At 36.8% G+C, this 288,358-nt stretch overlaps 3 protein-coding genes and 1 non-coding gene across 9 annotated transcripts; 3 read left to right on the top strand and 1 right to left on the bottom strand.

Moving 5' to 3' along the window:
* Positions 1–112,060: 112,060 nt before the first annotated feature.
* Positions 112,061–141,440, top strand: FAM98A (family with sequence similarity 98 member A). Its single transcript, XM_043985186.1, has 8 exons — positions 112,061–112,292; positions 117,228–117,376; positions 120,250–120,384; positions 129,313–129,497; positions 130,432–130,512; positions 131,179–131,295; positions 137,088–137,255; positions 139,484–141,440. The coding sequence occupies exons 1-8, from the start codon at positions 112,240–112,242 to the stop codon at positions 140,291–140,293; spliced, it is 1,698 nt and encodes a 565-aa protein (XP_043841121.1). The 5' UTR covers positions 112,061–112,239; the 3' UTR covers positions 140,294–141,440.
* A 5,914-nt stretch (positions 141,441–147,354) lies between these two features.
* On the bottom strand, positions 147,355–270,424 carry RASGRP3 (RAS guanyl releasing protein 3). Of its 6 annotated transcripts, none has more exons than XM_043988129.1 (19): positions 244,416–244,507; positions 227,979–228,028; positions 224,595–224,708; positions 222,660–222,856; positions 222,324–222,426; positions 219,987–220,049; positions 216,310–216,441; positions 213,285–213,432; positions 211,779–211,952; positions 211,235–211,351; positions 208,854–209,129; positions 187,720–187,797; positions 181,260–181,373; positions 179,794–179,909; positions 175,238–175,385; positions 161,632–161,668; positions 158,432–158,557; positions 156,238–156,602; positions 147,355–150,962 (listed from the first exon to the last, which is right to left on the bottom strand). In XM_043988129.1, the coding sequence occupies exons 4-19, from the start codon at positions 222,727–222,729 to the stop codon at positions 150,954–150,956; spliced, it is 2,076 nt and encodes a 691-aa protein (XP_043844064.1). In that variant the 5' UTR covers positions 222,730–222,856; positions 224,595–224,708; positions 227,979–228,028; positions 244,416–244,507; the 3' UTR covers positions 147,355–150,953. The 6 variants fall into 6 exon arrangements, with proteins under 6 accessions (XP_043844064.1, XP_043844066.1, XP_043844065.1 ...); XM_043988131.1 differs by having other exon boundaries at positions 227,979–227,991; positions 244,416–244,434; XM_043988130.1 differs by lacking the exon at positions 244,416–244,507 and adding an exon at positions 238,882–238,926.
* Positions 240,346–240,452, top strand: LOC122744863. The gene has a single exon (XR_006355202.1). It is a non-coding gene; the product is annotated as a U6 spliceosomal RNA (small nuclear RNA).
* Positions 256,302–257,130, top strand: LOC122743285 (protein crumbs homolog 3-like). Its single transcript, XM_043988135.1, has one exon. The coding sequence runs from the start codon at positions 256,410–256,412 to the stop codon at positions 256,782–256,784; it is 375 nt and encodes a 124-aa protein (XP_043844070.1). The 5' UTR covers positions 256,302–256,409; the 3' UTR covers positions 256,785–257,130.
* Positions 270,425–288,358: the final 17,934 nt, after the last annotated feature.

Here is a 288,358-nt window from a genome sequence, read left to right as displayed (position 1 = left end):
GTTAGATCTGAAGTCAAGACAACTTGGATTCAAATCAAGCCTCAGACACTTACTGGCTGGACAACTCTGGATAAGTCACTTAAGCTCTGTGTGCCTTGGTTTTTTCATCTATAAAAGCAGGTAAATAGCTCAGGGGATGGAGTGCTGGTCTTGAAGTCAGAAACAGTTGAGTTCAAACCTAGCCTCAGACACTTATTAGTTGTATAACCCTGGGCAAGTCACTTAACCCTGTTTGCCTCAGTTTAATCATCTGTAAAACAAGCTGGAGAAGGAACTGGCAAACCACTTTAGTATGTTTGCCAAGAAAATTCCAAAAGGGTCACAATGAGTCAGGCATGACTGAAATGACTAAAAACAACAAAACAAAAATAATAATAACACCAACTTCACAACATTGCTGTGAGGAAAAAATGAGGTAATATTTGTAAAACATTTTGTAAACCTCAAAAAGTTATATAAATGCTAGCTATTATTTAATTAATCTATGTAGTTAATGTTTTACCAGAAACCCCTATCAGTATAAACAACTATGCTTGCTTAAAACCTTTTCAATTAATTGAAATATCTAATATCTACTCCATTGTTTTGATTTTGCTTTTTTAATTGGGTACTGTATCATAAAGGTATTTTACAACTCCTTGTATTCCTCATGCTTACCCAATATAATTGCTTTCTAGTAATCTCTTACATTAATTTACTACAATTCATTTAACTACTCCCCTATAGTTAGACATTTAGGTTGCTTAATACAGTGCCTGAATCTAAAATGCTTCATCTGTATTCTAGGGTGTGTTTTTTGGGAGGGAGGGGAAGGGGGGAGAATTACATATTAATGACATAATGAAAATCTTGAAGCAGATAATTTTTGTTGTTACTATTATTGTTGATAATACCACAACTCTATATTACTAACTTCTGCAAGTCTGGGTTTCATTCTGTTTTGTTTTGGGGTTTTTGTTGGTAAATTGCATAATTCTACCTTTATTCTTGTTGAATTCATCTTGGTTTCAGCCCCATGTTTCAATATGCTAAAATAATCTGGAAACTTTAGTTGACATCAAGCTTCATTAGTGTCAACAGCATGATGAACTTTTTTTTAATTTGCTTTTCTCTAATAAATAGTGATTTTTTTTTTAGTGAGGCAATTGGGGTTAAGTGACTTGCCCAGGGTCACACAGCTAGTAAGTGTTAAGTGTCTGGGGCCGGATTTGAACTCAGGTACTCCTGACTCCAGGACCAGTGCTCTATCCACTGCACCACCTAGCTGCCCCTGAACTTATTTTTTATAATGCTAACAATCAAAATCTTAATTAATATAAACAATATTAAGATTAAGTCATCATCCCACTGCACTCTGCTTGGATCTAAAATGCCATACCATAGTCTGATATTTTATATTATAAGGGACATTGAAAAACTAAAATATATCAAGAAATAAATGGAAGAATAGTGAGGCATTTAGAAACAATGCTATACTAGGAATATGTGAAGCATCTGGGTGTGAAGGGAAAATTGAGAAAAGACAGTATAACTATCTATATGGAAAAAGGATTAGACTTGTTGGATGCATAGAAGGAGAGTCTCTGTCTAAAGGAATATAAAAAGAAATGTCAAACAATTAGGGCTGCCTATCTCTACAAAATATTTCCTAAATGATGCTTCCCTTTGACATCAAAGTGACCATGGGATATTAGAGGGTAAGAAAAAAAAAAGGAAAAGATCTAGCAGGTTTTCCTAATCTGTATAGGCTAAGTACATGGTCACCCCAAAACTTATGCTTTAAGCTATGAAAACTTAGAAATTAAAGTTTAGAACTAGGATTTTAAGCTACTAAAGCTTAAAATTATGCCAATACTTGTGGGCCATTTTGTATTGCCCTGTTAGGCAGAGAGGAAAGTACCCTGGCTCCAGCATTGGAGGACTAAGGTTTAAATTTCATTTCAATATTTACTGCTTGTATGACCAGGAGCAAAACTTTGAGCTTCTGTGGCCTTCACTTTCTTTATCTGTAAAAATTGGATGAATGAAGTCAAAGACCTCTACAATCCTTACCAATTCTATATCTGTGGTCATCTGATCCATTGTGTATGTCCTATCCAAGGACCAGCCTGGCTAAAATCTCATTAGCAACAGGCATCTATTGGGTGATGAGTTATGTGGCCATAGCCACATGAAACAAAGAACACTACAAAATGCTCATCAGCCTTATGCAACCCCTTTTGACTTCCACATTGATGGCAGCAGAAAATGATGTAGATAGAGCTCAGAATAATACCATTTGACCATTGTATATAATCACCAATGTAACTCTTGGTACTTTAAATGTGAGTTCTTGAGCTAAAGACCAACAAATTGATCATGCAATTTAAGGAGCTAAATTTACATGAATATTGGTAGTCTCACTACAAATGAAACCTGAAGAGATGAAGAGCTAAGCTGAAGACCAGCTCACAGACTCATTTCAGAGAGATGAATAAAGGTGTGTAAAGAGGTAGCTTCATCTTGTACTCAAAGGCAAAAAGAGACAACCATAAGTTTAGTTATCTTGCCTGGAAGAACACATAATGAGAATAAGCAAAGAGAATACCATGCAGACATTTACAGCTTATATTCCAACATCTACAGTAAAGGATGAAGAAATGGAGAAATTTGATAAGGAGCTTGTAGAGATCCTTATCAAATTCAACACAAACCTTGATATTTGGTGACTTCAGGGAGGAACACTGGCATAGGGAAGAACACTAAATATGTTGTTGAGAGACAACAGCACACTGCAGTAGTAAGAGTACTCTACTGGTAATTAGAAGACCTGAGTTTAAATCCCACTTCTGATACTTACTAGTGTGTGACATAGATAGTTCACAACTTCTCTTTGTTTTCATGTCCTTATCTATAAAATGGAAATAATAATGGGACCTACTTAACAGGGTTGTTTCAAGGATTAATCATACATTTAGAACTGGAAGGAACCTTAGAAGATGTGTAATCCATCTCTCTTGTTTTACAAATAAGGAATGAAGACCAGAAAAATGAAGTGACTTGCCCAAGGTCACATGGGTAGTAAGTGACAAAGGCAAGATTTGAAATTCAAGTTCTCTGATAACAAAACCATTGTTCTTTCCAGTGCATCATACTACAAATGAGATAATGTATATCAAGCACTTTGTAATCCATAAAGCAGGAGTGAGTTATAAATTATTATTGTCTGCAACTGGAGTTTGGCACCCCCAAAATGATGGAGAATAAAGATTTAATGTTACTCAGAAGTTTCATGTCTATGTATCATGATTATTTTTCTTGAAGAAGAGAATCAGAAGGTGATGGATATGCTAGTGCTAAACACACACATGCAAAAAAAAAAAAATCAGTTGTCCATGTGCAGTCATAACATTGACAAATTGGAGCAAAAGTCCAAGTTACCACCAAAATCGAGGAAAGACTAAAAACAAGGAGACACTATATTTTATTGAAATATTTTGAACCTGTCCTATTTAATCTAGTTTGGGGCTCTGAAAATATGAGAGGGAAGATAATACAATGATTCTGATTATCACCATTTCTTAGACAAGTTAAGTCAATATAAAATAATTGTCACAAGTGGAGATCAAAAGCACAAAGAACCTGCCTTAGCTAGAAAATAAGTGATCTCCTTACTAAGAGGAGAAATGAAAGCCAATGGCAAAACTGGTTTAGAATCAAACTCACTGGCAAAAAAAAAAAATACATTAAGGATAAAGATTGAAGGACTTTACCAACAGTATCAACTCAGAAAATAGGGGGAAACAGTATATTCTTTTTACTGTTCCATCAAGGAAACATTCTGTTTCTTGAGGAAGCAAAGGGGGGAAATGTGGTAAAATATGAAAGTTTTTAACAGTCGGTTAGGATAACTGAAAGACGCCAGTTTTTCAAGGACCACCCTTTTGGGGAGGAGATGAACAGTCCGCCTGCTGTGCATGTCAGACTGCCTGCCGGGTTTTTTGACTTCCGGGGTGGAGAGAACGGGAGTAGGCATTTTTGCCTGCTTGGCGGGACTCCTGACGGCGTGGCACAGACGGTCTCTCTCTCTCTCCAAAGGTGGCCTTTTCGGTTTGGTGAGTTTTTATAAGGAATATAGACTAAGCCTAGACTTAAGACGATTTGTATTGTATTTCTATTTTCCTATCCTTCTAATCAACATCACCTTGTGACTACCATACAATAAAGGCTCTATCTAGAAAACCAGAAGCTTCTTCCATTTACTAGTCTGGGAGATAAATTAGGGAAAAGTTAAGTAGGGGAGATTTATGATCTAATATCCAATTTTATTCTCACACTCAGTTACCAATTTTCAAGATATCTCAAAGAGGAAAAGATTCCAAAGGTGACCCAGAAGACTTCAGAAATTATTGATAGTGCTATTTTTTAATTTCTATAAAATTTTTATGAGAATAATCTATGCACACATTCAGGGTAAGCTTAATGGAAAATATGAGAATGAAACAGGCAAGCTTCTGTAGGTAACTTTCTGTACCCTGGCACATATTCAGAATCACACAAGTGACTCAGATGTAGAAAATATGGTATCCTAATGGTTTTATAGTTTTTTGACTACAGAAAAGTGTTTGACTTCATAGACAAAAATGCATGCTTCAAGATGCTTCTTTAACAAGATGCCCCTTGAATAAGTAAGCAAGGATATGCACATCAATATACTTTACATACATACATATATATATAGTGTAATTTAAGATTCTAAATGTGGATTCTAATCTGTTCCCCCAATTTTGGGGGAAACTGACTAAAATCACTGATAAAACGAGTTTAGGTTTTTAAGGGTTTATTGGAAAATAGAAAGAAAAAGATTGAGAACAGAATTCCAACAGCCTGGCATTCCTATCTTTCCTCAAATTTCCTGTGAAGTCCTCTGCCGCCACCACCACCATCAAGTCAGGAACCCAAAAGAGAGAGAGCTCTCCACACAGGCTCCCTTTCCTCCTTCCTGTCTCCTCCCAGAAAATAGGAGGCTCCTCAAGTTGATTGGCTGGTAGCCTTGATAGACAGCACCCATGAGTAAACGTCATTTCCTGCCACCAAGGAAAAGCCACAATGCCTCTGAGGCATTTTCCTCATGGTGGAGCTTTCCCACAGCAAGTCTCCAGTAGGTGGCATCATTCTAATCATATATATATATATATATTATAATAAACCTAGGGGGTTATTTAAATAAGTCTAGAGAAAGAATACTTGGTAGGTGATACCACAGAGATAATTATTTTTTGATTTTCAACATAATCTATAAATGAAAGATTCATCCTCTCCAAAGGTAATAATGACCAGTATCAAGAAGGGTTTTCTGAATAAAGTTGAAATGAAAGAGAAATTAGTCATAGAAAGTAATTTTCTTTGCAGGTGTTTAATATAGTATCTGATTGCTTCATATAGTTCATCTTCAATGAGGTTCATAGCCATATAAAAGAAGTTTCCCTAGCAAATCCACATAAGAAAAAACACGTACATAAAGAATGCATATTATTCAAATTATAATATGCAACTCAATCTTGAATTAATAGGCCAAGAGTTGACTAGAAGTTATTTTAAAAAGGATTATAATTGGAAAATTGTATTGCCCTTTCACTGATCTCAATATACTCCCTTAGATAAAAACAAATATATTCAATATCAGTGTTTGTCTAATGATGCTTTGTGGTTGTAAATCTTGGCACATCACAATCATTGATATATCAAAATTGCAGTTGATCCAAAAGGCAATAAAAAGATATGTGGTGAATATAATTAGGCTATAGCATATAACAATGTCCTGTCTGCAAGAAATAACATTGAAAAACATAATGAAGGACCTATATGACAAAAAAAGAAGTGTACATGGAGAATAGGTGATAATTTATGAATAGCCTGAGTGTTATCTGAAAATCATAGATAGATAGATAGATAGATAGATAGATAGATAGATAGATAGATAGATAGATAGATAGATAGATAGATAGATAGATAATATCTCCAATGTGGAGGTATGGATAAATAATCTGAATTCATGGAAGTGAACTAAACATCAGTGAAAATCACAGTCACTAAAGTATTAAAATATATGGTCTTCTCACCAATGGAACAAGTTCCTGATTAGATTGTGAGTTCCCTATAACTGGAAGTGATTAAAGTAGAACCTGAACCTGTGAAGAATCATAATGAAAGAAGTCCTACATTCAGCAGGGGATTAGAGTAGAGGAAATCTATGGTTTCCTGAAACACTGTCATTATGTTTCTGTGACATTAATCTCAAATTTGGGGGAGAGATCATCATGATGATAGAGAGTATGGAAACTTAAAAAGAAAAATGATACACCACAGTGATACGCCACCACCATCAAGGTCTTTCTGAAAGGCACATGTTTGTCTGGATGTGCATTATAAAATGAAACTGAAGCCAGCATAAACACTGTATAGGATCCATTTTCTACAATTGATTTTCCTTAGAGTTGGCAGAATAGCAGAAGATTTTTTTTTTTAGTGAGGCAATTGGGGTTAAGTGACTTGCCCAGGGTCACCCAGCTAGTAAGTGTCAAGTGTCTGAGGCTGGATTTGAAGTCAGGTCCTCCTGAATCTAGGGCCAGTGCTCTATCCACCGTGCCACCTAGCTGCCCCCAGAGATTTTTTTTCTTTTTTTTTTTAGTGAGGCAATTGGGGTTAAGTGACTTGCCCAGGGTCACCCAGCTAGTAAGTGTCAAGTGTCTGAGGCCGGATTTGAACTCAGGTACTCCTGACTCCAAGGCCGGTGCTCTATCCACTGCGCCACCTAGCTGCCCCAGAGATTTTTAATATAGTTTTTTGTTTGTTTGTTTTTGATATTATTTTTTTTAATGAGATATTTTATTTTTTCCATTACATGTAAAGATAGTTCTCAACTTTTGTTTATACATGCTTTACAATTTCAGATTTTTCTCCCTCCCTCACCCTCCCCTAGACAGCCGGTAATCTGGTATAGGTTATATCTATATATCTCTATACGTATACATATAGATATATATATATACACACACACATATATATATATACACATAATAACATTAATCCTATTTCTGCATTAATCCTGTTACAAGAGAAAGAATCAGAGCAGTGATGCGAAACCTCAAAATAGAGAAAAAAAAAACAACAGCACCCAAAACAAAAGAAATAATATGGTTCAATCAGCATCTATACTCCACAGTTCTTTCTTTCTTTTTTTTTCTTGGATTTGGAGATCCTCTTCTATCATGAGTTCCCTGGAACTCTTCTGTACCATTGCATTGGTGAGAAGAATATAGTCCATCACAGTAGGTCAACACTCAATGTTGATGATACTGTGTACAATGTTCTTCTGGTTCTGCTCATCTCACTCATCATCAGCTCACGTAAGACCCTCCAGGTTTCTCTGAACTCTTCCTGCTCATCATTTCTTACAGCACAATAGTATTCCATTGTATTCATATACCACAACTTGTCCAGCCATTCCCCAATTGATGGGCACCCCCTCAACTTCCAATTCCTTGCTACCACGTAAAGAGCAGCTATAAATATTTTTGTACATGTGGGTCCCTTTCCCCCTTCCATGATTTCTTTGGGCAAAAGACCTACAAGTGGGATTGCTGGGTCAAAGGGTATACACAACTTTATCGCCCTTTGGGCATAATTCCAAATTGCTCTCCAGAATGGTTGGATCAGCTCACAGCTCCACCAACAATGTATTAGTGTTCCAATTTTCCCACAGCCTCTCCAACATTTATTATCTTCCTTTTTTGTCATTTTAGCCAATCTGATAGGTGTCAGGTGGTACCTCAGAGTTGTTTTAATTTGCATCTCTCTAATCATTAGAGATTTAGAGCATTTTTTCATATGGGAATAGATAGCTTTGGTTTCTTCATCAGAAAACTGCCTGTTCATATCCTTTGACCATTTCTCAATTGGGGAATGACTTGGATTCTTATAAATTTGATTTAATTCCCTATATATTTTAGAGATGAGGCCTTTATCAGAAGCGCTGGCCTCAAAAATTGTTTCCCAGCTTTCTGCCTCCCTTCCAATTTTGGATGCATTGCTTCTGTTTGTACAAAAATTTTTTAATTTAATATAATCAAAATCATCCACTTTGCATTTTATAATATACTCTATTAATATAGTTTTTTAATTGAGAATTGCTATAGTTAATTCATTTATTTTTTTAAATGTTCTAATTTTTGCCCTTATGTCTATAATTAATTACAAAAGAAAGTAATTTTATAAATTGAAAGAATACCATCAATTAAAATGCTTGTCTCCTCACTAGATAAGAAAGATGGACTTTAAGTTGAGAAATGATTTTCATGTAATTTGATGAATAGCAATACTGTAAAGATTCACACCTTACACAAGATTTAGAATGTCGCACAATGAGATTTAGAATGTACAACATAACATGAATTTCTAGAAAAGCCACATAATTAGGTAGCTAAGTAGCATAGTGAATAATGCTCTGGACATGGAATAAAGAAGACCTGAATTCAAACCCTGGCCTCGGAGTATTAACCAGCTGTGTGACCCTGGGCAAGTCACTTAACCTCTGCTTACCTCAGTTTCCCCAACAATAAAAGGAAGATAAAATAGCAGTATTTAATTTTCCAATATTATTGTGAACATCAAATGACTTCATATTTTAAAGTGTTTATCACAATGTCTAGCACATATTAGGTTTCTGATAAATATTAGTTTCCTAAGCAACTAAGTGCTGGTATGACTCACTTTATATAAAACTTCAGATTGTAAGATATATAAATGGAATTCTTAGAAATTAAATCTCATTTTAGATAAGTAAGGAAATCTTGTGATTCCATGTGTAAAGATTCCTTGATAGCATGAATAATATTACACATACACACTCAACTCAAACAACCAATTTAATTTTCTTTATCTCTGGGCTTTTTTATCATATGTAGAATCTGCTTAAGAGTACAATTATATGCTTCAAAATATACTTAGTAAGGATTTACCAGTTACATTTTCATAAAACTTTATTGGTAAATATGGAGAGGGGAAGGCTGAAAGTAGTGAATACATATTAGCTTAAAAATTGAAAGACTTCAGAACTTTGATTAATGCAGTGACCAATCATGACTTCATAAGACATAAGAAAACATACTTCCTACTTCTCAGTGGAGAAGTAGTAGACCAGAGGTATGGAATGAGGTATACATCTTCAAATATGTCCAATATGTTGATTTGGTTTGCTTGACTATACATATTTATTACAAGTGAGGGTTCTATTGCAAGAAATATAGGAACCAGTTGTATATGACAATAATATCTTTTAAATGAAGGAAAAGCATATTAATAAAATGTGTCAAGAGTACTAGGGTTCAAATCTCACCTATGATACTCCCTATGTGACCTAGGAAGGATGGAAGGAATTGCAAATGGAAGAAAAGAAGGAAAGATGTACAGAAGGAAGGAAGAAAAGATGTAAGGAAACAAGCATTTATTACGTGCCCACTATATGCTATGGACCATCCTAGACATTTCATAAATATTATCTTTTTCGATTCTTTTTTTTTTTGCAGGGCAATGAGGGTTAAGTGACTTGCCCAGGGTCACACAGCTAGTAAGTATCTGATGTTGGATTTTAACTCAGGTCTTTCTGACTTCAGGTCAAGCACTCTATCCATGACACTAACTAGAGGAGAGTTGTATGCTAAATCTCTATTAGATTTCTGGGAACAAGAAAAGCACAGAAAACAAAATCATCTGTGCCTAATATCTCATTTTCATCTCTATTTTCTATGATATAGGATAGTTAAGTGATAGAATTAGAGTCAGTCAATCAATAAGCATTTATTAAGCATCTGCTATATATACTGCAAGCCTCAGTTTCCTTATCTATAAAATAAAGTGATCAAATTAGGTGGCTTCCAAGGTTCCTTCTAGTCATAAACCTATAGTTGGATGTATTGGTTAAGAGACAATGAAATAAATGTCTATAAAGTAAAATCTAAATATGTCAATAAAATGTAAAAAAAAAAAAAGACAGTGAATAGTCAAAAATGATTCTAAGATCATGAGCCTAGCAACTGGGAAGATGATACAGAAAGTGCAAGTTAAATTGGGAAAGGGGTGAATTAAGTTTAAGGCATGTTTAGTTTAACATGGTAAAAGGATATATAGAGAAGGATATTGGAGCTCTGGAAAGAATTTGAGGGTAGAGATAGAAATATGAAAGTCATAAGTGGATGAGATCACCAAGGAAGGAAGAGAAGAGAAGACAGAACAGATTTCCTGACTCTATTCCAGTCCAAACCTCCACAATCAGGGAAGGTGTAAAGACTTCGGAATCTTGCCATTGCAGAGAACAGGAGTTTTTGGTCCAAAGGAGTCCCCCTAATACTACTACCCTTAGCACATACCCAGTGTAACATGTGGGTATATTTCTGTATTGTTACAGTACAATCCAAACATTAGAAATTAGATAAATGATACATTCATTAGTTACAGTCATTGAATTTTGTCCTAAAAATGTGCTTGATCCTACTAGTAAGAAAGAAGTAAATTATTCTGTTTTGGGAGAGCATTAATGCTAGGATACCATTTAGAAAATTACCTCTTTGAATGCACTAAATGGTACTCTAATTGCCCAGAAGGATTATTGTACTTCTCCAAAGTGAGCAATTTATTCTTTTCCAACCAGTAGGATAAAGACCAATTAGAAACAGAAGATAGCTTCATAGATATTAAAACAGGTTAGGTCAGGATTATAAAAGCCAGCAGAGTAATTTATAATGGGATTTAAAAAAATATTCTAGTAATATGCCTTCATGATAAGTTCAACTGCCCTTTAGAGATTAATTTTCCATAAAACAACTGAAGATACAACCAGTATCTTATTCTTGATGATTCACATGGATGCTCATGGATGCAAGTGTAACAGAAATCTTCTACTTTCATTTCCTGACTGTTGTTTGTTTGGTTGTCAGCAAAGTGAAATTAGGGTTTTGAGTTGAAAAAGTTATTCTCTAAAGGAGACAAGATATTTCACAGAATTCCAGATTTGGAAAGGAATTCAAAGTTTATATTGCCCAAACCTTACCTGACAAATAAATTTCTCTCTACAATATCCACAATACTCCATTAGATTGGAGGTTCATTGAGGACAGGGACTGTCTTTTGTTTCCCTAGCAGAGTGTCTGAAACATAGTAGGCTCTTAATAAATGTTTATTAATTGATTGATTGATTGATTGGTCACACACTTTCCCTGAATAACTCGAGGAATAGACAAGATACTACCTTTTTGAGGCAGTCCATTCTATTTTCCAGTGGCCATGAATTTAGAGCTGAAAGAGATGATTCTATTTGTGATAAAGCTCTTTCTCAAAGGAAGTCTTTTCTCCCTGTAATCTTTACTCCTGTTTTGTTAATGGTGGAAAAGGAGAAAAAAAAGTAATGTCTTTTCCATTGAAGATACTTCAAATAGTTGACAGCAACCTTATTTTGGCCTCTCAGATCCCAAGATTTTCCTTCTCTTGAACAAATATGTCAGATCCTTTCATTTATGATATCAGATATTAAATCGTTAAGTTAAAGAAGTGACCAGATTCATATATGCTTCAAAATAAAACATTATATTTTGTGTAAGGAAATATAGATACACTGTACTACTTATTTTTACTCTTGCTACTTATCTTTTATATCCAAGCATCATACAATTTCCTTCTTATGCTGTGAAAATATCCAGAGTGCTCTCCAGTATATAAATGTGAACAAAATAAAACTCTCAAAATCTGACACTTGCAAACTTTCTCTTACCTTGATTAAAACTGGAGATATTGTAAAATGATTTCCATTAGTTTTTTGTTTGCTTGTTCTCAAGGGTTGGAGAGAATGGTTCCTTCTTCCACAATGAAGCAGATGTTTTCAACAGACTCTTAGCCTTTTAGAGCCTCAGTTCTCCAAATGTAAAATCCAGGAAGCTACTGGCACCTGATTTTTCCCTTTCCAATGAGATTAAAGGAAATTAAATAAGTATCACAGAATAGAAATAATAGTAAATTTAAATAAAGAAATATTCTATACGACATTGGATAAGTTAATGGAAAGTGATGTGCATGCAGACAAAGACCAAGAAAAAAATCAGTATTTTTAACTGGACATGAGAAAAGAAAAAGTCCAGAAGGGAACAAACAATATTTTTTTTACTATCTTATTAAATGTAAAAACAAGTGTTTTAAAAAACCTACACGATAGAAGCTCATAATTTCAGATACAATCTTTGAAATGTTTGTATTTGTTGATCATTTTAAGTTCATAATAAAAAATAAGACATGTTTAAATAGAACCACACCTGTAAAATTCTCTCAGCAGAATAATAGCTAGCAGTTCTAATTCCCAGGTCAAGAATTCTAAAATATTCTTAAGGAAAGTAGCATGAAAGGTATCTTTTTAGACAAATTCATTTGAAGGGGCCAGATAATTCAGACCTTTGATCATAAGACCTCATTCATGTAGCCATCTAGGACACTACCCCGGTGCAAGGAAACAGGTATTTTTCTTTCATATTTCTGCATTAGTAATGTTGTGAAAGAAGAAACAGAACAAAACAGAAAAACCTCAAAAACAAAACAAAAGTAGAAACAGTGTGGTTCAATCTGCATTCAGAATTCACAGTTCTTTTTTATGGATGTGGAGAACATTTTCCATCATGAGTCCTTTGGAATTGTCTTGGATCATTGAACTGCTGAGAAGAGGTAAGTCTATCACAGTTGATCATCACACAATGTTGCTGTTACTATGTACAGTGTTCTGGTTCTGCTCTCTTCACTCAGCATCAATCCACTTAAGTCTTTTCAGGTTTTTCTAAAATCTGCCTGCTCATCATTTCTTATAGCACAATACTATTCCATTACATTCATATACCACAACTTGTTCAGCCATTCTCCAACTGATGGGCATTCCCTCAATTTCTAATTCTTTACCACCACAAAGAATGCTGCTATAAATATTTTTGTGCATGTGGGTCCTTTTCCCTTTTCTATTATCTCTTTGGGATACAGACCTAGTAGGGGTATTACTGGGTCAAAGGGTATACTCAGTCACAAAGTCCTTTGGGCATAGTTCCAAATTGATCTCCAAAATCATAGGATTAGTGTTCCAATTTTCCACACTAACATATATTTTCCTTTTTTGTCATATTAGCCAATCTGATAGGTGTGAGGTGGTACCTCAGAGTTGTTTGAATTTGCATTTCTCTAATAAATAATGATTTAGAGGGCAGCTAGGCGGTGCAGTGGATAAAGCACTGATCCTAGATTCAGGAGGACCTGAGTTCAAATCTGACCTTTAGATACTTGACTAGTTGTGTGACCCTGAGCAAGTCATTTAACCCTCATTGCCCCACCCAAAAAAATCCTGAATAGTGATTTAGAGCATTTTTTTCATATGACAATAAATGGCTTTGATTTTTTCATCTGAAAACTCCCTGTTCGTATCCTCTGACCATTTCTCAATTGGGGAATGACTTGCATTCTTATAAATTTGATTTAGTTCCCTATATATTTTAGAAATGAGACCTTTAGCAGAAACACTGGCTGTAAAAAATGTTTCCTAGATTTCTGCTTCCCTTCTAATTTTGGCTGCATTGCTTCTGTTAGTACAAAAACTTTTTTAATTTTAATGTAATCAAAAGCATCCATTTTGAATTTCATAATATTCTCTATCTTTTGTTTGGTCATAAATTTTTCTCCTCTCCATAAATATGAGAAGTAAACTATTCCTTCCTCTCCTAATTTACCTATTTTATCACCCTTTATGTCTAAGTCATGTTACTATTTTGACCTTATTTTAGTATAAGGTGTAAGATGTTGGTCTAAGCCTAGTTTCTGCCATACCTTCTTCCAGTTTTCCCAGCAGTTTTTGTCAAATACTGAGTTCATCTCCCAGAAGCTATAGTCTTTGGGTTTATCGAACAATAGATTACCATAGTAATTTATTACTGTGTCTCCTGTGCCTAACCTATTCAATTGATCCATCTCTCTATTTCTTAGTCAGTACCAAACAGTTTTGATGACTGCCACTTTATAGTTTAGCTTCAGATTTGGTATGGCTAGCCCACCATCCTGTGCATTTTTTCATCAGTTTCCTTGATATTCTTGACCTTTTGTTCTTCCAGATGAATTTTGTTATTATTTTTTCTAGCTCTATAAAATAATTTTAGGTAGTCTTATTGGTATGGCACTAAATAAGTAAATTAATTTAGGTAAAATTGTCATTTTTATTATATTAGCTTGGCGTATCCATGAGCAATTGATATTTTTCTAATTATTTAGATTTTATTTTATTTGTGTGAAAAGTGTGTTGTAATTGTGCTCATGGGTTTGTCTTGGCAGGTAGACTCCCAAGTACTTTATATTGTCTACAGTTACTTTAAATGGAATTTTACTTTATACTCTTGCTGTTTAGCTTTGTTGGTCATATATAGGAATTCTGATGATTTATGTGGATTTATATTATATCCTGCAACTTTGCTAAAGTTGTTGTTTCAAGTAGTTTTTTTAGTTGATTCTTTAGGATTCTCTAAGTATACCATCATATCATTTGCAAAGAGTGATAGTTGTGTTTCCTCTTTGCCTAGTCTAATTCCTGTAATTCCTTTTCCTTTTCTTATTGCTAAAGCTAACATTTCTAGTAGAACATTAAATAATAGAGGTGATAATGGACATTCCTGTTTCACCCCTGATCTTGTTGGGAAGGCCTCTAACTTATCCCCATTACATATAATGTTTGCTGATGGTTTTAGGTAGATACTGCTTATTATCTTAAGGAAAGTTCGACCTATTCCTATGCTCTCTGGTGTCTTTAATAGAAATGAGTGCTGTATTTTGTCAAAAGCTTTCTCTTCATCTATTGAGATAGTCTAATGATTTTAGTTAGTTTTGTTATTGATGTGGTTGACTATGTTGATAATTTTCCTAATGTTGAACCAGCCCTGCATTCCTGGTATAAATCCCACCTGGCCATAGTGTATTATCCTGGTGATCACTTGCTGTAATCTCCTTGCTAATATCTCATTTAAGATTTTTGCATTGATATTTTTAGGGAAATTGGTCTATAATTTTTGCCACCAAGGATCCTGTAACACCATGAAGCCCATTTTGGGGGTGGGGGAATGACAGCATGGAAAGGAACAGCATGGGGCCAAACCAAAGAAGAGCTCAACTGGAGTGATACAACTAGTTATTCTTGCAAAACTAAGTGTTCATCTCAGTAATTTTTACCCATTGAAGGAGTACGAGTAATATCAGCAGCCTCTAAATTTTGTTACCCAAGAGGAAAGTTCAGTAGCTGGTCAGGTTTTAAACTCCTTATGATTAATAAAAATGCTAATAAAAATCACAGGGTTGGTGGAGGAGGGGCAGGTTTTATGGTAACAGTAGCATTTTGCATTTTTCCCAGGATGGCCTTTATAAACATTAATTAGTTCCCTTAAATTCCTGTGGATAAGTAGTCTTATGCTCATTTCACGAGTGAGAAAACAGATACTGAGAAGTTAAGTGGTTTGCCCTAAATCACATAACCTACAGCAATTAGAGCAAAAAGTTCCTGACATTCAGGGCTGTGATCAACACCGGAACCAAGCTGAGGCATCCCAATTCGTTATGAGTAACATGATTGTGCAGAAGTTAGAATGTGTGGCTGAGCTATACAGCCCAGCTAGTGAGTCATTTGCAAATTCCTTAAAGAATTTTATTTTATAGATACTGTGGCTTTTCAAATTGAAAATTTAAAATGCTGAACAGCAGGCTTCAAATCATCATCCTTGTTTTTAATGAAAATGTGAACTCCTAGCTTTACCTTTTTTGCCTCTTGAGCTTGGAAACATTCCCTTGGGAGAATCTGCCTTCCTTCAATCCAGCAACTCTAGTGTTCTTTGTCTTAAACAGCTGTCTCAGAAAATACCCCTCTAATATACTTACAAACAAAACACAACATAAAAGAAATTGTTATTGAAATGAATGGTGAGTATTTTGGAATTAAAGTTAAATATAGTCTAACAAGAGACCTGGAAAGAACAAAGTTGGAGCCTCTTATCTACACTTGCAAGAAAATCTCCTGAATTCCTCCTGGGAAATTTAATGGATTGCTCTTGATAGCTGAGCTGGCCTTTGTCTATTGCTGTTTCCTGTTGTAGACTGAGCTGTGAGGCTAAACCCAATCAGGTGCTGTAAAAAGAGAGGAATCAAGGAGAATAATAAATCAGCAGTGACTCCAAAAGCTATCTATTGAATTCAAAGCTTCTTTAGGGTTTTTAGTCTTGATTTTTCCTATGCTTTGGCAAAATTAGATAGGGTGAAAGCATGATTGGCAGAAGATATTGAGCATCATTCAACCAACTACAGAAGGGACTTCAGCTCATTCTTATAGTTAACTGTTTACCGATAGGTACTGAAAAGTTGTGAATTTGTAATCAAATCAGAAAAACAAATAGTAATGACTGTACAGATATTGAGAGTTTTTTAGATTACTATTCACTGAATTATGGAATTTAAGAGAAGGTACCTCTGGGCTATCAAGCCCAAAAAAGAATATACCAAAAGAGAATCACTACTATCAATCACCCAACAAATGTTCTTGCAGCTTCTCCTTGAAAATCTCCAAGGAGGGGAGTTTTTCTATTACCTCCCAAAGCAATCTATTTCACTGTTGTACAACTATAATCATTGGGAAATTTTCTCCTGACATCAGCCCAAATTTTCCCCCTTTTCAATTTCCATGTACTGCCCTTAGCTCTGGCCTCAGGACCAAATAGGTGAATTCTAATCTCCCTTTGACATGGCAGCCTTTTAGAGACTAGAAGATAGCTATCATTTCTTCTTTGGGACTTCTGTTCTGCAAAAAAATCATCTCCAGTTTCTTCAACAAATCTTCATATGACATGATCTTTCATCTTCCTAGAGGTCCTTCTCTTCTCTCACTCCAATATGTCAACATCCCTCCTTAATGTTGGTGCCCAGAACTAAATACAGTACTTCTAGAAGGGCACAGTGACAGTTTGACAAAATATCACTAAACAAGTTGCATGTTGAAACTTTGTTTATACACGCAGAGAGTTTAACAACAAAAACTCTATAGCCACCACCACATAAACTATATCAATTAGAGCCTTTGTGGTTGGGGCAGAAAGAATCCCAGTTATCAAAGCCCTGAAGCTAGGCAGTGATGGAAAAAGTTAAGAGTCTACCCAATTTAAAAGAAGGCTCCTGCTGAACATGATAGAAAAAGACTGAGAGAATTGTATATAGCTCAAAGACCTAGTGCATTCTTCCTCTCTTGTAACAAAAGCAAAACTGATAGAAATATATAGGTAGGTAGGTAAGTAGGTAAGTGGATGGATGGATGGGTGGATGGATGGATGGATGGATGGATGGATGGATGGATGGATGGATGGATGGATGGATGGATGGATGGATAAAAAAAATATATACCCCCATAGAACACACCACTAACACATACTTGCTGATATGAAAGGGAGATATAAATTAAATTAGTATACCTGCAAAATGTTGGGAATTAAGGAGCAGAAATAAAGATTACCTGGAACAGACCTTAAAATCAAAATTGCCTCACCAAAAAAAAAAAAAAGAAAAGAAAAGCAATTTGCCTACAGACCCTGCACCACCTCAAGTGAGACCAGTGGATGTGCTCTCAGTTGATGTATTAAATCAATGTACTTGACATTGGTCTCTCTCAGTTGTTACCATGAGTGAAAATTTCTACGTAAATACATTTGCCTGTTCCTTAATCAGAAGGGATTGAAAGAAATTAAACTTCTGACTTTTGACAAAGGTGGTTCATATATAGTCTAAAGAGGATAATGAATGGGGACAGAAAAATGATTCCACTAGATGTATTGATGTTATTTGTTCTTTTTTTCTCTTTTACAAAGGAATATTTATTTCAATGGCATAACAAGAACAAACAGACATTTCCCCCAACACCTCAGGAACAAAATCCATCCCTTCCCCACTACTCCTTTAGTCTCTGGGGAGAGGTTAGAGATTAAGTTTGGCATTTAGCTCAGTAAATATATAGTATTAGTGGGACAACATTCCAAGTCCAAAGCCTACCCTGAACATTTTGTAATTCTGGCTTCTCAGGGTATCCCTGTTGGGCAAGTTTCAATAACTAGTCTACAATCCTGGACTCCAGAGTTCCTGTGACTGAAGCTGCCAGGCTGGGGACTCTACTTCCTTCACCTAGAATTGTAAAGGACAAAAGAAACAAGACCAAAACCTGAAGCCTATTTCTTGGGATCACAGACCTAAGGGAAGGGGAAGGAGACCCTCCAGGTCTTCCCCACCCCAGCTTACTCTCTGGTATCCCTGCTGAGGATGAATCAGATCTTCAGCCCTGAATGTTGCTAGAGAGTACTTTATTCATTTCTAAGATGATAATTAAAATTTTTATGTAATACATCCTTGTGTTAAAAGTGAATCAAAGATGCTCATAGCCAGTAATTTAACAAAGGCTGGTAAAAGGGGATCTGAGGCATTATCTGAATAGGTAATCTACATAACAATTCATAGACCAACAATATCAGAATAACCCCCCCTCCCTTCAGGTTAGCCTTCAACAACCAGGCCACAGGGTTACTATGGGGAAAGTATTTTTCAAAGCAAAGTCCTATAAGCATGTGAGTTCCCAGGAGTAAATTTTAATCACTACTCAAGTGTTAAAGGATGTTCTAACTTAAAAGGAAATAGAAAAATGAATTTAGAAAGTTGACCTGCCCTTTGAAAGAATGGCAAACAAGCTAAACAATCAATATTTGCATAAGCCAGGAGGTTGTGGTCTCCCTACTGGACTTGGGCTACAAATGGACTAGAGGAGGAGGGCTGCTAGAACCAGTAGCATAATGCCTATAATGTGCCTGTGGTTGGACTTGAAATCATCTCACTGACTCCAAGGGCAGCCCTCTATCTGCTTTCCTATATTGTCTCTTTTTATTATTATTAATCCATTAAAATCCTGTAGTACCTCCCCCTGCCTGACCCCTGCAAATGCTTCATTATAGTATGCAGGTGATCCTGAATTGTTGGAGGCTTTATCAGCAAAGCTTAGTATAGCCTCAACAACAACAGTAACAACATATACATAAATGTGTATTGTTTACCATGTACCAGGTATTGTGTCAAGTGCTTTACAATTGTTATCTCATATGATCCTCACAACAACCCACAGATATAGGTGCTATCAATATCTCTATTTTAGAGATAAGCAAACTGAGGCAGAGATTAAGTGACTTGCCCAGGATCACACAGCTAGTCCGTGTCTGAGGCAGGATTTGAACTCAGATCTTCCTGACTCCAGGCCTGGCACAATGCTACCTAACTGACCCAACTGGCTGATTTTGGAGTGGCTCATTGTCTAGTTGGTTGTAGGATGCTCAATGTTTTAGACACAGAAACTCTCAGAGATTCTCCACTAAGTTATAAAGAGGGTTGTGTGTCACCAAAGGAAGAAAGGCATGCTCATTGATGAAATTATAGGTGCTTAAGATATTGAAGTATCACTATTCCTGTTAATTTAGTTGGAGGGGTATGCTCAAGAGATAATGAAGAGAACCATAACAGGGAGATGTGGAAACAGCTAAAACAATGTAGGTCCATTGCTGACATCAAAGTATTGCCAAAAGCAATCACACTATACTTGCCTTACAGCAGAGATTAGGCAACTCATTTTGGCCAACAGTCCCACATAGGCCCTGGAACAAGCAAGCAGAGAAGGGGAAGATGATTTGTCTTCCAAAAAGGGACTCTTAGACAGACACTGGGCACTATATTTATAAGAAGCATTACCTGCCTCATCTCCCCATGGGTGAGCACTACTTAGGTTTTGTCTTTGTATGCCCAGGTCTTGGAATAGTTCTCAGCCACAAAGTAAGAATTTAATAAAGATTTATTGATGTGAAGTCACAGAATCACAGAGCTAGAAGGGACCTTAGAGACCAAGCGGTCCAAGTCCTTCATTTTACAGAGCAGTAAACCAAAGCCTAATGGAGGGAAGTGACTGGTTCAATGACAGTCACACAGGTAATAAGTGGACAAGGTGGGATTTGACAACAGGCCCTCTGATTTCAAGTCCAGAATTCTTTCCACTATAACACAGAAACTTATTCCTTATTAACTACGAAAATAATTAATTAAGGATAAGAAATCACTACAAAGCTCAAGGATAAAGTTACATTTCTCAAACAAATATAATATCCATTCACAGTACCTAAAAGAGATAGTGTTTTAATTTTAACAGCTCATTAAGAGAGTTCATTCCATTCCTCTTGCTTTGGTCATAGATAATGTGAAATATGATTAAAGTGACAAAATGGATAGGTAGCACTTTTATCATCCATATCTAGGCTAACAGGCAGTTCCTATGACCCCAAGGGGGCACATGCTTTCTGTGTGATGCATAAAAATCACTGCAGCTTAATGAGCTGATGCTAATTGTATAACAATGGCCTTATATCACTGGGAGACAAAACTGATTTGTGGGTCATTGGTTCTAATCCTAGAGACCCAATGGAGAAAAAAATGCTACCCTAGGGACTCAGACAACATATGTGATATAACTAGATAAACACTGACTGTTGACAAAAAGTATCAAGAAATAAGAAAGAGACAAAATGGAAATTAGAGGCAGGAAATGCGTATATGTTCATTTCTCAGAGATGGACTAAGATTAGAATCCACAGGTATAACAGATAATAACAATATCTCTGATTTATATTGTTTGAAAAACTTTGTACATGTAATTTCATGTCTTCTGATCTTATGTAAGAGAGTTTTCTACAGGTAGTTTGAATATTATCAATACACTTTGTAGTTCTAGAGTGTGACTACATCTCTGTTCCTTGAAATAGGAGATGATTATCAAAGTCTCTCTTTTCCTTTTATGATCATAATCCTTAATAGGAGAGCAACATATAGATCACATAGATATTTACTGAAACCAACAATGTTGAGATTTTTTCCCCCATTTGGTACCTCTTTAGTTGACCCAATGCTTTCCCTTTATTTTATGCAGGAGGAGAAATCTAGGAACCCTTAAATCAAACCCTGATCACTTAAAACAATAGAAAGAGCATCCCCAGGGCAATTTTCTATTCACTAACTGTGGCTTTCCACCTTGGTTCACTTTTAAAATTCATTTTAATTACTACATTAAAGGGGGTAGCTATTAGAGAACTTGTAAAAAACAGTTTTCTAAAAGTAACAAGAGGAGTGATATTGAAAGTTAATCAAGAGTTAGCACATGGCAAAAGAGAAAAATATAACACTTGAATCTCTGTCACATTTCTTTCTTCCTGATTTTGATTGTGGCCCACCCATTCAGAGCCTGGTGAGATGATCTGGAAGACTTCAGTAGAAAATATGTAAATATCATCTGGAAGATGATAAAATAATGAATGTGAATAGCATTGGAAGCACCACTAAATCAATAGTGCAATTTTCAAACAATGTCAAAATTAGTGGAAGAAATAAAGTAGATGTAATGTGACTTTTTGTAGTTGGCATTTGTAAAACATCTGACATGGTGTCTCCTGACATTTTTCTGGGAAATTACAGATTGGCTTGAATATGAGCACTATCAAACAGACTGAAAATTGGATTGAAGACTCTAGGCAAAAATAGATAATGAAAGGCAATGTATCTACACAGGGAAGAAAGAAGAATACAAATGGACCTTAAAATGTCAGAAATAAGCACAAAACATACCAAATAATGTTTGGTTTAGATAGGGTTCTTTTGTATTTTACAGAGCAAGTGCTTATTAACCACTGTGTAGACAGCATTATGTCAGCTGCAGAAAGAAAGAAAGAAAGAAAGAAAGAAAGAAAGAAAGAAAGAAAGAAAGAAAGGAAGGAAGGAAGGAAGGAAGGAAGGAAGGAAGGAAGGAAGGAAGGAAGGAAGGAAGGAAGGAAGGAAGGAAGGAAGGAAGGAAGGAAGGAAGGAAGAGAAAGAAAGAAAGAAAGAAAGAAAGAAAGAAAGAAAGAAAGAAAGAAAGAAAGAAAGAAAGAAAGAAAGAAAGAAAGAAAGAAAGAAAACTGCTTCTTCCCTATGTAAAGGATTAATTGTTATTTGAGGTTTTTATGCCTGGGCACACTGGCCTGGGGCTCTGCAAACTGCACAGTGCTCCACCCACTGGTTGTAACCATTGCCATGGTGCTGGCACCTCACATCATCACCATTCACCAACGCCTACATGGGCCTGGCAAAATTATGATTGGAAGCCTAGTGAGGGCAGTCATGTGACTGTCAGAGTGGCTATCCAATTGGCTGGGGACTGTGTGGAGTGTGGTGGGAGGAAGGAAGTGTTTTTTTGTGTTTTTTTTTCCCAGGCATTCTAGCTGGAAGCTGGAAGGCGACAGGAGTGGGGCTGTGTATTCTCAACTGATTCCTGAGCGGTGGTATTTTTTTCAGGTTGTATAATTTCCCTTCCTCCATTTTATTTCCTTTCCCTTTATCCTACTGATCCTGTTTGTGGTTTTTTTTTTTAAGTTTGTTCTTGTTAAAAATCCTGCTCTGTTTTGAGGGAGGCTGCCAGTCTCCTTCCTTGTCCCAATATTGCAGCGAGCTACTTAGCTTACACTCCCCAATTCAAAATTGGTCCTCACACTGACAAGAATAGACAGTCTTGTTGGGAACCATAGTTCATGAAATATCCAGTAATTTGTTCCATCCATAAATTATTATTTTGTCCCTACAATGTACTCAACATTGTACTAAATACTCTGGGCCACAGAGAATAATCACATTCAAATGAATTTGTGATTTCATCTATTTGAGACTTCCCATAACAATGTAGATTATAACCCATCCCTGCCTGTCCAACCTGCGTGACTTTGGTTTGTGTTCTCCTAAATGTTTACCAACACCCTAAGAGGGGTCAAGTAAACATACTGGAGATCCTCTTTGATTTTTTCAAATGTGGAAAGGGTACTAGTGGGACACTTTAAGGACCAGTCTAGTTAAATAGAGAAAAGTTCATCCAAAGATTGTCCACAAGGAGATGCAAGTTTTTGTGTTCATTTTTTATAGCAACACCTACTAAGATTCTATACTATTTTATTGAGGGGCTATGAGTTCCCTTAATGGGGAGAGTAACCACACTCATAAAATTTTATAGCCTAGATCTATACTAAGTATTCTCTTTCTCAAAAGAAATTCATAAATTCTCTCATTCCTAATACATCAAGCCTAAAGTCCTCTGATAAGCTTTCAAGAACCTCTAAAATATGACCCAACTCCATCATTTCAAGTTTATATACTACTTCTCCCCATTACAATATCTGGTTCATAAAAAAATTTTTTTTAAATCAGTACTTGTTGGTTGATTGACTAGTTGATCCCACACCCAATGCCCTAGTCAACCTAATTCCACTGAATCCACATACTTGCTACTCTCATCCACTTCTATGTTCCTGTTCTTATCTTTATATTTGCCTATAGATGACAATTTATATATAATCAGTCTTACTCCTTTAACTGTTTCAAATGCCTTTGTGTTGAGTACAAGGAAATAATATTTTCACCTGTCCCACCCTTATCCCTTCTGCCCATCTAAATCATAACTGGTCCAATGAAGTCAAAAGTCAAGGTAGCTCCCCATAACTTCTTCAGTTCTCAAATCAAGTCAACAAACATTTATGAAGTGCCTACTATGTGCCAGACACTGTGCTAAGCACTGGGAAGGAGGAGGAGGAGGAGGAAGAGGAGGAGGAGGACAGATCCTGTCCTCAAGAAGCTTATAAACAGGAAATGATATAATATATTATTGTGCTATAAAAGTGATGAATGTGATTAATGCAGAGAAGCATGGGAAAACTAGCATACCAATGCAGAATGAGGTAAGCAAATATGAATAAATAAATGAATTAATTAATGAATATGCACACAAAATTACTATAACAATGTAAATGGCAATAACAACCACCACCATGAAATAATTAAATGTGAATTTTGCAATCAGGGACCCAAAGAAGAGGTATGAGAAGATACCACCTCTCATAGCTTTGCAGAAGTATGTATGTGTCTGTGTATGTCTGTGTGTATATATGTATGTATATTTATGTATGTATGTATATATGTGAATTTTTTAATGTATGCATTGTTTTTCAATCAACAAGTATTTATTCATTTATTATTATGAGTCAGGAACTGAAGTGGGAAGAAATGGGAAATAAACTTGGAAAGGTGGGCCTGGGTCATATTATAGAGAATCTTTAAAGATGGGCAGAGTTATATAAATTTAAAGTATTAGGAAATATGGAAGTACATCAGTATTTCTTCATTTTTAAAATTTTTAATTTTTCAATTTATTTTCAGATCCAAAGTTTCTCACTCCTCCATTCTCACCCCTCTCCAAAGAGAAAGCAAGAAATGGAAAACTCATTACAAATGTGAAGTTATACAAAAGAAATTTCTACATTAACTATATTCAAAATAAAAACAAGGGAAAAAACAGAAAAAAGTTTCCATTTGCACTCTGAGTCTCAGTTCTTGATCTAGAAGTGGATGGTATTTTTCATCATCCCTTGAAATTGTAGTGTGTCACTGTGTTGATCAGAGTCATTAAGTCTTTCATAGTTCATTTTCTTTACAATAATGTTATTACTATATTATTTTCCTGGTTTTTACCTATTTCATCTTGCATGAGTTCATACAGGTCTTCCCAGGTTTTACTGAAAAACCACCCTGCTCATCATTTCTTACAGCACAATAGTATTTCATCACATTCATATGCCACAACTTCTTCAGCCATTCCCCAGTTGTTCCTCACTCCCCTTAGTTTCCAATTCTTTGCCACCACAAAGAGAACCACTCTAAATGTTTAGTACATATATATCTTTTTCATCTTTCTTCGATTTCCTGAAGGTATAAGCTTTATAGCAGTATTTCTGGTGAAAGAGAATCCACAGTTTAATAGCTTTGAGGGCATACTACAAAATTGCTTTCCAGAAAAATTGAACTAGTTCACAGCTCTACCAACAGTGTATTAGTGTACCTATTTTCTTACATCTCCAAAATTTGTCATTTTCCCTTTCTGTCATCTTAGCCAATCTGATGAGTATGAAGTGGTACCTCAGAGCTGTTTTCATTTGCATTTCTCTAATTATTAGTGATTTAGAGCATTTTTCACATGACTATTGATTGCTTTGATTTTCCTGAAAACTGCCTGTTCATCACTGATCATTACAGAAATGCAAATTAAAACTACTCTGAGGTGTGGTACCTCACACCTATTCAATTAGCTAATATGACAAAAAAGGAAAATAATAAATGTTGGAGATGTGAGAAAATTAACTGATCCAACCATTCTGGAGATCAATTTGGAACCATTCCCAAAAGACTAAAAAATTGTTCATACCCTTTGACCCAGCAATCTCACTACTGTGTCTATATCCCAAAGAGATCATAAAAAATAGAAAAGGACCCACCTGTACAAAAATACTTATAGCTACTCTTTTTGTTGTGGCAAAGAATTGGAAATTGAGGGGATTCCCATCAATTGGGGAATGGCTGAACAAGTTGTGTTGAGTGTTTTTTTTTTCCTTTTGCTCTGATTCTTCTCTCACAACATCACTAATGTAGAAATGTTTAATATGATTGTAATATATAACATATCAGATTACTTGCTGTCAGGAGGGGGAGAGGAGGAAGGGAGAGAGAAAATTTAGAACACAAAATCTTACAAAAATGAATGTTAACTATGTTTACATGTAATTGGAAAATAAAATAAAATGCTATTTTTAAAAAAGAAAGAAGGCTACCTATTCACATACCTTGCACATTTATTAATTGAAGAATGACTCTTATTCTTATAAATTTGGCTCAGTTCTCTATACACTTGAAAAATGAGACCTTTATCAGAGAAACTGTCTGCAAAGATTTCCCCCACAGTTTCCTGTTTTTCTTCTAATTGTATTTGTATTGGTTTTGTTTGTTCAAAACCTTTTTAATCTGATGTAATTGAAATTTTCCATTTTGCCTCTCATGAAATTCTCTGTCTTATTTGGTCCTGAACTTTTCCCTTGTCCACAGATCAGACAGGTAATTCCTTCCATGTTCCCCTTATGATATCACCCTTTATGACTAAATCATGTACCCATTTTGAGCTTATCTTGGTATATGGGGTAAGTTGTTGGTCTACGACTAGTTTCTGCCAGACTACTTTCCAGTTTTCCCAGCAGTTTTTGTTAAGATTCAGTTCTTACACCATAGTTAAGATCTTTGGTTTTATAAAACACTAGGTTACTATGCTCATTTGCTTCTGTGTCGTGTACCTAATTGGCTTCATTGATCAATCTCTCTATTTCATATCTGGTACCAAGATTTTGATGATTACAGCTTTGTGTTTTAGTTTGAGAACTGATACTTCTAGGCTCCCTTCCTTCTCATTTTTTATTGATTCCCTTGATATTTTTTACCTTTTGTTTCTTCAGATGAATTTTAATTTTTTTTTGTAGCTCCATAAAGTAATTCCATGATAGTGTGATTAGTGTTGTACTGAAAAAGTAAATTAATTTAGATAGCATTGTCATTATTATTATATTTCCAAAGGTACCTATATAGTACCTTTGTATATCATGGCAAGTAGACTATCATTCCATTTTAAATAGAATTTCCCTTTCTATATCTTCCTTCTAGGTTTTGTTAATTAGTCTATAGAAATGCTAATGATTTGTATGGGAATATTTCATATCCTACAGCTTTGCTGAAGTTGTTTATTGTTTCAAATCAGTGTTTCTTTCTAGAACATTGGATAGTCTTATTAGGTGCTACTTTTTTTTAAAAAAATGCATCTCCCTATGTCCAACTTGTTGATGAGATTCTCCAAATTTAGCTAGACTGGTTCTCAAATAACAGGCATAAAAATTTTATTCTTCCTCCCTGCTAAGAACATCCAGAGGTTGGATTCTACCAGCCTATATTTCAAGAAACAGAACATTTCTATATTACATTGCTATAATATAGGACTTCAGAGAAAGAGAATAATAACATGTTGAAAGCATTTTTTTAAACTGGACCTGTGATTTATTTCATTTGTATCAGAAACTTCAGGTGAGGAGCTATCTCTTCCAATACAGATCAGCATCTTCTTTGTAAATTATTGTTTTATAGAGTGGCCTGGGACACTGGAAAATCAATGGACTTGCCCATAGTCACTCAGATGGTATGTCTTCCCCTCTAAAGGATTTTCCCCATTGATTCTGTTTGTATTTTATATATACCAATAACCCTGACTTGAACCCAGTGTTTTCTGAGTTAAAGGCCAGGTCTCTTTATACACTGCTGGGATGCTTCATGAGTAAGATTAGCTTCACAGAAATAATAGCAACAAATGATAAGAAGCAAAAACATCTATTATTGCAATATAAAGCATATCCACAAATGCAGAAATAACATGGAGCATTGGAGTATTAATGTGGCAGAAATTCTGAAGATTTAGAAACTGTCCTGAAGTAGAAATTGTCTAAATGGTCTCTTATAGATGCACTTTCTTATCTATCCAGTCTTCTTTTATATTACTCTCTTCCATGTAATCTAGGATCAAGCTATGTTGACCTACATGTAGTCTTTCATACATAACATTTTATCTACTATCTCACTGACTCTGTACTTGGCATCCCTTATGTATGAAATGCTTTCCTTCATAATCTTCTACCTCTGAAAATCTCTGCTTTCCTTTAAGACCCAGGTCAAGCATAACTTCCAAAGAGGGCCTTTCCAAATCTTACTGGCTGTAAGTGTTTTCCAGTAACTATATTTTCGTACTACCCTCAATGTAGCTATAATGTACCAATATGAGGTATAGGGGTATTCACGTAACAATACTACCTCTGGTGTGAGGTTTGCCAAGTCCTTTTCATCACTGCTTTCCAACTTTGGTGTTCACTTAAACACCTAACTCTCAATGGTGGCTCCAAAAAGCTGTAGCATGTGCAGAGGCTACAACCCAATAAACCATTTTGGCACATGGGCTAAACCAGGTTGAAAGTAACTGGGAGTTCTCAAACTCATTTGTGAATTAAGGGGGGTCTAACCCAAGCATTTGAAGACTTCCCCCAGCAGAATAGGAAGATGATAACAATTTGTTCCAAAAGTCATGAAAGTGGCTGAAGCAAGTACTGTGGAGTATGTAGAGTTTGGTCAGACATGGAAGTTGCCAAGGTCATATACTACATCCCAAGCCAATACCAGTTGTCTTGATTTTTGTCTTGCCACTGGACTTTGATGACTCTGGAAGAGAGAGTGAGGCTGATGACTTTGCACAACTTTGTTTCACTTAATTCCAAATATGCGCAAGTCAAAAGACATAACCTATATCATTTGCCATTTTTTAACCTATAACAATATAAAAACATCCTGTCTCTCCCATGAGAACACAAACTCCTTAAAGAAAAGGAATTGATTTTGCTTTTTCTTTGTCATTTGAGTGCTTACTGCAGCACTTGACATAAAGTAAGCTCTTATTAAATGCTTGTTTATTGGTTAATTTATTGGATATGAGTCCTATGCCACTGACAGTGATATTTTAAAAAACATGGAGGACAAGAGAGGCAATCCAGGATAAAGAAGGGCAAATGTTTTCCCTATTTTCTCAAGGCAGCTACCTCCCAGGGCTATTTTAAAGTTCAAATGACATGTTTGTAAAGTGCTCAGCATAGTGCCTAGTACATAGTAAAAGCTTAATAAATGCATGTTCCCTTTGATCTTCCTTCTATTTTACATAAAAAGAAAATAATAGAGCCTGTAAATTATAGGCTTGGGCTTTGATTCCTGGCAAAATTCTCAAGTACATTATTAAAGAGATGATGAACATTTAGAAAAGGAAGAAGTCATCACTAAGAACCAGCATGTCTTTAGCAATCAATAAACTGATCAATAAACATTTATTAAAAGTCTACTAAATGTCAGGCAGTGGATAAACATAGACAAATGAAAATAATCTTGCCTTCAAGAAACTTACATTAAGTAGAGACAATATGCACAAACATTATATGTACAATATAATTTGAAGGGCCTGGTCAAATAGCTGGTAGAAGAGAAGATGCTTTATGCTAGCATTTGAGATGAACCTTGAAGTTAACTAGGGATTCTAAAAGCACAGGCAAGACAAGAATGCATTCCAGAAAGGCTGGTAAGGCTTTGCAAAGCCCTGGAGATGACATATGGAACATGATGTAGAAGGAATCACAGAGGCTAGTTTGTGCATAATGAAGAATATGGGGAGTGGAGTGGTGCATAATGACTAGAAAGATAGGTTGAAGCAACGTCAAAAGACTTTAAAGTTGAAACAGAGAAGTTTGTATTTGATCCTCTAATATGGAGTTACTGGAGTTTAGTGAACTGGGGAGTGACATCTATAGATTTAGGATTTGGGAATATAATGTTGAAAGTTATGTGGGGGATGGGATGGAAACTACTTAAAAAGCTGCTATGACCTGAATGAGTGATAAATGCCTGAATTAAGATAGTGGATATGTGGATGAAGAGAAAGGAATGAGAAAGATCAGGGGAGAAAGAGAAAGAGACAGAAAGAGAGAGACAGAGAAGAGAGAGAGAGATTAGGTAGGTAGAATTGAAAGACTTGGCAACTGATTGGATATGTGAAGAGAAAAATGAGTGGAAGACTAGTAGTATCCTTGACAGAATTAATAATTTTGAAGAAGAAAAGATTTTGGAAGCAAAATAATAAGTTCTGCTTTGGACAAATTGAATTTGAGAAATCTATGGGACATCCAGTTTGATATATTCAATAGACAATTCATTATGAAAGCCTGGGTCTCAGGAAGGAAGCAAATATGAATAATGAATCTGAAAGTCAAATTCAAAGGAATGATAAGTGAACCCATGGAAGCTAATGAGGTATTGTAGTGTGTAAAGAGAACAGAGAAGAGGGCCAAGATACAGTTTAAGCTATACTCATACTTAGGGGATGTCATATGATAATGATCTAACAAAGACGACTGAGAAAGGGTGGACAGACAGATAAGAATCAAACTGAGAAAGAATGGTGCCATCCTGAGAAGAGAAGGGAAAGTGTTAAGGAAACCATAGTAACATGGCCAAATGATGTCAAGAGGTCTAAAGGGATGAATACTGAAAAAAGAACAGGTCATGCCAGACTAACCTTTTTTTTTTTCATTTTCTGATAAAAGTGCTAATCTGAAAATAGGGAAATGTAGACACAGTTTAAGCTAGATTTTAGCAAAGCATTTGACAAAACATTTCATGTTAGTCCTATGGGAGATATGGTGATAGGAGCCTTAGACAATGGTAGTTAGGTAATTTGAACGTGTTGATTGGTTGGAATCAAACCACATTAAGGATGTGATGATGTTAACCTAAAAGTTTTCTAGTAAAGTGTGAGAAAACATGAAAAGCCTGAGAGACAGTTTCTGAGTAATTAAAAGCCGATGTATTAATTAGGCTAACAAGTAATCAATAAATTAATGCTCAGCAGTCTCAGTAACCAAAGACAAATATCATGGACATCATCAAATGTTTAAATACCTTTGGAAAAATGAGTGCCCCTAAGAGGCAGAGATCAATCCTGATCATGAACAATTAATGAGGGGAAGGATGAGGGCTGAAAACCTTCAGCCACTCCTGCTGAAAACATTGGATTTCAATCCTAATAATTGGTTGTAAATAAAATAGAACAATAATCACTTCTCTTGATTTCTCAAGGATTTCTGTTTAGCCTGATGCCAAGATTTTCATCAAGTCAATAAGTGATCACTATGCACCTACTATATGTCAGGCATTGTAATATGTCCTGGGAATACAAAGTCAAAACAAAACAAAAATAGTTCCTGCTCTCAAGGAGTTCACAATCTAATTGGGGAGACAACATGTAAACAACTATGTACAAACAAGATATAGATAGACAGATGATGATTATGATGATAGATAAATAGAAAGATAGAAGAGTGTGTGTGTGTGTGTGTGTGTGTGTGTGTGTGTGTGTGTGTGTGTGTGTGTAGAGCATAAATTTGAAATAATCACAGAGGGAAGGTGCTAGCATTGAAAAGGACCAGGAATGGTTTCTTGCAAAAGGTGGGTTTTTGTTTGTTTTTTGTTTTTTGGTGAGGCAATTGGGGTTAAGTGACTTGCTCAGGGTCACACAGCTAGTACATGTTAAGTGTCTGGGGCCAAATTTGAACTCAGGTCCTCCTGAATCCAGGGCCAGTGCTCTATCCACTGCACCACCTAGCTGCCCCTAAAAGGTGGGTTTTTTAATTGAGACTTGAAGGAAACCAGGGAACCCAAGAGGAAGAGACAAGGTGGTACAGTGCTCCAGGAGTGCTGGTGAAAATGCACAGACTCAGGAAAGAGAGTGGTTTATGTAAGTAACATCAAAGTGGACAGCATCACTGATCATAAAGTGTGAAGGGTATTGAAGTATAAGAATACTGGAAATATAGGAGGAATCCAGGTTATGTAGGTCTTTAAAAGCTGAATAGATAATTTTATATTTATAGTTTATGAGCCATTTGGATAGAAGTATCAATGCTTTATTTATGGCATTTGCAGGTGATACAAAGCTGGGAGGCTAAGAGGATGACAGAGACAGGAAACAAAAAGATGTTGACTGGGTAGAATTCTAGGCCAAAACTGATAAGATGAAATTTAATAAAGATAAATATAAAGTATTACTCTTAGACTCAAAAAGTGAGTTTCATGAGTACAAGATGGAAAAGTCCTATCTAGGTCACATTAAAAGAAGCATAGGTTCTAGGAATAAGGAGGAAATAGCCCCATCACACTCTTCCCCTCATCAGAAACGATCTGGAATAATAGTTTAAGTTCTAAGAACCATGTTTGGGAAGTACAATGATAAACCAGAGAATATCCAAAGGAAGGCAACCAACAGCATGAATATAGCCATATGAGTATGGGTTGAAGGAACTAAACGTGTTTAGTTTGAACAATAAAAGACTCAAATAAAACTGTCTTTAAGTGTTTAGTTTTCTGTCAGGTGCAACGATTATACATTCTGTATGGCCCCAGAAGAAACAATAAATAGAAGTTGGAAAGAGGCTAATTTAGGTTTGATATAAGAGGAAAACTTCCTAACAATTAGATCACTATTCCAAAATGGAATTGACTGCTTTGGAATGGAGGTCTTCAGGGGAAGGCTGGGTGAACACTTATCAGTTGTAACCAGTGGCAGAGGGATTCTTGTTAAAATATGGGTTGACCCACATGGCTACTGAGGTCCCTTCCAACCTTCCAACTCTGAGATTTTGAAATTCTCTGATTTTTTAGTGAATGCCTTATTAGTCATTCCTTCTACCAGCTTGCTTTCTTTCTCTCTTTCTTTCTTTGTCCATTCATCTCTATACATTCTTGTATGTATATATGTATGTGTGTGTGTAGATAGATAGACATATATATATATATATATATATATATATATATATATATATAGAGAGAGAGAGAGAGAGAGAGAGAGAGAGAGAGAGAGAGAGAGAGGGTCAGCGGCTAGGTGCAGTGGATAGAGTGCAGGCCTGGAGTCAGGAAAACTCATATTCATGAGTTCAAATCTGGCCTCAGACACAAACTAGTTGTGTGACCCTGTGCAATTCAATTAACCTGTTTGCCTCAGTTTCCTCATCTGTAAAATTAGTTGGAGAAGGAAATGACAAACTACTCCAGTATCTTCACCAAGAGAATCCCAAATGGGATGTGACTGGAAAATGACTGAACAACAACAAAACACTTGGTGTTCAATTTGTTCTCCTTTATTTATTTCATATTATTTCATTAAAATCTTTCTAGTTTTGTTTATATGATTCATGCTTCTCAAACTTAATCACATTCTAGTAGTCATATGGACAATGTGATATAGTAGCAAGCACTTTGGATTGGAGTTAGGGTAGATCTCTTTTCATATGCTGCTTTCCACATATAGTTGTATGACTATAAGTGAATTATAATCTCTCTGAGTCTAAATTCCTTCATCAGTACAATATGAATCATAATCTTGAAACTGTCTCAGAATTGTTGTGACAGTCAATAAGATTAAGCATGTAGTGTTTTGCACATCTGAAAGTGCTATATAAATGGGATTTGTTATTTGTGATCCAGTGAACCTGACTTGGCTAGTTTGGGTCTATAACCTACAAATGCATGCAGATTCAAGTGACCTAGAGACTAGTAGTTGCTCTCACCCTCACCAATCTCCACAGCCATTTTTATACTATGGCACAGAGGTAGGAGTCCTGGCTTCCAGTCCTTCAGTATTCTGTACTTATTAGGCAATTCAGAGTCTTACTTGCATTTTGGTGGTATAGAGTATCCCATTGCCATACCTCACTGGTGACAGAGTAGTCTCCTATTAGTACTTCATAAGTTCTTTGTCTAAAATGCTGTATAACTTTAAGCCTGAGGCCTTCAATTAGAGTTTGCAGCACTCTTCATATCCAAGTCATTAGCCTTAAGCTTTTTTTTATCTGTTCTTCTCCAATAACTTCTCTCCCTATGTGGCAATTGCTCTTCTGAAACAGCTCCCTCCCCTTTTGCATTGCATTATTCATTTATGTTAATAAATAACAATTAACTCAGTCATGAGTTTCATTTTTTTTTTATAATTGGAAATAATAGTGCCATAAATATCTTTGAAAAAACATTCTCCAGGGGCGGCTAGGTGGCACAGTGGATAAAGCACTGGCCCTGGATTCAGGAGGGCCTGAGTTCAAATTTGAGCTCAGACACTTGACAGTTGCTAGCTGTGTGACACTGGGCAAGTCACTTAACCCTCATTGCCCTGCCCAAAACAAAAAAAAAAGAAAAGAAAAGAAAAAACATCCTCAGGATATATTCCCAACAATTGAATTATTGTGTCAAGGAGTATAAATATGGGCATAACTTTTTCAGGGTTCTACTAGAGTGATTTTCAAAATTATTCAACCAATTTCAAATTCCAACAACTTACAAATATACCCTGTAAGCTACTTTAGAGCAAACATTGTGCATGTGTTTTTTTTTTCCTTTTAATCCCTGGCATCTACTAGTGTCTGACACATAGTAGGTGTTTAATAAAAATTCTTGTTGACTGATTTTCCACAAAACCATCAACATTAAGTTTTATATTATTTAAGTATCTGCTTGTCAGCGTTATAGGTATGGGAAAGGTACTTCAAAAATTCCTTTAATCTGCATTTTTACTATTCGTTTCTTAAATGTGTGTTTACTCTTCTGTAAATTGTTTGTATTCTTTGACCATATATCCAACTGGATGTGCCCTTGAATAATTTTTACATTCTATATAAATTGAAGATTTTTAATTTTATCCTTTTGCCATGCATCTTCTTACAATCTACTGTTTGTCTTTTTATATTACTTATATTGTTTTATTGTTTAAAATTATCTTTATTTTATGTAGGTGAGCTAGCATATCTTTTCTACATTTATTCTGTTTGTTGAAGAGATAAAAATCAATTTCCCCCATCAAAATTTAAATATATTTTCCTTTTTTCCTGTTTTCCAGCTTTTTTGTGTGTTTAAGTCCATAATCCAAGTGAAATTAATAGTGCTGTATGATTTAAGTTATGAACCTAAATATCTTTTCCACCATGTTGCCATTGAGTTTTTCAACTACATTTCTTTTTTGGGGGGGTGGGGGGTGGGGCAGGGCATGGCAATGAGGGTTAAGTGACTTGTCCAGGGTCACACAGCTAGTAAGTGTCAAGTGTGTGAGGCCAGATTTGAACTCAGGAGCTCCTGAATCCAGGGCCAGTGCTTTATCCACTGTGCCACCTAGCTGCCCCCCCACCACTAAACTACATTTCTTAAATAATGTGTCCTTTCCCCTTTTTTCTATAGGTTTGTCAAGTACTAAGCTTCATATTTATTTGACTTGAGGTCTAGGATTTTTATTCTGTTAAAGATGATCTATTTTTTTCCAGTCCCAGATAGTTTTGATGCTAATGACTTTGGTTTATGTTCATGTTTTACTGTAATAAGTTTTAAAATCTAAAGTATAATTGTATCTTTATCAGCTATTTTCTTTCAGTGTGACCTATGAAGGACATTCAGCTTTAAGACTAGATTCACTGACTAGAAACCTAAAAAAAAAAAATGCTCAAAAAATCCTGTGATAAGAACATACTGGTCTATAGAAACTAATTAGCAAGGGACCATAGCAGGAAAAAAGGAAGAATTTATTTTCTTCCAGTGGGAAGGAAATAATGTGTCATCAGTGGGTCTGCATTTGAGGTATCATAATATTCCCATGGACCACCATGTCAGAAAGGTGTATTGAATATGAGAAGAATTATTGTATGCTAAATTGTCACGCTATTTTAGCAACTCTCCCAATTATCTGCAGGTGCCATTCCAAAATGCTTTTCTTTCAGTTTGAAAAGGATTTATGTGCTCTGGGCCAGTTGGCATCAGAAATAGAAAAATAAAATGAATTATTTTGGCAAAATCTTGCCTGACAAATTTGATTCCAAAAGATTTGGCCTTTTTATTCTATAAAAATGGATCTAGATTTTTACTAGATAAAACTCATATTCACTTGGTAGGTAAAATTGAATTCAAAGAAGATATATCACTCCAATAGCTTTAGATAAGACAATTTTTTCCACTTGCTATTACAGATGTAGCATAGGGGAAAAAAGAATGATGTATGAGTGGCTGCCCATAGTAATTACTATTTTCTAGATCTTAAATTTAGCCCACAATATATACTTCTCAGGACTTTTAAAAGTTATTTTGATTGTCTAGTATAACTACAAGAAGGCACTTTGGAAGTCTTTATTGAAAACTGAAGGATTACTTTAAAACAATAATCATCAATTTCTTATAAGAATACGTAATGAGACTATCACCTGGTCTAAAACTTTCAAAAGATATAAATTTAGAACTGGCCCCTACCTTAGAAGCCATCTAGTCCAATCACTTCATTTTATGGGAAAGGAATCTAGTCTACAGAAACCCAGATGTTTTAATAATCCAGTGTGCTTCCCACTACACCAGTAGCAGAAAAAGGCAAGAAAATAATATTATTTCATTCTATTTAACAGCTTCCTTTTGAAAGAGATGTCTACTTTTTAAAGTGCTTTAACATTTGCTGTCTTATTTCATTCTCAAAGATTTTCTGTTTGTTGTTTTTATTTAACAATAAATAACCTACACTCATACTCAAGTGTTAATTCTGCCAGGCAGGAGCATTCTGTAGCCAGTTCTAACCAGTTTCAGGGAGCCATTTGTTCAATTTTCAGCACAAACATTTATACCGCAAGTGTTGGCAATGGATATGTCAGAGCTTGATTTCTTGTTTTGTTGATTGGTCTAGACTCAAGAAAGTGTTAATAATGCAAAATAAACTTAAAAGTATGTGTGTATATGATATCTTTCCCCGCCCTCCAGCCCAGCTGTTAAAATATTTACTAGGACACCTCTGTACTGCTCTATAAACACTGCTTGAGCTCATCAAGAAGGCAGTAAAAGGCTCAGAGAATGAAGTCTTCCCCACACTGGAGGTCTGGTGACTGTAAGATGATAATAAATAATAATAACAAATATTTGTATAGTGCCTTAAAGTTTGCAAAATGCTTTATATACATCATCTTATTTGAACCCCAGAACACCTCTGCCCCTAGGGGACAACTATCCCAGGTCCAAGATAGTTTGAATACCTCTGTGAATCATCATTCCTAAAACTATAGTTCATAAACCCCATCTGATAGATTGAAGAGTCAGTCAGTTGACAAAATTAGCTTAAAGAAAAGGCATTTAATGAAATGGCATAGCATTACTACTGTAACAAAATATCCTCTCCTCCCTCCCCCCAATATCCTAGAGCTCTATCTCCTGCAAATACATACAGAATGAATAGAAGTCTGGGCACACACTTGTAGAGAGCCACACAAAGCAACTCATATATCTAACAGTGCAGAGTCCCTTTGTCTTTTTTCTTCTAGTGTTATCTACACTTTCTTCCTCCTGGGTGTGACATATCTGCTAGACAAATTACTCTAGTAGGTTCTCTGGCCTTGTTCTTTGCAGTTCAACTTAAAGGACCTGCTCTCTGCTAAAAGAAGCATCTCCTACTAGATGAGTTATTATGCTGCAAGATGCTATTATGGATGAAGATGAGAGGAAATGTGGAAAAATTGGGACACTAATGCATTGTTGGTGGAGTTGTGAACTAGTCCAACCATTCTAGGGAACAAATTGGAACTGTGTTGTTGAGTTTTTTAATTGCTATAGCTATTAATGCCAGTTTTGAGTAAGCATATATTAATTTATTAATATTATACCAATAAAGGATTGGCCAGGTGTGTCCCTAACTTCTCATGGTCTCAGGCTGCATAGTAGAAAAAGAAGGGAGAGAGTTTCAATATGCCACTTTGTGCAAGCAGGAGAAAAGGCCCAGAAAAGCCCAAAGACCTAGAAGACCCAGAAGACCCAGAAAACTTATCCTGGCATCTTCCAAGGGTTTTTTATCCTCTTTTGATAGAGGCGGGTCATTAATTATACATTGATGAAAGCTAATTAGTTAGCATCCTTCAATTCCATTGGTTTACATGACTTGAAGGTGGTCTACATTAAAATGAACTCTAGAGATAAAATCAAGGAAAAGCATGGAAAAGATCCTCACTCCACTTGCTTAAGGCAAAGTCCATTATCTAGGTGTGGCTCAATCCCTTAACTGATCTAGACATAAGAATCTGTATTCCTTTTGTTCCCTTGGGTTGGTCCCAGATGAGATTTGAAGTTTCACAAGGAGAACTGGACTTTCTGGAGTAGTGGAGAGAAAGGACTGAGAAAGTTATCTGAGTCTGCCCCCCTCCCCAAATCCATTATTAACTATACATACCCTTTGACCCAGCAATAACACTACTAGGTCTGTATCCCACCGAAATCAAAGAAAAGGAAAAAGGATCTATTTGTACAAAAATATAACATCTCTTTTGTTGAGGGTACAGAGCACCCCAGAAGTTCTGTGGGGCACATCAAGGAATCTTCTCCTTGAGAAACTAAACCAGAGGACAGATACACCTAGAGAGATAAGCAGAACCAAATCAGACTAAACTAGCTTCAGGACCTTCATTCTGATCTCCCTTACCCCTGGGGAGATAAGTTTGGGTGTGGCTGTGGCCTTTGTGTCCTCCTGAAGAGAGAGATGGCTTGAGAGATCCTTAGCTACCCCTCACCCAACTCCTCTAGCCACCACCAGTGGGGGATGGTTCTCCCTCACTAAAGGAACTTTTCACAGTCAAATGGTCACCCCCTCCCCCCATCAGTTCTCTATAAAAGTACTTGCCAGTCTCCTGCTGGAGGAGATTGGTACCTCAGAGCCACGTGCTTTGTGCCTTTCTCCCCAAGAGAAGTCCAAGGATTTCCCTTCCCTTCCCTTCCCTTCCCTTCCCTTCCCTTCCCTTCCCTTCCCTTCCCTTCCCTTCCCTTCCCTTCTCTTGCTCCTAAATAAACTACCTTCTTATTCTAACTGCTTTTGTGTGCAAGAGGGTATAATTCTTTAAAGAGGAATTCCCAAGAACCCCAACCCCTATCCCAAACCCTGTACCCCATTTCCCCATAACACTTTGTAGTGGCAAAGAATTGGAAAATGAAGGATACCCATCAATTGGGGAATGGCTAAAAAAGTTGAAGTATATGATTGTGATGGGATGTTATTGTGCTATAAGAAGTGACAAGCAGGATGATTTCAGAAAAATCTGGGGAGATTTATGTGAACTCATGCAAAGTAAAGTGAGCTGTACCAGGAGAACATTGTACACAGTAACAGCAATATTGTAAGGATGATCAACTATGAATTACTTAGCTACTCCATGATCCAATACAATACCAAAGGACCCATGATGAAAAATGCCATCTACTTCTAGAGAGGGAATGAACTCTGAATGCAAACTGAAGCTTACTTCTTTTTACTTTCTTTATTTTTATCATTTTATTTTGTTTTTTTTTTCTTTTGCAACATGGCTAAAATGGAAATCTGTTTTGCATGACCTCACATGTATTCTCATTGATTTTAGTCATGTCCAACTCTTTGTGACCCCATTTGGAGTTTTGGCAAAGATACTGGAGTTCTTTGCTATTTCCTTCTCTAGCTCATTTTTACTCATGAGGGACTATGATTGAGGCAAACAGGATTAATTGACCTGCCAGGGTTATACAGCTAGTAAATGTCTGAGGCCAGATTTGAACTCATGAAGATAAGTCTTCCTGATTCCAAGTATTAACCTGGAAATTCAGGAAACAATCAATATAGGAGAAATAAAGTCTTTAATCTGGGCAGAGGAACTTGTGTTATCACAAAGCTCCAAAGCTAGGAATACCCAAAGATGGGAACTGAGGACAGAGTTTTCATGAGGTAACTAAACAGAGGGAGCTATGAAACTGTGCTTTGGAAAAGTAAGTTTCTCACAGACAGAAACTATTTAATGTAAATGAATCTTTTTTACATAATAACCTAAAGTCCAGGAAGTAAGCTTCGGTATCTTTGAGAGGGGATGGTTTTCTTGGAGGAGATCCATAAATCAATCAAGAATCTGGAATTGACAGAGACTGGTCAGCCCTAGGCAATTCATTTGTCTGGGAAGATGGACTGGGTGGGGAATCAGTCAGTTTTCAGTAAATTTGTACTTATCACAAGTCTAACATTTCATTCAACTAAAATCAAATTGCTTGCCTTCTCAAGTGAGGGAGAGGGAGGGAATTTGGAACTCAACCTTTTTTTTTAAATGATTGTTTAAAAAAAGTTTACATATTATTTTATGGGGAAAATAGGGTAGGGGGTTTGAGATAGGGGTTAGGGGTTGGGGGTCCTTAGGAATTCCTCTGTAAAGAATTACACCCTCTTGCACACAAAAGCAATTAGAATAAGATAGTAGTTTATTTAGGGGCTGGGGAAGGGAAGGGAAACCAAGAGAGAAATCCTTGAACTTCTCATGGGGAGAAAGACATGGCACAGAGCATGGCTCTGAGATACCAATCTCCTGGAGCAGGAGACTGGCAGGTACTTTTATAGAGGACTGACTGGAAAGTTCCTTTAGTGAGGGAGGGCCATCCCCCACTAGTGGTGGCTGGAGAAATTGGGTGAAGGGTGGCTGCAGATCTCTCAAGCCATCTCTCTTCCTCCTGCCACAAAGGCAACAATCACACCAAATCTTATCTCCCCAGGGGTGGAGGAAACTTGAATGAATGGTAGGGGCCCCAGAGCTAGTCCTATCTGGTTCCACTTATCGCTCTAGGTGTGTCTATCCTTTTGTCATGGGGTACTGAGCATCCCAGAAGTTTTCTGGGGCACACCGAGGAATCTTGTCCTTGAGAGGTTAAACCAGAAGACAGATACACCTAGAAAGATAAGGGGAACCAAATCAGACTGAGCTAGCTTCAGATTCCCACCCTTCATTCTGGTCTCCCTTACCCCAGGGGAGATAAATTTGGGTGTGGCTGAGGCCTTTGTGTCCTGAAGAGAGCCACCCCTTACCCAATTCCTCTAGTCACTGCCACTGGGGGATAGTCCTCCCTCACAAAAGGAACTTTCCACAGGCAGATGGTCCACCCCCATCAGTCCTCTATAAAAGTACCTGCCAGTCTCCTGCTCCAGGAGATTGGTACCTCTGAGCCACTTGCTTTGTGCCTTTCTCCCCATGAGAAGTCTGGAATTGACAGAGACTGGTCAGCCCTAGGCAATTCATTTGTCTGGGAAGAGGGACTGGGTGGGGAATCAGTCAGTTTTCAGTAAATTTGTAGTTATCACAAGTCTAACATTTCTTTCCTGGTTTCCCTTCCCTTGCCCCTAAATAAACTACCACTTTATTCTAACTGCTTTTGTGTGCAAGAGGGTGTAATTCTTTAAAGAGGAATTCCTAAAAACCCCAACCCCTAACCCAACCCCAAACCTCATTTCCCCCAATTACACTTTGGTTTAGTTTCTCAAGGAGAAGGTTCTTTTATGTGCCCCAGAGAAGTTCTGGGGTGCTATGGGCCCATAACAATTGGAAAATATTTAATGAATTTTTTTTTAATTTTTAAAAGAACCTCTGCTCCAAATCAATACATTCCAACCCTCACTAGTCCTCAAGGTTCAAGTTTTTAAAAAGTATGAATAAATGTTTCCAGTAGATATTTGAATCATTTGAAATGTCTTAGAGCCCACATGTACCAAAATGACATTTTTTAATTTGCTTCAGAGCTAAAGAAAAGTGTTTAAGAGATTATAGAAGAGTAGCTCATCCAGTCTGTACAACTTTCACTTTCATAATTTTAATGCAAAAATTTCATATGTCCCTATGATGGATAATTTCTCTCCCTAGCTTAAAGTTAGTTTGTTGATGTTTTGTTTTGTTTTGTTTTGTTTTGTTTTGTTTTTAACCCAGAGGAAAGAAGGAAAAGATACTAAATGTGAGATCTTATAGCTAAGCTCTTGCCAGGGGCCTATCCATTTCACATGATCTAGAGTTCTACCCAATAGTTCTCTGTGGGTAGCAATAAGAAAATGCAGGGAAGTGATGAGACACAATCCCTTTTTCCTTGAGCTAATTTTCACTGCTGTCAAAAGCAGAGAGCAATCATTCTGTAGAATATCTGATAAGGGAAAGTTCTGATTCTCATGATGCCCATTTTTTAAATTTAGTATTTTGGAAAACTAAACCAGCAATAGAAGGAGCTTGGTGTTTTGTTGGGTTTTTTTCCAGTAGATTTTCCATGGGTGACTTTTATTGTTTTTGGTTAATCACTTTAAATTCTCTGACTTTAAATAAGTGTAGAGAATGAAAAACAATAGTTCCATTTAATTAACACTTTTTCCTTGGAATCTTTAAAACCTCTTTGACCCTGAGCAAGTCCTTTATCTTCTTTCAATGCCAGATTCCTCATCTCTAAACTGGCAGACCTGGATCAAGATCTATGGATCTGAGATCTCTTGTTCTAGATGTATGATCTTGAGAACAACCGCTCTGAAGTATGGAACACTAGGCATTTTGAACAAAGGAAATGGGCTTTATAAATAGCACTGATTATTATGATCCTTATTTTATCAATAAAGAAACTGAAGCACAGAGAAGTTAAGCAATGTCTCCAAGGTCACACAGGTAGGAAAAGCAGAGAAGAAAGCAGAACCTCAGTTTCTCTGATTCCATTATATTGCTCTTCACCATTAGTCCACAAAGCTAGGTGTCATTGTTATAGCTCTAATCGAACCTTCTGACCACAAATTCAATTCTCTTGAGATAGCCAAGTATTCCTTAAGCTATACCTTTATGCCAAAATATAACCATGTATCAAGAAGCAGCACATCATAATAGATATAGTGGTATCCCTGGAAAGTCCCAAGCTCAGATCCCAACCCTGATGACACACACTTGCTGTGACTCTAGATAAGTACCCAAACCTCTTAGTGTCCCAGGTATCTCTCTAAGACAGACTAGGTAACAATCTGCATTGGTAGAGGTAGTTTCCTCAAAAGGAGGAAATAACAAGTCATATACATATACACATACACATACACATACACACACATAAACATACATATAGATATGTATACATACAGGATAAATATAGATATACAAACATATGTATTAATATATCTTCTTTATAAAGATATATCTCCTTTTATATATACATGTATCATTTATGTATATGTATTAAATTATATTGTTTTAAAATAATTTGAATTAATATTTATTGAATATTTAAATTAGTATTTAATAAGAGAGCTATTAATGTGTTATATCTATAAATGTATTTTAAAACATATTTACATGCAATATATAGTAATGTAGAGCTTTATTTACCTAGTCATAGTAAAGCACTCAAAGTCAAGGTATATTTGTAGAATGTCAATAAATAATATGTTTTCCTAGTTAAATCCAAGTTGAAAGGACCTAGTGTGTTCTCCATTAGCAGGAAGGTATATGCAAGTTGGTATGATTCACTCAAGGAATATACTAGGCGATATTTTATAGATAACAGAGGCATCACTACTACCCTATAAACTTTGTAAAACTTGGTGACCTGATGTCAGAAATAGCCTATCTTTTTTTCCCCAAAAAAGGAACACCCTTGACTTTTATTAGATTTGAGTCTTTTGCACCTCAAAATCTGTTGGGATCAGTCAGCACAGCATTCGTATAAACCTGAGTCCTACTAAATAACTACATACTTTGGTTCTAGAAGGAAATACATAATGTGGATAATCAGCTTATATACTAAAGCCCAAATTTAACTCAATAATAAACATACCGATCTAGTGAAAATAATTCTAATATAATGAAACTAAAAATCCTTAAAAATAGTCTTGAAAATGGGACTTGCAACTGTTCCTGTAAAGACAATAATTAATATCTGTCCTAACCCCTGGAGTTTCCCTGCACATGAGAGCATAAGGACTTCTCAACTCTTATCATAGAGGGGAAAAAAGGGAAGAAAGAGATTCCTGATAGCTGTCCCACTCACTAGAAGAAAAACTTCCATGTACCTCAGCCCACATAGAAATGGTAATGCCTCCAAGCCTCTATCTGTTGTGCTATCCTTTGGCAAAGAAGGAACCCGGAACCAATGACAGAGTCAGCTATAAGCACAGCTTGGTCCTTCCTCTTATCCTGAGGGGGCACACCCAATCTATTCTCTGTGGAAGCCTAGGGAGTCATTTCACCACATGCCTTAGTGGAAAGGATACAAAGAAAAGAAAGAATGTAGATAGATACAAACACCACAGCTGTGGGAGAGAGGTAGGAAGCAAGAAAAAAGAGCCAAACCCCTGCCAATTATTTTCAGTCCAACTAAATCATGTGCTCAGCCATAGATCTAGAAATGGAAGGAACTCCAGAAGACATTTAGTTCTACCCTTTCATTTTACACTCAAAGAAATTGAGGCACAGGGAAGTTAAGTGATTTATTGAACATCACAACAGAATCAGAGAGAAGTTTTGAGGCCAAGGCCTCTGATCCCAAAGTCATTTCTTGTTCTACTATACCATGTAACTTCCTACTAAGATGCAAAGTTCTATCTTAGCTCCATTTCATTCACTAGAGAGTGATGCAATGCCCCCTCTTCCTTAAAAAGCCTGCTAGAGAATGTAGTCAGTTTGGAAGAAGGATTATCTGATCCTGATTAAGTCACTTCCCTTAGGAGAAACCCAAATTACTCCTTGGGGAAAATATCTTTGAATCTAGAATCTCCTACTCAATTTGACAATGGAAAGTTGACCTACAAGGGAACTTTCTTGCTGAACAGGAACTACATAGAAGACAGAATTGATTCTTCTACCACTCTCATTTCAAGGAAAATAATGAGACTTTGTCTGCTGCCAACTTCAACATTGGGAAGTATAGGAAGATCTGAAACCCCAAAGCACCATCCAATTCAAAATATAGAACTGTCATTGCTGGTTATTCCAGTTCAATAGGAGATGTTTGTGAAAAGTTATCAGAGGAAAAGACAAATGGTGGAGCTAAGATGGCAGAGAAAAGGCAATGACTCTTCAGAGCTCTACCCCAAATCCCTCCAAATCCCTTCAAATAACACCTTAAAACAATTCCTGGAGAAGCAGAGCCCACAAAAGGACAGGGTGAGATCATTTTACAGCCAAAAACAGATTACAGGGTCATCAGGAAAGATGTGTTGTACCAGAGTGAGAGTAGAGTGTAGCCCCATCCAGGCCACACCACAGAGGAGCCTCAGTGTTGGGTGTAACAGCAGCTGCTTCTGAAACTGAGACCACAGATGGGGGGGCATGGGGGTCAAGTGGTCAGAAAGGGGGAGATTGCAGGGGTCTCTGCTGGTACTGAGGCAGGACTCTGTTGTTTTGCCTAGACTTGGATACAGGTCTCAGTCTTGGGTGGTAACCAAAGTGGGGGATGGGTGCAGGTACACCAGAGCCTGCAGTCACAGTGTAATTGGATTTTCTTCTGGATCAGAGGGCAAGCAGGCCTGCAGTTGCTTGCAAACCAGAACACAGGACAGGAGAGTGGTGAACCTACCTCTCATTAAATTGTACCACCTGGGATGCCCTGAAGCTTGGGACAGTGTACTCTGGAAGCAGTGCCCCACTTTAAGAAGGAGTTAAAAGTCAAGAAATAAGCTGGCAAAATTAGCAAACAGAAAAAAATGCTGAACCTAGAAAGTTTCTTTGGTGACAAGGAAGATCAAAATACACCCTCAGAAGAAGATAACAAAGTCAAATCTCTAACATCCAAAGCTTCCAAGAAAAATATGAATTGGTCTCAGGCCATAGGAGTGCTCAAAAAGGACTTTGAAGACAAGATAAGAGAGGTAGAGGAAAAAATGGAAAGAGAAATGACAGTGATGCAGGAGGGTCATGAAAAAAAGTCAACATCTTGAAAAACCAAATTGGCCAAATGGAAAAGGAGGTAAAAAAGCTCTCCTAAGAAAATAATTGCTTAAAAATTAGGCTTGAAGGGCAGCTAGGTAACGCAGTGGATAAAGCACCAACCCTGGATTCAGGGTTCAAATCCAGCCTCAGACACTTGACACTTACTTAGCTGTGTGACCCTGGGCAAGTCACTTAACCCCCATCGCCCCGCAAAAAAAAAAAAAAGTCAAAAAAAAAAATTAGGAATGAGCAAATGGAAGCTAATGACTTTATGAGAAATAAAGACACAATAAAGTAAATTCAAATGAATAAATGTCTATTTTGCCTTCTGCTTCTAGAATATCAGGGCAATTTTCCTTGACAATTTCTTGGAAAATGATGTCTAAGGTCTTTCTTTTATGATGGTTTTTGGGTAGTTCAGTAATTTTCAAATGAGCTCTCCTGGGTCTATTTTCCAGGTCATCTGTTTTTGCAAGGGGATATTTCATATTGCCCTCTATTTTTTCATTCAATTAGATTTGCTTTATTGTGTCTTGATTTCTTACATAAAAGAAGAAAGAAAAAGCTTATGGAGTAGAGGGGAAGAAGGAGGAGGTGCAGGGGAGTGAGTGAGCCTTACTCTCATCAGAATTGGCTCAAAGAGGGAATAACATACACACTCAATTGGGTATAGTCATCTATCTTACCCTAAAGGAAAGTAGGAGGAGAAGGGGATAAGGGGGGAAAGAAGGGAGGGCAGATTGGGGAGGGGGGGTCAGAAGAAAAACACTTTTGAAGAGGGATAGGGTGAAAGAAGATAGAAAATATAGTAAATATCAAGGGGAGGGAATGGAATGGAGGGAAATACAGTTAGCAATAGAAACTGTGCAAAAAAAAAATTGAAGCAAGTTTGTCTGATAGGCCTTGGTTCTCAAACACATAGAGAACTAAATCAAATTTGTTAAAATGGGAGTAATTCCCCAATGGATAGATGATCAAAAGACATGAAATTTTCAGATGAAATAATCAAGGCCACCTATAGCAATATGAAAAAAATGCTCTAACTCACTATTGATTGGAGGGATTGAGATCGAAACAATTCCAGGTACTGTTTCATACCTCCTAGATTGGGTAGTGGGACAATAGAGGAAAATTACAAATGTTGTAGGGGATATGGGGAAAATGAGACATCAATAAACTGCTTAAAACATTCTGTAGAGCAATTTGGAGCTACAGCTAAAGGGCTATAAAACCATGCATATTCTTCAACCTAGTACTACCATTACTAGTTTGTTATCCTAAAAGAGATTTTTATAAAAGGGTGAATTCAAAATTGGGGTGATGCCTATCAATTGGGGAATTGCTGGACAAATTGTGGGATGAGATTGTTATGGAACACTATTGTACTATAAGAAATGATGAGCAGGATACTATCAGAAAAACCTGGAAAGATATACAAGAATTGATGCAAAGTGAAATGTACTGTATACAAAATAACACTAATATTGTAAGATGAAACAAGAAAAGTTATCAGAGACTTCCAAGTCTCCACAGAACTTAATTTCAGCCTGAGCACACTCAGCTTCTAATAGTTGCCTAGTTGCTCAGTCCTCCCTAATCAATCTTCCAATGCAGATTTCAAATTAATACTCCTAAAACATAGTTCTATTCATGTCACTCCCATGCTCAAAAATCTTCAGTGATTTTCACTTGCTTTTAAGATGTGTGAGAAAATAATGGGTTTTTGGAACACCCAGAAGCCCACCCTATTTGAGGGGATTATATTAAGATTGATTGTATTGACTTTGCTCATTGACTCACCTGGAGTTAACTTGCTTGGAACCACACCTACCTGAAGGCCTGACCCTCAGCGGGTGTATTCTTTGAACTATGACCTCAGCATGTTCTGCTCATGGACCTCCCTCAAGTCCAATGAACCAATGGATTTGGGTGATGCTAGCCAATTAGCTTGAAGCAGTTTATAAGGACCTCCTCTTCTCTGGAGCTATAAAAAGCTTCCACTCAGACTCTCTCGGATGTGCTCTTGGTTGCAGAAGACTTGGAGGAAGAAGCAGGCCAGGCTGTGCTCTATTCTCTCCTCTAGGCTAGATATATCTTTTCTTAACTTTCGGACCCAGGTGTTCTCTCTTTACTAATATCTAATATATTTTAATAAATGCTTAATTTCCAAAACTGGTGCTAAAGCTTCTAATTTATGTTACAACTATATCAGCAAAACCAGCTAATTTTCCCCAAACTTGGGACAGAAATAAGATGACCAGATATAGTTTTACTCACCACGGATGTAACAAGAACACCAGAACCTGGCATTCAGAGTCCTCCACAATCTGGCTTCTGAATGCTTTTCCTGATTTATTTTATATTACTCTTATTCACAAATTCTATATTCTATCCAAACTGATCTACTAACTGACCCAAAATGTGACATTCAATCTCCTACCTCCACATCTTTGCATAGGCTATCCCCCATGCCAGAATTAATTAATTAATTTTAAAATGAATGAATTAAAAAATGAATTTTTTTTTAAAAACACAATTAAATGGTACCAGGCATTCTGCTAAGTAAGAAGGATACAAATAGAAGAAAACAAAACACCTCCCAACTTTAAGGACCTTTCATTTTAATACAAGACAAATAAAGAAGAATCAGAAAATATGGAGATGAATAACATGCATGGGAATATGGTTTGGTAATGGCCCAGAAGTGGTATGGTAGTCTCAATCCAGGAAAGATAAGGTAATGCATTTATGTGTGTGTCTAAGTATACATACATGCACATGTGTGCACATGTATGCATACATGCATTCAAACATGCGTGCATACATATCTCACCTATCAGAGCTGAAGATCCCAGGGGTAGTGTATGAGCTTTAATAGGTAGAAGAGAGAAGGAAGTATAAAAAGGGCCAGAAAGCAGGCATCATGGTTTGGAAATCACCAGAATCTATTCAATCCTCACCTGGTTCCCTTCAAGGTTCAACTCAGGCTGTATCTCCTCCAGAAAGCATTTCCTGATCCACCCAGTTCTTCTTGTTATCCCCCCCTAAGATTATCTAACATGTAACTATCTATGCCTGTGCTGTATCCTGCCTCCTCTAAGTAGAAACAATCAACAAACATTTATTAAATGCCTACTAGAAGGATGGCCTTGTGTTAAGTGCTAGGGATACAAATATAAATGCAAACTCCTTGAGGTTGGGATTGTTTGTTTGTTTTTTGGTGGAGCAATAAGGGTTAAGTGACTTGCCCAGGATCACTCAGCTAGTAAGTATCAAGTGTCTGAGGCCAGATTTGAACTCAGGTCCTCCTGAATCCAGGACCAGTGCTTTATCCACTGTGCCATCTAGCTGCCCCCAGTAGATTCTTAATAAATGGTGACTGAATTAATTTGAATTTTCCCTTATATTTTCATAGCACTTTCAGCTTTGAAAATTGCTTTCTTCACAACAATTGTGTTACCCCATTTTTGTGATAAAGAATTTAGGGTTATCAGAGGATTTACCCAGTGTCATCTGGCTAGTCAGATCAACCAACACCTGATATATAACTCAAAATTCAGTGTTTGCATTACTACATAAAGCTACCTCTGAGGACCAATTATTCATCTAATTACTCATATGATCTATTCGATATGAGGAAAAGGGGAAAAGAGAGTGAAGATGGAAAAAGAGCCATAGTACTTCCTACCAGCAGCCCTTGAATCTCAAAAGAGTAACCTGGCAAATTGAGTATCCATAACATCAGCTCTTAACTAAAAAGATCTGATGTTATGGATACTCAATTTACCAGGGTAATCTTAACATCATTAGGCTATTTAAGGCAATCTACTATTTTTTTTCTTTTTGGTGGGGGTGGGGAAGGGAATAGGGAAGAGCTCCAGATCTTTCATTTATTTTCACAACAATTTAAAGTACCAGCTATCAAATGGTAAACTTTAAATGCTAGGCTTATGTAAACTTTCAGTTTTTAAATGTATGCTGTTTCCTAATGACAGCTGGACATACAAAAAAAAAGAAAGCCAAACTCCTAGAAAGTTTGCATCTTCATATCTTTTTATAACTCAGAAAGTACTTTCTCAGATTAAAGTAATTTTGCATTTTTGAAATCACATTTGGCTTAACCACCTGAATACTCAAAGTCTCAGTAGTACAACTGGATTCAAAATGGATAGAATACTAAACCTCTCAAATCAGAGGAACATAAAAACTGACAACCAAAAAAGCTTTGCCTCCTGAGCACAACAGTAAAATCTATAACACTTAGCTTTGCCTAGCTTAAAAATGTCAAGTTTATTAATGTTTTTTAAACCTGTGTGATTTTCTCAGTACAAAGTTAGTCTAGTTAACAGGTACAACACTACAACTGGATGGAACATATTCTAGAGATTTTGTTTCTTTTCAAATGTAAAGTGATAAGCTACATCAAGAGAAGTTGAAGAGAACAGATCTTTATAAGAATCTATTAATCTGCCTCTGGGGAAGCACTTGCTGGCTACAGATTGCACTACTTGTCAAGGCTTTTGTTTAGGCCCAAATAGAATGCTTAGCACATAAAGATTTAGCCATACACTACACTTTTAATAAGATCAGACCATGACCCAAAATAAAAGGGTGTAGTATTGAGTTTGGGCTCCTATCTCAGTAATTTAAGATGGACAGTAATTAATTAAGAAGGAAATATTCTAATGAAAGGCCTGCCATGATGTTTATATTATCTTACATAGCTGCAGAAGATGGCATCACCCTTTTCCATATTTTTTTTCTAATTTATTGCTTCCTAAATAAGAGGAGGTACCAGTTATAAAAGATACTGACTGCTCAATTCCCTGATAAATCTCAGGACAGTGAAGACCTTGGTTTTAAATTAGCTGTCAAACTTGAGCCATCTCATTCAAATTTCCCTCCTGGGTTAGCAGTAGGGCAAATCTGTTACAAGAGTTTGGTATGGCAAAACACAGCATCTTCCTTTATTCTATATTTGATTGATAGAAAATGTGTAAGAATAAAATTCAGTATAGAGTATAATTGTGAAGATGAGGGAAGCTCCAAATATGGAGAGTCATTCTACCTATGCAGAAAAACCTCCTTCTGCTAATTCAAAATCAGTAACTCATCTGTAATTTACATTTTTAGAGTTGCCTGGGGTACATATATCAGACAGGATTTGGGCCCAAGTCTTTCTGGCTCAAAGGCCAAAGTTCTAATCCTGTATACTTTTGAATCTTAATTCCTCTTGAAATAAATACTATTTAGAGGGGTTAAAGGCGGCAATTGGGAGGAGGGAAAGGAGAAGAATCTAATGGTAAAACCTTACTATATAAAGAAGGGGTCAACCTTGAATGTCTGGGCAGATAACTAGGAAAAGAAAGTCCTAATCATGGTTTAACTTAAAATTCTTTCCTAATCTTCCTAAAGAAAAAAAAAAGGAAGAAAAGCTAATTCAGTTAAGCATGAGGATTCATACCCAAGGGCCTGGGGAGTTGCTTCTAGATTGTATGTTGGCATGCTTGATGAAATGGTGTTTTTGAATAACCACTTGAGTACTGGCTACTGCTAAGTGGTCAGACTAAACCAGCAGAGATATATTTAGATGACCTTTTCCTCCCAACGTTCTGTCCATCTTTATCTTCATGTTCATGTTGTCGAATCCTATGAGACAAGGAGAGAAGAATAATGACAAAAAAAGGGAAAAACAGAAAGAGGGTGTTATTTTCTTCTTATAAATCTTTCTAAAACCTTTTTTTTTTTTGCTTTGCCCAAGCCTATTATCTAAGCATCACATAAACATGAGATTGTGTTGACCCTGTTGCTTCAAGAAAGGTGAATCTGTCTTTCAAGTGCTTATTGACAGTATTGTCTACTCTGCTTAATTAACCTCTTTGCTGGCAAAAAATGGATCTTTGTTTACTCTGGTCCAACATGAGTAAAAATAGAAGCTCTTTTAAACCAAAATGATTATTTAATTATCTCCCTATCCTAGGAAACCAACAGATATAGAGAGACCAACTTTCTTTTCAACTAGGCCTTTGCAATAGCTGCAAAGGTACTGATAGTTGATGTAATTCACTCTGAGCAATTACATGGAAGGCAAAAAAATTTGAACAGTGGGATAAGAAGAGGATTTAGGGTAGTTTTTGTGCTCTTTCTGAATCATATGTCCAGAGTATGTATTTAAGATTTAATTTTAATTCCAAAAATATCAATGATAGGGGAGGCAGGGGATGGTGGAGGCAAGATGGCAGACAAAAGGCAGCTACTCATCTGAGCTCTCCCCAAAATCTTGCCTAATGCTTTTAAATAATACCACTAGACAATTACTGGAGCAGCAGAACCCATAAAAGGACAGAGTAAAATGAAGGTTGACAGGAAAGGTCTGTTGCACTTGCGTGAGAGTAGAGCACATTCCAACATATGCCACACCAGAACAGACCTGGCCCTGGCAAACCAGGAGCAGGCCTTAGGAGCCACTAAATCAGCAGCAGTAGCTACTGCTTCCGAAGCTCTCAGCCCACAGATGGTAAGGTGGTCAAAAAGCTAGTCAGAAGTAGATCACAAATTGTCAGCCTTGGGCAGCTAGGTGGCGCAGTGGATAGAGCACCGGCCCTGGAGTCAGGAGTACCTGAGTTCAAATCCGGCCTCAGACACTTAACACTTCCTAGCTGTGTGACCCTGGGCAAGTCACTTAACCCCAATTGCCTCACTAAAAAAAAAAAAAAATTGTCAGCCTTAAGACAAAACTCTTGTTTTGCCCATACTACCCATACTTTGATCCAAGGCACAGTCTTTGGGGGAGTCCCAGGATGAAGAGGAGACTCTCCTTGCAGTTCCAGGGCAGAAAAGAGGGCTTTTTGGTCTCTCACAGGCCAGAGCACAAGCCAAGAAAGGAGTAAATACACCTCTCCTTAGATTATACCACCTCAGAAGAACTGAAAACTTATAGGTCACTAGAAGTATCTTTGAAAGCAGTTGTGCAAGACCCCTGAAGATTAGGACAGTGTACCCTCCACCCTGGTAGCAGAGCCCTACTTTAACAAAGAGTTAAAAGTCAAGAAATGGACTGGGAAAATGAACAAACAACAGGAAAATATCTGACCATAGAAAGCTACTATGGTGGCAAGGAAAATCAAAATACACCCTCGGAAGAAGATAACAAAAATCAAAGTTCCAACATTCAAAACCTCCAAGAAAAATATGAATTGGCCTCAGGCAATGGAAGAAGTCAAAAAGGACTTTGAAAATAATGTAAGAGAGGTAGAAGAAAAATTAGGAAGAGAAATGAGTGATGCAAGAAAATCATGTAAAAAAGACTCAACAGCTTGGTAAAAAGGAGACAAAAAACAATACTGAAGAAAATAACACCTTAAAAACAGACTAGACCAAATAGTAAAAGAGGTTTTTTAAAAAGCCAATGAGTGAGTTCAAATCCGACCTCAGACACTTGACACTTACTTGCTGTGTGACCCTGGGCAAGTCACTTAACCCCAATTGCCTCAACCAAAAAAGAAAAGAGTGAAGAGACTAATAATAAATATAAATTTTTTTTAAAAAGCCAATGAGGAGAAGAAGGCCTTGAAAAACAAGATTGGCCAAGTGGAAAAAGAAGGCACAGGGCAGCTAGATGGCACAGTAGTTAAAGCACTGGCCCTGGATTCAGGAGTACCTGAGTTCAAATCTGGCCTCAGACACTTAACACTTACTAGCTGTGTGACCCTGGGCAAGTCACTTAACCCCCATTGCCCCGCAAAAAAAAAAAAAGAAAAGAAAAAAGGAAAAAGGAAAAAGAAGGCACTAAAGAAAAAAAAAACTCCTTAAAAAATAGAATTGGCCAAATGGAAAAGGAGGTACAAAAGCTCACTGATGAAAATAATTCGCTAAAAATAGAATTGAGCAAATGGAAGCTAATGACTTTATGAGAAATCAAGAAATAAATAAAACCCAAAGAATTTTTTAAAATAGAAGACAATGTGAAATATCTCATTGGGAAAAAAAAAAACTGACCTGGAAATTAGATCTAAGAGAGGTACTTTAAGAATTACAGGACTACCTGAAAGCCATGATCAGAAAAAGAGCCTAGACATAATCTTTCAAGAAATTATCAAGGGAAACTGCCCTAATATTCTAGTACCAGAGCGTAAAATAGAAATTAAAAGAATCCACTGCTCGCCTCCCGAAAGAGATCCCAAAATGAAAACCCCAAGAAATATTATAGCCAATTTCCAATTCCAGAATTACCTGGTCAAGGAGAGAATACTGCAAACAGCCTGAAAGAAACAATTCAAGTACCACAGAGCTACAATCATGGTCACACAAAATTTAGCAGCTCCTACATTAAAGGATTTCAGGTATTGGAATATGATATTCCAGATGGCAAAATAATGGGTTACAACCAAAAATCACCTATCCAACAAAACTGTGTATATTCAGGGGGGAAAATGGGCATTCAACAAAAAAGAAAACTTTCAGGCATCCATCCTTGATAAAAAAGACCTGAATAGAGCTGAATAGAAAATTTGATTTTAAAATACAAGTCTCAAGAGAAGCATTAAAATGTAAACAGTTAAAGGAAATCATAAGGGATTTTAAAAGGGTAAGCTACATTCCTACATGAGAAGATGATACTTGTAACTCATAAGAACTTTTGCATTATTAGGGCAGTTGGAAGGAGCAGATATAGACAAATGGCACCAGTGTGAATTGAATATGAAAGAATAATATCTTTAAAAAATAAAATTAAGGGGTGAGAGAGGAATGAACTGAGAGAAAGGGAAAAAAGAAAGGTGGAATGGGGTAAATTATCTCACATAAAAGAAGGAAGAAAAATCTTTTTAAATGGTGGAGAAAATGCTAGAAGTGAGGGAGAGTAAATGAACCTTACTCTCATCAAAATTGGCTGAAAAAAGGAAAAACATTCACACTCGATTGGTTACAGAACTTTATCTTACCCTGCAGGGAAATAGAAGGGCATGGGGATAAGAGGGGTGGGGTGAGTGATAGAAGGGAAGGAAGATTGGGGAGGGGATAGTCAGAAGCAAAACACTTTTGAAGAAGGACTGAGTGAAAGGAGAGAAATAATGGAATAAATGAGGTGAGGGAATAGGATGTAGGGAAATACAGTTACCAATAATAATTGTGAAAAAATTTTGAAGTTTCTCTGATAAAGGCTTCATTTCTCAAACATATAGAGAATGGAGTCAAATTTATAAAAATAAGAGCCATTCCCTAATTGATAAATGATCAAAAGATATGAACAGTGTTCAGATGAAATAATCAAAGCTTGGCCAAGCAAGAAGGTATTCTAAATCACTATTGATTGGAGGAATGCAAATTGAAACAATTCTGAGGTACTACCTCATGCCTATTAGATTGGCTAATAGCACAGAAGAAGGAAATGGCAAATATTTGAGAGGATATGGGGAAAATGAGGCAATGCACTATTTGTGGAGTTCTAAATTGATTCAACCATTCTGGAGAGCAATATGGAACTATGCCCAAAGGGCTATAAAACTATGCATACTCTTTGACCTAACAATACCACTATTAGGTCTTTATCCAAAAAGAGATTTAAAAAAAGAAAAGAACTTATAGGTACAAAATTATTTATAGCAGCTCTTTTTCTTGTGGCAAAGAGTTAGAAATTGAGGGGATGTCCATCAATTGGGGAATGGCTGAACAAATTGTGGTATATTATTATGATGGAATACTATCGTGCTATAAGAAATGAGGAGCAGGCAGATTTCAGAAAAACTTGTAAAGACTTTACATGAACCAATGCTGAGTAAAGTGAGAAGAACCAGGAAAACATTGTACACAACAACAGCAACATTGTACGATGATCAACTATGATAGACATATAACTATTCTCAGGATTATAATTATACAAGACAATTCTAAAAGACTCATGATAGAAAATGCTATCCATATCTAGAAAAGGAACCATGGAATCTGAAGGCAGACCAAAGCATCCTATTTTCACTTATTTGGGATTTTTTTTTTATGGTTTTCCCCTTTGTACTGTTTCTTCTTTCACAACATGAATTATATGGAAATATGTTAACATGATGATACATGTATAACCTATATCAGATTGCTCACTGTCTCAGGGAGGGGAGAGGGGAAGGAAGGAGAAAAATTTTGAACTCAAAAATCTTATTTTAAAAATGAATGTTGAAAATGATCTTTATATGTAACTAGAAAAAATAAAATTCTATTTTTTAAAAAAGAATAAGTATGTCAAAGAAAATGTCATAGAAATAATCAATAATATCATTAGAAAATCTGTGGGATGCAGCCAAAGCAGTACTTAAGGGAAAATTTATATCTCTTTATGTGTACATCAAAAAAAGAGAGAAAGAACAGATCAATTAATTGAGAATACAACTAAAAAAAGAACAAATTTAAAATCCCCAAGTAAACAACTCCTGAAAATCAAAAGAGAGATTCATACAATTGGAAGTTTAAAAAAAATGAACTAATAAATAAAACTAGGAGCTGGTTTTATGGGGGAAAATGGATAATACATTGGTTAATTTGATTTTTTTAAAAGAAAAGAAAATCAAATTACTTGTATCAAAAATGAAAAGGATGAATGCATGATCAATGAAGTTGAAATTAAAGCAATTTTTAAGTTATTTTACCCAGTTATATGCCAGTAAAATTAACAATCTAAATTAAATGGATGAATATTTACATAATTATAAACTGCCCAGATTAACAGGAGAGGAAATAGAATATTTAAATAACCCTATCTTAGAAAAAGAAATTGAACCAAACATTAATGATCTCCCTAAGAAAAGATCTCTAGGACCAGATGATTTCACAAGTAAATTCTACCAAACATTTAAAGAATAATTAACTACAATATTATATTAACTTTAGTATTTATATGTATATGTGTTTGTGTGTGTGTGTGTGTATATATATATATATATATATATATATATATATATACGTATATATGCGTATATGTATATGTATTGTGAGAGTTGGAATAATGCCCCCTGCTGGGAGGAACATTTTGTGAACTCTAGCCTAAGGACATGGTCATGGGACCTTGGTGTCAGGAAGTGACATTTGATCGTGGGTACTGTCATTCAAAGCTATCAGCCAATTAGCTTGGAGCTATGTGTGTGGATGGCCCTTTTTCCAGTTTCAGGAGAGGCTTCAGGGATGACGAAGGGGCAAGGGGCACTTTTTTTTGCCCAGGACCTCAGCTTGGCTGGAGCAGAGATGCTGGCACCCTTAGATAGATAGATGAAGGCATCTTGACCTCTTTCTTTCTCTTCACCAAATTATTATGCTCCTTAATAAATACTTAAAAGTCTAAACTCTTGCTAAATCTTATAATTTATGATGACCACTCATTAGATTTTTAGACAGTTTAGCTAGAATTTTAGCCACCTTACAGATAGCAACTTTACAGTATATATGTATGTATATATACATACATATATACTCCAATTTATATGTGTGTGTGTGTGTATGTGTGTGTGTGTGTATCAACAATTTGGGAAAATAGACAAAGGAGCCCTACCAAATTCCTTTTATGATGCAGATATGACTTAGATACATAAACTAGGGAGAACAAAAACAGAAAGAAGACTATAAACCAATTTCTTTAATAAATATGGATGCAAAAATTTTAAATAAAATACTAGCAATATATTGCAAAGATCATACTCTATGATCAGAGAGGATTTGTGCCCAAAAAATACAGAGCTGATTCAATATTAGGGAAACAATATAATTGACCATATCAATAACAAAACAAACAGAAATCATATGATTATATCAAAAGATGCAAAAAAAAAAACCTTTGACAAACTATAACACTAATTCCTATTAAAAACACTGGGAAGCATGAGAATCTATAGAACTTTTCTGAAAATGATAAATACTTTCTATCTAAAACCAAGAGCAAACATTATCTGTGACGGGGATAAACTTGGAGATTTTCCAATATGATAAAATTAAAGCAAGGATGTCCATTATCACCACTATTATTTAATATTATACTAGAAATGCTAGCTATAGCAATAAGAAAACTAAATTAAAGGAATAAAAATAGGCAATGAGGAAACAAAGCTATCACTCTTTGCAAATGATATATTTGTATACTTAGATAACCATCGAGAATCAACCAAAAAGCTCATTGAAACAATGAACAACTTTGCCAGTTGCAGGATATAAAATAAACCCAAGTAAATCACCAGTATTTCAATACATTACCAACAAAACAAAGCAGCAATAGATAGAAAGAGAAATTCCATTTAAAATAACTGCAGACAATATAAAATACTTGAGAGTCTACATGCCAAGGCAAACCTAGAAATTATGTGAACACAAATACAAAACAGTTTTCACACAAATGAAGATAGATCTAAACAATTAGAGAAATATTAATTGCTCATGGGTAGGTTGGGCCCATATAATAAAAATACCAATTCTACCTAAGTTAATTTACCTATCCAATACCATATCATTCAAACTACAAAAAGTTATTTTATAGAGGTAGAAAAGATAGCACAAAAATTCATCTAGAAGAAGTAAGAATATAAAGGGAATCAATTGGGGAAAATAATTAAGGGAGGTGGGCTAACAGATTTCAAACTATATTGTAAAATAGTAATCATCAAATCAATTTGGTACTGCCTAAGAAATAGAGTGGTAGATGAGCAGAATAGATTAGGTACACAATATTTAGTAATAAATGATCATAATAAACTGTGTAATTTAAGATTCTAAATGTGGATTCTAATGTGTTCCCCCAGTATGGGGGAAACTGACTAAAAATCACTGATAAAATGAGTTTAGGTTTTTAACGGTTTATTGGAAAATAGAAAGAAAAGGATTGAGAACAGAATTCTAACAGCCTAGCATTCCTATCTTTCCTCAAATTTCCTGTGAAGTCCTCTGCCGCCACCACCATCAAGTCCGGAAGCCAAAAAGCCAGCGCTCTCTGCGTAGGCTCCCTTTCCTCCTTCCTGTCTCCTCCCAGACCATAGGAGGCTCCTCCAGTTGATTGGCTGGTAGACTTGATAGACAGCACCCATGAGCAAACGTCATTTCCTGACGCCAAGGAAAAGCCACAATGCCTCTGAGGCATTTTCCTCATGGTGGAGCTCTCCACAGCAAGTCTCCAGTAGGTGGCATCATTCCAATCATTACAAATCTAATGTTCGATAAATCTAAAGATCCAAGCTTTTGGAGGAAAACTCAAAATTTGACAAAAATGCTTGAGAAAAATAGAAAGCAGTTTGGAAGAAAATAGGCACACATAAATATTTTACACTGTATACTGTAAAGAATTAATTGTGATTTGAGGTTTCTATGACCCCATCTTTGGCTAAAATTGGAAGCCCCGCAGTGCCCCCAGCCAGTGCAGCTGCCTCTGTGCCGGCACAGTGCTCCACCCACTGACTGTAGCCATCCCCATGGTGCTGCAGATCACATCATCATCACACGCTGACACCTGCATGAGCCTGTCCAAATTATAATGACTGGAAGCCCAATGAGGGCAGTCATGTGACTGTCAATCAGGGCTGCCAGCCAATTAGCTTGGGGCTGTGTGTGGACAGCCCGGGGTTTTCTGGGAAGGAGAAGGGAGGAGATTCTCCATTCTGGCATGTGACAGGGAGAGAGACAGGTCACAGTCATTTTGCTCTTTGGGAATAGCTGAATCCAGTTGGTGTGATTCCAGGTTGTATTATTTTCCTTCCCCTATTCCCTTTTTCCCTTGTCCCTAGTTCTACTAATCTTACTTGTGTTTTAAATTCGTTCTTGTTAATAAACCCTGTTTCATTTTTTTTTTTGAAAGAGGCTGTTGATCTCCTTCCTTGCCCCAATATTATGGCGAGCCACCTAACTAACACTCCCCAATTAAAATTTGGCCCTTACAATACCAAAATAAGTTCAAAATGGGTAAATGATTTAGTGTAAAGGTTGATAAGTAAATTAGAGGAGCATGGGAAGAAAATGTACCTGTTAGAGCTATGGATAAGGGAAGGGTTTATGACCAAACAATAGATAAGAGGGCATCACAGAACATAAAACAGATTTTTTATTACATGAAATGAAAAAGCTTTTGCACAAGCAAAACTCATGCAGCCAAAATTAAAGGGGAAACAGGACACTGGTATGGGGGGAGGTATTTGCAATATTTCTCTGATAAAGACATTTCTCAAATTTGAGCCATATTCATAAAAATAAGAGCCATTCCTCAGTTTTTGAATGGCCAAAAGGTATAAACAGGCAGTTTTCAGAAGAAAAAAAAAACCCAAAGCTATCAGTAGTCACATTTTTAAAATGCCCTAAATCACCACTGATTAGAAAAAAGGAAATTAAAACAACTCCAAGATACTACACTGGCTAACATGACAGAAAAGGCAAATGACAAATATTGGAGGGGATATGAAAAATCAGGACATTGTTGCATTGTTGATGGAGTTGTGAAATAGTCCAACCATTCTGGAGAACAATTTGGAACTATGTCCAAAGGGATAAAAAATTATACATACCCTTTGACCTAGCAATACCACTACTAGATCTGTATCCCACAGAGATCAAAGAAAAGGGGAAAGTACCTGTTTGTACAAAAATATTTATAGCAGCTCTTTTTGTAATGGCAAAGAATTGGAAATAGATGGGATGTTCATCAATTGGGGAATACCTAAACAAGTTGTAGTATATGATTATGATGGAAACTATTGTACTATAAGAAAGGACAAGCAGGATGTTTTCAGAAAGACCTGAGTAGACTTATATGAACTCATGCAAAGTGAAGTAAGCAGAACCAGGAGAACATTGTACACAGTACTTAGCTACTATGATCACGACAATGACCCAAGACAATCGCAAAGGACCCATGATGAAAAACGCTATCCAACCTACAGAGAATTGATAAACTGAATACAGAAGGAAGCATACTAAACTTTATTATTATTGCATTATTTTGTTTGCATTTTCTTTTGCAACATGGCTAATAAGGAAATTATTTCTATGACCTTAGATGTATAATCAAAATCAAATTGTTTGCCTTCTCAAGGAGCAGAGAGGGGCAGAGTGAGAAAATTTAGAACTCAAAATTTTTAAAATAATTGTTAAAAAATTTTATTTGTAACTGGGAAATATTTAATGAAATAAAAATAATATAAAATAAAAATGAAATGAAGCAGTGGTTTTGGTTGAACTGAACCCAGAGATGGCAGAGAGCTAATCCACAAAAGTAAAATTGTGGGTTTTTTTTAAAAGTATAGCTCCCTTACATTTAAAACTGTCAAATTAAAAATAAACCCCAGAAAAATTACTAGGACTTAAAAATCTCCATTCTCCATTAGGCATCCTGGCTTGATGTGGCTGTTAGGCCTATGTGTTAAAGCCGAAGATCAATGCTGTTATATTTTGCTGTCAGCTGCTAAAGATTTTGCCACCTCACAGGGAGCAGGAGGAAAAGCTAATCTGAGATCAGATGGTCCTTACCAGCTTTTGCCTTGCAGTAGCTTCTGGTTTTGTTTTTGAAGATAAGCTCCCCCAAAGAGAGGCTTACAGCATCTTCTGAATGCTTACCAGCTTAAAGAGTACCCATGGCTCATGCTCTGGGTATGTGATTATGTAAAAAAAAAAAAAAAAAAAAAAGCAGCAGGTCTGAAACTGAGGTAAGCCTAGGGACCCAAAGGGACCTCAAGGGGGAATAATGACAGTAGCACATGATTGTGTATAGTCTCAAATGATAAACAAATTGACTAAGTTCCATTATGCTTCTGGTTAAAAGAGAGAGGGAAAAATCCTATTCTAGCAAGCATAACTTGGATGTAACATATCTGTGTCTTATTACATCTATGTCAACCCTGGTTAATTTATTACAGACTTTAATAGCCTTGTTCTCATTAGACTGGGTTCCACACTGTATCCTCTTTCCCTTGTAAGATGCAAAACTCTATGTTTCTATCTATGTCAGCACTGCCATCGGCCTGACCAGAGAGAGTCAATTGGGATTCTGATGCTAAAGCTATTTACATGGACTAATATCCCAGGCTGCAGTACCAAACAAAGGCAGCTGGAGTTCAGTTTGTATTTCCCTGCCAGGCAAAACAGCAAAGCTGTTTTTCTTCTTCTGAGGATAGATGGCATGGCCATCCCTGGAGGAGATGGAGTCCCAAAGATGCTGTCTTTTCTCACTGACTTTTCCTAGCTGAGTAGATGTCCTGTGCCTAGCTCCAGAGAGGAAGTATGAGTTTGGTCTTCTATCTTAACTTGACCCCCAATAAACTAAGACATCTCAAGGGGGAGAATTTAAAATTTTTGAATCAAATGTTAGGATATTTATGGTATCATAGAATCATTGATCTAGAGCAAAATAGGACCCCAGCATTCATCTAGACCAATCTTCTCTATTTATAGATGAGGAAGCTGAGATTCAGCAAGATTAAGTGAATTACTCCATGTCACACAGATTGTAAGAAAGAGGCAGGATTCAAGTTTGAGTTTAAAAATTGATTTCCTCAGAATAATCCTGTCTTTTCAACCTGCATGTTGCTAGAGGGGCAGGAAGATGGCAGGAAATGGGATCAGTCCTGTGATTTCATCAGGAAAGAGAGCTGCACCAATGCAGCTTAGTACCTCTTCTCAGTTTATAGTCTCAGAGTTGTCTGTAGTTTCTGTAAGGTTAAAGAATTGTACACAATCATCCAATCAAATAGAGAGAGAAGGATTTGAATTCGTTCCCGATTACTGAAACTAGCCTTTTATCTAATAGAATACAATTTCCTCTCTCCTTTTTTCTCCCTTATGTTTCTTGTTTACTTATTATTCAGATTTTAAATTTGAAAGTGATTATTTGTTGTCTGTTTTTTGGTTATTTTTAGTTCAACAATTATATATTGAATACCTACTATGCACTATTCTGTGATATAACCACAACCAAAGGAGTCAAAATTCAAACATTTATATAGAGCACAACCTGGGAAATCAGCACTAGACATAGAAGACCCTATCCTCAAAAACTATTTTAGATAGGAAAAGAAGTCGTTCGGAAAATCTATTTCTAAAAATCCTCTTATATAAATCTAATCAAATCTGATGATGTTTACCTAGGGAGGGTGATAAAGTGAAAAGGGTCCTGGATTTGGAGTCATAGAATTCAAGTTCAAATTTTGACTCTACCACTACCTACCTACATGCCTGGACCTCAAGGAAGGCCGTGCACTACAGTCGAAAGGGCACTGAATTTATAGTCACAGGAATTGAGTTTAAAGCACAAATCTTCCACTTGATACCTGTGTGACTTTGGGCAAGTTCATTAACTTCCCTGGGCTTTAGTTTCGTCATCTGTAAAATAAGAACATTGGTCTAGATGACCTCTCAAATCCCATCTAGCTCTAAATCTGTGTTCCTATGAACATCAGAGTGTTATTTCCAGTAGTCCACATTCTCCTTGCCACCTTTGTGACCAACTTCCGGAATGTATTTGCATCTGTATCAGATGATATTCATTAAAAGAGAGATCCTTTCTGCTGAGCATAATTGCTTCCCAAGTAGCTTCTGTAATACCTGGGAAGCAGGTACTGAAGGAAAGGGAACTCCATAATGCAAAATGTGGGCATCTCCTGGAGCAGTAGGGTAGGGAAAAGAACATTTGCAAGATCAAGTTTAAGGACATGCAAATTACATTTGTAATATTGCCTCCCAAAGTTTACATTGAAATGTAGGCAAGGCACATAAATCAGGGTTCTTGTTTTCTTTTTTTTTTTTTTTTTTGGTGAGGCAATTGGGATTAAGTGACTTGCCCAGGGTCACACAGCTAGTGTTAAGTGTCTGAGGCTGGATTTGAACTCAGGTACTCCTGACTCCAGGGCCAGTGCTCTATCCACTGTGCCACCTAGCTGCCCCAGGGTTGTTGTTTTCTAAAAAAAAAAAACAAAAACAAAACCAAGAGAGCAATGGAAAGCTTTCTATATAACTGAGAAGCTTAGGGGTGTGTGTGGGGGGGGTAGCCATTGCTTAAATATTTCAAAGAAACATGTAGGATTATTTGAATTTGTCTGTTGTTTTTTATATTTACATTTGGTTTAAATAAACTATATGAGGAGTAGAAAATGAGGAAAATAAAGTAGAGCTCATGGGGAGAAATGCCAGGACCAAAGCAATGCATAAGACAAAGAAATGAAGAAAGGACTAAATGATAACAAAGAAAAAAGTCCTGCTTCAACCCTCCTCCCATCCCTAGTTCTGTCTTCCTCTGTCTTGCAAGATGAGCAGAGGTCTTTTAGAGTGGGAAACAGAGGAAGTTTCAAGTGCCAGAAAAACTTTTTATGATACCATTTGTTTTCTATAGTTCTTTAAAAAAATTTTTAGTCCTGATAACAACCTTCGAAGTCAGCAGAATATTGTTATTTTCACTTTTGATCCATTTCAGCTAACATTTATTAAGAGCCTAGTATTTGCAAGATCCTGAGTTAGGTGCTGAAAATACAGAAGAAAAATTTGAAAACCACCAAATCTCAGAGTTGGAAGGCAACTCAGCAGCCAACCAAAGAAGGATAACTTCTACCACTTTGCCAGTAATCAATCATCTAACTCTGCTGAATGGTTTTCAGGGAGAATAAGTACACTGTCTTTTAAGTCAATCCACTCCACCTTTGGATTGCTATAATTGTTAGGCAGTTTTTCCTGGTATCAGGCTTAAATTTGCCACTGTAATTTTCATGCATTACTTCTGGTTCTGTACTCTTGGGTCAAGAAGAAAAATCAATCTTTTCCCCACAATAGCCTTTCAAGTTCTTAAATACATCTAAGATCTTCCCATAAGTTTTTTTTTCTTCTCCAGACTAACCATCCCTGATTCTTTTAAAAGACCCTTATATGGCATGAAATTGAGGTCCTTTACTCTGGCTACCTTCCTATAGACTAGTGTATCAATGTACTTCTTTAAATGTAAGTTCCAGAACTGAAGGCAATAATACACATGCATGCTGGCCAGGACAGAGTGCAGTAGAATCATTGCTTCCCTGGTCCTGGGAGAGAGAGAGAGAGAGAGGGAGAGGGAGAGGGAGAGGGAGAGGGAGAGGGAGAGGGAGAGGGAGAGGGAGAGGGAGAGGGAGAGGGAGAGGGAGAGGGAGAGGGAGAGGGAGAGGGAGAGGGAGAGGGAGAGGGAGAGGGAGAGGGAGAGGGAGAAGGAGAGGGAGAGGGAGAATGAGAGAGGGAGAGAGGGAGAGAGAGAGAGAGAGATTTCAATGCTGTCTAAGATTGCATTAAGTTTTTGTTTTTGTTTTGATAGCCATATTGCACTGTTGGCTTATATTAAGCCACTAAAGTAAAAAGGTCTTTTTCAGACAGATTGATGTCCCCATCTTATGCTTTTTAAGGTGATTTTTCTGAACCCATGGATGTCTTTACATTAATCTCTATAAAATTTAATCTTATTTTAATCTTAAATTTGGCCCACTGCTCTTGCCTGACAAGATATTTTTGCATCCTAACTCTGTCTTTCATTGTATGATTCAAGTTTCCCAGTAGTGTCATATGAAAATTCAATAAGCATTTTATCCATGCCTTTATCTAAGTCTGATAAAAAATGTTGAACAGCATCAAATCAAGGATAGATCCCTGGGACACTATCCTAGTGACCAACTTCCAATTTTATATTGAATTACTAATGACTATTCTATGAATATGGCTTTTAAGCCACATTAAATCCACCTATTTTTACCACCTAGCCCAAATCTCTCCATTTTTGACAGTAAAATGACTGTCAAATATTTCACTAAAAATGAATGTAAACAATCTCTGTGGTATTCCTCTGATCTACTAGTCTAGTATCAAAGGACATTAGATTAGAATGACCAACTTTTAATGAAGTCATATTCTCTGTCATCACTGATTCCTTTTTGTTGTTTTTGTTGCTGTTGTTGTTGTTGTTCAATCATTTTAGTCATGTCCAACATTTTGTGACCTCATTTGGGGTTTTCTTGGCAAAGACACTGGAATAGTTTGCTATTTCCTCCTCCAAATCATTTTACAAATGAGAAAACTGAGGTAAACAAAAAGTGCCTTGCCTGGGGTCACACAGATAGTAAGTGTCTGAGGTCAGATTTGAATTTGTCAAGATGAGTCTCTCTAATTCCAAGCCCAGTACTCTATCCACTGTACTACCTAGCCACCCATCTATTTTTTTTCTGATATTCACTAAACATCCCTTTTGTAAAACTTTCTAGAAATTTGTAAGAAATTAACATAAAAGGCAGTTAGGTGGTTCAGTGGATAAAACACCAGCCCTGGATTCAGGAGGACCTGAGTTCAAATCCAGCCCGACACTTCACACTTACTAGATGTGTGACCCTGGATAAGTCACTTAACCCTCATTGCCCCACCAAAAAGAAGGAAAAAAGAAAGAAAGAAAGAAAAAGAAAAAAATTAACACAAAACTCACTGGTTTCTAAATTGTAGTCTTCATTCACTCCCATAAAACAAACAAAAAAAAAAATGAGAGAATATTTGCTCTTCTCCAATCCTGAGATACCTCCCCATTCCTCTTCCAATGCCCTTTCAGACATCAGTGGCAATCTCATTCAGTAATTCTCATCAATCTCATTCAGTAATTCTTTCAGTACCCAAGGATATGGTTCATCTATACTAAGTGCTTTGAATTCATCCAGGGCAGCTAAATACTCTCTTACTATTTCCTACAGGTATCAAGGCATCAAGATGCCTATTAGTCATTTTGTTCTTTTTCAACTCAAATAGCATTCTCCTTAGCAGGAGCAAAATAAAAGTGGAACAACTCTGCCTTTTCTCAGTTGTCTGTAATCATCCTGTTCAGCCAAGCAAAAGTACTTTCCTTTCTTAGATCCTTCTCTTCCTCAATATAGCTAATAGTTTTTGTTTTGTTTTGTTTTAAAACATCTTTTTGTTCTTTGCTTTTCTTGGCAGTATCTGTTCATTCACTTACCTGCTCAAAAACCTTCAAGACTTCACTGTTGCCTCCAAATTAAAAATGCAAACTCCATAAAAAAAACATCACCAAGCCCCACTTGACCTGACCTATTTAGCCAAATTTGGCCAATTTGTCTGCAACCTACCTTTCCAATCTTCACAAATTCCACATTCTAGGTAAATTAGACCACTACTAATTGTTCTCTAATCTGAACTAGAAGTCCTTTTCTTCTATTAACTGAACAGGTAGTCAGTCATGTCTAGAATCCACTTATTCTCACCCCATAGTCCCCTCCAAGAGCTGGATTGCCCTATTTCTGTTTGCCTGAGCACAAGCACATACTTATAAACCAAAAAAATGTCTATTTGCTTTTCTTGCTGTCTTTGAACTTGAATGAAAATCCATTCTGTGACGTATGTCTTCCATCGAAGCACCAGTAGTCCCAGAGGATGGAGAGCCACTGTTTTTATTTGCATCCATCTAGTCTGACTCATGACAGAATTATGCCCCCCCCAAAATAACATTTTAATAAGTGTTTACATGCTACCACTCCCCAAAGACACAGCTGATAAAATTCTACCAGGGAACTAATTATACTTCAAGACAAGTCTTCTCTCTATGGATTCAAGGCTCAGTCAAAGCTTTAGACCTGAATCTTTAGGAAAGTACAGAGCTCCTCCTTGTGGATTCAGGTATATATTTTGTTTCCTGTGTATTTGAAAAAGTAGAGGAAAATATGTTAGGCATTTTAAAAAATAATAAGCTGTCTTCTTATGCACTGAACTTGAGATTTAGAAAATAAAAACCAAGAGGGTATAAACTGTGTAGATAAAGCTAGATGTTCATTCATGGATGCTTTTCAAGCTAAGTCAGATACTCTCATTCTTAGTTCATTGTCATCATCTATAGTTATTGATTAAATAACCTCTAGAGTGTATGACATTTTGCTTAATGCTGTTGTGTTGAGTTGAAAGTTGTATCAATATTTCAGTTGTAGCTACATGTGGAGAGCTAGTACATATTATTTTATGATATACTACTTATTCTCAAGACATTTATTTTCTAGTCTACAAAGAGCTAAAGGTTTGGTGAGTATATATTTTGATACTTGGCAAATATTTTCACCAAATATCCATATCCCACCAATTTTATTCATCTATCTAATCAATTATTCATTCAACAAATTTCTATTAACTAGCCACTAAGTGGAAGACTGAGAGGCAATGCAGCATGAGGTAGAGTATTGAACTTTGAATTTAGGAAGAACCTAGTTCAAATTCTGCCACTGGCACTTTCCTAGCAATGTGACCATGGGCAGGTCACTTAATCTCTCTGATTCACAAGGAACTCACGAAGATTTATTTTTCAAGCTGTTGACGGGTTACTGGGAAAGTAAGTATCCGTTCTATTACAACCAAAGAACCTAGGCAGTGATAAACAGATATAATAGTATTCTTTTAGGCAGTGGGAGGTAGGAGAGACATAAAGTTTAAGAAGTTACTTTGCATTATTTGTCTACCTAGGATTAGAAAAGATAGCTGTGGGCCTGAAGAATTATGCATTGATATCTGGAAAGGAACATCTTATCTATGATGCTCCCCTAAGAAATAAATAAACCAATGTTTTTGTTTGGGATTAAATACTTAATAGGGTGAGATAGCTGTCCTATAAGGAAGACAATACTTAAATGCATCTCTATGAATTTACATTTCTCTGTAATATTCTAGAAATCCACATCTTGTCTCTGGACATTCATAGAAATGGTTTCCCATGCTTAGAATGTGTTTCTTCCTCATCACCACCTCTCAGAACCCTTATTTTATTTCAGAGTTCAACACAGGTGCTACCCCTTCCACAAAGTCTTCCATGATCCTGCACATGTATATACACACATATACATACACACAAAAATACTCACACACATGCACACAGTTGGTAATGTTCTTTCCTTTCTCGAATTTTCTTATACTTATACTTATACTTATACTTATACTTATACTTACTTATATTTATGTTGTAACTCCTTAGCAGGATATAAGTTCTTGGTTTGTGTCTTTGCCTTCCCAGCCCCTAACACAGTGCTTACACAGAGTAGGTATTTAATAATTTACAGAATTAAAATTATCTCCAAATACCCCTATGTATAATATGTAACTGGTAAAGTAAAGGAATGTTTCATGGGTAAACAAGCTCTTTAGATGAGCTTTTCTTGGTTTGTATCTTTTTCTACCTGACTTGAAAAGTGTTTGTAAAGAAATATATTTTTGAGGTGAAATATGTAGGAAAAAACATTCTAGATGCAGGGGACCATTTGAGCAATAGCTCACAGCTGAGATATCAAGAAGTCAAGGAAATGGGGGAAATAGGAAGTAAGATATAAGAGAAGGTAGATAAGGCAGAAACCAAGTGAATGAGAATACCTATTGTCCAGTCAAAAGAATCTGTCCATCAGTTTGTAAATCTTAGTCAGAGACTACAAATGAATAGCGATTTGGAAAATCACAAAATTCTTTAAATTTTCTCAAAAAGCAATGGTCCATAGTTTTAATAACAGTGTCCTGATGTGGTTGAGTGGCTGTGAATCCTGGAATACTATAGTTTCCAATTAATTAAAAATGATTATCATTTGGAGGGCAATGAAAATGGATATGACCCCCTCCCCATATTTCTTTTCTTTTTTGTTTTTTGAGATTTTTTAGGGGGGGTGAGGCAATTGGGGTTAAGTGACTTGCCCAGGGTCACACAGCTAGTAAGTATCTGAGGCTGGATTTGAACTCACATCCTCCTGACTTTAGGGTCAGTGCTCCATCCACTGTACCGCCTAGACCCCCAGCTTTCTTTAAATCCCAACTAAAACTCCACTTTCTGCAGAAATCTATCCCCAACCCCTCATAATTCCATTGCCTTCCCTCTATTAATTATTTCCTATTAGTCCTGTATATAGCTTGCTTTGTATGCATTTCTTTGCATGCTGTCTCCACCATTATATTGTAAGCCCCTTTAGGGCAGGAACCATCCTTTTTCCTCTTTTTGTATCCCCTGCACTTAACACAGTGCCCAGCACATAGTAAGCATTTAATGTTTATCGACTGATATGGTGGGTATGAGCAGGATGTAAGACATTAAAGAAAAGAAGCGATGGGCAGAAGCTAGGTGGTGCAGAGGATAAAGCACTGGCCCTGGATTCAGGAGGACCTGAGTTCAAATGTGACCCAAGACACTTGTTACTTACTAGCTGTGTGACCCTGGGCAAGTCACTTAACCCTCATTGCCCCCTCAAAAAAAAAGAGAGAAGGCTTAGCTTTGGGGGCAGCTAGGTGGTGCAGTGGATAGAGTACCAGCCCTGGAGTCAGGAGGACCTGGGTTCAAATTCAGCCTCAGACACTCAGACACTTGACACTTACTAGCTGTGTGACCCTGGACAAGTCACTTAACCCCAATTGCCTCACCAAAAAAAAAAAAAAGAAGCTATGAAGGCAAACCGTTATAGAATTCATCAAAGAAATAAATTTACAGAAAGAAAAATAGATTGATGTTGTGACAAGGGCAAGGGATAATCATTGAACAATTCACATGCTTCATGACACACAATGTCAAGATCAAATGCTATAGGCTTCCTATAGTGAACTTGTTGGAGGTCATTTAAAAGTATTACAAGATAGGCAGGGATAGATGAATTGGGATCTTCATACTTGAAGGGAATACCCACATTGGTAAGATCCTACATGTATCTGAGTATTTGAGGAAAGGCAAAGCTTTGATGTCCTAAAAAGTGAGGGTAAGTGTTAGTGCTTGATTAAAAGGGCAAGAAGGAATCCCTAAATGAATTCTGTAGTGTGGTATAGAGAAAGAGCTCTGACTCTGGAATCAAAAGGATTTATGTCCAAATCCCCCTCTGATGCTTACTATCCATATAACCTCAGACAAATAACTTAACTTTTCTTGGCTTCAGTTTCCTCACCTGTCAAATGAAAATGTTGGACTAGATAGACCCTGAAATCTGTTCAAACTCTAAATCTATGGTTTTATTTTAGGAGTTATGAATATAAAATCATGAGACTAGCTTCCATAAGCCAGCCATCCATCCATCTGTGAACTATGCAGAGTGCCAGGTAATTATAGTGATGTGCCTTTGTTTTTAAGAATGGACATTGTCATTCACAATTTTTTTTTAATTTTAAAGGTCTTTTATAAGACCAGAAAAAGTACCTTCACCTTTTCTACTAACCAGACAGCTCATATCTTTCTTTCCTATTCCCTGTTTTCCCCTAAGGTACCTCAAATGTAATCTTTTTAAAACTAGGTACTTACCAGGACTAGAACTAGTGCTGCCTACCTGAGCCTTTGACAATTATATCAGTACCTAGTTCATAATCTTCTCCATTCCATCTCTTTTCCCTCTATGAACACCCTATCCTCCCAGTCATTAATCCTCTTCAGCTTCCATAACTTCTACATCCAATCAACATCAACCATGCTGAAGAGTGTATATAATAATTTATCCACCTTCTCCAATGATTTTTTTCCCCAGGTAGTTCAATTCTTTTTTTTTCCTAGTTTATTTATTTATTTTTGCAGGGCAATGAGGGTGAAGTGACCTGCCCAGTGTCACACAGCTAGTAAGTGTCAAGTATCTGAGACCGGATTTGAACTCAGGGCTTCCTGAATCCAGGGCTGGTGCTTTATCCACTGTACCACCTAGCTGCCCCGGTAGTTGTACGTCTCTGCTCCTAATTTTAGGCTTACACTGTTTCCCATGAATAGTATTCTAGGTGAGAGATAACCAGGTCTGGAGAATCAATTTGACAGCAAAGAAAAAAAGCTGAAAAGGAGATCCAAATATCATTAAAGTTTTAGAGGATGGGTAAGAGTACAGTAAAATATGTCTCCAATGCTCAATGTTAAGAAGCCAAGGGAGATAGGGGAACTGCCAAAAAATGAGGAGAGGGAGAAACTTGCAAGAGAAAGAGGTAGAAGGAAAGAATTCATGAGAAAGATATAAAGCTCTTGCATATTGAGTGGAGAGTGGCAGACTCAACAGTTCTGTAGGCAGCAAAAGTACTAAATTGAAATGAAGAAGAAAAATTAAGGCATGAGTGACAGAGCTGGTAATTGTCCACACATAGGTAAGGCATGGTGCAAAGGAGATTGTCCTCCATCAGAATAGGAGTGGACATATCCTAAAGCTCTCATGCTTGGATTCCTCCCATGGCAGTTTTTCCTAAATGAAGTGCAGTGGCCAGGAAAATAAAATGTAGATAGCTAAGAATCTCCCATCTGTGAACTATGCTGAATGCCAGGCAATTACAGTGACAAGTCATTGTTTTTATGTATAGACTCCATTGTTCACAATTTTAATTCGTTTTCATTTTAAAGGTCTTTTGTAAAATCAGAAAAGGTGCCATCTTTTTCTGCTAACCAGATGGTTCACATCTTTTTCCTCCCTGCTCTCTGTTTTCTTCTAAGGTGCCTCAAGTGTAATCCTTTTAAAGAAAAATTATTTATCCGACCTTGGCATTTTTATCAAGAAATGGAGATGAGCTAGAGACCACACTGGAAACACAACTCATATAAACCTTTACTACTGCCAACTTATATAGTCAAATTAGAATGAGATATAGGCAGTGGGTGACCATAGATTATAGTTATTAGACCCATAAGCATTGTTCCTGTGTACACAGAGTTCAGTGATAAGTCTGCAGTATTAAATTAATTTATAATTCTTTATTAGTGAATAACTTACAAATTACTATACTTTTTTTTGGTTCTACGTTTCTTTTTTCTCCCCCCTAGGGAAATATAGAATGCCTGTTTTTATGAAAGAGAACTAGTAGAAATATTTTGATAACTCACTCCAATTATGATGAAGGAACTCTTGGCTTTCTGGGCCTTCCTGTTAATTGAATAGTTAACACCCAGAGCACTGTCAGACTCCATCTGTTCTCTTCTCAAGGTAGTAGAGACCGGGAAAAAGTCTTCTGCCTATCTTGTAAAGCTCTCAATTCTATTTACTTCAGAAAGTCAAGAGTCTCCTGCTCTGCATTTAAAGAGTTTTTTTTTTTTTCCCCTCAGGAAACCACAAAAGACTATTCTTTGAAATTGTGACCTCCCAAGCTCATCCCACACAGAATGAAATGAATACAATTTAGTCCACACCAAGCATCCTTTCTGAACTAAATGTCATTCATACCAATATCAGGTTGTGTCCAAAGGATGCAGCACTTGGTTTGACAGGCAAAGGAACTGTCCACATCTTACCCAGAATGTTCTTTCTCCAATATGAGTTAGAGGGATTTCATGGTTTAAAGGAAAGCACTATATGCCAGCTGATGATACATAAATTTATCAGTCCCTTTTCTCTAAACTCAGCTAGCAAAGGTCTGCAGGCCTATGAGATTCACACCATTTTAAGCTGGAAGCAACTGCTGTGCTTAATGCTGATATAAAGTATTGCTGGATTTAAGAGAGCTGCAAAGTTCGCCTTTAGATTTAGGCTCCTGGACTCTCCACATTTTATTCATTAAGTACGTGAGTAGGAAACTTTAAGTATCTTCTTCTGGAAACTACTGGCTAGAGAGAAGAATTCTGTAGAAGACAGATTCAACTTACACTCCTCAGGATACTTAATTACTGAAGTGGCAAAATTCTATAGCCCATATTAGGAACCAATTCCAGTGTAACAGCTACATTAAATGAAGTCCTTTTCTGATTCCATATTTATAGTAGTTTTTAAAATATTTTTGATTGGTCTTAGTATGACATATGTGACCTTAGCATTATGACCTCAAAATGACCCATATATCTTAGTATGACACATTGTTTTAAATGATTACAAAAGAAGAACAAACAACAAAACAAAGATGACAAAGGAAGAAATCTGCTATTTGTGTGGCAAGTATTTTTTTTAATTTTTCCTTTTTAGAGATTCAAATTACACTTTCCTGGTAAGAAGGAAAAGTTTAGCTATCAATTGACGCCCTCACCAGCATACTCACAAACAAATATACACGGCGCGCACACACACACACACTCTCACTCACTCACTCAGCCAGCACCCCACCTCCCACTTATGTGTAAATAAGAAGGCAGACTGCTAAATGTTTACCTTACTCGTTTATTTTTGCAAGTGACCTGGTATAAATCTTAATAGTGACAATTTACTTTTTCACTCTCAACACAATAACATTATTAATCCAGGCTGGCAGATTTCTACCTGAGAAACAACATATTTCACCAGTTATTTTATTAAAAGGAAAATTGCAATGTAGGCTATCAATTATGTTGAGTTGTGGAATATCACCATCTAGTGGATTTTTATCAATATCACAGGGAAATTTTTTAAAAATTACTGAAAGTATTTTTACATGCCTCACTGAAAACACCTGGGCAAATGCCTCTTTTCCCTCTATACATGTTTGCAAAGAATTTGAGGCACCTCTTCTCATATAATACAATTCTATACTTTTTAAACAGGGGATAGTTCCACCAGAGAGGATGGGATTAATAAGTGATTAACAGGTGATTTTTAAAGTGTTAAAGCATATTAAAAAAAAACTACTACCTGTTGTTTATTTCTGTTAAGAAAACAAATAAGGATTGGGACATCATTTCCACACAGAAGATATATTTTCAACTTTTTTTCTTTAGTATTAACACCTTTTCCTATTATATCACATTCATTTCACTTCTGAATATATTCCCACTTTCTGCCCAGGAGTCATCACTTAAAAAACAAATTAAACAAGAAAGGGGAATAACACAACACAACTAACCAGCCAATAAACTGTCTATGACAGTATGTGCAATATCCCACACCATAGTGTCCCATCTCTGCAATGCAGTTTCTTGACTCTTTTTTAGGGTCAAGTTTGGTCATTATTATCTTACAACATTCAGCTTCATAGTAATGTTCTTCCACAGGGTATCCCAAAAATCTTAGTTCAGTTTTAAACTTTAATAGCATTTTAAAATTGCACAAAGAGTTTGGGGACATGCTAAATATTGTTTCCTGGTTTTGCTTATTTTAACCACTCTAGATTAAAGCTTCTTAAACTATGGTTCGCAACCCCATATGGGGTCACATAAAAATTTCTCCATTGAAAAAGGGTTGCCAGTGGGAAAAGTTTAAGAAAAACTGTTGTTGTTTTTTACTGTAACAGTAAAAACTGGTTTTACTGTCACCAAATTTTTTGTGACCCTCCACATTATGGGGTCATGTCCCACAGTTTAAGAAGCTTTGTTTTAGATGACTCTGGAAGAGAAAGTGAGACTGATGATTTTGTGCAGCTCTGTCTCAATTCAATCCAATTCATGTGCAAGTCAAGACATCACCCTGTAATGGCATTAATCCTCTTCAAAATGAAGGACAAACAACAACAGCACCTGTCACTGCTTAATCAATGTTACCTAGCTGACTGATTGACTATCTGCATTGTTTTATATAAGTCTTCCTATGCTTCTCTGAATCATGTGTAGTCATTCTGATATTCTATTACATTCAAGTACTACAATTTGTTTAGCTACTCTTCAATCTATGGACTTCTATTTTGTTTCCAATTCTTTGCTACCACAAGAGTGAATATGAGATTTAAAATAAGTATGAGGTAGAATTAGAATACACTTTCTTTTTTTTTTCCTCTTCAACTTATGCATCAAACATTATGGCAAATGCCTAAAATTGCCATAAGTCTGACCTCCACAAAACAGAGGAGTGAAAAGTACTGATTGGGAAAAGTTTATAAATCAGGTAGCATTGAAAGTTTGAGTTCACTATTATTAAAGACATATCTTTAAGCTGGAAATATGCATGGTATGTCTTAAGGATCTTTATCTTCCTTATAATTTAGTAAAATCATAACTTTTTGGTGTAAGCCTTCTGCATATGAAATGAAGGAGAAATAAGCAAATGATCACTTTATTGCTTGACTCAGACAAGATAGGCTTGGTTTTACTGTTTTGTAGCTCATCACCAAAAGAAAATACATTTATAGTGGGCGTACCTGGGACAGCCAGCCTGAGCTTCACCTGAGAGAAAGAAGGTTAGTAAAAAGAGACTCTGGGGAGTCACTTGGATGGAGAAAGTGAGAGATGCTGGCAAGAGAGGATGGAGAAGGAGCAAGCCAGAAGGTAGAGAGATGCCAGAGGAACAAGGATAGAGTAAGGGGCTTTTCAGGGGTCACTATAGTGAAGAGAGGGAAGTTTGACTGGAAAGGGAGAACACTAGAAGGTTGGTCAGCACAGAGGAGGTTAAGTAGATGCTAGAGAAGCTAAGAGGTTGGTGAGAGAAGCAGCACAGGGGCAAGAGAGACATAACTTTGCATTTCTTTACCCTTATCTTTTACATTTATTTTTATAAATAAGCCCTGCTTTGATTACTTGATTAAAAGAGGCTATTTGCTTATCAATTTGGGAGAAGCAGTGTGGGATTTTTCAAAAGGCTCTAACAGACTGGTTTAGACAATTAATAGCAGTCAGATAGCCAGCCAGTCAAAAGTCCACAGATTAGGCTCCAAGTTAGTTAAAATATTTTTACATTTGAATGGCGACCACCAAGGGACTTATGGCCCAATTATAATTTTTCTAAAGTTATAATTTTTCTTATAGTTATAATTTTTCATATAAGTACAGTTATAAGTTTTTCAGATTAGCTAGGATAAGTTAATTTTTTTTTTTTACAATATGTAGTAGTTACTGCAATACTTCTAGTATCTAGGATTCCACCATTGGAGGTTGTCCCTCTACCAGTGCAAATAGATCACAGCCCCTCTATGGCTTATTAAAAAAGACTTTTTGAGTTGTGGCTAAAAATTCATCATTTTGGTGGATAAACTTCTGACAATGAGTTCTTCATCTGTTAAAATAATAATACTAATAATAATGAGAAGGAGGAAGAGGAAGAAATTTCATTAGGTGATCTCTAAAAAGTATTTTCCAGCTCTGGGATTCTATGAATGCAGTTATCCTAGTTTTTCAAGCACAGTCTCAACTTTACATGTACCGTGTAGAAGAAAAAAATAATCTTTTATTACAGTTTCAGATTAATGATATTTCTATTATTGTCTTCATACTAGTCCATCTCATGCATGCTACATTCCTACCAAACTGACATATCTTTTCTTTCTCCTTCCCCCAACCACCATGACATTAATCCCCTCCCCACTTTTTGAAGACTAATCCCCATGCCTGGAGTGATCTTCACTTAATCCCAAGTGTAACCTCCCATATAAGGTCCTTCCTGATCCCCCTACTTATTAGGAACTCACCCCCAAATTACTTTCTAATTACTTTGCATTTTCTTATGAGTGCATCTATTGTATTTATTAAAACTCCACCTCCCCCCACACCCAACGATGGAATTCACACTCCATGGCAAACAAGAACAGTTTTGTGCTTTGTCTTTGAATTCACAGCACATAAACTAATACTTTGAACACAGAACTAAAGGTGTTTAATAAATACTGATTGAATTTAGTTGAACTGTTTGTAACAGGTATTTGGGTTAAAGATTTGTCATATAAGATATAATCAATGGCATTGATTCCTTCTTAACTCAGCCAGATGTTCCCTCTCCATCCACTGAACTCCTTTGTGTACCCAAATAGTAGCAATCCTACAATATTTATCAATTTCCTTTTGCTCAATGAATAAAACATCTAGCACCTGTGGTACCACTAGCCCTTTGCTCTGCCTCCAGACCTACTGTGGTTAATCAATCACTAAAAGAAGAGCTGATCAGGCTTGGGCTTCTGAGAAGCAGAGGAAAAAAGTTAAGAAAGCTGGAAAATAGATTAAAATAAGGGCAAAACAAACAGATTGTCTGTCTCAGCTCACAATGGAATAATGGCATGTTAGAGGAAAATAGGTTGCCAGTACACTTAGATGCATAACCCCTGAACAAGTCATTTAACCTCTGCCTCAATTTTCTCAACTCTATATACACATATGTGTGTGTATACATATATATGTATGTGTGTGTGTGTGTATATATATATATATATATACACATATACGTATGTATGTATAAGTATATATGTATATGTGTGTGTGTATATTTGGGGCAACGAGGGTTAAGTTACTTGCCCAGGGTCTCACAGCTAGTAAGTGTCAAGTGTCTGAGGCTGGATTTGAGCTCAGGTCCTCCTGAATCCAAGGCCAGTGCTTTATCCACTGCACGACCTAGCTGCCCCACTTTTCTCAACTGTAAAAAGAGGATAATAACACTTATCTCTGAGGGTTGGCAAGAGGACCAAAGGAATATTTGCAAAGCACTTAGTGCAGTACCTAGCACATAGTATGCACTTACTAAATGCTTTTCCCCATCCATTAAATCTGGAAAAGACCTCATATCGGCAAGATTCCACTTATGGACATGTGCTTCTTTTTACATATATTTTAAGATTTTCACTAACTTAGTATATTTTAACCTTGGCAATAGTGTGCCATGGCATGTTGCATCCAATAACTCAAGCTTTTGCAGTCTTTCTTTGAAAACAAGAATGTTCATCAGAGTTTTTAAGTCTTTCAAAGTCATTTGTCTCAGAGAACCAACGATGAAGCATGCTACCCATTTCCTAATAGGTGATGGACTCAAGGTACAGAATAAGATACATGTTTTTTGGACATGGTCAATGCCAGAATTTATTTTTCTCGACTATGAATATTTGTAATAATGGTCTTGTTTTCTTTTTTTCCAGTGGGGGGAAGAAGAAATTATATATTTTATTAATTTTTTTAAATTAACTAAATTTTTTAAAAGAAACAAGTGTCAATTTATTAATCCAACAGAATTAAAATGGATTAATCCAATTTTAACTCATTAAAGATGTGAATCTTTGTTCAGCAAAGTGGGAATAAGCTCAATCAGATAACTACTTTACATTAGGAACTGATCTATAATAAGATTTAACAGTAAATTACACAACATGTCAAGAAAGAGAAGGGATTTGCACAGCAGAAAAATAAAGATGACTAAGGTTTTTAAAAGGTCCTTTGACACACAGAGACAGAATACTGGGGACAGGAATGCAGGCAGAAAGTTTCAGGGAAAGTACCTCTTAAGGTAGGGCAGATAAATTGAGGTAACTTTTCCAAGGTTAAGTCAACAAACATTTAACAAATACTATGGGCTATACTAATACTAAATATTATGCTAAGGGCTGAAGCTATAAATATAAGCAAAGAGTACAATAGTCTTCTTAAAGAATATACATGCTAATGGGAGGAAACAATGCATTAAAGGGAGTTGAAAATGAGTAGAGGTAGGGAATGCAAGGGAAATCACCCAGGAGGCATGGTTGAGATTCTAAAGTAGAGTCAGGAGAAGAATTAAGGATGGCTGGCCTGGGACCTTCCTCAAAATGAATGTTGTAAGAAGAACTCACCGATGGAATATGGGGTTGCCAGAATGGTGCTGTCTGTGAGAAAACAGCTGAAGCATGATAGTATTGAGTATTAAATATGGTTTTTGTGCCCATCCTCCTGCAAGATAATAAACAGGTCAGAGACATCAATAATATCTCCTACAATTTGTTCACCCAGATCAGAGAAGGCTATTTCTGCCCCTCTTACCAGAAGTAGGTACCTCACAGAAACCCCATCATAGAATGGATAGGAATAACATAATAACAATTTAATATTTTGTCCCAAGAAGAAATATATAACACATGATCATGTAGAGACTCCCCTCCTAAGAAGAGAGTTCAGAGACTCCCCATTTCTGAGGGTTTGTGTGTATTTTTTGTCCACTGATTACAGGGCCTTGTCAGTTTCAATACTATGATACAGAAGCAAAGGCAGTTTAACAATTTCAGTTATAAGAAGTATGGAGGAAATACTGAAGCATCATGGTAAGACTACAGGATTCCAAAAACAAAGGGTTTGGCAAGGATGAGGACACCAAGATGTCCATGAAATAGGGACTTACTACCCTAAGGGAAAAGATGGCACTAGGTAGGATCTTTTATCTGCTAGCTATCTGAGTTCAGTTTGGAGTTCAGTTGAAGGACATTTTGTTTCCATTAACCCAGGGTTTCATAAAAACTATTTTTGGATAATAAGGCACCTCCATCAAATCCAGGTGATCCTTATATTCATATTAACAATAGCAAAGTATGGACAGTCAAAAGAAAAGCTGGGAGAAGAGAAAATTCTATTTGACTATTCTTGCTGGGGTATAGCAAAGCAGATGATTAGGCAGAAAAATCAAACCAATCTCTGAGTCTCTCAGTCCCCAGACAATAAGAGAGAGGGCTAGGAAAAGTCATAGAGAGAAAAACAGAAAGAGACATAAAGACAGAGAGAGAGACAAAGAAAGAGATAGCAGAGAAGGTTGGAGAGGAAGAACTCTCTGGAATTCTCTTCAAGGTAAAGAGACCATGGCCTCTGAATTTGTCTCCAAACCAGAGGGAGAACAACAATCCCTCCTCCCCAAATAGCCATAAATATGCCCTTCAAACTATGGAATAGATGATTGTCATTGGCATTCTCTGTTTCACCACTGTAAGTCTACAGAGCAGTGTTCTCCTATTGCATCTCTTTCTGTTCTAGTTTGGACTCTTAAATGTGTTTCTTTTCTATACAGAAGAGTTATAGAGTCATCATGAATGGGCACTCAAATACCTTCTTTAGAGACAAAATGAATTTCTTGCAGAAGGGCAGGGATAGGAACAATTGGGTAGAATGATTAAAAATTGTATTCTGTTGGATTTCGGTCCGAAAATTACAAAATTATCCTGCAAAGCCTGTACTCTTCCCACACTACCCCCACTCCCAATCAGTTGCTTGGAATACTGTTTTGGTCCAGGACAAAGTTTCGTTCAAGAATTGCCAATTCTTGCAGCCTGTCTTCATACTCACTTAGGGGTATACCCAGATCTATGTGAGGGAAACACAGAATCTTAGAGTTGGAAGAGACATGAGAGCCTATCTACTCTAACCTATACTTGAACAAGAATTTCCTGTTAGGAGTGCTGAAAGAAGTCTTTGCTTAAAAAACTACAATGATGGAAAACACATTGCTTCCAATGGCAGTCCATTCTCTTTTGTAACAATTCTCCTATTCTTATCACATCAAACCTAAATGTATTTTTTGTAACATTCTCCCAATGCTCTTAATTATTGGCATTTTTGTTCTTTCATTTTCACATTGCAACAGTGAATATTTAAAGGTCAAGGCAAGAGCTTCCAAAGACAAACACCTATTTCATCATTTTGTCTAGGGAGAATTGAAATGGAGAGCCTCCAAAGTTGTTCCATGCCTCAGAAGTATTTCTAAGATATGTGATGATCTAGTCCTGGCTGATTTTCATATTTTAGAATTATTTTAAATAATTGAGTTGTTAAATTTCAGGCAACTAGAAAAAATTATAATTCCTCTAAAAATGGTTTTCTGGTGAGGTACTTATTTCTAAAGAAATAAGACTCAATGGGGGCAATGTGTTATAAGGGAACAATATGGCACAGAGTCAAGAGACAGTGGATGGCATGGGGCAGTGGAAAAATGTCTCAATATGGGCCAAAGAACAAGGGTTTGAAGTGTACCTCTGTTTCTCACTACCTTCACAATCCTGAGCAAGTCATCCTATCTTTAGTTTCAAAATTAATTAAATACACATCTATGACTTTTGTAACACTAGATGTCACTGTGGGACACTAGTTCACTTCTACCCAATTAGAAAGGGGCAGACAGAGAGACCAGAGACTAAAGCATAATTAATAAACAACAAAAAGCAACTTTTCTTAGTTTCACTAAATAATATTAAGAACTACTATTTCTCCAGTCTAAAACCTTTTCATTTCCCTTTAGAGAAGTAGAAAGAACAAAAACTAAGATCCTCATTTGTATGGAGTACAGTGATGACCAAACAGCTCTTCTTTTCTAGATAAGATCATCATCTCCATCACCACCTAAATTATTGGTGCCATAACTCAATCACTGGAAGATACTTCTAATTGTTATGTTGTGCTTCAATCTCAAAGAGTACTATGACATTGGGAGGTGATGTCATGACTTGCAGTGAATTGGATTTAAGTGAGGGAGGCTGTACAAAGTCAGCAATCTCACTCTATCCTGCAGAGCCATCTGTGTCCAGGGGCAAGATATATATCAGGATGAATAGAGATGGCCCTGGATGTTTAAGGCAGTTGAGGTTAAGTGACTTCCCCAGGGTTACACAGCTAGGAAGTGTCAAGTATATGAGGTCAGATTTGAATTCACATCCTCCTGATTCTAGGGCCAGTGCTCTATCCACTGTGCCACCTACCTGCCCCATCAATGGAAGAAGTGGAATGGTGACTACTCTGGAATGTTATTATAGTTTAATGCATTATGACCTTTTCTTTGATCATACTTTTGCTGTTGTTTCAAATAGTCTTGAGACAGAGTTGGATCTCTTTATCTTTCTTTTTTATTAGATGAAACAACTTTTTAATCTGGATATGGTTACACATGAATTGGGCATTTTTATGTAAAACATTACCATATTAGTCATTTTGTATAAGAAAACTTGAATAAAAGGAAGAAATGAAAGAGTGAAAATAGTATGCTTCAGTCTGTGTTTAATCAATATCATGTCTTTCTTTGGAGGTGGATAGTATGTTTTATCACTAGTCCTTTGGGATTGTGTTGGATCACTGTATTGCTGAGAAGAGTTGTCATTCATGGTTTTTCATCAAACAATATTGCTGTATCTGTGCACAACATTCTCCTGGTTCTGCTCACTTCACTATACATCAGTTCACATAAGTCTTTCTAGGCCTTTCTGAAATCCTCCTGCTTGTCATTTCTTATAGACAATAGTATTCCATCACAATCATATGCCACAGCTTGTTTAACCATTCTGCAATTGATGGGCATTCTTTTGATTTTCAAGTCTTAGCCACCACAAAAAGAGCTGCTATAAATATTTTTGTACAAATAGGTCATTTTCTCTTTTTTAGGATGTCTTTGCAATATAAGCCTAGCAGAATGGACCTCTTTCTTTCCAAGCTAGAAATGCCTTGTGACTTGGACATAGATTAATAATAAATTAACAAAATCATCTCTGGCAGAGTCGAGCTTAAATCCCAGAATATATTATTAGTACTATATTAACATCTTTTTGAGAAAGAAGGAAAGAGAGAGAGAGAGTAAGTGCTCTGACCCTGTCCCTTAGGGTTGGCTGTCAACTGGGACTTTCTTTATCTGGTTCTCCCTTCTCTCTTCTTTTCTCCCACCATTCTCCAGCATCAAGAATGTTGGAGAGGTTTTAACCAAACGTGCTTGTTGCTTCTAAATAGCACAACGGCTTGTAAAATGACTTTTAAATTATGCACCAAATTAGAGAGAGATTCTTTTTTCAAAACCTGGGGGGGAAGGGTTGGAATCCCAGCCTAGAGAAGAGAAGTTTAAATTTGCCAGTCAATTTCTTGAGCCTCCCTAGCTGCCTCACTGCAAATTCATACCACTAACTCTTGGACACAAACAAATGTTTTGTTGCTTGTTTTATGTGTGCTTTTATAAAAGGAGAAAGCAAATTCAGTATAAAGGAATAGCCTAGCAAAAAAATAAGAAAACATTGAAATGAATGCTTGATGACACACAAGCACAATGGGGGTCTGGCGTATGTGCAGATCCCATTGGTTTACTAAGAAGGTGTCATCCATGAGAAATATACTAGAGAGTTTCCTTCCCTCTTCCTGAGCTCAAAAAAATTACAACTCCTGGAGTCTTTGTCATAACCAAAGTTATGGTGACGTTATGACATTACTACCTAGTTTGGGAGTTTTGCAGTCTCTTGTAAAATCAGCTGCAACCTGCCTGTATTTATACAACATAGAACCAAATGACAGAATATAGGTTACTAATTAATATCCCCAGAAGTCACCTTAGAATACCAAGAGCAGAAAAAAATGCAGTAAAAATACTTGCAATAGGTATAGAATAATCAAGAGCATCGCTTGACAAGTTGTTTCAGTAACTACAGGTTTTAATTACATTCAAGATATATCACATGCACACTTCTTTTTTTTTAAATAATAAACATTTTTATTTATAGTTTTGAGTTCCAAATTTTATCCCTCCTTCTCTCCCTCCCCTCCCCACTCCCTGAGGCAGTAAGTAATCAGCTATGGGTTATACATGTACAACTATGTAAAACATTACCATATTAGTAATTTTGTACAACAAAACTTGAATAAAAGTAAAAAATGAAAGAAAGTGAAAAATAGCATGCTTCAGTCTGTATTCAATCAATACCAGTTCTTTCTTTGGAGGTGGATAGTATGTTTCATCAATAGTCCTTTGAGATTGTCTTGGATCATTGTATTGCTGAAAATAGTTGTCATTCACAGTTCATCAAACAATATTTCTGTCTCTGTGCACAATGTTCTCTTGGTTCTGCTTATTTCACTATACATCAGTTCATACAAGTCTTTCCAGGCCTTTCTGAAATCCTCCTGCTTTCTTATAGCATGATAATATTATATCACCATCATATACCACAGCTTGTTTAGCCATTCCCCATTTGATGAACATTCTTTTAATTTCCAATTCTTAGATACCACAAAAAGAGCTGCTACAAATAGTTTAGTACAAATAGGTCTTTTTCTCTTTTGGGGGATCACATGCATATTTCACAGCAAGCGCATGCATGACAACAAAACAAACAAATAAGCATAAAAATAATGACAATTGTCAATCTACTAAATAACTCAATAGGCCAAACAGTAAAATTAATCAAGAAATCTCAACTCCTGTTTTGAGGTATGAAGGCTTGACTCTTTGAAACATCTGGCCTGGATTCCTGGACTCCAGGATCCCCATGACAGGCATTCTCTACCCAGATGAGAGATTTCACTCCTGCACCTAGAAGGAAAAGAACAAATGAAAAGGGCAACAATGCAGTCCCATTTCTTAAAACCTCCACACCCCTTCCCTTTGTAGCATGCTTCTCTCATCAGAAGCTGAAGCTGGTAGTGAAAGTCATACCATTCCCTCACAAGTAATTCCAGCAAAACCACAGTCTGTGCTGACTCAGGTGTTTTTAAGAAGCAGACAATACTGGTTACATGGCCAAGGGGAAAAGGCTCCTCCCAAGGATTTAGTAGGGTAACATAATATCTATGCATTCCTCAGGCCTCAATATTCTACTGGAAGAATCTCCCTGATGTCCTCTGCCACATAGATGATGCCATCTTAGAAAAAATTTATGGAATTGCACATGTGCCAGACCCCATTATAATATCAAAATGGAGAGGACAGTTAGAGCAAAGCATGGGTCAGGAGTTTAGTCACACAATCAATCTATGCCTTCCTGGAAGCTTCCTTTGTCTTCTCTTCATTTCCCCATGACCTGGGAAGAGAAAGCACATCCCAGCTTCTCATATCCTTGGTATTACTGTTTAAACTCTTCCCATCCTGCCTCCAACTCTTCGATACCATTTTCCAGCCAAGCTATCTACTAGCCCATACCATTTTTATCTATTTCACTTCTCAGCATCTTATCTCCATCTTCTCAGAAAACTTCTTTGTGTGAGATCCTTCTGTCAAGATCCAAAACTACATCTCTCAGGGTTTTTGTGCATTTGATCCCTGGAGCCTGGCTCTGTCCATGGAAAGCCTATGAGTGATACTTCATTTAGAAAAACAAACTTCCTATAATATGAAAGGTAAGATAAATTGTTTGGATACACAAAGATGCTGGATCCAAAAAATATCTCTTTAGAATTATTGTGGTCTTTTCTGTAACATGGTGACATTTTTCCTACCTGTAAATAAATACCAAACAGTGACTTCCAAATTGTCTTTCTATGTTTAAACATACACAAGAAACAGCTTGGACCTTTGTAGGCTGGCAGTGAACCTTCTTCTACAGACAGAAACAAACTTATCCAAGGAGAGAGTCATAGTTTCATACTATTTCCTAATGATGAATTAATTTTCTTGTGAATTTTTGAAGAGAAACAGCAAAAGCAGCCATCAGGTAGTACCCAGTAAGTATAGAATCAGGAATGAAAAAGGCAATACCTACTTAATATGCAGTCAGATAAAAAGTAAATGTCAGTGTTTCTAGAGCTCTTTAAGACCCTAACTGTAGGAACAGATGCTGTTCTTGGCTCCTGAGAGTCACCAAGGAACAATGAATATAAAATAGCAGTTATACAAGGTTTAGGGGCCTCCTATTAGCAGAGGAAAAATGGTTCTTCAAATCATTTCTACCAACAGAAGGCATAATCATTGGTTGTGGAAGAAGCTGAAGACCTTGACATCATTAGCCACAGTTTTGTGTGTAGATATTTCCCACATGGAGAGTATTTGCTGGTAACTTAAAGTCATTATTCCCAGTCCCTCCAATTAGGAGAGCCAGGAAAATCAGATCTGCCTTAATAAACATTCTACAGAGGACACTGACTTCCTGAAATCATTATCATGGGGAGAGGTGAGAAAGGGGGATTGGTCCTTGTCTAGTAAGTTGAAAACCAATTTAAAATAAAATACCAGCTGCCACAAGCAAGATGACCTTTTGGGGACATAGGACAAGCTCACTATCTCAAGGTCATTGCAGAATGAAAGCTGTAGGGAGAGAGATTTAGCACAGCCTATTCCTAGGGACAAAAATGTTTATGAATATCAAAATACTTACAAATGTTTTCTACTCTAACAAGGTTTTCTTAACTCACTGTTCACTTCATCAGAAGTTTTACATTTCATGTTAAAAATGAATCCATGATATATTTGCAATTATATCATGACACCAGGAAATCAGCATGCAAGAAAATATATTAAGCAGAACATTAAAAGGCTCATGAAAGCTATATAATTGCACTGACTAATCTTGAGCCTGAGAAGAGTTGGTTATTTTGTTTTTTCATTCCTCCTTTCAGAGAGAGCCTGTAGGGCAAAATATTATATAACTTGTTAGATATAGTCTCTATGTCATTTGGTTTTACTGTACTGTTTTTTCTTTTTTTAAGGGAGAGCTCATTGGTTATATTGGGGGTAAAACTGCTAACAGCTACAATAGACCATAGAATAAAAACAAAAGCATAATAAAATCTAATTTTTAAATAATAGCTCAATTAATCAATAAACACTTATTAAGCAGTCACTACAAACAGGCCCCATGCTAGGTGGCAGGAAAGCAAAGAAAAAACAATACCTGCCCTGAGGGAATTCACATTCTAATGACTTGATTTAAGCTTTTGAGATGATCTGATTTAGTTGGTTCTCACACTAGATTTTCCTTAAACTCATTTCCCAATCACCACCGCCACCCACCACCACCACTACCACCACCCCCATCACATATGCACTGCTTTTTGTTGATTTGCAAGATAATATTGCATGAAATCATCCATTATCAATGTCCTACTGGTAGCAGTCTTTGACAAATATCTCTCCATTTGGCAAATGTTTATTATTTGAAGCAATTTCTGGGTTTTTATGGCCTCCTCATTGAAGAAATGACTTTATATTAGTTAATAAATAGTGATAATAAGAGTCAATTTATACTTCTTTTTAGTAACTTACAGTCTACATTAGTGTTATCAAACAGAAATAGAAGTGGGGCTACTAAACCATACATAAGAATCCCTACAGGTACATAGTGTCTTAGAAAAATCACATATTAACATTATCTATTTTATTATATTTTTTTAATTTTTTTAAATATTTACCAATTACATCCTAATCTGGTTCCGTCATTCTCATGAGTATTATGGATATTATGGATAGCTGGAGTGTTGGACAGCTCTGGGGAACATCCTCAGTCCAACAACAAAGTTTTAAATTTTTGAGTTAACACTAATGGTAACAATGTGTTTGAAAGAATGAAGAATCTTTTCATTAAAAAAAAAAACTACAGGGTTTTGTTTTGGGGTTTTTTGTACCTCAGAATGAAGGTCATTAGAAAATTGCAAAGCCATTCAAATGACTACAAGCTTTTCCCTGAAACAAATGCTCATCTTCTTAATATCAGCATTCTTCTATAAAGTTGGATGACTAAAAGACATGGAAAATTACAATTTGTGAAGACTAGAAATTGAAGATCCCCCTAAACAGCAACAAAAAAATACATGGAGGGCAGGAGTAGGCTATAACACATGGCAAACAAGAAATCATGCAGGAAAAGTGGCATGAAGCATACCACCAAAGAAATCCATAACCAAAAAGAAGACAGTGTAGCTATAGTAGAGGGAGGGAAAGCCGATTCAAAAGCTGATGGCTTCATTGGTATTGTAATAATGAGAGAATATCAGGAAGACCCTCAACACTCTTGGTGAATGCCAAGTGAACTTACTGAAGGACATGATCAAGAGTGACACAGGATGGGCAGCCATAGCTAGAAAGTCATCTGAATCATTGCAGGGAATGTTCACATCAGTGAAATCACAGATCTAATGGAGTATTGAAGAATCATAGTTCCTGTTAATTAGGAATGCTTCTCATTTCTTTACAGCAATGCAGAATGAGACATACATTTTCAGACAAGACCAATGTCTGCATTTGTTTTGCTTGATCAAAGAGAGTTTCTTTTGGGGGCTGGGGGTAAAGTGTGGAGAGAGAGAGAGGAAAGCTACTATAGCAATGAGAAACAAAGAAAAAAAAGCAACAATGAATCATTTTTTTTTAATGCACAGAGAATAACAGAAGGAAGTTCAGAAAAAGACATAGGTAAAAAGATATAGGAACTAGTGCTCTGAATTCCTTACATTTAAGACAACAAGCTTTAATAGTAGAAATTAATGGTTTTATACATAGTATTTTTTTTCTGTTCTTTGTATGTAAAAATGTTCATGATCAGGGCAGCTAGGTGGTGCAGTGGATAGAGCACTGGCCCTGGAGTCAGGAGGACCTGAGTTCAAGTGCAACCTCAAACACTTAACATACTAGTTGTGTGACCCTAGGCAAGTCACTTAGCCCCAATTGCCTCAAAAAAAAAGAAAAAGAAATGTTCATGATTGTTGGTATTTGTCAAGTTTAGGACAAAAAAAATGTAGTCGCAGTTATAAAATATCAAAACCAGAAAATTTAGAATCATCACAAGAGTGGAAAACTCAAGGCACGTTTGGAGACAACTAATTTAACTCTTTCTGGAATTTCATTTACTATGTAAATTTCAAAGCCTTATAAAAAGAGTGATTAGGAACGATCAAGAAGAATTTTCTAAATTTCCAATACCAAGAAATTTCCTAAAAAATAATATAATAGAGCAATGGATGACTTGCAGGCAAGGAATAAGACTTAGTTTTTCTTCCTTATCTGATCTCAAATATTAAGCAATCTTCCACAAGTTTTATGGCTGTTATTCTCTGTTAAAAGTTTGCTTTTCAGGGCAGCTAGGTGGTGCAGTGGATAAAGCACTGGCCCTGGATTCAGGAGGACCTGAGTTCAAATGTGGCCTCAGACACTTGACACTTACCAGCTATGTGACCCTGAGCAACAAACTTAACCTTCATTGCCCTGCCCCCCCAAAAAAAAGGTTGCTTCTCAGACTTGAACTGACTTTCCTAAGAATATTGCCAAGCAATTTCTTTTAAGACTAACCCTAATCTTTCTTAATTCTGATTTCCCTATCTGACTTCACCATGATTTTACATAGGGCAACAAAAAAAATGGTAATGTCAAAAGAGACAGAGAAATTATATTATGCTCAAAGGTATCAGAGACAACAAATGTCTTGATACTAAAAATAAAGTATTAAGTAAACATATACAATATATATTTATGCATGTGTATTTATATACTTGTATACACATGATATGGCATAGTATCTAAGTTCTTAAAAGGGATGCTAGCCACTCATTAATAGTAATGCAACAGTCATAAAAGGCTAATATTCCTCATTCAGAATTTAATAGATCAAAAAAATTTAATGGACCCGAAAATATTATTGTAAAAAGTATATTTTATGGGGAATCTAGGTGGCACAGTGGGTAAAGCACTGGCCCAGGATTCAGGAGGACCTGAGTTCAAATCTGGACTCAGACACTTGACACTTACTAGCTGTGTGACCCTGGGCAAGTCACTTAACCCTCATTGCCCTGAAAAAAAAATTACTAGCCTATGGTGACTTCTTAATAGAATGTGAAAGTAAATTCAATTACTCAGCAACACATAATATTTTTACAAAGAATGATCATCTGTGAAGGTATAAAGGATTCATAAACATGTGAAAAGAAATGCAAAAATTCTGAACACTTCCTTTATAGACCACAATGCAATAAAAAATACTAATTAACAAAGGAAATATGAAAAGAAGATACAGATACAAATTAACATTAAGCAATGACATTGTGAATAAGTGGACCAATGAGTACAATGTAGAAATAAACATATGTGTGTAAATACATACACATGTGTGTGTATTGTTAATCATTATCTTTAATGATAAAAACAGGAAAACCTTCCAAAATTTATAGAATCTATTTAAAACATATCACAAAGGAAAATGTACGTCCATGGAAAGTCAATGAACAAAATAAGGGAAATGAGTCTCAACTAACTGAGCATGCAATTTTTAAAGGACTAGAAAATGACTAAAATAAGTACAAAATTTATTGATAATTAGAGGAGAAATAAAGTAATTTGAAGATAAGTAATTTGAACAAAAAATATAAGAGATTTTTCAGATGGACAAAATTGGCAAGGCTTTAGGTAAAAGGGAGGGGAAAAGGCAGGGAGAAAGGGATGGAGAGAGGGGGATGGAGAAATGGAGAGGGAGAGAGGAAAAAAGGAAGAGAGAAAGAAAGAGAGAGACAAAGAGAGAGACAGAGAGAGACAGAGACAGAGAGAGGATAAAATTACAAAAATCCGTCAAGGTGAATTCATAACCAAGCAGAGATTAATTTTCAAAAACTACTCTATGCAATTTATGTTAGCAAAATTAAGAATTCAAAGAAAATTGATGAATATATACAGAAATATAAAATTCCCAATTGGTAAAATAAAAACAAAATAAAGAACTAAAGTAACCCAATCTCCAAAAAGAAAAAAGTAACAGAGCAAGTCATAAATGAAGTACCAAAGAAAGACATCAATGACACAATTGATTTACAAGTAATTATGCATCTAATATATATATATATTGTATCTATGTTATAAAATATTACCAAAAGCCAAGACTGAAGCCACTTCACCAAATTCTTTTGATAAGACAAATATTGTCTTGATGCCTAAACCAATGATGAAAAAAGCAGGAAAGGGAAATTACACAGCAATTTCACTAATGAATACTGACTAACATTTTAAAAAATAGAATTAGTTCATTGAGACTAGAGAAATATATCCAAAAAATAGTTCACTATGATTAAGTTAGATTCATACCAGGGATGCAAGGATGGTTCAATCTCAAGAAAAAAAATAGCCTAAGCAATCATGTAAAGACAGTATAGGCAATTTGCCTGCAATTGCATCCATATAAGTAATATACAGGCAATTTTTTCTCTTCCATCATTTTTTTTCACTTTAAGCTACTTTTATTATACTTGTAAGAACCAGGATAAGGACTGAACCTATAATTTCATTGTAATAGGAAATTCCTGAGTGAGGAAATGCACTTTACCAATATAGGCCATCACCTTCTTTGTAGCTTTGTAGTCTTAGAGACTTGCCTAGAGATTTCAGAATAAGTATATAAGCAGTAAAAATAACAATGCCAGGAGCAGTTAGGTGGTGCAGTGGATAGAGCACCAGCCCTGGATTTAGGTGGACCTGAGTTCAAACGTGGCCTCAGACACTTGACACTTACTAGCTGTGTGACCCTGGGCAAGTCACTTAATCCTAATTGCCTCACCAAAAAACAAAAACAAAACAAACAAACAAAAAAGCCTTATCTTTATCTCAATAGCTGCAGAAAAAAGACTCATTGCAAAATATATCATTAATTTTGTTTTTCGTTTTTTGTTTTTTGCAGGGCAATGAGGGTAGTCCTGGAATTGAGCAGGAAGGAAAAATGGGATGAATTCTTTGGAAAATTGAAAAGCTTCTTAACTGACTCCAAGCTTTTCATGGAAACAAAGTAATACTAGCATTCTAATGGGGTGTTATATGACAGAAACTTGGAATACAATAGTTTCCAAAGAATTTAAAATGAATATGGGGGGGGCAGCTAGGTAGTGCAGTGGATAGAGCACCAGCCCTGGAGTCAGGAGGACCTGAGTTCAAATCTGGCCTCAGACACTTAACACTTACTAGCTGTGTGACCCTGGACAAGTCACTTAACCCTCATTGCCCCCCCCCCAAAAAAAGGAAGAAAAAATAAAAATGAATATGACAAAGATGGGGTGGAAGAGTCACATGATGGACATGAAGAAGGCTGTATATAAAAGAAATGAGGAGTTTCAAAGATGTGAGGGGAAAAGATGGGCTTGCCATTGGCAAGGACAAAGGAAGAGAAATAAGACAGCTGGGATGCTCTAATTGTATGCTTGTGATGTTAGAGGAAAGCAAAGAAAGCTTGTAGTATATTGGATGAATTCCCTCTGATGGTAAGCCATGGAAAAGGGTCACAAAAGATAGGCAAGAATGGAGGGGTTGCAATTTGCATCTTTTGAGGGAATTTCTAAATCAATGAGATGCCAGATCCACTTATGTATTTAATCATCTTGGTCTTCCCCAATGGATAAATGGTAAAAAAAAAAAATATGAACAAAAAGGTTTTTTTAAGTATTTTTATAATTACATTTTAAAACAATTTTAACGTTTTTTAAATTGAGTTCCAAATTCTCTCCCTCATTCCCTCTTCTCCCCCCTCCCTGAGAAGGCAAGCAATTTGATTTAGGATATACGTGTGTAATTATGCAAAACATTTCCATATTAGTTATGTTGTGAAAGAAAACAGTTTTTAAAAAGCCAAGAGAAATAAAGTTTTAAAGAGTATGTTTCAATCTGCATTCAGACTCTATCAGTTCTTTCTCTAGAGCTGAAGAGTATTTTTATGATAAGTCCTTGGACCATCATATCATTTATTATAGTAATATGTTTGTATATCTTGATAGGCTCCAGAAAGCAAGGACTGTGTTTTATCTAACCATGTATTTCTCCCTAAAACTAACATAGTCCTCTGCATACAAAAAATAAACAAAAAAAACCTTGTCAAATGGCCTTTCTTCTTTCATCAGGATTAGTCATGATTTTATGGTCAATATTTCAGTCCACTAGCCACAAACATCTTGACATCTGGACTGCCATTGTCTAAGCATCCCCTACTCCAACAAACAGTTCTAGCTGGGGAAATGATAATCAGATCAACATTTCTACTGCTACTTGGAAAGGTGTTACAATTTACTGCCCTGAGATTCCACAAAGAGTCCCTGTTTTTAAAGGTCTTAGACAACTTTTGTAGAAACTCCCTTCCCTGGCTACCACTTCCCACTCCCTCACATCCAAGTCAACCCTATCCTCCAGTGTTCATGTTCCACTTAGTCCTCCTGACCATCTCTTAAGGCAGTCCATCCCACTTTTAGATATTTGTAATTTTAAGTTTTTCATAAGAGCAAGCCTGAATTTCCATTTTTGTAACTTCCAACTCTATATCTTCTGGCTCTGCCCTTTGGGGCCAAGTAGAACAAGTCTAATCCCTCCTATACATGATACCCCATCAAATACTGGTACATAACTATCATATTCCCTCCTCCTCTTTCTCAGTCTAAACATTCCAAGTTATTTCAACTAATATTAATATACCATGGACTCCAGACTTTTCACCATAGTGGTTGCCTTCTTCTGGACTGCCTATTGATTATAAAAGACTTTCATACACTATGGTGCCCAGAACTGGTCTTAATGCTTCAGTTATGGTTTGACCAGCTCAGAGCACAGGAATTTCTCACAGGAATCTAGTCCTAACTTAATATGATCAGCACTTTTATATGGCCCATCACACTACTGAAATATTGAGTTTTAAATCCACTAAAACCTCCAAAAGTTTTTAAACTGCTATCTAAACTATGCCATGCCAATCTTTTATTGTGAAGTTAAATTTTTGAACTCAAGTATAATATGACTTTACATTTCTGCCTACTGAATTTCATCTCATTACATGGAATCCAGTGCTCTAGCCTGTCTATACCATTTTGAGTCCTGACTCTTGTAATGATTGGAATGATGCCACCTACTGGAGACTTGCTGTGGGAAAGCTCCACCATGAGGAAAATGCCTCAGAGGGCAAGGCCATGTGGCTTTTCCTTGGCGTCAGGAAATGACATTTTGCTCATGGGTGCTGTCTATCAAGGCTACCAGCCAATCAACTTGAAGAGTCTCCTATTTTCTGGGAGGAGACAGGAAGGAGGAAAGGGAGCCTGCACGGAGAGCTCTCTCTCTTTTGGGTTCCTGACTTGATGGTGGTGGTGGCAGCAGAGGACTTCATAGGAAATTTGAGGAAAGATAGGAATGCCAGGCTGTTGGAATTCTGTTCTCAATCTTTTTCTTTCTATTTTTCAATAAACCCTTAAAAACCTAAACTCTTATCAGTGATTTTAGTCAGTTTCCCCCAAAACTGGGGGAACAGATTAGAATCCACATTTAGAATCTTAAATTACACACTCTGTTATCCAATATGTTAGCTATACCTCATAACATATTGTTATCTAAAAGTTTCATAAGCACCTGGAAAAACAAAAAATCAAGAATATCCAGGGAAATAATGAAAAAAAATTCACAGGAAGGTGGGATAGCGGTACCAAACCTGGAGCTTTACTATAAAGCGGCAGTCATCAAAACTATCTGGTACTGGCTAAAAAATAGAGTGGTAGATCAATGGAATAGGCTAGGCTCAGGAAATGCAGTAGTAAATGACACTAGTAATGTAGCGTTTGATAAACCCAAAGACTCCAGCTTCTGGGATAGGAACTCAGTATTTGACAAGAACTGCTGGGAAAACTGGAAGATAGTATGGCAGAAATTAGGCATAGACCAACATCTTACACCTTATACTAAAATAAGGTCAAAATGGATACACGATTTAGACATAAGAGGTGATACCATAGGTAAATTAGGAGAGAAAGGAATAGTCTACCTATCAGATCTTTGGAAAGGAAAACAGTTTTTGACCAAACAAGAGATAGAGTATATTATAAAATGCAAAATGGATGATTTTGATTATATTAAATTTAAAAATTTCTGTACAAACAGAAGCAATGCATCCAAAATTAGAAGGGAGGCAGAAAGCTGGGAAACAATTTTTGAGGCCAGTACTTCTGATAAAGGCCTCATCTCTAAAATATATAGGGAACTAAATCAAATTTATAAGAATCCAAGTCATTCCCCAATTGAGAAATGGTCAAAGGATATGAACAGGCAGTTTTCTGATGAAGAAACCAAAGCTATCTATTCCCATATGAAAAAATGCTCTAAATCTCTAATGCTTAGAGAGATGCAAATTAAAACAACTCTGGGTTACCACCTGACACCTATCAGATTGGCTAAAATGACAAAAAAAGAAGATAATAAATGTTGGAGAAGCTGTGGGAAAATTGGAACACTAATTCATTGTTGGTGGAGCTGTGAACTGATCCAACCATTCTGGAGAGCAATTTGGAATTATGCCCAAAGGGCGATAAAGCTGTGCATACCCTTTGACCCAGCAATACCACTTTTAGGTCTTTTTCCCAAAGAAATCATGGAAAGGGGAAAGGGACCCACATGTACAAAAATATTTATAGCTGCTCTTTACGTGGTAGCAAGGAATTGGAAGTTGAGGGGGTGCCCATCAATTGGGGAATGGCTGGACAAGTTGTGGTATATGAATACAATGGAATACTATTGTGCTGTAAGAAATGATGAGCAGGAGGAGTTCAGAGAAACCTGGAGGGTCTTACGTGACCTGATGATGAGTGAGATGAGCAGAACCAGAAGAACATTGTATACAGTATCATCAACATTGAGTGTTGACCTACTGTGATGGACTAGATTCTTCTCACCAATGCAATGGTACAGAAGAGTTCCAGGGAACTCATGATAGAAGAGGATCTCCAAATCCAAGAAAAAAAAACAAAAAACTGTGGAGTATAGAGGCTGATTGAACCATACTATTTCTTTTGTTTTGGGTGCTGTTGTTTTTTTTTCTATTTTGAGGTTTTGCATTACTGCTCTGATTTTTTCTCTTATAACAGGATTAATGCAGAAATAGGATTAATGTTATTATGGGTATATATATGTGTGTGTGTGTATATATATATATATATATATATATATATATACATATATATATATATATTGTTAAGGGCTAAAATTCTAGCTAAACTGTCTAAAATATTCAATGAGTGGTCGCCAATAAACTACAAGCTTTAGCAAGAGTTAGACTTGTAAGCATTTATTAAGGAGAATAAGAATTTGGTAAAGAGAGAGAGAAAGGCCTAGATTCCTATTAAAGGGAGAGCGCATTTCTAGCTCCGCTCTCCACCAGAGTCCAAAGGAAAGAGCTCAAGACCAAGCTCCAGTCTCTTCCTTCCTCCTCCCACTAGCCTGCGCCACTTCCTTTTCCAAAGAAAAGACTCCTGGTCTTGCCCTCAAAGACCTTCGCTTCATGGGTGGAACTCTTCTACAGTAACTCTCCAGCAGGTGGCGTCATTCCAATCGTTACAATATATACATCGCTATGTATGTGTATATAGATATATAGATATAGCCTATATCAGATTACCTGCTGTCTAGGGGAGGGGGGAGGGAGGGGAGGGAGGGAGAAAAATCTGAAATTGTAAAGCTTGTATAAACAAAAGTTGAGAACTATCTTTACATGTAACGGAAAAAATAAAATACCTTATATGTAAAAACAAACAAACAAACAAAAAAGTTTCATAAGCATGCCATCTATGCCTTATCCAAGTCATTGACAAAAATGGCAATATTATAGGCAAAGCACACATTATTGGAGTACTCCAGCAGAGACCTCCTGACATAATAACATTGAAACATTAACAAATACTCTTTGACATCAATTATTCAACCAGTTCCCAATTCCATCTATAATTATTAACCTTTATCTCTTTATTTTCTCTAAAATGATGGCATGAGATAGTTTATTAAATACCTTTCATAAAAATTTGGATAAACAAAATTTGTAATCACTATATCTATATTTACATATATTTATTCTGGGTAGACTTATATCTACATTTATATTTGCACTTACAGTTTTCCTCATTAGAATAAACTACTAAAAGCAAGAATCATTTTATTCTTTGTATTTTTTTCCCCAGTGTTGGGTACATCAGAGATATAAAGACAGAGATACAGACCAGGGCAAGGAATGGACCTGTGATTTCATTGGAATAGGAAATTCCCTCATCAGTGCAAGTCACCAACTTCTCTCAGCCTGTCACATAAATAATAAATGTCAGAGGCAGGAATTGAATCCAGGTCTTTTGGGGTTTGAGGCTAGCTAGGTGGCACAATGGATAGAGCTTTAGATTCAGAGTCAGGAAGACCCGAGTTCAAATCCTGCCTCAGACATTTATTAGATGGATGACTGGGTAAATCACTTAATCTCTCTCTGTCTCATTTTCCCCATCTGAAAAATAAGGATAATATAGCATCTAGTTCACAGGGTTGTTGAGAAAACCAAATGAGATTGTATAGTCAAGGTGCTTTACAAACCTTAGAGCACTATATAAATTGTTAGTGGTTATTACATCATGCTGCTTTTCTAGTAGGCACTTTATATGTTTGTAGACCGATCCGATGTCATAAGGATTGTACTCACTCAACTTCCTCATTATTTTCACCTGGGAATTATTGGGTACTATCTCCATCCACTATGTTGCTTCTTTGTGATACACAGCTTACTTATTATGTTACATAACAGCTTTCTCGAAGCTTTCCTTTTTCCATATAAAAACCCAGTTCAAAGTATTTTCTAGAGAGTTAGAGAGTTCTTGGAACCATATTCACTTAACCTAAATATCTCCTCCTGTAATTTAAGCTGCTATCCCCTTGTTCTGTTTTCAGGGGTGATAGAGAACAGCTGTTCACCATACTGTATAACAGAATGAAATGTTGTATAATCACCAGCCTACTGAATTACTTAACCTCTTTGGAAGAGATCTCATCAGAGTATTCCCCAGTATCATGAAAGTCTTCTTTAACATCTTCACAGCAATACACTTTTTCAAAGCAGCAAATTCACTACTTACTGGAGCAGCAAATGAATCTGTTCAGCAAAACCTTAACTTACTTGATAGGCTAAAGTGTTTCAAATAAATCTAAACCAACCAAGGGTGTAAATGCATTAATGAGATACAGCATTGTAAGTAATACAGTAGCCTGCCCAGTCTGCTAAATGAAGAAGCACCAGGAAAAGTTAAGGAAAAATAAAACACCACTGAAGAGGTAAGATTAGTCACCCCATCAGTTGGTCAGTAAACATGTATTAAGTGCCTACTATGTTCTCAGAATTGTACTAAGAACTGGGGAGACAAATAAAGGCAAAAGACAGTTCTGGCTCTCAATGAGCTCACAGTATAATGGGGAAGACAACATGCAAACAACTATAGACAACCAAGATATACAGGATAAATCAGAGATGTTGTTTGTCCTTTGTTCTCAGAAAGGAACATGACAGATGTCATGAATTGCAATGAATTGGATTTTTGTGAGGAAGGGTTGTGAAAAAGTCACCAGCTTTACTCCTCCAGAGCCATCTGGGTTCACTGACAAAATATATATCAGGATGACTGGAGATGGCCCTTGCTGGTTGAGGCAATTGTGGTTAACTGACTTACCCAGGGTCATACAACGAGTAAATGTCAATTGTCTGAGGCTTGGATTTGAACTCACATCCTCCTGACTCCAGGACTCTATCCACTGTGCCACCTAGAGGCCCAAATCAGAGATAATCAAAAGAGGGAAGGCACATCAGAACTAGGAGAACATTGTACATGGTAACCACAATATTGTACAATGAAGAACTGTGAGTGACTTAGCTAATTTTCAGCAATGCAGTGATATAAGACAATCCCAAAGGATTCATAGTGAAGCATGCTATCCACCTCCAGAGAAAGAGCTGTGTGAATACAGACTAAAGCATGCTATTTTTCACTTTTTCTCTCTTTATTTTTTCAAGTATTCTTATACAAAATGACTAATAGAAATGTTTTATATGATTGCACATATATAAAGTATACTGGATTGCTTACTGTCTCAGGGAAGGGTGAGAGGAGGGAGAAAAAGAGGGATAGAATTTGAAAATCAAATTTTTATTTAAAGTTTTTTAATTGTTTTAATATGCAATTGGGTGAAATAAAATATTATATAAAAAAGAGGAATTGGGAAAGGCTTCTTGAAGGAGGTGAGATTTTTTCTGAGGTCTGAAGGAAGCCAGAGAAACCATAAAGCATAAATGAGGAAGGAGAGGATTCCGAGAATGCAGGAACATCCAGCGAAATGTCTGAAGTAGAGAAATGAAGTCCTGTATGAGAAACACCAGTAAGGTAATTGCAAGGGGGGAGGGGGAAAGTATATGAAGATTGGTGATCATTTAAACTGAGGGAGCTGATAAGATCACCAAGTGAAATAGAGGATGAAGAGAATAAGGCCCATGACAGAACTCTATAGAATACCCATGGTTTGTGAGAGTCATGTCGATGAGAATCTAGCAAAAGAGCCTGAGAAGTGGTCTGATATGTCAGAAGAGAATAAGGAGGCTGTAGTGTGCTGAGAACCTAGAGAAAAGAGAATATCAAGGAGAAGAGGTTGATTGATAGTGTCAAAGACTGCAGAGAGGTCAACAAAAATGATGATGGAGAAAATGCCATTAGATTTGACAATTAAGAGATCATTAGTATGTTTGAAGAGAGCACTTTTGATTGAATGTTGGGGATAAATGCCAGGCTGATTGAAAAAGAAGCATAAATTGTAAACAGCCTTCTCAATAAGTTTAACAAAAAGAAAAGGTAGAAGAGATATGAGATGATGGCTACCTGGGATACTGGATCAAGTATGGTATTTTGAAGTTTGTGGGGAAGGGATATGGTTATGTTTATAAACAGTAGAGAAGCAGCCAGGGATTGAAAATAAGTGAGAGAGAGTAGGAAAATACAGGGGATAATCAGCTGGAGAAGACAAGATGTGATGGGATCATTTATATATGTAAAGGGGGCTGTCTTTGGTGTGGAGAATGAATAAAAATTTAGACATGATGGCAGAAGGCTTCTGAGTGATATGAGATGAGGAGGGGAAAAGAGGGAACTCTTCTAGGAAACTGGCACTAGTCCAACAGTCCCTTCTCTCTAACACCCTCTCTTTCTCTTTCCCCCTCTCTCTCCCTTCTCCTCCCTACTATGTTTCTTTCCCTTTCTCCATCTCTCTCTGTCTCTCCTCCTTTCACCTTCCCTCCACCTTCATCTCACTCTCTTCTCTTTTCTCATCCTCTCTTGGAAGGAAGAGGACAGGTTAGGAGAACAGTACACTTAATAGGAAGGGAATCAGCATTTTCTGTAGCTCCTACTACGTGCCAGTTAACTCATTGGATCTTCCCTCACAACAAGTTTGTGAGGTAAGTGCTGTTATAATCCCCGTTTTACACCTGAAGAAATCGAGGCAGACAGTGCTAAGGATCATATTGTTAGTGTCTGAGTCACTTTTGAACTCAGGTCTTCCTGGAAATTTATTTCCTTAAGGGTCCATTCTCTACCCCCATACTCCCTTATAGGATTATACTTAGTTTTGCTGAACAAATTTGCTCTATGCATCTGTTCAGATTGGCTGAATGAATTAGCCAGATCTTGTGGAGGACTTGTATAAAACCAGGAAGCTAGTTTGAGATCAGATTAGAGTGCCTAGCAACTTAGTGGTTGGTAGACGTCTCTGATCAAGGCCCTGATAAAGAATTACTGAGGAAGAGAGAAAAGAGCCACAGCCTCTTCCCACAAGCCACCACTCTTTAAACAAAGGAGGACATTTGGATATGTCAAACAAAACAAAGCAAACAAAAAAAAACACTCATGAAATTAGTCACATACATACAAGCCCTTGAGTTTACTTACAACCTACCCCAACAGACCTTGCTCCATCAGAACAGAAAAACTTTGTTACTGGGCACACACTAAGAATGAGAATTGTAACTCAATAAATCTGTTTCATTACAAGTTCAAGTTGTCCATAATTTCCCACTTTGGGCTTTTTCAACTCTTTTTCCTATGGTGTATAAATGAATAAAACATGTAAATGAGCTTTGTTTACAAAAATCTTCAAAGGCTTCCTACCCTTTACCCAAAAGATATCCAGCAAGAATAGTAAACTTATATATATATAACCTATATCAGATTACCTGCTGTCTAGGGGAGGGGGAACAGAGGGGAGGGAGGGAGCAAAATCTGAAATTGGAAAGCTTGTATAAACAAAAGTTGAGAACTATCTTTACATGTAATGGGAAAAAAAATAAAATACTTTATTAATTTTTTTAAAAAAAGAATAGTAAACTAACCCTAAAGCAACTCTCACTTTGTATCTGGAGTCATCTACTGAAGCATTATCTTCAGGCTGTGAATGGTGAAACTTTGCTTTAAGTCTCAAGCAGTCAAGACTGAATGCTCTGGGTTAATAACAGGACTTCTTAAACTTTTTCCACTTTTGACCCCTTTTCACGCAAGAAAATTTTACATGACCTCAGGTATATAGGTATATAAAATAGGTATCTATAACCTCTTACTGTTGTCAAATTTTTCACCACCCTCATATTCAGTGACCCATTTGGTATCTGGACCCACAGTTTAAGAAATTTTGGATTAAAACACCAAAGCACAGGCAGCTAGTTGGTGCAGTGGATAGAGCACTGGCCCTGGATTCAGGAGGACCTGAGTTCAAATCCAGCCTCAGGCACTTGACACTTGCTAGCTGTGTGACCCTGGGCAAGTCACTTAACCCTCATTGCCCAGGAAAAAAAAACACACAAAACAAAACACCACAGCACTGGTATAAATATATAGGAATGTGAAAGGGATACTGTAATTATAACTAGACTTGTTACATGATTAATTATATCAATTAGATATTGAGACATTACAATGATAAATTATAAAGAGTAGGGATGAATTAACCTAAACTATTCAAAACATGACAAGATAAAAGGGTTTTAAAGACAGTGTTTAAAGTACTTATTAATAACAAGAGAGATATTCCTCCAAAAGAAATGGGTTTAAAGTAATTAAATATGGTTTGCCTATTGGGAAGGGAATTAGGGCATTAGATTAATTAGAGAATGCATTGGTGGGAAGTGATCTTCTAGGCTGACTATCTAGGTTGATCTCCAGCCTAGCAAAGTCTCAGTATTTTCTTTCTTTCTTTCTTTCTTTCTTTCTTTCTTTCTTTCTTTCTTTCTTTCTTTCTTTCTTTCTTCCTTCCTTCCTTCCTTCCTTCCTTCCTTCCTTCCTTCCTTCCTTCCTTCCTTTCTTTCTTTCTTTCTTTCTTTCTTTCTTTCTTTCTTTCTTTCTTTCTTTCTTTCTTTCTTTCTTTCTTTCTTTTCTTCCTTCCTTCCTTCCTTCCTTCCTTCCTTCCTTCCTTCCTTCCAGGGTAATAACAGTTAAGTGACTTGCCCAGGGTCACACAGCTAGTAAGTGTCAAGTGTCTTAGGTTGGATTTGAACTCAGGTCCTCCTGAATCCAGGGCCAGTGTTTTATCCACTGTGCCACCTAGCAGCCCCCAGTATTTTCTTTAAATTTACTTCAACTCCACAAAAATTTATTAAAGCACTATTTTGTACAAAGCTGACTTAGTGGGTAGAGCTGGACTCAGAGTCTGGATATGTTGGGTTCAAGTCATGAAGCATGTGAGCTGTGTGACCCTGTCAAATCACTTAATTTCTCAGTGCACCAAGAAATACCTGGATTACAAACTGAAGAGCAGGTGCAGATTGCATCAATAGTTTTCTCACCTGTTGCCTTACAGGAACGGTCCTTTTCACAAGATGAGTTTACAAATAACTAATGATGAGCTCTGCAGGTTTCTAAAATCCTACTGAGAGAAAGTGGGAACCAATTGATTTCCCTTTTCCCCTTTGAGACTTCCCCTAGAAAGTTTTCATCTCCATCCAATGCTTCAGGAATGCCAGGAGATGATATCCATTTGCAGATGGAGGTAGAGAATGCTTCTACAATCTGATTGGCTCTTATTATGTACTTTACTTTTACATCTTCATTAAAGACTTTGCTATTAGATTGATAACTATTACAATGGTGCAGTAGTACTGTATTACTGGGAAGTACCTTGAATTATGATTTACAAAACTGATTAGCCAAGCAAACCACAGTCAACCTGGGAAAAGGAGCAAGGGGACACAGAGCAACAGAACTCTCAGAGATTTCAGGGCCCAATTTTTACAAGCTAGCTTAATAAAAGTTTGTTTGGGGGATAGGAGAGACCCTTAGAATGTTTCTGTGCAAAGAAGGTGCTGGAAAGAGGAGAGAGACAAAGAGAAGCAGAGACAGAATTAAGATGAAAATTACAAGTATTATTATCCCCATTTGACAGATGAAGAAACCTTTTGTCAGAGGCCAGATATGTACCAGACTCTTCCCATCTACCTGTCTGCTCAGCCTTCCTGCCAGCCTATGTAGCTTGCTGTTTCCTCTTTTATACTCAGTGGAGGTGGGGGAGGGGAAAGGAGAGGGGAGCTTTCCATATTAGGGCACAGCCAGAATCAGGCTTCCCCATTGGCTGGCTGTCTTCTTAGCCTGGATCATTCCAGAACCTGCAGCCATGTTAGAGCACACGTGACTGACACAGCTCCCTGGCTGGCTACACAGCAAGGCCTGCCAGGGGTCACCTCAGAATGGACAGGTGGAGCAGCCCTCGCCCTGTGGGCCCACCCTGAGGAGGCAGGGCCCAAAAGGGGAGGTAAGGACTGAGGGTCTGGGTATGGGCCCTGCCTTTGTGCCTCAGCACACCCAGGGTGAGAGGCTGAGGAAGGCCTGTCATGCCCACCCGGACCTGACAAGAGAGCTCCCCAAGAGAAATTTCCAGCACTCTTATTCAGAGCAGATCCTTTTATTCTGTTTGTGGCTTTTCCTCAGAGTTAAACCCATAGGGTAATAGAGATCACAGATCTGGAGCTTGAAGGGAAATGAGAAGCATCTAGTCCAATCTCCTGGCTTTGCACAGGAGGGGACAGGTCTTGCTTGACATGGCAGGGGGTGGGAGACTGATTTGTAAGGTATTATTCTGTGGTAATAGGAAATTAATAATGATCTATTATATAATAGTAACAAAATAATAAGCGCTGTAAGATTTGCAGAGTACTTTTATACATGTTCTATCATTTGATCCACACAACAACCTGTGTGGTAGGTGCTTTTATCACTTCCATTTTAGAGATGAGACAAAAAGCACAAAGATGAAGTGACTGATTTGTAAGGCATTATCTTATGGCGACATGACAGTACAATAATAATAATAAATAACAATCAACAAAGGATGATAAAAAATCTAATATTTGCAAAGTGATAATACATACTTCATCTCACTGTATCCTCATAGACACTCTATGAGGTTAGATGTTGTCTCCTTTTTAGAGTTAGGGAATCAGAGCCTTAGAGAGGTGAAGTGAGAGATTTGAAAACTATTCTTCTGTGGTAATATGAAATTAATAATACTAGTAGGAAATACTATATGATAATAATAATAATTATAATGACAGTTTATTGTTTTAAAAGTACCATATTTCATCTGATTCTCACAAATGGCCTATTATTCTCCCCATTTTTATATATAGGGAAACAGGCTGAGAGATGAAATGATTTGATCAGTAATATCACACAATTAGTAGTTGTCTAAGGCAGTACTTGAAATGCTTCCAGAATCAATTCTACATTCTGATACTTGTTATAAAATAGTTGAGGGGGCAGCTAGGGTGGCACAGTGGATAAAGCACTGGCCCTGGATTCATGAGTACCTGAGTTCAAATCCAGCCTCAGACACTTGACACTTACTAGTTGTGTGACCCTGGGCAAGTCACTTAACCCCCATTGCCCAGCCAAAAAAGAGTAAACAAAACAAAATAAAATAAAATAAAATAGTTGATATTTCAGTACACAAACAAATATTTTTGGTAGTATAAAACTTAGAGAGAATTGAACATTGACTTTGCTATAGTCTTGCATAAACTCTATGGGATATCATGATTTTCTCTTATAAAAAGTAAGTTTTCAGGGCAGCTAGGTGGCATAATAGATAAAGCACTGAGCAATAATACTTTACATTCATATGCTATGGTTTATATAGCCATTCCAAAGAACACCCATTTTGTTTCCATTTCTTAAATATAAGCTCTTTGAGGACAAACTGTTTCATTTTTGTCTTTGTATCCTTGGTGTCTTTCATAGGGCCTAGCCCAAAGTAGTCACTTAATACATTTTATTTCTTTGCTACCATAATATTTTCCTATGAATATTTTGGTATGTATCATAACTATCTTTCTATCTTTTACCTCCTTGGGCTATATGCCCAGGAGTGAAATCACCAGATCAAAAGATCAAACAAGCATTTTATTAAGGACCTATGTACCAGACACTGTGCTAGACTCTAATCACAGATAATGAAATAGTCCCTGCCTTCAAGGTACTTACATTCTATTGGGGGAAACCACATGTAGAAAAACATATATGGGTATATACAGATTATAGAGAAAATAATTACAAAGTTGTTTTGGAAGGGAGCCATTAACATATGGTGGAATCAGTAAAGACTTTGCATGTAGAAGGTGAACCTCCATCCTAGTCTTGAGGGAAGTAAGAGGATCCATCAGGCAGAGGGGAAAATGCAATACAATACAGGAATGAGGAATGGCCAGTGAAAAAACACTAGATTTGGAGATAGAATATTGTTTATGAATAACAGGAAGAAGGCCATGTTGGCCAGATTATAGAGTACAAGAAGGGAAATAATGCATAATGAGTCTGAAAAAGTAGGTTAGGGCCAGGTTGTGAAAGACTTTAAATACAAAAATAGACATTTTTGCTTTGTATTTGTATTCCTATCACTTAGCATAATATCTGACACATAGTAAACACTAAGCATTTGTTGATTTGGCTTGTTATCTTAAAGGCAATAAGAAATCTATGATTTGAGCAAGGGAGTGATGTAGTCAGACCTGTGCTAAAAGCACTTTAGCATGTCTGGAGAATGAGTTAGATTTAAAAGAAGAGGCAGGGATACCAAGTGGGAGGCTATTATAAATAGTCTAGGCAAGAGGTGAAGAGGATCTAACTATGTAAGAAGTGAAGTGGGGGCAGAAGTTAGAGATGTTGTAGAGGTGAAAATTTTAACATTTGGAAACTGATTTGATAGTGAGGGAGAGTAAGGATAACAAATTTTACAAATCTGGGAGCTTGGAAAGATGGTGGTGACCTCAGCAGAAAAAAATGGTATTTGGAAGAGGTGAATTGAGGGTAGGGGGGAGTAATAACTAGTTCTGTTTTGGACACGTTGAATCTGTGATATTTGTGGGACATCCAGTTTAACATAGTCAAAGTGTATAATTTTCCAAATTAGACCATTTCACAGCTCCACCAACAGGACATTAGCATACATTTCTTTCTATAAACTCCTCTGACAATCACTGTTTCCAAGGATTTTGTTGTTGCTTATGACCTTTTTCAATTTTCTGGATGAGAAGTGAAAACTCAGAGTTGTTTTTATTTGGGTTTCTCTTATGAATAATGATTTGAAGCTTTTGTTCATGTGTCACTGAGAGTCTGCAATTCTTTTGAAAACTTCATATTTGTTCTACTGAGGAAAGAATCTTGGTCATAAATGTTTGTATCCGTTTTCTAAATTCTCAAGTTTATTTTTTATCAAGTGGTATAAAAGTACTTTGATTTCATGGAATGCATTCAAGCTTTCATTTCTGTGATATTAATGAGTAGTAATCCCCAGTTTTGTCTATTTTCTTTTTATCAGTGCTGCTTCTAACATTATACAGATTTGCTTAAAGAGAGAGGGGGTGGGGAGAAGGAGGGAGGGAGGGAGGGAGAGAGAGCTGTGTGACCCTGGGCAAGTCACTTAACCCTTGTTTCCCAGCCAAAAAAAAAAATCCTGCTGTTTCTCTTTTTGGAGGGGGAAAAAAGTTTTAGGTCTTGTAGATAGTCATTAAGTCTGTGTTGCAGCAAATCTTACTTTCACGTTCTTATTTACATCAGCATCCATTAAGAGACCTTTTCTCTAAATCAATAGTTCTAAATCTTTTGTATCATAGATCCCCTTTTGACAGTCTAATGAAGCCTGTAGAAGCTGTCTTAGAATACTATTTTTAATGTATAAAATACATCAAAGGAATTCAATCATATTGAAATACAGTTGTCAAAAGTTTTGTTGTTCACAAACTCAGGTTAAGAACTTCTGCTTTACATTTTTATGTAACTTCCCTTGACAAATTGAGTTCTAAGTATTTCAGTAGTATTTCTATATTAATAATACTAGTAGTATTATAAGTAATTATAATTATAAGTAATGTAGAAATAATAGAAATACTTTCCCTCACAAACTCGTAAGTTTCACTCCTAAAGTCCCTAAGACAACCAAAGTTTCCAATTCAACTACTCTTCTAACATACATAATAAGGCAAATTTTGTTTACTCTGCCCAGGAGAACCTAAAACAGCCTGCCTTCAAACCAACATTTTTCTTACTTCCCTAGGGAAAGATACTTAAAACATCATCATAGAGACATATTAGGTGATATTGTCTCTTGTATTTGTGTAAGAGGCCAAGTTGTCCAGCCCTAGAATGGAATGGAAAGTTAGAAAAAGGATGGAAGAGCTACTCACCCTTCTGGACCATGAGTCAGACCATCATATAGTAGGGCTATTCCTTACAAATGGATTTTTTTTTAAATAGATTTTTTAATGGCTGGAAAATGACCTGAAAATATGGTCTAGTTCAATGATTTCATTTTACAGATAAGGAAAATGAAGTCTAAAGAAGCTCTGCCCAATGGCAGTTTAGATAGTTAAATGAATATTAATTAATAAGCAGTATGTGCTAGTCAGTTTGCTAGGTGCCAGAGATAGAAAGAAAACAGTCCCTGTCCTCAAAAGACTTATACAGTCTCATCATTCCTGAAATTCACACCACTCTTTCCCTTTCATCCTATCAGAGAACTTTGCCTCACATTTTGATAAAATAAAGGGCCATTCATCTTTGCCCTAATTTATACATCTAAGCAATGCATATTTATTACCCACCTAAGATGTCAGGCATTTGTGCTAGACCTGAGGATGAAAATACAAAAAAGGAAAACATATAGTCAAGAAGGTTATATTCTTATGGAGGAGATAGGTATTTATGTACATCTACATGTATAAATATACATATATGTGTATTTATATACAGAATAAATATAAAATAAATGAACACACTCAAATACCAGGTAGAGATATGACTTGACATCCTTCTCTACTCTCGCCTCTTTTAACTGGTCATTCATGAAAAAGAGGTGGTATTTTTTCTAGTCCAAACCAAGTCCTTGACTTGTTTTTTCTTATTGTTATTATTTTGGTTTACATTACTTCATCTCTCACTATATTCTTCCCCTACTCAATGAGCCATCCTTGTTCAAAAAAGGGGAAAGGAGAGGGGAGGATCAGTTTAGCAAAACTAACTCAAAGATAATTGAGTCAACATATCAAATATTCCACACCCATAGCTCCCACCTCAGAGAGGGAGATGCATTTTGTCATGTCTTCTTTGGAACCAAGCTCGGTAATGACATGGTGTTCATTTCTTTTTTTTTTTTCTATTTACATTGTTGTTTTTGTGCTCACTTTTGCATATTCTGCTTGTTTCACTCTGTATCAATTCATATAAGTATTTCCCACACTTCTCTGAATTCTTCCTATTTGCTGTTCCTTATAGCATACTAATATTCAAATATGTTAGCATAGATCAACTTGTTTAGACATACCTCAGTGGACATTCAATCTTCTTTACCACAAAAGTGCCGTTATGAATATTTTCCAACTTAACTTTCCATTCCATTCTAGGGCTGGACAACTTGGCCTCTTACACAAATACAAGAGACAATATCACCTAATATGTCTCTATGAGATTGATGTTTCAAGTATCATTTGTGTCCTTGACCTCACCTTATCTAGCAAATTGCCTTATAATCACCCTCTCTCTCCTTATTTTTGTTGTTGTCATTCAGTCTTTTTCAGTTGTGTCCAACTCTTCATGACCCCATTAGGAGCTTTCTTGGCAAAGATACTGAAGTGGCTCACCGTTTTGGGGGTTTTTTTCCTCTAACTCATCCTACAGATGAGAAAACTGAAGTAAACTGAAATAAGTGATTTGCCCAGGGTCACACAGCTAGTATGGGTCTGAGGCCAGATTTAGACTCATAAAGATGAATCTTCCTGATTCCAAGCCCAGTACTCTATCCACTGTGCCACCTAGCTGCTACTCTCCTTATTTACTAGCTTATTTTCTGTTGCGCAAAATATAACAGGTGTTTCTCATCCTTGAAAATCAATTTTAAAGCCCTCACTTCACTTTGTGATTTCTTTATTTCTTCTCTCTTTCATAGCCAGACTTCTGGGGGCAGGGAGTTTTCTACCCTTTTAGCTTTCTCTTCCTCTCTTCTCCTTTTCTTCACATCCCCTTGCAATCTGGCTTCCATCTTCATCATTCTGCTGAAACTTCTCTTTGTAACACAACCATCATTTCCTAATTGACAGTTTTGATGGCCTTTTTCCATCAATTAACCAAATATGTTTTAAGCACTTATGTGCCAGGAGCTTGAGAGTCAAAACCAAAAATGAAATTGTTCTTTTCTTTTCTTTTCTTTTGCTTTTTTTGCAGGGCAATGAGGGTTAAGTGACTTGCCCAGGGTCATACAGCTAGTAAGTGTCAAGTGCCTAAGGTCAGATTTGAACTCAGGTCCTCATGAATCCAGGGTTGGAAGCTTTATCCACTGTGCCATCTAGCTGCCCCCAAACTGTTCTTTTCTTAAGGAGCTTGCATTCTATTGGGGGATGTACATAGATATACATCTATATGTATACACACATGTGCATATACATGCATGCATGTACACACATAAACACACATACATGTATACATACATACTGTAATGATTGGAATGACGACACCTGCTGGAGACTTACTGTAGAAATGAAGTGAAGGTCTTTGAGGGCATGACCAGGAGTCTTTTCTTTGGCGTCAGGAAGTGACGTTTACTTGCGGGAGGAAGAAGGGGGGAGCCTGGCGCTCTGACTGGGGCTCTTTCCTTTGGACTCTGGTGGAGACCAGAGCTAGAAATGTGCTCTCCCTTTAATAGATAGGAATCTAGGCCTTTCTCTCTCTCTTTACAAAATTCTTATTCTCCTTAATAAATGCTTAAAAGTCTAACTCTTGCTAAAGCTTATAATTTATTGGTGACCACTCATTAGATATTTTAGACAGACTAGCTAGAATTTTAGCCCTTAACAATACGATGGTTTTTGCTTTGTTTTTTTCTTGAGGAGGCATTAGCAGCTAAGTGTATCTAAAAGAGCAACATGTAGAAGGTGGTGGGCTTAACTTTGAAAGAAATTAGGGATTCTAAATGGCAGAGATGAGGGAGTGCTTTCTAGACTCATAAGATAGTGTGTGCAAAGGCACTGGAAGATAAGTCTCAGATGTTAAATCTGGAAAAGGAGGTTGGAGACAGATTGTGAAGGGCTTTAAATGTCAAACACAGAGTTTATATTTGATTCAAGAGGTGATGGGATCTGGCTGGAGTTTATTGATCAAGAGAATAACATTATGGAATGACAAAAATCATTATGGCACTGTGTTTAGTATAGGAGGAAGGAAGAGAAACAAGGTGGAGAAACTAATAAAGACAATATTGTAATAATCTCAGCAAATGATGATGAGGGCCTGAATTAAGGTATGATTGTGAGATTAGAGAGGGAGAATGGATATGAGAGATATTATAGAGCTAGGACCAACAGTTCAAGGTGTCCAAAAGGCAGTCCAAAAGACATCTGCATAGAAATTATAAATGACAGAGAACCAATGTGGACACAGAATGAGAGAATATAGACAGAGAACAGGGCCAGGACAGAACTTTGGGAATACACATACTTCAGTGGCACCTTATTTGGATGATGTTACAGCAAAAGAGGCTGAGAAGGAGTAGTCAGTCAGGTAGGAGAGAATCAAGAGAAGGAGTATCCAGTACAAGAGAGTAGTCAGCTTTGTCATATGCTACAAGGAGGCTAAGAAGTGAGGAATAAGAAAAAGCTATTTAATTTGTCAATTAGAAGTCATTGGGAAACAGCAATGTTGTAGGATGATCAGCTGTGAATGTCAGGGATTCTCGGCAATACAATGATCCAAGACAACTCTGAAGGACTTATGAAGAAAAATGCTATCCATTCCCAGAAAAAGAACTAATGGTTTCTGAACAGAGATTGAAATATAACAGAAAGGAGGAGGAGGAGGAGAGACAGAGAGACAGAGGGAGGGAGGGAGGGTAAGGAGACAATCTAGTTGGAAGCCAGACTGCAGTGTAAAGGAATACTTTCATGATGCCCCTTAATTCTAGTGTCTTCTTTCTATTAATTATTTCCAATTTATCCTATATGTGTGTGTGTATATATATACATATAATCTTGTTTAATCTACAGTTATTTACATGTTGTCATCCTGATCTTCCCCTTCCAAATTAGACAGTTCCTTGAGAACAGGGACTGTCTATTGCCTTTCTTTGTATCCCTGGGCTTAGTACAATGTCTAGAACATAATAGGCACTTAATCAATAAAGTGATTGAGGGTAGGAAATGGACCTAAGGAGATTAGATAACTGAGAAAGGGAGGAAAAGATTTGACAATAGCATGGACTTTGGGAGTTAAAAGAATTTAAGGTCATATCCCACCTCTAACATTTACTACTTCTGTGGTCTTAGGTTGTCATTTAACTCAGTCACCTCATTTGTAATGTGAATGGATCAATTAGTTGATTTTTAAGGTCCTTTCCAGATGGAAATCTATAGCCCTATGATGATGAGCTTCTGAGAAGGGTTGGTAGGGGCTAGTTTTGTAAGGATGAGACATATGTGTAGGCAGCAGGAAAGTAGCTAACAGAAAGGAAATTTATAGGTTAGAGAAGGATTGATAGTAGAAGCATTCTGCTCGAAGAGAGGAGGCATGGTGGGAGCAAGGGTACTACATGTAGAGATGTCCAGATAAAATTTGGACAAGATGGCATTCTGTGGTCCGTGCTTTCTGTAATTCTGATTCTTGCCTTTTCTTTGATACAAAATAACTCCCAGGGTGCCTCCTTGTGTGTGGACGTAAGGGTTTTTCTTTCCGATTAGGATTCTGCGATTATGTGACATTTTACCGCGTCTATTCTAACGTTTTGGCTACGTAAGGCCAGACTCTACATCCAAAATTACACCGTCTGCGCTCAAGTACTGGAGACACAACAGTTCTGCGAGTACTTGGAAGATCTTGTGAAGTTTATCCTATTAGCATCTCCGTCTCGTCGCCCCCTTCATGAGTTCCATTTTGGCTATCCCCAGGACACAGATGTTTCAGCAAGAAAGATCTGCAAGCACAGTGCCTCCCAGTCTTCCCAGACAGAGGCAACAACTCCTTACTCCGCCCCCACAATCTGCGCATGCACAACTAGAGAGGACGGATGGGGGTGGGGAGCATGTGCTCAGGGAGCCACCCGGCGTGCTGGGTCTAGTCTCCCAGTGCAGTCCAGCCGCCACGCAACCATGCCTCACTTGCCCCTCTCCTGGCTGCAGGCTTCGTTCTCCAGTAGTACGCATGTGCATACCTGCACGGCGAGGAAGTTCCACGCTGGGTGGGGGAGTGGTCAAGTAAAGGACTGAGACTAGCGCGCACGCTCGGATATGCGCAGTGCCAGACCCGAGGCAAAAATCTGTCGATTTGGAAGTTCGGAGAGGTGACGCATGCGCAATTCTGCACTGTGCCGGGGAAGAGGGGAGCCTGACGACTAGGAAATTTGAATACCACAGTAGCATGGAGTGTGACCTCTTGGAGACTGACATCTTGGAGTCGTTGGAGGATCTGGGGTAAGAGTCCCGGTCGCTGTACCCCTGAACCTCGCAGTCTCCGTTATCCTGGCCCTTCCCCCCAGCTGGGCCACCTCTTCTCTCCCGGTGCCGCGCCCCGTGGCTCCTCGATGCTGCCTCCTCCCTCCCCCCACCTCTACCCGCCAGCTCCCCCTATCCCACCCTTCCTGCTCTCCTACCCAACTATTGGGGAGAGACTCTTTCATCTCATTTCTCCCCATCCGTACCAAGCTCCTTGTGCCTTCCGGGGTCCTGTCACGTCACCAGGGCTTTAGACCTGGATCCTGGGAGTTTGTCAGTCATCCTTATCGTTGTCTCCGCGTGGGCCTGCTGTTCCTCCCCAACCACCACCCCAGATCTCACCCTCTCCTCCTCCTGTCCATTCAGCATGGTGGTTCAATCCTAGAACCCCAGTCCTCCTTTCCCCCTTCTCCTGAGTGTGTTCGTTGGGTCGCCTTCCTCATTCACTCAGTTCACGTTTTGCCTAGTCACTAACCTGTTAATCTTATTCATCTGTTTCTATTTCCTAACCTTCCTGCTCCTTTCCTACCACTTATCACCAACAATTTCCTTCGACCCAAACCATTTCCCTCCATCTCTACCCCGCTTATGCAAGCGCATCTCTCAGTCACCTTTAGTAGTCAGCCCATCTGCTGTTCCCAGCTAATGAATATCAGTATTGAAACCATTGGTAGTTTACCCCGACTTCCTTTTCTACCACAGATTGGGACTACTGGTTGGCCCTCATTCAACCACCAGGATTGTCTCCATATTTCTTTTACATCTACCAATGCCACCTCCTGCCAATAGCTGTTAAGTTTTCAAAACCCTTACTCAACAATAAATAAGCCGAAAACAAGACTAGTTTCTTATTAGAGCAATCGGATGTATGTCCAGCATTAAAACTTGAGAATGAAGAAACACTCTAAACTAAATATTGTTTAAGAAACTATGTTTAAATGTGTACTTAGAGATAGTGTAAAAATATCCTTTTAGCTGCATTTACAAAGTAACCAATTATACAGATTTTTTACCACCACATGGTTTGGGGAATTTATTTCCATCAGAAAACAAACAGTTACTTAGTTAGATTTTATCAGTTTGGAGTTCTTTGCTATCTTAGGGGGAATTTTTAGTAAAGATAGCCATATTACTTGTTACTTTGTTTTGCTTGAAGTATTCGTATTCTCAACTTTTGTCCTTTAGTGTTCTTTCTGATTTTTCTTAGCTTCCTTTGATGTAGAGTGCTTTTATGCACTCCTTAATGAAATCACAGGCTAAATCACATCAAACTAATTAGCTAGTAAAATGTCTTATTTTACCCTTTTCTAAATATATTCATTCTACATAAATGCTCATACAAATGTGCAGTGGAAAGTTTCTTCCCTACTTTTTTATACTTTTGTTTAATGATTATTTTTTTCTACATATGTATTTACAAAGTTGGGCCACCTGTATAATACTACTTATAATACTGAAGGTCATTGAAGTTCATCAGGATATGAGTTATAATGCACTTGTGTGTTTTTGAAATACAATTTTCCCTCCTGAATTTATGGTTACTTACTACATTTAGTATTTACTTTGGAGGGGAGGGCATTCTGTCATTAATATGCAGCTTTGTTTTGTGGCTTCTGTATGCTAATTAAAGATTAACTGGAGAGGGGGAAAAATCACAAATTATAATTGGTATATTAAGTATATTAAACCCAGACCATATCTATACTTTGTTTCATTTATGGTCTTAATTCTAGATCTAGAAAACCTAAATGTCATGCCACACAAGAGACCAAACAATATAAGACAACTATTAGGAATTTTCCTTTGTTCATTATATTTGGAGATCTCATCTCTAACCCTGTGATATTATTTCAATAGCTTCCCTTTTAAAGGAAACCAAAAATGACATTCTCTAGCCCCTCAAAAACTTCTGCAAGTCTTCTAAGTATTATGCCAGTGTAATTATTTAATTAGTGGTCTTTTAAAAATACTCTCATTATTGCTTTCTAGTTCTTTCATTAAAGCTATAACATAATCATTTATGAAGACCATGAGTTCTAACCTTGTAATTGAATCCTTATCCAAAATGCAACACATCACAGTCTGCCAAGGTAAACCTGACAACAGCTTTACCTGCTGCTGTATTATTTGTGTTGTCAGCACATTAAAAGTATGAAAGTTATTGATATTTTTTTCTAAATGAACCTAACTTAATGCCTGGTGATGCAAGGCATCTTTTTATAGTTTATAAAGAGCTGGCCTCACTCAGGAATTTCTTGGTTCAAGTAGGCCTCTATCATATCCTGGCAACAAGGAATCATTTAACTTCAATACCTGCAGGCAACTCTTAGACCCGAATAAGGTGCCAGGCTACTTGCTGAATTCCCTAGGTTAAAGGAGTTAATACACTAGTTTGTTATTTTTATAGCAATGAAATCTCACATGCAAAAAAGAATAATCCTTATTGCTAGTTAACAGAATCAGAGATGTACAGCTGAAAGGCCTTCAGAGGCCAGCTACTTCAAATCCTTCATTTTTTTGTAAATGAGGAAAAGGAGACAAGGTTTCACATGTGGTGTTGGAGATAGGCTATGAATCCAGCCAGGTTCTCTGATTGCAGAACCAGCATGCTCCTTCAGTTTTTCTAAGCAATTATTATAGTCTTTCTATGAAGAAAGTTCTGTATTCTGTATTCTACAGAAATAAAAGTAATGATTTTTTAAAAAATGAAACCACAAAAAAGCATGGGTATGTGGCATTTTCTTTATTGACTGAGGTCTCAGATGGAGAATTATGAGCCTTCCAGACATTAAAAACCTGGTGTTAAGGAGTGTTTTCTTTTGGGGAACAAGTCATTTGGAAATGACTGACTGAAGTAGCAAAAACTGATTTTGTACATTATGAAGCTACCAGTTAACATGATGAAAAACCAGGTTTTGTCCTACAACTATGAATTTGTATGTACAATTGTTCATTGTATTTTGTTATGGTTTTCATCTACCATTAGAAAAAAACAATGTATCTTCAATAACATCTGCTCAAAAAGTACTAATAAATATGTTTCTAGTTAATAGCAAACCACAGAAAATTCAGTAGTCTAGGTAACAGTTATGTAATTAGGAAGGCATCCTTGCTATACTCTTAAACATTCATAAATTCTTCTATTACATATACCTTTTTTAAAAAGTCAGTTAAAATGGCTTCAGCAGTTCATACTACACCCTTTGACTAACCTATTCAGTTTCATTAAGCCAAGTTGCTTGTTCATACCAGAGGGCCCCATTAAACCTCTCTCTCGTTTTGTGGACATGAGAAACAAAGGAAAAACTGTGACAAGCTTGACTTTAGACTCTTGTCTAAGCAAAGGACTGGCCCCACAAATGTTGAACCAAGACTAAGTATGACACAACCATTTTACTAATGCAACTAGGGCAAGAATTGGGCAGAAGTCATATTTCTCTGTGAAGGAAATTATGTCACTGACGAAAGATTGAAGTGCAGCTACTTTATTAACAAAACAATATCAGTAACTGTGCTTTGAATAAAAAGTAATGGAGAAAATTAAACTCTTCTGTTTATAAGTGGAAGACTTTGAATTTGAAGTAAGGCTTCTTAGTCCTGGAGGTGGAATCACCTATAAGATATTTTGACAGGTTCAAAAAGGCAATGACCCATCCAATGGATTTATTTTCTTTATGCATTGTTAACTGCATGTTTTTTAAACCAAAACAATTCTCTTTCGTTAAAAAAATAAACCCAACAACTATATCTGTAGCCTTTTCAGTTTCCATAGTCAGTAGAAAGAATAATCTTGGCTTTATTTCTGAAATAACTATAATTTTATTAACTTGCTTATTCAAGTTAAAATAAATTTAAAAATGTTTTAACAGGACTATATAATAGTATCCTAGTAGATTATTAAAAATCACATTTCAGTATTTTTTATATGTGTTTTGCTTAAACTTTTAAACAAAGTCACCAAAATTGTACCATAGAATCATAGATGTGGAGCTGCAAGGGACCTCAAAGGCTATCTAGTCCAAACTAATTTTCTATTTAAAGAAACTAAAGCTCAGAGAGGTGAAGTGACTTTCCCAAGGTCATATAGGTAATAACCAGCAGAGCTAGTATTTAAAGCCAGAGCCTCTGTTCAACCCCTGCCCTTCCTTCAGTGACAAGCTCTAATGTAACCTCCATGAAATCCTCCTTTATTTCTGCTTTTCCCTTTCAACTTTAATATCATAATACTGTCTAACCGCTCATTAATCAGTTTCTTACTTAACAGTTATTTGCATGCATGGCTTTCCCTTATCTTCTCCCTTTGCCTCCTCCTTTCCCCCAACCCCAGTAGATCTTGAGCTCCTTTAGGATCTATTCTATATTGCTTTTTATCTCTTTACTCCTTGAACCAAACACAAAGCTGTGTATAGGACCATGTAGAAAGTGTTTAATAGATTTTTAGATTGAAATGCATAGCTCTCATTCTCCTTTCATGGGTCCCCAAAAACCTGTTATATGAAGAATGAGTCAAGTGTAGCTTCCTTTGGATTAACCAGGGAATGGGCTCCTTCCTCTCTTCTTCCTCCCAACCTAGTGCTACCCCACTTGTAATGGATGCTCACAGACAGACACAAGGTGCAATTTCAGAGAAAAGGGCACAGAGTTGGAGAATTAGATTGCCAAAGTAATCAACATATTCTTTACCCTCTCCCCAGTGCACCCAGCTCCATGACTCCATTGCTACTGCTACTCCCTCTTTAGTGAAGGCTGTTCAAGTAGTATAATTTACTAAAATTTCAATATTTTATATTTTATATCTTATATTAAAGTACTTATTTAAAGTACTACAGTGTTATACTTGTAAATATATTTATTATCCATCGTTTATTAAAAGTTATTTTATTTATATTTAGTATAATTTCTTTTACTCACCAGTTACAAAGGTCCTTTGTTAGACGATGGAGCTTTCTCTCAGGCAGTCACTGGTGGAGCCAGTTCCCCTGAATTCACCAAACTTTGTGCTTGGCTGGTATCTGAATTAAGATTGTTCTGTAAACTTGAAGAAAACGTGCAGGCAACTAACAGTAAGTAATAGGCTTATTTTTTTTTAATTGCTATTTATTTTTAGATGCCTAATATGAAATGAAATTTAGGCCTTTTGAGTTGTTAAACCGATTTTTTCTTTTCAAGAATTAATATCCCTAGTCAGAGCCAATTAATAAAAAGAGACATTTTGTAATAGTCATTTTGTTATTTCTCTAGTTTTTCTTATACAAGGAAACCATCAGTTTTGTTTTCTATTTGGAATCAATAAACTCTGTGTGTGTGTGTGTGTGTGTGTGTGTGTGTGTGTGTGTGTGTGTGTACACACATACAAGACAATTCAAAAGTTAGAGCCTAAAATACTTAGAAAGTTAGACAAAAGCTTCTGGAGAGTTATATAACTTTAAAAATTACATGAGTTCATTACTGTCCAATAGTCACTCTTTTCTGTTATTATAGCATGATTTAGTGCATAGAGTTAAACTTCATTTGTAAGATGTGTTGACAGGATCTAGACCTATGTTGAAGCTAATGTAAACCCAGTACAATTTCACTTAATGCTTTGTTGAAGTACTTGAGAGAACATCCTCTTTAAAAGCTTTAATTTCAATAATGTGTATTACTATATATTATATAATATATATACTATATAATTTGTATTACTATATACTATGAGTTCACAGTGTACATTATATCCAAGTCTATAGAATTGAGAGGTGCAATAATGGATTCTTAGTGGAATTTTAGCACTTAGATTTTCTTCTCTGCAAATGAGACAAGAGCCTGAAACCTGATACTTTACCAGTCAGGTTTTTTTTGTTGTTGTTGTTGTTGTTTTTCCCAAACAGAGAGGAAAGCTTGCAGCACCTAAGGCAAAGTGCCCAACCTTTTACCAGTATGAATTGTACAGAGTAGTACACTTTGAGGATTTCCAGTGTCTTGCACATTGGGGATGCTTAATGATTTCTAGGGACTAATTAGATAACTTCATCCTTTATTAGCTCTATTTGGTATGAGGAAAACAAAGTATATCATTCTCAGCTGGACCCATAGGGTTTCCCAAACCTTTCTTATTCAGGCAGACAGTTCTCTAGTAGGCTCTCTTTATCTAATCATAAAGAATGTTGGAAGGTCAGAATAACCAGAAGAAATGGAGAATGAGAGAGTTTAGTGTAAAGGCAAATAGTAACGGATACTTTGGGTCCGTGTGGTATATGGGGGATATTTTTTAGGAGGAGAAGATTTTGTACAGGTTGAGGTATGTTTTGTAATGAGCATCAGTGTAGTTAAGATATAATGGAGAAACTCAATTTCTATCCCTTTGTCCTCTGTCTCATTTTGCTTCTTACTATATATCCTAAGCCACCATGTGATTGTATAGGAAAACTGTGTGAAAGCCTTCTTGTATTATACTGCTCATAGTCTCCTTTATGCTGCTAAGAAAAAAAAAAGATCCTTTTCCCCACAAAGGAAAAATTCCATTATTTTATGCTTACTTTGGGTCAAATTGCAGTTCAGTCCTATAGACTCCTACTGTTCCCACTTCAACTGTATTCATGAATTAAAACACATTTAACCATTTGAAAGCACTTTTTAAATATGATTTATTTAATAAATTAATTTGGTTTCTAAATGTTTGGGGCTGGCTTTTAGATTTAAAGTGAATGTATTGAGCCTAAGATTAGATTACCTCTAAAGTTCTTTCCAGCTCACAATGCTATGCTTTATTTTCATTTACTCTAGTCCCTAAGACTTTTTCAGGCCTGACTGCTCTAGCTGCTGTAATTGGGTAGCAGGAAGTAGAAATATAAGTGGGAACTAAATAGCACTATCCATCCCCTCTGACAGATACTTGGTTCCACTCCTGCCAAGAGCCTGTCATTATACTACCTCAGATATCTAATAAATATCATAATGCATAGAATTCAATATCAAAATTGACACCTGAAAGTTCACATTACAGGATGTTAAATATTATTTAAAAAGTAGGTCCCTAGATGAAATTTCTCAGTTTTCTGGAGTCATAGCACTCAGGGTATATTGAGCCTTGACCTAATTGAGTGCCTCCTTATTTTACACATATAGAAATTGATACCCACCTGGAGAAGATATGCTATGTCAAATAGTGAGTTCTTTCTACTGTACCATACTTGGTAGGAAATCATTGAAGTAGAAGGAAAGGAACAACATAAATTTTAATTTAGTTCAATTGTCAAGTTTTTGTTATGTGCTTCATTTGTATTCTGATGTTAGATTCTGAGTAAACAGAAGAAGCTTAAAACATGACCCCTGACTTAGAAGTTTATAGTATATTTGGGCAGAGCAGGTTACATGAAGTAATTAGAAAGCAGTTCCAGGTGATATTTCAATTCAAATATTTATTGTACGTGGTGCTCTTCTCTGCTAAAGTCAAGTAGGAGTATAATTGAGTGCTAAATTGTGTAGTATACACTATAAGTTCTATGAGCATTCAGAAAATAGGAGAACAATGAGAGCTAAAGTAGGCAAGGAATGCTAAACTAGACCTTAAAGGATTTGGATAGGCAGAAATAAGAAAAAAGGTGATTTCCATGAAAGAGGGACAATATAAGAGAAGGCATGAAGACTGGTATGATTAGAGCAGAGGGTGTACATTTCAGAGTGGACAAAACTGAGCTAAAACTAAGCTAAGCATATGGGAGAATGGATTATAACAATGCCAAGGAGAAGATCTAACATGATAGAAAATAGGGAGCCATTAAACATTTCTGAGCTGGAAAGTAAGTAACATGATGAAAGTATATTTAAGAATGCATGGATTTGTGGTATAGGAGCAGGAAGCGGGAATCAGGTAGCCCAATTAGAACAAATTTATATGATCTTTATTTTAGAAATAAAACTATTATTAAAAGTATTGTTTTGTTGTTTTTTCAAGGCCCAGATGAAGCTGATGAGTTCCAGCTTGAGGTGAGTGGGCTACTTGGGGAAATGAACTGTCCATATATTTCACTGACATCTGGGGATGTGACAAAGCGCCTTCTCAACCAGAAGAATTGCCTCCTGTTGCTCAGTAAGTCCAGGGCTACCTTTATGTAGCACTTTACATACTCTTTGACTCATACTTTTTACATTTGGGGGGAAAAAACCTTTTCTTTTTCAGGAAAAATGTTACTAAACTTCAAAATATGAGAGGATTTTAAGACCAGTGCATAGGTAACATTGTTTCTTGTGTAACTGATAGTTTTTGTTCAACACATAGTGATAATTTTTTTAACTATTAAGCTCCATTCAGTGTAATTATTGTTAGTGAGAGTGGTATTCGTTCAGCATTTACTCAACATCTGTTCTGTACATTGTACTATGAGGTACTATGGGCATTTGAAAGAAATGAAAAGAAAAACAACTCCCCTTCAGCCTATTAGGAATAATAATTCATATGCAGAAAGAAATGCAATATATTTAATATAAACTGCATGAGAAAAGAACATTTATATGACATTGCTCTGTACATAGTAGGTACATAGTAGGTACTTAATAAATGTTGACTGCTTATGAAATCACATGAAGGAAGAATAATCTACTTCACAGTAACTTTGTGAGATAGTTAATGGAAGTAGGTGCACTCCCATTTTACAGAGATTAAGTTGAGACTCAGAAATGTTAAGATATTTCCTCTTAATCTCATAACTGATAGATGTCTGCACTGGCATTTGAACCCAGATCTCCTTGATTCCAAGTCCATGGTACTATTCAGTATACTGCTTTTATAGACAGGCTGGCAGTTGAGCTATAGCATTAGATGATAGATTAGTTATCAATAGATAGAGATGAAGAAAGAACATGTGATGTGTAAGAATTGCTTTTTATACCTAAAGGCTTCTTAGCCTGGCAGTGTGCCTAGAGTACCACATATATAAGGGGAAATAGTATGGAATAAGACTGGAAAGGAAGATCAGATCATCATCATCATCATTCCAACTCATATCTGTAAAGCACTTTCAGTATTTTACATAATTTATTTCATTTATTCCTCATAACAATCCTGTGCAGTAGCTGATCTTATATCGTCTATTTTATAGAGTGAAACTGAGGCTCAGCAAGATCATGTGACTTATCCCTAGTCCCACAGCTAATCATTTTCTGAGTGGGGATTCAAACCTAGGTCTTCCTGTCTCCTAGTTTAACACTATCTCACACGGCCAGGCTAAGAAGTTTAAACTTGATTCAGTAAGCAGTGGGAAGCCACTTAAAAGTTCTTGAGGATAGAGATTCTGCCATTATAAAGAAAAATAAACATTGCTAGTAAACATTTAGGAAAAGCAGCAGTAATCACTAGCATGGCTTTAGTAAGAACAGCACATGCTAGACTAACCTTAATTCCTTTTATGATGGAGTAAGTAAATAAAATTGGTATATTAGGAAAATGCTATAGATGCAGTTTGCATAGATTTTAGCAACACATTTGATAAAATCTCTTGTTCTGTTTTTGGAGAAAAGTGTCGAAATTTGGGCTAGACTAGGAAATTATAATTTCAGAACTGGTTGAATAGCCAGACTTAGAGAGTAATCATTAATGGTTCCATATCTTCTTAGAAGGAAATTTACAGTACTATAGAACCCCAGTAAACTGTACCTAGACCTGTACTGACTTATATTTTTATCATTGACTTGGATAAAGGCATAGATAGTATTCTTAGAAATTTTAGATCTTAGGATCATAGGTTTAGATCTGAAAGGAATCTTCAAGGCCATCTAGTCCAACTTCATTTTATAGATTAGGAAACTGAGGTCCCTAGAGGTAAAATTATTTGAATGTGGTCATTTTTAATTCAATTGAGTTTTAAATAATATTTGATAAATTGGTGTATTCCTTCAGACTTATGCTATTTTAATAATGAGCTTTGTTTTTATATGATAAACATACAGTACAGAGATTTACACTGGCAACTGATATTTGAATTTTTCCTCTCCCTTTCAAAATACTCAAGAATGATTTTCTGTGTTTTTTGAAAGGCTACTTCTTTTCATAATTTTTGAGCATACATACTTACCATTCTTCATTAGCTAAAGGAAAAAGTGAGTAGTAAATCTACAACTTGATATAAAAACCAGAATTTTTATAACACATGGCTACTTTAGAAAATAAGGTTCTTCAGTAAATGCTTATTAAGTACTGCTACATGCAAGATACCATAATGGTACTATGAAGTAATACAAAGACAGCATAAGACATAATTCCTACTCTCAGGGAGCCTGTAGACTAACAAAACCACTAATATTAAAGCTCTTGCCATGATGGAAATAATTTAGAAATATAAGTTTTATTCTTAGAATCATAGAGTCACAGGGATGGGAGGGACATAACATTTATTTAGTTCTGCCTATACCTGAACATAGGATCATAGATTCAGAGCTGGAAGGGACCCACAGAGACTAGTTCCAACTCCTCATTCTATGAATGAGGAAACTGAGGCCCAGAAAGGTTATGTGCCTTGACCAAGGTCACAAAACTGAGATTTGAAACTAAATTCTTTGATTCAAAATCCAGCATACAATCTACTCTGCCCCACTACCACAAGAATCCCTTCTACAATATATGCATTAATGATCATGCAGCATTGCTTGAAGGCTTGAAAACACAGATGACCTCTTGAGGTAGCCCATTCCAAGTTGTTGGGGGATTTTTCCTGGAATTAAGCCTATATCTGCTTCTTTACAGCTTCTACCTGTTACTTTTACTTCTATTTTCTAAAGCCAGAAAGAAAATATTTCATCCTTCTTCTGCAGAACTCAGCTTTTGAAAGACAGCTTTTACATCACCCCTAAAGTCTCCTTCAGGCTTAAAATCTCTAGTTTCCCTGAATGATCTCCAGCTTAGCAGTATGTGATGCCCAGAACCAAAATACTCCAAATATGTTCCAACCAGGGTAGAGTATATTTGGGGACAATCTCCTGGACACTGTGCCTCTTAATGCAACAAATGATTATGTTAATTTTTTTGTCTACAAGATCACACTGGTGGAAGTGTGAGTAGTTGTGTAACACATGACCAATGAGAAACACCAAAGAGGAACAGGAATAAAGGACATCATCAGGTCATTGTTAGATAGGAAGAAAAGATGAACTGGTCACATGGCATGGATGGACGGACAGATATCTAACTAGAGCATAAACATTTACAATGAGCCATTGATTTTGCAAAATACTAGGTATACCTATACAAGCCAATAGTCCCTGCCCTCAAAGAGCTTACATTATAATGTAGGAAGATAACATTGGAGGCCTTCTAGAACGGAGGGGTGGGTACACATATGATTTCATTGTCATGGTAAGGATATAGCTGAGAAAGTGTTGTGGATACATGGGCCCCAACAAGATAAGGTACCTATCAGCGCTGAGAGACCTGGGGTGCAGTCCAAGGTTCTGGTGGGAAGAAGATGAGGAAAATGCCTGAAGAGCTGATAACAGGTAAACATCTAAGATGTTCCTTTGGTACCCTCATCATATTGGGAGAAAACAAGAAGGGCATGGTAGATGTTCTATGTATAGCAAACTTTAAGAAAAACATGGATGAACAAGGGAAGCACAGCACAGGACAGGCTGGCATTGATGGGTCTGCACTGTTGGAGAGAACTCCTGAATCAATGAGGTTGTAGATCCATTTGAGTATAACACTGATAACTCATTGAGTTTATAGATCACTTTAACTTCCAGATGGTTCTCAGATAAACTGCTGCCTTTTAATCTGGCATGACCTGCCCTTTATGAATCTCTGCACCACAGATACACCTCTTCTTCCTGTACAACACAGGTATCCCTCTCTCCCTATATGATAGGCATATCTACATCACTTCAGTGTTCTCTTACATTGCTTCTTCTTCTTTTTTTTTGGTGAGGCAATTGGGGTTCAGTGACTTGCCCAGGGTCACACAGCTAGTAAGTGTTAAGTGTCTGAGGCCAGATTTGAACTCAGGTCCTCCTGAATCCAGGGCCAGTGCTCTATCCACTGTGCCATCTAGCTGCCCCACATTGCTTCTTGAATATAATTCTTCTTTGGAAATGCACCTCAATGCATTTGTACCCAGTGTATTTTTCCATAGTCCTTGAAGTAATTTACAATTGCGATTCTTCAGAGATTGTGGTATTCCATGATTTGCATCCATCTGGCACCACCAGAATCAGTGATGTTAAAAATGAAGTGTTTGGGGGCGGCTAGGTGGATTTTTCACTGGATATACTCCATGATGATCACTTTTGGCAAGCATCTCTCTCTGGTTTATGTTTGGTATTAAGAGATGGTTGTGATACATAAAAAAAAAAAAAAGAGATGGTTGTGGAACAGAATTATATTTCTTCCCTTTTTTTTTTTTCTTTTGGAGGCAGTTAGGATTAAGTGACTTGCCCAGAGTCACACAGCTAGTAAGTGTCTGCAGCCATATTTGAATTCAGGTACTTCTGACTCTGTAGTCTGACAACATAAGTTTGAATTCCAGTTGCACTGTTTTATTAACTATATGTGACCTTGGGCTAGTTACTCTCTTTGAATATTCATCTGTAAAATGAGGAGAATTAGACTAGATTACTTCAAAGTCCCTTCCTGTTCTTCATCTGTGAGCCTATAATTTTTTTTTCTTTTGGCAGGGCAATGAAGGTTAAGTGACTTGCCCAGGGTCACACAGCTAGTAAGTATCTGAGGCTGGATTTGAACTCAGGTCATCCTGAATCCAGGGCTGGTGCTTTAACCACTGTGTCACCTAGCTGCCCCAAGCCTATAATTTTTGTAGCACTTGGGTGATATAGTGAATAGATTTCTGGCCTTGGAGTCTTCCTGACTTCCAAGTTCAAACCTCAGAGACTTATTAACTATGTGACCTTGGCCAAGTCACTTAATCTTAATAGTTTCCTTAACTATAAAATGGAAATGATTAAATAATTGTATCTGCCTCCCATAGTTGTTGTGAAGATCAAATGAGATAATATTTGCAAAGTGCTTGGGACAATGCCTGGCACATAGAAGGTGCTATATAAATGCTAACTATCGTCATCACCATCATTGTTTCATTAAACATGTGCATGAGGAGAGTCTTTATGGTAACATTGTTCTACCTGATGAAACTGTAAGCAGAGTGATATCTTTTAATCTCTTCATCTCTCAGTCAATTATGTGACAGTTAAACATGTAATGTGCTGTACTATATTTCTTATAAAGACCACATCTTATTCCTATCTGATACCTTCATCAAGGATGTCCTTGATGGGGATGTCAATCATTCTTATAAAGATATTCTACAGTTGAAAAAGTAGGCATATGGGTCAGTAGTAAATGATAGTTTCTCATTTGCCTCTTGGGGGGCAGGAAGAGGTAGTGCTTATCCTTTGAGAGACCTTGAGAATTTATTCCTCAGTACCTCAAATTTCATCACTTCCAGTGCAGACCTACTGTACCTACCCTTGGGTCTAATCTGCCTTCTCTTTTGAATTCTCCTTTCATTGGTTTTGTAACACTTCTCTGTCTTCATTCTCTTACTATATGACTGACTGATCTTTTTCAGTCTTTCTTTTTTTTTTTTGGTGGGGCAATGAGGGTTAAGTTGCTTGCCCAGGGTCACACAGCTAATAAGTGTCAAGTGTTTGAGGCCAGATTTGAATTCAGGTCCTCCTGAATCCAGGGCCAGTGCTTTATCCACTGTGCCACCTAGTTGCCCCACCTTTTCAGTCTCTTTTGCAAAATCATCCTCTATGTCTTGGCATCTATGCATTGATGTACCCAAAAACTCTGTCCTAGGCTCTTCCTCTCCCAGCCCCCCTCTTTTTCCCTTTCTCCTTTTGACGGATTCAACAGCTCTCCTGGATTCAACTATAATCTCTATGCAGACAATTCTCAAGTGAATAGAACTAACTCCCCATCTCTCTCCTGAGCTTCAGTTCCATATCTTGCAAGTTCTTTCTGATGTCCCCCAGGAATCTCAAAGTAGAACTTTAAAATAGAACTCAATAGCTTTATCCTTACACCCATATCCAGTTAGTTTGCCAAAGTTGCCAGGTCTGATTATATCTGATTATATCTTTAACATCTCTCACATCTGTCCCTTTTCTTTACTCATACCCAAACCACTGTAGTTCAGGCCTTATCAGGCTGAACTATTGTAGTAGCCTTAAAATTAATTTGCTTGCAGCCAGCCTCTCTCCTATCCAGTCCAGCTTCCACACAGTTGCCATATTTGACTGCATAGTTTTAACCACATTATTCCCCAGTTCAAAAACCTTTAGTGGCTTTCCATTGTTTTTCAAATAAAATACAAATTCTTCTTTTTGGCATCTAAGGCATTTCAGTCTGGCCCCATCCTGTCTTTCTGGTCTGAATTAACCTACTTGATATTTCCTGTAAACTATATTCCGTCTCTTATACCTGTGCCTTTGCATAGGCTGTGTTTCAAGCCTGAAATGCTCTCCCTCCTTTTTTAATTTCCTAATGCTCTTCAAGGAACATGTTAAGTAATGCCCTCTTCAAAATGCCTTTCCTGATATTTCCTAGTTTTTAGTTCTCACCTTCCAATCACTGCTTAGTTACTTTGTACTCTTAGTATTTTCTTACCTGTGGACATATAGATCCTCTAGCTTAATTCCTCATGCAGCATGTTGCTTTGTTTTCTTTTGCGTCTTTTCTTCCTCATATAGCATATCAGAAACTGTTATGTTAGAATATAAGATGACTTCACCATTAATGAAGAAAAGTTTATAATAAGAGAATCATGATATCTTTTCCATTTTCCATCTGTTCACTTCCAGTATCATCCTTAAGTGTTCTTGGAATAATCTGGTTTAATTTCTTACCTGGCCAGGCCTTTTGTAAACTTGTTTTTCCTCCACCACTTCTTGTTTTTTTATAGTCTTCTATTATGATCATAGTTATAAAACTAGAAAAGTTCCTTAGAGGCCATCTAATAAAACAACACTGGGCATAGATGATTTATACATCACACACACAGAACATGGTGAGCTGGGATTTGATCCTAGGTTTTTTCACTTCAAATCTGGTGCTCTTTTTTTTTTTTCCTCCATGAGGTTATATAAATAAATTTCTATTCTAAACTGACCTTTACTTACCATCTCTTTGTATTGGGGTCACTATTGTGGCTACTGACGACACTGAAATGACACTGGTCTGTGTCAATATTTATCAATCATAATCACCAGTTCTTTTAGCACCCTAAGATGTAGGTTAGCTGGGTCTAGTGCCGGGAATTTATCAAAGACAGCTAGTTGCTTACTTGTTATCTTCTAACTTATCTTTGATATAACTTCTCTATTAACCATTTTGGTTCTGTCATGTGCAGCCTAAATTTTTAAAGTGTGATTAAATCATACTTTTACCTTGATTTCACAAAACTAAAAGCATAACCTACCTGATATTAATTGATTCTGAAATCTCTAAATCCCCAAAATAAGCAACACTTGCATTCAAGAACTATTTGACATTTGCTACTATCATATAGTTGGGACAGGTAGGTAGCACAGTGGATAGAGCACTCATCTTCATGAGTTCAAATCCAGCCTCAGACACTTACCAGCTAGGTGACCCAGGGGAAGTCACTTAACCCTGTTTGCCTCAGTTTCCTCATCTGTAAAATGAGCTGGAGAAGGAAATGGCAAACCACTCCAGTATCTTTGCCAAGAAAACTCTAAATGGGGTCACAAAGGGTCTAAAACAACTGAACAACAAAACCTCATATAGTAAAATTTTGATATTAAGAACACTGAATGAAGTAGTTATTTTGGAGAGCTGACTGTTCTAGATGATTAAAAATTAGTTCATTTTATGCCAAAACTTTTGTTTTAGGGGTGGGGTTGGAGGGTAGAAGGGTTTGTGAGATTTAAAATTGGATACTAGAGCATTAACCTCTCCTTTTAACTGTTTCCCTTATTTATCTCCCAGACTAGTAAATGGAAGAAGCCTCTGGTCTCTAGTTAGAGCTTTTATTGTTTGGAAATTACAAGGTGATGTTGATTAGAGGGATAGGAAAGTAGAAATACAAAACAAATAGTCTTAAGTCTAAACTTAGTCTATATTCCGTATAATACTCACCAAAAGCCCAAGGCCACCTTTGGCAGGGAGAACCGCGTCAAGCACGTGCTGTTATGGCGAGCCGGGCCAAGTCCAACCTCCGTCAGCCTCTATGTGTGCAGCGCAGCCAGTGAACAAGGAGAGCCGAAAAGAGAAAGCCCTCACTTCCATTCTCTCCTTGCTTTTTAAGCCCGCACCCTGGAAATGGAGTGCTTAGCAGCCAGACTGGCGTGCAGAGCCCATGCATGGCCGTCGGTCTCCTTCCCGAAAGGGTGGTCCTTGAAAAACTGGCGTCTTTCCGTATTCACTAACCGACTGTTAAAAACTTTTTTACCACAGGTCGAAGAGATATTTTAATAATTTTTCATGGAAAATTATAAATTGCATTATATCTTTCTCTGCAAAGAGTATAATAAGCTTTTTCTTGACTTGAGGTTATCCTTGTATTGTTATATAAACATAATTTATTGTATTGTGCTATAAAATTTTGTAAGCACCACTAAGGTATAAATGAAATAGTTTTTCTTCTTTATATTCCTAGTGCCAAGCACAGTACACTGAATATAGTGGGCTCTTAATAGATGTGTGTTGAACTGAATACCTTCATAATCTATTCAGGTATTTAGGGTTTTTGTTGCCCTTACCTATCTTTCCAAAGAAAAGAAAGAGATACATTTTCTCATCTCTTCTTGGGCCATGTTTGGTCATTTTAACCTTTTGTGAAAACTTTTTGTAATTTTTCTGTCTACTCCCTTGCTGCTTAGATAAATTTTCAAGAATGGTCTGCTTCTTAAGTTACAAGCATTGATAGTGTTGTACTGGGATTATTGAATCTCCCGAAATAGCTCTCATAAGTACAATAGAGTTCTGACCAAAGTTTAATCATGCTTGACATTAATATCTCATTGTGATGTTTGGTTTTGTTTCTTTCAGCATACCTTATTTCAGAACTAGAAGCTGCCAGAATGCTGTGTGTGAATTCTCCCCCAAAAAAAGCACAAGAAGGAGGTGGTAGTGAGGTTTTTCAAGAGTTGAAGGGCATATGTATTGCTCTAGGAATGTCCAAACCTCCAGCCAATATAACCATGTTCCAGTTCTTCAGCGGCATAGAAAAAAAAGTAAGACTTTTGTACCAAAATGCATTGTGTTAAAGAAAGCCTGGTTGGTCATTTGTCTGAAATGAATCGATGAATATTTCCCAGAAAGACTGATTTTTTTTTTCTTTAGCAAATTTTAGGTTCAGATATTAAAAATAAGGTGTTGTTTTTATTGTGGCTCCTGTAACATGAATATTGGAGTTCAGATTATTTCCTTTTTTTGTAATCAAAATTCACTCAACTCCTATTTGCAGAGTGTAGTCACTTTCATTATTATAAAATAGTAAAAATTAGGTTTTCAAACATTTTTTCTCCTGCATACCATCATAATTTTAAATTCACAAAGAAAAAACACAAAAATCTTTTTTTGTTTTCTTTACTTCCTCCTCTCAGGTAGAAATAATTAGGATGTTAATATTTAAATTTCTTAATTCAGTCACTGTTGTGTCTTATGTGCTTTATTTATAAATAAATATTTATAAATAAAAATTTTCAAATAAAAACAAGCTGGCATATAAACAAATGTATATGTCATAGAACATTTCTATTAATTTATGGAACAGAATAAAATATATCACATTTTTTTCTCCTTATGATTTTCTTAATGAGCCACTTGTAGTCTGCAAATTAAGTAAATAGGAGTACAATAAGGAGTACCATAATAAAATAATGCAGGAGGGGTTCCCAGTACAAAAATGAACCCTAATTTATTCATGCTACAGGTTATACATATGCTCTGATAACTGTACGGGGAAATAGACAGTGGGACAAGAGCCAGGTTAACCAACTTTCTGGTTCCCCCCATTCCCACCTGCCTTAGGGCCTTTGCTGATCTTTAGTTTAATCATAAGCACCTTTCAATTATCAGGGTCTTCTTTTGTAACGATATATGAAGAAGCTTTTTGAAGGTGGGGAGAATCTTCTTTAACTCATTTTATTTATTTACTTGTTTCAGTTAAAGGAAACGTTAGCAAAAGTTCCTCCTAATCATGTGGGAAAGCCTTTGTTGAAGAAAACAATGGGACCAGCTCACTGGGTATGTAAGGGTTCATCTGGGGGTAAATTGGTAGACCATAATATGTTACATGTTTTTGACATAAGTCATGCTTTTTGAACTTTTTTCTTAAAGGATCTGTTTTGAGGAATACTGTATCTAAATCTAGTATAAAGGTACTTTTTCCTTTTGTAAAAGTGAAGATTCCCCAAAGATTTTCCTTTATTTTAGCATTAAAAATATATGCCTAAGAATAGGTGTAAACTAGACATTAAAATTCATGTGAAATTTAATTTGTCTGGGCTTTCTAATATTAAGAGTTTAAATTTGAGGTCATAATTTGAAAATATTTAATCAGGGTCAATTCAGTATGAGAAATTTTAAATCAGGAGAGGAGATAATACATTACCTGTTGTTTTTTAAGCCAGGGTGTTTTGTAAGCTGTATGTCTTTGAACAAGTTATGTAGGAGTACTTAATACTAACCAGTTCACAAGGTTTGGGGAGGATAACTCTCTTTCCCCATAAATTGCTATATAAATGCAAGCTATTGCTATCTTGTACTTTTAATTTAAATAGAATTCTAATCATAATGTAATTTCTTAGGATTTAAATTATTTCAGTTGATCTGTTTATCACAAGGAGAAAATCAAAACAGCTAATGTTTACGAGTGGAGCATTTCAACTGATATTGACTATTTTATTCCAGGAGAAAATAGAAGCAGTAAACCAAGCCATAACTAATGAATATGAAGTTCGAAGGAAGCTTTTAGTGAAACGTCTGGATGTCACCATACAGTCATTTGGCTGGTCAGACAGAGCTAAGGTACATGTGGCACTACAAAAGCACAGAGTATTGAAAGATATGACCTCTAAGTATGATAGCCAATTTCTTTACGTTATTATTTCTCTTCAAAATATATATTTCCAAATCAGTAGTAGAAATAAAGAAAAAAAAAATGAAAGTCAGTATAAGTTTCTTTGACATAAGAGTTAATTTTACTTTCTATTTTTAGTTTGATTTAGCGATTTCCATTTAAAATGTTAGTAATGTGTTTTATTTGCAGAGAACATAATCTGGTGAAATTTAGGGGGTTTCTTTCTCCAACCCTTGAATTGGGAATACATTATTGACTCATACATGAATTTTTCCAAATGTATGTTTTCTTAACTCTTGCCAGGACATTAATTAGTCTTCACCTTTGAAATTGAACCAGTCTACTAAGAAGCAGGGCTTATAGTTAGTAATTTTATTATTAATTTACTTTTTACTTAAAGCCTTCACATTATGACATTTGGCTAGTTTGGTTAGTTATGCCTGGATATTTATAGAATCTTACAGATAAAGAAATCAAAGTCAAGAAAAGTTAAATGACTTGTCCAAGGTCAGGGAGCTAGGGTCTTTTTTTCTTTTGCCTTTTCTTTTGATTATTAACAGGCTTTTCTACTATGGAAGCTTCTTCTGTTGCATTTAACAGATATTTATTGAGCACTTAATCTGGAAAGCAAGCTAGGTGGTGCAGTGGATAGAGTGCTCAGCCTAGAGTCAAAAAGACCTGAATTCAAATCTGTCTTCAGACACTTCCTAGCTGTGTGACTGAGCAAGTCACTTCACCTTGTTTGCCTCAGTTTCCTCATCTTGTAAAATAAGCTAGAGAAGGAAAAAGCAAACCACTCCAATATATTTGCCAAGAAAATCCTAAATGGTGTCGAGGGGAGTTGAACAGAACTGAACAACACTTAATCTGGTCCTATTGTTATGCTATGCTAAAAGGACTTTGAAAGAAACATAGGATCATAGTCCCAGAGTCCAATTCCTATCTATTGAGAAATATTATAACAGGCATATTAAAATCTTATAAGCGTTCATAAAGATCTTCATTAAGTAGAGTAATATCAATTTATTAATGTGATCAGACTTATGACAACCTTCAGCATTTCAGAATTCAGCTTTTAACTGATAATGAAAGCCTTTATTCCCATTATACCTTTGTCTCTTATACTCAGAGTTACTTTGTTGACTCTTTGACATTTACATAATGCTTTAAAGTTTGCAGTTATTATCATTATTAGGCACGAATCTTATATCAAGAGTAGTTATCTGGTATCCCAGCCCATAGATGATTAGAAGAAGCAAACCTAGAAGTGGGTTAGGTGTTTTTGTAAAAGGCCCAAATGACAGTAATGGTCTTAACAGAGAGGAAATTGAAAACATAAAGACAGACAAAAAATGATATTGTCTTGCAGTAAAATAATGAATATTCATTGTGATGATCCTGAATCATCAAGAAAAGATTACATTATACTAAATCTGTTTTTTTAAAAGCAAAGATATATAATGAATGTTTGAAAAAAAATTTACAGAAAAGAATTGAAAATACAGAATTCACTGCTAGAAGGAATATGTCTTTGTTATCTGGAAAAGTAACAGGTGTGAAATCTTTCTGTAATAATGATAGGTAAATGAAGTTTTATATTAGGAATCAGTAGTATGTAACTAAATACTTTAAAGGTATTTGAAGGAATTTGTTCTTAAATTGAATAGACTGTGCATGGGTCAGATCTTAAACTTATTTCATATTCTAAAATAAACAGCACAATGCTAGACTCATAGCTGATGATAAACAATACTTTCTGTTTGATTTTTCCACTGTGTGCCACCAGTGTATAAAACCTTACCTTCCCAGTATATGTGATGTCATTAATGTGTATACATCCTTGAGTAGTGGAAATCACAGCCCCTTTGCTCCTCAGGAGGTGATTTTCATGAGTTGCTGTGGGTGAAAAAATTAATTACCTTTGCCCAAGTTTTGGTATTGGGCTTGTCTAAACTTCATGAAATTAGTCCTTGCACCCAAAGATACATGTGTTAGGTATATACGCTGAAGCTTTTGAGGTTGATTTACATATTCTAGAGCTTGTATATCATTCATATAGGTCCTTCTTTCCACCAGTATGAGACTTCAGAGTAGGGCTTTAGAATGGAAAAACCTAAAATGGAGGAAGAAGGGGAAATAACTTTGTAGTGTTCATTTGTATCCCATACCAAAATATGGATATTTGATTTCTTAGCAGGCCATATGCCAAAGAATTCATGAGAAAATGAGTAGTTTTTAAGTGCAATTTTGCACTTTTACATATTCTATGTGTCGGATATGATTCAGTGCTTCGAAATATCTTCTGAGAAATCTGTCAGAAAAGGATTTAAAAAAAAAAACACATATGGAGGCAGCTGGGTGGCACAGTGGATGGAGCACTGGCCCTGGAGTCAGGAGGACCTGAGTTCAAATCCAGTCTCAGACACTTAACAATTACTAGCTGTGTGACCCTGGGCAAGTCACTTAACCTCCAATTGCTTCACCAAAAGCAAACAAACAAACAAAAAAACCCCTACACATATGTACTTAAAATCTTTAAGGGTCCACATGCATGTGTCATGTTGAATAGTATACACAGGTTGTGATAAGAAATGGTAAAATTTAGCTTTGGGATGAGGAAAGCTTTTGCTTTACCATTTGAACTCTTTCTCTGGGATAAATTCAATGAAAAACCCACTTTCTATAGAAAGTTTTTCCCAATCTCTGCCTTTCCTCTTTTAATTATTTCCTATTTATCCTGTATGTAGCTCATTTTTCCATATTTGCTTTTAGTTTACCCCATTAGATTGTGAGCTCCTTGAGGGCAAGGATTGGCCCCCTTTTTTTTTATTCTCAGCATTTGGCATAGTGCCTGGCACTTAGTGAATGTTTATTGATGATGATCAAGAGGTTGGTGGAATAGTAAGTAAGAACCCTAATTCTTTGTGATAGAATCTCAGATCAGTGCTTTAGTGATTCTTTCTGTGATCTGAAAAAATGAAGACCACTTACCTGTTTGGGACTATTCTACTCCCTTATACTAAAAGAAGTTTAACATTTCTAATTTATTATTTCATACAAATCAATGTAGTTGTGCCTGGATTGTAGTGTGATTTGTGGTTAAATGAAAAGAGAAAATGGTTAGGTCTAGGGCTGAAGATGAAGCATCAAGCAGCACTTAAATGATTTGCTTAAGTTTAATGTATTAATTTAGAAAAGAAAAGTTGCATACTTTTAAAAACTGGACTTCAGAAGAGTCTATTGGTAAAGTGGACCTTATCATTATTATTTATTATTATTATTATTATTATTGTTTTAAGATAAGAGAATGTAAAAGAGGTTTTGTGAAATTGATGAGATTATGTATAAGATATTTTATCCTTTAAGTGTTGTATAGTTGTGAATTTACTGTTAACAACAGTAGGGCCTATGTGGTCCCCTCTAAAATTGTCTGCTACTTCACAGGAACCTAAAGATGAGCGAAAAAGAAAATTTTTTTGGAATTGTGTCTAGATCTATATAGCGTGTGTGTGTCTACATTATCATGGCTTAGTGGGAGCAGCTAAGTAAAAAGGAAGCTTAGCAAGCCCTGCTCGTGAGCATGCCAACATATCAATGCCAGCAGGGGGCAGAAAACACAAGCAATTGCAATAAAATGACCAAAAGAGTCCAAGTCATACAAAAAGTCACTTCTCTTTAGCTCTCTAAACATTAGCTTCTTAATTTCATATGGACTCCCAGTCTAGTTACTGGTCTACCAGCTCATTTCAACTGTTGTGTCTCCACATATGCATGTTTACAATCTGGTCTTGCCTTTTTGTTTTGTGATTGCTCTCCTCTCAAGTTGTACCTGCCTTCTCAACCCTAATTGAAGATTGTCTTTACTCTCCTGCCAAGGAGATGTCTTATTGCTGGTTTATGTTAGCTTTCTTACACATTCGCTAAAACTAAGTATTATGTAACAGTGCAACTGCAATGACAAACCTGCTTACAAAACTTCAAGCCCCGGTAATGAAGCTTCAGAGAGACTGGAGCCATGCTATTTATTGTCTCATACTTCTGAAAAACTAGCTACCTGGCAAAGTGTTTTGTGAGACTTTAGAAGCTGTAAACTCCTAACTTTTTAAAAGCAAGTCTTTGGAGAAGTGGCCCTGACCCTCAATAGCACCTGAAAATCCCCATATTCCTTTGTCAGGCCAACTGCAAACTTTGTAGAATTCTTTTCCATTTTAATTTCTTCATGGATTTCCATCTCCAGCAGAGATTTCCCACAAAGTTGACCAAGGTTTTACTTTATGGCTTCGTGTCTAACAGGTCAGGCTGGCTTCTGGACAACTTGGAAAAGGAGTTCCTTCAAGAGATCAGAGAGACATTTGATTCTCCCTTTTCTTTGCAAATAATTGAGGGTTTTAACCAGTGGTTTTGTTGTTTCCATCAGGGACCATAGGTCCTGGTATCGGGAACCATGATAAATTATGTGATTCTCTTCTTCAGAATTCACCCTATACTACAGGATCAGGTTTTAGAGGTCTTGGCTATGACTATCTGGAATTAATTAGCCCAAATATGTGTGGTCACCAGACTGCACAATTATTTATCCATGTGTGTACATTTAATTACATATTCAGTTGTGGTTGTTGTGTGGCAGTCTCTCCCATGCTCTTCCAGCCCAACCACTTAAAACTAATTGCTCATTGGAAGTTTGCTTTCTAGATCCAGTGAGATCTCTATGAATATTAGGCATTGTCATTTGAGCATCATGGCAGTTTTTCAAAGGTTAACAAATACAGTATTTCAAGAATTACCCAATTAGTTAGTGATTTTTCTCTATGCTATCCTCTTCTACTTCAGAAGTACTGCTTACCATGTCAAATTAGTCCAAGTCATCTTCTACTACCTACACCAGGACCAATTTGCCAAATTGGAAAAATGGTAATTGAAGAAAATATAGGATTTTGCAGCACAGAGTAGGTCATAAGCATTACCTTCCCGTGCCCCTGTCAACACACAGACTTCCTCAAAAGATCTCCAGCATTTTCCTGGTTGAATCAGGCATTTAATGCCATGATACTCTTTACATCTTGGCTTCCTAATATGTGAGAGGCAATATGGTATAGTAGAGTATTAGATATGGAGCCAGACCTAGGTAGAAAGACCTTAGACCTTTATTGGCTGTGTGACCAAGTGCAAGTCATTTAACCCTTCTTGACTTTGTTTCCTCATCTATGAAATGAGGGTAATAATAGTCATTTTATTTACCTCATAGAGTTAAGTGAATAAAGCACCATAAGAATATCAGTTATTGTTAGGTTCCCTCAGACCTTTATCACTAAGAACTTGCCTCCTTACTACTCATCTTAGCGCATGTGTTTTGGCGTTTTGACACCCTGCCTAGATTTTTTTTGGTTTGTGTTTGTTATCCTAATTCAGCCTCTACTCTCTCATTCCCAGAAAGGGATGACCCCTCCCTCTTTTTCCTAGCATAACTTTGGGAAAGTCACTTAACTTTTATGGTTCCTACTTTTTTCATCTTTAAAAGAAGGAGTGAGATTAGTTAGACGGCCTAAGAATCATTCTAGCTCAGACTGTGTGATTCTGTGCTATTCCTTCAGTTGCCTACCAACCTTTCCCTTAAGAAGTTGTTCATAGTTTAATATTCTTGTGCTTTTTGGACTTGTGTAACTTTTTTTTTTAATCATGAGGTTCTTTGGTATGTCTATTATTTTGAAAACAAGTTTGTCTTTTTCTTTTCATTCAACAGAGTCAAACAGAAAAATTAGCAAAGGTTTACCAACCAAAACGCACACTCTTGTCTGCTAAAAGTACTATTTCTGTTGCTCATCTCTTGGCTGCCCGGCAGGATCTTTCAAAGATTTTAAGGACAAGCAGTGGATCTATTAGAGAAAAAACTGCCTGCGCCATCAATAAGGTAAGGTGTTTATGATAGATTTGATTTTTGTCTCAAAATAAATGAACATAAAGCATCTTTTTTTGTCATTAATGAGTATCTCAGCTAAAATGCCTTGTAAAAATTATAGACATCAAATGATTTCTACTTTTAATTGACAATTTATAAAATGTGGAAATCAATAGTTTTTGGTATTTTGAAAATACTTGATGATGTTATTGCTTTTTATGACCTTGCTATTGTAAAAATTATATCTTGAAGGATTTGATGGATCAAAGTCTACTCATGAATAAGATGCTACCCATGAGTCCTTTAGCATTTCCATTATAGTAACTTCCTTTCTAAAATTATCTTACACTTCTTTATATCAGGGAGTACCAGTAATGCAGATTACAACTCTTCCTCATATTCTCATTATGTGTGAATCTCATCATTGTCCTTCTTAAATCCTTAGTGAAGAATTTATGAGTGGAATGGAGGCTTTCCTCTATAATTGTAACATGATGTGGAGACCAGTGTAGTACTTGAGTTGTCCATCTGTCATCGCTCACTCTCACTGTTAGATTGGCCCACCTCCTTTTCCACTTATACCTTTTCTGAGTGATACCTTTATTTGCTACTACTTATGCATAATTAATCATTGGTGATAATACTTCACGTCGCAGTTTTTGGATTTGAAATAAGATAATATGGTTGGTAATCACAGCCACCTAATAACCTGTATAACAGCCTTGGTCATATAATTTAACCTCTTAGGCCTCAATTTCCTTATATATAAAATGGAGATAGGAAGTATACTAGAAGGCCTCTGAGGTATCTTCTAACTTTAAATTTGTAACTTACCTAATTTTTTCCTACCACATACATCCTACCATCTTTCCTTCTGAGTCACTTAGAATTTTGATTCTCTGGAGATTATGGTGGTCCATGATTTTTAGCAACATAACATCACTGGGAGAACATTGGCTTTTAAAAGATGGCTTTTTGTTTCAGGGAACATCTTGGATTCATTGAAAGTGCTGCACAATTTCCTAGTTGCAATCCACCCTATTCTGTTCTTCCTATTTAATTCTGGACCTAGTTCACATTTACCCAAGATACATGTATTGACATACTAACTTAATAAGTGGTCTATCCAATTGTATATCTTAGTCTGGACAATTTAAAAATCTCACATTTTTATAGAAGCTTTGAGGTTTACAAAGAACTCTCATCAAAACAACTCTGTGAAGCAGTTTATAACCTCTTGTTATCTTCATTTTACAAATGGAGATACTGAGGCACAGAGAAGTTAAAGTGACTTGTCAAGGATCATGTGTATCAGAAACAGTAATTGAACTCAGGTCCTCCTGAGTACAAGACCAATTCTCTTCAACTATACTACTCCAAAAATATTGTAGAATTCTGCATGTAGAATGTATAGTTGTAGAAATCTACAACTATATTACTCCAAAAAATATTCTTTATCCATTCTTTTTCCATTTAATTTCTCCATTTAGTATGGAGTATCCATTTAGTATGGATTGTTGAGCCAAACAATTTTTTTTCTTTGCATGTGAGAAAGTTTATAAAGAATCTTACCAGGAAAAAAAATTAACATTTACATTGTCAGAAAAATATTGAATTACAGTCTCATCCATGAAATTTTAAGGGAATTTTTTGTTATCAGAAATACTTAAAAGAGGCTGTGGGCCACCCTTCTTAATTCTATGAAAGTGAACAGACTAATTTCTTATCATGATGATAGATTTAACCAAATGGTTCCTTCCCCACCCCTTTTACACCTTATTCTTCATGAGTTCTGATAGTGTTATTTTAGAACTCAGTTATTCATTCTGCTCATGAAATTTTAAGTCCATCATGGTGCAGTGAACAGAGCACTGGGCTTTGGTCTTAAGAAAACCTGAGTGCAAATTTCATATCAGATACTCTTTGACCTTGAACAAGTCACCTAACCTTTCTCAATTTAGATTTCCTTACCTATAAAATTGTAATGATAATAATAGCACCTACTTCATAGTGTTATTGCAAGGATAAAAGAATACATACTATATATATATATATATACATACACTTTGCCCGCCTTAAAGTACTATGTGAGTAAGCTGTCATTGTCATAAATTTTTACATCAGAAATTTAGGAGATAGCATGGTGAAAATAATCATGAAAGTATAAATTGATCATGTTTCTTAATAGCCATCTTCTATTTGTGAAATAAAATAGTTTACAGTAATGTTTTGTTTTTTAGGTGTTGATGGGAAGGGTACCTGACAGAGGTGGTAGACCCAATGAAATCGAACCTCCACCTCCAGAGATGCCACCATGGCAGAAAAGACAGGATGGACCTCAACAACAGACAGGAGGCAGAGGAGGAGGAAGAGGTGGTTATGAACAGTCATATGGAGGACGAGGAGGGCATGAACATTCATATGGAGGACGAGGAGGTCATGAACATTCATATGGAGGACAAGGAGGGCATGATCAGGCATATGGAGGACGAGGAGGGCACGATCAGTCATATGGAGGACGAGGAGGTCATGAACAGTCATATGGAGGACGAGGAGGTCATGAACAAGGAGAAAGAAGAGGTGGACGTGGTAGTTATGACCATGGAGGTCGAGGGGGTGGAAGAGGAAATAAACATCAAGGAGGCTGGACAGATGGAGGGAGTGGAGGAAGAGGTGGCTATCAAGATGGTGGTTATCGAGATTCAGGTTTCCAAACAGGTGGCTACCATGGTGGCAGTGGTGGCTACCAAGGAGGTGGTTATGGTGGCTTCCAATCATCTTCATATACAGGAAGTGGATACCAGGGTGGTGGCTACCAGCAGGACAATAGATACCAAGATGGTGGTGGGCATCATGGTGAACGAGGTGGTGGTGGTCGAGGAGGGAGGGGTGGTCGAGGAGGTAGAGGTCGTGGAGGTCAAGGTGGAGGCTGGGCAGGAAGAGGGGGCCAGAATTATAATCAGGCGGGTCAATTTGAGCAACATTTCCAGCATGGAGGTTATCAATATAATCATTCTGGATTTGGACAAGGAAGACAGTATTCTAGTTGAGGCTACTAAAGATTACATTTCAGCAGAGCTCAAGTAATAGAAACTTAATTTTAGAGGCCTGGTAAATATCTAGTTGAACTAATAATATGAGACCATATATAGCCAGAAATTCCTGCTTTAAACACAAAATTATAGGTTGGTATGCAATTCTGGTTTTCAAAAAATGGATTTAGTTAATGCTCTTTATTTGAGAAATGCACACTTTTCACCAAAATTTGTAAAAAAAAACCACATAGCCATGTATATTTAATGATTAGACTAATACCACAGTTAGAACATGCATAATGTTTTGAAGAAATTACTTGGAAAGTACCAGCAGTGGCTTCAATGTGCAGTTCTGAGAATAAGCAGTCTCCTAGATTCTTTATAGAGTTTTCATTAGGAAACCCTCTTTCTTTATATTAATTTTCTTACGTATTTTGCCTATGTATTCTGGTACATATTTTCCAAGTACAGTTCTGCTCTTAATAATTGGCCTTTTATATTCAGAGCAAGATTATACACATTTGCTTCACTATAAAAGTGATAGGGTATGTTTCTATTATATGAGCTCTTCTGCCTATAGCACATTCAGTAGCCTTACCTTATGTTAATTAAAAACTACCATTTGCTCAACTCTAAAGACCTTGAACATGGCCAAAATCTGCAAAGATCATTAAATCAAGCTAAATTGTGAACTTCTAGTGTGTAGGCATATAGTTAAGTATAGCAATTCAAACTGACCTGCATCCATCCAAAACAATTTCCTCCTACAACCTTATTTTTACTTGAAGTTGACTAGAAGGATCAGCAAACTGAAATTTGTCTTATGCACGAGTTAATACCACTGGCTCAACAAATACGAGATAATTTGTTTTGGGCAGGTGCCTTTTTGTTTTGTTTTTGTTTTTGTTTTGTTTTGTTTTGTAATTGAAGAAATGCACTACCAAGTAGGAAGATGGATGTTGCCTAGTGGAGGAGGCCCTTTATTATTGCTGCAGAAACAAAAGCCTGGCTGAGTTGATGTTTTACATTATTCTTTACTGAAATCCACATGATGCTTCTTGCTGGGTTTTTGTGTACATAAACATTGTCAAGCTGTGAAAGAAAATGGCTGAAGGTATGCTTTGTATGAAAGGTGAGCAATAAAGTATCTGTGTGTTCTCTGTTTTGTTTGAGCTTTATTTGAATGACTAGTTATAGTTAAAGAATTATTTTGAAACAGTTGCTAGGAAAATTAGATCCTAAGACCTTGCACAAGAGTACATTGAGTATCATCTGTATTTCCTTTAGTTATAAGAGTTGAAATTTCTATAGCTCTCTGAGGTTTTCAAAGCAGTTTCCATAGATTATTTGAGTCTCACAACAATCCTGGGAAATGGATACTATAGATGTTCTTATCCTCATTTTACAGATGAGAAAACCAAGACTCAGGCAAGTTAAGTAGCTTTCCTGCACTCAAACAGCTAGCAAGTGGCAGAGGAGGTATTTGCACTCAGGTCTACCCCACTCACTCTAGCCATTCTTCCAGGCTGCTGTCATTTTAAATGATTAAAAGTGTTGCATTTAAAGATAATTACCAGAAGCTTCAAATGAGGGTAGTTGAAACTCTAAGTTTAGCTTTTAATATTAATGTCATTCCATTTGATTGACTGAACAATGTTTGCCACCGTTGTTTAAAAACACCAGTACAAATTCTAATCCCTTTTTACTTTTAGTACATACTCTTTATAAGTTGTAATCAAAAGCATGCATCACCTTGTGTCCCACCTTTTGGTGATGACCTATTCCAATATAGCTAGGCTTGTCTATGTATGTCCAATTCATTTCTGAGCCAATATCCAGTATCCTTCCTGCTTGATAGGACTTTCTAAAGTAGGATAATCCAATAACTGCTTTGTGGCCACTGGGTGTAGCTATTGATACATATGTCAAGCAAGTGTAATTATAATTATTTTAAGTATTTTTGTGCTTTCTTCCAAGACTTGCTAAATACACTGCATTACACTTTTCCTAAGTGCTCATGAATTAAAAAAATGCAGATGGATGACTCAGGAAAAGATAGCATGACCTTATGCCCTATATTGAGCCTGGTCTCAACATTGGTCTCAATATTTTTTTCATTAAATACTTAAAATTGTACTTAAAGTTGAAAGTTTTACATTAGATATAAAATTTACTTTATTTCAGATGCACTTATGTTGACTGCAGCACTCAAGTGGATTTACAGTTTTCTCCTCTCAGATTCTACAACCTAGCCATAGAAAGTTTTTCTAGCAATTAACACTTAAAGGATGACTTATCTCCTTCATATCTATTTTCATGGAGAAATAAGAAACTAATATGGTATATTATGAATTAGAAATGTGGACAACATTTAAGAAGAAAAATGATTAAGATTTTCATTTAATGGATTAAAAAATTCATTTCTATAGCTCCTGCTTCTTACCAGAAAATTAATTATGTTCCTGTTATTTTCTGCCTTTTTATATAGCTCCAGTTCTCTAAAAATAGTAACTACTTTGGCCTGTTCAAGGTCATATTTTCTTGTCAATTTTTTTAATATTGTAAAGTATACATATTAGTATTATGGAATAGTTTGAAGAGCTTTACATCGTAGTGAATAAAATCTTCAGAAAAAATACTCGTGAGGAAACAAAAAGTGCGTATTTCCTAGTAGGAAGTCTTTGAAATGTGAAGCCTTAAATTTTTTTTCTCTTGAACAAAACATGAGACCAGGACAACCTGAACCTTTTGTTGGTTCTTTTTTTCCTACTAACACCAATTATTAAAACAGGATGCTAACATTTTATATGAAAATTATTTGAACTAAGTCTGCTTGCTTTCTCATTTCTTATAGCCAGCCTGAAATGTTGATAGCACTTTAGCACAATGCTGGGCACATAGTAGTAAACACTCAGTAAAAACTTACCGAATGATTGATGTAAGCTAATTCTAAGCAGAGATAATAAATTTTAGGCTATGTCCATGTTGTTTCAACTCCATGTAGTTTCAGTGAGTCTCAAGTTTCATCTCATCTACATATGGAAAAATTGTTTAGACATTTTGATAATTCATGCATATTTTAAGCAGAACAGGAGGAAAGGATGTGTTCACACATCAGGGTAGAGTAGTTCATTTGTTTAAAGGTATCTTCTTAATATGGAGCTAATATTTAGAGCATCTAAACCTATCTCTGAGAAATGCAAATGGTTAAAATGATTTGTCATCTGTTAAAATATTTTAATAGCAATGACTCTCTGCCTTGAAAAGAGAGGAAAACCCCACTTTTTTGTTTTTCAATACAAGGAATTTTCTTGAAAATTTATGACAATTTACAAAATTAGACATTCTTCTATGGTATGTGAAGTTGCATGTGTGAAGAAATCTTACATGAGCAAAATAGGTGAAACATGGGTACTACTCATTAATTTTAGCTACTACAGAAAAATGTTTGGAAAAAAGTAAGGTTGTACTCCAAACTCCATTAGAATTTCTTGGGAAGAAATTATTGTCCTTTGAGAATCTATTATGTACAGAATCTGAGTTGGAAAATTATATTGTCTAATCCATACCTAAAAATGAAGTTTTCGAGAAAGTAATAATTGAGTATTTTAAAGTACCCTGAAGTTTATGAGTGTAACAGCTGGGAATGTGTTTTATTTTTAACTATATTATACTTAGATTCTAAAGCCAGTTTGTTGTCATTTTTGCTTTGACTTTAGCATCATTGCTTCTTAATCAGATAATTCATTTTGGTTTTTGGCAGATATTATAAATACTTAAGCTGTATCTCTCAATACAAGTAAAATAGACAATAAAGTGAAAGACATTTGAAGTATTTTGTCATGCACTACAAATCTCTTGGATTATAGCATTCAAAAGGCAGAACTTTCTAATGCATTTGAAAGAATTGTTTTCAGATGTTACAGAAAAGAAGTGTTTTCTTCTGTTTCACATAGGAATGCAATTTTGTCCAAATACCTTCTATAAGACAGTGGCAAGGATTTTGCATGACAAGCAAGGCTTTTGTTCTTTTGCTTTGGATACAATTAGCATGTATTCAGAAATTCATTGTCAAAAATAGTCAGATTGACTATCTCATAACCCAAATCCAAGGCTTCGAGTTAAAGAGAAAAAAAAATTGCACATAGCCAAAATGAAAGTTCTGGTACCAAGGGGCCACAGGCAGAATTACACAAGACTCATTTAGCTGTTATATACTCCCCTTCTCCAATTCCCCCATAGAATGTAAGCTCTTAGAAGATAGGCCCACATTCCAAAAGAAATGATAACAGGATTACAAACAAAAATAACCTATCTGGTCAAAACCAAGTATGAGTGTGGGGGGGATGGGGAAGGAGAGGGCATGGTTTGAAAAGACTTTACCTTACATGAAATAGAGTGCCAGGTATTCCTAATGAAAAGCCCAGAAGCAAGTAGATACTTTAAAATGCAGATCCAGCAGACAAGAGGAACAGAAAAATACACTTTTCATCTGGAAGGGATTGTGTTAGGACAAATCAAATACATGCTAATAGAAGATGTCCTCTCAAACATTTCCTTCAAAAAGAAAGCCCTGCCTTCAAGGGTCATAGATAAAATTCGGTAAGACAGGCAAAGGGCCTGTTAGTATCAAAAATTCATAACTGGGGGCAGCTAGATGGGGTAGTGGATAGAGCACCAGCCCTGGATTCAGGAGGACCTGAGTTCAAATCCAGCCTCAGACACTTGACACTAGCTGTGTGACCCTGGGCAAGTCACTTAACCCCAATTGCCTCACTTACACAAGAAAAAGAGAGACCTGTGTCTAACACATACTAGCTGTGTGATAACACACTTAATCTGGGGGCAGCTAAGTGGCACAGTGGCTAAAGCACTGGCCCTGGATTCAGGAAGACCTAAGTTCAAATCCACCCTCAGATACTTGACACTAGCTGTGTGACCCTGTACAAGTCACTTAACCCTCATTGCCCTGCAAAAAACTTATATGCCAATAAAACTGATAACTTACACGATGAATAATTAAAAATGTAAAATTTTGAAGTTAATAGAATAGATTAATCTTAGATAATATTTTAATTGCCACATTTTTATCAAGTAAAAATATGAAAAGCAAATTGAACAAAGCTACAAATGAACTACCCAAAGCTAATGGGAAGGGACTCCAGGATCAGATTGATTTATAAATTATGAAACATTTAAAGAACAGTTCCAATATTATGTAAATTTTTTACAAAAATTGAAGAAAAAAAACAAATACCTACTAATGACCTCAACTATATTTTGAAGTGAGTGCTTGAACTCTAATTAAATGTTAGTCTTAGATCTACCATTACAGTAATGTTACAGAACATGATTTTTTAAAAATGTTAAGTGAAATAGAGATGTAAAGAAAACATAGTTTAAGAGGTTTCTTTTATCACTTCTAGACTTGATTTATATTATATATATGTGTGTATATATATACACATCTGCATATATATATATATACTTCTAGATGTTCACATACATATAAGTATAATGTATGATTGCAAAAAGACAAATTAGTCACATGGCAAAGAGCAAGATAGGAAATGTGAAGGCTCAGTGCCATACTACAATCTACAGAATGTCTAAAGATCTGGAGGAAAGGCCTCAAGAAAGTCGGTAATATCCTTTGCAAAATCTAGTGGGGTGGGGCAGCTAGGTGGCACAGTGGATAAAGCACCAGCCCTGGATTCAGGAGGATCTGAATTCAAATCCAGCCTCAGACACTTGACACTTACTAGCTGTGTGACCCTGGGCAAGTCACTTAACCCTCATTTCCCTTCACCCCCACCCCTCCCAAAAAAAATCTAGTGGGGAATAGAGCCACATAGCAGAGTAGCAGGAAGCAGAGCAGCAGTCTTCCCACCATACAACTTCTCCAAACAAATCTAGAAAATACACCAGACCAAATCCTGATGTTCTAAATCCTAAAAACTCACTAAATTGTTCTCCTTAGACCTAACTATATCACTACTAGATCTATGCTCCCCCCCAAAAAAAAAAGATTAAAGAGAAAAGGGACCCATGTATACAAGAGAAAATATATAAAGAGAAACAAAAGGACCCAAAATTCAAAAACAGCTACTTTTATTGTAGCAAAGAACTGGAAAGTAAGGAGTGGCATCTTTTGGGTAATGGCTAATCAAATTATGGTAGATGAATGTAATGGAATATTTTTGTTCACAGAGAAGTGATGAATGGTTTTAGAGAAACTTGGGAAGACCTCTATGACCTGATGTAGCTTTAAGAAAACAATTTGTACTGTGAATGAATGAAAAAGTATTTTTAAATGCTGTGTGCCAAATGAGCAAGCCATTCTCTCTCCTCCAGGAGATTGGATTTTAGTAGAGGAAGACCATACATAAAGGGAAGTTAGAAGAAAATAGGAGTGGCCTGGTAAGTGTGGTGCCTAGGCCCAGGAAAGAAAAGGTGAAAGCTCACCTATTAAAGCCAACATCCCAGGGACAGACTGAATTTTGGTGATGGAAAGAAGGTGAGCGGAGTGCTGGTGGCATGGTTATGAAGTGACTACAACATTGTAAAAAAAATAAGTTTGAAAGCTTTAAGAACTTTGATCAAGACTATGAGGAACAAGAATTCCAAAGGATCAGTGATTAAGCATGTTACCTTATCTCCTGACAGAGCTGATGGACATATCATGATGGCAGATGTCACATACATTTTCCAACATTGTCGACATGTTGTTTTGTTTGGATATACTTTTTTTTTTTTTTAGTTAGGCAATTGGGGTTAAGTGACTTGAACAGGGTCACACAGCTAGTAAGTGTTAAGTGTCTGAGGCCAGATTTGAACTGAGGTACTCCTGACTCCAGGGCCGGTGCTCTATCCACTGCTCCACCTAGCTGCTCCTGGATATGCTTATTTTATTATAAGGGAGGGTTTTTTTTTTTTAATTGGTGGCATTAAGGAGAGAGGGGCTATTTATAGTGATGCTAAAAGGAAATTAATGGCATTGAAGTTTGGTTTTTTTTTTAATGTACAGAAGAGAATAGAGGAAAGTTTATAGGGAGACACAAACAGGATTGCTTTGAAACAAACATTGAATTTATTATATACTTGTTTAAAAATAAAGTCATATGTAGTAGAGTCCTGGTTTAATATACAATCTGATGGGTGGTGGATGAATCAGGCTTTCATTCAGAAAGATATAGAAGTCATAATCTTAGGGCATACACACTTAAGCACATTTTCAAATGATGAAGTATAATGGGAAATTTTTAAAAAAATCAACAGCCACAGTACTCAGATTCATCTGATATGCAAATACTAGAAAGAGAAATGGTCCTAGGGAAGTTGGGAAATGGAACCTTATTGAAGGGAGAACTGCAACATAGGACTGTGTCCTATGGGCACAAATCAATATACTAAATTCATATTGCTTGAGTGTGACATTGACAATAGACAGAAAGATAGAATGAATATTTGATCCTAAAGGGATGAAAGGGACATGGAAATTGTCATGTTTCATTGTGATGACTTGATACTTAGCCCAATAAGTATTGTAATGATTGGAATGACGCCACCTGCTGGAGACTTACTATAGGAAAGCTCTAGGGAGGGAGGCGGGCTCTCTCGTTCTCTTTCGTCAGGACTCTGGTTGAGAGTGGAACGAGGAATGCTCTCACCCTTTAATAGATAGATGAATCTAGGCCTTTCTCTCTCTCTTTACCAAATTCTTATTCTCCTTAATAAATACTTAAAAGTCTAACTCTTGCTAAAGCTTATAATTTATTGGCAACCACTCATTAGATATTTTGGACAGACTAGCTAGAATTTTAGCCCCTTACAGTATGCATGTTTCAGGCAAAACAATACAATATAGCAGACTATATAGTTATTCCTTTTTTTCAAAGGAAATTAAAAATGTTCTATTTAAATGGCTTTTTAAATTATTCCTTTTTATTGGAGTTTTTCATTTTCTGTAAGTTTTTTAACATACTTTTTCACATATCTATTCCTTCTCATTAAAACAAATTTCATTCTAATTAAGAAACAACATAAAAAATGAAAGTTTCCATGTACTAAAGCACCCAGACTGCTGATTTCCTTAAGTGTTTGTAAAGTTAGATGCTTATAGACCCATAAGACTACTCATTTTTTAGTTTTATCAAAAGATAAATAATTTTCTTCACTTGGTTTTCTATCTTGGAATCTTTTCAGTCCAATTAAATCTATTATATACATTTTTTAAATCATTTTAAATAATTGGAGGTATTAAATACATAATGTAATTGGCAAGAAAACAAAAAAAATACCTTGCCTTTCTTGAACTGATGCATGCAAATGAAGACTTTTTAAAACATTGCAGCCATTAAAGATTAATCTTGCTCAGTGTGTGAGAGGAAGTATGGCATAGTAAACAGAGAAGCAGCTTGTCCAGAAAATTTGGCTTCAAGTCTTGCCTCTGAAACAGACTGTGTGACTCTGGGTAAGTCACTTCTCAGTACTACCAAAGCAACTCTTTATACTTTATAAGTTGTAGAGCAGGTGCCAATTTACATGGATTGAAAATGTTTCCTCATTGTAAGTTGCCTATACCATTCAAATCACAGGTACAGTTTCTTCAGCATATATATGTACTGATGGACCAACTCTTTGGTCTGCCCATCTAACTATATACCTGTGATAGGAAAAGTATTTCTGGGGTCCAGCCTATACTGCCCCACCATATAGGTTGGCCCAACTTTTCCTGGGGTTCTCCCTTCATGTAGGTTAAGGTACAGCTAAGTCCCAATTAGTGCAAATAATGAATACTCTAAAGTGGTTGCATTTGAATTTGCACTACACACTTCCATTGGACTGGAACCAATGACCATATTTTACATAATTATAATTTTAAGTACAAATTTGAATACAAATTTGGTCATCAAACATAGTTGTCTCTGGGGTTACAGCTTTGCCAAGGCAGTGCAGTAAAACAATGCTGGATTTGGTGCCAGAGGACACAGGTTTGAACCTCAGTTCTACTTACCATCTTTGTGCAACCTTGGGCAAAACACTCAACATCTCTCAGGTCTCTTCTTGATCTATTATCCTGTGACTAAGATTCCTCACTGGCTTCTTGATATAGAGCACATTCTCTAAGATATTCTAAAGAGCCAACCATGTGGCTCCTCTCCTGGGCACCTGGAATCCACTTTCCCCAGTCTCAAAAAACAAATTAACCTTTAGTTCTTTGGGGTCATTGACAATTATAGTAATTGAAATACAATGTTTCTGATGTCTCAATGTCCATATTACTCAAAAATTCATGATGGTGATGATTAATGAGGACCATCTCTCTCCAAAGACGAGTTTTTATTTATGGGTGTTACATAATCAGTTACAAACAAAGAATACTGAGAATTGTCTTTCAGTGACCAAGAGTTCTCTTTTTATAGCAACAAAATTCCCGGGGGGAAATTACTTTCATTGTTGTTGTTTTGTCTGTAGTTAAGATTTTTTTTTTCTCAAATTTCATCACCTAGGACTGGAACATTGCAGGACTTACCAAAAAAGATTTCTAAACCCAGTCTAGTTGAACAAAGAGTTAATTTTCTACCAAAACAATCATGCTGTTTTATAAGGTTACTGAATATGTTTAGGGACTTCTTCCAGACAGTATCTTTGATGTCCACAGATGCTTCAGATGGCTACAACTTAAGGTGATATAAATGTAAAAAAGGACAAAGTAAACTTGTTAATCCCTGTGACAACAAGTGCATAGAGGAAATGTTGTATTCTAGGTTTTGCTAAGTCTAGCAAAAAATTCTGGTGCCTGCCAAAATCAATAGTAAAAGGGTATGTGGTCAAGGATTCAGCCCAGAGCCATAATGAAGGTAGAGTGACAGGGGTTTATGTCCAGAGCCAAAACTTAGAGTGTGCTTGGCAGCACTTGTATTCCTTCAGCAGGTAGCAATAATTAGGTTTAGCACTTATTTAGCAAAACAGATTGTTTAGAATAGGACGCCACCAGATCATGGGTTGGCTCCCTAACTCTCCCCCTGTGAACTCTTCCTTGGGCCTTTGCTGTGCTCCTCCCTCTTGGCAGTAATAATCTTTCCCAGTAGGAATCTCTCTCACTGTGGGAGGCCCTGCAGTTCAAAGTCTCTTCTTCACCCCAGCCCAGCTCACCTGAATTTGATTTGTTGCTTACTCCAAGCACCAGAATTGCCAGTTAAACCTCTACTTCAACTCAAAGAGATTTGACATTTGTTTGATCTCTACCCTCACTAAGTTTATAGAAATGATAAAAGAATATTTTCACAGGAAAAAAGCAAATGCAATCAGTTTAGAGAATGGGTAGTGCATGCACAAACAGCATTCTTTTCACCCACAGACAAATGACTTCAAAAAAAGAAAAAACAAGAGTATTAGAGTTGGTATATAGCCATCTTCATTGTTGTTTCTGAAATGCTCAACAGATCAGTCACTTGGGGGGGGGGGGGAGAATAAATAGTACATTGATTTTGTGCTGCACAGACAGGAACCCTCCATCACACTATTGGGACAGGATGACAATGATGAGTTCACAAGGCAGGAATATTTTTTTTGATCATTTTCCCAGACTTGGAACATGGTCTTCAGGATTCCTCATCTTGCTTTATGCAACTGCCAAACTCATTAGACATTCAGTTTTCCCATCCAGGAGTCAGCCATCCTGCAAACCAAATGAAATACTGATTATATCAGTGAACTTTATTTAATATAGGTGTTTTTCCTGAAAGTTTGTTAAAAAATGAGTTTTGGAGAAAGATATCGTGTGCCCAGAATAATACTGGTCTCAGAGTAGATGCTTGATTGATAAATTTTTGTCAGTGATTTACATTATAATTAGGGATTGGGAAAGGCTCCATGATCTCATTGGTATAGGTAAGGAAACCCCCTCACCCCACCTAAGTATTGTCATTCAGGGGGTTTTCAGTCATGTCTGACCCTTTGTGACCCCATTTGAGGTTTTCTTGGCAATGATACTGGAGTGGTTTGTCATTTCCTTCTCCAGATCATTTTACAGATGAAGAAACTGAGGCAAACAGGGTTAAGTAACTTGCCCAGGGTCAAACAGCTAGTGAATGTCTGAGGCTGGATTTGAACTCAAAAGATGAATATTCCTGACTTCAGGCCGAGCACTCTAGCCATTGTACCACCTAGCTGTACATGAGAGCATTATAATCTTAACTGCCTAGAACCCTAAAAAGGTTCTAAATGACTTGCCCAGGGTCACACAGTCAGTATGTGTCAGAGGTAGGATTTCAACCGCAGTATTCCTGACTTTGAAGCAAGTTCTCTAGCCACTTCAACAAACTGTCCTACATTATAATTAGACAAATTACCAGAAAACAATTATAGTTTCTTGTTGTGAAAATGCTATTCCATCAAATGCACTTCCCTCCTTTCAGTAGAGAGGTAAGGAGCTAGGAAACAAAATGTCGCACACACCATCAGAATGGATCACTTGGAAAGTTGGTTTTACTTAACATTTTTTATTTGTTACAAGGGAGGGCTCTTTGGTTTAGAGAAGGGTGTATACATGGAAATGACTGATGGAAGATCAATATATATGTTATATATTACATAATTATAGTCATGTATAATGGTAAACAAGTAATGATACATAAATATAAATATTGCTTAAGAGAAAAAGTATACAGTCCCAACCTCATTCCTTCCCTCCACCTAACACAGTGCTGGGAATCTATCAGATGACCAATTGATCTCCAAATACTTGCAGGACAACTGGGAGATTCAAAGCTTCCCACAAAACAAGCAACAGTCTAGTACAGGGTGAGATGACCAGATCCCCCAAATCCACCAAGTGTTTGCAAATCAGATCACTCCCTTTCCACTCAAAGACCCATTTCCTCTGATTTGTACACCCAAGGTTTGGTAGGGAGTTCCAGTCTCACTGCTACATTTAGAAGGTGTTGAGCTTCTCATGGAGTAGCAGGGCAAAGTCATTGAATAATGTATTTCTTTTTATTTGAAATATTTTGAAGAAAAGAACAAAAAAGAAACCCAAGGTCTCTCCCCAAACTGTGCTGAAGGCAAAATCAATAAATCTCACACCAGTCTGATAAATAAAAGGACATCTGGCTGAGAGAAAGGGCAAGGCTGCTTCTCAGACACTTTAAAATAAACAGGCTACAGCTCAACTTAGATCAGGGGGACAAACAGAAAGGATGCCAACAAAGAGAGGGGTGGGGACATAGGAAAGAGAAGACAATAGAGCTGTGTGTGAGAGCAGACAAAGGGGATTTCACATGTAAGACTGGCTTGTTTGTTCCTGCTAGTGAAAACTGATGACATTTGGGAAGGTTAAGTATTTTACACATTGATTATTTTACATCATAGGATATTCAAGTCTATTCAACAAATACTTATTAAACACTAAGCCTGTGTGCCAGACTCTATGTTAGCTCTGGGAAGACAAAGACAAAAGACAAAAATGAAATAGCCCCTTCCTTAGTTTAAAGTATCTTCAAAAAAATGATCAATTTTAGGTAAGTGTTATACTTCTTCTCCACTTCCCCAGGTAAAATTATCATAATATCAAAAAACTCTTTATTTTACAGACAGGAAAACAAGACCAGAGAGGTTTAGGAACTTGCCCAAAGTGACAACAGGTTATAGAGGCAAGATTTGAATGCAGGTCCCAGTACACATGTCAGTTCTCTTTCCACTGTACCATGCCAACTCCCAACTTCATAGATATGTTCTCACTAATGTAAGTCCATGAGTGGTAGGGAAAGCCTCAGATCACTCTCAAAGAGGATCAAATAATGAGAAACAGTAGTTGTTGTATAGTGTTTCAAGTTATGGGCTTGGAATCAGGAAGTCCTAGATCCATATCCATCTATGATACTCACTAGCCATTAATGATTAATCAATCAACAAGTTTTTATTAAGTGTCTGTGATATGTCAAGCACTGGAGCTAGAAGTATGAAGAATAAAAACAACCACTTATGAATGCTTAGTCTTTCTGAGTCTTTCTCATCTATAAAATGGGGCTAAATAATACCCCTGCCAGCTACCTCACAGGGCTATGTGAAATTTCAATAAGGTAATGTATAAAAACCAAAAGTATTTCACTTAAAACACTCCAGAAGTGATCATAATTATTATTAAATGCAATCTGGAAGGAGGTCTCTTGTGTTGGGCCACGTGGTTCTGATCCTTATTTTTATCAGTGCCTCAAATGAAGCCAAAGGAAATCTGCATCAAAGTTGACATGAAGCTGAGACAGCTAGCCATTTGAATCACAGAAGCAAGATTCAAAAAGATCCCAACAAGCTAGAATGATGATCAAAAATGAGTAAAATGCAATTTACCAGGTACACTAAATTCAAATACCTGCATTTACATTTTTAAAAACATAATGCACAAGTACAGGATGGAAGAAGGCATGGCTTAACTGCAGCTAATGTGAAAAAAACTTGGGGATTTCAGACATGGCTGCTTAAAAGCTTTAGGCAAACTTAAGCTGAATCAAAATTAATTTCATATCTGTATTAAGGGAGGAAATATTTTAACCTACTTTATTGGCTAGAACACATCTAGAATTTTAAGTTTAATTGTGGTAGCCACAGTTGAAGGACATTGACAAACTGGATTGTGTCCTGAAGAGAGGAATAAGGATGGGGAAGATTCTGGAAATCAGAAAATAACAATATCTCAAAATGTGTGGGTATTCCAGTGGTTATCTAATAATACATAACCAAACAAGAATTCCTTCTACAACATATCTAAGAAGTAGTTATTTGACCTTTATCGAGGGGGAGCCCCCAGTATTAACCTTTTGGATAACTCAACTAGTTAAGAGAGCAAGTAGGTAGTACAGTGCAGAGTTTGGGGCCTGGTGTAAGGAATACCTGAATTCAAATCTGGCCTCACACACTCATCAGCTGTTACCCTGGGCAAATCACTTAACCCTGTTTGCCTCAGTTTCCTCATCTGTAAAATGAGCTGGAGAAGGAAATGGCAAAACACTCCAGTCTCTTTCTCAAGAAAACCCCAAATGAGGTCACAGAGACTCTTGAACAACTAAACAACAAGCAAGGAAACATAAGATTGTATTCATTTTGTGGCCACCATATGATCTATCTCTTGACTCATATTGAGTTTGTAGTCCACTAAAATCTCTATCCTTTTTTCATATGAATTGCTCATATCTTATGAGGAAATGTTGAAGGGATAAGATATACTTAGCCTAGAGAGAAGGGGATCAGAGAGAGTGCCTGTTTTCAAATACTTCAAGGACTATCATATAAAAAGTTATATTTATTCTCTATTTTTCATAATGCAGAATTAAAACCCATTGGTGACAGAAGTTATAGAGAGGTAGATTTTGCCATAAAATAAGGAAGAACTTTCTAACAATCAAAACTATTCCATGAATGCATTGAATTCCTTTCTTTGGGAAAAAAAGCCCTTATATGCATTGTTCAAGGAGACCTTGCCTTATCATTAGGGTATCATGGGTTACTGAGAGCATCCTTACTTAAGTGGGAGATTGGATTAAAAATAATAATAGCAAGCACTTATCTATTGCTTTAAGTTTTGCAAATAATATCTCATTTTATCCTGGCTTTGCTACTTACTCTCTGTGTGACCTTGGGCACACAATCTCTCTCTTAACCTCTCTTAACCATATGACTTAACCTTTCTGGATCTCAAGTTTCCTAATCCATGCAATAGAGTTAAACCAGTTGCCCTCAAATCTTCTTTCTATCTCTAAATCTATGGTCCATCTAGCCCATTATTTTGTCTGACAATAGAAATAAGGGACTTCCCTCACTGTTCTCCATGAGAACAAACATCAAATTTTAGGAATAATACCCCTGATTTCCCTCTTTTCTTTATCCTTTGTGGATCCATCATCAATTGCTATGTGCCCCTTGTCCTGGGCCACAGTCATCCCCAGATACTATGCCCTGCTTCTCACCTAGAACAATCTGGTTAAGCATATTGGTTTGGAGAAAACATTAAAATGCACATGATATTTTCTATACGACTTTAAGGTTTGCAAAGGATTTTGAAATCCTTAAAATTACCCTAGAGGATAGATAGTATTATTTTCCCCATATTGAAATTAAGGAAATTAAGGTTGAGAGAAGTTAATTTACCCAGGGTCATACAGCTAGTAAATGTATAAGGCAAGGTTCAAACTCAAGCCCTCTTCCCTCGAAATTCAACATTGTCCACTGAGAATAAGGTCATTGGATAAAACCTACAGGGCTCTCCTTAGAAATCTCCATTATTACAATTTTTCTAGTCCAACCTCTCAGAATCAAGGTGAGAAAACAGGCTCAAAGAGGAACTTGCTCAAGGGTAGTCAGTAAGTCAGCAAAGAGAGGGCTAGAACCAAGCTGTCCTTATATTTTCTCTACTCCATTTTGCCGCCATTTGAAAAATCTGACTAGTACTAAGCTTGGTATCAGAGTAATTGGGTTCACATCCTACATTTGCTACTCACTTATTACCTTGGACAAATATCTCTAGGTCTTAATTTCCTAGTCTGGACAATGAAGGAATAGGCTGGGTATGATGGTTCCTGTTTATAATCCCTTCTACCAAGGAGGTTGAAGCTAGTAGATCTCAGATTTATTAGCTGCAGTGGGCTAAAATGATTAGATGTCTTTACTAAATCAGTATGGTGAGTCCCAGGGAGTAAGAGGGTAAGGAAGACTAGGGTATCAGCACACTTAAGAGGAGATAAGTAGCCCAGCTTGGAAATGAAGAAGGGCAAAGCTCCAGTGCCAATCGATAGTGGGATCAGCCCCTAAGCAGTCCCTGTACTTCCAGCCTGGGTGAAATAAATTTTATTTTTAAAAATAAAATAAGGGAGTTGGACTATATGGCAGCTGATGTCCCCTCTGGCTTTAAAATCTATAATCCTATGACTTTAATGCCATTTTTATACATCATCAACACCAACCTCACATTCTTGGTTGGCTTCATCGTTGTCTGCTCCATTCTGGTCCAGTTCATACTCTGTGCTCTGGGTCACCATGTTCATGTTGACCTGCCCCCCAGGATTCTCATTCTCCCATTGGGCAAAGCCTTTGTCCTTTCCAGCTTTGCCATGGAACTTGGATCTCATTTTGGGGAAAGTATGAGATCCTGAGTCACCCCATCCCGACTCAGGCCACATGGGCTCCGTTTGAGTGGCCTGACTGGTGGTGGCACGCTGAAGGCGCACGGAAATCTTTCGAGAGGAGCCTGTCACCAGGGTGATGGCTCGGCTGTCCAGATCCTGATGTCCAGCAGCAACACCAGGGAATTCAAAGACCTCATCTTGAACTGGAAGGGGAAAGGGGTCTGGTGTTATTTAATATACAGAATCACAGAATTACAGAATTTTAGAATTAGAAGGGACCACAGTAGCCATGTAAGCCAACCCACACCAGAATAAGGAATCTCTACTATGTCACACCTGACAAGCGGTCCTCCAGCCTTCTCTGGTATGCCAATGAGAAGAAACCTACCACCTAAGAAACCAGCCTATTCCACTTTCTGAGTTGAGTTTAGGAATTTTTCCTGATTTGAAGCCTCAATTTATCTCTTTGTAACTTCCATACATAGCTCCTGGTTTTACCCTCTAGCGATAAACAGAGCTTGTCTAATCTCTTGTTCTAATCCCACATGACAGCCCTTCAAATATTTGAAGACAGAAATCACAACCCTTTCCCACCATCCCCTTCTTCTCTTTCCAGTTCATTCAAATGCTCTTCATAGGGCAGGTTGACTCAAGTTCCTTTACAATCCTGCTGCCTTCCTTTATATGCTTTCTATCTTATACCTGGCATCTCAGGAGGGAAGACAGGCAAAAATCAGACTTCAAAGTCCCAATACCTATATACTAACAAGGCTGAGCCGCAAATCAACCTAAGGCTGCCAATTACTGAAAGTTCACAACATACGGAAGTTCTTCCAGATGATAGGAGTTCTTAACATGGGATGCATGAATTTGGTTTTTTAAATACTTTAATAATTGTATTTTTTGTAATCCTATGTATTTTATTTTACACATTTAAAAACATTATTCTGGGGCAGCTAGATGGCGCAGTGGATAAAGCACCTGCCCTGGATTCAGGAGTACCTGAGTTCAGGTCCGGCCTCAGACACTTGACACTTACTAGCTGTGTGACCCTGGGCAGGTCACTTGGCCCCCATTGCCCCGCAAAAAAAACCATTATTCTTAGAAAGTGTCCATAATGTTACTAGATTGCCCAAGGTATATAAAACATAAAAAAGTTTAAGAACTCCTATCCTAGAGTATTGGTATGAATATGAGCTCCCCTAAAATAATCTCTTTGAAAGGGAAAATATATACTTATATAGGTATGTATATGTATATACTGGGGGAAATGCCATTCTAGATTACTCTCAGGTTCTATATGAGGCAATTTGGGAAGGAAAGTATAGCCTATATATAGACTGTGGTAAAAATGAAAGCTTTTAACTAACTTTTAAGAGTTGGCTAAACAATAACCGAAGGACACCAGTTTTTGAAGGACCGCCCTTTCAGGGAGGAGACCATGACAAACAGCCGTGTGTCTGCTGATACTCGGGAGAGTGTGACCAAGCACTCCAATTCCGGGGTGTGAGCTTAAACACGAGGAGAGAAAGGAAGTGGTCTCTCTTGCTTGGGACACACATGTTGACTCAGGTTTGATGGTGTGTTCTGGTGATTGGCCCTGGTCCTCGGTAGTAGCACATGCTTGACGTGGTTCTCAGCCTGAGGGGTAACTTTGGGATTTGGTGAGTTTTATAAAGAATATAGACTAAGCTTAGATCTAAGACTATTTATTTGTATTTCTACTTTCCTATTTCCCTAATCAGCATCACCTCATTTGTTGGCTAATTAATTCCCAAACAATAAAAGCTAAGTAATCCATCTCTAATTAAAGCTCAGAGGCTTCTTTCACTTACTGGTCTGGGAGATATATAAGGGAAAGGTTAAAGGGGAGTTTAATGCTCTTACATCCAATTTTAAATCTCACAAGACTAATATGGTGTGTATATATATATGTGTATATATGCATATATATTTCCAAACTACTGGAAATCCCAACTTAGTGACTGAATAGGCTTAGATCTAGAGACCAATAGAAACAGAAGTGTACTACCTGGAGGAAGTGATGGGCTACCCGGAAGAGAACCATGACCACTTCCCATGGAGGTCCCCCTTGCAAATTTTCTGCATGCCAACACAAGGAGGTCTTTGCATTGCTTGTGACAGTTGGCTCCACAATCTGTAAAATTTAACATGTACGTTTCATTCCTTAATTCAACAAACACTTATATAGCACCTAAAGACACTGGAAACATAAAGGCAAAAACAAAAACAGTTCCTACCCTCAAAGAGATTACATTCTATTACAGGGAAGAGTATATACACCAATAAGTAAATATAAAATACAACTTAAAAGTAAATTCAGAGTAATATGGGGGGGCAACCCTATTTATGGGAATAGGGAAGGGGAGATAGAAAAAGCATCATCCAAGAGGTAGCTCTCAAGCTATGCTTTAAAGGAAGCTAGGGATTCCAGGAGACAAGTGTAAGGGGAAGTAGAATGTCAGATGTAAGGACCAGCAAGCAGGCTGGTTTGACTCCAGTTAGAGTGCATGAAAGGGAGTAACTTGCAATGAGTCCAGAAATGTGGGCTGTAGCATGCCCGAGGTGATGGCTCGGCTGTCCAGATCCTTATGTCTAGCAGCAACACCAGGGAACTCAAACACCTCATCCTGAACTGGATGCTCTTGCATCACTAGGCCCTACTGGCCCATAAGGTTAAAAAATAGCAGGAAGTCTGCAAGCTCCCTTGCACCCTTCGCTGTTCAAGTGCCCCACAGTTTTTAATATCCTTGATTACCATAAGCTCACCACACATTTAAGAGCATTATGTCTGAGACTAACCCAGAATTAGTATAGTAAGAAAGAGGTGTTTTATACAGCTCCCATCTTCTCCTGAATAACTATTAACAAGAATAATTATAATAATAACAACATGTGTTTATTTTATGTATATGTTTGTGTTTCTATGTTTAGCTGTAGGCTCTTCCAGGACAAGGACTGGATCTCAGCTGTCTATGCATCTTACAAGACCTCCTAGTTTTTTTCCTACTAGAGAGAGAGGCTCTTAAAATAATTATTGATTGATTAACTGAACATCCTTTGTAATAAGGTAGAAACAGTAAAATTATCTTCCTGTTCTGTGCATTAGCCCCAGAAACCAAATTATATACTGCTTCAGTAAAAATGGAAGTGCATTAATTCAATTCTTTCAGACCACAGGTATTTTTGTTTTTCAATCATGTCTGACTCTTCATGACCCTTTTCTTGGCAAAGATACTGAAAGAGTTTGCCATTTCCTTCTCTAGCTCATTTTACATATGAGGAAACTGAGGCTATCACGGTTAAGTGACTTGGCCAGGGTCACACAGCTAGGAAATGTCTCAGGCCAGATTTGAACTCAAGAAGTCTTCCTGATTCCAAGCCCAGCACTCTCTCTACTGTGCCACCTAGCTGCCACTAGGGTACTAATTGATTCAATAAACCTAGTGCCTGGGTTAGCACTCCACTGAAAACATATGTAACCTGCTCCCAATGACTAGCTTGCCCAAAGTAAATATGGCATGTGCATGTGTATGCATGTGTATGTGTACTTTCTTCTTATGCCTCTCAAGTTAATGTTAATGCCCCCATGTATTTAGTATATGGTACATAACCTGTACCAAAACCTGTGAGGCAGCTAGGTTGCCCAGTGGATAGAGAATTGCAACTAGAGTCCGGAAGACGAGTTCAAATCCAGCTTTAGGCACCTATCTATGACCCTTGGCAAATCAATTAACCTCATTTATAAAACAAATAGATAAGAATAGCTTTTTCCTTTAAACAGTATTGGATGTCATATGTTTTTCTGCCCCACTTACACAGTACACTTAGACACAAACATAAAATCCTTTTGATGATAATCAGTCAAGGAAAACTTAGAGATGGATGTTCAGTTTATGTGGCCTGTGGAGATAGCTTACTGAGAAGCAGAATATTGTAGTAGTGATGGAAGAAGGATTGGGCTTGTGGTGCAGAGATGTGTTAATAAGACTCAGATATTTATAAGATATATTATAATGGGAAAGTTACTTAACCTCTCATCTGTATAATGGAGATAATGATTGTATTACATGCAAGGCTGTCATTCAGATCCAACAGGATAATGTATGTATAATGCTTTGCAAACCTTAGACTACCATATAAATGCAAAAATTAGTCTATTTTAGTCTAGACCTATGATTTCATCCTTGTAGGGGGAATTCCATTGTGGAAAGTGTTTCCAAGGATGTAGATCAGCAACTCATCTATAACTTATACTCTCTAACCTTAACAACTACCTTACTGCCCACATCAGAAATCATGCCCTGGAGCATTCAATTCTTCTATCTCTGTCCCTCCAAAGACCTCTATGTCCTGATTAGTGATTGCCTCTCCCAGTCCACTAGCAGAGCAAATTTCCAGCAGGGTTTCGCTTAACAACTTATTCTCTTGCCATCTCTTCCACAGCCTCTGCAAATGACTTTTATGTGCATCCCACCCTCTTCATTTCAGTTGATCAAATCAACTTTGTCATTATTCCCAGATGGCATGGGTCAATATGCTCCCCTGCACTTACTTTCTGAGGAACTTTAAAGGGAAAAGTTCTCCTCCAGAGCCACCACCATCCTATCAGTGCTGTTCCTTCCTATTAGGAAGTAAATTCTTTGAGAGCAGAATTTATCTTTGCTTTTGTATTTGCATCACCAGTCCTCAGCACAGTGCTTGGCACATAATAAGTGACTGACAAATTTTTCTTTATTCACCCCTTGGCATCAAACTGAACCCTCCTGGAACATTCAACTTATGGCTTTTCCCATGATAGTCTGTACCTCTCTGGTACCTGGCACCAACAGGGCTCTAGGCACTAATGGCCAAAATGCTCAACCTCAATGCCAGAGCATTTTAGTTTGGCCAAATAAATTATACTCCTGCCAAAACACAGCAGTCTTGCAATTTTATTGGCAGTTTAAGGTCAGATTTTAACTCATATCTTCTTTTTTTTTTTTTTTTTGGTGAGGCAATTGGGGTTAAGTGACTTGCCCAGGGTCCCACAGTTAGTAAGTGTTAAGTGTCTGAGTCTGGATTTGAACTCAGGTCCTCCTGAATACAGGGCTGGTGCTCTATCCATTGCACTACATAGCTGCCCCTTATTGGCAGTTGAAAACAACAGGAACAACAACAACAACTTGCTGGACTACCTAGAAAAGAATATCCATCCACTTTTTTACTTACCTTTACATTTGTATCCTTGCTTGATTATGCCCCAGAGCTGCAATGAAAAGACAAAATAAAGTCAGGGAACCAGAAAGGAAAGCTGGAACGGAAACAAGGTCACCCAGGAGGAAGTACCAGGAGCTTCGAAGCACAAACAGGATGTATGTAGCTGTTTTCACACCCTTCCTGTAGGGAGAGCACTCACTCCCCTCCCATTCCATTCTAGCTGTGGGGATAAAACTAGCTCCTCTTTTGTATTTTCTGCAACTATGTGAGTAGCAACCACAATGGAAAATTGAACTTGGAAGGAAAACTGTATCTGTTGTTAATTCTGGGCAAAGTAGTGAGGTCTGCAGGTTTTTTGCCTCCTGGCTCTTGTTCAAGAACCAACCCATTCCTACCTCACCCCACCTCACTATAACGCCCCAGACAATCATACTAGTCTTTTGTCTAGAGGAAAGTAACACGGAGGGAAACAAAAACAAAACAAAACAAAACCTCCTTTCGTCATACTCATTAACCTAGAGATAGACGAAATATGTTGTTGTTGTTGTTGTTGTTGAATCATTTCAGTCATATCCAACTCTTGGTGCCCCCATATAGGGTGTTCTTGGCAAAGATACTGGAGTGCTTTGCCATTTCCTTCTCTAGCTCATTTTACAGATAAGAAAACTGAGGCGAACAGAGTTAAGTGACTTGCCCAGAGTCATATAGAAAGTGTCTGAGGCCAAATTTGAACTCAGGAAGTTGAGTTTTTGTGACTTTAGGCCAAGCACTCTATTCACTGTGCCTAAGTTAGCTAAACTAGCTGCCCAAAAGAAACCTTAACCGTCATCTAATCCAACTCACTCATTTCACAGATGATGAAGAAATTTTTTTCCAATTACATGTAAAGATAGTTTTCAACATTCGTTTTTGTAAGATTTTGAGTTCCAAATTTTTCTCCTTCCCTTCCCTATCCTCAAGATAGCAAGCAATCTAATATAGCTTATATAGTATAATCATGTTAAACATATTTCCACATTAGTCCTGTTGTGAAAGAAAAATCAGAACAAAAGGAGAAAACCACATGAAAGAAGCAAAAAGACAACAGATGAAGTAAAAATTATATGCTTTGATCTGCATTCAGACTCTATAGTTCTTTCTCTGGATGTGGAGAGCATTTTGCATCGTGAATCTTTTGGAATTGTCTTGGATCATTGTATTGCTGAGAAGAGCGAAGTGTAGCACAGTTGATCATTGCATAATGTTGCTGTTACCATGTACAGTGTGCTTCTGGTTCTCCTCACTTCACTCAACATAAGTTCATGTAAGTCTTTCCAGGTTTTACTGAAATCTGTCTGCTCATCATTTCTTATAGCACAATAGTATTCCATTACATTCATATATGACACCTTGTTCAGCCATTTCCCAATTGGTGGGCAGCCCCTCAATTTCCAATGCTTTGCCACAGAGCATATATTTTCATATGGTTTTTGATAGTTTGCAATTCTTCTTTTGAAACTTATTTGTTCATAGCTTTTGATTGCTTAACTATTGGGAAACCTTAGCTTCCACAACTTTATAGTGTCCATGTTAGTCTTACCTTCTCTGTGAAGCCTCAGTAATAGTGCTTCCCTCTGAACTTTTATAATACTTAATGCCTATATTATTCACTTCCCACTTAATACACACTACCTTCTATTATTTGTCTTTAGGTCCATGCCACCCAAAAGGAGCTTTTTCTCATATATCTTTGCATATTTATATGTACCTTTGTATTTCCATATGTGCAGAATGTATGTGTACAGAAATATAGCAGCTTTTTTGTGGTAGTAAATTAGAAATTGAGGGGATGCTCATCAACTGGAGAATGGCTAAACAAGTTGGAGCCTATGATTGTGATGGAATACTATTGTGCTATAAGAAATTATTGGAAAAGTGGTTTTGGAAAAAAAATCATGGCAAGACCTATATGAACTGATGCAAATTGAAGTGAGAAGAACTAGGAGATCATTGTATCCAGTAAGGGCAATGTCGTAAAAATGATCAACTGTGAAAGACCTGGCTACTCTGATCAATACAATGATCTAAGACAATTCCAAAGGACTCATGAGTACAAATTGAAGTATCATTTTCTTGATTTTTTTTTCAATATGGCTAATATGGAAATATTTTGCATGATTTCACATGTATAACTTATATTGTTTGCCTTCTCAGTGAGAAGGGCAGGGGTAAAAGGGAGGCAGAGAATCTGGAAATGGAAATTTAAAAAGAAAAAAAATATTTGAAAGAAATACATATTTTTTCGTTTTGTTTTGTTTTGTTTTTGTTTTTTGTTTTGCGGGGCAATGGGGGTTAAGTGACTTGCCCAGGGTCACATAGCTAGTAAGTGTCAAGTGTCTGAGGCCAGATTTGAACTCAGGTACTCCTGAATTCAGGGCCAGTGCTTTATCCACTGCGCCACCTAGCCACCCCCAGAAATACATATTTTTAAAAAGAAAAAAAAAAACATTTTAAAATCAGGTTCTCCCTAGGTCAGAACTGGCTCCAGAATACACTTGGTCTAAACCTCATGTGGCCAAAAGCCAGTTGTTTGAAAGGATCTCACTTACCTGGAGACACTCCATTGATCTGGTAATGTCATTTCCAAGAAAAATGAGAAAGCATTATAGTCAACTAAATTTTACCTAATAGTACCAAAAATTATTTTCTCCTTCCTTCTAACTCTGGGAAGGATTACTAGCAAATAGAAATTGAAAAAAACATGTGCCAATCTAATTAAAATAAACTTTTATTCTGTGTGCATCCTTATTTACAACACCACAGTGAAAACAATAGGGACCAGGAGACTGCATGCCCTGTTTATACCTTTAGTAGGATTCAAAAGTCACTTTTGAAAGGTAAAACAAACATTTATTCTAGTTTTTAAAGATTTCATCTTGTGTCAAAATCCCAAATATAAATCCTATGATCACAGATTATCTGAATTGGAAGGGAATTTAGAGGTCATCTAGTCCAAATTTCACCTGTTCGAGAATCTCCTTTATTATATTCTAATCAATAAATATTAAGTAAAGTGAAGAACAGGCACTGTTATGTGGTGCTCTAGACTTTGGTAGAAGTCCATAAATCTAGGGATGGAAGAAAACTTAAAAGTAATAGAGTTCGGGGACAGCTAGGTGGTGCAGTGAATAAAGTACCAGCCCTGGATTCAGGAGGACTTGAGTTCAAATCCAGCCTCAGACACTTGACGTTTACTAGCTGTGTGACCCTGGGAAAGTCACTTAACCCTCATTGCCGACCCCCCAAAAAAGTAATAGACTTCAATGCTTTCACTTCAAAAATCAGGAAACTGAGGTCCAGAAAATGTAATTGATTGGCCCAAGGTCCTGCAGGAAGTAAGTAGAATAGCTGGGATTCAAACCTAAATACTCTGACTCCAGGTCCAACATTCTTTCCACTGGACAGTTCTTTCCTTAAATGCTCAAATTTTCCTAAGGCTCACTTCTGAGCACATCACTCCATTGCTCAAGGACCTTCAGGGTGTTTCCATTGCCTAAATAATATCAATTATTAAGCCTGGTATGTAAAGCTCAGGGCAACTAGCTGGCAGAGTGGATAGAATGAATGCCAGGCTGGGAGTCAGAAAGACTCATCTTCCTGAGTTCAAATCTGACCTCAGACACTTACTAGCTGTTTGACCCTGGGCAAGTCACGTAACCTTGTTTGCCTCAGTTTCCTCATTTGTCAAATGAGCTGGAGAAGGAAATGGCAAACCACTCCAGTATCTTTGCCAAGAAAACCCCAAATGGGGTCACAAAGAATCAAGATGTAACTGAAAAACAACCAAACAAAAACAAATTCTTGATTCTTAAACATTTACCAGCTCTGGGCTTATTATTTACTAAAATCCCCAAATCTTTTCAGACAAACTACTAACTCTATCTCCTCCAGCATGTCTTTGTACATACCTTGTCCTTTTCTATTTCAGTACCTGTGTTAAGACCATCTGCTATACTTGGAATGTCTTTCTCTCAGATTCTATTGCAGAGACTGTTACTTCTTAAGGTGGCCCGTCTCACTTTGTGATAGCCTTCATTGTTAGAAAGCTCTTTTTTCAGGGCAGTTAGGTAGCACAATGGATAAAGCACTGGCCCTGGATTCAGGAGGACCTGAGTTCAAATCTGACCTCAGACACTTAACACTTACTAGCTGTGTGACCCTGGGCAAGTCACTTAACCCTCATTGCCCAGCAACAAAACAACAACAAAAAAAGAGAAAACTTTCTTTCTGCCTCTCTGCAGTGTTCACCCTTTGCTTCTGCTTTGACCCTCTTAAGCAGAGCAGAACAAGTCACAACAGACTTTCATATAGGTGACTCTTCCTCTCTTCAGGCTTAATATCCACAGTTCCTGCAGCCAATATTCCTCAGGTATCATCTCCTGGATCCTAACTTTCCTGCTTATTTCTGGGTAATAAATTTCTTAGCAGTTTGTCAATGTCCTTCCTAAAATAGTGTGACATACAGAGCTATGCCCTAGGAAAGGTTCATTAGGAAAAATAGCAGCTTTATATCACACTGAATTGTTGGTACAATTTTTTGAGAGTGGCAATTTGCCATGGACTCTTATTTCATTTCATATTTGTCTTCTATGATAAAATGCCAGGTATATCGCTCCCCCTCCACCCCTCCCCATGGTGGAAAAAAGAGCCAAAGGAAGATGCAGCTAAAGGTTTGTTAATGTAAACTAAATGAGTTTTGTTTATCACTGCCCTTGTCAACAGCCTTTCTATTGGATTGAGAATTCACAGAGATACAAAGCAGTGGGAAGAACACAGACTGCCCTATTTTTAGCTGCTGAGTTGTGTCTCTAGGATTTTAGGAACTGAGTTCAACTGCATACATAGCTCAGGGCAAGAAGAATAAATGAGTCACTTCTATAACTTCACCAATTATCAGGGATTTGTTTATTTGTTTTAGTAGCTACTGCATGCATTGTCTACAGTTGTTCACTGGCTTTCTATTCCTGGAATGGATTTTAAACATCAACTTTGGCTCAGGCCTCAGATGGCTTGGCTTCTTGTCTGACACCTGAGAAAGGAGAAGAATCAAGTCTCTATCCATCAGGGAAGACTTAACTACATATTCACTTGCAAAAAAATAACAGTCACCAATCCTTATGTTATAATGCTTGGTGGCTTCCAAATATAAGCCTTCCTCTCCCCAATCATGATGATGATTGATGAGTAATCAATCAATCAAATAACCAACAACCATTTCTTAAACATCTCTTATGTACCAGGCTCTGTGCTAGATACTAAGGATACAAAAAACAAAGAATTAAACAAACCCCTCTCTCAAGGATATTCCACATTCTATTAAATAAAATCTAATTCAAAGGGTAGGGGGAAATTTTAGGCCTGCAAGGGGAATTCAATATGAATCACAGACCATGAAAAGTGCAGCAAATTTATGGGACTTGTGATGACCACCTGACCAGTTTCCTGGGAACTAGGCAGAAAGAGGCTGGTATTTTTTTATTCTACTTCTTAATTGTGGTGAAGAGTACCCTTTCAGGAAAAGACTGACAAGTAAGGCTGTTTTCTCTAGGCTATGATAGTGTTCAAAGCTACCCAAGAAATTGATGTGCCAGTTTTATTTCTCTGCCTTTCATCTTTTTTTTTTTTTTTAGTGAGGCAATTGGGGTTAAGCGACTTGCCCAGGGTCACACAGCTAGTAAGTATTAAGTGTCTGAGGCCGGATTTGAACTCAGGTACTCCTGATTCCAGGGCCGGTGCTCTATCCACTGCGCCATCTAGCTGCCCCGTGCCTTTCATCTTTAAAAAAAAAATCTGTGATTTCATCTATGTGGTCAGGCAGCAAGCATTTATTAAATACTTACTTTGTGTCAGGTATTGTGGTAAGCCCTGGGAATATGCATGCAAGTAAAAAAAAAAAAAGCATTCCTTGCTCTCATGGAATATGCTTTCCTACCAGTCTGCTTTCCTGGATTTCCTCATCTCCAGAAACTCATCATTCTGCAAGATGAAATCACCTCAGAAATTTACTCTTTTTCAGGCCTGCTCCCCTCCCTGTGATTGGAGAGGGTGGAAGGTAAATATCAAAGAGCTCTTCTCATATCTGCTACCATTTAAGGAATCTGTCCAGGGAAGTTACTTTATAATTCACCACATGGCTACTTTCCTGGATTTCATTATCTTCAGAAACTCCTCCTCATTCTGAAAGATGAAATCAACTCTGAAACTCTCACCTCTCCAGATCATTTCCCACCCCAGCTACAGGGCTTCATCCAGCTGGGTAAACCTTTCCCCCACTTCCTTCAGCTTCTTTTATGTATTGTTTTCTCTCAGTACACTATGTACTCCTTGAGAAGACTGTCTTAAGTCTTTCTTTGCAATCCCCAGTGAACACATAACAATAATTTGACAAATGCCCATTGACTCTAATTCTGACAACACATAAAAAGGTGTAAAGTTTGATTGGGGTTATGAAAAATTTTGATTTTTAAAAATTTCCTCTTTTTAATTTTATTATTTGGAGAAGGGAGGTCAGGGCCATTTCTCCTAGTTAGGAGAGTGAACTGACTGAAACCGGTCCTACTGGTATGTAAAAATTAACATAAAGCCTCAAACATTCTTCAGAAAAAAAGGCCAAAAAAGGGACCCAAGGCTTTCCAAAATAATTTGACTTACCTTACTTAAGGAAAGGACTCTAGTGATGCTGACTCTGTCTGTATCTAAATCTCTCTCAGTTGACCCACTGTGAATTTTCTAAATATAGTTTAATCAGGAACCTAACTTAGTTTACCTATAGAGTCTGTTTAACTAGTTTTGTTTCCTTAAGGGATGTATGAGATTATGATCCTGTTTTAAAAAGTTTATTCAACTTTTATGACCTTGAAATAACCATGGAATTATGAAACTGTCTTTGTTAACTTTCATAGCCTAAAAAGAAATGTGATATTGCCATATGTAAAAGAATTTCTTTTTTTTTTTTGTCTCTCTGATATAATTTTCTCTATTAAAGCTTTTCAGAAACTTCAATCAGGATTCAGGGTTAGTTTGTTAATTTGAACCTGTGTTTAATCATAAAACCTAGGTTTCTACCTCTGTAATTCCTCCATTGTGGTAGATTTATTTTGGCAGCATGATAATGGTATAACTGATATAACAAATGGGAAGAGGAGATAGTACACTGGAGGGGGGGCGGGGAGAAGATAACCTGATGGCAAAGAGCAGAGAGAGTCGAGCAGCACAGGAAGAGGAATGAAGCAATGTCCTCTTGGGCCCAGAGGGAACTCACCAATGGGAGAAGGGATCCAGCAAAGTGAGAAGACCCCTTATGTGAAGGAAGTGTCAAGTAAGAAGGCAGTACAGTGATGAAGTCTAAGGAGACAGAAGCTTAGTAGGGAGGGAAAGGAAGCATACCCTACTTGGGGCCAGTCCTCAAAATAAAGGTCCCTGAAAGGAACTCACCACTGGGAGAAGGGAGCAACATGGTAGAGGCTTCCAGTATAAGTGGCTTCCAATGAGTTATTCCCTCTACCAATGCAGTTTAGTAATTCTTCTGAAATTTATACTTAAGAGAGTCGATACAGCCACTGAGAGAGAAGACAAGTGATTTACCCAAGGTCACGTAGCCAGTCTGTGCAAGACTTGAACCTAGGATTTCTGTACTACCAAGGTCAGCTCTCTAGCCATTACACCTCAGTGCTCTCTATCATAGAAATGTTAAGATGCATAATAATACAATAAGAACTCACAAGAAGGGCCCAGACTCTATCATATGTGGTAAAATAACAATTAAAACAGCAGAAATGTGCATAGAATGGACTGTCTTCCTTGAAGGAAGGGGGGGTTGAGTGGGAGCAAATGGGGTTAAATGACTTTCACTTAACACAGCTGGTCACACAACCAGTAAATGTCTGAGGTCAAATTTGAACGCAGATCCTCCTCACTCTGGGGCTCATGTGCTATCCATTGTGCCATCTACCTGCACTTCCTTGAAGTCTTTCAAGCAGAGGCTAGATGACCTTTTTCAAAATGTTGAGGAACAGTACAGAAGATTCACCTTCAGGTACAAATTGGACCAGATAGGCTTCGAGGTCATTGAACTTAAAGATTCTGGGAAGATGTAATTTATCACATGTCCCTGTTTAAATAGGGGTTTGGGGGTAGTTATAAGGAGAGAAGAAGGCCCTTGGGCATCACAGGAAGAAAAGAGTGAGCAAAAGAGAAGGATTCAGAGAAAGAGGAAGCTGAGAATAGAAGAGGGAAGCGTGGTGTAGTGCAACAATTCTCAAAGTGTGATCCATGGAGCCTTGGACTTCCCCAGACTTTTTTCTGGAGGTTCACACAGAGAAGACTATTTTTATAATATTAATATGCTAGTTGCCTATTAAAATACCTCCTCACTTTTCCAACTACATATCTGTATGAGGCTGAATTTTCTTCATATTGTTGTTATTCAGTCATGTCTGACTTTTCATGACCCCATGTGGGGGTTTTGGGGCAAAGATTCTGTCCTAGTTTGCCATTTCCTTCTCCAGCTCATTTGACAGATGAGGAAATGGAGGCAGACTGGGTTAAGTGACTTGCCCAGAGTTACTGAAGCCAGATTTGAACTCAGGTTTCCCATAACTCCAGGCCCAGAACTCTAACCACTGCACCATCTAACTGCCTTTTCTTCATATATTTCAGTCAAAACGACAACATTTTGCAATAGACAATGACAAAGCATATATGAGAACCCAGCTGTCTTCTATTAAGTCAGGCATTAAAAAGATTTGTGAAAATATGTAAAGCAATGCCACTCTTCTCACTGGTTTTTTTTTTTCTGTTTTGGAAAATATAATTATTTTTTATAAAAATAATTAGTTATTTTTCATAAAATAATTCTTATGCTTTCATATGATGTGTTATCATTATCTTTAAATGAATAAATAGTTTAAAATTTGTTGATTGATATAACCCATATAAACAAAAGTCCCTCGGTGCTTCTTAAGATTATAAAGGGGGGACCTGAAACTAAAAAAGGTTAAGAACTGCACCCCAGGTTTCAAATTAAATGAGCTGAGTATGAACCCCAACTCTTTTACTTCTTCCATATCCTAGGACATGGTGAGTCTCTTCTCTGGGCCTCAGTTTCTTCATGTTTTAAACCAAGGTATTGATCTACATTACCTCCAAGTTTTCTTCTGGATTTAAATCTTATATGTATACATCTCTCTCACCAACTACCCTAGATGCCATAAAAAGTCAAGGAATGTGCCTTGGAGGTTTCTAATCCTTCCCCTACTCCAGAGGATTTACATTAATGTTTGTACATAGTAGGTGTCCAATGACTCTATCAGTTCAACACTTGTCTACCAAGTGCTTATTTCTAAACAGGCTAACCCTATGGACAATTAAAACAGGTCTCTACCTCTTTAATATTGTCATAAGAATTTTTAAATTTCCTTTTTCTTTGGTTCCAGCATGGCCATTTTATTCATAAGGAAAATCACATAACATATGATGCCTTGTAGTATATAATTTAGTTGACACTTCCAATCATTTTAGCCCCAAAGATAATTTTAACCAATTATTTTAACAATATAATTTGTACCGTGTTAGGAAATCGTCTTCCCAAAATGATCTTACCCACCACCATCATTATTCCATCATTAGAAATTCACTCCTTCAGCCCATGAAAGCCTTTTCAGCACTTTTTAAAATGAGAGGAAATCAGTCTTGTCAAATTATTGGGTGTTAAAGCTGAAAGGTGATTTGGACTCCATATAGCTCAGTCCTCTCTTTTCATAAGTGAAGAGAGTGAAGCCCAGAGAGACAGGGCAAGTTGTCCAGCTAAATGATCACAGAGTCACATCCAGAACATGGGTCTCTTGACTCAAAGTTCAGTGCTATTCCTATCAAACTATCCTGAATCAGTCTCACTTCCTAATTTTGCCAAATTAGGACCTCCTTAGCAAGATGTACACTGCTGTTTATTTTCATTACCCAATTCATTTTCATTACCCGATGACCTTCATTTTCAGGCTTAGGGTCAAAAAAAAGGCACTTGCCTGTAACAGCATCAAGGCAAACCCATGCTCAAGACTTGTGACTTTCTAAATATAGAGCCTACTTGGAAAGCATTATTCTATATTTAACACCAACTTGAGCCACTTTGTGCTTGGCATTCTGTTGACAGTCAGCACCATCCCATCTCAACCCTGGTGACCGGCTGCTGAGAGCCCGGGGAATTTCTATTTCCCCTCCTATCAAGAACAGAATGAATAGGGGCTCTTCCCCCTTTCTTCATAGCATGAAAGAGGGATTCTAGAGGAAAAGAGGATCCTAGTGTTCTAGTATGTATAGCTAGAAGTGACTCCAGAGATAATCTAATCCAACCTCCTCATTTTGTAGATGTGAAGCTACTGCTCCCTTTTCTTCTTTTTGCATTTATCACTAAAATTTAATCATTTGGTATATTCAGCACTGATTTGGTGCGGAGGGGTCTATTTTTCATCAGTACCTTAGGTCGAGGTAGTGCTGATTAATTGAAATACATAAATAGTAGTCTAGTGAATTTGGGTTGTGTGTGTCTATTTGCCCATCCATATCATTCAGCCAAAAAGGAGTCTATTAACCAATCACAAAATCGTAGATTTGGTGTCATCGAATGCAACTCATTTTTCTGATGTCAAAATTAAGGTCCAGAGTGCCTAACTGCCCTGTTTGTTCAAGGTCACAGAGGAAGTAAGTTGTCAAATTGACATTCCCATTCAGGTCCCAGGATTCCAAAGTCAGCAGTGCAGGTCAACACCTTTTGCTCCCTACCACACTCCCTCCTATTCTGAAATATTGGCTTGAATGATTTAAAGGGCTGAGGAAAGAACATTAGGATGGGAGTCAGAAGGAGATACATAGATAGAGTATTTGACCTAGAGTCAGGAAGACTTGGGTTTAAATCCAACTCCTGATACTTATTAGCTGTGAGACTCTGGGCAAGTCACTTAACCTCTGGGTGCCTCCCTTTCTTCATCTGTAAAATGGGGATAATAACAGTACCTATCTCTGAAGGTTTCCACGAGGTTGGAATGAGATATTTGTAAAGCTGTTTACAAACTTTAAAATGCTGTATAAATGCTAGCTATTATTTATAGAAACCAGCACTACAGAGCCCTAGGCATCAATTTGCTTTCTGACTGAACTATAGGATAATGTAACAGCATGTGCTTCGCAGGCTATTTTCCTTAATTAATACTTTATTACTTTTCATTTATTTTATATTATTTTTCTATCTAGATTTTGTTCCCCAGCTCCAAATCAGAATATAAGCTCCTTGAGTGCAAGGACTGTCTCATTTTTGTATTTGTATCCTTAGAGCCCTGCATCTTGTTTGGCACATGATGTTGTTGTTCAGTAGTTTTTCAGTCATGACCCCAATTGTACTTTTCTTGGCAAAGACACTGAAGTTGTTTGTCATTTCCTTCTCCAGTCCATTTTACAGATGGGGAAATTGAGGCAAGCAGGATTAAATGACTTGCCTAGGGTCACACAGCTAATAAGTGTCTGAGGCCAGATTTGAACTAAAGAAGATGAGTTTATTTGATTCCAGGCCTGGCACTATATCCACTGTACCACCTAGCTGTCCCATTGGCACATATAAGGAATTAATTACTGTTTGTTCAATTTAATTTTATTAAATCTATGATAGTGCCTTTTTCACTTATTAGTATATACTCTTTAATATGTAGGAAAAGGAATGTCACATATTCGAAGTAGCACTGAGGATTCAGAAAGAAATGTGTCTTTTTATTCCCATCTTTGCCTTATATTTGCTGTGCATATAAGGGCAAATAACTTACTGAGGCACCAATTTCTTTTTATATTAAATGGGCATAATGATACCTATTATTAAACTCAAAAATGGTTTTACTAATATAATGATATCCCTATTTGTATGCAATTATGGACAAAGCCCAATGTGCTAAAGCTATTGTTGGCAACACGATGAGGTAGAAAATTCATGAGACTGGCAGTCAGTCACAAGACTTGTGTTATAGACCCATACTGAATTTAAAACCAGAGGAAACCATAGAGATCATTTAGTTAAACTCCTGTATTATATATATGAGAAAGTCAAAGCCCAGAGAGGTGAAGTGACTTTAATCAATAAACATTTATTTAATGCCTATTGTGTGCCAGACACTAGAATTCCCCCAGACAGTAAATGAATGAAGAAACAAACCTATATTCACATATCCTTGTGACATTGAGTAAAACTGGTAGAAGAAACAAAACCTTTTGAAATAATAAAGGTTTTCATATAGAAACCAGAACTACAGAGCCCTATGCATCAATTTCCTTTCTGACGGAACTATAGGATAATACTGCAGCACGCACTTTGTAGGCTATTGTCCTTCATTAAACTTTACTAAGTGAGGCCACTTTTCATGGCCTCAGTTGCCTAATCTATGAAAGACTTGGACCCTTTAAGATTTAACATTCGGTGAATGATTTATTCATTTATTCTACAAGATGGACTTTATTTCCAACATCACTATCACTTCTTTCCCATTTTTCTCTTTGCATGGAATATTCTCCCATTAACCAATAATGAGCCAGTGGGGCTCCCTTGTCTTTGAATCTATAAAAACATATTTTTACTTATTTTGAAGATAATAAGGAGGCAGAAAGATAATGTGTTATGTTGAAGAGATAGGTGGCTTTAGAGTCAGGAAGGACTGAGTTCTAGTTTTGCTTCTGTATGTGACTGTTTTGCTACTGACTGTGTGACTGTGAATGTCATTTCAAAATCTTTCAGTAGCTAAGGCAACTCTCTAAGACTTTTACAGATGAGTTCCTCATTATCAGTGGAGGGAGTTTCTACAATAGAAAATCTCTAGACCAATGGCATCACAAGATTAAAACCCCATTATCACCCCCCAAAACATATGGAGAAACCAAGTTTTATTTCATTTTCTCATCAGCCTATTAGTCCACTAAGAATTTTCAAAATACAAGGATGACAAAGTACATACTGTGTTCATTAAGTTTTACTATTTGCCTCAAATAAGAAATTTTTCATTTTTAAATTTGGAAGCAACTTTAAACTAGTGATCTTTGCATTGAATTAAGTTGATTTCTAAAAGACTGGCAGTATGTGACTACACAAAGTAGATAACACAAATGCCTGATTATTTTTATTTAATCTATAAAAAACAGCAATGTTGGTTTATTTGTTTGGCTGATGCATGTCTCCAAAATCAAGATTTATGGGCAAACCATTATGCTTCTGTAGGCAGATTGCCCCCGCCTTGCCTGCCTTTGTCAGCTACATATTTCAAAAGAACACATTTAAACCGTATGATATTGTTTGGGTCACTTAGTTATTTGTGAATTACATCCTTGCCAAGTCTAATTACTTAAATTTTAAAATTTTAAATACCTATTTCAAAATATTTTAAAACAATATTTTCCTGTTTCCCCTAAATTCCCTAGACTGCAAAGCAAATTACCAAGACAGAGACAAAGAAAGAGACAGAGACAGAGAGAGAAGTGAGGAATAGATAGGGAGACAGAAATATATACATAAATGGGAAAACAGAACAAAACAAAAAATTTAAAAACTTACAAATCCTGCACAATGTTCACAGAAGGTTGGCTTGAGATAGGTCACCTCTTGAAAATTATGGACAAATCCTGGTCCCATTTTACACTGGAGTTGGGATTTAGCTCTCAGGAAATAAGCCATCATTTCATCTTTACTAATTAGGCCATCCCTGTTAAAAGAATTAGAGAAGGAAGGGTTCCTATTAATATAATATTAGCAATTTAAGCCTTCACCTTTGTTCTGCTCTGGTGTTATAGCTATTTCCATTCATGCTGCTGGTGATTTGAGAGCAGTTGGGAGCTGGATAACTCTCCTGAAAAAAACCTGAAAGAAGGCAATAACTCACATAGATATGAGAAGGTATCCATGCATGTCACTTTATATGAAGGTAAAATGGTAAATGTGATTACACATATGTCCCACAAATGAAAAACCCACTTCCAGGTTCTGAATAGCTGTACCACCTGTGTAGGGTTCCTAGGTTCCCACAGCTTAATTTCCCTGTGTTTAACCACAGCATTTGAGGGCTCAGAGTAGTGGGAACTATGAAGAACACAGAGAGAGCTGATGAATTCATTTCACATTTATCCAATCTTACTTTACCTGGTACCTTACTACTCCTTGAAAACTTTATTCATTATTAACTTACTGTTGCTTCACCTGCACAGGTCCCAAATATTGTTCCAAGCCATTTATACTTTCCTCATTTAATTCCCAAGGCCTAGTGTCTCCCTTGCTCTCCTCTTAGCAGCCAAATTTGCCCACAGTTTACTAAGAACAAGGTTAGCTAGAATAAACTGCCTCATCTCCCTCTTCTCTGATACAGGGTATCTCTCTAGCCACATCTTCCTTAATATATTCCTATTTTTCTTCCCCTTCTCCTTTCCAGCTGTCTGTTCTCCTATTCAGGAATAATCAACCTGCCTGTCCTTTTGATTTCATGCATTTACATCTCCTTCAGAAACCTTGCTCAGTCAATCCTATCCTTGATTCATCTTAAATTTCTCCCTCTCTACTGACTCTGATCTATCTGCTTAAAAATATGATCAATTCTCCTCTACTTTTAGAACAAAGAATTGAACATCTTCCCTTCATTCTTTTACTTTTCTCTTCTTCCTTTCACTGACAAATTTCCCAAAGGAAAATTCATTCCTGCCTCCATTCCCCACCAAGTGATTACTGCTCAACCCCTTTCCATGTGGCTTCTGATCACACAACTGGGGTATGCTGGAAAGCAAGAAACAAGTTAACCACCTACAGTGTCCTAGGCACTCTATTAAGTGCTTTACAAATATTATCTCATTTGAACCTTGCAACAATCCTAGGAGGTAGGTGCTATTATTATTATGCTAATTTTACAGTTGAAAACAATAAAGCAAGTAGAGGTTAAATGACTCACCTAGATCCATATGCCTAGTATGTGTCTGAAGTTGGATTTGACTCTGGACCCAATGCTCTAGCCACTGTACCAGCGAGCTTCCTAGTCAGCTCTAACCAGTTTGAAAACCCAGTTGTTAAATTTTCAGTGTGAGCATTTAGACCTCGGAAACTGGCAAACACTACAAATCAAGGCTTGATTTTTATTGGAGGCTTTTTCATGGCTAGACTTGAGAAAGTTTTAATTATGAAGATAAAACTTAATATATATAAGTATATATAACACAATATACATTTTGTTTCCCCCCAAAAGTCCAGTTGTAATACCAACCTACCCCATGTATTGTTCTAAAAGGGAAAGTATAATAGAAGACCTCAAGAATGAAATGAAATCATCATCAGACTAGAGGCCTGATGACAGGAAATTGCTGCTGCTGCTGCTGCTAATGATGATGATCATGATAATAGAATTATCTAATGTTTTAGGATGGTCAAAGTCCTTTTTACATCTGTTTTCCTATTTGAACCTCACAACACCCCCTGGGTAGCTGCCAGTTTATCTCTTCTTCCTTTCCCTATCAAATCATTCAAAGGTTAATATACTACTATCTTTATTTCCTCATCAACTGACACCAGTAAATCCCTCTCAGTCTGACTTCTAACCACCACACAATTCAGCCAAAACAGGCATTAGAGGTCACGAATGACCTCTTACTCATCAAACCCGTGGTCTTATATGAGTCCTCATTCTTTTTCACTTCTCAGCATTCAATCCCATTCATTAACCTACAAGTTCTTGAATCTCTCTCATGTGACTTCTATGATACTAAACTATCCTCGTTTTGCCTCTATCTCTTGGACCATCCTGTATATAATTCCTATTCTATTTCCTCATCCTATCCCATGTGTGAGTGACTTAGTTTCGGGCCTCTTTTCTTGTTTTTCTATGTCATTTCTCCTTGGAGAATTCCTCTATTATCATTATTTTACCGTTAACTTATGTAAAAATAACTCTCAAATGTATTTTTGAGCTCTGATGAGTATCTGTAGAATCTGGTACTTTGCACAAAGGAGATACTTAATAAATATTTGTGGAATTAAGTTGAATTAGTATGATGATGTAAAAATATGCTGTTGTCTTTTATTCCTATTAAAATTTAAGCTTATTACTATAATTTGACTTATGTTTAGGTATGTATCTATATACATGCACATATATTATATATAATATTAAATAATAATACCCAATTAAGCTCAGAATTCAGTTAGTTGATTTCTGATTTTAAGGATATATGTAAACAAGTCTTTTTATAAACTTTAATATATTTAACCTTAATATGTTTAAATTATCCTGACAATTCATTGTTGTTTCTAGCCTCTTAAAATTGAAAAGTAGTCTGCCATTTGAATTATGTTCATGAGAACAAAATTATTTTTGAAACTAATATGCATGCTAACATACATAATAAACTTGGTTCTCTATGGGAACTGAGTGAACATAGGGTTAATGATATCTGTTTGGGCTTTCAACCTGGAATTCTAAAGAAGCAGTATGACTCCATTTCACCAGAAAGATTCTGACTTTCTGCAGTCTTTTGGCAGAAGCTATTCCACTAGAAACCTTCACATGTGTTTTCAAGGTGGGTTCGGTGGCTCTGAAAATTGTGTCCTATCTTTCAGGATTAGATTGAATCCCTCTGGAGGAAGCTGTCACTTTCAGTGATGTGTTCTGGTACTGTTTCATCCAAAATACTGGAGTTTGAGATTCCAACTGGGGAATCCCACTGGATAATGGGGAAAAGGCATATAATTGCACTTAAGGTACCACTTTAAGCAGTATGTGAGGAAGGTAAGGGACAGAAGTGATGAGGATTTGGCAGACCATTAAGTATTCCACTTTCACTCTCAGGTCAAGGGCATTGCTATGCCAACTCTCTTCTCTGGCAGCTATGATGGTGGGAATTTTTTCATGCCTGATGGGATATTCACCATTTCATCCAGGGAAGGAAGAAGTATAGAAAGTGATTTCCACTTCATTTGAAAGTAGATAATGAACCAAACATGTATGTTCTTTGAAGTACTTAATGAACCAAGAAGTCATACCCTATGAAGTATTTTTCTTTACCATTCCTTTTAATATTTAATGCTTCCATCTATCAAATGTGTTATTCTATACTCCAAATATCAAATGATGAATCAGAGGTTTGGTTAAGATACACTTGTGATAAAAAGTCAAGACTTTCCTTGATATGTCAAATAAATTTTAAATTGTAGTCTTTTTTGGCTCCGTAACTCCATTTGGGATTTTCTTGACAAAGATACTGGAGTAGTTTGCCATTTACTTCTCCAGCTCATTTTATAGATGAGGAAACTGAAGCAAATAGGGTTAAGTAACTTGCTCTGGGTCACACCACTAGTTAGTGTCTGAGGTTAGATTTGAACATAGGTCTTCCTAACTCCAAGGCCAGCACTCTATCTACTATGTCACCTAGCTGCTCACCAAATTCCAAATTATGGTTTTGAAATTTTTTACATTAAGAAAATTGTTGAGGGGGTTGTATTATTATATATACTGGATATTTCTCCAATAGAAATGGCTCTCTAACCCCATAGAATCTTTAGAGTTCTTTTATTTCTCAAGAACCACTTGAAAATGAAGCTAATTCCCTTTTCTTCATGAGAAAGTCAGCCACTATTTCTTAGCCATCTATGATTATGGAGGGCAGATAGAACCTGTTCTACAGATTAGCCCCAAATATTACATATTTGGTGATTGTGATTATAATTTATCCTTTACCATTGCTCCCACTTTGGCCTATCTGAATTTCACCTCCATACTCCATACTCCATACTCTTCTGATAAAAGTTGTGAGACCACTGAAATAGTTGAATTCATCAGGAAGAAAATAAAGGGGAAGTCCTGAACCCAGATAATATAAAAACTGACCATTTTACATCTTGATAACAAAACATGAATGTAACACTCACACCAAAAACACACAGTACAATTTAGATGAGACTTGATTCATAAGTACCAGTGGTAAACAATATATACAAGCTTGAGTCTTCTTATTAAGGTATTCTGTAAAAAGCTGCAAATACATGAACTAGGGATGAAATAATCTGTTCTGGTCTCTAAAATGTTTGAGAAGGGAGAAGAAGAAGGGCAGAGTTATTTTTTTTAAAAGAAAGCAACTCACTGGTCTTTGTCCAACACACAGAAGGAATCCAAGAAGGGAAAGTTGGCGGCAATACTTTCGAAGTCCTCTTGGGAGATATACCCATCATGGTCATGATCATAGTTTCTAAAAACAGACTGCAAAGTAAAACATGTGTTTTTACCAATGCCAACCCAATGGCAACAGGAAACCTAACTGAGAGGTAGGCTCACCTCCCAAACTGGGAGAGTTTCAAAATGTACTTTTGGAAACTAACTAAATTGATCATTTGTTCTACTATCTATATGCCTCTATATATTTGTCTGGTTTGTCCTTGGAGACCAGGGATATCACAGGTCACCCCATTTAGCTCTTCAAGTTCCAATACTAAAATAATTCAGCATATAATTTCAAGTGCTTGCAATTAGCTTGACATTTGTATCTTTTACACACTAAAGGTAGGAGGATATTATCTAGGGTGAAATCTTTGTATTTGTCATCAAATATTTTGTGTCCATGAGCCCATTTGATTTCCCTCTCAATGGCATGCCTCATCAAAAATACTCTCCTTGAACCCTCAAAAATCTTTTTTCTTCCCATATTCACATTGAGTGAGCTTTTTCTTCCAATGCCATTTTTTTGGATTGTGCGATATTCAGAGGCTTCTCTGTAATTTTAAATAAAATATGTTTTGAAACTATCCTCTATCCCAAAGACAACCTATCATTCCAGGCTATATAACAATCAATTAAACCGAGTGCTTCATCATCATATGGTTTCTATTTCCAACAACATTTCACTGTTGCTGTCATTGCTGTTAGAAAACAATGTGGCATCAGCAGACCACAGTAAACATGTATATAACCTTGTCTTGCATTAAAAGTTCTCTCTCCTTGCAAATGGCATTTGTGTGCAGCAAGCCCTAAATATAAATAGCATAATCTGTTCAATTCAATAAACATTAAACATACCCTGTGTATATGGCATTGTGTTAAGCACAAGGATGTAAGACAAAGTCTTTTTCAAAAGGAAAAGCCAGCATTCCCTGCCTTCGAATAATTTGTTTGACCTGTGGGAATCACGAGACTTGGCAACCATTTTCTGATTCAGATAAGTTGATCAGTGAAATTTCTATAGAATGTGTTCTTTATTGAAGATTTTTCAAAAATTGTACTTAGCCCCAAAACAACCCTAGAATTCTCACCTAGTGGCCAGTGACAGTGACTTGGACATCAAAGATGGTATTCAAAAGAGGAAGTAGAAAGAAGCCATGAGCAAAGGAGAATGAATGGGTGAAGCACAAATGAAAAGAGACTATGAAAGAAAGGTAGTATTCAAGGTCTGAAAGCCCCCTCTTTGAAGTCATGAATGACTTGGCATCTAGAAAATTGATGCCTGTTCTGAGGAAGTTTCTTGCCATAAATTACTCCTATCTAAAAACTGACAGAAAGCTTGGAGGAGTCAAAGGAATTTGAATGCACTGTGTGTTTTGTTACTCAGGAACTTACCTCAACTAACTTCCTTATGTGCTTGTTAATAATAGTAGGGTCAGGCTTCGGCATCACTCCCGATGCCCACTCCAATGGCACTACTGGCTTGTTAGGAGTTGTAGGAGAGGTAGGCTACAAAAAATATATTTTTTCAAGGTGAACTGTGGTACAAAAAGAAATTTAATTTCTTGTCTAGGATATAAAATCTTAGAAGTATCACTATAGACCTTAGAGTTATTTTAATAATCAAATGAAAGTATGTATACAGGAAAATATGAAGCAAAATAGAAATGTCACTCAGAGGATCATTGAATACAATTCTCTATTGTGAGGAGGGCACCATAGAAACACAATATGTGAATACATATATGAGTCTACGGTGAACTAGAAGCAAAACCAAAACCTCATTTGGATAGATATCTTGATTCATATACATGGGATGCAGGGGTTATTTTTTCCCCATAAACATGGGATGTGGTTATTTTCATCTTGTACATTTAGAATAATACAAGATTTCTTCAACAATATCCATAGCCACTCTAGAGAGTAGCTTAGCCCCAAGGTTTGTAAACTATGGCCTATTGGCTGTGCAAAAACAAGTAGATAGAATTCATGCTATATTTCTGGCACAAGGAGAAAAGTGGCTGCTTGTGAACAGAGGGAAGCAGCTGTGAAAATATAGGTGGAGAATGAAAGACAGGATGGTTTAACCCAGCAAAGGTCGGGAATGATTGTTTTATCCTTGCCATGAGTCAGTCAAGGAGTTTTAAAAAAGCAAGACGCATTTAGCTATTCTTATCAATGATTTTGTAGCTATTTCCATCTTTATCTCACTTAACTAGGTAGACTAGTGGAGAGAGAGCCTAGACTGAAATGAGGAAAACCTGAGTTTAAATCTGACTTCTGAGACTTACTAGCTATGTGACCCTGGGCAAGTCTGTCTGCCTGTCTATCCTCTGTCTGCCTCAGTTTTAACAACTCTCAAATGAAAATAATCATAGCACCTACCTCCCATGATTGTGAGGACCAAATGAAATATTTACAAAGTATTTAGCACAGTGCATGACACATAGTATACATTTAATGAATCCTTTATTTCCTTCCTTTCTTCCTTCCTTCATTCTTTCTTTCCTCCCCACTCTCCCAATTAAAGTTAGGACATGAGGGCTGAAGTTAAGAATGATAAGGTAACTTTCAAATCTATACACCAATAGATTTATAGAGAGGTAGCATGATATAGTGACTGAAGTTAGGGACTTGGAAACAAGAAGACTTAGATTCAAATTCAGTTCCAGATCCTTATTAGCTGTATGATTAGCAAGTGAATAAAGCATTCTAAGGCTCAGTATCCTTTTCTATAAAATGAAGTTAATAACAGCACCTACCTAATAGACTTACCTTGCAAATGAGATAATGGGTGCACAGTGCTTTGCAAACAGTGATCTATTTATTCCTAAAGAAGAGGTGAGAAAATGTACCTCCCACCCTTCACTGAAGAGGTGAGAGTCTATTGCATATGCTGTCAAACTCAGTTGAAAATATATATATATATATACATATGTATATTTCAATGTAAGCTGTGATTATGGAGATGTGAACCTAAATCAGCTCATGGGAAGGGATCAAGAGCATGAGAATCTTTGCATTCCTATTATCTGACTGTATTTGCGTGGCTAAGGCAATATATTCCTAGTCTTTCTTTTTTTTTTTTGCGGGGCAATGAGGGTTAAGTGACTTGCCCAGGGTCACACAGCTAGTAAGTATCAAGTGTCTGAGGCCAGATTTGAACTCAGGTCCTCCTGAATCCAGGGCTGGTGCTTTATCCACTGCACCACCTAGCTGTCCCCTTATTCATAGTCTTAAAGGTGAAGTAGTTGCAATCCCCTTGGAAATGAGCATTTTATCAATAAGAAATCTGTCCAGTTGAGAGTGAGAGGGTTCTCTCCTTTCCCTTTTCTATTGGTTCCATAGGTAACATCCATAGTCTCTAACAAATATAGTTATGCCTGGCAATGCTTCTAGGGAAAAGAACATGAGAGGTCAAAGGGGAGGGGAACAAGAGAGGAAAATGGGGAGGAGGAGGAGATGAAAAATGAGTGAAGCAAATTTATACTCACAAAAACTCAAGAGTTTGAAGGGACCTTGGAGGTCATCTAAATCAAACTCACCCTGCAAAGGTGCTCTTCTATGAAATGCCATCTGATTTGAATATCTCCATGTGGGAGAGTTCTTAGAGTCATTTTAACTGTCACTCAATCAGTACCATTCATCTAAAAGGCAATATAACAATTCAGGTACTACTGTAATGACCAATATTGGCCCTGGAAACAGGATGGTGAGATGCATTCCCCTCATTTCCTTCTGATTGTGTGGAGGTGGGTAGGGGAATGGGGTACTGAGAGTAGAGAATGTTGCATACACTATGCTGCAAGCACTATGTCTTTATTGCCTTAAGTTTCTGACTGATTATTGGCAAACCTACTAGGGTCTACGAGGTAGTGCCTCTAATAGATTGAACCCTTAAGGTGAATCAAGACACAGTCTCAAGGAGCAATGGAGACAATCATGGCTCCAGCTTTTCTCTATAAGCCTCCAATGGTCATCATTCAAGAAAACTGAACCATCACTTAAACTATTCACACAGTTCCAAAGATTTGGGTTTTGGAAAAATTAATGTCCTTGTGGCTTCAAATGACCACAAAAGTCTTCCATCATATATTTTTTTTAATTCAGATATAGAATTGGCATCCCATATAGGACAGAGATAGGGAACTATCTGTCATACAAATTCCTCAAATCTTAAATATTCTGTTTTGTCAATAATCTCATAATGTCAAGGAAGCTTCCTATTGAAAGTGATAGCTGACTTCTCCCACATGTTATAATTAATTTAAAAATTGCATTCTGTAATTTTGTTTTATCACATACATTTTGTTATCAATATTTACTGAAAAAGCTTATTACAGAGATAAGTATTGAAAGATGATTTAAAGAAAACAATTTTTCTGCCAGGAACAACCTTTTGCTTTTCAAGTGAGATTTTACTTCTTCCTTTCACATTCATATGTAACATTTTGTCACGTGATCGTATCTCTATTTCTTTTGGTATATCACTTATCCTTTGTTCTTACTATGTAACCAGGGCATTTCTTTTTTCCCCAATTATACATTCTCTGGTAATATTCTTTACACAACTTTTTCAGTTTATTTCCTCTTTTGTAATGTGTTGCAACTTGCTTATGCTGCTATGCACTTTATTTTTACCATCCCAGTGATCCTTAACTGCAATTCTTCAGAGGCTATGCTATTGTATGATTTAACTATGCAATACCACAGAATAATTTGTTGTTATTGTTCAGTCATTTCAGTAGTGTCAGACTCTTGGTGAACCCATTTGGGGTTTTCTCAGTAGATATACTGGAGTGGTTTGCCATTTCCTTTTCCAGCTCATTTTATAGATAAGGAAAGTGAGGCAAACATGGTTAGGAGACTTGTCTAGGGTCAAAAGATAGTAAGTGTCTGAGGTCAGATTTGAATTCAGATCTTCCTGACTGCAGGCCCAGAGCTCTATCCACTGTGCTTCCTAGCTGCTCCAGAATAATAGTGGTATTAAAAAAGGTGGGCTTTTATGTCAAGGAGATAAATGAGGCTATTAAAACAACTTCAGATTTCTAAAGATAACCTACTCAGATATCCTTTAAATTATGGGCCTAATTCATCCACCATTTGTCACATTTGTGCAAAATATATTAATTATTATTATTATTATTCAATATGTAAGTTCCTTTGTCATTATATTATGTTATATCATATCATATCATATCATATCATATCATATCATATCATATCATATTATATTCCAGAGAAACTACAGGGGGTGAAGGAGTAAGTACTAGAAGGAAAGCACACCAGGATTTGAATACTTTGGGCCAAGCTGCATAATAGAGTTGTTTTCTCCTTTTTATTGCCTGCTTCATTCTCTAAATTATTTGTTAACTCTTAAGTGGGATACCACAAAGTCAAACCACAGTTGCACAAAGCATCTAGTACACTCGCAAAAATTGTCAAAAGTAATAGCAATATCTGTAAGAAATGATGAGCAGGAGGAGTTCAGAGAAACCTGGAAGGACTTGCATGAACTGATGATGAGTGAGATGAGCAGAACCAGAAGAACATTGTATACAGTATCATCAACATTGTGTGTTGATCAACTGTGATGGACTAGATTCTTCTCACCAATGCAATGGTACAGGAGAATTCCAGGGGACTCATGATGGAAGGGGATCTCCAAATCCAGAAAAAAAAAACTGTGGAGTATAGATGCTGATTGAACAATACTATTTCTTTTGTTTTGGGGGCTGTTGTTTTTTCTATTTTGAGGTTTTTCCCTATTTCTCTGATTCTTCTCTTATAACATGACTAATGCAGAAATATGTTTAATGTTATACACACACACACACACACACACACATATATATATGAGGGGGGAGGGAGGGCCAAAAATTTGCAATTGGAAATCTTATATAAACAAATTCTGAAAACTATCTTTACATGTAACTGGAAAAAAATAAAATACTTTTATCAGGAAAAAAAGTAATAGCAATGTCAACACCAGCACCACCACTACTAGTAACATAAAAACTTTAATTTTGAGAAGAGTGATTTTTGAAAAATAATTATAACACTTTGAGTTGATTTATCTTCTTGATTTACCTGAATTCAAGGGGACTAGAAATGAGCCTTCTGGAAGGAAGATTAAAGAGTGAGTCTTCTGTCCACTCTCATATTCTCCATCCCAACATGTTTTTTTCAACATGTTCGATGGGATTAGAGTAATTCACACACACACACACACACACACACACACACACACACACACATCCCTGTATAAAGATACCCTGGCCAGTTTTAGATCATCACATTCTTCCCTGATAGTACAGGTCATTGTATACTATACCATTAATAAACCATAGAATGCTGGATACAGAAGAAACCTTAGAGACCATCTTGTCAAGCCTTCGCCTTTCATAAAGGGGGAAACTAAGGTCCAGGAAGTTAAGTAGCCTTTATGTAGTGGGAATAGTTCCTACAATTATCTGATTTTCATACCAATCAGTGTCATTTTTCTAAAAGGCAATGTAAGAAATAGGGTGCCATTTTAATGATCAACTTTAGCTGTAGCAATAAGACAAAGAAATGCTTCTCCCTCCTTTCCTGGGGGGTGGGGCAGGGAGGTCCACATACAGAGGAGTAGAAAATGAGAGAGATGGTCTAAAATATGAAATAAGCACCAATATAAAAAATTAATCATGGGGTTATCATCTCAAATAATGAATACTTTCTGAATTCCTGATGTGGTATATTCTTAATGCACATGCTACTATTGGCATAAAATGCATTATATAGTATCAGACACATTGTCAAATCTCCTTACTCCCCTAATCCCACAAACTTCCCACTATAGCAAAAACCATATAGTAGATGACATCAATATGATATAAACATGCTGGAGAGTACAATTAGCAAATGTAGACACACATTTATAGAAAGTCTATGAAAATTGTGCCTCTATAGAGCAAAAGCTAGGTTTTTCGTTCTCATTCTCTAAACTTCAGTGCCTTTCATATTCATATAAGAGCCATTATTTGCATATCAGCACAGATATTTAAATGTGATATTAATTGTTAAAACCACTAATGGCCATTTTGTGTTGTGATATACTTAATTGTATTATATATTATTTATTCATAAACATTCAAAATTCAGTGAAGCAAATTAAGGAGGAACTATCTATGCCCTATTCAGATTGTTGAGCTGAGACAGTCACTATTAGAGAAATTTGGGAAATGTAATCAGTATTCATTAAAAAGGAAAACAGTCTAGTTTTATTTTGAGAAGTTGAAAATCCCCTGTTATTTGAAAGAAATGTATTATCCCCTGAGGACATGTTACCTATTTTAATGAACAATTAGTAAGTTAAATACTAAGGAATTATAGTTTTTAATCTTTTTTTTTGGCATCTCATTCATATGGTTTCACAAGATTTAGAGCCATAAAGTACCTCAGATATCTATTTCTATCCCCCAGCTGCAACCAGCAACATGTACATTTTACAGAGAAAGAAATGAAAGACAAGAGAGATGAATGACCTGTTCAAATTACTGTTACTAATACAAAGACAGTAATTAACATAATTAGGAACCAAGTGTCCAAGTATTTGGAGTAAAAAAAAATCTAGGATCTTCTCTAATAATAAAAGGCATCCAAATATTTGCACTGTATAAAGCAGAATAATAAAGAACTTAGTCTTTAGGGTGTTTGTGCTTATGTTTTCCAAAAAGTAAATTGGAGGTAATATTTATTTGGGAAATATCAAATTCTTAGATTTTAAGATCTTAAATCACCATTTTAATGGCCAACAACACCAAGCAAACAACACTATTTCACTCTATTCTCTACTTTTAAAAAACATCCCTACCGATTTAGAATTCCTGGGTTCCAGCACCAATGAGAGTTTGTAAATATCATCTTCTGTGTGATAGAGGTCGAGAGAAAGCTACAAAATAAAGAAGAAAAAAACAATTATTGTTAGGCTATAATTTTAATAGTACTAAAGGATGAGTATACATTTTTCTTACATGACCAAGGTTGGGTTTTTTTTTTAGTGAGGCAATTGGGGTTAAGTGACTTGCCCAAGGTCACACAGCTAGTAAGTGTTAAGTGTCTGAGGCCGGATTTGAACTCAGGTACTCCTGACTCCAAAGCCGGTGCTTTATCCACTGCGCCACCTAGCCGCCCCGGGGGTTTTTTAATATAGGTATCTGAGTCAATATTCAAATACAATTTATTTATTCTACAAGTTAAAAAGATAAAAGTTCATAAATATAAAAGTTGATCAGGGGATTGGTATCATCATTCTTCTTCTCATCATCAGTAACAACAATAAATATTTCCTGAATTCCTAACTGTTCCCTTTACCAGGAATTGAGGATACAAATCAAGTTAAAATGATACATCAAGTACTTTGAAAATCTTAAAGTGCTATTTAAATGCTACATATTATTACAAAGATAATAAGACAGTTATTGCCTATGAGGGTTTACATTCTAGGTTGGGAGATTTCATGTACATAAGTAATAAATCACAATAATAATAGTAATAATCAGGGATGTGGTAATAATAGCTAGCATTTATGTAAACTTTTATGGTTTGAAAATTACTTTACAAAAATTTTCTCATTTAATTCTCACAGCAAACCTGGGAGGTAGCCGCTATTAGCATTATCACTTTCATAGATAAGGAAACCGAGTTGAACAGAAGTTAACTAACTCACCCAGGGTCACACAACCATTATGTGAAAGAAAGGATTGAAATTAGATTTTCCTGGCTTTGAGGACAGCTCACTATCTATTATGCTATATTGCCTCACCATATCAATAATAACTGTCATTTATATAGCATGGTAAGGTTTGCAAAGAATTTCATTTTATCTTCACAGTAAGGCTTTCAGTTAAATAAGTAGAAGCTATTATTCTTATTTTCCGAATAAGGAAACTGAGACCAGGAACAATAAAAAGATTTATCTCTGTTCACATAACTAGAAAGTTTCAGAAGGATGCTAAATGCCAAATGAGTGGTTCCATTACAAGGGGTTCAGAGTAAGGAATAATGACTTGGTGCTGGAGAAGTGCCACAAAGAGATATGATGCCTTTTTCTGGGCATTTGATCATGGAGAGAAGGAAAGAAAGGGGGTCTTCCCAAAAGTAGTCCAGCAGTTCTCAAACTTTTTGGTCTGATAAACCCTGTATTCACACACACACACACACACACACACATATATTTTGTGGGGCAATGAGGGTTAAGTGATTTGCCCAGGGTCACACAGCTAGTAAGTATTTGAGGTCAAATTTGAACTCAGGTCCTCCTGAGTCCAGGGCCGGTGCTTTATCCACTGTACCACCTAACTGCCCCCATATTCTTTTTGTGGGGGGGGGGCAATGGGGGTTAAGTGACTTGCCCAGGGTCACACAGCTAGTAAGTGTCAAGTGTCTGAGGCTGGATTTGAACTCAGGTATTCCTGAATCCAGGGCCGGTGCTTTATCTACTGCACCACCTAGCCACCCCACTGCCCTCATATTCTTAAAAATTATTTAGGGCCCCTGAGAATTTTTGTTTATGGGCATTGTATCTATTGATATTTACTGTATCAGAAATTAAAACTAATATTTTTTTCATTTTTATGTGTTAATCATTTTAAATAACAATCACAAACCTATTTATGTTGATATAAATGTCATATTTTAATGAAAAATATTTTTTTGTAATCTCTTTAATGTCTAGCTTAACAGAAGACAGCTGGATTTTCATATCTGGTTCTCATATCCTTCAGTCTATTGCAATATATTATTTTAGTTGAAGCACATAAAGACAATCTGGCCTTACAGAGATAGGTAGTTAGAAAGGGGAAGAATATCCAAATATTATCTTAGTATTATTGTTATTAGAATAATTGTGATGTTGTGGACCCCTTTAAAAAGTCTTGCAGGCCTCCATAAACCACACTCTAAAAACTATCCATTTAGGTCAACATTTTTGAGGCATTGGAAAAAAATTGTCCTTTAACTTCAGAAAGGGTCCACACTTTTTAAAATTGCAATAGATCTATTATTCAAATTCAGCTAGAACAATTTCCATATGTAATTATTCTGTTCTTTCTCTAAAGTCTTATTCTAACGTTTCATCATAGAGGTGACCCTTAAGTCAAAGACCATGGAGAAAATGCCCAAGTTCTGGCAAGTTCTATCAAGACGGAAAGGCTCTGAGTATGGGTTTAGGAGTGAATAGAAGAATAGATGAAAGAATGAATGGATGGATGGATGAATGAATGAATAAAAACGTATTTATCAAGTGCTTCTAGCTACAAGTTCAAAGGAAAAACCTTGTGGTCCTTAGGATGTGGTGGTAACGAATTTTCTTTAGTGTTATTTCTATAATTAAATAAGAATTTATTAAGCACCTCCTAATAAGCATTGGGGATACAAATAAAAGACAGCCCTTAGCTCAAGGAGCTTACAATCTAATGGTTAATTACTAATTTAGCTAATGATTGATAAAATCATATCTGTTTCTGATATTGAGTCATTTGATAATGCCAAGGATTTTAGTGATGAAAACTTTTCTGAATCTTAAGTAGCTATGGCTGAGGAGACAGAGGCAACGACATATGCAGAGGCAGGTTACTAAGGTCACATCTCCAGAAAAGATACTTCCCTAGATGATGACTGCTAGGGCCAGTGGCCTCAGGTAATTTTGTGTGGTAGGCTCCTGAGCTATTTCCACCAATGTCTGAAGGAAAGTGGTGGTGAAAATTTGATCTCCTCCACTCCTGGTAAATACCACCTCCTCTCTCTCCCTTGATATTTCATCTAGGCTAGCTTGCCTGATCCAGCAGTTAATTGGCAGCTGATGTTGGCAGTCGTGGGAACGGTGGGCCCCTTCTTCATAAGGGTCGCTTTCTTGTGAAATGGTTTTGGAGTGGGCTTTAAGCAGAGCTGTTGGCAGGAATAATAGCACCCCTTCTCTATAAAAGTTGTTCCCCTGGATGATGGTTTTTGTGACCAGGTTAAAAGAGATAGTGGTCTGGAGGTCACTGCTGTTCCCAGAGTTCTAAAACTTACTATATCTTATCCTGGTGCCAGTTGTTCATCAACTGGTGTTGACTGGTAGCATGGATATATTGTACAAAGGAATATGGGGGCAATGAGGTGAGGCAGTACATAGTGTGCTGGGCTTGGAGTCAGGAAGATTCATCTGCCTGAGTTAAAATCTGGCTTGAGACACTTACTAGTTGTGTGACCCCATGCAAGTCACCTAACCCTGTTTGCTTCAGTTTCCTCATCTATAAAATGACCTGGAGAAGGAAGTGGTAAACCACTCCAGTATCTTTGCCAAGAAAACCCTAAATATGGTCATGAATAGTTGGACATGACTGAAATGACTGAACAATAAGATATGTAGAAGGCCTGCCTACTGACATGTGACAGAAAGGAAGGTCTATGGCAACTGACTGAATTAACTAGAGCAACTCAATCAGAGACAAAACCCTCAGAAAAGTTGCAATCTGTATACCATGATACACTTGGACCTGAAAGAAATTTGAAGGTGTTCCTGAGGAAAAGAAATATGGATGCTCTGAGGAAGAGGCAGCTACTTATCCTTCAAGGAATGATAAATTAGTTCCATAGAAGCTCTCAGGTTATTATCAGAGACCATCCAGTTAAGGTCAGAGGAAGAGTAGAGTAGTACAGCTTGATGAATTCCTGCTTAGGGGTACTGGGTCATCTCTCTATGGATCTGATAGAAGCAATAGAGGGTTCTCTCCCCCCAAACTCATGGAATCTATCTAAGAGATATCAAAGAACCTTCCAAGATTTGTCAAAAAATAAGAAGCATTCACTTTTGGTTATCTATGTGAACACAAATCATATTTCAAGAGAGAAGCTAGAGAGTATTGGACAAGAAATAGAAGACCACAGAAGCACTGGTTGTTGGTGTTTTTTTTAACTTCTGACCATTAAATGCAGAGATGCAGAAGACAAAAAATTGATTTGAAGGGTAAGGATATAGATGGCTAAAAAGGTGGTGTATGATAACAGGATTTGGATTTGTGAACCATACCCTCAAAAATAGAAATATAGACACCTGGCGTTGGAGTGCACCTAACAAAGAAATCTAGTATTCTGGTATCTATCTACTGTCTTGCACATCTGAAAGGCATTGGGAAATGGTAATAATAGAGAGCCAACTTCAAAGCTAAAAAGACATAATTTGAAGACCTAACTTTGACAAATAATGGTTGATTGAACAATTTCCTTAACTCATCAATGCCCTAGGCAACTACCTAAGATCATAAGCTATTGCGAATGTGCTATTTCACCTCCATCTCCATATTAATGAAGGCACAAGTACAATCTCTATCTAGTCTCTGTCCCTATCTTTGTACATCTAATTAAAAAGAGCTTAAACTAAAAAGGATGGGGGGGTGCCCATGTATAACTACTAAGCTAAACACCTTTGAGAATAGTTTCCATTAAAAAAAATAGCAGTATCCTACAATAGTGGAGGATCTGAGAAGTAAGGTCACAGGAAACAATAAGAAGGAAGCCAAGCATAAAGCCAATGACTTCAAATATCTATTTGCTCAGAATTTGGGCAATAAGCTAGAGGAACTAGAACTTGTAATGTAAGAGGCACACCTGATCTCTCAAGTATCACTGAGACATGGATGGTGGGACACAACGCATGACTAGACTATGGCTCTTGGTGAATATAACTAAAAGCAAAACAAAGCAGTATAAGGAACAGGCAGCATTGCAAATGAGGAATACATACATCCATACTTATGTGGAGAAGCATGGTAGAGAACCTTTGGGTGACGTTATATGGTGGGGAAAATGTAAGTTAATTTGTCATTGAAGTATATACTACAATTCACTAAGACAGAAACCTTGTGCTTTTTAATATTATTATCAGTGACTTGAGTAAAGGTATAAATGGTATACTTATCACATTTGCAGATGGCGAAAAAAAGGGAAAGGGTTATAACACAGAAAGTGACAGAGTTGGGATACATAAAGGTCTTGGCAGACTATAGTACTAAGATAAATCAAGATAAAATTCATCATAGGCAAATATAAAATCTTATACCTGGGTTCAAAAATCTACTTGGCATATGAAATGGAGGAGACATTATTAACCAAAAGTTTTTCTGAAAAGGATCTATGGGTTTCAGTGGATTATAAGCATAATCATGAGGATACCAGTGGAACACAGGCTGTCTAGCTGTCATCTATCACACTTGCAACACAATCAGCACATCTTCTCTTCCCATCATGCATTTCCCTGAAGATACATGGAAATTGCAAAGAGGCAAATGAAGGCTTGATATCACGGGGGAAAAACCTAACCTTGACATTTGGCTTTCAGATCATCTTTTCCACTACTCCTCAACACATACATTCCTCACCAGTTGGGCAGTCCTCTTTACCATTTACCACATGTATCACCCTCATACCCATGCTTTTATAACCCATTGAAAACAAAAATTATCAAACTGCTCATGAAGTGAGGTTGAGTACATAGGTGCATTTTTGCCTTGCCTAGAAGTTCTAACCAAGATGATATAACTAATGAAACAGCCCATGCAGGATTGACACACCCAACTTTGTTGACATGCAACATCCCTAAAAATAAATCAGACAAGCATTCATAATATGTTCAACCAATGCAAACATCCTCAAACATGCCTTTACCTCACGCTATTCCCTCCATTTATAAAGCCCTCCCTCCTCACCTACAAATCCCACCTTAATTCTAATCCCAATTTTCTCATAAATCTTCTCTAATTCTAATGAAAACTGAGTTTCCTCATCTCTAAACTCCCACTGCACTTATAGCCTGTGCCATACAGTGTAATTTCTAATCATTAATTTTCATGTTTATCAGTTTAGACTACCAGTTAGACTGTAAGTTTTGGGAGGGCAGAAGTCAGTCATGATTTAAATTTCTTCATATCCTCCATAGTGGCTATCATAATGACTTGTATATAGCAGACAAAGAAATGGCATTTGTTAATTGACTAACAATTTTTTAATTAAAACATACTCAGGTGATTATTTGGATATCTATACATTTAAATTTCTGATTATTTGCTTGCATCTTTAGATTTTCACCTAGATATTTAAACTTATGAAGCATTGTAGCTCTGCAACATATGACTTGTGTGATCTTGGGCAAATCACTTTTTCTTCTATGGACCTGTGGTTACTCCTTACTAAAATAGGGGGGAAGTTGGATAAAACAATCTCCAAAGTCCCAGCCTCTCTCAGATCTCATGATCCTACATGGAGGAAGTCAGAGAGACCCCAATCCTATCATAACTCTAAAGATCTTCAAGGAGTTAGAAGCTATTTTTTATCTATGTACCAATCCCCTTTTCTTTGCAGTGTTTAGGTTATCTTTTACCAATTATCATATCACTTCTTCCCTAAAAATTCTCTTAGCTACTATGGTCTACTCCAAATAAATGACTGCTTCTACTTTCTTAATGTTTTGTTAACAGATGCCACTGCAAGCTGTCTAGATTTTAAGTATACTGACTTCAGGTTAACTTATTTTGAATCCTATTATGTTTGTTATATAGTTTTATTAGACTTGGGAGGAGTTATTCAGTACACAAATTTGAGTATATTAACCCTGAGCAGGCTCTAATACACAATACACATATGTATGTATGTATGCATGTATGTATGTCTATGTCTGTATAAGTGTATATATACACACATATATGTATATCTATATATAGATATACTATCTTGCATAGACATAGTTAGAAAAAACAACTGTGTAGTCAAGCTTACTCTATGTAAACCAATTTTTGAATTTTTTTCCACCAGACTATAAAAATGCAGGTACTTTCCAGTTATTTGCATATACTCAGAATGGTAAAAGTAACTGCAAGATCTAAAAATATCATGAAAAAAAACTGAAAGAATATTTCTTGTACTACGAAATTGAAACATTTTTTAAAAACAACTCCAGGCTATAATGAAAATGTGATTCTGGCTACAGACATCTTCATCTGGTTCTTCTTTGCAAGGGAAAAATAGTTGAGCACTTAACAGTATCAATCTCTATGTAGTCTGTATTTGGGAACATAAGTACATTATATGTACAAGCATATACATTTAGCTTTTCTTCTCCCGCTTTCCCAAAACATTTTCAATATATAAATCTGAAATCCAAGATCCCAATTGCAGACGAATGTAATTCCAAGAGAGAACAAAGGGCAGAAACCAAACTACTGGCTCATTTGACTTGGATTTCTGACAAAAATTCAAGAAAGTTTTGTCAAACATATAATGCATGAATATTAGAGAATGAAGCAGTAACCACTAAGAATTGGAAGAACTGATCATTAACAGGATATGTCAAACTAATTTAATTTCTTTGGGGGAGAGAGAAAGATGACTAGTTTGATGGGTCAAATATAGTATGCCCATATTTCAGCATATCATTTGAAAAAGTCTTTTATACTATTCTTTTGGACAAAATGGAGAGATGTAGGGTTAGATAATACTGTTAGATGGATTTGGACTACATTGAATAAGTGAATCCAGAGTGCAATGGGTCAATGTCAGCTAGAATGTAGATCTCTAGTGAACAGTCACAGGTATTTGACCATGGCTCTGCTTTGTAAACATTTTGCTAATTGTATGGTTGAAGTCATAGAAGGCAGCTTATCAAATCAGATGATGAAACAAAGTTGAGAGTTATAGTTAACATGGTAGCTAATTGAATGGAGATTCAAAAAGATCTTGACAAGCTAGACATAAGTACCAAATCTAATAAGATGAAATTTAATACGGATAAGTATGAAGTCCCACACTTGTTTTCAAAAAGAAAATCAGCTGAATAAGATGGGGGTGGCAAGTATGCAGAAGATAATTTGTTTGAAAAATTTGGGAGAGGATGGTGGAGTGCAAGCCCACTATATGTAGACAATATGATGTAGCATTGCTAGTTATGTAGGATGCACTAAGAGATGCAGAGAATCCAGAGTAAGGGAAGCTACAAAACCACCACGTTCTGTTCTGGTCAAGCAACATCAGAGATTTTGTATTTAATGGCAGCTACCACATTTTAAGAAGAATATTGAGAAACTGGAGCACGTGCAGAAGAGATTGTAGACATTTTGGAGACTAAGTAATATGAGAATCACTTGACAGAATTAGGGATATTTAGCCAGAAGGGAAGACTTAAAGGATGAATAAAAGCTGTCTTCAGGTATTTGAAAGGCTGTGTCATGGAAGAATAAACTTGTAACTGTTCAGCCTTGAAATTATGATAAGTGGATGAAAGTTACATAGAGAAATAGTCACCTTTGATTTGAAAAGGAATTGTCTAGTAATTAGAACTACGCAAAAATAGAATGTACATGGAGTTAGTACAACGGAATTAATGTATTTCCTTTGACCAAAGGTCTGGAGTCTTTTCTAAATGCATCTTTATTGGGAATATAGAAAAGGTTCATGTTCATTCCAATCGTTACAACACCTACGCGACCACTCATTAGATATTTTAGACAGACTAGCTAGAATTTTAGCCCCTTACAGTGTGAATTGGGGTTGATGACTTCTTAGGGGCTTTCTGAGTCAGATTCTGTGATTATAGGGATGTACTTTCTCAAACTTTTTGTCTGAGGTTCTTAAGCTAGTTTGAATAATCGGGGATCAAAAAATATATTTGCCCCAATTTTTTTAGTTAGCAAAAATGAAGGAAAAAGAAGATTCCCCCTCTCCCTGTTCTATTTTTTTTAGGAATTATTTCTCCCACTTTCTAATTTAATTAAACAGCATTTGTTGAGCACCCATTATGTAACCTGCACTGTGCTGGGCACTAGGGATAGAAGAAAACAGTTTCTGCCTTTAAGGAATATATAGTCTGCTAAATCTATACAGTGTTTTATATGTGTACACACACACACACACACACACACACACATATATATACATATGTGTGTATTATGTATTTATGTATATATGTATATATGTATGTATACATATGATTCATACATCCAATCTCAATTAATGTAATTAATAGGATTCTATATGCCTACATACCTTTCTCTGGCAAAAATACCTCTTTGATTTAGTTACAGAAGGGGAAAAGAAAGAAAGTAACAAGTCCTTTATTAAAGATATACTAGGGGGGCAGCTAGGTGGTGCAGTGGATAGAGCATGGGCCCTGGAGTCAGGAGGACCTGAGTTCAAATCCGGCCTCAGACACTTAACACTTATTAGCTATGTGACCCTAGGCAAGTCACTTTAACCCCAATTGCCTCTCTCTGCCTCTCTCTCTCTCTCTCTCTCTCTCTCTCTCTCTCTCTCTCTCTCTCTCTCTCTCACACACACACACACACACACACACACAAATGTATACTATGTGCCAGGATCTATGCCTAAGCACTTTTACAAATATTGACTCATGTTGTCCTTATAACAACTCTGTAAGGTATGTGATATTATCCCTACTTTACAGTTGAGGAAACTGAGGTAGACAGAGGTTAAATGACTTGCCCTGAGGGTCACGTATCTGAGGCTATATTTGAATTCAAGTCCTCCTGACTCTAGTCTCACTCCTCCATCTACTATACCACCTAGCTGCCTAAAATCTGCCTTACAAAATCAATCAAATGTACAAACTAGAAATGAGCAATTCCCAAGCCCTGTTATTAAATTGGTCCATCAAGCAATGGTGCAAGCCAGATGCAAAGAGTGACATGCTTCCAGCCATTGGATGAAATTAGATGCCAAAATATATTGGGATTGGTTGAAAATATTTTTTAAAAAATACTTTTAGCCATTTTATAGCAAAGAAGGAAGGATATATGAGCATGATCCTTTCAGTTATTGCTTTGAAAGGTAGGCTTTGAGATCACATTAAGGATCCAGACCCTTTTGCCTATAGCCAGAGGACAAGATGCAAAGGCACAAAGAACAAGCCCAGAGGTAGTTTCATATTCCTCCCCCAATTTACCATGTCATCAGGGAGACTGGAAAAACCCCAGATGCAAGTGGCCAAAAGGTATGAAATGACAAACTGGACATACTGAGGAAAAGTATTTAAAGGGACCATGGCCTCTTAGAGTGGAGAAAAGGGTAGCAGCAGTACTATACAAGGGAGCAGAAAAGAGCAGCACACACCATTAGAAAACTTCATGACTAGGACATAAAAAAAAAAGCCAACCAGGCAGCCAGGAGCTGTTTTGCCACTTCTGCTCTCTAAGCCTAAACTCACGTTCCCTTGACTCTATATGTATTTATGGGAGAATTTGTCCAAGATTTTTTTTTGGTGGTGAAGGGGATGTTTATAATCAACTAAAAGTTAATTAAGTCTAGCTAACTAATTGATATCAATTGAATGGGAAACAATACCAGATGGACACTTGTGAACAATAGTACTAGAACTCTCCCACCTCTAGAACCTGGAAGGAAGAGGTAGTTAGCTACTTACTGGGGCCCCACCCTGATTCAGTCATTTCAGGTAAAAAAGAGAAAGCAGTAACAACTAGGGAGAAAAAATAAACAAACAAACAGGAATACTATTGGGAGGTGGTATTTCATTCAGCTAGCCCCAGAAGAAAATAAGGGATTCACTGAAGCATATATGAGAATCGATAGTCTTCCAGATTAGAGACAGATTGCAAAGATACAAAGATAGAAAGCACAGGATATTATGTGAATGGAAATGCAAGTAGCTCAGTTTGGCTAGAACATAGAATATGTAAAAATGAATAATGTGAGATCATTCTGGAAAAAGAGTAGAAATAAATTATGAAGGGCTTTAAATGATAGAGGAGGGGCAGCTAAGTGGCACAATGGACAGAGCACTAGCCCTGGATTCAGTAGGACCTGAGTTCAAATCTGGATTCTTACAAGTTGTGTGACCCTGGAAAAGTCACTTAACCCTGATTGCCTCAAAAAAAAAAAACATAGGAGTTTATATTTCATCCCAGAATCAATAGGGGCAGCTAGGTTGCACAGTGGATAGAGCCCTGGCCCTTAAATTGGGAGGATCTAAGTTCAAATCTCACCTCAGATACTAGCTGTGTGACTTGGGGCAAGTCATTTTACCCCAATTGCCCCATTTACCCCATTTACCCCAATTGCCTTAAACATCCAGGGCCATCTCTAATTGTCCTGATATATATCTTACCATATACCATATCTTACCACAGCCATCTGGCTCTGGCTGTGGAGGAGAAAGTGATGTTGATGACCTTGCACAGCCCTCCCTCACTTAAATGCAATTCACTGCATGTCATAACTTCACCCTGATGTCATGGTCCTCTTCAAGAACAAAGGACAAACAACAACAACAGAATCAATGGGGAGCCACTGGAGTAGCTTGAACACTGGAATGATATCATTGATCCACCCTTTAGAAATATCAATTTTGCAACTTTGTGAAGAACTGATTAAGGATGGGAAATACTGAAGGCAAGAAAACTAGTAGAATATTACAGACAATCCATGTGAGCAATGATAAGGGTGTGAATTAGGGTGGTGCTGTGTGAATAAAGGGGAGGTGACAAATCTGACAGATGTTGGGGGGTGGATAAAATCAACAAGATTAGGCAATTTATTGAATAAGGAGGGGATAGTCAGAGAGAAGGGCCAAGAAAGACTCCTAAATTTCAAATCTGAACTGTCTGGAGAAGTGGTGGTACCCTGAACAGAAATTGTGAAATTATGGAAAAGGATTCATTGGAAAGGAAGGGTGAAAGGGTTTGTGTTCTCCAAACAGGTAGAATTTGAGATATGTTTGGGACCTCCAAGGGGACTTTATCTAACAGGTATTTGGTGATACAGGATTATAACTCAGGAGATAGATGAGACCTGGATATGTGCATTTAGGATTTATCTGCATAGATATGAAGTTGAATCCATGAAAGCTGATGAAATACCAAAGAAAGAGTATTTGAAAAAGAAGTAAAGAGGATCCAAAAAAAAAAAAAATCCTAGGGTACATCCAAATAAATGATGATACAGAAAAGTAGAGGAATGTATGACTATTTATTCTGACATTGCTTTTCAATGTACTTTGGAATAGAAAGTCCTCTGGAAATTTGGTTTTGTATTTCATTCAATGTTGACTTAAGGCATATTGCAATGTCTGTGAGATCTTGAAGTTTGTTTATTTCAGGAAGTCTAATAGCAAGAAGACTGGGGGAAAAAAGCATTTGGACAGGGTGGGAGAAAACCAAGATATCAAAGTGTCACACAACCCAGGAAGGACAGAGTATCTACGAAAAGGGAGTAATTGCTTGTGTCAAAGCCTTGAGGTCAAGAAGGATGAGCACTGATTAACAGCTGGTAGAGAGAGTGAATGCCATAGAGAGATCAAAGAGGCAAGCTCTCAGAGGAGGAAAGCAGAGGGATGGGATCAGGGGCAGAGGTAGAAGGATTGACTTTGGAAAGGAGAAGAGCCACTTCAGGATAAGAGAGTAAATCTAAAGGAATAGGAAATAAAATAGGAGATCTTTTGATGACCAGGTTCAGTAAACTACTTACCCAACAATTCACACTTCCTCTTCAGAATGTCTAAATTTGTGTTGTTATTTTTAAGTTTATAGCTGACTGATGTCACTTCAGCCTGAAGATTTAAGCCTTTTAGTTGAGTCCCTCCATTCCCAATGCAGCAAGGTTTTCTAAATAGTTCTTAGAAACAGGAGTGCTAAGTTTTATATAAAAATATGTGCTTGACTCTAGACTGTGTATAGAGCATGATACAGTGTTTTGCACATAGTAGGTGCTTAATAAATCCTCATGGGGTCAGATGAACAACATTGTACCAAAAACAACTGTAATTGAGAGTATTTTTTTTTTATAAAGTGGATATATAAGCCACTGAAGAGAACCAGGAGAATGCTGTGCACGGTGACATCTATATTGTTTGATGAAGAACTGTGAATGACAACTATTACCAGCAATACAATGATCCAAGACTAAGGAGTCCAAAGGACTAATGACAAAGCATGCTATTTACCTCCAAAGAAAGAACTGATATTGATTGAACACAGACTGAAGCATGCTATTTTTCACTTTCTTTCATTTTTTTTCCTTTAATTCGAGTCTTATACAAAATGACTGATATGGTAATGTTTCACAGAATTGTTCATGTATAATTTGCCTATTGCCTCAGGGAAGTGTTAGGGGAGGGAGGAAAGGTGTGAGGTATAGAATTTGGAACTCAAAACTTTAAATAAAAATGTTTATTTAAAAAAGAGAATCATCATATGAAAGGGAAGTAGCTTGGCTAGTATTCTAGGCATCATGAAGAGATATTCCATAATTTGTTCTGGATGGCTAATCTTGGGATTAGGAGGAACCTTTTTGATGAACTGCATAGTCAGAACTATCAATGTCTTCAAAAAGTCAGAAATGAGCTTTGGACATCTCTTTACTTTATCTGTGTCTGGGAAGGCTCTGTGCCTTTTTTGCTTATGGTGCCAGTGAGAGAACATGAGGTGTAGGAAGGAGAGTGACTCTAATTGAGAGATCAAACATTGGGAATCAGAAGTCAAAAGCCAGGCCAGGTGTTACTGCTAGCCCAACATTGGTAGGCATCAAAGAGCCAAGTGTGACCTTCTGGACCTGTTCCAGTGAAAGATGAACCAAGGAGTCAACCATCTCACAGTGATAGCACTTTTGGGATATGAATTTGGTGGGGTCAGTTCCATGTAGGAACAGAGCAAAACTATGAACCTAATCCACACCCTTCCCACATCAACATGGTATGGGGAGGGGGGAGGGGCAGGGATTATTAAACCCCTGTGGTTTTGGGGGAAATGTTTATATGTTTGTTATTGCTTCATCTTTGAAGTAAATATCTCTTTGTAAAAGCTACTCAATATTGACATTAAACAGAACCAAGGTTTGGTCATATCCCCTTAACAAGAAGGGCGGGGAGGACATAGCCTATGAGTCTCAAACCTATGGCAGTAGAAGAAAGATAAAACTCCAACACCTTAGGGCCCCCTAGAACCCTGAGGGGAGATGTAGCTTGCCTGGAGTTATGATAATGAGGCCAGAGTGCTGTGAGAAAATAATGGGATTTGGCAGATATTCAAAGGCTCACCTGGAGATTAATCTAAACTGATTGAATTAAGTGAGAGTGATTGACTTTGCTGATTAGCCTACTTCAAGTTAATTAGATTGTAACCATACCTAGCTGGCCCTTAAGGAGGTATTGTTCTCAGAAGCTAAGGACTTTGAACTCAACTCAAGACCACATTCAAATCCAGTGAACCAATGGATTTGGATGACACCTACCAATCAGCTTGAAGCAATATGTAAAGACTGCCTCTGCTCTAGACCTATAAAGATCTTCCACACTCAGTTTCAGAGGAGTTTGTGGTTGAAGCAGGCTCATGGAGGAGGACTTGAGGAAGAACCAGACCAGCCTGGAACTCTAGGCTAGATAGGCTTTTTTTTAACTTTCTGAACTTCACGTGTTTTCCTTTTTACTAATACCTAGTATGCTTTAATAAATGCTTAATGCCCAAAGACAGGTGCTAAAGCTTTTATTTTAAGGCGACCACACATTTATATTTTAAACATCACAGTATACATGTTATGCACAGATATATAGCAGAGGTGAAATAAGAGTTCAAGTTTCCTAACTTAAAGTTCAGGGCTTTATACCTATACCAACCTGCATTCTCAGGGCAGGTTTATATGAAAATTGATGCTCTAACAAATTGACCACTAGCTATTGCCCTATATCTCTCTTCCATTTCTCAACCAAAATCTTGAAAAAAGCACTTTGTCTTCCTCTCAACCATCCACGCTAGTTCTCAACCTGGTGGCTTTTCTGAAAGTGCTGTAATAAGAGTTACTTATTGTCTCTTCAATGAGAAATCTAGGGGTCTATTCTCAATTCTCAGCCTTTTTGTCCTCTGCAGCATGGGACTTTGTAGATGACTCTCTCCCTACATACTTTCTCCTCTCTGGGTTTTTGTGATAGGGCTCTCTCTCCTGATTTTCCTTCCACCTGTCTGATTGTTCCTTCTCAGTCTCTTTTTATGCCTCATTACCTGTCTCATGCCCCCTAACTGTGAGTAGACCACAAGGATCTGTCCTGAACTTCTTCTCCCTCTATAAATATTCTCTCATTTGATGGATATAACAACTCCCATGGGTTCAACTATCATTCCTAAACAGGTGACTCTCAAATCTATATATCCATCCTTCATGCATCTCTTGAGGTCTATCCCCACGTTGTGAACTGCCTAGTAGACATTGTGAACTAGATGTTCCATAGATCAAATTCAATATATTCAAAAAACAACTCATTATATTTCTCCCCAAGCCCACTCATCTTCTGAACTTATTATTGTTAAGGAATAATGGATTTCAGGCTAGAAGGAACCATGGAGCAATCTAGCCACCTCTCCTAATTATACCAAAGAGGAAGCTGAGATGCAGAGAGATGAAATTAATTGCCTAAATTCCCACATATAGGAAGCAGTACAAGAATGATATAAATGGAAAGAAGAGGGAAGGTAATTTAAATTAAGGCACGGTACATGTTTGGGGATTGGTAAGTAGACCTGTATGATTGAAGAAAGCACTGGCCCTGGAGTTAGAGGACCTGGGCTCACATCTTGCCTCTGTCACCAATTACTCATGTAGCCTTGGGTAACTCACTGAAACTTCTCCAGGCCTCAGTTTTCTTATCTGTCAAGTCAGGGATTTGGAAAAGATGAGCAAAGTCAAAGTTTACCTTTCTGGGTATTAGTTTCCTTATTTATAAAATGAAAGGGTTAGTGTATATGTCCCCTTAGGTCTCTTCTAGGCCTGAATGTGTGACTCAGTTATTGTCTCATTCCTTTCTCTAGGTCATACAGCTAGTATAGCTTTAGAGGCAGAATTAGTATCTGGCTCTCAATTCCTATCCAAGTAATACTCTTTCTAGTATGTCATTTTATATCTCAAAATATGATGTTTCCATATTATGTTGCTTTAGAAAATTTTCAGTATTTAATGTTTGATAGAGGGGACAGTACTTATAAACAATTAAGGACTTTTGGCAGACTTCAAAATTTCCACATTCCATTCTGGGTAACAAAAGATTTTTGATTCAGTTTTTGATGAGTTTTCATACATTTGTTGGTCCACTTAGCATCTCACATTTCCAAATGCACCAATTCAACTAAAAAGACTGACTAGTGCTAATTTTTTTTTGGTCATCAGCCTACCCTGTCCTGGATCTTACAGAAATGATAAAATTAATAAGTTCAAACTTTCCTTACTGCTCAGACACTTATTTATCACAGATTTATTTCTTGCATTTGTATTCCAAAAAGAATGTCTTAATAGAGCATTATCTCCAATCTAGATGAGAAATCCATAAGAATAAGCCATGACATATGAAGTTATGGTCTTTATTTCTCTAACTGGATGCTTTAAAAACCAAAGCATTACTTTGTGGTTGGTGGGCAGACATCACATGTGTATGTGGGTTTGGGGCCAGATTCAAGTCTCTTGCTCTGGACAATTATTCATAGAAACAAATTTACATGTGCAAATGATTTACTGATTGCAGGTGTATGCAATTTGTTGAGTTATTTTTTCCTCTCCAATCTAGAGTGTCTCTGTGTGTAAAATACGATTCATGCTTTCAAGTTCTGAGAAATACAAGATTCTACTGGTTGGTTGTTTCTGTGAAATGCTAAGGACCCAACTGGCATACAGGGCTGTTCTCTAGGGATCTTATCCTCTAGTCAGCAAATATATGGTCTGGAAATCATTTGAGTGAATGTCTTGAAACCATAAATTTTAAAACTTGAATCCAGCAGCCTGAGGAAATTTACTTACATCACCTTGGCAGAGAAGATAAGGAGACCACTGTTTTAGTTTCCCATATAAAATCATAGGAAAAAAATAATAATACTCTTATGGGAGGAAGGGTGATTGAATAACTGTGATTTCATTGGGTTTCGGAAATCCTACCCCAGCCTACCACCCCCCCCAAAAAAACACAAACACTCCCTCTACCAAATGCAAATCTACAACTTTCCTGCTACTTACAGTCTTAAAGAGTTGCCTGATATGCGGAAAAAGTGAGTGACTTGCCCAAGAGTTATCTGGTACATAGACAGAGTGAATCATTTGCCCATGGTCAAATAGACAGTATACATGCATCTTGAATTAGGTTTTCCTGACTGTGAGGCTCAGTCCTCTAGCCATACACCAAACTGTCCATCACCACCACCACCACCACTACCATCATCATTAATAAAAATAAGGATACCAGCAACAATTTCTGGACAAAATCTTTGAAACAATCTAGTTCAATGCCTCTAGTTTTATTAATAAGGGCATCTAAGGCTGATCAAGCAGTTCATAGGTAAGCAGAGCTGGAACTAGAACCCAAGTCTTTTTGACTTGATATGAAACTATGCCACAAAAACATGTATGAAATGTAAAGCCACCACTCAGAGGCTGAGATTGTATAAATTCAAATAGGTATTCCTTCCCTCCACTACTTTAAGTAAGGGTAGGTGAATTTGGCTGTTTTTCCCCCTACCTCCTTTATCAAGTAGAAGTGACCTTCAGAATCGGCAACATAGTACTCAAGACAGAAACAACAAACTATAGGCAGTACAAATCAAGTATGGATGAACAGAAAGGCTGCATGATCTTAGAGTCAGGAAGACCTAGGTTTAAATCTATCTGTCACTTGAACCTTTCTTTGCCCTAGGCAACTATCTTTAAAACTATAAATGAAAGACAACTTGCTGATCTGCATTGGTAGAAGGAACAAATCACAGGGCCAACCCTCCCCTCTCTTTCTTGAATAAAAGACATGAAAAATATTAATAAGCATCTGGATTTTGTTGAATTGAATTGTCTGAGAGTATGGTTTTCCTATAAATTTTGGGGAAGACAGGAACAGCAAGAATGTTAATGTTGACAATAATGACAATCATAATAATTGACATTTATATATCACTTTAAAGTGGTCCAATCATTTATATAGAATTTGTATTAAAAACAATTTTTGACTTGCACAGTTAGTACATAATAGATGCTTGTTGACCAATAAGGAAGCTACTACAAGTATTACCCCCATTTTGTAGATGAGGAAACCAGGGTTCAGAGAAATTATGTGACTTGTTCATCTTCACACAGTAAGTAAATGTCAGGGGTAGGATTTGAACTCATATCTTCCTGCCTCCAAGTTCATCACTCTGTCTGTCATGCCATGCTACCTCTCTGAGAACTTCCAGTTTTGACATTTTTACCTGGCAATTAATTCTAGGAAAAGACTGTTCTTCCTCACCTGTAATGTTTCTCTCCAAAAAACCCCAATACTTTTCTGGGGACCTTTTACGTACTCCATCCCCAAGATAAATTTGGGACTTCTATAATACCTGTAACCTTCCTGGGTGTGCAGAGGGATAGAATTGATTTTCTATCCCCAATGACACCACATCCAATCAATTCAATTAAAAAAGATTAAATTTCTATGAAGTTATAGTTCCTGCTATGTGCTTGGATGCATGGAGATGTGAAAAGATGAATAAGTCAGTCCTTGTTCTCAATGACCTTATAATCTAGTTATGAAAGTAAGCCAGGCAATGACAGAACTCACATGGGCAGGGCAGGACTTTGTCTCTAGAATTGACATCTTATGGCTGGGTGGAGGTAGATGGTACTTCTTTCACCTTGAATCCTGATAATCGTGACAGAGTACCAGTGACCTGACCATCCCTCTATCTCAACTGGACTCTGAGCTGTTTGCCTCTCCCAGAATCCCAGATAATATATGATACTATTTTTAGTAGTCCCCTGGTAGACAAATATATGGTCTGGAAATACTTTGAACAAATGTCTAGGAGCCATACATTTTAAAATTTGAACTCAACAGCCCAAGGAAATTTATTTACATCATTTTGGCAAAGAAGATAAAACTGTTTTAATTTCCCATTGGGTCTCTTAGTCACCATGACTTTCTTCAGCATTCCCTTTGCCATGAGTGTGGCTTGCCTGCAATGAATCAACTCACATAGTTGATTCATATGGCCTCAAGTCATACAGAACACCTAGGATTGGCTAAGAATTCAAGTCAATAGCAGGGAGAGAAAAAAGTCAGCAATGAAGGAACAGAGCATTTACCACATATTACACAAACACATACAGAGAGAGAGAGAGAGAGAGAGAGAGAGAGAGAGAGAGAGAGAGAGAGAGAGGGAAAGAGAGAGAGGGAAAGAGAGTAAACAAACCTAGAGCTCCCCAGTTCCTATCTTTCTCTGCCTTCTATTCCTAGCTACATAGTACAATGGCTGGAGCACTAAACCTGGAGTTAGGAAGACCTGGGTTCAAATTCATCCTCATATACTAAGTGGCTTTGTAATCCTGGGCAAGTCACTTAACTTCTGTCTCAGTTTCCTCATCACAGTAAACCATGATTCAGGCACCAGTACCAACTGTGAGTGTACCATTGGTAACCCATCCCCCACATTTTACCCACACCAGAGCCCCAGGATCATTTTACATCTGTGGCAAGTGTCTCTGTGGCACTGGTTGAAATCTGCAATACAGATCTAATATTACATTTTCCTCTCTGCCTCCTACCAAGTCACTCCCCTTTTGACTTTCCTTGATTGGTATAGTGTATCACTATACTTCTAGTCTCTCAGATTCTCAACATCTTCTTTATTCTTAGTTCCTCACGGAGCTTTTCAAATTTATCAATGATTCCTTATTAGTCGAATCTGATGGCTTTTTCTTAGCCCTCATCCTTGACCTCATTTTAGCATTTGACAATGTTGAGCATCCTTTCCTCCAGGATACTTATACTCTCTGGTTTGCTAAAAACAACAACAACAACAAACCAGTGGAAGCATGTGAACTATAAACACTCATATCTACACACTTGAAAAATTTGGGAACCAAATTATCCAACTTGCTTAGAAATCTTCTAAATGGGCACCAAATTATCCAATTTGCTTAGAAATCTTCTAAATGAAAAGTTTCAGTGGTTTTGAATCTTTGTTAAAAACATAACTTCTGATCCCTTCTGATTTTTTTTTTGCAGGGCAGTGGGGGTTAAGTGACTTGCCCAGGGTCACACAGCTAGTAAATGTCAAGTGTCTGAGGCCGGATTTGAACTCATGTACTCCTGAATCCAGGGCCAGTGCTTTATCCACTGAGCCACCTAGCTATCCCCTTCCTGATTAATTTTCAAGAAGAACCAACATCAGAGAAGATGACTATTTATTAGCCAATTTCTTAAAACACCATAATTGTTGTATAGGATTGAAAAAAAGTATCATTATTCATTTTTGTTCAGTCATGACTAACCATATGACCTCATATGGGATTTTCTTGGCAAATATTGGAAGTGTTTACCATTTCCCCCTCAAGTGGATTAAGACTAATAGAGGTTAAATGACTTGCCCAGGGTCACATAGCTAGTATCTCAAGTCAAATATTAAGTCAGGTCTTCCTGATTCCAGGCCCTGTCCTCTATCCATTGAGCCAGCCAGCTGCTTCATCATTACTAATAAGCCCAGCTAATTTCCTTCTTCTGTTTGAATCTATATGTCTTTTTAAGATATCATTTTGCAGCTATAACAACTTTTAAAACCAAGTATCAAATAAACCAGACTTAGAATTGGACCTTAGAATACCAGAATCACAAAATGTTAAGCCAAGATTTTTTAAAATAATGATGCATATTCACCCATATTATTCTCACTTTATTTAATTAATAATGAATTACTAATTTAATATTAATATTTTAGTAAGAACAAAAACAATTTATATCATAAATATATATATCTATTATTAAATATATTTCATCTTTATCCTATCCTTTTTGTTTTCTATTTTTATACAGTAATGTACATAATGATTACTATAATCATATTGTATAATAATTTCCAAGTAAATGAATATGCATTTGCATTATATATGCATTATTTATAATATACATTTTACATATATGTATATATTTACACACTACTTATATATACTCACTGTTAGGAGGTTGATTAAATCCATGTTAGGTTCCAAGTGGTGTGAGGCGCTCTGGAGGGAGACCAGTTCACTCAAGGTCACCGAGAGCTGGTGCATCTTTACAATATTGACTTTATGATCATCAGTCCAGTCTGGAAAAATGACATGAACGGCAATCAAGTCTTTCAAGTGAACTCCCAGGATGGGGATTTTGAAGCCTTCACAGTCAGCAAAAGCTTTGCGGTAACGGCAGTAATTGCCACTGGAGGAGACCAGTTCTGTCATTTCATTCCAGTCCTGCAAACAGATTACAGAATTAAAGCCTCCAAATAGTATTTTCTCCTATGTCCTCCCAGGTTGTGTCACTGGAGATGTGATGGCATGTTTAGCCAAGGAGTTCTAAAGCCTTCCATAGAAGTAGTCAAGGCTGAGTTAGTGATTTCTGAGTTCACCCAGAAGCAAATGACTGAGAAAATGGGTCATAAAACCAATGGGACAGTGACTTCGAGGACACTGGAATTGGATGTGAAATATGAGAGCAGAAGACTGGCTCCTGTGACTCCTGGCATTATGATTTATCTGTAGAAGTACAACTTAAATTAATGAAATGACACTTCTGGAAAATCTTTTCAGTCAGTCAGTCAGTCAGCAAGCATTTCTTCTAAGAGGCTACTATCTGCCAAACACTATGCTAAGTATTGAGAATAAAAATTAAAAGAATGAAACAATCCTTACTTACAATCTCTTTTTTCTCAATAGGAAAATATTTGTCCTTATGAGTCTGGGGAAAAATATAACAAAGGACAAGTTTGGGAATTACCCTTTAGTTTTTTACATATATAATTTCTACTCTCTTCAACCTAGTTGTAAGTTTGTTGAGGATGGGGACCTTTCTTTTCTTTGGGCTTCCCATAATACCTAGATCATCTTGTTTAGTGATGAGTTAAGAATGCATTTTAGAAGTGGGACATTAATACACTATTGGTGGAATTGCAAAGTAGTCTAACCATTCTGGAGAACAATTTGGAACCATGGCCAAAGGACTATAACACTGTGAATATTACTTGACCCACCAATACCACTACTAGAGCTGTATCTCAGAGATCACAGGGAAAAGGACCTGTTTGTTATATATACACACACATATACATAAACCTACATAATATAGATATATACACATAATACATAATAATATGTAATAATATTATGTATCATGTTATATTGCATATAGAACTTATATTGATTATATTTTATCTGTATAATTTATTTATTTGTGGCAGCTCTTTTTGTGGTGGCAAGGAATTAGATTTTATGGGGATTTCCATCAATTTGGGAATGGCTGAACAAGTTGTGGTGTATAATTGTGATGGAATGCTATAAGAAACAATGAGCAGGATGATTTTAGGAAAAACCTGGGAAGACTTAAATGAATTCATGCAAAGTGAAGTGAGCAGAACTAGGAGAACATAGTACACAATAGTAGCAATATAGTAAGGAAGATTTAGTTACTCTGATCAATACAAGTATCCAAGACAACTCCAAAGAACCATGATGAAAAATGCTATCCACCTCCAGAGAGAAAAAAAAATGATGAGCTCTGAATTCAGAACAAAACATACTTTTTAAACTTATATTTTTATTGTTTTCTTTTGTCTGTGTTTACTTTTGCAACATGTAAAATGTGGAAATATGTTTGGCATGACCTCACATGCATGATCAAAATCAAATTGTGTGCCTCCTCAAGGAGGGGAAAGGGGCAGAAGGGAGAGAATTTGGACCGTTCAAAATACTTTTACATGTATTCAAGAAATGTTTAATGAAATAAATAAAAATAATTTTTAAACAAGAATGTATTTTAGCTAGGTAGAGGAAAGCAAAAGTTTATAATGAATCTGTTAGTCAGTTAAATGTACTAAGATACAGTAATAGTATACAATGAGAATTTCCTCCAGATCAGTATTATTCATCTTAGCAGAAAATGAAAGAGGACTTTCCAGGAAAGAAAAAAAAATGGATGATAAATTTTGACTTTGGAGAAATAGAATGAGCAGGAAACTTTGACAATGCTTAAATGAAAGGAGTCATATTGTGCTGGGACGCTACATTAAAATTATCATAAGGACTCTATTTCTGTCTTATACTATTCCAGTCAGGTGGTGTGAGAATGTTCATCCTCCATTGCACTATGAATAGGAGATGTTCACAGGGAAGGTTAGCTCATTCTTAGAATACTTAATTTTCCTTTTTATTAATATTATTTTCACAGAACAATGATGATTTGACCCAATTTTTGTACAGTCCACATCTACAGAAGACAGTTAACCCCATACAAACAAACATATATCTAGTGCACATAAAAAACAAGCGCTTTTGTTTTAAATTTGAGTAAAGCCTACAAGTACCTTTGTAACTTCTGAAGAAAGATGAGAATGTGTCTCTTTGAGGCGGGAAATAGAGCTGTGGCTTAATCCTCCCACCACTGCCATCAATGTGTTAAAATTCTGTAGCTGAAGGAGTTTCTGAAAGAAAAATGTCATAGGGGAGGGCTTGACAAATGCTTAATATTTGAATGAAAGATTAAACAAATTAGCAACTCCTAATATCATGAGAAATCCATTAGGCAAACCCATTATTCAGCATGTCTATAATGAGAATCTAAAATTTGTTCACTAGTCTTTCTCAGTAGAAAACGCTCTGAAAAAAACAATGACTGGAACAGGAGTTCTTAACTTTTTGTGCCTTGGACCCCTTTGGTAATTGGGTGAAGTTTATCAACCCTTCTCAGACTAATTTTTTAAATGATTAAAATAAAATCCATAAAATTATATTAAAATATAGTTTTTTTTAAGTTCATGTACCCCAGGTTAAGTACTACTCCTGGTTTAGAATATCTTTTTACCTTAAGCTGAATTACTAGACATAGAAAAAGAGAAAAAGTGTCTTTACCTGGGCAACATTTATAAATTTTGTGATGACTTCAGCTCTTTGCTGTGGAGTTGGTTTGCTAAGAACCATCAACTGGACCCATTTAGAGATCCCATTAAATAAAGCAATGGATCTTTCCAGGGTAGGGTTATTCTCCAGGCAGCCATGAATTACATAGCTTTGATAATCTGTGAACTAGTAAACAAAGAGTTAGAAATACTGAATCTCACTGGAGCAGAATATCAAAGAAAGATTTAAGTGACTTCTTTGTTCTACCTACCTATCTATGTATTAATTGATCTATCATTTATCTATCATCTGCCCATCCATCATCTATATTATCTTTCTTACCTTCCACAACACCTTACAATTTTGAAATTTTTTTCCTTAATATGCACAATTCCTCCATTTTATATTTACATAAAGGGCCACATAAAGAACAGCGAGACTCTCACATCTAACAGACAAAGGCCTATACCAAGGAAAAGGAAATTAATATCTTTTCAAGGTAAGGGCAGCTGACCAAAAATTTAAAAATTCTCAGTTAGGAAAGACAAAGAAATGAAAGCAAGCAGAACTAGGGCTACTTTAAAGCAAACACTACAAATCAGGAATACTTTCAGATGTTCAATGTGTGCACCTTCAGATAAGTCTGTGCAGGAATTGCTTAACTCCCACTGTGTGTCTGCCTACAGGAAATCCCTAACATCCACTGCAAATGGGAGCACATTTCCTAATGGAGGAAACCATCCTTCAGAAATGCATGCTTGTCACAAAATGCCCTGATTCAGCAGTGAAAGTACTGCTCCAGAGAGCCCTGATGTCAGTGCCTCTCAGGCTATAGTGCAGAGGGAAAAACGTAGCAGACATGGTCACAGAACATGGGAGGACAAACAACAGTCGCCAGAAGTTGCATAAGAAAATGACTAATTGTAGAGGATTATGGAAGTATAACAATAGCAAATGGGTGAATAGGCATCTTGGAAGAACAAGACCGAAGGCTTGAGGAAGGAAAAGAATATAGAAAAGAGGAAGAAGGTAGTATCAAGATGAGTAGGAAAGTGATGTTTTGGTTCAGGATCTTGGTCCCAGGAAAGAGCCCAGCTTTGGGCTACTCCCTGAAGACTACCATTTCAGATTTATGCCATCAACCACAATTAGGTATTTAATCCAAACCCCATTAAATCATTCCTTTCCCTCAAAGAAGCAAAAATCATTTAAATGAATGTAGTTTAACTTTGAATGTCAAAAACTCTAGAGAATATCTGAAAAAAAACCCACAAACACAAAATTCAGGCCCACAAAGACATCGAGAAACTAGGCAGAAGTTTAACTTCTGAGCCACAAACAATGACAGGATAATATTTCTCTTTGTTTCAAAGGCCTTGTTCCTGTGAGTCTATGGGAAAGATTCCAGGGGGGTACAGTGACATAGGCTGCCAACTCTTTAAAGGATGGAAATGGTGTTCCTGGGGAAGCTGGCATGATGGTTGTTATCCTTGGAACAGAAAATGTCAAGTTTCTTACTGAAATCCGTCTGAAAGATTTATGCTCCAGAAAAGTAAGGTGCTCAGCCAGTTCAATGGGCTCCAGATGGTCAAACAACAGGCAGGCTTTTCCCTTCTTAGATACTTTTTTTCTCTGTGTGACTCTTCTCATCCAGTCATAGGAAGGACTACAAGAAAGGAAACACAGTCCAGGTTCATGTTAAGTATAGTGGTGCTCAATAGTTGTTGTTCTTTATGTATTTACATAACCTTTACATAACCTAATACAAAGCCCATAAATGCTTAACACCTACATGTAGATTGATTGAAGCACAACTTGGTTATTTTGCCCAGATCAGTGGAAGCTCCATCCAGTATCCAGAAAGCCAATATGACAAGTGGGATGCATTTGGCAGATGACTCCCCAAACATGGGGAGTCATAGAACAAAGTTTTCTCTGTGAAGTTAGCTTTTTTTTTCCTTGAAGGGACTAGCCTTAAAACCCTGAGCTAATCTATACCATACTCTAATTTCTGACCAACACAGTATAACATTGAAGAAAGTGACTCTAGAAATTGCCAAGACACATGATAGGAGGCAGATCATGAAAGTTCTTATCTGGGTGGAGTAACATGATATCAAATAAAATATTCAGATTGTAGTCAGTTCAAAACTAGATTCAATATGACATTTGTGGCATAGTGAAAAGATCACTTATTGGCCTGGGATTAAGAAGACTTGGAATGTTATCATGCCTCTAGTACACTCCATGGTGATATTAATTAAATCATGTCAGTTTCCCTGTGTGTAAAATCAAGAGATTGGACCAGATGATTCAAAGATGCCTTCCAAGTCTAACATTTTAAGGCACACTGGCTCTGAATATTAATTGAATATCTACTATATGCACAAAGGATGCCATGGCAGTTCTGTCTGTAAAGCAGTGAGTTTCTTTTTTTGTTTGTTTGTTTTTTGTGGGGCAATGGGGGTTAAGTGACTTGCCCAGGGTCACACAGCTAGTAAGTGTCAAGTGTCTGAGGCCATATTTGAACTCAGGTACGCCTGAATCCAGGGCCGGTGCTTTAGCCACTGCGCCATCTAGCTGCCCCCAAGCAGTGAGTTTCTTATAGATCATTATTGAGGGACATGAAAAGTCCAGTTTGCCCCTAAATAATCTTCCTAACAGATTTGCCAGAGTGTCTGACAACCTAGCATTGAAGTCATTCCTTTGGATTGAATTCTCCTAAATGTTCCTGTTACCAATGCAAAATCCCCTTGGAAGGATTATAATTATAGTCATTGTTATTAATAATGATAGTAATAATAATAACTGTCATTGATATAACACTTTCAGATTTGCAAAATATTCTCCATGTCACTTGATCCTCACAAACACACTTTGAGGTATTATTATTCCCAGTTTGCAAATAAGGAAACTGAAGCTCAGCAAGGTTAGATAATTAGCATGTGGTCTCATATAAACATCTGGGGTGGGTTCAGATTCAGTGCTTTGTCAACATCATTAGCACCTGGGGATATCATCATAGCCTAGGGTTAGTTTGTAAACGACCATGAAGGATGGTTTGGGCAGGGACCAAACTCAGGACAAATACATTTTTATGGAGGTTGAAGCTATGGGAAAGATATTTAAGAAAGAATGTTCCACAACAAAGGGCAGTCCTACATGGAGCATCAATGTAGAGGCCTGGAGATGAAGGAATCAGGAACTCTGCCAAATATGTAAAGATGGGGGAGAAAAAGCAAAGCAGAGGAAAATGGCCCACACTACACAATTTTGCCAAGGGGCAACTTATTAACCACATTAAACCTCAGAGGTCTAATCTTATCAATAGTTCAAAAAAGACATATTTCTCTGTTCACTTCTTGCCTGCTTTGCTATAATAATAATTACTATTCATGCAATCTTGTAGGACAGGAATTATTTTATTTTTGTCTTTGTATCTCTAGCTAGCACCTAGCAAGGTTCCTGGCACAGAGTAGGCACTTAATAAATACTTGATTAGCATTAGAGGCTTATTTAGCATGTAACCTGTGATTCAATTCAATTCAATCACACCAGCATTTTTCAAGCATACTAGGTACAGATTATTGTAAAATGCAGTGAGATACAAAATGTAGATAATGTACTGTTCTAGCCATAATGTAGCATACATAATCTAATCTGGGGAAATAGCACATACAATGGTAACTATGATACAAAATAATAAATAAGTACATAATAAATACAAAAAATCCAGTGCTTTATGAGACCTGGGAGGATGTGATGAGAGGTTCTACTGAGCAGATAAAATTTAAGTTTTATTTTAAAAGACTTATAAAAAATACCTCAGATAAACGGGAGGGGAAGGACATCTGGGCAAAGGAAACTGTCTAAGAAATGGCATACTCAGAGGACAGAGAATAATCTGCTTTGACTGGAGCCTAAAGGGCATTGTTAAATGCACAGTAGATATTCAATAAATTAATTGAATTAATTTGTTTTCATTGAGATAACTATATATAGACCTTAAAACTCTGAACCTCTTAATTACCATAGTATCATAGATTTAAATTTGGAAGGGATCTTTGAGGTAATTTTACAGATAGAGGAACTGAAGCCCAGAGAGGCTAAGTGACTTGTCCAAGGTCATTTAAGAAGTAACTAGTAAAGCCAATGTTTGAACCAGGTCTCCAAGTATTTTTTATTTTTCTATGTCAACATGTAGAATGTATCAATCAACATATATGAATTATATAATGCTTAAGCATCAAATGCATGATAAAAACCCAAACTATCCAGTTCTTAAGGGGCCATCTTGGCAGCACATGGAAGACGGGACAGGCATTATTTATGGGTTCACATTGTATGATATAGTTAAATAAGTACAAGGAAATTTGCATAGCCTATATCTTGCAGCCTGATCCAATGTGGTTGCTCTCCAAAGGGAGAGCAGTCAGTATAAATCCTTAACTGATTTATAATGAGGTTAACCCAGAATGAACTAGTAATCCAAAGAAGAGGGAATTCCTCATGTTTGATGGGTGGGAACACGGGCCCTACTTACATGCTGGATATGTCAATGAGGTTGATATGTTTTTCATATCCCAGCTGGCTGGCTACTTCCCGAAACTCTTCAGTCATACGAATCAAACCAAGATCCAGATTAAATTCTGCTGGGAACTCCAGAATCCAGTATCTAAAAGGGATAAAATGTCAAGTAATAGTCTCAGGATAAGCTTGTGGGGAAGCTATAGCATTATTTGGATTCTCTGCTTTCATTATATTAAATAATCAATATCTCTCTGTCTAATGTACCATATCCAAATTCTACTCCTTTAAATCATAGTTCAAAGTACATTTCCCCCCAGTTTTAGATAAATACAGATGCAATTTTTTCTTGACTTTCTTTCCTTGTTAGATTACACTTTTCTTAGGGATAGAGAGAAATTTCTGTTTTTAAAATTAATCCTGAGATGAAGTTTTCTTGATATGGTCCCACTCTCCAAGCATCTTTATCCTGAGAAAAGTGGAGCCTACCCTTAACATCCCCCTAACTCTGGTAAAGGAGGCTTTTGCTTTATCTTGCCATGAATTAAGCCTTTGTGATACTTCCTGGGCTATCCTCACCCCCATAGAAGGTTGTACCCTCTCCCTCATCCAGCACTCCTTTAAGTATTATGAGCCACAGTCAAGATAACATAAAATTTAGCAGCTTCTACATTAAAGGATTGGAGGGCTTGACATATGATATTCCAGAGGGCAAAGGAGTTAGGATTATAACCAAGAATCACCTACCCAGCAAAACAGTATAATCCTTCAGTGGGAATAATGAATATTCAATGAAATAGAGGACTTTCAAGCATTTTTTTAGGAAAAGACCAGAGTTAAATAGAAAATTTGACTTTCAAATATGACTCAAGAGAAGCATAAAAAGGCAAACAAGAAAATGAAATCATAAGTGATTTAATAAGGTTAAATTGTTTGCATTCCTATATGGGAAGGTGATACTTGTAACTCACAAAAACCTTTCTCATTATTAGGCAGTTAGGAGTATATATATAAATAGAAGGCACAAATATGAGTTGAATATGAAGGGATGATAGCTAAAAAATTAAATTAAGTTGGAGAAAGCCCTGGAATAAAGGGAAAGGGAGGGGTAGAATGGGGTAAATTATCTCATATAAAAGAGGTAAAAGACAGCTTTTACAATGGAGGGGAAGATGGGACAGGTGAACCTTACTTTCATCAGAATTGACTCAAAGAGGCACTAACATATAGAACCAATTGGGTATAGAAATACATCTTACCCTACAGGGAAGTAGAAGGGGAGGGGGAAAAGGGGGGAAATGATAAAAGGGCAGGTAGATTGGGGGAGGGAGTAGTCAGAAGCAAAACAGTTTTGAGGAGGGACAGGGTAAAAGGAAAGACGGGGGAATAGGATGGAGAGAAATACCTTAAGCAATCATAAATGTAAAAAAAAATTTGAAGTGTTTCTCTGATAAAGGCCTTATTTCTCATATATATACACGTGTGTGTGTATATATATATATACACGTGTGTGTGTGTATATATATATATTCTCTTTATACATACATATATATGTATAAAGAGAATTGAGTCAAATTTATAAAAGTAGGAGCCATTCCCCAAAAGATAAATGATCAAGAGATATAAACAGTTTTCACTTGAAGTAATCAAAGCTCTCTATAGCTGTATGAAAAGGTGTTCTAAATCACTATTGATTGGATGAATGCAAACTGAAACAATTTTGAGGTACTACCTATTAGATTGACTAACAGGACAGAGAGAATGCCAAATGTTGGAGGGATGTGGGGAAAATGGGATATTAATGCACTGTTATTGGAGTTGTGAACTGATTCAACTATCCTTTAGAGCAATTTGGAACTATGCCCAAAGGGCTATAAAACCATGCATATCCTTTGACCTAGCATTGCCACTACTATATCTGTATCCAAAAAGAAATTTTTTTAAAAGAGGAAAGGACCTATATGTATGGATACATTTATAGCAGCCCTTTTCTTATGGCAGGGAGTTGGAAATTGGGAGGATACTCATCAATTGGGAAATGGCTAATCAAATTCTGCTATATGATTGTGATGAAATACTATCATGGTATAACAAATTATGAGCAGGATACTCTCAGAAAAACCTGGAAAGACTTACATGAGTTGATGCAAAGTGAAATGTACTATGTACAAAGTAACTTTAATATTGTAAGATGATCAGTTGTGAATGACTTAGCTATTCTCAGCAATGTAGTGGTCCTAGACAATTATTAAGGACTTATGATGAAAATTGTTATCCATCCCCAAACAAAGAATTGATAGTGTTGGAATACAGATCAAAACATTCCTTTTTACTTTATTTTTCTTGAGGGAGGAATCTATTTTTCTTTCACAACTTGACTAATATACATAAATATATTTTGTATGACTACACATGTACAATCTATATAAAATAACCACTTCTCAACGAGGGAAGTGGGGAGGGAAGAAGGGAGAAAATTTGGAACTCAAAGTTTTAAAAGTGAATGTTAAAAATTAATTTTGCATGTGTTTGGGAAAAAATAAAATACCAAATAAATTTTTGAAAATATTTTTCAACTCATACCAATCTTTCATTAGCTCATCCTTCCACATGGACAAACATTTGAAATATAATTAATTACATCAGCAGTTGCTTCTCAAAAAAAAGAAAGAAGATAAAAAGAAATGAGTCACAGGGAAGTTAACTTTTTTGCCCGCAGTCACCCAAGTAGTAAGCAACAGAGCCAGGATTGGAATTCCCCACTTATGACTACAAGCTCAATAGTCTCTTGCCTGAGTAAAACAACAGTAATAAAAGCACTTTTTTGAATTAACAGACCTAAATAGACAATGGTATTAATGGAAATCCTGGTGAAATTCAAAGTAGAAAGAAATTTTACTAAGTCATTTAGTCAACTAGCATTTATTCAGCATCTTCTATGGGCTAGGCACTGTTACATACTGGGGATACAAAGAAAAGTAAAAAGTCTCATCTGGTCTGACAGAAGGGACATATATCATAGACTAAGAGGTGAGATAGCATGCAAACAACTATGTACATGTATAAATTAGGTTTGGTCTCAGAGGGGAGGCGCTAAAATGAAGGAGTCCTGGAAAAGGCTTCTTGCAGAAGATAGGACTTTAGCTGAGATGTGAAGGAAGCCAATGAAGCCAGAGACAGAGATAAGGAAAAAGAGCATTCTAGTCATGGGAGAGAGCCAGTGAAAACTCTTGAGTTGGGAAATAGAATGTCATGTGTGAGGAACAGAAAGGAGGCCAGTGTCATTGGATCCCAGAATATCTAAACGGGAAGATGGTGTAAGAAGACTAGAATGGGAGAAAGGGATCAAGTTATAAAGGCTACTTCTTTATTTCTACTTTCTTTGTGTGTGTGTGTGTGTGTGTGTGTGACAATTGGGCTTAAGTGACTTGCCCAGGGTCCCACAGCTAGTAAGTGTTAAGTGTCTGAGGCCGGATTTGAACTCGGGTCCTCCTGACTCCGGAGCCAGTGCTCTATCCACTGCGTCACCTAGCTGCCCTAATTTCTACTTTCTTTATATTTGGTCCTGGAGATGATGTTTATATTACAGCCCTGAGATTCTTTAAACTGTACCTAAACTTATTTCCCAATAGGAATTCTCTGGCTTTCCAGAATTAGAGACAAAAGCACTGGGAAATTTAAAGTAATACTTACCTCATGAAGTAGCAGACCTTTAGGCGGAATTCATCACATCCTTCCCCACAAGCATCACGGTACGTACATTTGTTAATTAAAATAATAATAGTTCATATTTCCATTATGCTTTAAGGTCACAGATTTTTCACACATATATCATTGTGCTTCACAATAAGCCTATGAGATTGGTAGGGAGAGTAGCATTATCCCTCTTCTGCAGGTTAAAAGTAAAAGGCTCTGAGAAATGATATGATTCATCCAATCTTACACAACTGGTAAATACTAGAACCCACATTTGGAGCGTGCTCTTTTCAAAATTTCACACTGACTCAAGCATGTTCTTTTCTAACCTTTGATTTATTCCACAGGGTTTTTAGATGTTTGTCCAATTATCTCCTACTCTATTAGAAGTCATCCAAGATTTTTCAGTTATGAGCCCAGCTGAAATGGGCCTCACATATTCTATGCCCCTGGCTCAACTCCAGTCTCAACAATCTAGCTAATCTAATCTAGGGTGTGAGAAAAGACTTCAATCAAACCAAAACAAAGAGTAAAAAAATGAAAAAATGCTTTAGGTAAAATTTGATAATTTCGTTTACATTGATAACAGTATTTTTACCTTCCCTGAGTAAACTCCAATTTAGGAAATTTGGTATTAAAATTATGCTGCAGATAATCTATAAGATAGACAAACCAGATGGAAAATGGAGAATTGACTGTATTTTCAAGTATGAGCTCAGCTAAAAATACAAAATTGTTTTAATAATGAAGGGGATTATAGAAAAAATTGTACATATAGGATAAAGAGGGGAAAGAGGGAAAGAAAGTGGAAGGGAATAAGCATTCATTAAGTTCCTACCATGTGCCAGGAACTGTGCTAAGTGATTTACAAATATTTCATTTGATGGCAGCTAGGTGTCAAAGTAGATGTATTACTGGGCACAAAGTCAGGAAAATATGAGATCAAATCTAGCCTCAGACACTTGCTTGTCGTGTGCCCCTGGGCAGCTCACTTTACCTCTTTCAATATGTTTTCACAACTATAAAATGGGGGTAATAATAGCACCTATCTCCCAGGGTTGTTGAAAGGTTGAAATGAGTCATTTAGGACAAGCGTACTTTGTGAGTGCAGTTGCCTGTAAATTAAATAATTCTGTTTTTAAGTATCCCAAGCATAAATGAGATGTGTTATCATGTAACTAGGAAAAGGGTAATTGCATTCAATGTTCTATAAACTGCTGTTATTTTCAATTGATTTCAATCCTTTGGCTTCTAGTACTATATTCCAGATATTAAGAGATGACCTTTATATAGCACTTCAAGATTTATAAAACACTAGGAAAGGGGGCAGCTAGGTGGCACAGTGGATAGAGCACCGGCCCTGGAGTACCTGAGTTCAAATCCGACCTCAGACACTTAACACTTACCAGCTGTGTGACCCTGGGCAAGTCACTTAACCCCAATTGCCTCACTAAAAACATAAAAATAAATTTAAAAATCACTAGGAAAGAAAATTAATATGTATATGAAATCGCTATATGCTTGGAATTTTTTTTAAAAAGATCATACCTATGAGAGGCAATATGGAAAAAATTTAAATATATACAAAGCAACTATATTTATGGGAGACAGCATGGTCTAGAGGATAAAAAGGAGGTCTTAGAATTAGGAACATCTGGTGCAAATCCTGCTTCTGACATCATGGGTAAGTCACTTAACTTTTTATTGCCTCAGGCAACTCTCTAAAACACACATCAAAATTTAAAATATATAAATTATATGTAACATAAAGAATATATGACTAAAGAACATAGCATGGCATGTGCATTATACATGTGTATGAATAAATACATATCTATTTATAAACACATAGGTGTGTATGTATGTATGTATACATACATATGTGTGTGTGTGTGTGTGTGTGTGTGTGTTATACATATACCCTACTTCCTTTCCCCTAATCATGGCCTTTAATGGTTGTTTTCTGGATTCAACTGAAAATGGTATTCCCACTTTATAGACAATAATACATTTCAGTACAAGGTGAGACGAATTAGATTTATAGCTACGGTTTCATCATTTCACCATTTTACATGTTAATCTCTAAGTAAACCTAGAGCTAAACCCTCCAGATAAAAAAGCAAACAAATTCAGTCTGTTACCCAGGTGTCTTATTTAGATTGAACATCCAGATGTATACACAAAATAGCTAGATGGCTGACCAAAGTTTTTTTGGTTTTAATCATGATTTCTTTGTGTTAATTAGACATAGTTGATGTCCAAAGGCATTGCTTATAATTTATTTGTTATACTGTCAAGACCTAGTGAGAAAGACACAATAGTGGGCAAAGATATATTGAGAGGAGTTTTCCCGCCAGCTCAGTGGATGAGAGATACCATCGGTGCATCAAAAGAACAATTCTTGGCAAATAACTGTTGCTCAGTTCTCCCCTGTCATCTGTAAAACAAAAATAAAAGTTTCAAGAAAGTACTCTTTAATTTTCCTCATTTCCTTCTCTTTTTCTTATCCCAACTGCATGCTATTGGTAGAATATGATCTTGCCTAGTACCATAATACTTTTTTAACCTGACATTTTCCTAATATTCCCTGGCAAGTTGAATAAGCCCCACTCTTCTATTTTAATGGCAATGCTAATAAGACACTTTTGTGTGGAATGAGATGTCTCCTACCAAACATTTCAATGCATGTGCTCAACAGTTCATCCAATGTTGCTGCTTTCCCAAGTGTACTTGACCCCATTGTTCTTAAGCCGTTGTCAAAGAACTAGAGACATTTTCAGCAAGAGGAAGACCATTTCCATAATTATAGAGGTGAGTGCCATTAGCAGTTGGAGGAGGGCTTCATTTTTAGTCGTACTTCAGGAAAACTGATGGGACAAGATGGAAAATAAAAAAGTACTTATAAATATGTCAAATACACAATACCTACTCATAGCACATGAAATTGGCCCAAGGTTCTTTACAAAAAAATCATTGTGTCTACCTGTAAAATAAATAACAAGTTGACAAAGCCTGTTTTGGCCAGAATGATGATATAGAATTTCTATTGTTTTGTCCCTTGTCTTAAAGACAATGCCTAGTACTTTAAGACCACAGAGATCTCTTGATCTATGTTGAATGCCTTACAGGCATTTTATGGCTGAGATTTTGTCATAGTTTTGGTCATTTATATTTTCTTAATTTTTCTTAATGCAGGCATGATATTTAAGAATATAGCAAATATAATTTCATTTTGTAATAATGATTATCTAAAATGACTAATATATTCATGTATACAAATAAGTAAACATTGAAGGAAAAAAACTTTGTTTCTATTCCTATGTTTTCTGAAGAGGACAGAGGGACAGATTTCAATGTTTTCCCTTCCTTGCCTTTAACCTAACCATTGTTTCACCCTGGCACATAGACATATAGATCATCCTTTTGTCTTCAAATTCAACATGAAAAAATCACCAATTCCCCACGCAGACCAGATTGGGTATGGACCAGGGGCTACTAAGGATTAAACAAGATGGAAGCAGTAATAGAATATCTGTGATATTCTCAAATCCATTAGTTCTGCTGCAGGCCGACTATATCTAGGGAAGCAGCAGTTATAAACTATTTTCCCTCCTAAAAGCAATTTGTGCTGGTTTTGCCCAAATTGGAGCATAGAGTCCAATATATCTTACAAAATGTATCTCTGAAGCCAGATATTCTCAGTCTTGATGAAGTGGGGATTTGGCAAAGATCCAATGACTTTGGTCCATGTAGATCTCCATTTTGGATAGTTTACAACATTACAATCCACTGAGACATGATGGAGTTTCCATCAATGACTTTAACTCATCGTCTGTACTGTTCCCACACCTTCTGGAATAATGAGGCAGTGTCTACATTACTTCTACACAAGATCCATATTTATACTTATTTGACTATTTCTTATGTGTGAATAATGGCATTTCAATGATATAATTAAGTTGAAGTGATTGCCTAAGAATGATTGATAAAGGATGAATATTTTAGTTGCTTGAGTCAAAGAAGGATTTAAACTTTTGCACATCTTTCCAAATTTCCAAACACTTTATTAAGTGTTATTCTAACCCATTGAAACCTTAGTAGAAAAGATATTTCTTTGAGTTTTATGAACTTCTCTGGATTTCACTCAAAACATTTCCCAGTCATAGGCCAAGCCAAGAAGAAATCCATGGGTCATGGTAAAAGTCAAGATTTGCCCACTCCTATGCTTTATTTCTTAATTAAGAAAAGTCCTGACTTTTTTTTTATTCTAGGAGAACCAGATGGTTTGTGTCAATTAGATCAACTTCTTGTGTTAAAACAACAAAAAATGTTCAGAAGCAGCATTTAGAGGTGTTGAATTTATCAAAATGAATATGAAATATTTTGGTGGCAAATTCTTTTCAAACTTCTTGAAGTTTTATTTGTGGCCTACAAAAATATTGCTATTTTATGGGCATGTGAGTTTTATTAGACTACAATTTGCTTTTGAAATAGACTTCTCACTCTTTAATATTATTTGTCAGGCATAAAATTTTATAGTAATAACACCTTACACTTTTGGTTATACCCTATAATATCTATAATAGATTTAAAGAAAAACTTTACCTAATGATTTCATGACTGATTCCTAGCACTGGAACTTTTGTGAGTGGATGATGCCATCACTATTTTAGGCATCTAGAAGGAAACCCGAAAAGAACAATCTTCTGAGGAACAAACCTGAAAAAAGAAAAAGAAACCACAAAAGGAAAAATTAAAAGAATTAAGATGCTAGGACTTTGTTTCTGTTCTCCAAGAACTCTAAAGGATATAATATAGATTTAAGATTGTATATGAACACCCAAAGATGTATGCAGGAAATAAAATCAATAGGCCTGCCTATTTGGTATGAAGTTGACTTTAAAAGACAATATTGTGCTACTTAATTTGTCCTTAAAATTCATATTTGTAATTCAAAGGCATGATAGTGAAGTTTCAAGAGTTCTGGATTTGGTGTCAAAAACAAACAAACAAACCCTGAGCTCTAGAACTGGCTCCACTTCTTAGTAACCATGGGAATTGGGTCACTTACTTTGTTGAAATTTGCTTTCTTTATCAATCAAGTAGTTATGATAATAATTGTTATATTACCTAACAACAGTTGTCATGAAAAAAAATCACTTTGTAAACTATGAAGTATTATACAAATGGGGATAGTTATCATTGCTATCAGCAATAATAATAATTGAAACAAATTTTGTATATGACATTAAGGTTTTGTAATTTATCCCGTATAGGAATTTCTTCTACCAATGCAAAAAGGGACCTACCTAATACTTAATGAGTTATAGAGAATTTCCTAAAGCTCAGAAAACTTAAACAATTTAACCCATAATCACATAGCTAGTAAATATGAAAAGTGGAATATGAATCCAGGACTTCTTGACTCTAGGTCTAACATTCTTTCCCCTAAGCCACTTTGCCTCACCATGTTTGTTGAATTGACTTGAACTAAATAATCACAATTTAAATACCAATTTAAATATACTTATTAAAAGTATCAGTGAATGGCTCACTCATTCCAGAGTCTTTGCCTTAACTTTTTTCTTTTGGGGGGGTGGGGGACAATGAGAGTTAAGTGACTTGCCCAGGGTCACACAGCTTGTATATTTCAAGTGTCTGAGGCCAGAATTTTTTTTTTTTGCGGGGCAGTGGGGGTTAAGTGACTTGCCCAGGGTCACACAGCTAGTAAGTGTCAAGTGTCTGAGGCCGGATTTGAACTCAGGTACTCCTGAATCCAAGGCTGGTGCTTTATCCACTGTACCGCCTAGCTGCCCCTGAGGCCAGATTTGAACTCAGGTCTTCTTGAATCCAGGACCAGTGCTTTATCCACTATACCACCTAGCTGTCCCCATCTTTCTCTTAACTTTATATTAAATGTATAAGTTGTTGTCAGAAACATTCAACTTTAACATATTATAATCACATTATATATACATAATTTTACATAATATATTATAATTATAATATATGTGTATCTGTATATATATGCATATATATATACATATCCATTTCAACTGTACTCCAATAAACATACTTGGTAGATTATGGACTCCTTTAGAACAGAGATTGTTTAATTTTTATCTCTGTATCAACAAAGAATCCTAAACAGTGCCCTGAATATGCTGGATGCTGAATAAGTATTTGTTGAATTTTACTGAAAACAAATGTCAACATCTCCTGTTATCACTCATGACTATCAGTCAATCAGGAAAAGAGGCATCATGGTATGTAGAAATAGCATTAGACTTTGGAATTTGAAGACCTGGGTTTGAGTTTCAGCTCTGCCATCTACCAGTAGGTGACCTGGGGCACAAGACACCTCTTTTCTGAACCTCAGAGTACTTCTCTGTGAAATAGAAAGCACAATTCCCACGCTACCTATTTTATGGGGTTGGTATTAAGTTCAAATGACATTCTGGATATAAAGGACATTGTAATCCCTCAATCAACAAGTTTTGTTTGGTACTGTGGATACAAAGAGAAGAAAAATGAACAGTGCCTGGCCTCAAGGAGCTTATGTTCTATCAGGGAGATGTCATAGAAATATATGAAGACATGAAGAATAAATAAAAGGTAGTGTGAGGAGGGTAAAGAGTACTAGCAGCTCGGGAGATTAATAAAATCATCATATAAAAGAGATTGCTAATAGTCAAATAAAATGAAATAAGATGAATGTCAAATATTTCCTACCGTTAGAGTTTCACACTTTTTTTTTAATAGAAATTTCCCTTGTTTTCCAAAACACAAATCCTGGGTGTATTAAGGATTTATCATTCTGATCACAGACATTTTCTTCCAAGACACCTTACAAAACTCACAAAAAAGTTCTCTCTAGTCCACAGTTACCACCATAGAGAGGTCCTTTTTTATGACTGCAGTGTCTGTTGGTGTGGTTTTTGTTTGTTTGTTTGTTTGTTTGGGGGGTGGTTTTTGGGGGGAGTTGGTTTTTTTTATTTTGTGAGGCAATTGGGGTTAAGTGACTTGCCTAGGGTCACACAGCCAGTAAGTGTTAACTGTCTAAGGCCAGATTTGAACTCAGGTACTCCTGACTCCAGGGCCGGTGCTCTATCCACTGTACTATCTAGCTGCCCCGGTGTGTTTTTTAAATGCATCGATGGCATAATTCAAAGAATTTTTACCTGAACAAGTTGTGGTATATGAATGTAATGGAATTCTATTGTGCTGTAAGAAACGATGAGCAGGTGGAGTTCAAAGAAACCTGGAAGGACTTGCATGAACTGATGATGAGTGAGATGAGCAGAACCAGAAGAATATTATACACAGTATCATCAACATTATGTGTTGATCAACTGTGATAGCCTAGATTCTTCTCACCAATCCAATGGAACAAGAAAGTTCCAAAGGACTCGTGATGGAAAAGGCTCTCCAAATCCATAACAAAAAAAAAAAAAGGAACTGTGGAATATGGATGCTGATCGGACCATACTATTTCTTTTGTTTTTGGTGATTGGTTTTCTGATTTGAGGTTTTTCCTTTGTGCTCTGATCCTTCTCATATAACATGACTAATGCAGAAATATGTTTAATTTTATTATGTATATATAACCTATATCAGATTGCCTGCTGTCTAGAGGAAGGGGGTAGAGAGGGTAGGGAGGGAGAAAAATGTGAAATTGGAAATCTTATATAAACAAATGTTGAAAATTATTTCTACATGTAACTGGAAAATAATAAAATAATTTTTTTTAAAAAGGATTTTTACCAACACTACTGGAATTTCATTTATCATCACAATGTTCCTGGCTTAAACAAAACAGAGAGAGGCTACTTGACCAAACCAAGACTAAAAAATCACCCACCAAGAAATGAGAGATGAAAGTCCCAGCCCCTAAAGTCAGAATTACTGTTGATTATGGTACTCACAGTATTACAGAAATGCAGAAAAGTTAGAATTGTTTGATAATAGAAGCCTCATTAATGTTCTTACCTTTTCTTTAGTCCTGAAGTAACCAGAACACAGAATGACAATCCTTGAGCCTAGAAGGGAAGCCCAAGAGAAACTGACTATACTCACTCAGAACGAAGGAAGCTTAGTATAGAGGAAAGAGCCCTGGATTTGTACTTAGGGGTGCTGAGTTATAATTCTGACTGCCACTCAACTACCTGTGTGACATTGAACAAGTCAGTGAAACTTTCTGAGCTTCAGTTTTTTCAACTATAATATGACTATTTAACTTATTAACCTCTAAGGGCCCTTCCAGCTCCAAATCCATGATCCAGTGGGCTTGGGGAAAGGAGAAAATACAGGAAAGGTTTCATGAAGGAATTGATCATTGAAATAAATCTTGAAGAACTAGTATTTCAATAGGCAAATCTTAGGGTGGGGTGGGAATGGGGGGAAGAAAAGGAATTCTAGGCATAGGGAATCATACAAACAGAAATGGAAAATCCTGGGACACATTTAGTGAATGATGAATATTATAATTTGACTTTAAGGGAATAGAGACAGATAAAGACAGAAAGATGGGATGATGCCAGATTGATGTGTACATTAAGTGGCAGGTGGAAAACTGTTTAGACTTTCCCCTTTAGGCAATGGGTAGGCATTGATAATGGCAACTATGAGATTCAATGGATAGAATGCCAGGTCTAAAGTCAGGAAGACTCATCTTCCTGAGTTAAATCTGGCCTCAGATACTTCTTAGCTGTGTGACCCTAGGCAAGTCACTTAACCCTCTTGGCCTCAGTTTCCTCTTCTCCAAAATTAGCTGGAGAAGGAAATGTCAAATCACTCCAGTATCTTTGCCAAGAAAACCCCAAATGGGGTCGTAAAGAGTTGGATATGACTAAAATGGCAGAACAACAAGAAGCCATTGAAAAAAGGAATGAACAATTCATTTTATAAGTAGTGTAAGGGGGCCTAAAATTCCAGCTATTATGTCTAAAATCTAATGAGTGGTCACCTTAAATTAGAAGCTTTAGCAAGAGTTTAGACTTTTAAGTATTTATTAAAGTGCATCAGAAGTTGGTGAGGAGAGAGAGAGGTAAAAGGCAAACTTCCTCTAACCATCTAATAGACCCCAGCTTCCAACCCACCAAGCTGAGGTCAGGAACCCAAAAGACCCCTCCTCAGGGGTTTCTCCCAGAATCCCCCTTGTGAAACCAGAAATAGGGCCATACACACACACACACACACACACACAGCTCCAAGCTAATTGGTTGGTGACTCTGACTGACAGGTCCCATGCGTGGTTCTATAGATGTAACTTCCAGTCTGGACACAGGGTAACTTCCAGACGCTTAAGTCACATGGTTTCCAAGTCACATGCTTTCTCCTCATGGCGGAGTTTCCCTGCAATATCTTTCCCAGAACGGGCTGTCATTCCAATTCTCACAGCAGCACACATTAAAAACTATCTCATTTACTCAACATGGCCAAAAATTCTGTATTTTTTCATGATACTTTGACTAAAAAAGTTTTTTAATCTATTGGTTACTGATGAAGTTGTATAGCATAATGAAAAGACCATTGTATGTAGCATCTGAGGATGTGGGTTGGGGCCTCAGTTCTACTACTGCTTAGCTATCTGACTTTACACAAATCAGCTAACTCCTCTCAGTCTGTTTCAGAGAGAGACAGAGACAGAGAGACACAGAAAGAGACAGACAGAAAGACAGATAGAGAAACAGAGAGACAGAGAGAGAAACAGAAAGAGAGACAGAGAGAATAGTACAAGAATACTTGTATTACCTACTCTAAGAGGTAGCATGGCACAGTAGCTTGAGGGCAAGCCCTGGAATCAGAAAGAGCTGAGTTTGAATCTTACCTTTGACACATACTGGCTTTGTGACTCTGGCCAAGACATTTAACCTTTCAAAACCCCATGTAGATATCTAAAATTAAATCATAGGAGAGTTGCTGATCCCTGTCAGTGGAAGTATTTTCAATGCAGGAATCTCATGACAATGATGCAATTAAGTATGGATTTTTTTAAAACAATTAAAATGCTACTCATTCCACTAGTTGTATTGTAAGGAAAGAGCAATGTGAACCCTGAAGCACTTTATAAATAGATATAGCTGATAAATTGTGCTATTCCCATGATAACATGTTTTAGGATTCAGATTTATGGTTCTAATCCATTGGCCTATCAATTACAATCCTGTAAATCAAAGAAATACCTTTACATAGTCTTTCAAAGGAGACTATCTTTATTTACATCTCCTGGGGGAGGTTGGAAGAGGAACTTCTCCCAGAACTTATTTGTATCCTCAAAACCTGCCCATTTCTTGAGTTTCCCTACTACTGTTGAGGTTAGGATAATCCTTCCAGGCAAACATTATGTAGTCCCTAGCCAAGGGACTAAACTACAAGCAAGCTAATAGTTGTAACAAGATGATTAAATTTCCAGAAAGACAGAGGGCTGTTACCATAATTAGCTCACCTTTAGCCTAGGGACAATATAATGTTCCTCAGATCCATGTGGCTCCTTTCTCTATTATGTCATGAAGTGTATTTAAGTTGAAAAGCTATCAATACAATCATAATAACTCAGACCCCTCAATTAGGAAAATGCCTTGCCTTCAGACAGAGGTTTGGTAATCTAATTTAAATTTTTTGTATTTCCAACTAACCCCTGGTTTTAAATTTGAAACAAAATCAGGATATGGGGAAAACTTAGGTCAAGGATGCCAACAGAAGCAATTATATAGTGCACATTAGTGAACAGGCACAGGGAGGGAAACCTGGTGAAGCAGACTTTTTGGAATTTCCCTGAATCCTCAAAGAGGTGATTACCATTAATGGTTTCAGTCAGAGTTCTGTTTCAAGATGCCTACATAGGCCTGACTGCTCACCTCTACCTTTCCCTTCATTGCAGAAGCTCAGCTCTCTTTTCTATTTTTCCTTTCTCTTGCCCTTTGTTTCACTAATTCTTTCTAGCTTGACTTAAGTTCTAGGTGGGCCAAAGGACCTCTCTCCCCATTTTTATTGATGCTCAGCTTATGTAGTCCCAGCTTCTTTCTCTGTTTTCTCAAAGCTTGTATTTGTTTTTGTTGTTGGTGTCATTTTCCAGTGACCCCATTTGGGCTTTTCTTACCAAAGATACAGAAGTGGTTTGCCACTTCCTTCTCCAACTCAATTTACAGATGAGGAAACTGAGGTAAACAAGGTTAGGTGACCTGCCCAGAATCACATAGCTAGTATGTGTCTGAGGCCAGATTTGAACTCAAGAAGATGAGTCTTTCTGACTCAAGGCTCAGCACTCTATTCACTGTGCCACTACCTGCCACACCAAACACTGTATGTATATGTTATTTTTAAAACTTCTAGGCATGGGGGGGAGGGGTCAGCTAGGCGGCACACTGGATAAAGCACAGGACCTGGATTCAGGAGGACCTGAGTTCAAATCTGGCCTCAGGCATGACACTTACTAGCTGTGTGACCCTGGGCAAGTCACTTAAACCTCATTGCACTGCAAAAAAACAAACAAAAAAATACTTCCAGGCATACCTCATCCACCTTTTGGCTCAAAGATTGTGACAGTCCAAAATTGCTCTCAGGGCTGAGAGTTTGTCAATCTGGACTAAAAATCTCAATGTGCCATCAGTTTTCAAACTCTTATTTCATGCTCAGCTCTAGAGCTTAGCCCAGTACCTGGGAGATTATAAGTACATAGTTAATAAATGCTTGTTGACTGATAAATTCATCCTCCACTCATACAGATGCAATCTTCAACATGTGGGTTGATGATTTATGCCCAATAGTTTTAATTATAGATTTGCTGCTTCTATATTTTAAAAGTCATGCGGGGCAGCTAGGTGGCACAGTGGATAGAGCACCGGCCCTGGAGTCAGGAGTACCTGAGTTCAAATCCGGCCTCAGACTTTAACACTTAGTAACTGTGTGACCCTGGGCAAGTCACTTAACCCCAATTGCCTCACTAAAAAAAAAAAAAAGTCATGCTAATCAAAAAAAACCCATCATGTTAATCTCTGCAGTTCATTAGAATGGTGCAGGATTGTGGATTCTATCGTTATATAACTAGAACCATTTGCTTTCCTTTCTGCCCACAAATTAATGTCCAGCCCCTAACAGCAAAACAATCTCTTTTTTATTGGAATTTTTTAAAAATCTCAGAAAGTAAAGGCAATAAGGGGTCCTGCTTATTCTGAATCTAATTGTGATCAACAAGGAGGAACTAATTTGTGAAGTAAAGGTGACAGAAATCTTGGAAATAAGTGACCGTGCCATCCTGAAGTTGAAAAAGTGAGAAACAGGAAGATTTAAATAGTTGGATATATACTATAAACTTTAAGAAAGCTTCTGTTTAAAAATCCTCAGAAAAATAGGGATCCTAAAAATGAAATTCTTACTACCTAATCTTGAATTATTCCAGTCATTATGAAAAGGAGATAGCATCTAAAAGACACCGGTATTTTGGCATAGAGAGCTAACTGAGTTTTAAAGGGTATATATAAAAGATAGACTCAAAGGGTCCTGACCAAAACCAGACAGACAGAAGGACTTGTCTACTTTAGTCAAATTAGAGAGACTACTCATCATTCTCTCAATTTATACTGGGTTTTCCTGCTTTTGGTGCTGACATAATTTCCTATACTTGGCTTTGAAGTTAAAATGACCTTTTTTTCTGTCTTTTCTCTCTTATTAAGAGTAAACTCGGGGCAGCTAGGTGGCACAGTGGATAGAGCACCGGCCCTGGAGTCAGGAGTACCTGAGTTCAAATCCGGCCTCAGACACTTAACACTTACTAGCTGTGTGACCCTGGGCAAGTCACTTAACCCCACTTGCCTCACTAAAAAAAAAAAAAAAAAAGAGTAAACTCATTTTCAGATTCATTAATTCATTTACCAAACACTTATTGAGCCCTAACTATGTATAAGGCATGGTGTTAGGTGCTAAGGAAGCTAGAAACAAATAAGTTCAAAAGTCATCTTCTATGGGGCAGCTAGGTGGCACAGTGGATAAAGCACCAGCCCTGGATTCAGGGGGACCTGAGTTCAAATGTGGCCTAAGACACTTAACACTTACTAGCTGTGTGACCCTGGGCAAGTCATTTAGCCCTCATTGCCCCGCCCCACCCCCCCAAAAGTAGTCATCTTCTAAATGAAACTTTTTGCTGAATCTTCCATTTGGGCATGGGTAAGCCCTCTTCTGAACTATTATGGAACTTAATTTATATTTCTTCCATGCACTTAACACATTCTCCCTGTTATCATGATGATCTGGTGTTTCCTATCTTCCTTCCTAGATTTTTTCTCTTTGGAGATGTCTTCTATCTTATTTGCCTCTGCTGCACCCTTAACACCTAACACAGTTATACATAGTAAGGTTTCAATAAGTGTTTGGTAAATGAATGAGTAGATTTGAAAATGAATTACCTCTTAATAGTGTACAAAAAACAACAACAAAAGGGTTTTTTTAAAGTTCAAACCAAGAACAACAAGGAAGGAATCCATAATAATGGTGAATATTAACAGATAAAAGGTTATAGGTTAAAGAGATACAGACAGAGGTTAAAACTGTTCAATTCCAACTTGGCTTATGTGGAAAGAAGTGGCCAGTCTCAAGTCCATGACATTCTAATATATCTTTGCATTTCCTGCTGAGGGCAGAAACTGGGCTGGTGGTGAAAGAGAATATCAGGTGACTTTCCCAGCATAGAATTGGATCAAGTGGGACAGACTTGTGGGGTGACTGTAACAAAGGATGCAGGTTGAGGGTGAAAGGACAGAGAGAAGAATGGCAATCAGGATTGCTGGGAAAAAAAGCAATTTCCTCTAGAACAGATTTGTATAGGTTTGGGGCATTTGCTCTCCCCTTTCCTGTGTTCCAAAGAGAGACAATTCCTGTGCCACAACCTGACATGATTTTAAACTTCCTGCCTCCTGTTCTCATGCTGTAGCTGGGAGATATAAGAGGAAAGAATCAGATTGACATCTGAGATTTTGTTTTATTTTGGATTGAGTTTTGGTATTTCTGTTTTGTTTTGTTTTGTTTTGTTTTGTTTTGTTTCACCTAGGGGATTGATGTTAAGAAGTAACTGATGGTTGGGGGCAGCTAGATGGAGCAGTGGATAGAGCACCGGCCCTGGATTCAGGAGGTCCTGAGTTCAAATCCGGCTTCAGACACTTGACACTTACTAGCTTCGTGACCCTGGGCAAGTCACTTAACCCTCATTGCCCCACAAAAATAAATGAATGAATGAATGAATGAAAAGGGAAAAAAATAATAATAATAAAAAAAAAAGAAGTAACTGATGGGATGTGTATAATGCTTTTAATTTTTCCATGCTTCTATCTAATCAAATTAAATTGCTTAATCCTTATCTTAATTTTTGAGTGACATGCAACAATCTATAAAGAATAGGAGTGTTCAATGGGTTGGGGCAAGATTCAGTGATTGACAAGTAATGATTGACTTCTACTCCTAGACTGAGCCCCATTATGGTCTAATAGGGTGGGATGTTTGATGATTAACTGTGTGCTTGTAGCACACACCCCTCCTGCCTGCCTCATATTCCAAACTATTCACAAAACACCCTGGCACAGGTGGGAAAACATACATCTGTAACACTTGCATCTTCTCCAGCAGGGTAAAAATGGTCTTTAACCTGAACAGAGTAAAATGCAAAAAGAAATCAAGTTAACTAGCCACCTTAAATGAGTTCAACTATTCAAGCCAAGATGAATTGCAAGCAAGGTGATAACAATACTTGCTGATATGATCTAGGAGATGCTATTGAAAACTCTGAGAAATAAATCAGGAATAGGAGAGGCAGTAGAAAAATGGAGATGACAATGTATATATTTTCAAAGAAGGGAGAAAAGTTTATTCTGAAGATCAGACAGGGAATAATTTAATGTCCATTCCCAGAATATTTCTAGAACAAATTCTCTAACCAATGGCTTGCTTTTAATAATGATTTTTTAAAAAACAGTAACTAGCATTTATGTAAAACTTTAAAGCTTGCAAAGAGTTTTATAGATATTATTTCATTTGATTATCACAACAACCCTGGGAGGTAGATGCTATTATTATCCCCATTGTATAAATAAAGAAACTGAGGCTGAGGGAGGTTAAATGACATACCCACACAGCTAGAGCACACAGGGGAAATATTTCTGGGCCTGGATTCAGAAGGGTGTGAGTTCAGACACAACAACTGGGTGACTCTGGGAAAGTTACTTAATCTCTCTGTGCTTCAGTTTTCTCGTCTGTAAAATGGGGATCAAATGAGATGTTTGTAACATTTATCATAATGCCTGGTACACAGTAGCAATTAATAAATGCTTCTACCCTCTTCTCATTCAGTGAGGGAATGGAGGGGATTAAGACAGCAAGGGATTAATTGTAGCATTAGAGTGAACTACTGTGACTCATTTCTGAAGCTAGCTTAGTTTCAATTCAATAATGGGACTTGTTCAGTTTCTGTCTTGTGAGAAAATTTTACTCAATTGTGAAAACTGGGAGAAAACCTTATCCCATTGTTTGAACCTACCTCTACATGGCTGGGATACTGACCACCTCTACCTGCTGCTTAGAGACCCTTAACTAAGGACCTAAGTTATACTGACCAGAAACCCATTCAGATCCAAAGACTTATGCAAGGACTTTTCTCACAACTGTACATTTCAAGCAACCCACGTGTCTTATCTGAAAATTGATCTCATACTAATCAATCAGCTATTGTTTCTATGTTCCTTTGATTATTTACTGATACTTGGGAAAATTGGGACACCTCTTTTTCTGAAATCAGGAAATTGCACCTGTTCACTCTCCCTCTCCCAACTTGGAAAGTCCCTAATCTTTCCTCCAATTAGAAGTCAGATTAGGGGGCAGCTAGGTGGTACAGTGGATAAAGCACCGGCCCTGGATTCAGGAGTATCTGAGTTCAAATCCAGCTTTAGACACTTGACATCTGCTAGCTGTATCACCCTGGGCAAGTCACTTAACCCCCCATTGCCCCACAGGGAAAAAAAAGGAAAGCAGATTACCTATTGTTTCCTTTTAATTAATTGATTTCATTAATTAGTTATTGTTTCCTCTTAATTAATTGGCTTTGATTTTATATATATATATTTTTTGGTGAGGCAATTGGGCTTAAGTGATTTACCTAGGGTCACACAGCTAGTAATTGTTAAGTGTCTGAGTCAGATTTGAACTCAGGTCCTCCTGAATCCAGGGCCGGTGCTCTATCCACTGTACCACCTGGCTGCCCCTGATTATATTTTTAATGTATAAAAGTCTATATTCCCCTATATACGGAGTTCAGCCCTAAGTTAAGGAAGGGACCTGGTCCCAATTTGTTGGGCAATTGGCAAGCATTGATTAATAAATCAATATGTTGGGGCAGCTAGGTGGTACAGTGGATAGAGCACCAGCCCTGGAGTTAGGAAGACTTGAGTTCAAATCCGACCTCAGACACTTAACAATTACCAGCTGTGTGACCCTGGGCAAGTCACTTAACCCCAATTGCCTCACTAAAAAAAAAAATTAATATGTTCAGGAGATCAAACCTTTGTTTCCTGAGTCATTTCACCTTCACCTTCAGCTAGGTAGCATGTGAGGTTGTTTGAATTTAGACTTACTGTGAATCTGGGTCTAGCTCTCTGCCCACTGTTTCACTAAGCCACCTCTAATTACAAAATAAGTTGTTACTCTCTAGGAATCAACTCATTATCACTGTGAACAAGTCTGGAATGATAAGCTTCAATCTCTGAGCTTAGATACAACTAATTTTTTGCATTTGTAGCCTCTAAATACCAATTGTAGGCTCAGACCTCCAGGATCTTGAATGATCTTGGCCATCAGGATAGGAATTTTAGAATCTCAAGTCAAGAACTTAACCATTTCACCATGAAGTCAGTGATTCTGCTAAACCTACAGTAAACTAAATCAAATTCAAGTTTTACTAGCAGGGTCCCTGCTTTATTATAACCAGTCCTCTACACTGTGGCTAAGCATTTGTAGTAATTAGGTCTCTATCATCTCCCTGTGCTTGTATTCTTGCCCTGTTTTTCTGTTGTTGTTGTGTTTTTATTTATTTTTAACTTCAGTCAATAAACATTCATTAAGTAAGCACCTACTATGTACCAGACACTGTTATGCTAAGCACTGGGAATACAAAGAAAGGGAAAACACAGTCCTTGATCTCAAGCTGTTCATAGTCTAATGGGACAGATAACATACAAACAAGCTCCATACAAGAATAAACTAGAGATCATTAACAAAGGGAAGGCACTAGAATTAAGGAGAGTATGAAAGATTTTCCTGTAGAAGCTGGGATTTTGGCTGGAAATTGAAGGAAACCAGGAAGCAAAAGAGGAATATGAGAGTTCCAGGCTTGGAGTAGATATCAATGAAAATAGCTCAAGTAGATAGAGTTTCTTATCTGAAGAAAAGCAAGAAAGTCAATGTCACTGCATTGCAGCATATGGTTGGGTGTAAGTTATAGAGAGACTGACAAGGTAAAAAAGGACAAGTTATGAAGAGATTGTTCCTCCGTCTCTTTTTTATCTTTTTCAATTTTTTTTCATAGAATGCCAATTAATTCAACCAAAATTTAGGTACCTATTATATGCAAGGCAAAAAAAAAAAAAGTGCTTGCCCTCTAGAACTTACCTTCTACTATCTGACTGTTTTTTAGAACTGGGCCTCCCAGGGCAGCTAGGTGGCACAATGGATAGAGCACCAGCCCTGGAGTCAGGAAGACCTGAGTTCAAATCCGGCCTCAGATACTTAACACTTACTAGCTGTGTGACCCTGGGCAAGTCACTTAACCCCAATTGCCTCACCAAAAGAGAAAGAAAGAAAAAAGAACTGGGCCTCCCTCATTTATTAAATATATAGAGGATGGAGTCAAATGTATAAAAAGTACAAGTCATTCCCCAATTGATAAATGGTCAAAGGATCTGAAGAGGCAGTTTTCAGACAAAGAAATTAAAGCTATCTATAGTAATATGAAAAAAAATCCTCTAAATCACTATCGATCAGAGAAATGCAAATTAAAACAACTCTGAGGTATCACCTCACACCTATTAGAGTGACAAATATAACAAAAAAGGAAGGTGTTGGAGGGGATGTGGGAAAACTGGGACACTAATCCGCTGTTGGTAGAGTTGTGAAAAGATCCAACCATTCTGGAGAGCAATTTGGAACTATGCCCAAAGGGCTATAGAACTGTGCATACACTTTGATCCAGCAATACCACTGCTATGTCTATATCCCAAAGACATCCCCAAAAAGAAAAAAGGACTTATGTGGACAAAAAATATTTATAGCAGCTCTTCTTATAGTGGCTAAGAATTGGAAATCAAAGGAATGCCCATCAATTGGGGAATGGCTAAATAAGCTGTGGTATATGGTGGTGATAGAATATTATTGTGCTATAAGAAATAACAAGCAGGATGTTTTCAAAAAGACCTGGAAAGATTTGCATGAACTGATGTATAGTGAAGTGAGCAGAACTAAGAGAACATGGTACACAGTGACAGCAATATTGTTTGATGAAGAATTCTGAATGACTTAACTATTCTTAGCAATATAATGATCCAAGACAATCCCAAAGGACTATTGATTGATACTATCTACCTCCAAAGAAAGAACTGATATTGATGGAACACAGATTGAAGCATGCTATTTTTCACTTTCTTTCATTTTTTTCTTTTATTCAAGTTTTCTTATACAAAATGACTAATATGGTAATGTTTTTACATAATTGCACATGTATAACCTATAACCTGTATAACCTATAACCGATTGCTTACTGCCTCAGGGAGGGCTTAGGGGAGGGAGGGAAGGAAGGATAAAAGTTGAAACTCAAAACTTTACTTTTTTTTTTCAGGGCAATGAGGGTTAAGTGACTTACCCAGGGTCACACAGATAGTACGTGTCAAGTGTCTGAGGTTGGATTTGAACTCAGGTCCTCCTGAATCCAGGGCTGGTGCTTTATCTACTGCACTACCTAATTGTCCCCTGAAACTCAAGACTTCAAATAAAAATGTTTATTATTTTTAAAAAGTCAAAAAGAGAAATTAAAGCAAGCAAGCAAACAAACAAACAAACAAAAAAAGAATTTGGCCTCTCAGGACTTCCAAGGTATAGAGTTCTATTATTATTGTGCTACATCTGGGTCTATACTATTTGTTGCCAAACCTCCTTGATACTGCTTTCCCAAATATCTACACCCATTTCTAGTGCCTACAATCAGACTTCCTGGTCACTGTGGGGAATTTGAAGAAAGCCAGGAAGCAGAAGAGGAATGCGAGAGGAACTTATTTCCTCCACTATAAATTGCCAAACATTTGTTGGCAGACAAATCCCTCCCTATATAGGGTGTTTTGCCACATTTAATAATTTAGATACAAGTGAGATGGTTAATGAGTATTTAAATCACCCGGATTTGATGGAGCTGCCTTTTTATCCAAATGGATTTTATGAGGCCCTGGAAAATGCCCATTGACTAAAACTTCAGGCTGAACCCAGACAGCTAGCAGATAAGTCCCTATTTACAAACTTCTTTCCCCAAGAGAGTAAACAAATCAAAATGCCCATTTTGACTAAACTTCAACTAATGAGTCCCCATTCACTATCTTCTTTCCTCAAAAGAGTAAATAGATCTTATCATTCTCCTTAGCAAATATCTAGGCATCCTTGTCTTTGGTAAGCCCTTACTGTGTCTTTAAGCTGCCTGCTATAGTATTTGCTTTAGGTTAAATTGTATCATGCTAATAAAACTGACATCACCCTGTAACCAGTCAGCAAAGAAAACCTTATATATCCTCATAATGAGGGAGTCTCTGAGCTCCTTTGGAAAGGAGTCTCCAACATGGTCACACTATATTTCTTCTTGGGACAAAATAAATTGACATTATGATTTTTCTGTCTGTCTCTGATCTGGTTTTTCCTGTAGGAGACATTATGCTCTCTGATCTGTTCATTCATAGGAAGACAACAGGTATGGAAACAAAATGTAGAAGATATTATAAAATTAATTTTCTTTCATCTGTTTATTCTTATTATTGATTTTTTTGTAGGAGACAGGCAATAGAAACATTTAATTTTAGACAAGGGTTACCATTGTTGTGGTAGCACTTTAGTGACTATATCACATGACTGGCTGATACTAAGTTTGTGATCAATTAAAACTGGCTGATCTTTTTCATTTGAATTTCTGCCAAACCAGGTGAGCTCTGTTTTGGATTAATGCAATTGATTTTGGGGGGCCTGAATATGATCTCACATTTAGTTTTCCTGTAAAATTTTATCTTATTGGTTTGGACTTATCATTCTAGTCTGTCAAGATTATTTTGTTTTATGATTCTGTGATCTAGTGCTTGCTTCGGCACCACATGTACTAAAATTGGAATGATACAGGGAAGATTAGCATGGCCCCTGCACAAGGATGACATGCAATTTTATAAATCATTCCATATTTTAAAAAATTAAAAATAAAAAATATATGATTCTGTGATCTAGCACATTAACTATTCCTCATAGCTTTATTTTGCCAATAAATATGTCATTTTCCTTATCTATAAAATGAGGAGGTTGGCCAAGGTCATGGTCATGGAATACTGCAAATAGTGTTAGATATTGTCAACAAATTCTTTAGTTTTACTGAATTGATTTCCTCCCTTTTTAATTCATAAAAATGAATTTTAAAAGAGAAGGAAATCAATTCAGCAAAACTAAAAGACTCCCTGAGAAGGGAGGTACAGACATATTGGGAAATATAGGTTGTATAACAAAAGATATAATAAAATTATTTTTAAAATAAGATTAAAATATGTTTTTACCCCTCCACCCCGAAAGTGAGGGAGTTGGACTAGATGTCTGTTAACGTCTTTTCAAGCTCAAAATCTATAGGTCTATGATCTATATAAGTAGTGACCCCACTCTGGTCTAAGTAGCTTATGTCTGAGAGTCTGGCTTTGAATTTTTACAGCCCACTTACATCCCTAATAGCTAATTGCTTCCATCTCTAACTGCTACTTTTTTTTTTTTTGATGAGGCAATCGGGGTTAAGTGATTTGCCTAGGGTCACACAGCTAGTAATTGTTAAGTGTCTGAGGCTGGATTTGAACTCAGGTCCTTCTCAATCCAGGACCGGTGCTCTATCCACTGTGCCACCTAGCTGCCCCTAATTGCTACTATTGAGGAAAAGTCCGAAATTTCATACAAGGAGGATGGCTTGCTGTAGTTACTATGGGGAAAACTATTTTCAAAACACGTAACCTAATGTTTTTGTATATTAAAAACAATATATTTTATATTCCTTTCGTCCTTTTCTCATCTACATCTCCCCACACTCAATTAAGGGGGTGTTCTTCTCAATGCCTAAACAATTGCATGGTAATATTAACAATTCTAGGACACTAAGGTATCTTCCAGAAATTTGGTGTGGCAGAGTCCAAGACTCATTCTTTTTCCCTTCTAGGGGTAGATATTGCCTTCTGGGATTCCAAAGGTGGAACTAAGATTAGGAAACTATCAACATGATGACAATAATGACTCATTTATACAAGTCAAATCAACAAGCACTCATAAGCATCTAATACACCACACTGTTGACTTGTGGAAGGTCTTGAACACCTGACAATATAATTTGAACTGTATTCAGAAGATGACAGGAAGGTACCAAAAGGTTTTAAGCAAATGAGGAGTAACATGACCAGATCAGTGTGCTAAGGATGCTAAGTCTAGTGGGTGAAGTCTGTATTGGAGGGAAAACATAATAAAGGCAAGAATACCTTTCAATACCCTCTTATGGTTATAGAGATTCCAAAGAGGTGAATCTGTATGTTGGGGTAAATTGGTTTCCCCCACCGAGCCTAACTAATATAAAAAACAAAAAGTAAGGGGCAGATAAGTTAAGTAACTTGCCCATGGTCACACAGATAGTATCAGAAGGGAGATTTGAACTTAGGCCTTTCTTATATCAAACCCAGCATTCCAACCTCTTTGATAGGCTCACTCCCAGATGTTCTTTCTTGCTACACCATAATGTCTCATAAGGAAAATGAGACCCCTAAATATATTTCTTTAGAGAAAAAGATATTAGAATATTAAGACAATTTTGATAATCAGAATAAAACATTTGCTTATGAATCTTAAGACATTATATAACTCTGAGTTATTTTTTTTTGTTTGGCTATATAGGGAACTCCCAGTAAGATAACTTCCTCTAACATTTAATAACAGGAACTAGGGAGTCACTTATAGTCTTAGAGAGTTCCCAGAAGAACTAAGAGTTTAACAAGCTTTCCAGCATCACACAGCTAGTATTTCTATAGGAACACAGTTATAAGATCTTTTTTTCTTTTCTTTTTTTTGGGGGGGGGTGGTGGGGGGCAGGACAATGAGGGTTAAGTGACTTGCCCAAGGTCACACAGCTAGTAAGTGTCAAGTGTCTGAGGTCGGATTTGAACTAAGGTCCTCCTGAATCCAGGGCCGATGCTTTATCCATTGAGCCACCTAGCTTCCCCACACAGTTATAAGATCTTAAAGAGATCTCAACCATACAGTCCAACATTTTATAGATGAGGAAACTGAGGTCCAGAAAACTTATATGACTTGCCCAAGGCAGACAGCAAGCACTAAGTGCAAATTGAAACCAGGTCTTCCAGATTCCAAAGTTGGCTTTTTGTCCAAGGGATCCTAGATGATGGGTTTTAAGGCTATTCTTGAAATGCTTTCAATGTTATCTTTCAGAACGTAGATGACTATAAATGTTATCTTTCAGAACGTAGATGACTATAAAAAAATAAAACAGTTTGTTCCTTTACGTGAAGTTCTGACTTTCTACAATCTGAGCCTTGTCCTGGGATATATCATATAAGCTGCAAGATAATTTCAAGAGGAAAGATCAATGAAAAAAAGAGTTTATAGGTTGTTCTGTAAATGAAACAGGATTTATACCTGATCCCCCCATTAAGATAACAAGTCTTACATCTAACTTTGATTGTAACCATGAGTATAGGCTAAAGACATAATTTTTAAAATGATGAAATCAATGGGAGAAAATAAAATAAATTCCAAACATTCTTTTTCTCACTTGTATACTTGGTCCAGTCTATTTCCTTATGGCTATCACAATCCCAGTCCTCCTCCTCATGCTCCCCCAATCCTTTCCCAATTGTGTACTCTATATTTCCAACACATGAGATCCAAATTCATATTATCTATTCAATTAAAAAAATTCAATGACAGTTCCAAAAAAAATAACATTTTTTTCCTACTATGTCCACCACTTTTGTGGCATCCTTTTGTTTCTGTCATCTCAGTGTTAATCTTTCTTCCTATTATGTTTTCTCTTTGAATTAATTTCACTTCTTCCTGTTCCTTCCTATTTCCCTCCCATTAACTACTCTTTCCATTACTTCCCACAAAAATATTTTCATCACTTTAAAAACTCTACCACATCTTTCACCCACCACTCTAGCTACTTAGCATGTGAAGCTGCCTGATTATAATGATGTTATCCTTTGGAGAAACAAAGCCCGAGGTCCCTGCTTAGCTAAGTTCCATTGTGTTACACTTTTCTTTTATGCTTCATCAATTAAAGGAGAATTTGCTATGTCTAAAATAAAGGTACCACCTCCCCTCCCCCTTGTTTGCACATGTGAGGGACCTTGGATATGACACATTCCATAGACTCTCAAAGTTGGGCAATATGTTTGGTTAATTGTTCCAAGCTGTACTTGCTCTTTCTTTTTTTGTTCCTTGTTGGGTTGGGAGTAGAGGAAAATTTCTTTGGAAATGGTTATTGTAAGAACTGAAAAAATTCTTTTTTTTTTTAATAAATGAAAGGTATAATATCTTAGAGCAGTTTGGTGACACAGTGGATAGAGTGCAAGGCCTGGAGTCAGGAAGGCCTAAGTCTAAATCTGGCCTCAGACATTTACTGGCTATGTGACCCTGGGCAAGTCACTTAACCCTGTTTATCTCAGTTTCATCTCTAAAATGACCTAGAGAAGGAAATGGCAAACCACTCTGGCATCTTTACCAAGAAAACCCCAAAAGGAGTCAGGAAGAGTTGAAAATGACTAAATAACAAAATAAGATTTTAGATCTTTAGCTTTGACTAAAACATAATAAAAAAAACCTCAATTTTCATTCCCCAGGCCCTCTGTGAACTGGTGGTTTGGAACTGTGCACTTTATAAAGTCATGGGTTAAACTTAAATAGATTTTAGGATTTAGAGCTGCTAAGGGCTGTGGGTATCACTTAGTCCAACTTCTTTACATTGCAGATGAGGAAAAGTAGAAGTAGATGTACATGTTCTTCATGCCAAATAATATGTAAGCTCCTGGGGGCAAGAACTATTTTATTTGCTTTTGTCTTTTATATATAGTTCCTGGAACATAATAGGTTAATTAAACAAATTAACTTAATAAATACTTATTGACAGGCTGACGTAGAAAGGTACTTAATTGGTGTATGTTGAATTGAAGAGATAAGCTTTATCCTTTCACACAGAATGGAAAGATCCCATGTTTCTGGAAAAAGGGAACAGGTCTGCAAAGAAACAATAAGAGAATAATGGGAAAGGGAGGGAAGTAGTCATGGACATGAAGACACCCAATTTGAGCTTATATTGGCAGCATTGAATAATTTCCAAACAAATATATTCACTGCTGTATGTTTGCTTATCTTTAAAATATTCCATCCCTTGACCTTTTGTAAAATATATACACATACACACACAGTCTGTCCACTAAAAGTCTATTAAATCCAAAGAATTACCTAACACCAAATCAAAAAAAAAAAAAAACAAACAACAACAACAACCAAAAACATCCATATGTGTAAAATAGCACACCCCTGTGCTGGAGCCAGTGCTCCACATTTACACAACAGAAACTAATAATTGCCACAAATCAAGGTTTGATTTATTGTATTGTTGATTATCTAAACTTAAGAAAATGTTAATACAGATTAAATTTAAAAGTGTGTGTGCATATCTCCTCCCTCCCCCAATAGCCTGGTTGTCAAACATTTAGTAGCATAGCTCTGTATTGCTTGATAAACATTTTTTGAGTCCAGCAGAACATCACTAGAATAGAGGCTTGGTAACTGTAGGCTAACAACAACAAGAACTAGCTTTTATGAAAATACTTCCAACTTTGCAAAGTGCTTTACATCCACTATTTCATTTAAGCCTCAGAACATCCCTGAGTAGGGGACACAATGATATATTAAATAAAGACATTGTCCTTAAAGAGTTTATATTCTTGTGAATGATAGAATCACTCCAAGAAATCACTGGTCTATGGGTACAATCTTAGCCTAGAATCTTTAAAGTACTGAGTCTTCTAAATATTATTATCATTAATACTGTCTATGATGATTTCTTCCAGTCCTCATTCTATGATCCAATGACAATATATTTTAAAGCCCTTTCTAGGTATTAACTTATTTGACCTCTAGAATATCTCTGAATAGTAAAGGCAGGTAACATTATCCCTATTATAGAGATGATGAAAATCAATTCAAAGCAGTTAAATGGCTTGGCAAAAGGCATATGGTTAACGCATGGGAGATCCAAGACCAGAGTTCAGTTCTAACCTGTAGTTTTTGCCTGACCCAATGTTGCCTCTAATAAATGTTAGTAGCCACTCCAAATGGGTTATTGCATAGAAATATTATACCAATGTATTGCTAGTTGATATCAACAGTCAAAGAGAGATGTTGAAGAGCTGGAATAGTAAGTGAAACTAACATGAAGATTCTAAATTTAGAATGAGAAGTTCACGGGCTTCTGTGGTAATCTGTGGGGATTTCACAAGTCTGCAGTTTCAAATAGTCAACAGCTCCTATCTTTCTCATGAATCAATTATTGAGCCTGCAATTAAGGTATTAGCCAAATGAATCTCCATTATGTGCACACTTTCTCCAGTGCTACAGATCTCAACCTCCACCCATGTCTGCTCATCTTTGAGCAGTCTGTTCAGTTTGCCACAGAGAGTCCACTCAATTGATACCTAGAATATTGCAATTCCTAAACTTCCCTACAGCTTCCCCCTTCCATAGACACTTATCTAGGATTGGGGTGGGTAATTACAATTATATGACTATCCAGGTTCATTTAGACTGACAGTTGTGATTTCTTTACTTACAAATTTCTTTCCCCAAACCCCCAGAGGCAGTTGGGGTTAAGTGACTTGCCCAGAGACCCACAGCTACTAGGTATCTGAGGCAAGATTTTAACTCAGGTCACTCCTGACTCTAGGGTCAGGACTCTATTCATTCCACCACCTAGTTGCCCTTACAAATTTCTTTTAAAAAATCTAGCACAACTTGGGGCAGCTAGATGGCGCAGTGGATAGAGCACCGGCCCTGGATTCAGGAGTACCTGAGTTCAAATCCGGCCTCAGACATTTAACACTTACTAGCTGTGTGACCCTGGGCAAGTCACTTAACCCCAATTGCCTTACGAAAAAAAAAATCTAGCACAACCTGAGTTCGGCAATTTCATAAGATCATATTAATAGCCAACCTTTATAAATTACTTTAAGTTTTGCAAAGTACTTTAAAAATGACATCTCATTTTAAACTCACAACAACCCTAAAAGGTAGGTATTATAATTATCTTCATTTTTTTTACAGATGAGGAAATTGAGGCACAGAGGGATTAAGTGAGCTGCTCAGTGTCACAAAGCTGATTGAGAGTAGATTTGAACTCAGGTCTATCCTGACTCCAAGTCCAGGACACTATCTACTGAAATATTTAACTACCTCATGATTTAGATCTGCCTCATAAATAGAGAACCAGAAAAGACCTTAGATATCACCTAACTCCAAACTTTTCATTTTTCAGATGATACAAAAAAGTAAAATCACTTGCCCAAGATAATACAGGTGATAAAACTGGGATTTGGGGCAGGAAGGGGGTAGAGTACAGGGTCTGGAGTCAGGAAAACCAGAGTTCAAATCAGGCCTCAGATACTTGCTAGCTGTGTGACTCTAGGCAAGTCACTTAACTCTATTTACCTCAGGTTCCTCATCTGTAAAATAAGCTGGAAAAGGAAATGGCAAACTACTATAGTATCTTTGCCAAGAAAACCCCAAATGAGGTTTGAACTTAGGCTGGCTGACTCCAAATCCAACACTCTTTCCATTAATAGGCCTTCATCAAATTTATTTTATTTTTATTTTCTTTGCTTTGGGAAAATTCTTAAAATCAGTGAAAAACTTTTTCTTCAGTAATCCTCAGACAGTTTGGACCTTGGGTCTATTGCACATTCAAACAGATTCACTTTTTTGTCTTGTTTTGTTTTGTTTGCAGGGAAATGAGGATTAAGTGACTTGTCTAAGGCCACATAGCTAGTAAGTGTCAGGTGTCTAAGGACAGATTTGAACTCAGGTCCTCCTGAATAAATAAATAATAATAAAGCCAGTACTTTATTCACTGTACCACTTAGCTGCCCCCCCCCCACCTGATTCACTTTTAAGAATCTGGAGAAAGTTAGTGGAAAGGAAATATGTGATAAAATATGCTTTAAAAATACATACCTATTCATTCTACATGGGTGTTACTTTTTTTTTTAACATTTTCCCAAATGCTATGGTGAATAAATTCCTATTTGCTCATCCTTCCTCTGTTACAATATGTCAGACTTCAGTGACTAATGCTAGGGAAAAAGATCGGTTGTCCATGCCTGCAGTGTGTGAAGAATGGTCCCAGGCAAGTGGGACCATTGTTTAATCCATAACTGCATGTGGAATAAGTTTTTGCTATGGTTGTTGTTTCTGTGTTATTTACTAACTTGAAAAAGAAACTGGGGGAAATGAGGAAAGGGTATTTACTACTACTAGCAGTTGGCTGGACTAACTATGGGTGGATGGTATTAGCCATATGGCAAAGAAGTGGAAGATGAGGGTGGTCATCAAATGGGAAATGACTGAATAAGTAAGTTGTGGTATTTGATTGTGATAAAATACTAGTATACAATAAGAAATGATGGGGGCAGCTAGGTGGCCCAGTGGATAGAATGCCAGATCCAAAGTCATGAAGACTCATCTTCCTGAGTTCAAATCTGGCCTTAGACACTTAACTGGGCAAGTAACTTAACCCTATTTGCTTCAGTTTCATCAGCTAGAGAAAGACATAGCAAACTATTATAGTATCTTTGCCAATAAAACCCCAGAAGGGATCATGAAGAGTCAGACATGACTGAAAATGACTAAACAACACGAAGAAATGATGAACAAGATGGTTTCAGAAATGTCTGGGAAGACTTATATGAACTGATACAAAGTGGAGCAAAATTATACACAGTAAGAGCAATATTGTAATGATGATCAACTGTGAAAGACAACTATCATGATCAATACAATAATCCAAGACAATTCCAAAGGACACATGAGGGAAAAAAGTGCTAACTTCCAGAGAGAGAACTGATGAACACAGTGCAGATTGTGAATTTTTTTCCACATTCTTTATGTATCTTGTTTTATTGGTTTGTTTGGTTTTGCAATATGGATAATATATAAATATGTTTTGCAGGACTTCACATGTATATTGATATATTGTTTGCCTTCTCAATGGATGGAGGAGGGAGAGAATTTGGAACTTTAAAAAATGTTTTAATCAATTTTAAACCATGCTGAGATTTCCTCATTGTGAGACAACCAGGAAAGGCAGAGCTCTTGAGATGGTTGGCCTCTTCCCTAAAGCCTTATGTTTTGGAGAAAGGAGGGTTATAGGGGAAAGGATTTCCTCTTTGGGGGTATTTGGAAGACATAGAATACATTATTTATGCAAATACTAATGCAGTGTTTCTTCTAATACAGGTGTCTTGAGACCGTGACATGATTTTTATACATGGATAATAGGATATTAAATAATGCTAAAAGCAAAAGAAAAGGAGTCTGCCTCTTTAAAAAAAAGCAGCATGAATAAATGGTTAGAATAATGAACTAAGTCAGGAAAACCTAGATCTAAATCCCACTTGTTAAACTTATTAGATATACAACCATAGGCCAGTCACTTAACCTCTGAGACTCAGTATCTCCCTAAGAGGTAAATTGTAGATACTAATACCTGTAGTACTTTCTTCACTATATTGTTGTGAGGATTCAACAAGGTAACATCTAAAACACTTTGTAAAAGTTGAAGTGGTTTTAAAATGCCTGATATTATTATAATCACTATCACACACTCAAAAATCTATGAATAAGTGTGATATTCAGAAACCTCCATTCCTTTATTATCCATTTCCTTCATTATCTATTATAGTGCAAAGACTTCCTCCTCCATGAAAAGGGTTGCTTTCTTACTGATTTAGCTCTCACTCAGAAGACTTCAGTACCTTCATCATATGCAGGAGCAACAAAAATCATGTTTTATGGCTTTGATCAGTGCAAGTTCCCTTACCTCAGAAATCACATTGAAATGGTGATGGCAACAGGAGGTTGGACAATAGATGGTGAGGGGTTTCATCAATTATGGTCCAGACTACAAAAGTAACATATGGAAGGAAAGCCCTGGACTTGGGAATCAAAATACCTGGGTTTGCATCCTGGCTCTTACAGTGGCTAGTGAAGTAAATCCAAGCAAATCAATCAACAAGCATCTATTAAGTACCTATTCAGTGCCAGGCATTATACTAGGCACTGAGGATGCAAAGAAAAAGAATGAAATAATTCCTGCTCTCAAGGAAATTCCTGCTCTCAGATAAACTTGAATGGGCTTGTATAAATTAATATAGAGCAAAAGAACAGAACTAGAAAAATTAGCGCAATGACCACAATATTGTCAAAGAAAATAACATTGAAAATCTTAGACCTCAATGACAAATTGTGATTTCAAAGATTAGTGGTGAAGCACGACTTTTTCTTAGAGAAGTGGTAGATTATAGGTATGGAATAGGTTGTACATTCATTTTGCTTTTCTGTTACTCTGTTCCTTTGTTATAGACACTAGCTATGTGTTTTGGGGCAAGTCACTTAACCCTGTTTGCCTCAGTTTCCTCATCAGTAAAATGAGCTGGAGCAGGAAATGGCAAACTACTCCCAAATTAGGTCACAAAAGTCTGACATGACTAAAGTGACTGAACAAATTGAACAAATTTTCTGACTATGGAAGGTTCTATTTGGAAAAGAGAGTCTTTGGGAAGTGACAGCAATATTTTAAGGAAGAGAATCAATAAAACATTTAAAAAGAATTAAATCATATAATATATGTGAAAATAGACAGTAATCAAACATTTATTAAATACCTATTATATGTCAGGCACTTTCCTACATGCTTTGTGAGTTGTAAAGCACTGTGTAAACCTAAGGTATTATTCTGATGTTTATGTCCAGCATTTCTTAAAAACAGTCATACATGCTCTGTGGTGGCAAAGAAATGGAAATTGCAGGGATCCCCATCAACTAGAGAATGACTGAACAAGTATGTGGCATCTGGTTGTGATGGAATACTACAGTGCTATAAGAAATTATGAGCTCAATGATCTCAGAAAGGCATAGAAGACTTGCATAACATGATAGAGTGAAGTGAGCAGAACCAAGAGAACATTGTATATAGTAACAGCAATATTGTTTTAAGAATGACTTGAATGACTAAGTTATTTTGATTATTATAAATACACAAAATAAAAATAAAGGACATATGAAGATGCTATCTGCATACAAAGAAAAAACTAACAGGGTCAGCTAGGTGGCTCAGTGGATAAAGCAGCGACCCTGGATTCAGGAGGACCCGAGTTCAAATTTGGCCTCAGACATTTGACACTAACTAGCTGTGTGACCCTTGGCAAGTCACTTAACCTTTATTGCCTACCAAAAAAACCCCTAAAAATTGAAGAATGTACTAAATAATTTTACCACATATATGTATATATAAATATATAAGTATTTATATGTATGTGTATACACATGCACACCTATTTCTGTCTAATTGTAGCCATCTCTAGAGTGAGGAAGGAGGGAAGGAAAAAAGTAATTTACATGATAACTTTGCTATATATTTATTTGGAGGGAATAGCAAGTTGTTCATGTAGATTTGTAGTTTCATGTGCAATCATCTTTTTATTGTGCTGTATTATGGAAATGCTTGTTTTGTGAATTGAAAATTGTGTGTGTGTGTGTGTGTGTGTGTGTGTGTGTGTGTGTGTGTGTGTAAAAGACATAGAAACACCTAAAATAGTCATATATTAGATCAACATCTTTAGGAAGATGCTTAAAATTACTACTATTGATGGGGCAGCTAGGTGGCACAGTGGATAGAGCACTGGCCCTGGATTCAGGAGGGCCTGAGTTCAAATCTGGCCTCAGACACTTAACACTTACTAGCTGTGTGACCCTGGGCAAGTCACTTAACCCCAATTGCCTCACTTTAAAAAAATACTACTATTGATATATTTATTATGTTATATTTAATAGTCAATCCTCTTATAAATATAAATATGTGTGTATATACAAATACATATGCATATGCATATGCATACACATACATATACACATACACATACACATATACTAGATTAGATTAAATTATTTCTCTCAAGATATAACATTTGGCCCTCTATATAAAATGCTGCCAAATCTGGACTATTCATTTATTATTACATTTATTACATTCTTAATAACCATCTTAAGATCATCCAATCTGATCATATTAAAATTTTTCTCATTGTCATTTGATATAAGTCAATTTACATCAAACCATATAAATTGTCTTCACTACTCCTGATGTGAACTAAGGCAAGAAATGATTTTCTAAAGTGCTGAACCCTTTCTATTCACCATCTGTAGAGAGGCATAGTAGAAAGAGCAGAAAGTCCTAGGTTTGAGTCCTGCATTAGATAATTATTAGTTATGTGACCCCTAGCAAATGAATTAACCATTCTAAGCCTCAATTTCATCAGAATAAGGACAATAATCACACCTACCTCATAGAGTTGTCAGGATCAAATGTATGTAAAGTGCTGAGTATTGTTGAGTAAATCAGCTTTTACTGTTATCTTTCTTACTCATGCCTATAAATGACAGGCGCTCAGGCCTGAGCTGCATAAGGCACCTTCCCCCATCCACCAAGAACACAGATCAGTCTGTGGGTATGAATCTTCTAGAAAAGGGGTCCATTTCAGTGTTCTGAAGAGAAAATCTTCACTACAAGACTAAGAACACATGGTACAAAAAGCAAATGGTAGAAAAGAATTGTTTCATCTTATCAGTCACTGACAGTGGCAACAAGGACAATGTAACAGAGGGCATAGATTTCCCTCTTCAGGTCAATGTTGTGCCACTTCTTATAAGGATGATGGTGAATTTGAAGCAAGCTGTCAGTGCTGGTTCATCAACCAGCTCTAATAGTCAGAGTAGTTTTTTATGCATGTCATCCCTTTGAGATTTTAGGTCAGATATTGCTCGAAGCCTGCTTCTCTAGCAGTCCCTGAGGACAATCCTGCCAGATGTACACAGCACAAAAATTAAAAACAAAATCTTTGTGATACAGATTTGAATAAGTTCTTCCTGGGAGGGCTGAGAGTAATGTTCCCCTGATTATAACTGCTTATCACTATCTCTATCCAAAGGGTCTTGTGATGTTTCTTTGATTCTATAAAGGTCTTCAAATGGGATGAGGTGAATGTGCATGTGTGAGTCTAAGTTGAATGTCAGTCATACAACCCAAGAAAACCTTGTTCCACATGTACCACATGACCAAGGTGCCTTGCAAAAGGCTAAAGCAGTGGGTAATATTCCTAAGAGCAAACCAAGTCCAGACAAAATGGCAGCAGCAGAAGGAAATTATTTTGTAGAAAACAGACTCTTCTCTGGGGAACTAGAGTGAGAGCATGTACATACATAAAATCTCTCAGTGCCGTGTTCCAGTTGAGCCTTATACCCCACCATAAAATGCTGCCATTTAAAACTTCTTGTCCATTCATATGACTTTGAATGGTATGTAGTCCATGTGTAAATTAAACATAGCTTACTTAAAACACACAGAAACAAGACAATTCAAAGCAGCCCGGAATCCAAAATCAATTCAATTCAATCCTATCCAGTCTGAGAGGCATTTATTAAGCACCTAGTCCTGGCAAGATATTGTGCAAGGCACTGGGGATACAAACACAAAATAACAGCCTCACCCCTAAGTGAGCTCATATTCTAAGTCAGGGAAGGATATACAGCTAGAGACATAAGAATACAAATGATAATTTGAGCAGGAAGAAGCAAAAAAAACTGAAGGGAATCCATAAAGATGTCAGATAATACATGAGCTGATCCTTATTTTTTTCAAAAATGGGGATTAAAAAAATGGAGTTGAGGAGGTAGTGTCTCTAGATGTGGAGGACTATCCGTGCAGACACTGAGGTGGAAAATACAGGGTTAATATTGAGGCAGAGCAAGTTGCCCCATTTAGCTGAAGATACCATATTAGAAGAGAAGTAAGAGTAATTACATTCATGATCTAACTTTGCCAGAACAAAATACAGGGACCATTTTAAGTTCTTTTATTTTAAATTAGTTTTTAATTCTGATTTAAGTTACTAAGTATTTTCAAGCTCCAGAAGAAAAGATTACTCAAATAATAATAAACACAACTTTTTTCTAAGAATAATACTTTGAAATAAGTCAATACAAATATTATCATAACTTCCAAATGAGGAAACTGAGACTTGGAGAGGCTAGGTGACTGTCTGGAGTCAGATGACTACTACGTATTGGAGCCAGGATCCATAGATTCATAGGATCATAGATCTCTAGCTACAAGGTACCTTAGAAGTCACCTAGTCTTGTCCCCTCAAATGTTAGTAGCCTCCCTCTCATATTTCTTTGCATTTAATTACTTTGTATTTCTCCTCTTCATATATATTCTGTATATACTTAAATGTCTTTGTGGCTTTCTCCATTGATTATAATATAAGCTCCTTGCAATATGTATTGTTTTATTTGTTGTGTTTGTGCTTATGATGCTTAGCAAAGTGTCTGGATTATGGCAGGTACATAATAGATTTTATTGCTTGATTGATATGGATGAGGTAACAGACCTGGGCAGCTTAAATGATTTATTCAAAGTCACAAAAGTAGATATTGGAGGCAAGATCAAAACTAGGTCTTGCCTGACCCCCACTCCAGTGTATTTTCCACTAAAGTCAAGTTGCTGAGTTTATTTTCTAGCAGTATTCATATCTAGGGAAAGAAAAAGAGGTTAGAAAATTATATGTTCACTTCATTTTTCCAAATTTTCTTTCCCCTTGTAGCATAGATAATAGAATTGATTATGTGATATATTTCAATGTTTGCTGTTTAAATTTAAGATCTGAGTAATTCTATCAGCAAATCAATGTAATCATGAGCAATTTGTTATGCCTTTAAATGGCTAATTTCTACACAAGCAAACACTCCATTGACCTTAGTGTAAGCCATTATTTCTTCAAGAAGGAGCTATAATTTTTAAAGGGCAAGGGGATGTCCACCAATATTAGATTGAAGAAAATGTATCAGGATTTACTATTATTTATAAATAATATATAGAATGGCTGAGATCTTTCATCAATATCAATGTCACCAAGGCTAGGGACAATTGCTCTGAAGCCATCAAATTCCCAGGGTACCAAATGCACAAGGCTGAGCTTCTAGCAGCAAAAAACCACTGTTACTCTTCCCTTCTCATGCCTACCCTTCCTCTTTCAATTATCAGGAAAGAACAAGAGGTCCAGATTATGCCACAGACATCATATCCATTGAACTAGTTTATCTCTGAAAAAATTGTTTTCCCTTTAAAAATATTTTCATCAAAATAATCCCCCTTTCATGTTCAAGAAGTCTACTTCATGCTGTAATTTAATTATGGAATAGCTATCATATGAAATTGACCACATGCCAATTTTTTGGACAAATATTTCCCCTGCCACTGAGCTTTAGACAACATAATGTGCAAGTGCAAGGTAAAACTATCCACTGTCACTTTTCATGACTATGGCCAAATGTCACCACACAATGAGCTGGATCTCTATCAAAGAAAAAAGACTGAAAAAGCAATTTTCAATAACTATACCAGACTAAAGTTCTCAGCAGGTGACTTTCCAAAGGAAAATAATGCTAAACAGGCACAGTGGAAAATGTTTCTCATGCTAGCAAGCACACTGGTCTATAATCCCTTTTCCTCTAGAATAGATGCATAATGAATGTTTATTGAATTAGAGATTAAACAGATGGGATATGATTGCTGAGCCACTGTTAGTAATGTTTGAAAGAATATAGAAAACAAGAAATGGTATCATAAAACTGGAGAAGAGCAAAGGTCTTGATTTTTCAAAAAAAGGGAAAAGTCAAACTACAGACCAATAGTTTGACTTTGATTCTGGTGAAACTACAAGAATGGATCATTATAGATATAGTTGTGAACTTCTGGGCTGGGATATAGTGTTTCCAAAGAACTAGTGAGGGGACACTAAATTAAGCTCACCTTTTTTTTTTTTTACAAGACTATTAAACTATTAGATGAGGGCATTGCTATATATAGAGATAGAGATATAGATATAGTATAGATATAGAGGTGGGAAAGTTGTGGATTAGAACAAAATACAATTAGATATATTCAAAATTAGTTGAATAAGTTGAAATTAAAGAAGAGCTCCTAATAGTTCAATGCCAACATTGCTGGTGGTCACCAGTGGAGTAGCCCAAAATTCTCTTCATGACTCTGTGCTATTAAAACATCAATGACTTAAATAAAGGTATAGATGGGATATATAAATTTGCAAGTGATGCAAAGAGGAACAAGCTAGAGCCATAGCAAAAAACTCAGAAACAGATGCCTGATTATGGTATATTGATTTAGAAAATCACAAATTGACATTATCTGTGTTCTATTGTATTTTTAAAATTTATTTTGTTAAGCATTTCTCAATTACATTTTAATGTGATTCACTTGGTGAATTTTGTCACAAATTTGACAACTCTGAGGTAAAGCATTGGACTGAATCTTGGAAAAATGACATTCATTAAGGGTAAATAAGGTATTATACTTTAACACAACAAATCAACTTCATAAGTACAAGATACAATTAAACAATAGTTATTCAGAAAAGATCTGAGTCTTAGTGAACTTCAAGCAGTGTGATGTTTCACCCAAAACAGCTAATGTAATCTTGTGCTACAGTAAGAGGCATAGCATCCCAAAATAGCAAGAAATTCGCTAAATTGACAATAAAATTGAATTAATTGACAAAACTTGGAACTATTTTTGGAAAAACAATAAATTATATAAAACCCTACAGAACTTGATTAAGAAGAAAGAAAATTGAAACTGAGGACCAGAGTTGAAAGCTGGCGCCAGTAGCCCGAGATGCAGTAGCCACTGGAGGTCCTGCAGTTTGGGAGCAGGAGCCAGGTCAGCTGAGGCACGGGCCTGGTTCTGTTCCCCAGGGGCCCATGGCGAGCAGCCCTGGCCTGGGCCTGTGCTTGGCACTGAGCCTGCAGTTGTTGAACCCCCGGCTCACCTTGGCCCATAAGACTGTCCACACCCGGAATGAAAGCTACACTACCATCCCTTCCACAACACCACCACCCAGCGGGGCCCTGTCCCAGGGTGCAGTTACTGTCATCATCACTGTGTTCTCAGTCCTGGGTATCCTCCTCCTGGTAGTGGCACTGGTCCTGCTGGGTCGGAAGCTTCGGGAGAAACGCCAGACAGAGGGCACCTACCGGCCCAGCAGTGAAGAGCAGTTGTCCCATGCGGCTGTGGCAGCCCCAGGTCCCCAGGACTCGAAGAACAAGGCGTGGGGCTGGGTGTCCTGCTGGGATTAGGGCGGGTGCAAAAGGTTTGGGCCCCCAGGGGCTGAGACTTTGGCGAGCGCCGAAACTGATCACCCCTTTCCCCTCCCCTGGTCATTTGACTAACATTCCACCCTCCCGGAGGCCACTTAACTCTCTCAGGTCTAATCTTCCCCTCCCAGTGAATAATAATAGGTATTTGAACTGAAAAGGAGGTGCTTGGAAAAGGCTTCCACTCCTACTGGAAATCCTCCCCCACCCCCTTTTCTCTGAAATTTCCTCCTCCCCTTTTCCTGAGCCACTACCTCCAATTCCCTAGAATTGTCCTGGGGAGGGGCTGCTTGATTTGTGTTTTTTATAAAGATGGTCTTAAGGTCAAAAAAAAAAAAAAGAAGAAAGAAAATTAAATTACCATTATCAAAAATGAAGAATTCACCACAGATAAAGAAATAAAGGATATTTTTAGAAACTATTTTGCCCAACTGTACATCAACTTAAATCAAATCAATGAATCTTCATGAAAATATGATACTTAAACTAACAAAACAAGAAATGGAGAATTTAAATAATCTAATTTCAGAGGAAATATATTGAACAAGAAATAAATGAACTAACAAAGGAAAAAAATTCAAGAACCAAACAGATTCACAAGTAAATTTTATCACACATCACAAAGATTATACTCTATGACCAGATTGGATTTATACCAGGAATGTAGGGTTGGTTTAGTATTAGAAAAACTATAAATTTAATTAAGTCTATGAATAAAAAAAAATCAAAAAAATTATTTGGTTATATCATATGTATGTAGAAAATGCTCTTAACAAAATACAATATCCATTCATGTTTGAAAAATAGAATATACAGGAATAAATAAATCTTTCCTTAAAAGGATAAATAGTATATATCTAAAACCTACAACTACTGTTATTTGTAATACACATAGATTAGAATCCTGTACCACAAATATAGGGGTGAAACAAGAATGTCCACTGTCATCACTTTTATTTGGCAAAGTAAAAGAAATGCTGGCTATAGCAAGGAAATAACTAGAAAAAAAGAAAAAAAATCATTTTGTGCCAATGATATGATGATACACTTGAAAAATCTTAGTCAACTAAAATTATTTGAAGCAATTAACAACTTTAGAAAACTTGCAGAATAAAAAATAAATACACAAAAATCTAATACCAATAAAATCAAGCAAGAAGAGATAGAAAAAGAAATTCCATTTTAAATTACTATAGAATATATATAATATTTGGGAGACTATCTTCTATACACACAAGCACTATACAAATACTACTGTTTTATAGAAGTAAAGACAGACCTGAATAATTGGAAGAATACTCAGTGCTCATGGATAGAACAAGTCAATATAATAAAAATTATAATACTACCTAAATTAATATACTTATTTAATACCACACTAATCAAACTACCAAAGTAATACTCTGTAAAACTAAAAAAAAATAGTAACAAAAGTCACATTGTTTCTCAAAAGAAAAAATGAAAATAAATAGAAACCAAGTGGGGCAAGTAGCACCAAATCTCAAACTATACTAAAAGGCAGTTATTAAAATAATTTGCAGTTGGTCAAGAAAAAAAAGGGAACTACCTGATATCCTAAAATTTGATAAACCCAAAGATCCCAGGTATTGGGATAAAGACTAACTACAGTATATTTTTTAAAGTGCTGGGGAAATTACATGGCAAAATGGAAGAAATTATATGAAGACCAAGACCTCACATGTTATACAAAGATAAGCTCCAAATGGATAGTGTACTTGATCTAGATGTAAAAGGTCACAGAATAAACTAATTAGGGTAACATGAAAAACATATCTATCAGATCTATGAATAAGAATGTTCATAACCAAAGAACAGAATATGTAGAAAATAATTTTGATTACATAAAATTGTAAAACTTTTTCACAAACATAACAAAGCTAAAATTAAAAGTGAATGATTATCTGGGCAAAATCTCAGAAGAAAGCTTCTCTGATAAAGAACTCATTTCCAAGACATATGAAGAACTGATTCAAACAGATGAATGAGACCCATTCCCCAATTGATAAATGATTCAAGGAAATAAATAGTTCTCAGGAGAAGAAAACCAGGCTATCTATAGCATATGAAAAAATTCTACCAATTAGAAAAATGCAAATTAAAGCAATTCTGAGATTCTTCTTCACATACCTGAGTAGCAATAATGACAAAAAGAGAAAATAATAAATGTTGGAGATGCTGTGGGAAAATAGGTACATTTGATTGACTAGTACAACCATTCTGAAAAGCAATTTGTAATTACACACAAAATGTTGCTAAACAACACATAGGCTTTGACCTAGCTAGCACTATACCCTAAAGAAATCATAGAAGAGGGAAAAGTCCTTTAAGTATAAAAATATTTAAATCAATTCTATGGTGACAAGAAAACTGGAAACTAAGGTGATGCTCATCACTTTGGAATGGCTGAAAAACATATAGTATATGAATGAGATAGTATATTGTGGTAACATATTGTGCTATAAGAAATGAGGCAACAGATTGCTTCAAAAAAGACATGAACTGATGCAAAGTGAAAGAGAACAACTTATACTGCTATAGTAGCAATACATATTTATACTATATTGTTATACTGTATCATTAGTATACTATTATACCATATCAATATAAAAATGAACAGTTTTGATGACTTTTAAAAACTAATAAAGAATAATATGAACAGAACCAGGGAAACAATTTATATCTAATTCAATCCAACACACAAACATATATGGTACCTACTATGTGCCAGAAACTGTGCTAAGTGCTAGAGGTAAAATTAATATGAAGATAGTCCATGACCTCAAGGAGTTCATAATTTAATAGGGGAGACAGAGAGACCAGGTGGTAGCTGACATAAGGTCCAATGGAGTTGAACTCAAGTAGAGCTGAAGATGCAGAGTGGAGTGAGCCAAAAAGTCCAGTTTCTGTACTCTCTAAAGGAAGACATTACGAGTTCACTACTCCACCCTCAAGCCCTTCAATCAAATTGGGAGAGAAGGCTGAGGGAGGTGGTGTCAAACAAAGCTTGAGCCACTAGTTTGTTGATGAGATTAGAGGTAATCAACTTAACTTGTGAGGAGTATCAATGTAATTCCTAAACTAAGAGACACCTGGAATTATCACATAGACACTAATCAGATGCAAGGCCCCATATACAAGATAGATATATTCTTTATATATGAAAGAAAGGGAAAACAAACCCTTAATCCAGGACACAAAGAAAGTGTAAAAAATTTCCCAACCAGTATTAGCAAAACATATTTATACTACTAACTCTCTGGATACAAACTGCAGTAGATATGCCATGTCCAATTCCCTAGGTGCAGATCTCCTTTTACTGATAAGGACTAGCTTGCTGAAAATAATCAGAAGGATTTTTTTAAAACCAACTTTGTTAGCAGATCTTTTAAGGAATCTTGCTCAGTGTTAATATTTTCACTGTACCTACTCTTGGATGTACATAATTATTTTGTCCCCACCACCACTATCTTAGAATGTGAGGTCTCTGAAGGCAAAGATAATGTTTTTGCCTTTCTATGTCTCCCCATGATTTTAGCACAATACCTAGAATACAGTAAATACTTAATAAATGCTTATTCTGACTTGGTTTACATGGGAGACAACTTATTGGAGGAAAGCCTTTAGTTACTATTTTTATCTACCTAGTCAATTGGGGTTTTTTTACATTTTCAATGCAAGATTATCGTGGCACCTTACATTCCTGAGTTGCCGATACTCTAAAGAGTAAAATCATAAATATGGATATTTTCTGACAGTACAAATCACAATATAGCCATGCCCGCTGATCCTATGGGATTGTTGTCCATGTTCTTCCATAAATCTGCCATAGTGGATCCTCTCTAACATGCTGTGGCCAGGGGTAGAGGGGAGGAGGGAGGGTGAAAGACTTTCCTGCCTTTCTCTTGTCATCAAAAATATATTGATGGGGGCAGCTAGGTGGCGCAGTGGATAGAGCACCGGCCCTGGAGTCAGGAATACCTGAGTTCAAATCCGGCCTCAGACACTTAACACTTACTAGCTGTGTGACCCTGGGCAAGTCACTTAACCCCAATTGCCTCACTAAAAAAAAAAAATTAAAAAAAAATATATTGATGGAACACACATGAACCCTTTAATCTCTTTTCCTCTCAATGATTTTTCCCTATATCTTTAATTCTAGTTCTTCCTCCTAGTTCCTTATCTGTTATTTTCCAACCTGTTCCAACCTACCATATATGTGTCCACTGCCCTCTGAGTGATACTCAGTTTTAATTCTTCACAGACTGTGATGCTCCATGACTTATATCCAAAACCACTGCTGATAGAAGATTAGTGATTTTAAAAAGCAGGAGACTCCCGTTTCAGTGAGAAGCTTGGAGTCATTAAAGGTACTCTAGAAGAGAAATGAAGGAGTTAAAACCTCAATAGACTAGTTTCTTGTTGAGCAAGACTATTGGGAAGATGTCTCCTTGGACGAGGTTTTTCTGTAACATTTTTAAAGGAATCTTGAATGATTTTGTTGTATAGATGGGAGGCATCTTGTGAAAGGAAAGCCTTTAAGGGGGTGTTTTTCTCTCCTGAATCAGTCTTTTTCTTTTAAAAATTGTTAACAAACAAGCATAGTGGGTTCTTGTTAGGCACTGAGAGTACTTTGAATAGAGCATCAGGCCTACTGTTTGGAGACCTGAGTTAAAGCTAGCTTCAGATACTTACTGGTTATGTGACCCTGAATAAGTCACTTAACCTTTTTTTTTTTAAAAAAAAAACTTCTGTTTGCCTCAGTTTCCTCATCTGTAAACCAGGAATAGTTATACCACCTACCTCTCAGAGTTGATGTGAGGATCAAATGAGATAATAATTGTAAAGTACTTACCACAGTGCCTGGCATATAGTAAGTACTATATAAATGTTAGGGGCAAGTAGGTGGTACAGTGTATAGAGCACCAGACCTGGAGTCAAGAAGACTTATTTATTATCTGTGTAACTCTGGGCAAGTCACTTAACCTTTTTTTTTTTTTTTTGCAGGGCAATGAGGATTAAGTGACTTACCCAGGGTCACAGCTAGTGTCAAGTGTCTGAGGCTGGATTTGAACTCACGTCCTCCTAAGCACCAGTGCTGGTGCTTCATCCACTGCACCATCTAGCTGCCCTCTGCCTTTTTTTTTTTTTTTGCCTCAGTTACAGTAAAATGAACTGGAGAAGGAAATGGCAAACCACTCCAGTATCTTTACCAAGAAAACCCCAAATAGGGTCACAAAGAGTCAGACACAACTGAAAATGACTTGACAACAACAACAACAACAACAACATAAATGTTGGCTATTGATATTATTATTTTCTGGTATCTTTGAACCAATTGTATGATAGCAAAAATATAGTATAATGTGGATTATTACTTGTAAAACTTTACCTATTCATTACTACTACCTTTACTACAGATTTCCTTGATGAGTTCATAGACAGGCCTGATTTTAAAAAACAACTTTGTATAGATGAAAAAAAGAAACACAAATGTACAAATGTAGTTAATGTTCTGTGGTCAGTCCTCTATTTTTAGTTATAATTAATAAGGTCTGATTTTTTCACACTTTTTGTATTATCTTCTTGTGACTTGATAGTCTCAAAACTGCTCTCCTCCACATATATTTGATCCAGGCCAGATGCTTTTATTATCATTATTTTCTTTAATGCAATTTATTCCTTCTCTATAAGCACATCTGAGACTATAATGTTAGTGTTTCATTGTGGTGGCTCCACCGTCTTGGTTTATGAAAAGGATTTGTTGGAGGCAGCTAGGTGGAGCAGTGGAAAAAGCACTAGTCTTGGATTCAGGAGAACCTGAGTTCAAGTCCAGCTTCAGACACTTGACACTTACTAGCTGCATGACCCTGGGCAAGTCACTTAACCCTCATTGCCCTGGGGGGGAAAAAAGGTTTTGTTATAATATTTTTTCAGATCTTTTCCATTTTTCTTCTACTTGTCATGATTATATTGTTATTCTTAAATGTGCTTAGGATATCTTTGAACACGTTGGTATCTTACCAAGCATTCTTTAAACTGGTTTTACCTTTGACTCCTATTTTATGAATTGAAAATGCTCACAATTTTCCACCATCTTTTTCTGTAAGATTTTACAAATGAGTTTGCATTCTAATTTTGTGTTTCACTTAACTCATATCTTTCCACTAGGGAAAAGAGTCGTGCTTAGGAAACTTTAAGCTCTTTTGATTTTCTTATTATGGCACCTAATTTGCATTCATTAAACTTCTGTTAAAATTTTTGTCATTGATTTCTATGTCCCTTCCTTTGTCCAGATTTCACTTTTTATCATTAATGATTTCTTTAAATAGATCAGGATGAAGCAGTTATCACTGCATGCCATATAATTTTTCTTATTTTTCATCTTTCTTTTACCTTTGTACTGATTTTGATATTTGCCCTGATAAATCAATAGTTTGATTATATATCATCATTTGATTAAAGACTTATTTAAGCATCAGTAATAAGTCATTGCCTACCTGTTAAAAGTTGATCAATTTCATGTGTGATATTATTCAGTTCCCACCCTGACCTCCTGTAAGAAAGTATTCATGATGTATAGACTTGAAACTTTTGTGAATTCTCCAAGTCTTTGGTGTACTTTGGCCACTTCTTTTTTTTTTTCAAATTCTATTTTTGCAAAATATTTTTTGTTAGGCTCACCTATTCCCACCTTTGCATTAAAATTACCAAACTCCAAAATAAATTACTGAGAGGGTCTTTTTGAGTTTTGGTGGCATTTTTCGGGTTCTCCATCTATTACAACAGTTATTCTTAATCTGGGATCTGTAAACCAGATAACTAGATAGATAAATCAATTAATTGATAGATTGATGATAGATGAATATGGTTAGATAATAGATAAATGCATCACAATATAAGTGGTTTCCATTGTAATCCTATGCATTATAAGAAATTATATTAAAAAGGTCCCATAGGCTTCACCAGACTACCAAAGGGCTCCATGACACATTATATAACATGTTGATACTGTGAGAACCAGAGTGCCACCCCCTGCTGAGAAAGACATTGTGAGAAACAGGACGCTGCCCCCTGATGAAAAGCATGTGACTAGTGACCAGGAAGTTGCCTGGCATCCGGAAATTGCCTCTATTCATAGAACTGCCTGTAAGTCATGTCAATCAGTGCTACCAGCCAATTAGCTTAGAGCTGTGTGTGGGGCCCACCCCTCTTCTGGCCCCGCAGGAAGCTTTCACTCGAACCAAGGAACTGTCTCTTTGGTTTGGAAAGGAACTTTTGGTGGCAGAAAAAGTAGGAAGGTAGACAGGTTTCCTAACCTGCAGAAATTTACTCTCTTGGATAGCTAGGTGAAGGCGGCTTTCTCTCTCCCTCTTTGCTAACCCATAATATACTTTAATAAATGCTTAAAAGCCTAAACTGTTGCTGAATTTAAAAGTAAACCTTAGCTAATTCTCCCTCCACACTGTGGGGCAGGTAAGGACACACACATTAGATTTTTAATCACAATACATAAGAAACAAATATCTTCAAAGTAATTATTTTTCAAATATTTATCACAAGCACTACAGTATGAGTTGACAAAATGTCTCATGAAATAAATCAGAGGAGAAAAGAGGGCACCCTGCAGGCATGAGGGACAGCCAGCCAGGGCAAAGACACAGTGATGATGTCCATCCTCAACAGAACTCAGCTAGTTCAGAAGAAGAGGGGTTTAGGGAAGGATAATTAGATCCTTTGTATAAAGGTTATTGCTTTCACCACCATCCCCCCAAAGTGAAAGTAGGATCTAAACCAATCAATCAGCCCAATTCCATTATTTACATGAGAATAGAGCTACTAGAGAAGGTTTTTGGGTTTGTTTTTTTTTTTGGTGAGGCAATTGGGGTTAAGTGACTTGCCCAGGGTCACACAGCTAGTAAGTGTTAAGTGTCTGAGTCCAGATTTGAACTCAGGTACTCCTGAATCCAGGACTGGTGCTCTATCCACTGTGCCACCTAGCTGCCCCTAGAGAAGTTTTGCACTGGATGTCCTTATGTCCCCTGACACATTGTCCTTTATTCCCCACCCTTGGCTTCTAAACTTCAACACCAGCTGTCTCAGACTAGAATTCCCTCAGGGACCGAAACATCAAACTCCCTCAGCAGCCTTCTCAACCTTCAGTAAGACCTGCCTGAGTCACCCATTAAGGATTTGCTAAGGCAGCCTCTATTTTGTCAAGGGGCCCAGGTCAGCCTTCATTCCCCTCCCAACCCAGTTTCTGACTTTTAACTTCAAAACTATGCACCTTCACTCCTCTGCACCCCATCTCTACAACACACATGCAACACATCCACTTTGCTGTTCCCTTTCTTGTGTTGTCTCTCCCCATTAGAATATAAGCTCATAGGGGCGGCTAGGTGGCACAGTGGATAAAGCACCGGCCCTGGATTCAGGAGTACCTGAGTTCAAATCCAGCCTCAGACACTTGACACTTACTAGCTGTGTGACCCTGGGCAAGTCACTTAACCCCCATTGCCCTGCAAAAAACAAACAAAAAAGAATATAAGCTCATAGAAGAAGGAATTGCCTCTCTCTCTCTCTCTCTCTCTCTCTCTCTGTGCATGCCTGTGTGTGTGTGTGAATCAGGGATAAATGACTTGTGCAGGGTCACATAGCTAATAAATGTCTGAAGCAGATCTGAACTCAGGTCTTCCTGATTCTGGGGCTGGTAGTCTATCCACATTGCTACCTAGCTGTCCCTTTTCTTTTTACTCTTAATTGTATCCCCAGAGGTTGGCACTCTGACACTTCATAAATTCTTGTTTCCTTTCTTCCTTCCAATGGAAAGAGAACACTATTGTCCTGATGTCCACCCCAAATCCCACTGGTAAATGTCCATCACAGTGTGAGGTTGCATGGCATTCTGTAAGTGTTCTACCCTGGCAGCCTAGAGAAAGAAACCAACATTTAGACTCATAGGTCCTAGGTTCAATTCCCAGCTCTAATATTTAGTACCCTGTAACCTTAAGTGATGATCTTGGACTTAGTTTCCTCATCTGTAAAATAATGACCTATAAAGTATTTATTTATTTTTTTGCAGGGCAATTGGGGTTAAGTGACTCGCCCAAGGTCACACAGCTAGTAAGTGTCAAGTGTCTGAGGCTGGATTTGAACTCAGGAACTCCTGAGTCCAGGGCCGGTGCTTTATCCACTGCACCACCTAGCCGCCCCCCTATAAAGTATTTCCAGATAAAAATCCATGATCCCATTATCCTAAGGGATTCTCATATCCAACTTCCTTGCTCTCTCTGCACTAAGATTCCTACACAGAGTAAAAAATGTCAGAAGAGGGGGCGGCTAGGTGGCGCAGTGGATAAAGCACCGGCCCTGGATTCAGGAGTACCTGAGCTCAAATCCGACCTCAGACACTTGACACTTACTAGCTGTGTGACCCTGGGCAAGTCACTTAACCCCCATTGCCCCGCAAAAAAAAAAAATGTCAGAAGAGTTGCAAAAAAACACATTTCGTAAACTATATAAAATACTATTCCAAGAAGGTGCATGATGTCATGGGAATCAAAAGAACAGAGCACTAGCCTAGCCTCTGCCTTGTTGTTGTCATTAATTAGATGTATGGTGTTATCAAAGATCCTTTTTTTCCTACTTCAACAAATGAGATAACTTTTACAAAGCATTTACCAATAAATCAATCAATAAACATTTTTAAGCTCTACCATGGGTTGTTATTTGTACCATAAGGAAGAAACCCATATCACCCATATCAATGAGATCATAGCCTAACAAGGCATTAAAATATTCTAACTCCCTCTACTAGCTTATAAATTCTATGAGAATAAGGACCACATTTTACCTTTGCCCCTCCTCCAGAGTATAGCCCAGTACTCTGTACTTAGCAGGTGCTTAAGAAGTATTTGTTCAACAGGATACATTATCAGAAATTCAAGGAAGGCTTTTATTTCAAAAGTCAAGGTACCATAAGATTTGTGGGTGATAAACAAGTCTTTAACTTCAGTATTATAATTATGTTATTGTCCCCATCTAGAGAATTAATTGGAGACAGAGCCTGGTTCAAGCATTTTAATCCTGATGACTTTGTTACTCAGAGTACTATTGGTAAAATTTAATTTGACAAAGGTTTTAACTTACAGTCTCTAGGTAAAGAGGAAGTTGTCCATCTACAGATCCATGAATGCTTTAACACAGTATTCTCTCTACCTTACAGATAAAGAATAAGCATGTATTTATGGGCTAACCAAAGAACCTTTCATAAATGGTAGGAGTCAAACAGCTCAGCAACGGAGGACTTAGACATATTTTTCTCAGTATTTCCTCATTTTGTGGTTCCCTCAGAAATTTAGTGGGAAAGAGTCCTTTTCTTGAGGCTGTCACACCAATCATTTATCACTGTAGGCATCCAGAAAGATTTCTTTCATGGAGCTCTTCAAGGTGACTTGGTAACCAAGGAAAATTAGGTTTTCTTCATCAATATTTCAGGTATCAGGTAAGCTGGGGAGGCCCTTTATAACAAGAAAATTAAGTTTTACCTAGGTGATTTTAATTTATTCTCTAAATATGTAGGGATATAAGAAAAGAATATAATGGAACAATAACTGAAGTTGGAACCAAAATAATAATTATGACATTTCATGACATGTTTTAAAGTATACAAAGCAGAAAGCAGAGAGTGATGAATTTGGAAATCAGAACACCTAAATTCAAATCTGGATTCTGTGTGACCTTGGGCAAGTCACTTGACCTCCCTGGATCTCCGTTTCCTCACATGTAAAACAGGGGAAGTTAGATTATATGACTTCTAAAGTCTCTTCCAGCTCTGTATCTATGATTCTTTTCCTCACAACAATCTCATAAGTAAATAGCATATTATTAAAGCCATTTTTATAGATGAAGAAACTGAGGTTGTCAGAAGTGAGATGACCTGCCTCTCATCACACAACTAATAATATTTCATGCAAAACATGTAATCCTGGTCTCCTGACTCCAAGTCCCACATACTAGTCACTGTTGTCCTGTAGAAGGTTTAGCTTTGAGTACCCCCTCCACCATGCAATAGCTGTATGACCCTGGATGACTTAAACTCTCTGAGCCTCTTTCCTCATCTGTAAAATTAGAGAGTAGAGGAATAGCAATTTGGTATCTGGATCTGGAGTCCCAGGATCTACCTCTGTTACTATTGATGTGATGTTAGGCAAATCATTTAACTCTCTGGGTCTCATCTGGAAAATGAATTGGTTGAACTAAATGGTCTCTGAGGTCCTTTCCAGCTCTAAATAGGTTCACAGATATAAAGCTGGACCTGCTTATCTCACAGCATTGTATCAAATAAATGAGTGTAAAGTGTTTTGTGGGGCTGCTAGGTAGTGCAGTAGTGCCTGGAGTAAGGAAAACTTCTTGAGTTCAAATCCAGCTTCAGACACTTACTAGTTGTGTGATCCTGGGCTAGTTGCCTAATCCTGTTTGCCTCAGTTTCCTCATCTGTAAAATGAACTGGAGAAGGAAATGGAAAATCACTCCAGTATCTTTGCAAAGAAAACCCCAAATGGGATCACAAAGAGTTACACTGAACTGGAAAAGAACTCAATAACAATAACAAAAGAGTGCTACACAAAATGTGTGACTATCATTATTGAGAGATAAAAGGTGTGGATTGAACAAATAAGGTTACACAAGAAGAGGTGAATTATCATGGAGAAGAGTAATGAAAAAGTGGCAGAAAAAGGCTGAGATGTCAAACATGTTTGAACATTCACTAGATTATCCCTGGAAATGAGATCATGGGATATGGATTTTTTACTTAAAGTTATCATCTAGTCCAGTGCCCTCATATTATAAATGAAAAAAACAATCATAGAAGACTCTTGACTTGACTAAGTTCACACAGGTAGTCGGTAAGACAGCAAGGATTTGGACCCAGAATTTCTGATACCAAATTCTATACAATTTATTCAGAATCCAAATAAAAGCATGAATCCCAGAAGCAGCCTTACTCAGACCACAAACATTCATGCAATGCAGAAACACAAAACTGAAGTGGAGGTCAAGAATTTACGCCCGGACATTGACTCTATGTAGATAAATAAAACCAAGGAAGTTGCCAAGAAGCATTTGGGTATCACTCTGCAGTACCATGTCTGATTCAGGACGCCACTACTTCCAAGAGGTTCTATGTCATCCTCAATGATCTTCCTTTTCCTCTACCTTCCACTTTGCCTCTCCTTTTATGCATCATGTGTGGTCAGAATCCTAGAAAGGGCAAGAACCCACAACTAATCTCTTGTTTCCAGACTGGCTTCTGTTCTTTACGTCTCAAAAAAAATCTTATTATCGATGAGTGGTGGAGGGATAAATCCTTTCAATATCTTGTACCCCAGCATATACATTGATCAACTACACGCAGTACCTCTGGGGTGCAAGTTGTCAGAATATTGACAAGCCCAATGTTAAAATGAAGGAAAACCTTGAGCGTTACCAAAACAAAACAAAACAAAACAAAAAAGTAATTATTTCCACTATCTCATCTCTACCCTCACCCCTCCCCATCCAAAGGAAGAAGCCCTATGACATGGAAAGGCTCTGTTCCAGGCTAAACAAAGATAAATTAGTTCAATTAAGGCAAAATATCAACTAGAGAACGCACAAATGGCAGCACCTGTCAGATGGTAACCTATGTATTTAACTGCATGTCTATCAATATCATTAACCTCCTGGCTTTTCTCTTTTTTTCCTACTGGCATGTTTTCCTGCCCGGTCAAATTGAGTGTTGTTCTAGCATTAAGGAGGAAACTCTTCAAATAAGATACAGGAATTAAGCTAAATTTGCCTGGATCACTTTTCAAGGTTTCTTTTCCAGTGGCAAACTTTCAAAGTCTTCACTCATGCACCTCAGTAAGTCATCTGCTATTTCACAGCATGACCTAAAGTTTACGACTAAGCCCAACCACCCATATATCAGAGGTAGAAGGGGAGGGGGAAACAACCCTATCCTTTGTCAACAGACTATCCTGTTTCTTGTTACTGGCCTAAAACAATATAGCCTATTCATTCCCCCAAGTAGAGAAAATGATATTAATCAAACTAAATAAAGCATAAAAAGGCAGATTGGTGTAGTTTAAACAATAAGACAGGTTCAATTATGCCATTAAAAATACAAGTGGACATTAATCCCAGGGACAAATCAAATCTCTCTCTCTCCCAAGTATCATGAAATAGAAAGAAAAAAAAGAAAAAGAAACTGTTGGTGGCTTGCAGAAAACAAGACAAAATCTCCAATTACTTACTTAACCAGAGTCCGTCTGCAGAGGTATTCCACACAAACATCACCCTTTCTTGTCCAGCTGCCAAGTGCTAAAGCATGAAGTGAACGAACAGCTGTTTCCTTCAAGTCCAAGCTGTGTGTCTTAACGCGTCACATGTCCCTTCTGATAAATACGGCTGTCGTGCCAGGAGGTCAGAAACTGAAGTTCATTATTCTCCTTATTAGAAAACCTTTTGCTAACACATGGGTTGGCTTTGGCATTTCACAGGAATAGGGGAATGCATTCCACAGCCTGCTTCTTCTCTTCCACTCCCTCCCCCCTTTTCCTCTCACCAATCTCTGCTTCTTTTAGTGACAAGCACCAAACAGCTGATAAGTCATAATGTAGGACAGGGCCACTGAAAATGGAAAGTTAATTGAGTGTGTGCCAAGTAGAATGGCTTGAAAGTTTGGTGTTGGGGGGAGGGCAATGCAGGAAGATGAAGGGGAGTTTTACACAATACTCACCTTATCTGGGCATATTTGGGGACTTTTATCAAGAAGGCATATAAATGCAAATTCTCACACCAGATAAAAGCAGAAACATTTTTGTATTCTCCTCCTTCACCACCCCCAAATCAGGAAAATCTGCTTCTTCACATTTGATTTCCTTAATTCACTTCTTAGCTTCCCAGTTTATATACACTATGGAGATTTTGTAGGATGGAGAGATTTGTCTGCAGGAATCCAGAAACAGAACCCAGTCCAGTGAGGAGAAAGGAAAACTAGCTTTCAAGTCAGAGAAAAGTATCCAAATCAATTTTCTCCCTTTGCCAGGCTCCAATTTATGCTTTGTCACTTGGTACCTCTATGACCCTGTGTAAATCATTTGAGCTCCCTGGGCCTCAGTTTCCTGATGTGTAAAATGAGAAATCTGGATCTCATGATACCTGAGGGCCTTTCCAGAGCTACATCTATGATCCTAGAAGAGTTTAAGGTCAATTTCATTTTTGACTCATTTCTCTCTTACAGTTTGTACAAGGTAGCTCTTCTGGAAGTGAAAATTATGAAAGGCATGCTCACCCCACAGATGCAAAGAACTATAACAAAGACAGAGCTATGGATCGAGGCTGAAATTGTGTTTCACTCTTTTGCAGAAAGAAAGGCAAGAGAAAATCAGAGGGAGGGGGTGATGAAGAAATATATAAATCTTAGGATTTCTCTTAACAAAGGAGAATATTGGATGGGGGGTGGTATTTGGTATTATAAGGACTAGATTTCCTGAGAAAGATCTGCAAAATAGTGGTATCTGTGTGTGTGTGTGTGTGTGTGTGTGTGTGTGTGTGTGTGTGTGTGTGTGTGTGTGTGTGTGTGTGTTGGATGGGTGAGGAGGGAGAAAAACAGGGTTAGACAAAATGACTTAAGATCATACATTGATATGAATGAAAACAGATTTTAATTACCTTTGTGTTTCCTCTCTTATAATACACTTTAAGGATGCAATACTGCCCCCTTAGGTGCAATAGTAGAAGGCCGCCTACTGTCTAGGCTCATTCTACCAACTAAAGCACTAAAGACAATTCCATTCAAAAAGCATCCTCCTTAAGATCAGCCTCTGGTGTGAAATTATTTTCATTTACATGGAAGGTGGAAAGGGAAAGAGATTCCCAAGGAATGTACAAAATCTCAGAAGCTCAGAGATGGAAGAAACTTCAACTACCACTTGGTTGAACCCAGACCTTAACAAGAATCCCCTCTACAATTTATCTGAGTAGTGATCATCCCGTCTTTGCTAGGGAGATCCTAACTAAGACCTTCCAAGGCATCCTCTTTCACTTTTAGCAGCTTTAAATGTCTCCTTGTATTGAGGCAGCTAGGTGATGCAGTAGAAAGAATGTTGGACTCAGACACAAGATGATCCGAGTTCAAATCCTACTTCAAACACTTGTTGGCTGTGTTCATTCTGAGTGAGTGACTTTAACCATTGTTTGCCTCAGTTTTTTAATCTGCAAAATGAGAATAATAGCATCTACCTCTCAGTGCCGTTGTGAGGATAAGGATGAGATAATATTTGTAAAGCTTTTTTCAACCTTTAAAGAATAGTAAAAAACATTAGTTATTAGTAAGTCTAATCCTGTCCCCCTATAAGATTCATGTAAGCTCCTTGAAGGCAAGGCCTGTCTAGTTTTGTCTTTCTAATTCCACTGCGAAGTTCACAGTCTGTCACAGCATGTACCCAATAAATCCTTGTTGAATGAATGAACAAATCTATGAATTTCTCCTAATTCTTCTCCCTGGGACCAAACAGAATAATCCCTTTATAGCGTGGCAATTAATCAAAGGTTTAATGGCAGCAATCTTATTCTTAACTCAGTTATTCTACTTCTTGTAACACATAAAGGCAAAATTACCTTAAAAAGTTAATGGACAGGCTTAAGTACACAATGGGAAGTGAAGATCAAATCATTCAATTCCTTAGATCAATGTAGATAGTCAAATAAGGTGGTTTAGGTCATCTGGGGGGGTTTTTGGACCCAAACTATCTAGTTTTGCTCTGATCAAAATATGTAAATTGGTATTTCCCATATTATGCAAAATAGGAGCCACCTGTGTAGTAACTCAAATTGGACCCGGTCCTGAGAGGCTTAGGCTTGTAGAAGTCAAAGGGCCTTTAGATTTTATTAGTCCAAATTCTGCTTTTCAGAACATGCTTTGCAAATTTCAAATTCATGTGTTTATCTACATTAAAACACATATTGTCAGGGGCAGCTAGGTGGCACAGTGGATAGAGCACCAGCCCTGGATTCAGGAGGGCCTGAGTTCAAATCCGACCTCAGACACTTAACACTTACTAGCTGTGTGAGCCTGGGCAAGTCATTTAACCTCAATTGCCTCACCAAAAAAAAAAAAAAGACTTTAAAAACACATATCGTCATCATGATATTAAAAACACATTGTTATTACAAAATGATATAGAGAGAGGGAAAAAAGATAATTTGGACTTCATAAAATCACAGAATTAAGAGTTGGAAAGTACCTATGGTATCATTATTTTATAGATAAGGAAACTAAAATTTTCTTAAAGTAAGTTCTGTTAAAGTAAGAGCCAAGGTTTTATAGGAATCATTGTAACTCACCACAGAGGGAGCACTGATCTGAAATCAAAGCATATCATTACAAATCTTAGCTCGAATACTCATTCCCTACATGACCTTTGGCAAGTCTTCTAACCCTTGGAGGCCTCATTTTCTGTACCAATAAAACTAAAGTATTGTGAGTTGCAGATGGAGCTATTAAATATGGCAAGGATTTTGACTTTTTAATAGCTCTCTTGAATACAATAATTCCCCAAAGGAAGAAAATTATCAGAAAATAAATTTTAAATTATTTTAAGAAATAAACCAAATAAGAGTGTCTGCCTAATGAATATTTACATGTTTGTATGTATTAAGAGAAAAGACAAAATCACAAATGAAAAATACAGTGAACCAACCCCAACTGTAGCATAAGAAAGAAAGCAAAATAAAAATTAAGATACAACAAAATAGATAATTAACACATTAGAAGAAATAAAATAATTTAATTTTGTAAAACTATCACAAGATTAAACAAGATAGGAATGGAATTTAACACAACTAAGTAATTTTTTTTCCCCTGCTGTCCTTCTCTTGTGACAATGGCTGCTATTGGAACTCCTATCCTGGAACTGTTTTATTCCAGTTAGTGAGACTCTACTATACTTATTAGCCCCAGACTCCCAACTACACTTCAAAGCTGTTGTCTTTCTGAAACACTGTTCTATGCATTCCCTTCCTCCCCTTTTCCATGTCTTGCTATGGAAATGATAACCAAATCAATATTGCTATTGTTGCTGTAAAGGTCAATCCAGTGCCCTATGACTTTGTCCACTCTTCTTTTGTAGTCAAAACATTCTTTCCTAGCTACCACTCTCCTATTATCATTGTCTCCCTTTATTAGAATATAAACTCCTTGAAAGTAAGAACAATCTCATTTTTGTTTTTGTATTTCAAGTGCTTAGAATAGTTCCTAGAACATAATAAGTGCTTAATAAAAGGGTTTTCATGCATTTATTCAAGGTGATGTTTAGAAATATCTATGTAAAATACAAGCAAAAGGATAATTATTAAAAACCAGAATCATAGCCATCTACTCCAACCTCCTGGTTTATCTATTTATTTGCAGAAGAGGAAATCAAGTCCCAGAAAGATTAAGAGATTTGATTCCCCAGACAGAATGGCATAATGATGATAAACAATTATAGACTAATCATAAAATAAACTTTTATCTCAATACTTTCATCCAATTATTTTAAAAATAATTTTATCCACCTACAATAGTAGGTAGAACATTAAGTGTAAAAGAATAGCAGGATGGGGCAGCTAGGTGGTGCAGTGGATAGAGCACCGGCCCTGGAGTCAGGAGTACCTGAGTTCAAATCCGGCCTCAGACACTTAATACTAGCTGTGTGACCCTGGGCAAGTCACTTAACCCCAATTGCCTCACAAAAAAAAAAAAAAAAAAGAATAGCAGGATAGCCACTTCTTCTCAAACAATTTCTACCTGAACTCCATCAAAAAAAATGAGAATGAGTTCACCAGGATAATAATAATAACTGACATTTTTGACATGCATTATCTCATTTGATCCACACAAATACCCTCTGAAATGGGTTCTGTGGGTATTGTTCTTCTGATTTTTCAGAATAGGAAAGTGAAGTTGAGGGAAAATAAGAGATTTTCTCATGGTCTCCTTGATTCCAAATCAAGTACTCTTTATACTAAATAATAAAACTGAAAAAGATTTGATAGCATTGCAGAAAGGAGTGACATCCCAGGAGGACTGAGCAATGATACAAAGTTTAAGAACTATCAAACTTGTTGAAAAGTGTAAAGTGAAGAATCTAATTACTCTATTTCAGGAAACAATATAGAAATTTCTAGAAATTTTGCAAATCAATCAAATTCACAGTACTCCAACAGGTGGCAAGCATAAAATTCAATTCACTCAGACTCATCTTGATCAAGATTCAAGCCTGTAATAAGTAGATAATATTGAAATAGCAAAAAAGGAAAACATATCAAAAGCATAAAATCAAATTTTATGAGATTTTTATTCTCAAAAATATAAAAGGCAGAAAAAATTTTTATGATATAGCAGAAATTAGGAGATTCTATCAAATCTGATTCCCAGGAATGCTAAGCATTTTTTATAAGACACAAGAAAAATATTTAAATATTTCAAAATTTTGGCAATATATAGAGCACATCTAACTTACATAACCAGAAAAGAACAGTCCCTGGAAGTGACACAGGACATTACCCAAAATGCTTTAATTAATATATATTTTTTATAACTGTGATTAACTAGTCACTGTCTCAATGCAATTATCATAAAAATAATATAGTATTATTTTGGTTAACTACTAAATGCCAGTGACATTTTACACAGTGGAGGAGAAAAGAGGAGGAAGAAGAATATTGAATTGATTATAATTAATCACTATAAAATTTAAGGGCCTGGGAAATAAATACAGAGGTCAAAGGTATTTCTGGAATAATACCATGGCAAAAATCCTTTCTTAAATAAGGCAGGGTTCAAGTGTTATCTTACATTAAGGTGAGTAGAAAGAAGGGATCAGATGTAAGAAATGTTGCAGAGAGAGAAATGGTTTTCAGTCACTTCAGTCATGTCTGACTCTATGTGACCCCTTTTTGGAATTTTCTAGGCAAAGATACTGGAGTGGTTTGCTGTTTCCTTCTCCAACTTATTTTACAGGTGAGGAAACTAAGGCAAACAAGGTTAAGTGACTTGCCCAGGGTCACACAGCTAGTAAGTGTGAGGCCACATTTTAACTGAAGATGAGTCTTCCTGATTCCAAGCTCAGTGTTCTACCCATTGAGCCACCTCACTCCCCCAAAAGTAGATATGGCTCTCACTAAAGTGGGAGGGGAAAATGTGGAAGACTTAAAGAGAGAAGAAAATGTTTAGAATAGCTTCTAAAGTGTGTGAGATAAGGAATGAATTGGGGAAAAATAAAGGTATTGCCTTGCATCAATGAGGGCCCAGTTGAAGTTTATAATGTACTTAGAATGAATTTATCATGTACTTAAGATGGCTGTATGACTTTCTCCAGTTCTATTGTCTTAATATGAACTATGTAATAATACTAATTGTAAGAAACCTTGGAAAATAAATACAGACTGTTCACTTACTATGAAAAGTAAGAAAATGTGAAAAGCATAGACCAACAATATATAACTAGAAATGATAGGAAAGAAATCAAGCCCTTTTTGATACTAAGTTGTTAAGGTTAATGTGTGGACTAAAATAAAATAAAAATTAATGGAGGTTGGCAGTCATTTGAAATGAAATAAAGAGGTTGAATTGGATAATGTTTCAAGGTACTTTCAGGTCTATATCCTAGGATCACAGTGAATATTATCATCATCACAGATGATATGAGGCCTACAAAGGGGAATAGACTTCTTCAAAATTGCATTAATAATCATAATTAAGCAAATTTAGAAAAAATTTTCTCCCACTTGATCAAGGAAAGAATGTTCTAGAAAATGCAGAAAACAAACAAAAGAAACCATCTCTTCACCCATATTTTTAGGACAATGATTAGGGTTGACCATAAAGAAATATGATAATGTTGTCTGAACATGTATGATTTTGATCTTGTGTCTGGAGTACAACACAAGTAATAGGAATGAGATCCCTATAAAAATGCCACATCACTAACTTCTCTACACAGGTATTGTGTTCATGATCCATCAAAAAGAAACTGATCATCTAGTGATAATTTGAAATAATTGGACATAGAGAATGTCTTCAATATCAATGAGATATGCAGTTCCACGTACTATTCATGGGCTTTACTAAGGATATTAGAAGTCATATATGTTAGAAACTTAATACATATATGTTAAATGAAGCAATATCAGACAAAGCAAATAAGTAATGAACACACAAAAAATATAAGAAGAATTATATAGTGTTTTAAGGTGTGCAAAGCACCTTAAAATTATTATTTCATTTGATCCTCACAACAACCTTGAAACGTAGGTGTTATTATTATTTTACAGGTGAGAAAAACTGAGACAGGCAGATTTAAGTTACTTGTCTAGGGTTACAGAACTAAGTATCTGAGGCAGGATTTAAACAGAGATCTTCCCAACTCCAGATTCAGCATTCTATCTACTGTATCACCTACCTGAATTTATTTTCAAAGAAATGCAATCAATAACTATTTTTTAAAAATCACTAATGAATGAAAAAATGAACATGAAAACTGCATCAAACAAACAAAGATACTTAAAGACAAGGAGTAACTTTTTTTTTCTGGTGGGGCAATGAGAAGATGCCCTAATTAATTCACTACTGCTGATGTTATTTGGTTTAACTATTCTAGAAAATAATTTGAAACTTATCAAGAAAAGCCACTAAAGTGTTCATATCATTTAGTCCAGAGATTTGGCAACTGGGACTAAGAAGACTATCGACAGCTAGAGAAGAAGCATTATCAATTATATAAAAAATCTGGAACTAAAATACGTGCCCAATCATTGGTATGGTTCAAAAAATTATGATACATGAGTGTGATAGATGATGACCATGCCTTAAGGAATGATACATGTGGAAAGTTTAGAAAAGCTTAGGGAAAATGTATGAAGTTACATGAAAGAAAGGAAGCAGCAGGAATAAAATACAGTAAATAGAACTACTGCAATAATGGCAACAAAGTCAACACAGAAGGGCAACAAAATTCTGTTAAATACAATGGTCAAAATCAAAAGATACATTCTTCCTTTCTGTTAACAAGCAATTACCTAACTTTTTTTTTCCTTCAGGGAATGGTCTTTGTAAAGTAGTTTGTTTCAGCATATGTTGGGAAACATCTGTTGTATCAAAAACAAAATGCATTGCTGCTTTAAAAAAAAGAAATACAAAACTCTGGGAGAACAAATTGAGTAACCTACATATACATTCAGAGAAATAGAGATATGTGGGAAATCCCTTTAGGGACATGAGGTCTTTCTTCTAACAAAGTAATACTTGAGAAGCAGATAAGGATAATGCAGTAGCCATTTTTTCCCCTAGTTTTCTGAGAGTTAAAGAGAATTTAGTAATTTAACAAATTTGAAAACAGCTGAGATTTTTTTTTCTATTCAAGTCCAGTTCTGAATCAGGACACTAGAGTCCATCAGATACCAGTCATATCATATAGTCATAGAGCATCTGAGCCAGAAAGAACCTTAGAGATCTTGTTCAAACCCCTTAATTTGCCACCGAGGAAACTAGTCAAGAGAGGCTAAACAACTTGCCTGAGGTCACACAGCTATTAACTGGGAGAGCTGGTATTCAAACACAGGTTGCATACATTACAGACTATCTCAAAATAGAGTATTTTGAACAATACAGTCTGCAAGCAGTACTTCCCTAGGAACAAAGACAAGGTGAAGAAAACATCTGAAAAAGGAGGTTCTTCAGGTTATTAATTTTTTTAAGGAATGATAGTGATAACACTTCACACTCATTTGGTGCTTTATAGTTTACAAGGGGTCATAGGTCTATGAGAGGACTTTGCTATTCTGTGTATAATCATAAGGAGAAATCAAATGTAAAGAAATCTGGAGAGCAATCCCAGAAAGAAAAAAAAAAGTGGATAGAGTGCAGGATCTGGAGTCAGGAAGACTTGAGTTCAAATCTGATCTCAGATACCTAGTAACTATGTGACCCTGGGCAAGTCATTCAACCCTATTTGCCTCCGTTTCCTCATCTGTAAAAAAAAAGTTCTGGAGAAGGAGATGACAAACCATTCCAGTTTCTTTGCCAAGAAAACCCCAAATGGGGTCACAAAAAGTCACACTATTGAACAATTACAATAACATTCCTGCCTTCAGATCTAACTAAATACTGTAACAGCAACAATGATTGTTGATTGAAACAGTAAGATACAACTTCAGAATCACAAGCCATTGGTAAATTAGAAACTTTCTAGAAATAAGACTAGGAGGAAGTGGAGCAAAAGAAGCCCTTTCTGGAGCAGCACAAACTCTTTGAAATTATCTAATGCCCTTTGCTTCCTGTCTAGACAGATCCAAATGGAAGACTATCACATCCCCAAAAATGAAGGTTAATCCAGATATTGAATAAACAGTATATCAGAATGTTAATATGAATATATGGATCACCTGGGTTTGATGGAGGTACTTTATTATCCAAAAGTATTTTTATGAAACCCTGGATTAATAGAAGCAAAATGTCCTTCAACTGAACTCCAAACTGAACCCAGAGAGCTAGCAGATAAAAGATCCTACCTAGTGACTTCTTTTTCCTCGGGAAATTATATATGATAACATCTGGGCATCCTCATGCTTGCCAAACCCTCTTTTGGAATCCTGTAATCTTATGATGCTTCCATACTTGTTATAACTGAAATTGTTAAACTGCTTTTTGCTTCTGGGTTAATTTCTGTATCATACTATTGAAACTGACAACGCCCTGTAATCAGTGGACTAAAACATAAAACCCTCAGAAATGGGGAGTCCCCTGAGTTTCACTCTTAGGAAGGGAGTCTCCACATGATCATGTATTATATTTCTTCTTGGGACGAAATATTATGTTTTTCCTGTCTGTTTCTTATCTGTTTTGTAGGAGGACAGGTATGGATATCATGTTCTCTGATCTGATTAATAGGAGATATAAGATATTATAATTTTTCTTATCTGTTTATTAATTTTGTAGGAGAGATTAAACATTATTTCTCTGATCTATTTGTAGGAGACAGGCAGATACAAAAACTATATTTTAATATTCAACAAGTATTACTCTGGTATCTCCTTTCTCAGTTGTTCTTGAATTATATCCATGGAATATTTATTGAATTTAAACTTTGAAAACTTGATTTTTCTCTTGATTTCTTTTATTATTCATTTTTGACCTTCATCTTTCCAATTACAACATACACCTTAATTTAAGTCCTTTTAAACAAACATACCTTGGCTGAAGATGAATTTTAATGTAAATGTGGTTAAGCAAAACAAACATTCACCATTATCAAATGCCTTGGTTATTATGTTTACTTGAAGAGTCCTATCCTCAACTTTTACAAAATTTTGAAATAATAATTAGTGAGATTACCTGAAATAACAATCTCCTAAAATCACTTCTTTCCTTCAGAAATTCTTTTGAGTTCCTGGAAAATGTCGTTTACAGTGACAGCCTTTTTTTGGCCATTTCAGGTTCAATGTTTTTAAATGTGTGAGAGAGAGGGGGAAAGATGATTAGAAGACAATGCTTACATTTAGGATTTCATTTCCTTTCAAGTTTAGGTTTAGAGTTTAAATTCACCATTATTCACTTCCTTCTGGCTTCAACTCAATTAAACAAACAAACATTTATTAAGTTCCTACTGGGTTCCATGTACTGTGCTTGGGTAGAATATATCACTAGGTCCCAATTAGTGTGAATAATGAACCTCTTGAAGTGGTTACAAGTATTTGAATTCACACTATTTGAAGTTCTAATTGTGTAAAATATGGTAATTGGTTTCAACCAAGCAAACACACAGTGAGAGTTTGAATAATGAGACCTCTTCAGGGGATTCATTGTTTGAACTAATTAGGGTGCCAGCTGTTTATTAGGGAATGCAAAGGAGGAAAATAGGACATAGGGTTGATGGGAAATATTTATTCAAGGCAACTTTTTTTCAATTTCTCTCACCATATGTTTGGGGGAAAAAAAACATAGAGGAGGAAATTTCCAAGTAAATATGGTGGTTCTCAATAGTCAGGCTTTTAAAATTTGTTTCATTTGTGAAATAAAAGTTGAACACTAGCAATCAGTTCCTATAATCAGAATAAATTATTTTCATCCAAGTTTAGAGTTGGGGCATTATTTTTGTTAACAGCTATTACCTAATCAGAAAGATCAAGAGCACGGTCCAAAAATCTCACTGACTTTAAAGACAATTCTGCCACCAAAATCAAGTACTAATCTGACAAGGTTTTTCTTAAATCCCAGTATTTGAATAAAAGACTCATGCTACAATAAAAAAGATGCAATTTCATTGGTGAGAAAAATTCCAGCTGATGATCATTCTACCAGCATCTATGCTGCTGTATCACCTATAAAATTTAAATCCACAATACTAACTATAGTCTAAATCTACATGCCATTTGATTGACAGAGAAAATAGCATGCAATAGAAAGAAGTTTTGTTGTTATTATTCAGTCATTTCAGTCATGCCTGATTCTTCAAGACCCCATTTGGGGTTTTCTTGGCAAAGATACTAGTTTGGTTTGCCATTTCCTTCTCCAGCTCATTTTATAGATGTACTTAGGCCAACAGGGTTAAGCGACTTGCCCAGGGTCACACAGCTAGTAAGTGACTGAGGCCAGATTTGAACTCACAAAGAGGAGTTTTCTTGACTCCAGGCATGGCAACTCTATTCACTGCACCACCTAGCTGCATGTATGTATAAACCTATAAATGGGAAGAGAGGGAGTTGTAGTATGGGTAGGGGCAGGAGGGAGAGAGAGAGAAGGTGAGAGAGAGGAGGGAAGAGGATGGAAGAGGAGGCAGGGCAGGATTGGTGATTTCATTTAAAATCTTGGTCAAGAAACTGCTTCTAGCAATGCACATTGGCACCTTCTCTATAACATTTTCTTAGATTTTAATGGGGCATTAAGGTATAAAGTGACTTGTCTAAGGTCACATAGCCAGTTTATGTCAGAAGTAGGACATACCAAATATATGCAAAATGAATTCAAAATAAATGAGGGAGAGCACCAACAATTAAAGGAATCACTAGAGGAGAGGACTTGAATAGAACTAGGGTTTGCAAGAAGAGTTGATTGATGTCTTAGAGCAATGGCTGAAAAATGTTTTCCCTTAACAAGAACTAGAACGTTCTTTTCTATAGGGATTTTTTGAGAGGCAGGGAGGCAAGGCTGAAGCAGAGGGAGGAGATCTAAGCCTATGATTTCGTAATTATAGGGAACTCTTAATATACAAAAGCTATCAACTGAAACTGTTTGATAACTACAAATTTACTGAGAACTAACTGATCCCCACCTACTCCCCCTTCCCAGGCTAATGAATTGCCTGGGGCTGACTGGTCTTTGTCAATTCCTGATTGACTTATGGACCTTCCCCCAAGCAAAATGATCCCCTACCTTACTCCTTGGACTTTATGTTATTATGTAAAAGGGTCCACCTACATTAAGTAGTTTCTATGTAGAGTTAAGTATCTTCCATACTTAACTCTGGAGCAATTGTATGGTTTCTTTTGTTAAAGGTTCATTTACATTAAGTAGTTAGTAGTTTCTGTATTTGACTCTGGACCAGTCTATTGGTTTCTTTTGTTCAGTTATCCCATAAAAACCGTCCTTGGTTACCATCTTTGGGTATTCCAAGCTTCTTGCTGTTCAATACCAAGAGCTATAGTTCCTTAATTCCTAGGTTAACAAGTTCAACAATTTAGTTTCTTCATCTGTAAAATGAAGAAAATGGACTAGATGACCTTTAAGGTCCCTTCCAGCCCTGAATCTATGACCCTGTGATCCCATGACCCTGGTACCACATATAGGAAACAAAGCATGGGTGCCTCTGGCAGACAAACTATTCCCCAATTGTTCCCAATGTATTTAAGACACCTTCTATAAATAGCCCAACAATTGTCCCATTTGATTCTTCTGTTGGAAGGAAACAAACATTTTTTTTTAAAAGAACTTATTTTTAAAACTCACCCCTGGGGCCACAACTTCCACTGTGTTCTAATTCCACATAAACCAAGTAACTACAATGGAAGAAAGGGACAAGTTACGCTGAAATACTGCTTTGCTTGGTGTCTGTAATTTTCTTAAACAGGCACTAATTCTTTAAGTTTTGCCAAACCTATTAGAAAAATCACTTCCTAGTATGGAAGAATATGGATACAATCGCCTTTGGCATGAGCCCACAGAACACAAAATGGGCCACTGAGAACCAGCCCCATCCTCTCATCCTTATTACACTGGGTACAAGTTGTATAGGAGAGAGGAAATCTTCCATCTGCTGCTTTGGTGTAGAGAAGCAGAATTACAAAGGAATTGCCTAAGCTCTTGGAAGACTTTCCCATTTGATGTGTCACTCTTTTCTTGGTTCTGTAGGGAAAGGACTGAAGATTGGAAAACTGGATAGTGAGGCTAAGTACCTTAAGTCAAGTCAAGAATAACAAAGCAAACACTTTCTCACAGAGCAGCATTTTGAAAATGGTGTGGGCATAGACCTGAAACTGCTTGTTGTTGTTTAGTCATTTCAGTCCTGTCTTGGCAAAGGTACTGGAATTGTTTTCTATTTCCTCCTCTGGCTCACTTTACAGATGAGGAAACTGAGGCAAACAGAGTTAAATGACTTGTGCAGAGTCACACAGCTAGTATCTGAGGTCATATTTGAACTCGGGTCTTCATGACTCTAGGCTCACATTGTACCACCTAGTTGCTGAAACTGCTTAACCTATAGTTAAACAATAATTTTCTATTTGATTTAATACACATTTACTAATTACCTCTAGGAGATACAAAAACAAAAAAGTGGAATATTCTTGTACTCATGGAGTAATGCCCAATAACTAATATTTATAAAGCTTTAAGGCTTGTAAAGAGTTTTACGTATATTATCTGATCTGATCCTTACACTACTTAGAGGAGTTATTGCTATCCTTATACCCATTTTACAGATAAGGAAATTGTGCCTGAGGGACATTGATTAACTTGTCCGTGCTCACACAGCTAGTAAGATTTGAAATTAGGTCTTTCTGACTCTAAGTCCAACATTTTTTATTATAATCCAGAAAAGTACCAATATCTAATACACCTATAAATACTATGTCTGATCCCAGCCTGTCTGCTATGAGGGAGAAGGTATATTTTATTATTTTGTGAGTTCCTTAAGGACAGAGCCTGTCTTTTTTTTTTTCCAGGGCAATGAGTGTTAAGTGACTTGCCCAGGGTCACACAGCTAGTCAGTGTCCAATGTCTGAGGTCAGATTTGAACTCAGGTCCTCCTGAATCCAGGGGTAGTGCTTTATCTACTGAGCCACCTAGCTGCCCCACCTCCCCTCCCCCCACTGTCTTTTGTCTCTTTTTTTAATCCCCAGCTCTTAGCACATAGGAGGTGCTTAATAAATATTTATTGACTCTCTCTTCAGTGTGGTAAAAAAAAATATGAAAGTTTTTTAACAGTCGGTTAGGATAACTGAAAGACGACAGTTTTTGAAGGACCACCCTTTTGGGGAGGAGACCAACAGTCCGCCTGCTGCGCACGTCAGACTGCCTGCTACGCACTCGACTTCCGGGGTGCGAGCTGAAAAGGCAAGGAGAGAACGGAAGTGGGGTTTTTTTCCTGCTCCGCTGGTCTCCTGGCTGCGCTGCAGACAGACGCGGACTGGAGTTTGACTCGGCCCGGCTCTCGGTTAACAGCACGCGCTTGACTCGGTCTCTCTCCCCAAAAGTGGCCTTGGGTTTTTGGTGAGTTTTATACAGAATATAGACTAAGCCTAGACTTAAGACGATTTGTATTGTATTTCTACTTTCCTATCCTTCTAATCAACATCACCTTGTGACTACCATACAATAAAGGCTCTATCTAGAAAACCAGAAGCTTCTTCCATTTACTAGTCTGGGAGATAAATTAAGGGAAAGGTTAAGTAGGGGAGATTTATGATCTAATATCCAATTTTAATCTCACAGTTTGTCAGTGATATTCTATGAAGGGAAAACAAATTTAAACAGACAAATAATGACAATTTAATGAGATCATGACAATAAATCTGAGGAAGCATAGAGACCTAACAACTAAAGAAGGTGACTCCTTGAATTGAATTCAAATTTACCATCAAAAGAAACATGGAATGACCAACAACTGGGATGTTTCTCTCCTTTCTCCTCTGAAGGTTTGAAGTATCAGTGATGAGCTCTAATTTACCTGGGAAAGTTAATTTTTCTCCAGGAAATCTGAAGGAAATCAAACCAACCAAGACTTTGCAATTTATCCATTCTTCTTCCATGTTATCTGGAAAACTTTTATAAGTTCAATTCATTCTTTTCTGGAAAACAAATGGAAGGTTGTTCCCAGAAATAAAGACTTTGCTCAGATTCCAAGTGAAGGAACTTTGAATCTACCACACAAAGTGGTAGCTACATTTGGCACAATTTACCCAGCACTCTACTGTTTTTGCAGATGTTGGGTCAGATTTGCATGGAATATTGCTGGGTGATGAAGTCAGAAATGATGACCCCAGCCATGTGGTGGCAAACCGATAAGTTACTTTTCTCTAACTTTCCTTCTAGCCTAATTATCAAGACATTTCAAACTAAATGTCAATAAATGTTTTACACATTTTCATGTATGTCCTTTAAACCAATATCTCATTAGAACCAGAAAGCCAAATGTTTAGTTTGCATTCATTCAATGGGCCCTTTGCAAGGAAATTTGAACAAAAAGTGTTTTCCTGAATTCAAAATAACCAGTTGAGTTAAAAACCATAAAAATTCTTTTTTCCATGAATCATATCCCTTGCTGTCCTTGCCAGGTTTCTGCATTCCCGAAAACTGTCAATAGTTATGTCTGGTTTTCCTTCTATGTCATGGTCATTTATTTTCAAGTGACCAGAAAATGAATTAGAACATTTAAGAGATTTTTCTTATCATTGTGAAAAAGAATGTTTTCACTAAACCCTCATCCCATGCCTTTCCATAAATAGTACCTCCCTACCTGGGCACCAGAGCTCTTAATAATAGGTATGATACTAAAGAGGGGCCTCAGGAAAATACTTATTTCCCCAAAGGGGCCTGTGGTGGGGACTCCAGCAAATAGCAAATCACCACAGTACAAGGCCCTTTCATTTTCCCTAGGGAGAAAAGATGGCAAATTGATCTTTGTAAAGCACAGATCTGGCCACGTCACTGCACAATTTAAGAAGATTCACTGGCTCTCTATTCCCTCAAAGAAAAAAAAAAACATTAACTCCCTTTGGGGCACTTAAATCCCTTCACAAGTGGATTGTGACCTATCTTTTCCAGACTCATTCCATATTCCTCCCCATGACATACTCATTCCAGCCAAGCTGACCTGCTTGTTGGTATCTGTGTCCAACATCCAACAACTGTGTCCATGCACAGGCCAAGAATGTTCTCCTTAGAATCTCTAAGTCCCCTCAAGGCTCATCTCAGATTACTCCCTTCCTTTATAGATTCTCCAGTTGTTATCCCCTCCTCTGAAAATCTCTATTTCTGTTGTATATAATTCATGTTTACATGCCTGTGGTTTCCCCTGGTAGAATGTCAGCTCCTTGCAGAGCTTTTGTTTTTGTTTATTTTTTGTTTTGTTTTTTGCTTTTCTTTGTATCCCCAGCACTTAACATAGTACCTAATACATAGTCACTTCATAAATGCTAGTTGATTAATCTCCTATATCCCCAGGGCCTAGTCCAGCTCCTGGCACAAAGGAGGCCCTTCATAATTGCTTGTCACATTGAAAAGAATTCTCTGTATCTTCCAGTGCCACTTTAGAAGTAGCTTGGTGTAGTGGATCAATCACTAGACTTGGAATCTGGAAGAGTTGAATACGAATCTTGCCCCAGATTCTTACTAGCTATGTGACCCTGGGCATATTACTTAACATCTCTGGGTCATAGTTTCTACAACTTTAAAACGAGAGAACTGTACCAGGCCTGTAAGGTCTCTTTCAGCTCTAAATCTATGATCCTATAAATTGAATTGATTGGTTCTTCCAAATGGGCAGGTCAGCTTTGCAGGGTCTCTCCTTCAAGAGTGGGCTAGGAGGACAGATCTAGCTTCCAATTACAGAACATTCCTATGTGTAAATAGACCATAAGGAAGGCAATGCCAGCATTTCATCGGGAGCACATTCTTGGCCTTCCTAGCCAACAAAATGTCAGTTGTGTCAGATATTTCTTGAGGCTTTCCTAGTCAGAGACCATGCTCATTTCAACACATAGAAGGTAGTCCTCTGCTGATATATATAGGGCAGGGGTGGATGAGAGCCACAGAAAGAGGAACAAAGGGAAGGAGGAAGGAAAGAAAAAAATATTTGTCTCCTGTCTAAAGAGAAAGCAAATAGCTTTACTGTTCCCTGTTCCTGACAGGTGCAGAGCAGGGAGACATGAATGAATGTTTCTCCCAATGCTGTACTTAGAGCATTTTTACATTTGTTCTGACAAACCTGCTCTACTCACACAGTACCAGGCGGGAAAAATCAGAGTTGGTGGCTCTTTACATGCAGGCTGCTGGCTCCCTAGGAGAACACATTGGGGATGGGAGACGTGTCACTTTTGCATTATATTTTGGAGAAATATGTTGTTGTTCTGTCCTTTTTTCAGTCATGTCCAACTCTTTGTGACCCCATTGGGGGTGTTCTTTTTTTTTTTTTTTTTAGTGAGGCAATTGGGGTTAAGTGATTTGCCCAGGGTCACACAGCTAGTAAGTGTTAAGTGTCTGAGATCGGATTTGAACTCAGGTACTCCCGACTCCAGGGCTGGTGTTCTATCCACTGCTCCATCTAGCTGCCCCGGGGGTTTTCTTGGCAGAGAAAATGGAGTGGTTTGACATTTCCTTCTCCAGCTTATTTTACAGGTTAGAAACTGAGGCAATCAAGACTGTGACTTGTCCATTAGAGTCTAAAACTAGATTTGAATTCAGGATTTTCCTGATTCCAAGCCCAGTGCTCTTTTCACTCCACCACCCAGGAATGTATATGTAACCTCTGACAACTAGGGGAGAATCAAGTCCTTTGGCATTATTCCTTGGAACGATTATCCAGTCTTGGTGTTCTACCAAGACTTGTCTGAGCCCTACCCCATCAAAGATCTATTTCCCTAATACCCTACTCCCAGTTACCTTTTCAGCATAAGGCTGACAGAAAACTAATTCAAAACAAGATGTTAATTACTTATAGTAGCTTAATATGTTACTCTTTCCCAGATTATTATTATTTGTTCTGGGGTAGCTAGGTGGCACAGTGGATAGAGCACTGGCTCAGGAGAACCTGAGTTCAAATCTCACCTCAGACACTTACTAGCTGTGTGACCCTGGGCAAGTCACTTAACCCCAATAGCCTTAAACATGCTGAGCCATCTCCAGTCACCCTATAAATATCTTGCCACTGGATCCAGATGGCTCTGGAAGAGAGAATGAAGCTGGTGACTTTGCACAGCCCTCCCTCACTTAAATACAATTCAATGTAAGTCATGAC

Source organism: Dromiciops gliroides, chromosome 2 (assembly GCF_019393635.1).
Source record: "Dromiciops gliroides isolate mDroGli1 chromosome 2, mDroGli1.pri, whole genome shotgun sequence".
NCBI classification, from domain to species: Eukaryota; Metazoa; Chordata; class Mammalia; order Microbiotheria; family Microbiotheriidae; genus Dromiciops; species Dromiciops gliroides.
The sequence above is the reverse complement of the archived record's forward strand: the minus strand, read 5'-3'. Positions and strand labels throughout refer to the sequence as shown.

Excerpts from the sequence above, each read along its gene's own strand:
- FAM98A (XM_043985186.1), top strand. The coding sequence starts at position 112,240 with ATGGAGTGTGACCTCTTGGAGACTGACATCTTGGAGTCGTTGGAGGAT. Across the intron at positions 120,385-129,312 it reads GAATTGCCTCCTGTTGCTCA|CATACCTTATTTCAGAACTA; the intron begins GTAAGTCCAGGG and ends TGTTTCTTTCAG. Across the intron at positions 129,498-130,431 it reads TCAGCGGCATAGAAAAAAAA|TTAAAGGAAACGTTAGCAAA; the intron begins GTAAGACTTTTG and ends TACTTGTTTCAG.
- RASGRP3 (XM_043988132.1), bottom strand. The coding sequence starts at position 222,729 with ATGGGGTCAAGTACACTTGGGAAAGCAGCAACATTGGATGAACTGTTG. Across the intron at positions 211,953-213,284 it reads AATCTTTCAGACGGATTTCA|TTCACAGATTATCAAAGCTA; the intron begins GTAAGAAACTTG and ends TTTGTTTACTAG. Across the intron at positions 179,910-181,259 it reads ACATAAGGAAGTTAGTTGAG|TCTGTTTTTAGAAACTATGA; the intron begins GTAAGTTCCTGA and ends TTTACTTTGCAG.
- LOC122743285 (XM_043988135.1), top strand. The coding sequence starts at position 256,410 with ATGGCGAGCAGCCCTGGCCTGGGCCTGTGCTTGGCACTGAGCCTGCAG.